We start from the raw sequence: 288,358 nt of genomic DNA, 5'->3' as shown, positions 1-288,358 counted from the left end.
AGGGAGGGGGGGTTGACAAGTCACAGGAAGAGAGAGAGACATGAGACACTGAGAAAGAGCGAGACAGAAAGAGATACCTAGAGAGGCAGAGATAGAGCGATAGAAAGAGATAGAGAACAGGTGATACAGACAGAGACACTTACAGCGACAGATAAAGAGATACTTAAAGCGATAGAGACAGAGAAACAGATAGAGAGAGAGATAGAGGGTGATAGAGAGAGAGGGAGAGAGAGAGAGAGAGAGAGAGAGAGGGAGAGGAAGTAGACAGGAAGAGGGTGACAGCCTTGGCGGAGGGACGGGGACGGTGTGAAATGGGGATGAAGACGAATGGAGAGAGGGAGAAAATGTGAAAGAGCCAGATCCTTCCAGTGGATCATAAAGTACTTTTATACTCGGATAAGTTGGATAATATAGAGGAGAGGCGGGAGGCAGAGATTAGATAGATAGATAGATGGATAGATAGATAGATAGATAGATAGATATGTACAGTAAGTGGCTGAACAACCAGTGAATAATCCAGGTGACTTGCTTCTTCCCCTCTCCTCTCGCTACCTGACCAACCGCACCTGCTCCTCTCTGCCTCTATTGGCTTCTGCTGGTCAACAACTAACCAGGAGAGGTTTCTGATTGGTCAAGCCTGCACACAGTTAGCAGCAACACATGCATTGATTAATTGATGCACTGATTAAGTGATCCCAGCGTGAGAGAGAGCACTCTAGTCCAATTGCTGAAGGCTGTCAGTGGTAAGGCAACTATGAATATCCTCTCTCTCTCTCTCTCTCTCTCTCTCTCTCTCTCACTCTCTCTCTCTCCACCTCTTTAACATACAAAGTTGACATCTCCAGATACATAGCCGGGCCGACCCGGCACGGCCGACGAAAGGTTATCGTCGCACTTAAGACCAAAAACAAATCAGCCGGCCCCTCTTCGGCTCCGCGCGGCGATAAGATCTGGCGCTCGTATACTACGCCCGCCAGTCCCGCGTCTACAGAGCAAGACAGGTTTTGGTTTTTTTAATTTGCCGGCGAAGGCGAGTCCCTTAATGAGATGCGAGGCGTCAGAGGGGAAGGATCAACGACGACAGGCTCATGATTAAACATTAGGGAAGGAGGGGACGGGACGGGGTTGTTTACATCGCTATAGTCGTCATCGTCGTCGCATCTCTCTCCCCAAGGTGACGGACCTCAGTACTCTACCTCCCTTTATACCTCCCTTTGATCTCTCTCTCTCTCCCTCTCTCTCTCTCTCTCCTCATACATCGGGAGGACCTTGACACCTCAGGAATGAGCTGCCCTTGGAGGAGAGAGAGAGAGAGAGAGAGTGATATACAGTGAACATGTCAACAGTAACCTGAACCTACACATAGGAAATAAACACGGGGCAGAGGTTATCAAGCCTAAACTGAATATAAAAATACATTATTCATGCAAAAAAAAGACCTCAGACTACAGATTCATTTTCTGGCGATTATGCTTTTTGAATGAGGCAAACTGTTCCATCTTGTGACCACTATTTTTTTTCTTCCACAGAACACTATCTACTGTGCGCTTCTCTTCCAAAATGAAAACACGAGGCCGCCTCTTCAAAGGCCGCGACTTATCGACCCCGTGATAGCATCAGCATCGCGTCGACGGCGCAAGCGGCGGGTGAAAGTGAGCAGATAGCGCGGCCATCGATAGATGGAGCCGGGGCAACGCACGGCCGCGTCTCTCTCTTATGTTTTCATCTCGGATCCCTTTCTGAAGACTGCCAGACGTCGCTCTCTGCCCCCTCTCCCTCTCTCTCTCCCTTTCTTTCTTTTTCCCTCTCTCTCTAATTCGCCGCTTCTGTTCGCTTCAATCGATGGGGAGAAAAAAACCAAAACAAAACAAAACAAAACGCGCTCGGTTTTTCCCCCGTCGCAGGCCTTTTATTGCTGGCTGGCGTTGCGACCGGCGGTGGCTGTGTTGTTCCAAGCGGAGCCGTAATGGAGACATTTGGAGAGGCAGAGCGGGGCAGGTTAATGCTCTCTGTAATGTGTGTGTGAACAGCGATTTATTTTTTTTAACTTTTTTTTTTTTTCACGAGAGGCTCCGGGCCCCGTGCCACCGACTCCAAATGTTTTTCCCCTACTAAACTCCTGACCCCAATCTGAGGCCAAGAAAGACAGGAGAGAGGGAGAAATTGAGAAAGAGAGAGAGAGAGAAAGAAAAGCAAATGTGATTCGTGGGGGGGCCGGGGGGGAGGAGGAGGGGGAGGGGGGGGTGAAATGGACCTGAATGAGGGAGGGAGGGGGGAACTGAAAGGGTTTAGCTGATGGAGGAGCTATAGTAGGCAGAGAGGGATAGATAAATAGATAGGTAGATAGATAGATAGATAGATAGATAGTGGAGCGCTTGGTGCAGTTTGGGAGGGGAGGAGCGGCCCGTGACACACTCAAACATCACAATCGGGTGCAAAATAGCCCTAAAACGTCAGATCCACTTCAGATCCATCCGCTGCGGCTCGGCTCATTTTTCAGCGAGCGCTGTCACGACAGGCTCGAACTTGCGTGGGAGTCATGTCAATTACATCTGAACCTGTGTGTGTGTGTGTGGGGGGGGGGGGGGGGGGGGGGGGGGAATCTAGTTAAAACATGCCTGTTTGCCATTAGTGGTCGGCATCATCGCGGGAGATTACGCTGCTATTACACATCCCCTGCTGCTACAGTACGGCTGTCTTCTGTGGATGCTGATGCTTTTAAGCGGCGCTGCGTTAAACGACACCGACACCACGGACTGTCGAGTTCCTTCAGGCCCGTGCAGATGCTGTATGGCAAGTGTAGAGGGTCAAAAGAGGAAGGGTTTTTTTTAACACCCCCCCCCCCCCCCCCCCCCCCCCCCCATGTTAACAAGAATCTGCTGAAGTGCTCATGAGCAAGACAGCTGAAGCCCTACCAGCTCCAGGGCCGCTGTTCTATAAGCTGACCTCTGACCTCCTTGTGGAGGAGAGGCAAATGTAAAGAGAATGTCGCTAGTATCACGTTATGCATCATTATAATTAGTCTATATATATAACTGGGCCAAGCGCTGCTCACATCCTCCATTTTCTCCTCTCATACTAATCAAACAAGGACTGGATGGGTGTAAGCAATATGGCTGAAGCTAGGGAACACCTTGATCACACCGCTCCCTGCCGTCTCAGATCAGTTTTAAAATGTGAACGGTGTGTCACGTCTCTTCACACACACACACACCCCCCCCCCACCCCCCTCTTTAAATGAAGCCCCGATACAGCGGCGCCGGAATAGACTTGACCTGTGTAAAAATCTATCTCTAATCTGGATGAAAAACGGGAGATGAATTCTCGGTGAGCCAATTAGAGGAGCGACTAATCCCCTTGTAACTCGGCAAAGACGCAAAGCATCCCTTTCTTCCCTCTCTCTTCCCTCGCTCCCTCCGTTTCACTCCACTTTCATCTCGCGCCTCTTTTATCTTATCAATAGACACATATAGAGCGCCGCAGACACAGAGCGCCGGGCCTGGGATCTTTCAGAAAACAAGCCGTATGTGACGTTTTACATCGCCTGCCTGCATTCCACAGTAAATTACATTAAATTCCGACATCACTTCACCTGCATGAGTGAGAATGAGAGGGTTAGCACCTTAATGCAACTCATGCAACAGCGAGAAATAAGAGACAGCTGGGTTTGTATGAGATAGGCTGTTAGTACTTTAAGTACTAATGCCGGCTCATGTGAAAGATAATTAACTATTTGCATTGTAATAATCATTTTTTTATGCTTATATTTTATGGTAGGGTCATATCTTATATTTTATGTTTGAATTCAGCATGATAAATGATGTATATCCCCTCCTGAGTGGAAAATGCAAATACATGTTCCATACTGTGTTATGCTGTTATCTTATATGTTATATAGATATATTGTATATATACTGTGCATTGACATAATTGATGGCATCACTTGAACTGGTCTGCGAAGGGGGAGGGGTCTTCTCCCCTCAGCCAGTTAATGGCCACGTAGCGTCGTCTCCAAGGCCACGTCCGATTGGCTGAGAGCCTCTCCAGAGCAGCGGGGTAATAAAAGTTACAAATGAGAGCAGGCTATTAGAGCCATTGACGTGCGTAGGCTAGCACGCTAATTAATTGATCCTGAAACTTCATCTATTCTGCAGCCAGAGAGGAACCCTTAATTAATCAGCCCTTCCATAGCGTTGTCCTCTTTTCTTTCTATCCCTCTCTCTTTCTTCTCTTCCTCCCTCTCTCTCTCTCTCTTTTAATGTCTTCTTTAATTGTGAGGTGGAAATGCCCAGGGTCCCAGGGGTGGGGAAGGGGTGGAGGTCTGGAGTTGTGGAGGAGAGGAAAGAAAGTAAGAGTAAGAGTGTGTGTGTATTGTGTGTGTGTGTGTGTGTGTGTGTATCTGCGTGTATGAGATGTGTACTTTGAAGAGCGAGCCTCCACTATTTCAAGAGCCTTTCAAAAAAAGGGAGGGGCCCCAACAAGGCTGGAGCCCCCCCTCCTTCTCTCTCTCTCCTCCCTCCATCTTTCCTGGCAGAGGGGCTGATTTATCGGGGCTTCCCGGCCATCCGTCAGAGCCGGCAGCGCTGGCTGCATTAACCCCAAAGACAACCCCAGCGCCCGGGGCCCCTAAGTGCTTCCAAGTGGCCCTCGCACTCCCCACCGGTGAGGAACCCTCCTCCCCCCGACCCACCCAGGCTCAATCGATGTCATAAATTACCCATCTAACTCCCTACAGTCGATAGCCCGCGAGGTGACACAGCTGACGGACAACGGTTCTACTGATAGAGGTTTTTTTTTTTACAGTTAAGTAAAGAATGGGGGTCGTACTGTATTTTCAGTGTGAGATGGGGAGACTTGTGTCAAGTTCTGGAGTCAAGGTGAAGAAGAAGAAATTAAAATGGCGTGGTTTGGCAGAGTAAGGCCTCGGTCCATGTCCAAACAGAGGCTTACGATGCCCAAAAAGACAATTCTAAAACTGCTTCTGTCCTCAGTTCTGATTGACAGAGTCACATTCAAAACTGTTATAACCTAAACTAGAATTGCACTTGGAGAGCGCAGACCTCCGCCAAGGTTCGTGCTATTATTGCTTGTTCGTGAGTCGGATGCAGATCCACTCCAAAATTTAATGGGTTCTTCCTTGGCCCATGCTACACCCTTCCACGAAGTTTCATGAAAATCAGGCCAGTAGTTTTTCCGTAATCCTGCTAACAGACAAACAAACGGCACCGAAAACACAACCTCCTTGGCGTAGGTAACAATATGCACACCTTTAACCACATAAAAGTTCATTCAAATATTTATCCAATAACCAAATCACCTTTCATACTGGTGCCTATGTGTTGCTTAGCAACCACTTTGTTAGCTAATGTTCAAGAACTATAATGCAAATGGAAGATAAACGTTTTAATTATTATTATTCCATTATCGAATGCTTTATTGAATATTTACATTGTTTCTACCACTATTTTATAAAAGCAATAAGCCGCTAGACTCAGTGCTTTACAACTCTGTTTCACGTCATAGCAGTTCTAAAAATCAATGTAAAACACTTATTGCTTAAATCTGATACATAAAGTGAATAAAAACAATAAGTGCAACACATAGAGAACAATGATCCTGATATATTGCTTGTTTCTTTGGAATTTACGTTGCTTTTAAAGAGCGTAGATGTACTCCTTGTGTACTCTCTATTCCCCCATCTTTCTTTTCTTCCTCTCCTGGTGACTATTGAATGAAGGTGATGCCCTAAAAATAATCTTGAAAAAGAAAAGAGTAGGACTTGACGGAGGACAGACGAGGCTGCGAGGGACAGAGGGCCGGGGAAGGGGTGTTGTGGTTTGTATGGGCTGAACAGGCAGCGGGTCAGCCACATTTCCACTTGACTTTAAATGCTTGGCTTCTATTAAGTTGGCCCAGTGTGTGAGGAACAAACAGCCGACACTGGTAATGGTTTCTGCCTGGCTCGTTGACACATTCACCCCCCTCCTCTTCCCGCTCTCTCCCTCTCTCTCTCTCCTTCTCTCTCTCTTTCATTTCCCAGGCAATATTTTTTCTCTCTCTCTCTCTCTCTCTCTCGCGCTCTTTCTCCCTCTCCGTCGCTCTCTTCCACCCCTCCCCTCTTTTTCACATCAAACACTAATGTTTCCTTCAAATTCCTTTTCCTCTCCGTCTGCCAACTTTGACATCACAGGAAATTACGCTCAGAATTGGCGGCGCCGTTTTTTTTTTTTTTCTTCTTCTTCTTCTTTCTCTTTTCCTTTTTTCGCTTTCAACTTCATCCCACTTCCCCAAACAGACGCTTTCTCTCGCTCGGCCTGTCATCCCCCAAGACGCCCGCCTCCTTCTTCTACTTCCTCCTCTTCTTCTTCTTCTTCTTTTTTTCTTCTGCTGATATGTTTGTTCTGCCTCCCGTCACTCCGCACACGCGCGCGGTCTCTCACTCTCTTTCACGCACACTTAAAGTCTCTCACCCTCTCGCTTTCTCTGTCTCTCACACACGCACACACACACACACACACAGACGCAGCATGACACTAACTACACCTAATGCAAGTTCTAGCCTCATTTGCTGGAGGGCGGTAGGAGAGGCTGTGTTTTTTTTTCTCTTAGACATCAACAGTGAGATCAGTGCCTGTGCTTGCCTCCTGTGGCTGGATTAAGGAAAAGAGGCCATGAGAAGTCTGCTTAATTGGTGCCTAACTGCACTGTTAGAGTGCGTCAGGGCCTGTGCATGTGTGTGTGTGTGTGTGTGCAATTCACATGCAAATAGGTATGCTGAAAACTAGATGCAAGCATGTATGTGTGTGTGTGAGAGAGAGAGAGAGAGAGAGAGAGAGACCTTCATAGCTCCATAGGGTTCAAAGGGTAAACAAACTCCCCCAGAAAGCACATCTCAACCTGGGATAGAGGGGTAGCCATAGCCTCTGGGTTACACACACACACACACACACACACACACGGTGAAGTTGTGACCCCCCCCCCACACACTGTTAAAAAGATGAATTTTGTCTGTGTATGGTGTAATTCTTATGTAAAGGACCATAAGTCAGCCGCTACCAAAGGTCCAATACTTCCAGTGGATGGAATCAATGTCTATGCATTACTTTGGATTTCTTCTTTAATATGAGTGGGGTTTAATTTTAGCAGGACTTAATCATAATGAAATATAGTCAATGGGGATCTTTTGTTCCACTGCACCCCCCACCGACACACACACAGACACACGCACACACATACACACACTCACACACAAACACGCACGCAGTCCCTGGGAAATCACCGAGACACCCGTACACACACACATCTGTGCTGACGTCACGTTGCCTGGCAACACCCCAGCACGCTTGACTGTGACACGCCGAGGTCTCAGCCCCGGAGCGCAATGCATCATGGGGGATCATGTGTGCCGTGTCTTACATCACCCAAAATCCACCATCCACCCCCCCCCCCCCACCCCCCCCCCCCACCCCCACCCACCCTGCTGCTGCAGCCGCAGCCAAGAGGTTGAAATCGTTCTTTGTTGCTGATCCTGGGACAGTTTTGCAACATCTGAGGTTAAGAAAGAGGGTGGAGCGGCTGATTCCTCCTCCAGACACGCTGCAAAAAATATCCATCTTAACGACTCATTTTTAGTCTCATGTTCAGTCTTAGAATCTAATTTCTCAAAAAAAAAAAAAAAATGGGTGAAAAATTCTGCCAATGGGATGAGATAGTTCCACTTGTTTCCAAAAAAAGCATCAGTTGAGTGTTACATCAACACTCGATTCTTGACAATTCTTGAAACAAGTTGATTTGGATTGGAAACAAGTGAAATTATCTCAGCACAATTGGCAGACTTTTATCAGTTCATGTAAGAAAAATAAAATTACACGACTCAATACTAGATTAAATGACTTATTAGCACGGCTATTTTTTCCAGCGCACATCTGGAGTGCTCGTTTCTTCTACCCCTCCCTGCTCCTCCCTGATCAGACCACTGACCGCTTTTCTGTAGGTGAGGCTCATTACGCTCATCTGAGAGTGTGGAATTAAACCTCCTCCTCCGAACTCATTACTGTGAGCTAGATTTCACCGTCTGCAGACAGGCAGTGCGGTGGTGCTGCTTTTAAAGCCAGAGCCAGATAATTAGAAACTTTAGAAGCGCAGTTCCCATGGCCATAGCCAGAGAGAACAACTAATTCTATTTGAACTAATTACGTTCCATAGCGCTACGCTGTGATTGCTACCCCGACACTCAGCCTCCCCTATGTAATACGCCCGAGGATTTCACCACAAAACAGTAACAGGGATTTATTTTGGTGTGTGTGTGTGTGTGTGCGTGAGTGACTGCATATCATTACGCGTTGGCATTACTCTCTATGCGCAGTGTATCTTCACATATTACTCCCTCCCTCACTCCCAATTGTGGGTATTTCATACCGCAGAACCCCTCAGCAGGCTCGGTGATGCCCTATTTGGGAGTGCGCTGACATCATCAGCGTGCGCCAGAGACGCTGTTAGAGCTGCAGCTTGGGTAATGAAGTCTGCCTCAGTCTGCCTGTTAGGACTGCAGAGTACGGTGTGAAGAGCGAGACCGAAATGAGAGCGGATGATATTGAAAATAGAAACAGAGTGGTAGATTACATAAATGGTTTTACGGTGACACATGAATTGCTTTGATAACGCATTGCTTCACTGTATAATGTGAACTCACAGTGTAAATCTGGGAATTTTGTGTGTGTGTGTGTGTGTGTGTGTGTGTGTGCGTACTTGCATGTGCATTTATGCATGCATGTACATAGATTTGCCCAATATTTCTAGACAATCCAGTGAGTCTGTCTGTCAGTCCATCTGCCTCTCTATCTTCCCCTCGCTCCTTCTCTCTCTCTCTCTCTCTCTCTCTCTCTCTGTGGCCTTGCTATGTGTGGAAGCTCGCCCCAGTGAGAGGCGTCCAAGTCCAAGTCCAGACCAACAGACCAGGCTGACTAAATATAGCAGGCAGTGACAGCAGGGGACACTGTGCTCTCTCTCTCTCTCTCTTTCTCTCTCTCCCTCCCAGAATAGCCTGGCTCGCTGTGGCGCCCAGTACTGTTATTTCACTACAAACTCCATCCACACACACACAGAGAGATGGAGCTCGCTTTATGCCAGAAATAAGGGACACGCACATGCACACAGACACACACATTAACACACTTGCATGCTTTCTCTCTATCTGTCTCTGTCTCTCTCTCTCACACGCACACACACCGACACACAGACACACTCCCTTCCAGTCCAAATGGGATTTACTTAAGACTCAATAAAGCAGACAGAAGCACTATTGTCTCCAACACAGGCCTATTGTGTTGCATGGAGAGACTGTGACGTGGGTCGGCTGTGCTGTGCCCATGTTTACTACGCAAAGAGCATTCCACTACACACACACACACACACACACAATATCAAAGAAACATACACAAAAACAAACAAGCCTATATGCACCCCAAAAAGGCACACGTGCACACACACACGTGCACATTCGAGCACGATCAAGCAAGCATGCAGGCACATGAAGAAAAGCACAAACACACAAACTTGCACAAACACACACGAACAGACACACACAATCAAGCATACAAGCGCACAATCAAACAAGCATAAAGTAACATGCACAAAAGCGCAAACACACACTCACACACATTCATACCACACACACACACACACACACACATCAAACCCATCCCGTTCCAGTGGGAGTCGAAGGGGAACTGAGTGATGAACAGGAGTGACACCACCACATGCCAGGGTGTGAGATGTGCTGCCTGGTATTTTAGGCTCCGTCTCAAATTGAACATGCCAAGCCTTCAGGGGAAAATCACTGGAGAATGTTCACAATGAGAAGCAAATGTCCCACCGCAATATCGCTTATGATACCAGCTACAATATCTGGAACGGCACCGCAGAGGGGGCTGACTCACTCACGAATCACACTGAACCCCACACACACACACACACTCACGACGCACGCGGTGTCGCTGTCGTTTTGGCTCATTTTGCATACCTGCTGTTGAGGATACTGCATCCCGCCCATGCTCACTTGGCCCCGCCCCTGCATGCTCATTGGGTACCGGTGCGGGGCGGGCGACGTGTATGGCTGGCTGGGGGGGTAAGGCCCGCCCCCGGGCTGCTGCGGGGCGGAGTAGGGGTTGTTGGCCATGCCGTAGAGCTGCGAGCGCTTCATGGCCATGAAGTCCATGGAGGCCACCTGTGGAGGAGAGAGGAGGGAGGAACAGTCAGTTCATCCAAACCGCATTCCGTTCCTTAGCTGATATTATACGTCTGTTTCCGACCGCGCATTGTGATTGGACGAGAGGCGTTCCATGAGTGCTTCCAACTGCGATATACAAACTTGTGCCTTATAACTCGAACCGTATCCCTCCGCCTTGTTTACATTTAATTTACCCACCATCAGCCAAGTTGGCACCGCTGACAGAAGTCCACTCAGCACACACACGCTCCACTGCAACCATTTATTCAATTTTTAGTAATTGCACAGAGCGGAAGCGTTCAAATAAATGTCTACAGGCCATAAATGAACTATGAACGGAGCGAAGCAAGCAAGGATGTTTATTGCATAGCTACCAGGGACTCATTTTTTGCTGGAGGAGGGCCAAAATAAAATGATTAAATTAAAACCCAAAGCTTGTATCTTTGTTTAATGGTTGATACAGTTCTAAAAATGTTGTAAATGTTGTATAAAGGTGATAACGGTAAAAGCACTGTGGCCTCGTTCCTACGACCACAACACACCGGTGCCAATAATCACAATATAGCACTCGGCCACGTATGTTATTGCTTAATCTAGCAAATTGGTACACTGTTATATTAAGATTACGCTATTATCACTGCCATGTGTCACCCGATTATTGGCTGCTGTTGCGTTCCGGGTCCTGGTATAACAAGATGGCGGCGTATCACTAGGTAAAAGGAACGGCTGAGATATTATGAGATTACAAGTTCGAATCCCAGGAGGGACTGCGTGACCGTCTGCCGTTTTTTATTTGAACAACTCCCCAGCCCAAAAAAACAAAGAAAATCAGAAAAAACGACAGAGAAGGTGTCAAGGGCGATTTATTCCTTTGTAAGTATTTCAGAGCCTTTCTTTTTTTTTTTTTTACGGGTTGTTTGGGGTCTCGGCGCGCCGTCGGAAAATTCCGGTACAGTGCGCGGGGCTAATGCTAATCCGTCACCCGTAGCGGCGTGTTTGTCTGTCTGCCGGGCAGATAATGTGGAGTTCTTCTATCTCCCCTCTCTCCTCTCTCTCTCTCTCGCTCTCTCCCTTTCGTCTCCGCCGTGTGGGATCATGTGTGATTTATGACATTTTGTTCCTACTGTTTCTTACACACACACACACACACACGCACGCTTTCGCCTCTCCTCTCTCATCTCGCCACCCCCCCCCCCTTCGCGTCTCTCCCTCCTCAGTTCCTTCTCTTCTCCCCAACTCAATATCACCTCGTCTAGCGTGGAGGAGAAATTGCCGCTGCCTCATATTGCCGGGGCTAATATCAAGAAGACATGTCAGGGGATGGGAGCACTTTATTCGGCGGGTTACGTGCGGACGGTTACGGCGCTCAAGCTTTAAAGTGGTTATGTCTGCCGAGGCATGTGCGTGGAGTAGTTTGGACTATTTTGCAGAGTGGAGAGGAGGAGGAGGAGGAGGAGGGGGAAAAAAACAGCATAAGAGTGTTTGGGGAGCGAGAGAGCTACATAGATGGAGAGAGAGAGAGAGAGAGAGAGGGAGGGAGGGAGGGGGGTGAGGGATGGGGGCTCTCGGGTATCTAGAAGTTGGTGTAGAGGAGTTATTTCACAGCGTGGAGGTGTGTGTGTGTGTGTGTGTGTGTGTGTGTGTGTGTGTGTGGTCCAATAATAAGAGTCCAATACTAAGAGAGAGAGAGAGACAGAGAGAGAGAGTGTGAAAAAGAGTTTTTATAATTAGGAATTTTTTTTTATTCATATATTGCCTATAATTCCTATATTCATCTATACTGCACCTTATTTTATCCTGTACTATTGTAATATGCTTTGGCAACACTCAATACTACTTGATTCCTGCCAATAAAGCTTTTTCTTCTGAGAGAGAGAGAGAGAGAGAGAGAGAGAGAGAGAGAGAGAGAGAGAGAGAGAGAGCATATGTGTGTGTTTGTGTGTGTTTTCATGCATGCATGTGGTTACGGCTGATGTATGTCTGTCCATGTATGCGTGAGTGTGCAGACACACACACACAACCACTCATTACTCTTGACTGTCATCCGTCACGCATGCAGCCACTAACCAGCCGGTCGTCCCCTAACCTGCAGCCAAGCCACAAAGTCGAGCCAGTGCAAGAACAAGGAGTTCCACTCTGAAATGAAACATCCAGACGTTTTAGAAACCTGACGTCTAATCTGACAAAATGATTACTGGCAGGAGAGTGAAGCTCGTTATGGGGAATTATGAAAGTTATGAGTCATCGCAGCATAAGACCTTGGTTAAAAAAACAGTCATCTGTATTTTTGAAATATTGACTGATGGATTTCAGGTAGCGGAATTTGTTCCAGAGCGGGTATATATAGCGTTTTGGAGCAAAACCCTTCAATTCATCATGTAATTCGTCTTCGCCGCTTATTGCTCGGTAACAAGATGAGAAATTGACAAAGAGCCAGACTGTACGAGAGAGAGAGAGAGAGAGAGAGTGATCTAATTTATCTAACTCGAGCGGGTATGCGGCTGAAATGCATTTAGTGCGTGTGAATTGTACAATATATAGAACTAAAATAGACTGAACATTTTCAAAGGAGCGGATGATATTAGCTCTTGATTGATGTGCGAAGACTGACGCCGGTCATATGTTTCTGATGCAGCCGTAATGGTGTTTTAGCTCGGGGGGGAGGAAGGGGGGGCAGGGGGGAGCGACAGCACATGACCTGCTTAAACGCTTGCACACCCAAAACACACAACAGCGGCGTGGCGACTTCCCCCCTCAAGGCCACCCGGCACACACACACACACACACACAGACACAGACACACGCAGGTCCACTAATTAGAGCGATATCTGCAGTGAAAGGGCGACGCTCTCGAGTTTCTGAGAATCCAGGGCACTGTGCCACCCTCAATATGGGACACACACTCCTCCTCCTCTCCTCCCCCCCTCCATCCAGTTCACCAATCCATCTCAAGAGGTCCTCCGTTTGCCAAAAATGCTGAGTGCAACACAAGTAAATCCCCTCACACTGCTGCCAAGTGCACACACACACACACACACACACACACACTGCACACACACACGCTTTCAAAAAACCCTCACTGCTGCACTTAGAAAGGCAGTGGACACGGAAAACGACTTCAGAGTTTTGGGAATGGAGAAGGGGAAGGTCGATTAAACACACACACACACACACACACACACACACACAGACACATATATATAGTATATTAGCACCATCTTGCACTCTCCCTGTCGCTCTCTCTCACTCACACAGACACACACACACTGCGATACCTTTGTGGGGAATTCTTAAATAAAACTACGGCAATAAAATCATATAGAGCTATCAGATACGCCGGCCCATCTTCCACACATGACATTATCCACACACGGCCGTCCACAAATTTGCCGTCTCTCTCCCCAAACGGACCCACATATCTGCTCTCATGACAAGTTCCACTAAATGAGATTTCAGCCCACTGCAGCCTTTTCCTCGAGATATACCCACCGTCTCCCTCACACCACCAGGAGAAGAAAAAAAATAGAAAAGAAAAAGGACAACAATTCTTGACAAATTGAAACATTATTTTTTTCTCCCCTCAGAGAAATGGCTGTACTTAGGAAAAAAAAAAAATTATGAATATGACACGGAGTGAATCGTATTTGTGCCAGGAGGGACGGCAGATAAAAAACTAGTGGGAATACACGGAAATTGTTTTTTATTTTCTTCAAATGTGTTTTTCACTTTTGTTCATCTGGGCACGCCATTCAGCGGAGGAGGGGGAGGCGGCGCGGGAGACAATAGTAATTCAACTGCTAAATTTAAAATTCAATTTATGAACTCCCCTCCAACGTTCTGACTCTCGTGAGCTGTTTTTTTTTTTTTTTTCCTTTTTTGCAAAACAAAGCCATTAAAACAGAACATGGGTGAAATTACTGTGGGGTGAAACCTGCTAAATTGCTTTTTGGAGCTCTATCGACGGCGGTTTTATGTCCCGAAAATGATTTTTACTCCCTCTCACTTTAATGTGCTAAGTTGTTAATCAGAAAGAGACAAAATGCTTGACACAAAAGGCTGCGATATGTGGATTATGAGAGACACACAGGGATCAAACAAACATAAAACGATATTGGTAAACGGTTATTATTCCAATTCCATTTTGAAAGCAGGAATTATTACAAAAGAAAAAAAAACAAAAAAAAAACACTTGATTTATTGACCATGGTAGCTGAACGATGTGTTGGAGAGGGTTTTACAAACACACACACACACACACACACACACACACGTGTCACTGTCCCTGTGACTATTGCCACCCTGTCCTTCACACTAGATAGCCAAATCATCGGCTGTCTGCATCGGCCCTTCATTTCAGTTATTTACTATCCACACACACACACACACACACAGGGGGAACAGTGGCAGACCTGCACAACACACAGCCTCACCCACTTAGCAGATGTAGTAACTACATGGCGAGACTTTACTGCGGACGCCAGCCTCCGGAGCGGTGGGACACTAAACGTATCCACTGAACGCCTTTGGTTATTCTGACTTGGCAATTTAACACCGCAGTGGTCTTTATACAACCAACACTTTAATAAAAGATGTTCCTTCATAGGTTCTTTATGGGCTACTAGGTGCTTTATTGAGCTATGACTACTTCAGAAATTGTTTGAACCTCGACAGAGCAATTCAGTGGCATTTGAGGAACTATTATATGGTCCCTTATATCACCTGGTGGCTCCATAGGCTACCGAGTACAACAACAAATCCTTCTTATTGGATCTGGAATAGTTCCTATAGAACCATTTCAAGTCCAATGGACCAAACACAGTGGAACTACATTGAGTGAATGGCGTGATGCTCTACACCTGCTTAACTACATGGATATTAGTGAACTAGGTTTGAACCTAGCTTGACCTATATTGTCCAATCTCTACTGTAATTTACAAGTAGTGGGAGACTAATATTTTTCAGCAAATGGGTGTAAAGACCCATTTGGCTCCCATGTAAAGATGGTTCTAAATAACACCTTAAAAAGAAGCACCGAGACAGATTGTGTATGTAAATTAGCCCCCTGATCACTTTTTTAGTATTGTTTAGCTCCTCGTTTTCTTGGAAGGAGTGCTGCAGAATGCCAGCTTTTATGCCTATGTAATGAAACCATTTTAGCCTGTGTGTATTTGTGAGCAGAAACAAATAAGGATAATTATTGTCAGTGGATCCTCTTCATCCTCGGTGCCTGCGTCTGTCTCTGGAGAATCAACATGCTGCAGCCAGAGCCCGTTGGTCTGCTGAGACAATCAGCCTCGTCTTTTATGTTATTTATTTATACCATGCAGCAGAACACTCTCAAATTCCTATTAAACCGCGGGGCCCGGCGCTGCCTAGGCCTCCAGAACAAAGCTCCGCATTTCAGGCTGAAACCCTGTGCATTTGGGCCTGCTGTTTCAAACGAGAGAAAAAAAGAAGGATGGAAAGGGAAAAGACGAGAGAGAAAGAGAGGGGGAGGGAGAAAGAGGAGAAGAGAGACTGCAGCAGTGGGCGAGTACAGATCGAGTTCCATATTAATGTGTGCAAATTCCCCCGCTCCTGCTGACTAAGATTAGAAAAATTAATTTCATGGATGCAGAGACAATACTGATGTCATCAAGCGGAGAGGAGAGGAGCGGCGCGCTGTTAACTCCTCGCTGCCCGGCCTCCATGAGGAACAAATTACTGTTAGACTGTCTCAATAAGGGTTTACCGCTTCATTTTCACTGCCAGGAATCCAGCAGGTAAATACGTAGCTACTAGCAAAGCAACACTAAACACTTATCCCTGACAGGTCTCGTCGGGCAATTTATCTCATCCTAAAAACAATAATGAAACTCAGTGTCTAAGCGTGATGCCGTCTCGCAGCGAAGGAGCTCGACTGTGTGCGCGGCGGCGTTCCCGCACGACTGTCGCACGGCTAAGAGGGCCGAATTCAGTGAATTATATCTCCAGACAAAATCTCATCCCGCATCTCAGCACGCACGCCTTGTTAGTGAAAAGTCTCGTAACAAATGACAGCGCGAGGAGTAGGACTGGTCCGCAGGGAGCTGGGTACAGCCAAATTGCCTTTCCTCAGCCCAATATGCCTGGATGGCACAGGCAGCTAGGCATGAAGGCTGGCCAGCAATGAGAGGCATGAAATTATCTGAGGAAAGAGAGAGAGAGAGAGAGAGAGAGAGAGGTGCGGGGGGGGGGGGGGAATGACAGCCGTAGAGGAAGAGAGGAGAGACATATACGTCGACACAGCGTACATCTGGAAATGATGCGGCGAGAGAGAAAGGCAGACAGATAAGAGGCTGTTGTTATGCGGCCGGCCGACGCGCTATTGTGTTCGCCGCGATGCGCGTAATTGCTCTCTCTGTCGCTTCGTCCGCCGAGCTGATCGGTGCGAGTGCCCTCTGCGTTTGACACCAATATTTACACCATACACACACACACACGCGGGTGCTCAGAAATACATCCACCACCACCACCACCACCACCGCCCCCCCCCCCCCTCCCGTGTGCATCGGCAAAAGTGGCCGAGCGCTCGGTTCCTCACGGCCGGCACGAAGACGTCATTAGGAGACGGGAATGGAGAGGGGAGGGGGGGAGGAGGAGGAGGAAGGCTGCTTCATCTGTCTCAAGTGAGATTGGGGTCGCGGGGTCGCCGGAGCCCTTTTCCTCTGTCGAGACGGAGAGCTAAAGAAGCGCCGGGGAAGAGGGGAAAAAAAAACAAAAAACTCCTCAATGACAAAACGAGATGCGGCTGACACGCCGGCGACACGCCATTAGAGAATGAAAACAAATAAAATGCTATCGTCTGCAAACGATGAAGGGGAGACACGTTTGCAATAGCATGGACCTCCAATTTGCCGGCCAGCTCACCTGAAATCCACACCAGGAGGCAGTTTTCTCCAAGACAGAATGCATTCACGCTCGTGAAATAGCAGAGTTGTATTGGTCGGCCTGTGTGAGAGCTTCATGGATACAAAACCATAAAAATGTACAAGTTCTAGTAAATAGCCAATAGTGGATAGAGCTATATATTAGTCTGGTAGAGTGTTTTTCTAGTCTAGTCAAAGATCAAAGTTCCCCATTCTCTTATCTACAATAAATTCTCTTGTGTTATAGCCTTGACCATTTTTACATGTGCTGAGCATGTGTTTTGACATCATCAAACTTTGCTACAAATGCAGTGTTTGCCCTAGAAAGTCTTTCTCGTCGGGATGGAAAGTCCTCTGGAAAGTCTCTAGGTAGAGCGTGTGACACTAACACTTTGAAACCAATGCAAATTAAATGCTTTCACGAAACGCGGTGGCACCTCCAGCGATGCTAACGCCGCCGCCTCTTTTCACAGATGCCGGTAGTGATGTGGAGGAGTGAGAGCCTCGCTATACTTTCCCAGTCTTCTCTCGCGTCTCAGCGCCGAGGAGGGCCGCCGGAAAAAAAACCTATTTCATCCGAGGGCCGCGGCAGAATGGGAGGAATGCGCGCCTCTCTCTAACTTCCCCAGCCCGCAGAGCCCCGCGGAGAGACGCCGTTACGCAACCAAATGAAAGAGAGAAAAGGGGCGGGAGAAGGAACAATAACAATAACTCCATCTGCCCCAAAGAGAGAGAGAACACGCTATTTGAGTAAATGTGCTGCCCTTTTGTTTCCCACGTCTCCCGGAGCCGAGCCCAAACGCCGGTATTAAATATGCAGGCTGGTTTCCCTCCTTATTCAAGGAAATCACCACCTTTGCTAATGGAATGGTCTTGGAGGGGAACTGCGTTTTTACAGCTCGGATAATTATGAACGAGGTCCCGTATCGCCAAGTGTGTTTATGAATTAGCAATGGTTATTCATGATATTGTGCTCAGAGTAGGGTGAAAATACATAAGTGAATACTAAGCGAGCAGACCAACAGAAACGATGCTAAAGGGTCCTGAGGGGGCTTTCTCTGCCATCCATTAGTCTTCCCTGTAAGGCAAAGCTTAACGAGCTCCTCAGGCTGGGAGGCTGGCCAGTGAAGGAGAGGGAGCAGAGTAAATTATGAATGCTATAGCTCTATCCAAAACAGAGCCAGAATGAGCCTTTTCCCACCTTTTCTTCCTTTACTTTGTTGGTGACTTCTGAAATACAGGCCTAGTCTACCAATAAGAAACCGCTTTGCTTAGAGGAATAATAAATGGCAAATGTACTGTATCTATAAAAAGCAAGTTGTCAATCTAGGTCGCACCCGTGGAGCAGTTAAAGAGGTTCCCCACTAAAAACAACAAGGATTTACATTCAGGCTGCTTGTTTTGGAGCATGTCCCAGTCCTCCAGGGTGGAAACCATCCATATTTCTCCCGCGGGTGATCCATCACTTAAAAAAAAAGCAAACCAAAAAACCAAAAACAAATAACAAACAGATATCCTGACCTTCCCTCCTCAGGCGGATATTAGATACTCATTAAAAGTCACCTGAAACAATTTGAGCCAAATTGATTTCATTATCGGACTCGGCACGACACGCGAGGCCCCGACGTCTGATAGCTCAGCGGGAAATTTACAAAGTTAATTAGAAAAAAATTGATTTTCATTTAATTTTTTTTCTCTCCCCTCCGCTCGACCGTCATAAAGCGGCGTGGCGCGGGGCGTTGATGCGTGGCGGCGGTGACGTGTAGCGTGGATGGGGACACAGCAGGACTGTGGCTTCGACACTTTTAAGTTTCAAGTCAGAAAATGTATCTCAGCTTTCAGTGGTAACAGAAAAGTGTGTGTGTGTGTGTGTGTGTGTATATGTATGGTTATGATAGGTTGTGTAATGGCACATTAAGGCAGCCTTCTTTCCAAGGCCCCCTCCTTGAACCCCCTACGTACCAATATCTCTTAACCCCTTCACCCCTTGCATACACGTGTGCAAGCATACACTCAAACACACACTCACACTCACACACTCTCCTACCACCCCACCTTCTTTTTCCCCAGACCTCCACACACAGCAGCAGACGTGGCCTTGATTGTCCCCTGTAATGCCTGTGAGCGTCCACTCTTCCCCCCTCACCAATGGGCTCCTCGACCTGGGTTAGGGGCCCCTGGAAATAGGCCCGCCCCCTCCCCACCTCCCCCCCCACAGCCCCTCCAGGTCACCCTCTGGGAGGCCCCAGGCTCTCTCTCAGCCCAGGCCAGGCCTCCCATCTCCCGGGCCCTGACTGGGAATCAATCAGCCGAGGCTGGCCAGGAACGTGAAGGAGGGGGGGGGGGGGGCCCGGGTCGATCAATGCGAGGCTCCGGGCCTGTGGGAGCCCTGATGCATGGCCTGACTGCACACACATGCACCTCTGACTTCCACTGAACTCCACCATTCACTCCCATTATTCCTGTGCCCCGGGGCAGCTATGTTTATGGTAGACTGACCTGCGCTGGGCCATATGAATAACATATGACTTGGTAAATTGAGTGATATTCTCATTTAAGGGGCCTTAACTAGATTTGTACATGATCACATTGAAGATCAGCATATCTGTGTGTCTACTGTCTACTTATTTTCTTATTTTCGGTGATCTTTTCCATCTGGTTTCATTGTAAACACAAATTTAGCTTAGTTTCAGCAGCTTTTCACGTCTTCACCACAGGAGTAATGCAACTTAAACAGCAGCCAATGCTTACTATTATAAATCCAGCACTGAGTGTTAGCGTGACCGCACACATCCTGATCTGACCAAGCCACTATGTGGCCAAAATAAGCACCTTGATCATGAGTTGTTTTACACACTAAACCCTTGACCCACTTTTATGGCCAGGTTTTTATTAAAGGCCAGACATATTAAAGGGATGGACATATTTCCCAGGAGAGGCAACAGATCCTTTGGCTGCAACACACAGGCCGCTTCATTTCGCCATGTGTCCTGTGTCCGTCTCTATAGAAGAGTGTGCCTGTGTTGGAGCATGTGTGTGTGTGTGTGTGTGTGTGTGTGTGTGTGTGCATGTGAGGGGGGGCAGGGGGCATACATGGAGTCACACGTAGGTCTATGTAACAGTCAATGTGCACAATGCTATATGTACCAGTGTGTGTTTTACACATACTGTACATGTATAAGTAAAATGATTTTCAAAATGTGTGTGCGAGTTAAGCGTGTTTGAGAATATGCATGTGTGTGTATGTGTGTGTGTGCGTGTGTGTGTGTGTGTGTATGGATGCACGCACGTCTGTATAACCTATGTGCACAGCGTGCCTCTGAAAGTCTGCCAGTATAAGTAAAATACCTTTGTGAATGTGTGTGCGAGTTAAAAACAAGGCTTTTGCGTGTGTGTGTGTGTGTGTGTGTGTGTGTGTCTGTGTGTGTGATCAGTGAGTACCATCTGTGTCCAGATGTGGTGGAGAGCGCAGGCTGTGTGGACAGCCAGACAGTTGGCAGGCCTTCTGACAGGCCTGTGTTCCTTATTGATAGAGGGATCACAGAGACAGAAGAGTCAGCCGCGCTCGGCTAGACCACAATATTGTCCTCTCCGCTGCTATTCATCCCAGTCAGCGAGGAGAAAATGGGATGTTCTGAGCCAAGTTTATAGCTGTCAGACCTGGGCCAAATAGGAGTTGAATAGGTTTCAAACGTTTGGAGAACAGCATGGGGAACGTTTGATTTGTCATACAGATGCAGCCAGATAAAGTGCAGCCGGGTAGACCGTGGCAAGGGCCGGCGTGTTGGTGGAACGGTTAGACTGGTTTCTACGGTGTTTGTGGAGGCAAGATTAAGGCATGGTGCGGCATAACAGGCCACTGGAATGACTGGCAAGTGTATCCAGTGAGCTCCGTCTGCTTGTGAAACCACAGTCTAGAGAGAATTCTGTCTGAGCAAATCAAAGAAATCAACCGCAAAATACTTTAGATATTTGAAGCCATTATCACTGGTATAGATACAAAATATGAATCTCAATCTACACACACGACTACAGCAGTAACAGCTGGTCCTTGATGTGAAAAGCTGCGCTCTCCTACACATTATCTCAGCTTTTGCCTCTACAAAAGGCATCTGTTGTCTGACTGGTTAGCTTCCATTATTGCGGACTGCAGGACCGTCTCCCTGACCCCGCACCCCGTGCCATCTTTCTTCCCCGGCTCCTGCCAGAGTTATGGAGCGGGGCCGACGTTTATGGAGGGCAGACCCTTTCCCCGGAGCTTTGATCCAGAAAGTTCTATAGCCTATAGTTTTTGCAGGGGTCGTCCAGGCGGGGCCGTGTGGGCGGCAGGGTGTGTAAGTGAAAGCACATTGAGCTGCTCATTTGAACCGGGCTGTGCGGAGCCGCGGCGTGGAGGCTCGTACCGCCGGACCTTGGAGAATTGGAGGGGTTATATATGTGTGTGTGTGTGTGTGTGTATGGGGGATGCTGTGCCTACTTGTGCGGGTGTGGGAAAGGGAGACAAACACAGCATTAGTATGAGGGAAAAAAAGCACAAAAATACAAACAAGTGCCAGAGAATAGTGAATAAGAGGCGTGAAGCCAGCCCCAAATTCCATCAGGCAATATCATATCTGTCATCTCTCTCTCATCGAACCACTCCGTCCCCTATACAAATTATTCATGCCAGCAGCTAAACGTATTCATACCATTCTGTTTACTTTATTACTCCACTTTTATTCTGCTCTTTTCCGCACATTTGTTTACAAGAATAAAAGCCTACTCTGACAGAATTATCCCTCCGCACAACAAAAATAAATCACAGCGCTCGCACACACATCATTCACATTCAAAGAGCACAGCTAAATTATAGATGGCCCCTTTCTCCCCAAATATGCATTTCATTAGCATTTCCTTCGCCTGTTGTTTTTTTTTTTTTCTCCCTTCCTTCTGCCCGCCCGCGCGCACACACACCCGCTTGTGTGCGTGTACGTGCATGCATCTGTGTGTGTGTGTGTGTGTGTGTGTGCGTGTAGAATGGGAACAGACTCGCAGCAAAGCAGGACGCGTCCCCTTTCCCAGGCCTAATTTAGGATTCAATTACAATACTCTTTAAAAAGCGTCGACTTCGCAATTAATTATTTTAAGATTAGCCTGACAGTAATGGGCCTCCCACCGACGCCAGCCAGCGCAAGACTGGCCGCCTGCACCCCAGGACCACTGTCTCTCTCTCTCTCTCTCTCTACCTTTCCCTCTCTTTCTCAGCCTAATCATCCCTCTCTCTCTCTCTCTCTCTATCCCCTTCATTCTCTGCCTCTCCCCCGCTCGCGACGTCTCACTCCTTCCCCCGCCTTCGCTCCATCTTCCTCTCCTCTCTCGCTCAATCTCCTGAGGAAACAAGAGATAAATCTTCCTCCTCACCTTCCTCTCCCTCCCTCTGTCCTTTCTTTTTCCTCACCTCCCCTCCCCACCTCCTCTCGTTGCTGCGCTACATTCTGGGCTTGTTGGGTTTTTTTTTGTGTTGCTTTGCTACTTCGCCTCGTGCTCTGATCTCCTCGGCGGTTGCCGTGCGATTGATATTGCTTCAGTACGGCGGGCTGCTTTTTACGAGCCGCAAGGGCCTTCTCCCACGTCCTCCCCGCGTCCCGAGGAAACGCTGACGGATGGGGCCCGCGACAACGCGCGCACACACAAGCAATCACACGCTCTCACACACACACGCGCGCACGCAAGCACACCCCCGTCCGTCACCGCCGCTGCCAAGGCGTAAGCGAAAAAACACGCCGTCCTCCTCCGCCCGCTTTGATTGGAGCCAAGCGAAGCATTTTCTCTTCCCCTTTCCTCTCCGCCGCCGCTGCTGCCTTTCCTCCCACCATACGCCCCCCCCCCCCCCCAACCCTGTTTTTTCTTTCCTCGTCTCGGAAATGAATGTCATCATCCATCCCTCCTTCCCTCCCTCCACCCCCACCCCCCACCCCCCCCCTCCGGGCAAACCTCAGCCGAAGCCCCCTATTCTGTTTATTTAAATATTTGATATGTAAGCAGTCATAAAATAAATGTCAGGAGAGGGAAAGGGAATGGATATGCAGGGTGTGGGGAGAGAGGCCATTATGGGTAATGGTTTCTGATGTACGCCGCGGCCCCCGCAGTGTAACACCCCACCACCGACACCTCCGCCCACCCCCCCACCCCACCGCACCGCGCGGACACACCTGCACGTGGCGGAGATGGCGAAGCAACAGGGGAATAGACGGAGCAGAGGCATACATGTGTGTGTGTGTTTGTCGTACACGCAAGAGATGCGACGGCTACACGGACAACTAAACACGAGCGCACACACGCACACACATACACACGCTGACACGCTTGTTCGACTAGCGATATGGAAAATAGGCCCTCCCATGCACAATTGACTTCTAATACATAGTATTCTCCTCAAACCATCCATTTACCAGGCATTGCAATTTCAGGGGCCCTGAAAGCACCACTTTGGCAGCACTTTGCAAAATACCTTAAAAAAATCTCCAGCCTTTAGAGAGCCTTTAAAAACGCTCTCTATCACTAACTGCCGAATCTAACGTGTCTGTTTAGTGACAACGCAGCCTTGTTCCCCGGTATCTTGGATATTGCTTTATTGACCTGCCAGTATCTCCGTGTTGGACACAGGGCCCAGTGCTCCCACTAACAACACTGTTTACACTCCCACCCCCCAAACCACCTTCACCCCCCACACCCCCCACCCACACCGTCTCTCCTACTGCCTGTTGATCTGACAGTCTCCCAGCCAGTAGCACCCAAAGGATTACAGGGCTGTGACAGTCTCACCCTGGAACTGATAAAAATGGGAGGTAGCCAGGGTAAATAAATCAAGCGCACCCGGTGCAAGAGAGAGAGAGAGAGAGGGTAAGAGAGTGAATTTCTCTCGCTGAACAACCTTGACTTTCTCCTTGATGCCGGAATGCAAAAAATACTGCAGATCAGCATAAAAAAATAAAAAAAATCCCCAATTAAGAACAAAAAGCATCACAAAATGTTCATTAGCGCTGATGGTATTGGCTTGGCATTTCAGGGCCTTTTATTCTCAGGCCTTTGCCTAACAAGCTCCCTGGCCACGCCAAAGGGCTTCTGGTGGGGGGAGAGGGGAGGGGGGAAGGGGGGGGGGGGAGGGGGGGGGGGGGGGGGCGTGACATCACATCAGGGGTCAAAAGTCAATGAGGGCGGCTGCCTACTGTCGACCCTGCCGAGCCCCCCGGGGCCCCGTCACGTTTTTTTTCCCCCCCATCTGTCAGACAGGAATGCATGCAGGCATACACACCTTCAGCTTTCGCAACACACACACACACACCCCTAAAACATCCCCATATACACCTATACCCACCCCACAAACTCCCACATATACACACACAGTCCCATTACATTGATTATATACAATACACACACACTTAAACCCAGCTCTAACCTCCCCCTTTCACACATACTTACACACAAATATACACATTCCCATTAAATTGATTACACACACATACATACACTTATAATCCCCCCCACTCACACATACAAATGCACACCTCCCCTCTACATTGATCACATACACTTATAATATAATCGCCCCCCCCCCACTCACATATACATTCACATGCAAAAAATACACATCTTCCCATTACATCGATTACACCCACACATACCCGTAAAATCCCCCCCGCTCACACATACTGTGTGCACGCATGCACAAATACACACCTTCCCATTACATTGATCACACCACACACACTCTCATACGCGTACATAACTAGAGTACACCTGCTACACACACACATGCGTGCGCCCTGCTCCCCTCTGCCCCCTCCAGAGCCCAGGTCAGGGTGCCCTCCAGAGCGCCTCGCCCTCTCCGCTGTTAATTACCACTAATTGGCCCCGCTCGTTTCTTTTTCCCCCTGCTCTGCTATAATGGAACCATTCATCTTTACTGCTTAATGAGTAGGCACTGTAGTCACCAGCCAAGGTCACCCACAACTAGCGCCCAACAGACAGAAAGACACTCGGATACAACCAGAAAAGAGGAGAGAGAGAGAGAGAGAGAGAACAGGAGAGAGATGGAGGGATTGTTTATCCTCCAAAAAATTTAGAGGAGAAAATGCGAATTTGCAAAAGTTTCCAGACAACTCCACTTGGAATGTGGCCAATGTGTAACAAAAAAAAAAAAAAAAGTTGAGAAATGTCTGGGAGCGGTGGGAGTCTGCAGTGTCCAACACAAACCACAACACACACAGGGAATTTCCAAAGACAGGCTAATTAAAATACCCGTTACGCTAGTGAAAACAATGGATCCCTCACAACAATGCTGAGAGCACATTCTCGCGCACTGAAACCATGCTGTAAATATAAAATGTGTTTTTCAAAACGGAATAAGACCCTGCGCTCCGGCTTATCCACATATAATTATCAAACCAATCAGCTCCACTGTCGGCACAGACGCCGGGCCCAGAGGGCAACATGTTAGCCACCTCAACTACCATAAAACCTCTAATTAACACAGAACATTTCCAATATTAGTCCAGTGTTTCCTTTACATTCGTTTATCTGTGGCGGCCTCCAAAAGCTGGAACATTACTGCTAGGAAAATGAAAATTCATCATCTGGCTTTATTGCTCAGCTCGCCCCCCCAAGAAAATAACAATTACAATTTTCCAGCACAACTGTGAATATATCACGATATAAATGTCCACATAAGAGCCATTGTTAAACTGCAACACCTACTGGAACTGATCCTGGAAGGAGCTCAGGACTGAACCAGGGTCTGAGAACAAAAATTACCCCAAAGATGACTTCTACAAAAACACTGACTTCTATTACAAGTTTTACGGTAAAACCGCCAACTGCTCGCACATGCAGAAGAAGCCGGCACAGTCCCATTCAGAACAACAGGTCGGACGGGACGACTAGTTGTGTGAGCAATGTGAGCCATCAATCCGTGCCTGAGCCAGGAGGGGTGGGGGGGGGGGAGTTCCAGGTTAAAGTATAACAATTTGTCATGGCAGTGTAAAAGTCGTGCTAAAAGTGACAACCAGCCATTTTCCTTTGAAATGTGTTTTTTTGTAAGAGAAGTGCCACCGTTGGAGGGTTTCTCCGCTGAACCCCATGCATGTGCTCCTGCAGGGGCGAGGCGGCCGGCCCGACGCGCCGCTGTTTGGAAATGGGACGGTCGTCTATGGATTATGTTAATGTGGTATTCCACACTCCCCTCTGGCATGTGTCTGACATTACAGTAACCTTTGCATGTTTAGCCAACAGTAGCTATGGATGTTCATTGAGTAGACACATACACACACACACACGCACACACAGACACAGTGGCATAGGGAGAGCGCCTCTGCACAGCAAACATCTGCTCTTGTGAAAAGTATTGATGTCCTTTGGAGGAATTAACATCTTAAAGAAATAAGACATTTAAACTCCGAAATAAAGTTCACTTGTTTTGTCGATATCTAATTGAGTTTATCCAGTTTGTGTCAAAGGAGTGGCTAGAATGCAGAGCAGAAGTCTGGCCTTATCTTGGAGGCATAATCCAAGAAAATGACAGAAAAATATCAGGACTGAAAAAAATCTTTGCACCACACCCTTTATAGCATTGCCATTATGACTCTGCGTCCAGATTTCTGACATAACATCTTGCTCCCACACATCTCCAGTGACCAGTGTCAAATATGCACGCATGCGTGTGTGTGTGTGTGTGTGTGTGTGTGTGTGTGTGTGTGTGTGTGCGTCCATCCATGTATATGTACTTGGAGGGGGATGTGGCGTGGAGGTTGCTCCCTAAATTGCTGTGATATAATTTACCTAAATGAGGTAGCGTTCGGCCAGGAGTGACCACTAGTGTCCTGTTGTGACCGGTGTCTATAAATCACCATTATATCTCCACACCAGCTCTATTCACACACACACACACACACACACACACACACACACACACACACACGCTCAGTGCTTGGCTTGGAGTTGGAGCTTTAGTTGACCGGGTTGCTGTAATGGACAATCACAGCTTTGGTAGGAAAGGAAAAAGAGGAGAAGAACATATTGTGGTGGGGAAAATACATGGTTGACCAGTCAATACAATAGAAGACAGAGTGTAAGAGTGTGTGTGTGTGTGTGTGTGTGTGTAAAATCCTCCACAACGCATATACCTGTGTATCCGCACGATTTGCAGGTGTAAATAGACGGGTGCAATCATGTGTGCGTGTGTGGGGTATCTGTGTGTGTTTACGTGTGTGTACATAAGTGTGCATAAGTGTGTCTGTCTATGCACATTTATACAAGACAGAAGAAGACAAAGAAAGAGAAAGAGAGGGACCCAAGGAAACTCATTAACAGAAACTCGGTGTGTCGTCCGCGTCCGCCGACCGCCATTGTTTTTCTATTTCTGTCTCTCTGTGCTTCAGAAATAACAGACAGCGCCTCGCTAGTGCTGCTTGTTTTTTTTTTTGTTTCTTTTGTTTTTGTTTTGTTTTAGCTGAACAAATGGTCCCACCATGCCAACGCTGATTAGGATCAGCTCAAACCAAACAGCAAGATGTGTGACTGGAGTGGGTCTGGGTTCTGGAGGCACGTCTAAACAGTGTGGAAACACAGTGGAGTGCAGCAGCTTTGATGTGTAAAAGTGACTGATGAGGAGGATGATGATGATGATGATGATGATGATGATGATGGAAATGTTCCTCTTTACAGGCTGGAAAGAGAAAAGGAGGACGGCGGTGGTCGGCGTTCATACATATGCACATTCATACACACAAACACACATGGATTCACTCAAACGCACATATGCTTGTATATGTACATACACACATATACATATATATACATATACACTCAGCAGCATTCACACTCACAAGCATTTCACACACACAATCACACCCATATGCTCTGGTGCACACACTTCTCAGCATTAACACATGCATATGCACTCAAACACACACTCTAATTCATTGCAAGTCACTTTGTGTCACTCTCTCTCTCACACACACTTGCACTCTCCCACCAACATATGATTTCAAGTTTTTTTGCTGATTATTGTAACCAAAAATGTTTCATTATGCAGCAGGCTTTTTCAGTTTTAGGTGTCTTTTGCAGTAAAATTGGTAAAAAAATAAATAAAAAAACACGTCAGTGAAAAAAATGGTCCTAAAGTGGCATTAAAGGGATACCAAAAAATAGAATTGTCTTTAGTAGCTCCTGTTAAGAATCATACATAATCACTTCCTCTAATAATAAACTAGTGGAAATGCTTCAGTGCTCATTCTTTTTTTATTTACTGAACAGAAAGAAACATGGCCTTACAATAAAAGAAAATACTGTGCTTGAATTCCAGTCCAGAATATACTTTCAACTCTTCATCAGCACAGTGAGCACCAAATAAAATCAGATTTGAATATGTTCCACGATTAAAAAAAAACAGTATGCAAACCAAAGGCTCAAGATATATAGAAACTAGAATAATGGGAGGATAAATGAAAAACAAAGTACAATCAACTGCTTACACCTGTACGGTGAAAAAAAACCTATTTAAACTAGAACAAATTTTCCTCTGAATCCTCCTTCATCTCCTCCCTCTATGAAGCTCCACTGTCAAGTCATTGGTTGTACCATGAGAAGACCAAGGAAGACATCATTTGTTGACGTATGGTTTAGTTGTTTTATGTAAAAAAAGTCTAATGATTGGCCAAAATTAAGCGGCGGCAAATAAAGCTGTATTTTCTTTCGGGAACAATTGTAGCAATTTTGCAAAATGATTTTATTGCAATCACAAAATCGCAAATTCCTGGAGGGTCTGACCAGTGTGTCTCCAATTTGCTATTGTGATGAGAGGAGAGGAGAGGAGAGGAGAGGAGAGGAGGGATGGCGAGGCTGTAGTTAGTCCATTCAGCATAGTGTATAAATATTAGATAGGATATGCTGGCTGTCTAAATACCTCTGGACCGGCTGCCTGTCCCTCGGGAGACCTTAGCTAGGTATTGAGGAACAGGGAGAGAGAGAGGCAGATAAAAGAGGAAGGATCATATTTAGAGAGAAAACGACAGAGGGAAGAACAAAAAGCAAGGTGCAAAGGTGAGAGATTTATTTTTAGAGGACCCTCTGCTCAGTAGCTGCCATATATTCATGTAACAAATACATATAGAGGAAAATACACCAAGAGAGTGAGACAATATGATGAAATGGCAGAAGAAGAGGAGGAAAGGAAAGACATGAACAGAGAGAGAGGAGGAATGAGAGAGGAGAGAGGGTGAAAGAAAGAAAGAAAGAAAGAACAGCCTTGATGTTCTATAATAAAGCATTTTACAGCAAAACAGGAAAAAGTGACTAAAATCACCTTAAAAACTCAATACAAACTCAACTCAAACAGCATTAACAGCATCTACAGGGCAAAGAAAGACAGAAGGAAAAAAGAAAAAGAAAGAAAGAGAGAAAGAGAAGAAACAGAGAAAGAAATGGAAAGACAGAGACCAAAACAAAAATCCCCTCTCCTCTGGAAGGGATGGAGGGATTGGGGGGGGGGGGGGGTGCTGGTCCTTCCATTCAGCCTCTCCACGTGGCTAATTAGCATATGTGAAGGTCGAGGTAGGGTGTGGCGTGGGTTGGGGGGGGGCAAGGGAGACGGGTGAGGCCACCACAGCACCCACTGCCATGAGACCTGGCGCCCTGCCAGCCACACACACACACACACACACACACACACACACACACCACTAGAGGGGGAAACCCAATATGTTTATGTGTGTGTGTGTGTGTGTGTGTGTGTGCGTGTGTGTGTGTGTGTGGCCAGCCACTCGTAAATACTTCTTTTTCCCCGCGTCTTTCACAAGGCTGAAGAAGGGTGAGATCCAGAGGGAGAGGATTTTAACTATGTTGACATTTGCCAGAGTTTAGATACTGACTCTCTCTCTCTCTCTCTCTCTCCCTCTCTCTCTCTGAACTCGGCCAGGCCCATGCCTCAGAAGTCAGCAGCCCTCCATGTGACTCACTTCAAATACCGCCGCTACATTTCCAGACCTCTGGCCTTCCCATATTCCCCCCACCTCTCTCTCTCTCTCTCTCCCTCCCTCTCTTCATTCCTCTCTCTCTCTCTCTGCCCTCGCACAGAAAAGACAGTAGCTAGGTTTCCATCCAAGTATTTTTATGCCATTAATGACAACAAATCGAATTAGAAAAGCTGAATGCAAATGGCACATTTCAATAAAATTTCCTCGGTATCACCAAAAAGCTGATCCACTCGCTTGAGGCAGAAAAGTTTTTTGTTGATAAAAGATTTCTGCGATAAACAGCGATGGGAGTGCATTTGTTGGATAAATAATGGTGTAAGCGACATTTGCAGCCAAAGGCTCCCAGAAATGTCATTGCCAAGTGCATTTCTTTGTTTTCATCCTCAGACAGCATGAAATATGGCCAACATTAGCTGACACTAAAGAACAATAACAACTTGCCCAATGCTAATTAATTCTTGAAAGACTCTTTCCATTTGCTGGTGGATGTGAGTACGTACCACACTGAGGAAGCCTGTTTATTCGCTTTAACCCGGCTGATGGAAAGGCACCTCATTTGCATTTCATATTTTTGTGACATTTCAAAAGTTTGCCTATAATCCGCTTGACAGCTAGATGGAAACACAGCTAGTAAGGTGAGAGAGAGAGAGAGAGAGAGAGAGAGAGAGAGAAAGGGGCTTGGTGGCCTATGGCTGAGCATTTGCAGTGTATTTAAAGCCCGTACTCCAACCAGTGATAAAGCCTACAAATCCCAGAAGGCCCGGAGGAGGTCTGGACTCCAGAACCCATAAGCCCAGGCGGTTGCGGGGACATCTGGGGGATGAATACTGTCCCCGCCGATAATGATCGACTACGGCTGAGAAATGGAACTGTCAAGTCACATCCAGAAGGCCTCGGACGATCACACCCACACGCAGAACTAACATTCTCCCATATGGACAATTAACATTCTTCCCCAAAACTGCTTTGGTTTGGATTTTTCCGCTCCCTCCCGACACCGGCATTTCGGATAAGACAGAACTCAGAAACAGCTGACGCCAAATCAACGCCCGCTCACAGTAATTAAATCCTTTCTTCAGGACGTTTATGCATCAACCTTTGACTCCGGGGGGGATGCTCTGAGTGCACAGCGGGGCCAGACAAAAAACTACAATTATTTTATTAGCCGGCTAATTATACGTACAGACAGTGATGCAACTGGTCAGTTGCCGTTTTTTTTCTTGTTTTTTTGTTTTTAAATCGGAATTAATTGGCGTTTTGTGGAAACCACATGCAGTCCCGGGATAACCCCGGCCTGCCAATTACCTAACCAGGCTCTGTGTTTCATCCAAGGAAGATGAAAAACGCCGCGCGGGGCCCTTATCGGACGCAACAGAGCAAATTAAAATTTCACTCTAGTGTTGCTAATCAGCGCTGCGCTGCGCTGGCTAGCCAAGACGAAGATGTAAACAAAACAACATAAACAAACGATTGGGGGGTAGACAGAGAGAGAGAGAGGGAAAGAAACAGAGAGAGAGAGAGAGAGAGAGAGAGAGGATTGGGGTTGAGGTTGAACTGCTAAATGCTGACGAAGCAGCTTCTGCCTGCTCACGCCTGCGCACACACACAAACACACAAACAGACACACACACTCAAGGACACACACAAACAAACACAAATAGACATTCTAAACACACACACACACACACACACACACACAAGCAAAAAGAGAGGCCCCCCAAACACACACCTGTGTGTGCCCACTCTGTGATCAGACCTGTGGGCTGTCCGCCCGCTGCAGAACATGTACCATAAATTACATTCCAGCAGCTAGAGTCAAGCCCATCACTATGCACAAGGCTCCCTGAGATAGCCGCATAATACAATGTGACATTGATGCATTGCTCCCATTATAAAGTCTTTGTTCATATCACACTAATAATTCATAAGAGAGAAATGTAAACAGTATGCACTGCACAGCTCTGCGAGCAGGGATCATTTCAAGGTAAGCACATTACCAAGGATGGGATTCGGTCTGGTCTTTGATATGTAGAACTAGCAGGCTTTGATTTCAATTCTAAAAGCAAAACAAAAACAAAGGCAAAACACTGAGCATAACAGTGATAAATTAATGAAAACTATAGATATCCATTTATTTTTATTTTATTAGGCCAGATTTTAAATGAGTTGTTGCTGTAATTATCTAAGCAGCAATACTGTATTTCCAAAGTGCGAGGCTCTCATAATAATCTAGTAATTACTTTTATTGTTTTCTCTGTGTGTGTTATGTGTTGTGATTAGTGACTAATAGACTGATCCTAGTTACACATAGGTTGAGACAGAAAACGCGACATCATTCTCTGTGTAACCCTGAATCAGTCCTTATGGTTGCACACATGCTGTCATATTGCTGCTCCAACCTCATAGGAACACAATGTGCATAAGTAAGGAAAGAAGCACATTGTTTTCAAGCAGACAGAGAGACGGACAGACAGGCAGACAGACAGAGAGAGAGACAGGGAGGCAGACAGACAGGCACGCAGGCAGAGGGTCCCAAAGTGAAAACTGTGTACTGTTCCTTTTTTCTATTCCCTCAATCAAGTAGGCCATGGTAATTCAAAAAACTAGGACAATGCCATTTTGATGAGAGAGCAGGTTCAACACACACACACACACTCACACTCACACCTCTAAACACACATTCACCCACACCACAACACTGCCACACATCCCTCTGATGCACACACACACACACACACAGTGGTGGGGCCCTGTCTTCATTCTGGTGAGTGGCCAGACAAGTGAGTGGGGGGGGGGGGAGGGAACAGCAGTGTAAATGAGGCGCATTCGTTTCGCACACAGCTTGCTCCTGAAGAGAGGCAGTGGGGAGGGAAATTGAATTTGAAAGAGGGGGAACTGTGCCAACAGGTGACAGAGGCGTGCTCCGACCAAACGCACTCTGAAGTGGAGCACAGTCATATCACGGGGCCAATTTGGAGGCTGTATTATGCACTACACCGCTCCCCTTTCTCACACAGCCTGTCAGTGCACCGGAGAGCACCGCTGCCGCTCCAAATATGAATTAAACATAGGGCTTTTGTAGCGTGAATATACTGCTGCTGAATGTTGGTATTTGGTAGAGTAAAAAAAAAACAAAAAAAAAAAACAGTAATACATGCACTTACCTCTACAGTGAAATGACATACTGAAAAAAAAAATGTTGTGAGATTTTTCATTTGAAATGTATGAATGTGAAATGTAACATTTGCTTAGGGGGGGATGATTTGCTGAAATTATCTGCATGAAAAAGAAAAGCAGTCTGATGAAAAGTTATGTTAGCCTAAGCAAGACCATGCTGAACAACAGTAGAATAGAATAGAACAGAATAGAATAGAACAGAATAGAATAGAACAGAATAGAATAGAATAGAAGCTCAGATAATTCATGTCTCATTTAACTGTGTGCTTTGACTGAAGTGCTGTTTGGAATTCTTTGAAATGCCCTTAATATATCTATTTTTAAATGCCTGACTTACACACAATCAGTAATAATAATTATAGTAAAAGGTAAGACTGCTGCAGGTTTCTAATTCTAGTTACCATCATATCTTACTATTATTATTATTATTATTATTATTATTATTATTATTATTATTGTTATTCACCACGATCAATACCACAGCAAACCCTCCCACGCTAAAACATTCACTTCATTTCCCCGGCATCTAACACAAATTGCCTTTGATTGAAACAATGTAGGCTAATGAATTGCTTTTGTTTGCGAGAGGCAGACAGTATAAGCTATGCTCAGCCACCTTGCCCTCCGGTCGTCCAGATGTGCCATCCAGCCGTGCGCATAATTTAGTGCATCAAAAACAACCGCACACTGAAGGTTCTTGCGGTCTCTTCATCATCTCTCATCCCTCCACCTACATCTGCAACCTCTCCCCTCCCCTCGAAACAACTACCGCTGAGGTTCCCTGGAGCAAGGCGACGAACCCCCGGCTGCCCCCAGTAGCTAGCAGGAGAAGACTGTGACTGTACTGGGCAGCTCCCTGGTGTGAATGCAATGACACTGTGTGGATGTGAAGCAGGGTGTCGCTGGGAAAACAGCAAGTGTCATCAATTTACTTTCCCTATTTAAATAAAGGCTCACAATAATGTTTGGGAACCCCTGCTTTATGCTGCGTTCAAGTCATATGGGAAAGATGGATGGAGCGTTTTGGCTGTGGACTCCCGATTTCTCTGACCTCCTGAATTCTGAACGTCACTTTAGCGAGGAAATATCTGCAGCCTGCTGTGGAGAGTGATATATTCATTTCAGTTAAACAAACGAAACTGAGCGTTTTTCACCACATAAGTGCTTTTGTGATCGTAACTCTTAAAATGACATGAAAACACACATCCACTTGCTTGGATTTTTCCAGTTGTGGTTCACACTGCAATACACCACACACTAAATGCATGTTTGGTGGTGTGAAAAAACGATGCAAATAATTATCAGGAGCAGCCACAGCCTTCAGAAAACTTCAATCAGGGCGTTTTGACGGCCTCCAAGTCTGGGTTATTCCCATGTGACGTGAATGCAGCATGGCTACAGTGCCCTGGCCAAAGATCCCTGCGAGAACCCTCCTTTTTTTTCTGCGTGCAGGCTGCCCAGCGGGGCTACTGGGAGCCAATCAGATGGCAGACTGGGTGTCAACTGTGAGCCAGGAGTATGGAGAGCTTTCAGCCAGTTTACCTCCACTATTCAAATTCCGAGCGGAGTTGAATGGGAATAAACCAGGCGCACAGACGCGCTCTCCGCTCGCCACAGAGCGCACGGCGAGAGGCAGGCAGGCGGTCCGTCGCTTTCGACGGCCGCAGTTGCTGTTTTATTTTTCAAATCACGGAAATATGACAGGACAGAAAATATTACAGAGCAATTGCGTTTGATGTCTATATATTTATGGAAATGTATTTATAATAATATTTGACTTTACTTCGATGAGAGCCTCGAACACAACACGTCCTCTAAACAGGGCGTTTTGCAACGTGTCTGAGACCACGTCGGCAGAAGGGCGAATCTACCCAACATCAATATTGCTTTTTAATTTACAGGAAGAGACTAAAAAAATGAATTATACGATTGGAATATGGAAAATGTTAAAGCGCCTGGATCGAATTGAAAGCCATCCTACGACTTTATTAGGCCAATTAAAAATTGTTTTAATAACATATTTTGTGCGTCTTTACGCATAAATATCGCCCGTCTCCCCGTATTATATCATACCAACGCTCTGATATATTTGAAACGTTTACCCACGTAAGAATTATGCAAATGTAATGGCTTTTCTTTTGCATAAAGTCACCTTGAGCAAAATACTGGGCCACTTCTATTATTCTATAATTCACAAGCACGCTTCAACACACACTTCAACACATAATAGGCCTGTTCCGAGGCACATTGGCCGGGTGTTTGTGGTCAACACACTCAACGCCTGGTAATTACAGCTGAAGGGAGTGACACACCAGAGCTGAGAAACTCAACTTAGTTCACTGATCCACACTGCAGCGGTTAGGTGTGAAGTTTCCAAAACTAGTGTTTACCTGCGTCCTGCCGAGGCCTTGCCCCCCGTTGCCCGGACTCATTGAGTGGGGGTGGTTCCTCTGCTGCCCTGCCCAGCCGTGGGCCGAGGTGGCTCCGTACTGGGGGCCCACGTCTTTCCCCAGGCCCATGCCGGCTTGCTGCTGCGCCGCGGGGCCACTGTAGTCTTGATAGGCACCGCCGTATCCCCGCATCATCGGACTGGGAGACGTCAGCAGCTGGTTGAGGGTCGGGGTGGCCCCCGAGGGATGCTGCTGCTGCTGCTGCTGCGGCTGCTGCTGCTGCTGCTGCTGACTTTGTCCGGGGAACCTCTGAAAGCCGCCGGAGGCTGCTCCTAGAGGAGCCTTGCCGTGGCTTGCTGAGGAGTTGCTCCCCATCATCATGTTCCCAGGCTGCCGGGACCCCGAGGGGCCCATCATCCCGTAGGCCCCGCCGCTGTAGCCCGCCCGGTACGCCGGGTACTGGTTGTACTGGCTGTTGTGGTACCCTGCTTCGTGTGAGTTCTCCATGCTGTTATGTGCCGAGGAGTGCATTATCCCCATCCCGCTGCTTTGTTGCTGCTGTCCGCCATGTTGCTCATAACAGGGCCTGGGAGTGTAATAGTTGTTATTAAACTCGGAGTTGTTAGCGCTCGGCGCCAAGTTGGGGTGTTCGTACCTGGCGCCCATCATCCTCTCCCCAGGTTTACAGGTGAGATCCCCCTCACCTTTCCCCGGCATGTGCTGCTGCTGCGGCTCCCCCTGGCCCCCCAACAGGTTCTCTTTGCCACCGTGGTGCTGGTGGTCCATCCCTCTGTCCCCCCGGGCCCCCTGGCCGTTGTTGTTGATGTTGTTACTTTGGATTTGTCGCTGCTGATGTGGCGCAAATTGGCCGAATTGCGGCGGCTGCTGCTGCGGCGGCTGAGGCTGAGGGGGATCTCCGCTCCCCACATATTTCAGCTTGTGGTTCGCGATCAAACCCGTTTCCATCGAGGAAGTCGTTGAATTAGTCGACGCCGACGCGGACGTAAGGTTATTCCCACCGTCCCGATCCTTCTCGTGGCCGTCCGGAGCGTTATGAGCCGTGGAAGTTGAATGGACCATGTTGAGCTCGTTTCGGCGGTGATGGTCTACATTATTCAGAGTCCCATCTCCGGCTCCCAGCATCGGTCCAGTCCGCTGTACGGTCCCTCCTCCTCCTCCTCCGGATTTCCCCGAATTGAGCTCCGGACCCAAACCGCTGGATAATTTCTTATTTTTGTTATTAGTTCTGGTCGGAGCCGATGCCACTTGCGCAGCCATGGTCACTCCAACATCTCAGCGCGCAGTGACAGCAAGCCCCGACCAGCCTCGCGTACAGAAAATAAGACAAGAGGGGAAGAAAAAACACAAGCTGGGAGGAGAAAAATGTATTCAATGGCAAAGCAAGCTTTGTTCTAGCGCTGTTGTTGCTGTGGCGGTGGTGAAATGGTGCGTCAGTGCGGCTTCATGTTGAAAGTTTCTCTGCCAGGTTTAAATGAAACTTTTTTTTCTTCCCCCCTCCACCTCTCCTCCATCCCGGTTCTCGGTAAAATGTAGCAGCGTCTCCCGGAGCCCTTGTGGCCCAGCATGGCATGAGAGAGAGCGGGCTCTACCAGCTTATCCACCTCCAGGGCTCCAGCGCGCCTCACATGGAAAATCCGGACTGGAGTAGCGGGGCATTACGCACGCTGCATTTTGATGTTTCGGTATTTTATGGTGCTTTACCGCCCGATTTTCCAATAAAAGGAGACACACGAATAGACCCCAAATTTCGTCTCGTCACATCAAATTCCCTCGTGTTAACATAAAAGCAAAATGTCTGTTAACTGCGCCCCAAACGCTTCGGGGATGACGCCTCACCTTGAGTTTAACAAAGATATTAGGCTTATTTTTACGCAAACATTAACGGGGGGCAAGTCGTGCGTCTCCAAATTACGCACGAATATTGCTCCTCCACTCTGCTCTGATCCGATCAAATACACACATCAGATGTTAAGTTAAGTCCAACCTTGAGTCTCCAAGCAAGACTCCAGATCGGATTTTCCCTTTTCCCAGCCTCTCTCTCCCTCGGCTCAAGCCAGTTCTCTGCAGCTCTGACAGGAGTCGGACACGCAACCACAAGCTGTGCGCAATAATGTTGCCATCGGAATAAGAATGTAATCACACTTTGTAGCAGCTTCAAATTTGTAATATCTATAACGTTACTATAAAGTTAATCCCGCTCTCTCTCCAATGACTTCTTTTCAGCTTGAAACAGAGTTATGTCCTCATACGAAAAAGAACCATAGTCCTGTAATAGATTTAAGAAGGATATACAAATATCACAGCTAAATTATAGACTAGATATAATATTCTATAGGATTATTCTAGGAATATCACAATGATACTCTAGCAGATTAAATATCATAAAATACGATTAGGCCACTATAAACTCACTGTTTCCCTATAGGAATGTAATATGAGTATTATAGGCCTAGCAATCTTTCATTAGGGTCTTATTTAAGGAAAAGGCTGCATTCTTTCACTTACTGTCTGTTTTGTTAGAGGAACTTCTCTGAAGTGACAATGACAATGAAAGATAATAAACTTACAAATGAGTACCATTTTTATTAGAAACAAAAAAAAATCAACCCCACGCTGTCGTTTAGGACCACACAAAACCTAAGTCTACAACACGCTGCATATTCCATCAGTGGTATTCAAACATGAATGCAAAATAGTGCTTAGTAAAGAAGCCGGGGTGTCTGTTGGGACCTGAATGAGCAGAGGGTCCGCTTTGATGAGATCAGATGCATTTGATCAACAGAGGGAGCTGCGGATGAAAGAAGGGCAGAGGGGGGCTGAGAAGAGACGGATTTGGGGATGAAGGTTGTGGTGAGGATGGCTATGATAATGATGATGATAGTGGTGGTGGTGGTAATAAAGATGATGATGATGGTGATGATGATGATAGTGGTGGAGGCAATGATGACCGTGGTGATGACTATAGGGGTGATGGCAAGCATGATGATCATATTTTTCTAACACCTAATTCTTGTTTTAGATCACATGGGCAAAACACTGAGGCACAATCCCTCTGCTTTTACAATGTGAAGTGATTCACTATATTGCCATGTCCGTGACAATGGGAAGACCCCTGCTGGAGATACTTTGTCAGTACAAGTCACATCTTAAAAAAAAGAATTGCAAGCAGAGAAGCACCTTATGTTTCAGGAGGACAGTGCAGAGCAAGAGGGCAGGTAGGTAGGTTTTATGCAGACACATTTATAAATAATGCATTTTGTGAGCATAGGAAGAGAAACAAACAACAGGATTCATATTATCACAATGATAGCAAGCGGGTTTATTCTGCATTTCCAAATGAAAGTGTGCTCATTGGAGACAAATAAAAGCGAGTGACATCCCTAGAAACCTTTCCCAGCCGTTTGCCTTTATGAGCCCATATGGCAGAGAATAAAAGCCATCACGTTGTTATAGTCCAACTACAAAGTCTCCATGGTGTTCACCATTCAGTGGGCTCCAGCCCAGCCTATAGCATCAACAGGACCAGATGGCTATTTATCTATAGGACACCCCGAGAAGACATCACATTTACATCCTCTGTGTATGTGTGTGTGTAGGAGAGAGAGAGACAGAGAGAGTGTGTAAGTGACAGAACCAATAAGTGACTGGTGTTATTCCTGAGTGTGTGAATGAGTATAAACAAAAGTATACCTCCTTAAATCAAAAAGGACTAAACATGAAGGAATAGTTGAGATAGATATTCACCACTGGTACATGTACACCTTTTCTGATTGGAACAAACCTCATCCACACCCTTACCGCTCTCTATACTTTGTGCACATGACGATTCCGGCTCCCATCAGCATACCAGATCAAAGACTCAGGTCTGATCTCATCTAGAGCAACACTAAGGCAGACAGTGAGGGGACCCGGGCATTAGCATATTCTATGATGGCGCCCCGGCTTTTCATGCCGTTGCCTCGGCTGCAGCTCTGGGTGTGCCGCCGCGCTGTGGCTTTGCAACTCTAATTTCCCTCTCTCGCTCATTAAAAAAAGCCCACTGTTCTCCTATTAATCCGCAGACACACTGATCTGTTTGAATGGCAAGGATGGGTGGGGGGGGGGGGGCGGGGGGGCGGCGGCGGCGGTGGTGGGGGGGAACAATGGCTCAGCGCATTTGCATTTATGTTTAATTTATAACCTTCAGGGGCCCCCTGATGCAGCAAGATTGAAACAATAACTCCAGACAAACACGGGGAAGAGAGGAGGAGGAGCAGGAGGAGGAGGAGGAGGATGGATGGAATTAAAAATATACAGATCTGGGATGGTATGTGCTTTGAATATGTGTGTGTGTGTGTTGGGAGGATGGTGCAACCGTGTGTGTGTGTGTGCGCACATGTGCATGCATTTTTGTGAGCATTCATTTGTGCATCTGCATCAAGGTATCTCTGAAACACACACATGCACGCACACACACACACACACACGCTGACAGAGAGGCAGAGGTCTCCAATCCGCGGGGGGATAACATGCCACGGTGAGTGTCTGTCAGAAGGAGAGCTGGAGCTGGAGCCTGTTCAGGGGGAGTCTGCAGGGATCTCCCCCTAGCAGCACAGCACAGCACAGCACAGCACAGCACAGCACAGCAGACAGCAGCAGCACAAGCCTGGCCAAGCACAGAAAGTGGGTCAGCCTGAAACACACGCACACACACAAAGAGACGCACACACACACGCAGCTCAGGAGGATGCAGCCCCGGTGTCACACTGTGGGTGTGTGTGTTTGAAAGAGAGAGAGAGGGAGAGGGAGAGGGAGAGAAAGAGAGCATGCACGGCAGGAGTGGAGATAGACGATGGCTTGTGTATAAGAGAGACAGCATGGTAGTGTATTTTGCATGAGCAGGGCTGTGGGGGTGGGAGGAGAGGGGGGTGGGGGGGTGGAGGGTGGAAAAAGCCTCTTGTATAAGTGGGGTTTGTAGCTGAAGACAAAAAACCAACCAGCCATTGTGAGCACACCTTATGGAAGTGCATCAAATTGATCCATAGTCTTTTCATTTCAGGCTTGGGTAAATAACAGCATTTGCATTGATCAGTCTGCAAAACCAGGCAACGATGGGCTGGGGAGCGTACGTGTGTGTGTGTGTGTGTGTGTGTGTGAGTGTGCATGTGTGTGTGTGCGTCTGAGTTTGTGTGGCTGCTAACAAAACACATCTCTTATTCCTTTCAGCTCCTTGCGGAGCCGAGGGCCTCACCAGAGCCCTACAAACGGCTATGATGGATAAAATGTTTTCAACAACGCTTGAGAAGAGTGGATGCTATTGTGTCCGCCTGTATACTGAAACACAGAATCACAGAATTCCCAGGACACCGCCTGCTCTATTTATGTGTTATGAAAAACATGACTCAAAAGAAAAAGGAAAACAGCTATGCTCTACTTTCACTGTCAGCTATCATGTGAAGTGTGAAGAAGAGGAAGAGGATGAGAGCGAGATACAGACAGAGGAGAGGCGAGGAGAGTGATTTTCTTCATCCGCAGATCCTATCCTGATGGTGACAGGGGACTGGGCTCTCAGCACACACACACACACACACACCCTCCCCTCCATCCCTCCATCCCCCTCCTCCCCTCTGATGCCTGTCACTGGTTCTCTCCTTCTCTCCCTCCCTTCTCCTGAGCGGAGGAGTGTGTGAAGTGTCCCCCGAGAGGCACAGACTCAAAGACGGCATTTACAAGATCCACACTGAGCCCACTTTTAACTGCCTGTGAAGAACTTCTCCCGCCGCCTTTGATGTGCCAACCTAATGGGGAAGAGCTCGCCGGCAGTCATTGCATATGTTAGCGAGGCAACGTGAGCTAATCCGCTAGCATTGCAAGGTAGACTTCATGCTGCTTGCAGTGAGTGAACACTTCAAATGCTGTATGGCTTTGGCGCATTGCTACCCTTGGAAAAAAAAATCCCCGTTAGCAAACACGCACCGGCGCGATGCATCAACTTTTACAGCAAATTAGTGGCACCGGCAGCAAAAGACGAGCGCTTTGCTCATTTCTTCGCTTCCACATCACCGTGGAATGGTGGAGTTAGCATATTCATAACTTGGTATAGAGGCCTCCTGATATGATCAACAAGAATATGGTTAAAACTCTATGAGATGTACAAGATGTAAAACCAGTGTTATGATCATTTATTCAGTTTACAGTAAGTACATGAGCAGATCCTCAACCCGTCTATTATTGGGATCAAGAAAATGCTGGAGCAATGAATCAGAGTGAATCAACAGCTTCGTGATTCCCCAGCCACCTGAAATTTCTACCCTGATGGGATGACTAACGTCAACAAAAGAGTCGGCTGAGTGAGATCTCCCACAGCGAAACACCCCGATACAGCCGGCACGCCTGTTCCAAGCAGATCTGCTTGCACGGCCTCCTGGGATACGTGGTCTCGAGGCTAGGAGGACTGACACATCACAGTGACTGGCGCCCCCTGCTTACACTCAGCTGAAAGGTCAAAGGTCGCATGACACAACTGGGCACACGTCTGCTCGGTGAACCCACAAACACACACACACACACACACACACACACACACACACACGCGCAGCAGAGCAAGAACAAGGACGCTCGTCCAACTTAGTTTTATCTTTAACAACGGCACAGAGAAGGAAGGCTTTCATAACAAACAGAGGCATTTGGAACGATTTTGAATTAGGCTAATTAGGTTTGTGTTTTGTTTGTTGTTCAGGAGGCATGATCAAAGTGATATTTCACCAATTTGTGTCAGCTCCGGAGGAGAGGAGGAAGAGTTTGGAGAATGCTGCCTATTAATCTCCTCAGGTTCGGCTCGCCGTGCGTTAGGGAAGGTAATCAAAACAAGAGAATTATGAATAATGAAAAGTGTTGATCAGAAATGGAACAAAACAGCGTATTTGTGCTTTATTACCGGCTTATTAGTAACAGGATTGGACTGTACACGATTTGTGCTTTTTTCATGTTTTCCGACTCTTTCAGGGGGGCTTCAATTTCAATGCGGGCTCTATCCTCCCTGCTCAGCCTGAGTGGGAGAAGAAAAATCAAAGGGATGTGGATGGCTTGACCCAGGAGCTCAGAGTCTGAGAGCAAGCGGCTGTTTTGATCTTATCTAATATTTATGAATAACTTCCTTGATATTTCCTTCACTCCGTGAAGCCGTCCGCTTTTACAGTGTTACACAATGATGTCTTAGAGGGGCGATGACGGAGATCAAACGGGGCCCGGGCTCAGAATACAGAGCGCGCTCTCTCTCTCCGTAGCCCGGGAGGAAACTCAGCGGCAAGCTATCTAACGCTGTGTGATTGAAATACAAGCTTCACTAGGCTGCAGCGTGCAGTTTGATGATATTTGTATTTGTGTCTCTGTCAAAGGAATATGGGCACGGGAAGGGAAAACACTGTCACTGTGTGAGCACAGAGATATGTGTGTGTGTGCGCACGTCTGTCTACATGTGTGACAGACTGAGTGACAGAATGAGTGGCTTGTGTATGCATCCTATGCATCTTCGCGAGCGGATACGTGTGTTTCCTGCAATAGAGCTGATTCCACAGTCAGCCTATCCTTGGCTCTCACACAGCCGCCAGCCACACAGCCATTCAAGGCTGTTTTGTTCAGTAATGGCATCAGATGCTTGCCACTATCTCCTCACAAAAGTCAAGTGTTCTCAACACGTTATTTGCCCAAAGTGGCCTTATTCCAAGGCTCTATTGTTAGCCTAATGGAGGCTAGACGACACCAAGACTCTAATTATGGACAGCAACGATCAGCCCTGATAATATTGAGAGCAAAGTGGGTAATTTGTGGCTGTTGTGTTGAAGGGTAGAGGGGAGGGGGAGTGAAGAGAGGGGTGGTGGGGAGAGGAGAAGAGAGGAGGTGGGGAAGTTGTTTTCTTGTGTCATCGCCCCGTCGTCCGTCACCCTAATCATTCCCCCAGAGCAGAGAGCCAAGACGCGGGCACAGCAGGAGAATATTAATGGACTGTGTGACATTATGGTTCCCGCCCATTCAAAAGGAATGTTCTATTACATTATGGGCCATCAACAGGTGATTTCTCACTGCTCACTAGGCTTCATCTGAGTATACTCCCATTCCACAAAGTGCCTGCACAGCACAGATCAAGTGCCCATTCGTCTTATTTAATACAGATATTACACATACAGTAGACCTACGTTTATAGATCAATGGCTTGTTTGTCACTAAGCTTGCCGCTTAGCCTTCCTGTTATCTGCCTGAAAGATTGTCCAATAAAAATTGATTGACAATCAAGATTTGATTGAATGGACCTTTACATACAATTCCAAATAGGTGGAGCTACAAGACGCCCTCCCTGCATCACGGTGCATTCTAGCAACCCAATTCCCCCAACAATAGCTACTGTGTAAGGGTGGACAAAGGTTGCCCTTTAGCTTAAGTGCGGCCTGAGGTAAACAGTCCATCACGATCAATACAGTGCAGTGGCAGAACTGGCAAGCCAGACACCAAAGCAACTCCACAAGTCTGTGCCTATTCTGTCAACACTCAAAATCAAAGCCCCTCTCCCTTGAGTGATCTGTCCAAACAATTAAAACGGAGCCTCTTTGTACCATCACGCCACTTAACATGTCAGACAGAAAAATGAAAGGAGCCTCATGTATTGGAACTGCATGCCGTGACGCCTCCTGTGACAAGCCCCACGGAGAGAGCGGCGCGCCACAGGAACGACGGCACTGTTCAAATTTTAAATATGTTTTGACACAAAATCAAAAGTTGCTCACTATTATGGGGGAGAGATTCCCCCGTTTTCTGTGTGATCACTTGTTAGACCCCTAGGTGAACTAGGCAGAAATACTGACACCTGAATATTCTCTTTGCGCTTTCTTTGACATTTTTGAGCAGATCTGGGAATCATTTCACATTGTGAGATATCATTTCATAGCGAGATTAAAGCTCTGATCTCTCAACATCTGAGGCTCATGAAAGCCACCAATGATCAGTGAGGATTCCTGTGCGAGTGTCTGGGTTTCATTCGGCTCACATTCTCCCTTCTGGTGTCCAAAGCTAGCTGCTGTTCCATTTCTGATGATAGTAAAATAGTAGATTTGACAGCTTTACTGCTGTGGCTCTGATAGCAAGTGTTGGGCTATTTCTCCCAATCCTGAAAATACACCGAACTAGAATTGCCAGGATTCCTCCGTCTATTGAAAGCTGATTGGCTTGATGAAGCTGACCCCCTAAGCACACTGATTGAACAGACACTAATCAACCAACCGATCCCATCAATCAAAATAGCCGCAGCCTGACATCATTTTGTTATACCACAATAGCTTGTTTGAGAATAATACATTCTCTTTTTACATTAATAAGCTTGAGTGGCTTTAAACATAATGGGAAGCAAGACTATTTCATGGGCTTTCACTGTACTCTATACATAATCCTGAGGATGAAATTCCTAATCTTCCACCAAACAGGGGAGAGGTTTTTAAACCAAGACCCCAATTACGCCCAGCCACAAATTAGCATGTTTAATGCAGCAAAATGTTTTAATAAAGAATAAAAGCAAGGCAGCAGAAAACAAAAGGCAACTGGGTAATAAGATTATCTCTGCCAGGCGGCCAGTGCACATCATTGTAGTTCACACAAATGGAAGAGATTATAAGTCACATTCAAAACAGCCTAATCCGTGAAAGACTCCCGATATGATTACTTTTCATTACGTTTGGTGACAGAGTGAGATGGATTTATCTTGGATCCTGAGGAGTCTTTAAAGTACAGTTGGACACGAAGGCAGAAAGCCAGTTGAAGATTAGTTGAATCCATCTGTGATAAGCTTCAGCAGTTTGGACACAAACACAGATAAACACAAATCTGAAGGCCAGATGATGTAATACACATTCAACAGCTATAGATCATCCCCACAGATCAAAAAAATTTACATAATGTATCAAAAGTGTATCAGTTTCCAAAACAAACACAACCGTTGCTCACTCATTTCAGCCAAGAAAATGTTCGATGAAAAGACTTTACACGTTTTCAGCACTGAGTGCCAGCAAGTTCCTCTCCAATCCAGCTCCCTCTTCCCGCTGCCTGCCATCTCGACAGCTCTTTAGCATGTTAGACTGCTCTTAGTCTTAGTTGCAGGTGTTTCCCACCTCTCCCCTCCTCTGTGTCCCGTCTCTCTGGGGCCAAATTCAGCCTCCTTCATCCCTGACCTCCCCTTAGTTCCTGACAAGGTCAAACATCTCCCATTAGGGAGAACTAGGCCTCGCCTCCTGCCGGAGAAGTATCCAAGTCATACATCGTGAAGGTCAGGGGCTGCATAATGAACTGGAAAATGTCAATTCTATTACTCCCCATTTAAATAGCGGATTTTCCGGCACCAGGAACAAGGGTGATATTTACCCTTTTTCCTGCGCAGGCCCGGAGCGAGGAGGCCTCTTAATCCAGCCTGGGGTGTGAAATTGAGTCGTATGTGTGAGGGAATGTGATTCCCTGGTGCCAGAGATGAGTGACTCTGCTATGTTATACTACACTGCAACCGAGCCTTCTTCATCAGGGGGAAAAACAGGAGGAGAAGACCTGTAATACCTTCCTCCCTGTTCATTAACGTACAGCTTTCAACAGTGGCAGACTTATCCACGCACCACTTGGTTGCTGCTGGAAAACAGAAATGTTGCCAGAATGTCAGCACAGAAAATAAGATAATAAATGCGTGATTGATATTCTAGTAATGCCAAAATGTATGCCCATTGAAGTGACGGAGCAATTACTAATTATCAGTCTGATTATTCATATTTCCCAGCACATTCACACACCGACAGGAATGTCAGCGGCTGCATAAATTAGCGTGAGAATAAAACAGGGGGGAAACGACGGGGCTGAGAGATGACAAAAGGGCATCCAAAGGAGAATGTTAATAATGATTCCTCTAAAACAATTTCCATTAATTTTCAGCCATCTCGCCGGGGAGTAATATCTACATGCCCGAGGCAGGTTTAAATTGCATAGTCTGCCTGAGAAAGGAGGCGGCGACTCCCCAGTGTCCAGCCGCTCTCATCAGGACAGGAAGACGCCGGGAACACACAGGAGACAGCAGGCAGCACCAAACTGGAAGCTAGGCTATTAGCACAGCGCCAAACTGGAGGGGAACAGAGTGCAGGAGGGACTCTGGATACCTATTGTTTTGAATGGTGCCGTGTAACAACACATAGGGGAGACATGGCCGGTGCAGGCCGATGCTGGAATTCCTGTCTACGGGCTCGTGGAAGGGAAAACATGGAGGAGATTTTGTTGACACGCTGCCTCAGGTGGACGGCGTAGCCAGGTTGTAGCTGTATCCGCCCGCGCTGCCTGGCGCACAGGCTAACAGACAATGTCAAAGGTAGGACGTGAATAATACCATCATTTCATATTCTGACTCCCTGCCAGGGAATATGTCACTTGGACACCGGGGTCACTTACCCAGTCAGCGTGTGAAGGCAGAGCCGGGGCCGCGAGCTCCGCCGCGAGGAGAGGAGAGGAGAGAGGAGAGGAGAGGGAAGGCAGCCAGCTAATGTCACACACGCCGGCGTCAGGGATCCTCTCCGTCCCCGGCAAGTTATTCTGCGGCCGAGCTGGCATCTCGCCTCTCCTCACGGCCAACGTGAGCCCGCTCGCGCGGTGACACCGGGCATGTCTCCTGGGTACGGGCACACCTGGCAGACTGTCAGCGGGCACAGGTTTTAAGAGAGGGCAAAGAGGGTAAGAGGGGGGAGGGGGTGCTGGGATATCTTTAGGGACGAGACAATTGTGTAGTAAACACGCTACCATACTTTGGAGAGCAAGTCAGCTGTCTCCACTATAGGTGAGACCGATATGGAGTTTTCAAGGCCGATATCAGTATCATGTTTTTGAATTGAAGTTGCCGATAGCTGATATTTTGTGGCGATATTGTATATTTTTTATATTCTACCTAATATGCTATAGGCTATTTTCATGCCAAAAATATTCCAAAATATGACAAGGATTCATTGTTTCTGCCAGGACTTTATTCTTATTAGGCCTCAAGCCTGAATCAGCATTCAGGCCATCATGTGACACAAAAACTCACAATAATAATAATAACCCCAATAAAACATATTCATGCATAGTCAGTTATACACTAAATATGTAGTCAAACAAACTGCATCATATCCATCCTATCGGCAGTGGATAACATTAGCTGACCGACATCAGATTTTTAATAAAAGGCCAATATCAATCCAAAATATCGGTCTAACCCTTTTCTCCACAATGTATTTCTCAGATATAGAGTGCTTTGTGAGAAATAAAACTGCATGCAAAACACACACAGACCAAAATCACCCCCCACCACCACGCACACCACTCCTCCCACACTCACTCGCACAGACAAGACTATATAATGAAAACAAAGTTCCCCCCCCCATAAAACTTTTTTAATATCCTGTCCCTCGCCTGCTCCTCTAAGAGGTTGGATGTCTCATTTGCAAGTGAGGGCCGGGAGGAGAGACGGCTGCCCGCCAGCCTGTCCGTCGAAGGAGCTCACGGGGGAGTGTGTGTGCACGAGAGTGTGTGTGTGTGTGTGTGTGTGTGTGTGTGTGTGATTAATATCAGGAGGGCAGGGCAGTGCTCAGGCTGCGGCTGTCGGAGAGAGAGGACAGTTCTTTTCACTGCCGCCCAGGGAGAAGTCTGCTGGCGGAGGGGGTAATGAGCCAGAAACAGGCTGAGAGGAGAGAGGAGAGGGCTGGAGAGGAGAGGAGGAGGCACAAGGACAGGCCGCCACATTCACTCACCCCCCCCCCCCCCACACACACACACACACACCTCCCTTCCACCCCCTTTCACTCACTCACTCTCTCTCCTTCCCTGACTCCCCCACACCCCCCACCCCTCCCACCCACCCACAGCAAGCCAAGCAGCATCAAGGCTCCTGTGGATTTTTTTCTTTGGCCGTTTGACACTCGTTCCCTACTTCCTTCTGTCTAGTTCTCTGTCTGTTCTGCTCTACGTCACACACTCTCGCTTGAAAATACATTTGTATATGTGGTTGCACACACACACACACACACACACAGTTCCTTGTACCTCTATCTATAGGAGGCCTTTCCACTGACTACATTCATTCCCTTATCCCTAACCCTAACCTTCACCACTACATGCCTAACCTTTAACTCCCTAACCTTAAAGTAACACTAGGCAAGATTTTTATGTAAAAATACACCTGTTTTATCAGCCTAAACCACAAAGTGGGGCTGCAGTAGAGAAGAACATCCCATCTCCTCTATCTGAGACCCCCTCATAGAATTGCCCTACTTGCCCAAATGAAATTCTGTCAGGTGTGAGCACTTCTCCATCCACAGGAACGAATCAAAACATAAGAGTGAAATCCAAACTGTCTCCTAAACAGCAGCGAAAGCTAGACTCACCAATGTTAGCTCTTTTGTCTCTCTTGTCCCTTATCCTTTGGTGTAAAGCGACCATGGCCAGGTTGGTAAACCTGAGTGTGCTGTGTGCAGTTTACTGACATGTCACATGATTTCTGGGTATGGAAGTTTACATTTTTCAAACAGTTACCTCTCACTGCCATTTGGAGCCACCAATGTGCAAATCTGCCTATAGTGCAGCTTTAACCCTAAACCCAAGTTCTAACCATTAACTAACCTTTAGCCAAACCTAATCCTAATTCTAACCGTAACCCTAAACCCAGCGAGTGTCCCACTCTGTCATTTAGGCAGCGTCTGACTTCCTCTTGAATACAAAACCATAACTCTGTCCTGCAGCTGCCACGCTCCTCCACAGCCCTGAAACAGTGCATCACCCGCCCAGGAAAATAACCCCTCCCGGCCCTGTAAATCTCCCCGACCACACCGGCACGCGAGCAACGCTCATAACCGAGATGGCCTCAGAGCACTGAGACATAAAACAGTCACAGCCGCGGGTGAAAAACAAAAAAAGGGGGGGGTTAGTGTGTGCCGCTTCACAGTGGCCGGAGGGCGACGAGGTAAACAAGAGGCCGCGGGTGGGGATTAAGAATGGGCGCTCGGTGTTGCGGCGGGGTCGCGGTGTCCGGGGCTAGTCGTGCTGCGTGAGAGGATTACCCCCTCGATGACAATTTTTTTTTTATTTTTTGAGCGCCGGCCGGCCCACTGACCCGCGTGCTTTCTGGATGGAGGTTTGGCCCGCGCGCTGAGTGACTGTCTGCTGAGAGAGGATGCATCCGCCAAGACTTATGAGGGGGGGATGGAGGGGAGGGAGGGGAGAGGGGGGGGGGGAGGGAGGGAGGGGGGGGGGCAGAAAATAACATGAGCAATTTCATAAATGGAAGGGAGAGGCTGTGACTTCCTAAATCGTCTGTGAAAGACAGAGGGAGGGAGCGGTGAGGCGGGGGAGAGGGGGAGCGAGAAGGACGAGACGGGGAGAGAGAGGGAGATGGAGGGAGGCGAGAGGGAGCGTGACGACGAGTGTGAAAGAGAAAGAAGAGGAGAGGAGAGGAGAGCCGGGGCTTGGTGGTAAATGGATATAACTGGGCGAGGGAGACGGGGGCAAAGTGAGAAAGAGAGAGTGGGAGAGATAAAGAGAGAAAGGGAGAGAGAGAGAGAGGCTGGAGAGATGAAAAGATGAAGAGGGCAGATTTCCCACCAGCTGAGTGAGCACCTCTATTACCCTTTCTCTCTCCCTCCATGCCTCCCTCCCCCTCTCTATCTCCGTGTCCTATCAGCCTCAGCGTGGCATCCTCTCACATCAGATTAGCTCCAGCCCAGAGAGACGGTTAAAACTCTTCTGTCAAAGTTATTTAAAACATATCTGACGCCGAGGCCACGCTCAGCTCTGCTCCCTCCCTCCATCCCTCTCCCCCCCCCCCCCCCCCCCCCCCCCTCTCTCTCTCTCTCTCCCCGTTCGTCCTTGTCGCGGCCCAACCTCGGGCTGAGGCTGCAGCTCCAGCCTCAGCTCAGCTGGGATGCACATCTCCCCATGGCGTCCAAAGTCACTATCAATCAAACATGAGGGCGCGGGGGAGGACCTAGGTGTGGCAGGAGGGAAGGAAGGAAGGGAGACTGCGGGAGACTCGCATAAATCACCGACCGGGGGAAATGATGTCAAAGATAAACATGACCTGGATATTCAGATGCATATTTCCTCTTTGGACGCAGGTCAGAAAAACAGCCCTTTCGGAGGAACGGCCATTTGAAAATTGATTCTTTTGTTGTCAGCGAGACGTGTTACTTTTACCAAAGAGGATAACAATATGCTCAGTATGCTCTTTTTTTTTTGACAGTTTTTTTATTCCCTGAAAATCGATAAAAAGATGTTAGGCGAGAGAAGAACAATGCAATCCAATAGAGTAGGTAATGGAAACAGGGCTTTATGGAGGCATGACTGTGCATTGACCATCAAGCCATGGATGACTCCTGTGAGTGAGCGGAGCAGATCGGGCCTCGAGTCCCCGTATGCCAAAGCTTCATCCCTCCTGATGGGAGAGGCCAGTTCGGCACGGCACGGCACGGCCCGCTTCTGACACAGACGGCTGTTTGAGCTCTCCAGTCATGGCCTCGGTGATGAATGGCCTCCACTGCTGGGGAAAGAAAGGAAAGGGGGCCTGGGAGCCCTCCGAGGATCAATACGTACGCACAGGAGGACCTGCCTCGCATCTTAAAAACCCTGATCCAGCCCCCGTAACCCCCCCTCCCTCGCTCCGCTGTCTCCTGCATCACTGACGGACGAGCCTGTGGGAGCGAGCGGGCGGGGAACTGAGGCTGAGGAGGGAGGACGCTGTGTGTGTGTATGCGTGCCTGTGTGTGTGTGTGTGTGTGTGTGAGTGAGTCGGTGCATGTGTATCTACATGAAGTGTGTCAGCAGGTTTCTAGAGGGGCTGGCATGTCAGCAAACTCAAGGTCGACACGGCACACGCAAACACACACACACACACACACACACAGCGCTGCAAATCCACCCACTGCTGATGCTCTGAAAGGGGCCACAGTGTGACATGGTAATTCAGAGGTGTCTAAGGCGATGGATATCCTATTAATGAGCCCAAAACAATGACTAGACTAATGAGCTTATAATGGGAATATTGAATGCATGGGAATGGGATTGGGCCTAGCGTGAGCCAAGGAGGGGGACCATTGAATGAGAGCCAATGCGCAAGGGCTAGAGGGCTAAAGGCTGGAGACGAATACAAACTGCAAGGGGCGTATAGCAGGGGCTGTGTGGAGGGGTGCACAGTCAACCCAAATCAATACACCCCAGCCTGCCGTGCCTCGTTGGGCTTGTGATATACGAGAGCGGGCAGCTTCTCTGAGCATAAATAAAACATGAAAACGCAACAAATTATCGGGCCAAATGGACAGAGATCTATTTACTCTGTAATGCTGTATTTTTTATTTGTCAGATCAGGCCGGAGTGGGAGGGGCTGATTGTTACCCTGCATCCAATTTGAGTCGACCGAGCGCCGAGACGTGATTCAGCTTCTGTTTGTGAATTAATGAATTAATCAAAGGCCGGTTGGTTGGGGGGACGGGAAGCGAACCGAGGGAGCGAGCGAACGGCAAGCTGTGACGGGCTAATAGCTGGAAAAGGAATTACAGTCCAATTGCTCTGTCTCATTCTGGCCCTAATGCTGCCTAGGCCTTTCGCCGCGAGCCGGGCAGCCCCTCCGTGTGATTTGATTCCATTTGGAGAGCCTTATTTTCCTCTTGATCTCACACATTAAGGACCTTGCTATTCACCAGAGCAGGAAAAAGGGGGAGGACAGGCACAGCAACGGAATGGATTAGCGGACAACTGTTGAGAGCGGGCAGGTCAATGTTTTAAATCTCTGGCCCTGTCCGGTTAAATCTGCTGGCCTGTACTTCACAGACAATCATGGATCTAAAAGGGTTGAATAGCTCTAAGCAAGATGGCTGAGAATAAAAGAAATCTGGTCTACAAAAGAGTAAGGTGGTGCCCTAGTGAAAATGGGCCTTTAGCAGCCCAGTAAGATAATGCTGCAGAAGTGGTTTAAAAACAACAGAGGCCACAAGAAATGGATCCTATTTTGGAACGAATCCCCGAGTGTCCTTCTGCTTGGATCTTCAAAAAATTCGAACAATCTTCAATCTGGACTCTCCAATAGAGGATTTGTTTTAAATGTTTAAAACATATTTAAATGTTTGACTGTCCAATAAAGCATATGTTCCAAATCTTGATAGATTTCAAAATCCAGTTGGATCAATAAAGTACTATGGTGCTACTACCATTCAACTTGAAGCCATCCATTTCCATCAGATACAGTTGACCTTCTGTGGACAGACATATCTGCTGTGTATGTGTGTGTGTTTGTGTTTGTGTGTGTGTGTGTGTGTGTGTGAGATGCTGAGGTAAGGGATGGAACTTTACCAGCAGTGCTTGTCTGCCCAGAGCGCAGCCAGCCAATTATCCCTCTTAATTATCTATTGACGAGATGGAATTGATGTTTTTGGAGCGCTGATTGGATAATCAGGAATGTTGGCCACTGTTATTCTCCTTGGCTGGTCTCACTCATCTGTCCAATCTGGTCTCCTTGTTTCAGTAATCTGCTCACTAGCACAACATATTCCTGCCGAACAATAATTTATGATCTTAGTGAGAGGCAAGGGAGATGTTTCATTTAGCTATCGAGGATAATATGAGACCACTGGCACTGTGCGTGGGGTTTAGTCGAGCTTTTCCGCCGTCACAAAGCTTTTCTCACAGCAGACCGATGCGTTCAGGAGCACGAATGGCAACCTTTTCCATTCTGCTCCGTTCATTAACCTCCACCTCTATCTGCAGACAGGCCGATGCTTCTTAAGGGCGCTCCATTTCCAAAACAACCCTGTCCTGAACAAAGGAACTTAGCCGCGTTCATTTCTGCCCCCTCTCTCCTTTCACATCAGCAGCCCATTTTCTTTAGACCCTGTTGGAGAGCGCGCTGGCACAGGACCAGGCAGGCGTCGGGAACAGGAGAGCGCCAGAGTGGAGTGACACTGATTGTGCCTCCTCTAATTAAACCCTGCCTGACCCCGGTGTTGGGACATCATTAGTTCTCCCTCGTAATCATCACACGGCAGCAATTACATTCTGTTTGGCCCCATTTGCATTTCACAAGATTTCCCTGAACAATCAAAGACGGATTGGGGGGAAAAGAAAAAAAAGAAGATGCCAAATAAAGCATGTGGGTCTCGAAAAAGCAGCTTGATTCTATTTCACGTCGGCACGTTGCACCGAAGTGGACAGTCATGGGGGAAAGAGTGGCTATTTGGAAAATGCCAAGGGGGCATAAAGGTTATAGGTTAAACATGTTGAGTCTCAGCGGCCAGGATTGCAGTCTGGGACCAAGCGCTTTCCCATACAGCCAAATGCTATCCCGATGTTCTCTGTAGGGACGGGCAGGCATGCACCCTGTGGACAACAAACCGCATCACACCATCATTCCTACCACTCAAGTGCTGAGAGTCCTACATTGTGCCAATAACCGAAAATGGCTTTATCGCAGAGATGCCCCTTTCTCAATTCCGTAACATGGCAAGACAGGGAGAGAGAGAGAAATTCAGACACTAAAAATAATCACACTCCAGAATACAGCAACCGTAATTCTCCCCTCTTGCAGAAAGTACACCACACATGCACGCACACACACACACACACACACACAGAATAGAGCCATCTATGTGAGTGCGTACTTCAGGGAAAAGTGCACAAGGGCAGATCCTCCATCTGTATTCTGGGTGACAGTAGCGTTGTGCTGGGGTAGCGTTTCTCTCCCCGAGATGCCGTCTACAGAGAAACAGCCGTACGTCACGGACATGAAAGAGGGCCCCTTTTGAAGGCTCGTGCACACAGTTGGCATCCGAACAAGCCGAAGGAGACTTTTTTCCCCACCAGCTCCTCTCATGCGGCTGCTGTTACTAAATCTGACAACAACAGCAGAGTAAGGTCGTCGTGTTAAGAAGAGAATTATGCCGGCAAATACCCCAGGGGCCTCCCGCTTTCGAGGCGGGAGACGGTCGGACGTGCGTCCTCATCTCCATTCCGCTGTAAATAAAAAATGTTGTCATTAGAGTCGAGTCAACCGCACGGATGAGAAGCGGTATATTGACAGTATACACGGCTTATTTGCGGCGAACTAAATAAGTGACAGTTGAGCATGAAACAAACTTGCGAGAATCTCAGCAGCTATTCATTCTGCCGTAGAGTCTGCTTGCTTGCAAACGACAAGATTACCATGCGCAGTTTTTCGAGAAAAATAACAACACCCTTCCCTTTACGATGAAACTGCTGGCGTTCACATCTGCTTTATCAACAGCTCCTATTATTGTCAGTTCACTGATACTCTCGGCTGTGTTTTATCCTTCCCGTGTGACCCCCCCCCCCCCCCCCCCCACCCACACACACACACACACACGCACACAGAACCCGCTTTTCTCTCTTAAACCGATCTCCACTCGAGTGTTTCTAATCTCTGTAAAGTCTGTTGAGAGACACTGTTGTAAAATGCACTCTTAACTGTGACTTGAAACAAGATTATCCAGCTGAGATACGGCGAGGTACATTCATTAGTTTGGGGATGGAGCTTGAGCTTTTGGGTTTATGGCAAGGTTATACCATCATATCAACATGTGACACCATACCACCCCGGTTACAGTCCAGCGCAATAGGAGAGAGATTTACCGACCTTCTATAGGACAGAGCCCAGCGGGCGTTATGGCCGTGAGCCTTAATTACATGTGTGACAGGCACATTTGCTTGATCTCGTAACATTTAAGTGTGTTGAAAACCACCGAAGACGGCCTCTCATACATTTGTCATGCACATATGCCGTGTATCGATCCATGACAAATTTAGATCCATGCGCACACACCCAAAGTCATGGATTGTCTGAGTTTATGGCTGTGCTAACACCCATACAGTAGATACATACATATAGGCTCTATGTACACTAGAAAAAAAAAAAAGTCTTTTCACTTTTGGCTACAAAGAAATCTCTAGGCTAAGACAGCAAACAAGAGGAAACTAGCTTTGAATCCAGCTTAAGTGCACCAGATTCTGCCTGTTTACACTGCTGACAAGCCAGGTTCTCTCCGTTCACACTCGGGCTGTCGCGCCTTTCAGCGTCTGATGCGGAAAGCCATATTTCTTTCGCTCGTGTCAGCAGAGCTATCGAGGCCCATACAGCCCATTTCAATCACCAAATACCAGACAGTCATTAAGAGATAATGAATCCCACATTAGAGCATGAAGTTTAAGGGTTGCTGATGTGTGTCCAACAGCACAGCACAAGATTCCAAGCCCCCCTCTGGGTAATTCAACGGCACCCCAGGGACCTAGTGCTAGTCCACTCATATAAACCTAGATCTTTGGCGCTGGCACAAGCGTCAGCGACCAGTGCGCCATCACTTCTAAACAGGATAACTGTAGCTTAGGATGATCCCCAGGTACCGGCCGATCTCATCCATTCGGCTCTGAGAGAAGCACATTTGGATCCATGCTTTATTTACTGCTTTATTAAATGCAAACTGAGCCCACCAGAGGGGAATATAGCAGGCTGGCTGACCGTGGTCCTTTGGCCTGGGGTTCATATAAAAGCCGCTAGGAATGCTAGGGGCAAGAGCACAGCAGAGGTGGTAAGTAAATGGAGATAATCGAATGCCAGGTGTAACCTAAAGCATGCTGTTAGGGTACAGAATTAACTGCAAGATTGAGAAGAGGTATACATTTTGATTGCTTTCTTCACAAAACATTAGCAATTTAGAAAAACAAACTATCACTCAAAGAGCTTGACAAAAACTGATGCAGTCAAAAGACCTTCATATTTTCTCCTGAAAGTGTAAATCCATTTTGATGAATATCACCATGATTTTTTCCTTTATATTTTTACTTCACTAGCCCACAATAGGCTTCACAATGAAATGAGTTTCCTTTTCAAATTGCAATTACTTTCTGAGGAAATTAATCATATAAAGGAACAACGTGATAAGAACTAATAACTGGTTATTACAGCATACAATGTTCATCATGGCTAAAAACTTACCTCATACCATCAGGAGAGAACAAAGTGCATTCTGGAGCCAGATTTCACATTAAGGCAATTTAAAATATTCCAGACTGCCTAATTTAGGGGTCGGACTTCTGTGTAACTTAATTCGACAAGATTAATTATACAATTAAATCCAAACTCCTCTCAATTATGTGGAGAAATGCTGGCTGCCTGCTCAGGCCGACCCTTCACCTTTGCAGAGGCGAGGTACCTGATAAGCATAATTTCAACAGGAGCAGAAGAAATTGCTGCCTATTTTGTCGCCGTGCTCGACTCAGCACATTATTGTTCTTAATTGCCGGCAGACTTCGTAACTATGCCCTTGACATGGAAAGGCAGAATGTTATGCCATTCACTCACACGTTACAAAACGTAAAAGAGCTCATTCCTGATTGACAGGACAATCAATTGAAACAAAAGACTTAATTGTGTGTCAATTGATTTTGTAATTACAATTGGCAGGCTCACCACTTCGGTTTCATTGATTTATCATCTGTGACGAGCGAGCAGCTAATAACATAATTTGGTGTTAGCGTATTAGTAGTCTATGCTATTTGCAACATGCAGAGTCAACTTGGTTAATATAGGCCTATGTTTGCCAGGCAGACTCTTATCTCACATAGATTTTGGCGAACAGGCATACATTAAGGACAGATGTGGACCAGCTGATGTTGTGATCTCCTCAATAGAAAGTATTCCTTGAGTGCTCTGTCGTAGACAACGGTAGCCCTTACAGCTGCATTAAGGGGCCACTGACAACCACAATGCGGTACCACTTCCAACCCCGATCGTGTTCCTTTCATAATTTATGTTGAGGCTGAGAGCCGACCCGGCAGGGCCGAGTCTGTCTGAGAGACCGGGGAGAGCAGGTGAGCTCATCCTCCTTGACAAGCAGCCATTATCAACACAGTTCTTAGAGTGAGGGAGGAAAATCACCAGGGATGGGTGTAAAACCTCTTTCAAAGACCTTCACAATCCCACTCTCTCGCTCTCCCTCTCGATCCCTCCCTGTCATTCTTTTACTCGCCCTCTCTTTCTCCTGCCTTCAGAGGAGAGAAAAAAGGGGGGGAAATGGTCTACTTGACCTTAATCTGCCCAGCAGTGAGTAGCAGAGAGATGACATGCAACCTCAGAGGTAAAGGGCAATTGTTTCTTTTTCCCTCTTCTGAGAGCCAATTTACGCCCCCCAGGGACTTTTTTCTGAAGCTGTGAACTATTTCAGGTTCTGCCACATTGTTTTTGATTCGCTCAGCTGGAAGGGGCTAGAAAGAGCAAGCAGCTTATTCTCAATCATCTCCCGGCCCATTAAATTCCATTCATACATCCTGTAATGGGGGAAGAGACACAGAGTGATATCTGAATTTCATGGAATACTGTATATATCTAATGTACACAATCTAAATACTGGAAAATGTGTTCTACTTGCTGTGATGGACTATTATAACAAGTCAACAATATCATTCATCCCATAGAAGTCCAACAAGTTGTGTGGAGCATAAAACAGAAACAGATTGAATATTACCAATCCCATTGGTAATGTTCAGTCTGAGTGCATACCCCGGGGAATGAGAGTGCACACCCTGAATGAGAAGGGCCATCAGAAGCAATTGGATTTAAGATTGGATATATAGACTCTACCAATCAGCAGAAAAAACAGGAATTTTATCACATGGTCTGAATTGGCCATAGTAATTTTATGACTAGGCAAGCAAATAGACTCAAAAACAACTATTCAACTCTGATATCTCTTCCCACTCACACTACCTGAGCAGCGATGGAACATTCCAGGCTAGAGCTCTATTACAGCCGACTGTAAAGCCCAATGTGTCGCTCCAGTTTAACATTTTCTTAGGCCAATCACATTCCACTCCAAGTTCAAGTGGCATGACTGATTGATTGGTTGATAATTTCACCTCAAACAGTTGGAGTTCTGCCCAGCAAGGGAGTGACACAGAAGAGAAACATCAACAACCTGACCCATGATTGCTGGATTCAAAGCAGAGGTGCTCCAATCAGAGCAAAAATCAACCACCTCATTAATGACTGAAACTTGAGTCAGAAGAGGCTGACTTAAAGAGGCTTTCCTGAATTTTCCTTCTTTTTTTTTCTGGCCAGGAAAGGCAAAGGAAAACGATAGCTCTCACTGTATAAGCAAAAATGACCTATCTCACTCAGCTTGCTAGGCGCAGCATATTGCACTGCAGCAAGTGCATCCATTTTCCCAAGCCATAAACAAAACATTTGTTAAGACTGGAATATTTAAATCAGTTTGTCAAGAGACAAAACCGCAGCTCAGATTTTCTAATAAAGCCACAAAAGCTCTGACAGATTTGCCAAGTGCTCATATAGAATAGTCAAGAGGCGATGCATATTTAACAATGTATAAAGGCAGAGAAATTAACCGCGAGACAAGTCTTGCCGAGCCAAACGCGAGGCATGAATTAATAATTCGGAGTGAAGTTATTAAGTTATTTGTTAACAGTAAATATTCTGTATGTGTCCCTGAGAGCATGACTTTTTAATAATTCGGAGTTTTTAAACTTTAATGCTTAGCTCCATTCTGGAAACAATGGTGCTTAGCTCTAATTGATTCCGCAGGCATGGAGTAATTATGATGGCTGTGTCTAAGTGAAGCCTAATCCACTTGGCCCTGGGTGAGAGGAGGGAGAGCGAGGTGCGAACAGAGAGATTTAGAGATATGGACGAGGACGACAGACGGCGCGGATGGAGGCGCGGGCTCCGATACATCTCCTGACAGCTTGACTGAACTGGAGGCAGCAGACAATACACTGGTGGGACTGCCTCCCCATCCTGAGCCATCCCACTCACCGTCCTCACATTATATTACACTCAACCCTCTCTTCATCAACCGGCCTCGTTTCTTCAGACGGTCTGGGGCCGGTCTATTCCCTCCACGCATTTCTCAGCCGTCCCCGTTCCTCGTATCGCTCTCTTCGCCTCTCTCGCCAGGCCGGCCCCCTGGAAGTGTCTTGTTGCTCGCAGGTCACTATGCCAACGGCAGCAGACAGAGTCAATCTCAGCAGGGGAGTATTTAATCCATCAGGGCTCAGTGTTAATTACTCACACAACCACAGGGCTCTGGAGTGAGGCTGGGTTGACGTTCCCTGACACTGCTTTTAAAAGGCCGCGATCCACCAGCCGTGTAAAGATTCTTTTGTCGAGGGCCATTACCATGGCATGGCACAAGTGAATATGCGAAAACCAAAAACACCTTCGGTACAAGCCGCAACTTTGCACTCGCAAATACTGTCTCGCGCACACACATACACGCACACACATCCGTTAAACGAGTGCGGGGCAGAGTAGCGGGGCAGGGTAAAACAAACACACATGGCGCAAACCCCCTCCAGGTAAAGGTGCACAGTGATCCGCGACTGATGGGGTTTCCCACAGGTCAGCGACACACACCGCTTCCCGGGGACCGCCAGGAGAGAAATGCCAATTGTCTCGCGGGTAAAGTCTCTATAGCCAATACACACACACACACACACACACACACACACACACATAAGGTCCTGTCTAGAGTGGCATAGCAGGCTCCGGTCACAGCTGCTCTCCCCCGCCTCGGGAGGAATTGCTTCCATTTGGCCTGTCACTTTGGCCGGGGCCACTGTGGCTTTTCTCATTTGTCAGAGAGCGGGGGCGATCCTCTGGCTCTCACGGCTAATCTGGGGCCGCCGGCAAGAGGAGACACACACACACACACTCTCTCTCTCTTTTCTCTCATCTGACTGATATAGCCTTTGGTTCAGCAGGGTCTTTTTATTCTTTCCATTCAGCGGGGGGGAAACAGAGGAGCGACGAGGAAGCGTGCGCACAAGAGAGAGAGAGAGAGAGATGTCGATGCAGCATCGGGGTCAAGGATATAACCTCGCGTGGGGCTCCATTTGTGGTTTTATACACATCTGTTGTAGGCCGACGAAGGCCGAATGAAGATGAGGGGCATATTTTCACAAGTATTTCAAAATGCTTCTTGCTATTGACTCGAGTAACTATGAACAACATAAAAAGGTAATTGGACAAGGTTCTAGTAATTACCTTCCGACAGAAGCAAAAACATCGCTTAAACTCTAACACCAAAACAGTCTTGGCTCCTCGTTCACTTACATGCATGAGCGCTCGGTTAGCATTTGATTAGGGGAAGAAAGGATTCAATGAAGGCCTCAGAGAGGGATATCAAGGTTCCAATGAACATGAAATTGCCTATATTCGCAAACAGATGTACAGAATTCCTTGAGATTAACTTTGCCTTGCTTGATTTTATTACAGTGTATTGTGAAGTAATTATACCATAACAGCCCAGCAATAACGGCTAGTAACATTTTACAGCGCGGAGGGAAGGGAGCAGTCCAATTAAAGAGCTGTCACACGCGGCTTTGAGGGAAACACGGCCAACGTGCTGTGCCAGGACCGATCCTATCATTAGAGGCTGCCGTCGCTTTGAGGCACGAGCGCTTTCAAGCCTTTCTTTCAGGCGGCTTCCGCTGCAGTCAACAGGTGCTTTTAAACAGATTCCACTTGATTACTAGTAATGTCTGCCTTAATACTGCAGCGTCACTATGAGGCTACCTGTGAGGTTTAGAAGGGAGAATCTGTTTTTTTTTCCTATGATCTCAGGCCGTTCAAAATTGATTTGTGATGATCATGTCTCTCCATGAGCTAAAAACAAATGAGTCAAGGCTCTCTTGGTGAGAATATCAAGAGAAGTACAGCTCCATAGCCAGTGAATGGGAGATAGTTGTGGACGCAGTGACAGTACTACATATGAGTTAGAATTTTAAAAAAGCTAGTTTGAAAGTAACTTAATACAAGCTGTATTTTATGATCTCACAATGACATTTGGTTGGAGCAACTCTCCGACTTTTATCTTTTGATGGCATCTCAAATCAGAGCCATGTTTCCATCTTTTGGAAGAGAATACTGTTCATGTTCACAAATATTGATTGAACTGTCTCAGATTGCAGGGATTAGCTGAATTCTGTTTTGAGTTAGATTTGTGCTCTGAGGCCACGATACACAGGCAAGACGATATTTTCTTTTTAGTTGTTTAAAAGAAAAAGATTGTTTGACAGATGCAATTCACAACACAATCCCCACCGCACCCCCCGCACCCCTCACCCTTCCACTCACCACACAACACAAAGACATAAAAGAAAAGGCAATCAAAAAATAAATGAACGAAATAAATTGGAATGAAAAGAAGAAAAATACAACTAGAAATTACTTTGATGAATTGAATGCTGATCACTCAGGGGACATGGTGAGGATTAAGCATGTGAATAAGTACAAATTCAATGAATCCGCAGTACAGCGGTTATACTATCTGCCGGACAGGAATGGGAAAACACTGGCTTTGGGTTTATTATGCCTCCGCGCCGCCGACAGCCGTGGCCGGAGGCGTTATGTTTTCAGGTTGTCTGTCCGTTTGTCCGTACGTACGTACGTACGTCCCATTCTCGTGAACGCCATATCTCAAGAACACCTTGAGTGTTGGCACAAACGTCCACTTGGACTCAAGGATGAACTGATTCGATTTTGGTGGTCAAAGGTCAAAGGTCAAGGTCACTGTGACCTCACAAAAGACGTTTTTGGCCATAACTCAAGAATTCATACGCTAATTATGACAAAATTTCACACAAATGTCTAATAGGATAAAATGATGAAGTGATGACATTTTATATCCAAAAGTTCAAAGGTCAACTTCACTGTGACATCATGTTTTGCTTACCACTGTAGCTGAGAAAACGATCTTGGGTCATTCTACAAAAACGGTGGAAGTGCTGTCACTTGCTTTTTCAGACACCAAAATCCTTTAAGTTGACCTAATAATCACATTAATTATATATGTTCAATAAATAAAGACTGTCCTTGAGATTACAAAACAAAGTTTACTGGCATGTAATTGCTATCGCTTGTAGGCAGGAACACGCTACAGGACAGCTTGATTGCACACGGTGAAGTGTGTCAACATGTTGACTCATCACTTCCAACGATAATCCTTCCCTGTCATTAAATAAAAGCACAAATATATCTCCATTTAAACATACATATGCATGCGCATTCACACATGTATTATGCACACACTGGAATATTATCTTGGCACAGTGCTTTTCTGGGCTCACCCACATGCTTATTCCGTGCCGGTGGGAGCGACGTCAGAGCTTTTGCCAGCAGAGACTGGGTGACTTGGCACGTCAACCTCATCTGAAGGAGCAGATTTTTTAGATTTGTTAATTTTTTCACATTTAGACATAATAACAACTACTGATAAAGGGATACATTATACTGGTCATGAATACTGGTCCAAATGCAACTGCAAAACAAAAGATTTTAAAATAAAAAGCCCATCAGATTAGAGTACCTGTGGATTCCTGGAGTATCTCAATGGCCACGGTGTCTCGTCTGGCCTCGAGCACGGGGGCGGGGACGCGCTTGAGGACCTCGCTGTAGTCCCGGCAGGACAGCGAGTAGAGTCTGCAGCGGGTCAGGGCCGTCACGGTGACGTCGCTCTCGCTCCCGTCGTTCACCAGACCCAGCTCTGCACGGGACAAGTCGGCACAGGGGATAAAGGTGAGGGAACAGCGTCTCCCTTTTCACATTAATGGCACTGCATTCTCTGGGGGGGGGGGGGGGAGGGGGCACAGTGAGAAACAAACACAACCTCTTTTTCATGTTGTCCTTCTGACCTTTTTTCTGTAACTAAATCTGGGCCTGAGCCTGGTGTCCCCACAAATATCACTTTGTTCTTGGCTTGCAAAGAAACACACACGATCCTATAACTTCCTCACTATCCCGTGCAGTTCAGCACACACATAGATCAAAGTCTAGTCTTTAATTTACAAATCATTGCAAAACATATTAGCGTATACATCATTTGAGTGATGGTCATAACTTTTTTAGAAAAGTATTTGTGACAACCTTAATGTATTCCCAAGTTTAATTATTTCTTAATATTGACATTTCTAATTAAGCAGCGTAATTGGAAAGCCTGTGTGCAGTGGCAATCATTTCAGCCGCCACTGATAAATTAATATAAAAATTATTAATGAATGCTACCGCTTTTAATTGCTGTGTACCCATATTCATAATTGCTGCAGCATCCTCCTTGAAATGACATGATGACAAATACAAGTGTCATGTCAGCGCTTTCCTTTTTCATCACACACCTCAATCAAAGCTAATCCATTTCACCTCAGCCATGAACAGTGAAACAAATTAAACTCCCATTTCATTTTCCACCTTCATTAATGCATCTTGTTTCCAAGGTTACAATCATTTAGCAACTCTGGAACAAACAAATTCAAAGAAGCGTGTGCTTTGATATTTTGAGAAGAAGACGTGGATGGAGCTTACTGGGAAAACAAATCAGCACCGAGTTTTAATCCTCTGGCTCCAAAGTGTTCTGCACATGTTTATCACAAAACAAAGCCTTTTTCATTTGAGCAAACATTTTGATTTTGGACTTTAGAAGCTTATGCCCAGAGAATGATGTACATAATTTAAACTTTGATAACCTTGCCAATGTTATACTAGTAACTACTTTCTGTATTTAATGGTTCTTATCCAAGTGATGGCAACAAAAGACTTGGCATGAGTAGTAACTGCACAATGTCATTATGTTCCTGGTCTTCCCTCCTATGGTGTGATGGGAAAACTCCAGACACAATGACCCAATTCGGCTGAGTGGCTACGGGGGGGAGCCAATGGTAGGTTGTACTGCAAATACAAAGACCCTCTCAGAGGCAATAATACAATTTTATGCATGTAATGAAACTCGAGCATATGAAATGTCACATTTTGGGAGTGTATACATTTTTTTTTTCCTTTGCTCACATGAAAAGAAAAAGAGAGCCTACAGAAATGCAGGGCTAAGGCTGGGGGTGGGGGGGGGCAATGATGAGTTCTCAGACTAGCCTCTTTCGCATGCAAATCATATCTGAATTTCTCATTAGCATAAATGCATGAGCAACTCTAAATGCTTTTAATTTTCAATCTCGCCAAGCAGAGGAGTAATTTGTCACTGTCAGGGTGGGAGACTAAAAGGGGGGGACCAGAGGGAGCCAAGGACTCCACGCTAAATTGGAATCATAGAAAATTTCTGATTTACTAATTGACTGATGTGCAGTTCAATCGAGCTGCCTTGAAGGTGTAAATAATTCTGTGTATATTCAAATGGCAAAAATGAGAGAGTGCGAGGTGGATACGGAAAAGCACATTACATGATGCTTTTCCCCAGGCCATACTTTTCTCTGGTGATTCTAATTTCCAGCCTTTCACATTTTCTCTCTATCTCTCTAAGGGGGTGCAAATTTGCTGTTTTAGTACATAATCACAGATAATCAACTGGAAATTAAAACAAAATGTCACATATTTTACTTCCCTTTGCCATTACACAAAAAGAGGCTGCTCAAAGCTATGCAGCAGCGAAGCACAAAAACATTCCAACAGCTTATCACATAAGCAGTTGTAAGCCATTTCAAATTTTATCTTCATTCTTTCAACATGTAAGATCAATTGACACTGTACTCTGAAGTCTAAACCACTAATGCCTCATTTTTTTTTTCTACAAAGCAGTTCAGATTCAGACAGACCTTGTTAGCTAAATTTAGCTGTGGGTGAAAATATGGGAAAAAAAGATTAAACAAGCTCCCGAATTAAATGACTAAAACCAATTATGCAAACATAATTAGTATTCCTTAAGAAAACTAAAGAAGACTTAAGCTTGGGTCTAGCACTTACCTCCAAAGGAGGCCCCGTCAGACAGGATCTTGGAGGACATGTCCATATTTACTCTAACTGTACCCCGGCTGATGAAATACATGCTCTCTCTCGGCTCGCCTCTCCTTATGATCAGGTCGCCCTCGTCATACATTTCAAACACCAGCACCTCCAGAAGTTCCGAAATTAAGAATGGGTCCATTTTTTGGAACATGGATGTGTTGGAGACCAGATCATAACAGGTGTAAAATATCACCTCCTGTAGAGGTTTGAAAGCAACGCAGAGGGGGAGACAGGGGACAGAGACAACATTCAATGAAATGGTAACTCAAGATGAGATGAGTGGAACAGCTAAATAATCTTGGGCCTAAATCAAGACTTCCAGGGCGAAACTATTTTACAGGGTGAAGCTGCTGCCCGGTTTACAGCTTCTTCATCCCAAATCACAGTAAGGGAATTGGTGAAACTGCCCCCCCACCACCCCCCACCCCCACGTCCCGCCAGGTCAGTACACCCCTTACAGTGGAAACTTTGTTGCAGTACCCGTTTGAGCGGCTCAGGGAGCTCGTCCAGGAGGCAATCCTCATCGAACCACTTTCCCCGGTAGCGTTTTTGCAGGCGGCGGATGATCTTGCGGCGCAGTGCAGCGGGCAGACGGCGGTTCCTCGCGTACTCCTTGACTTCACAGTACTGCAGGGTTAGAGAGGTTAAGAGACTGATATCTAATAAGGTGTGTTACCGAAAGCACAATGAGCATCTTTTGGAGAGCATAAGGAAGAGGGACTACACAGCACTAAAGCTTCATCAACATGACACAGAGCTATTTTTTTGTTTTAAATAATCTGCTGTTTGGTTTATGGCAGTGTGTTGTATTATTTAGAAACACTTTTTTTTATTCATAAGCAACCCAGTGTGAGCATGGGTGGAAAGGTGCATCTTTGACATATGCATTCTCTACATCATGCTCATACTGCCCTCCAGTGTTGAAACGGTGAACATAGTGAGAAATGCATCTGGGTTGATATGTGAATACAACACAGACATTAAATCACTGTGAGTCAGCAGTGTGCTTTGTTCTACCTTGCTACTGTACACACTTTCGCTGGTCTTTAAGTTGGTCACTAAAACATCTATTTTGGCCAGGATCACCGCATACATCACTGTTCCAACAGCCATACTGGTAGTGATTACCCCCAGCTCTGGTGATCCTGAAATAAAAGAAGGAAGGGTAGGAGAGACGGCGTTATATTAAGGTTGCATGGTACAAGGTTCATATCAGTGAAAGTGACAAAATAGTGTTGTCTTACCTGTGGGAAAGTTCTTTGAGCCATAGTTGAGAGTCATCATTTGACAGAGGGCCCTGAACATGGACTTTGTGTACTGGTATGTTAGCGGTTCATCCTAATAATATAAAGTATAATTATGTGAAGGGGAGGGTGTTTGTCTTCACAAATACATAGACAGCATGGGCAACTCACCAAAAGGCCATCCAGCATAACCCAGCTGTTTTCAGGGAAGTCCATGAGTTTTTCTACCAAGAACTGAAAGCAGGCGTTCCAATGGCACACGAGAGCAATACCGATAAACATGTGTATCAGTTTTATAGCATTGGCTATGCCCCCAATGCCTGCCATCTACACACACACACACACACACACACAAACACACACAGGAAAAAGTGAGGTGTCAGCTGACCCTTCGATCGAACAAGCTCAGTAAATAAGTAGAAGGTAGTAGAAGTGAAAATAGACATGCCTCCTCCCAGTTGCGAGTATATCGCAGCAGTTTTGAGAACCTCAGCAGCCGCAGTAAACCGAACAGCCGGATCAGTTTGATCAAGCGTATCACTCGCACCCCGGCGAATTCAGCCACACTGAGATCTAACTGCGAAAAATACTACACACAACAGTTACATTTTCAGTTTGAATGGTTAAGGAATAAAACAAAATTAACTAATTCATATGAAATACAAAAAAGATCATTTTTGACTCACATCCACTATAAGAAGACAGTAGTCCACAGGAACCGCTGCAAGTAGATCAGGAAAGAACCATGTCTTAAAGTAGCGGTACCGAATTTTCTCCAGGTCCACAGTCTTGGAGAACATAGTAGAGAGGATGCACAAACTGTTAATGGACCCATGTAACATAAAACTAACTTGACTGTAATGTCTCTTTAAAGTGATGGCTGTCTATTGCTGTTAATAAATGAATGATGGACTGTATATATTCTGAGCTCACCTCTGTGTCATCAGTTGTGCCAGTTAGAAAATTGAAAACTATATCAGCTACGAAGACAGTGTCTATCAGGACATTAATCGTAATCCACGGTGTGCTGTAATAGTATTCCTCGGTGAAGAAACTCAAAGTCATTGGAATGATTATCACACTGATGAAAGTGACAAACAGAATGATGGTGAGCCACCATTTCCTGTAAGAAATCACAGAATATAGCACAGGCCTAACTGAGAAGCAGAAAACAAAAATCATATGTTTCTATAATGATAAATCAGTTCCTTTTTTCCCCTCAGTGCCATTAGCCCATTAAGTGTCACTAAAAGCAAGTTGTTGTTTTTTTGTTTTTACATTTGATTTAGTTGTCCTATGAGATATAACATCTAAAATAATTGGATTACAATAGGGTACTCATCTTAGGTCTATTTGGCTCTTGGTTTTCTTAGTCTGTTTCTATGATGATTCCTTGGCCTCAAATTCCCCGAGGCCTTGTGCCACATATTCTATTCCTATGATCTTTGAGAGTTCAGTTGATATTTGCACACACAAACAACTCTCTCCCAAAGCTAGAAATTAGTGAATCAAGGCTCTAATCTGTGAGGTGATCAAGAGAGAAAACCTGGCTGGTATAGTGACAATGAATTGGGGGAAAAAAAGGTATTTTTTTGAGCTATCCAAATGACTTTTTTTTTTTCACTGTATTGCTAACAGAATTCAATAATAAAATGGAGCCATATTTCTGTAAAATCACCCTGGGTCCAAACTGTCCCATTGATTGTCTCTGTAGCCTTGGCCTTAAAGAAACTAAACTTGACTGTCTAGGTTCATAGGAATAACAGGTTATTCAGAGAAATTATCATCATATAATACTATTTCTGGGACAAAAGCTACACAGCAAATTTGTGTTAATGAGTGTTGATTTTTCCATGACAATTATTTTGAGTTGATTGATTTGAGTCATTGATTGGATTGTTGTTTGTCCACTCACAGAGCTGATATTGCTCTGGGGGCAGCTGTTCAAAACTAACATAAGTGTTAAATTAACAGTGACTATTTTGCTGTGAAGGCAAACTGAAATAGGACTGCAACGTTTCATGTTATCGTTCCAGCTGCAGAACACGTGATACCTTGCAACAACAACATGGCTATGACTTGTAACAGTCAGATATGTCTTGTGGCAATTCAAGTCAAACAAATCTGTTTAGAGAATAATTAACGCTATTGTATAGCTGGCTGGTTTGAGGCTACCTGCCTTGAGGCATCTGCTGCCTTCAAGTCTAGTTGTATATATGGTAATTACGGGTTGAGCGCATATGAATGAGCCAACTGGTAAATATGTAATATTTATATATATTTAATATGTAATTTTCTAATACCGCAGTTACCGAGATGTTAATGGGGCGAAGAGCATGGAAGCCGTGTCAACAACCGAGGCAACAGTAATGTATAGTTTTGGTTAATTCATAATTAAAAAGATCAAGTAGTTAGGCTAACGCCAACGTGTAGGCCTATGTCATTTTCTCCTCTTCATTCTGCCCCTGCAGTACAAAGTAGCTCTGTACCGCTTAATTTCTACAATAAAACAAAAGCCACCAGAAAAAGTAGCTACTTTTGCTCAGGACCCGTTATCCGACCAAAAACACGTGGGTGCGGGACAACTTGTGTTTATGATTTTGGAGCCTTTAGGAGCATCTAAAGGCATCATCACTTCTGCATTGAGAAACAGGTGCATTACAACTTCCTGATGCCAGCTCTGGCCTTCACTAAATCACTCCACAACCTGCCCAAAATTAACATTGGTGAAGTACAAAGACTATTTTTGTTGACTATTGGGTCTAAACTACAAGTTCTTCGCCTAAAGTTACCTCTTCGCAAAAATAACTAACAAGTTACGTTAGACTCGAGATAATGACGAAGACAGAGAATAAGTTGCTGCTACAGTTCATCCAAGGTTGCCCAATGCCAGGGCTGGATTAACTAACCACAGGGCCCCTGGGCACACACGTCCTATTGGGCCCCCCTCCCCTCGGTACGCACCCACACACCGTAACTCAAGATACTAGCCTGTTCACAAACAATACAAACAGAAACTTTTACCAGGTTCAAAGTAATCTGAAACTCCGTTTTTGCTATTCCAAACTTCCATTCTTTCTATCTAGAGATCACTCATTCAATTTGAGAGTGATGAGATTTGTCCAACCCCAAGGCAAGCTTTAGTTTTAGTCGGTGGAGCTTCCCTTTGATTACATTTGCATTGCAGGTTGTGGCTTTAAGGAGGCGAGGTGACAGGTGGCGAGAATGAAGCACCAAAAAAAAAAGTTAAATGTTGAAATTTATTGAAAAGGTTTGACTATGTCTGTACCAAGACCCCCCTGCCCCACCGGTATATAATTAGTCTCTGTATCTTAGTTGGATGATATTCACTAAATGCACTGCTCATAAACATACAATCAATAGGTGGCAATTTAATAATTGTGGTTGGGGCCTCCGTATCAATAGAAATTGTGTTTAGGGCCCCCGATGTCATTAGAGGCTGTGACTTGGGCCACCATAATCATCCTAAACTGTGGCCTACGGGCCTGAGGCAGGTAAGTGTGTGTCAGGGCCCCACCTGGCTGCACATTTCAATTGAAATTAGTGAAATGTTGCAAAATGCATTGAACACGGACCCGGGACTCAGAATATTTTGGGGCCCCTGGTTGTCTGGGGCCCCGGGGCATGTGCCCTGCATGCCCGCTCGGTAATACAGGCATGCCCAATGTCCACAGTTGTTACGTTAGTTTAAGGTTAGCTGTGTGCATTAGCTAATTAACGTTAACGTTAGAGGAATGCAGTTTGTAGACAGGTAACTAGGCAGTTTCCAGACAGGTAAGATACTTATAGAAAACTCACCTGAACGCACTGTACGGGTGGACAACCCATGCATGTTGCTTTTCTGCCCTGTCCATCTCTCTCGTGACAGCCTTTGCGCTCAAAGACCAGCTGGTGCAACCCACCCTGTTCATGTTTGCCCAAGCTAACTCAAAACGCAACATCAGGCCTATTACGATTTAAATGTAAATACTTTTTAAATAAAAATATTCTTAACAGTTATGGTGTTCTATTGGTGAGCTTTTAGTAGCCTGTCACTTTTAACTAGGCCTGTGATGATTCAAATATTCTCAGGTTGTCCTTGCTATGATTTTGATAGAATCGACAACATTACCTTTAAAAAAAAATAGGCTACAATTCCAACCATATTTCACTAGCATTTCCCTGTTTGAAGGTGGTCTACCTGGCTATTACGAATATTTTCTGCTACTTCGCACAGACCTGGCCCAACCTCCTCCTGCTAGAGGAAACATGGCATGAAAAAAGCTCTCAAAATATCATCCATTAATATTTATTATACATGGCCTGGATGAATACTTGATTCTGATTGGCTGCAGGGGTGCTGATTAATTTCAGATAACCACATGGCTCTGACACAGTAGGTTAGGTTAGGTTAGGTTTATTAAGTACTCACATGGCAGCTGACAATTCATCTGAAATACGTGAGCATCACAATAGTGTTTGGTTTAAAATATACACATCATGGTGAAAAGTAGTCCTTATCACTGCTCTAATTTAATGCATCACGTTGAGACTTGCTTATGAGTTGAATGATATTATTGTATACCAGGGTACTAGTTAGGCGATGGGCATCAAATAGCTTTTAAATGAAAATATTCTAAATGAAAATATTCATGTCAGGGACTCCCAAATTAATAGGTATTTGATAAGACTTTGTCCCAATGAAGCCCATCGGGGGAAAATGTTGTAGTTGCTCATAATTTAGTACTTAATTACATTGTAACTGAGGGTGGAGAGGTGGCAGTGATAATAATAATCAAAGCAGTCATATATTGACTGCTTTGGTATGTAATGTATTGTGAGTGAAATTATAGTGGAATTAAACAATTCCTCATTTTGCTTGGGACCCCCTGTGTCCTTCTCAGTGACCCCTGGAGGTTCCTGGACCCAAATGTGGGAGCAGCTTACCTAGATGACAGGTTGCTCACAAACAAAAAAAAAACATAAATCTTCAGGCTGTAAATTCATAGTATATGGGTAGAGTCTCTTATGGAAAAAAGGATGAATTCATTGTTTCTGAAAATGTAAATTATTTTTGTTTATATTGGTGGTTGTTTGCCAGGCGTTCATGGTTTACTCACATTATCATGACACGACACCAGCTTGATGGACACAGGATTGCATCACAGATGTTATTGGACTGAGATCACAATTGAAAAAAAATATATCATGAATAAAAGTTGATATGGCAATTGGAATAATAAGAATGTGCATAACTTTGGTAGTCTTAATTGCACATCATCAGATTGATGCATAATATGTAGGGATGTGAAGGTTAAATTGGGATTTTAGAGGTTGGTGATTTCATACATTGAAGTCTGTTTTGGCTAGTGTGTAACCCATGATGTTTAGGCTGTTAAAATACATGTTACACTAGTCATATGTGTTATTTTATTATACGATAATGTTGACATGTAAGTGTTGGGCATGGGCCTACGTGCCATAACAAATCCATTCAAAGCCCTTATGAAGATGATAGTCCTAAATAACCTACTCCTCCGAGTCTTGTAATCTGTAGCTCACATGATGTACTGTTGTATTCATCATTGTCTGTCCACTCTGGACTAGATCAATGGCTCGCCCCGATGCTGTGCTCTATACTAATTGAATAAACTGCCAAGGAGGTGACTTTGCAGGAGCTGCAGGAAGGCAGCAGACCAGCACAACACTCCTTTGAAGTATCTGTCTCTCTGTTTCCATAGCAGCAGACGCAGGACCCACACCACCACCACCACTGGTGTTTTTGTTGTTGGTTTTTTTTTTGGTTGTTTTTTTTTCCCCTTCCTTTTTCGGGTCTGAACCGTTCTCCCAAGGTCAGCCGCAGCGGGAGGCATAACTGCCACTCATCCGCCAAACCCTGGAGGGGAAGAGTATTTCCATCTCAACAAAAAGAGCTCCCGACACCCCCTGACCCAGCGTGGGGCGTGAACAGAGCCGCCGCTGACGACGAGAGGCCGCGGGGCCACGGGGGTTCATTCCAACCAACAGCTGTGCAGCATCCAGCGCGGCCAAAACACTGAGATGATGAATTCCTGCCCTACAGTGGGTTAGGCAGGCTGTTCCTCACTCTACGCTGAGAGGATAATTCAATTAGCTCGACGTGTACGGCGCTGAAGTCTGAAGCTGAATTTATAATGACGGTGGAACCTGGGGTTATTGTGTGTTTATCATAAGAGCCTGAGTGGGTTTCATGCTGAATATTCCCGCTGTAATGACTTTGCCTCTGCCCTCTTTTTCTAAATAATAAAAAGAAAGAAAAACAGTTTTTGCTCTACATTGAATGGACCATAACTGTGTGTTGTTTTGATAACATTAAACATTCATAACATCTCTGTTCAGGCTTGTTTTGTATGCCAAATATACACCATGTATTGTGACAGAATTTACTGCCAGAACAGAAGAATGCAGCTCTGTTGTTCAGGCCAGGTAAAATCTACTGGTTTTTCACAAGGATGTTTCAAGGTTGTGAGTAGTATAGAGAAGAAACATACTGAGCATGAATAATGGCGCTTCCTCAATGACTTGCTCCTCATGGGAATACATCAATCAATAGTGTTTATTTGTGTTTACTGTAAATAAATACTGCACAGCATCATTACTCATGCTGACTGAAAATGTCCCCCTCTTCTGGCTGTGCTGCGTCATTGCATCAACAATAAACGGTTGTTCAAGGGCAAAGCAAAATCCCGCCTACTCCCATTTGATTGGTTGAGGTTATGATTCTTGCAAGTTCATTGGATACGTAGACGTCAATTTAATGACGAAGGCGGAAGTTTAAGAGGAAATCGGCACTGGTGAGAAACGTGGGTTAACTTGTACATTTTTGGCTTTGTGTCCTCGTTTTGTTTTGTACACGGTTCATTACAACGGGCACCCCAGTGCTTCGAAACAATGTGAAGTGTTCCGTCTGAATTCAAAGGCTTTTCCCACAGCATCTACAAAGACAAATGCAGTGACAAGCTAACGTTAGCACGAAAAGCTAACTACTATCACAGAGTCAGGTCGGCACAGCTCAGTGCAGTGTGAACAGCAGATTAAAGTTAACCGTTCAAATTTGGATTTATTTAACTGCTGGCCATTGTCAAGCCAACTCGTCCCTGACAGATTGACAGTGCTGTGTTATCCAGTGTTACCTTAACGTTACGTACAGCAGTGCAGAAATGAGAATGTAGTGTTCTTAACTGCAAATTAGATGAATGGTGCAAGAGCCTTTCATGGTATAACCTACTTCTAAAATGTTAATGTCTTCAAAGCTGTTTATTTTGTCAGAATGTGAAGTGAAGGAGCAGCTGTCACGGATTTTTATTTATTAATTTTACTCACTTTTTCAGTGTGAATTGCAGCTTGGTCATAAAGCCACTAGGTGGCACACGAGATCGTGTAATGAGCCACCACAATGATAACATTGCCAGGCGCTTGACAGCATTATCAGTACACCTTGGTTAAGACATTGGAAATCGATTCCAATTCAATCGATAAGAAAGTAAATGGAATTGATAACGGTTTGCCTCCATAGAGTGCTCAGTCTGTCTGTCATACTGTGTGATTTGCAACATGCTTATGGACAAACGTCAGTTCTGAATGTGTTTATTTTAAATGTTAAAATAAAAGCTAAAGAAAGCCCACTCAGTAATCTTGCAGAATCATATTTGTAAAGGGAAATGACAAAAAACATACCATACCCAACCCTATCCTTTCAGCTTTGCCCTGTCAGCCATAAAAATGCATTATTTTGCTAAGCATACATTTGTATAGGAACACATAAGAGTATTGATGTTTTACTGTTGTCATTATTAGTTGTTATTATTAGTACATAACCCTCAGACTGTGCTCTTTTCAGCAATTACATTTACACCTCTGAACCTCCAGTTTTCTCTGCTGCTGAAGAAGCCAATCAATCATAGTTTCTCTCTCACCTCTTGTATGTGTTTTTTCTCACAGTGTGCACTTGAAAGATGGCTGTGTCTGGGAAACTGGCGTCTTTCCGCCTGCCTCCCCTGCCCACCATAGGCGAGGTGATAAAGCTGTACAACCTGCGAGCTGAGAAACAGCTGTCCCAGAACTTTCTGCTGGACATGAGGCTCATAGGTCAGTCAGCTTGCTCCCCTCTTTCTTTCTTTCTCTCTCTCTCTCTCTCTCTCTCTCTCTCTCTCTATCTGCAATGCACCAACACCTGCTAGCTACTGTACTTCGCTCCCGTGTCTACTCCGAGGACACAATGGTGCGTTCACATCCACTGCACTTGGCTGCACAGCTCCACATAGGCTTGTTCGTAGGCATCGAAACCGACAGGTTTTTCTGTATGGGCGAGGCTGAGTAGATCTCCTGCTAATGTGAACAGACCAAGTCAATTGTTTGCCGCCCATGCAGAGCTCGTGCCCTAATGTGATTATCAGTGATGCAGTGCAGGTCTGATCTGCTCTGGTGTCCTTGGACAAGGTGACTGTGTGTTAGATTAATCCATCCCAACTTCATCACACAGAGGCAGACGGGTATTGGAACATCACACGCTATTAATCTCAATTTTGATACCCGAGACACTGATGAAGACCTTCGATTGCAGAGTATGGTCTAATTTGTATGATGCATGAGTCCACCAAACTTCATATCTAATTCACAAACCGCGCGCAGCAATATTAGTGGAACGAGCTGTGTGAATTGAGCGCCGGTCATCCATCTTTTCAGACAAAATCGTGCGTCAGGCGGGCAGTTTGAGGGACGCCCACGTGTGCGAGGTGGGTCCCGGTCCCGGGGGCCTGACCCGCTCCATCCTGAACGCCGGGGCCGCCGACCTGCTGGTGGTGGAGAAGGACACACGCTTCATCCCTGGGCTAAAGGTACACCACCGGGCGGACACGCTGAGACTGGCTGCATGTGGCTGAACTAGCCTTGTAAATGCACCAGGGTCCAGAGGTCATGAGGTCATTCAGCTCCCGGGGCTGCATGAACCCAGTTAGGGTCTGTGTTGGACTTGAGAGTCCTTATGCAGCTGCAGACTGACTGATCTCATTGCATCTAGAGATGGCAGATACCTGTCAAAACAGAAACGATAGCCTGAAAGTTTGTAAATGACTTTGTCGTTTTCGTGAACACCTTTTCGTTTTGCTCCTTTAACGTCCGTCGTATCGCATCCGTCTCCGCAGCTGCTGTCCGAGGCAGCGCCGGGCAGGCTGAGGATCGTGCACGGTGACATACTCACCTACAGAACGGACCGGGGATTCCCGTCAAATGTCACCAAGCCGTGGGAGGAGGGTGAGAAAATACAATTTCACAAGCTGTTATGGAATACTACAGTGTGTGGTCAGAGTGTTAAAATAGTGAACCCGTGGAACAAAAGGGTGTGTGTGTGTGTGTGTGTGTGTGTGTGTGTGTGTGTGTGTGTGTGTGTCCACAGATCCACCAAACCTTCACATCATAGGGAATCTCCCGTTCAGCGTCTCGACTCCTCTCATCATCAAGTGGCTGGAGAACATGGCCGACAGAACAGGGCCCTTCGCCTTCGGACGCACCCGACTCACGCTCACTTTCCAGAAGGAGGTGGCAGAGGTGGGTGTGCTTCACTTTAGAATCAGAATCAGTTTTAATGTGGGCTCTTGCTTCACTTTTGCTCATGCATACATGATTCAACCTATCAGAATTGGTATTATGGCATTTCTTATGTGGCAGCATTTCTGTTCTGCGAATGGCTTCTTTTGTATCTTGCACAAATTTTGCATTTTATCTGCAGATATACATTTGTATCTGCAGGTTTTATTTTTTGTCTAAACAGGAATGCCTGGTTACATAAAGGCTGAATAAAATTTAAAACATGATACATCAAATTTCTATGTTTGAACAAAAGCTTGTACATCCTGAGTGCTAAAACTGGTAACGCATTACTTTATGATGCTCTTTATCCATGCAGTCACTACTGTATGAAAACACTGCAGTAGTGAATAGCTATTATTTATGACCAATTATTGATTTGTTGATCTATAATTAATCGTAACATGCAGCTGAAATACATAAAACCTGACTCAATTAAAACTTGATCATCTATTGCAGAGCTCCTCAGCTTCATAAACCCTTGTGATTGGCGAGGCCGCACAGTGTGTCCATTTTACAAATTTAAATGCATATTTTTTAAATCATTTAGGCCAGTAAAATCACTAAGAGCAGGATTTAATGCCAGCTGCTTTATTGTGTCTGGTGTTGACATCTAAACATTATTAGATTACAGTGAAATAGTCATTTTGCCTCAGCTCCTGCTCTGTCTTTAATATGTTTCCTCTGCCTCAAACTCTCTGAGGTCTCCCTGACATCTCTGGATGTGTCAGACATCAGGTCGGGATCCGCTGATTTAAAACAACATTATGTGACCTCAGCGACTAACCCAGTCTTACTGAACATGTATTATTTACTAAGTTGTTGTGGCTGTCCCCCCCCCCCGCCCATCCAGCGGCTGACGGCCAGCACCGGCAGCAGACAGAGGAGCCGTCTGTCCATCATGGCTCAGTACCTCTGCACGGTCCGCAGCTGCTTCACCATCCCCGGACGGGCCTTCGTCCCCAAACCTGAGGTAGGACGCTTCTTCTCACAAACACAGTGGATGGTAGTGTAGTCCAAATACCAGAAATCTGACTTCAATACCAATGTCAAGTTAAATATCTAGACATTTGATGCTACTCCAGTACCACAGTAAATGTAATTCCAGTAATTCCATATTTGGCACCAGTTTCGTCAACCAGTTTATGTGGACTGGGATCCAGTTCAGGACGTGGTGGACTGTTTGACGCTGTTGCCATGTTTTCAGCTGTTTTATTCCCTTGAATTTTGTGCTGACTGCTGCAGTCCACTGTCAAGAGCCAGACTGTAGCTCTGTCTATTTCAATTCTTCTTCTTCTAACTATTCAAATCCGCACGTATACGCCTTCTAGTAGTGATGCTGAAATAGGATTTCATCTTGCAGAGCACATTTGGCGAAAGTATTGAATGTTTATAAAATTCAATATTAAATTGAATCTCTTTTTGTAATGGTGGTGAAGTAGTATTTTGGCTATCATGGCAGCACGAGTGGATGAAAACACCCACACACGAACACAGTTCTACATACAAACTCAAATGCGTACACACACACCCACTACTATTGCACACTTCCTTCTCTAAGATAACAACGGGACCGTTCCTCACATCTAATGTCTCCTCCTCTGGTCCCATGTTTCCCGTCACGGCCCCTCATCATGTCTCCATCACTCATCCCTCCTCGCCCTCCCTGCTTCAAGGCTTCATTAAGACTGCGTTGAATCACTGTTGTCTCTGCGCTGTCTTTGGACCCTTTCTGGGTTGTAATGATGCCTGGTGGGTATTTGAGATGTGGCGCGATCACACTGCGCCCCGTAATGAGGGCCTGCTTCTCCTTTTGCTTCTCTTTTAGGCCCGGTTTCTTCCCCCTCTCTTTCAGCCCACGTGCGCGTGTCATCGGCGAAAGAAAGGCGTTCACTCTTACGTAACATGAAAGCGCCAGGGTTTTTTATTTTAAGGATTTTTAGTAGGACTAGGGGGGTCCATTAAAAAAATAAGAGTACTACCGCAAAATGTGAAATATCAGCGCTGGCTAACAGACAGCTCTGTCTAGATATATTTTGAGATGGGATCAGCACGCTTCTTTTGAAAGGCTCAGGAGCTCAGGACTCCTTTACATCCTTGTACAACTGAAACCATGTTTTTCTTTTCCTGAACTAAAGGATAGGCGTTAGGTTGATGTCAGAGACGGACTGAGGGTCCCTTGAAGATGTCGTGGCTCTTTAGGAGGCCCACTGTTGGTAAATATTTAATCCCCTATGTGAAGTAAGAGGCAGCAGAGTGAATGGGACCAGCGCTGATTGTTCATTCTCTTAGAAGAGATGGCTCCCAATGATTATTTCATCACATTCAGCCGCCTTTTATATAGTCTGCGGGTTTTTTTTCTCGTGAGTCTTATGTTTGTGTGTATGTCGAAATGTAGCCTAATGGATTTGAGCGTAGCTGCCTGTGTTTTACGTGTGCGCACATAGTGTGTGTGTGTGCGCATTTGCGTGCATGAGGTATGTGTAAACGTGAGTGTATTCACACTGCACGCGCATGCATGCACTTTAGATTAATCGGTGACCCGCGCATGCCAATGCAGCCCATCTTCCTCTACTAAATGTTTTAATGGGCTCTTGGGAGAATTGATATCATTAGGAGAGATGATGGTTGTTTGATGAGCAGGTCTCCTACTGCCGATGTCCTATAAAAGACCAGACAGCACATTATATATAGTATAGTATACAGTATATTAACGCTATCATGCTCTATGCATTGTGCATGCCCCTTTCTTACTTGTAAGTAATGTAGTATAATTCATAAAGTGCTCTCTGGCTCTGCGTAGTTTACTGGTACACACCAGAGTAATTACGCAGAATTGCATGAACAATAAAAATGTCTCGCCTGATTTAAGGGACAAAATCATAGGCTGGCAGGAGGGGGGTTGAAATTGTGATGCACAGGAATATACTCTTTAGTTATACCTAGAGCAATGGTTTTGTCTGTAAACTTGACCTACATTTTATCTAAAGGCATAAAGGGATATAGAAAATACTATTAGAGCTTCAAGCATATAAACTGTTATAGATACTGTGACACTGTACATTGCGTCTAGATTGCTCTGGTTAAAAAGCAGATTGGTGTTAATGGATGTTGTTCTCACAGCTAGGGTAAACAATGTATAACAGTAATAACAGCTTGATTCTCCCTATTATAGGCAGATTATTAATTGTAATAGGCGAGTAGCAGTGCCAAAGCTGTTCTCTTTAAACTCTCTGTCTCTGTCTCTCCTCTCTCGGTCTGTGTCTGTCACTGCACACTGCAGTGTGTGTGCTTTTCTTAGGCAGTGCCATATAGCCAACAAATCGGCTCAGTGTTCTAATTGTTGGTATTATCTTGTTCCCTCTGTAGCTTTGGGATCACTAATTGTCTTCTTAATGCACAGGGATTTGTCCAAATTGAATTACAATTGTCCTTTCTTTTTGTCTGCTCTTGGCGTGTCTTCGCCATGTCTGAACCTGAGGTTCTCTATTCTGCTGTGCTTTGTTTGTGTGTGTGTGTGTGTGTGTGTGTATGTATGTGAGTGAGTGACTCATGCCTATCCTGGAATTAGCAGGAACAGGTCAGCTCGAGCCTGTATTGATGAGTTAATATTTCTGTAATTATCCCAATCAACATTTCTGAGAAAATCTGTCAGCGGTTTGCCAGCGGCTTTAGATGCCTCCGCCCACACTACTAACTCCAGTTCTCACAGACCTTGGTAAACAAAATCAGAAGCAGCAGGTGCCATGCTACCCATGCAGCAATTAGTGGACTGACCCCCTTCACACCGAATTTAGAAAAAAGCTAGAAGTGGTTTAATATTATGCTATCAAACAAACAGCAAGCCACAAAGAGCCACAGAAAATGCAATGAAACCACTGGACCTTTACAAATAACCACGATGAGAAAATAGCAACAGTTAAAGGCGGGGGGAGGGGAAGTGCAGGTTGATTGGCTGGTGGATTTCAACCTATGGGAGTGGGCCAATTCTAGTTGACGGGGTAATGAGAAGGGAAATGTTGAATCCATTTTACATTAGCGGCTGCTGGTGCCCATATTGACGTGCTGTGAGCAGATAGGCCCTTATCCTGGCTGTTTAATCTGTCTGTCTTGTTCCTCTCGCCCCCGGACTGCACCTCTCTCTGTCACATTGAGTGACTGAGATTGTCCTTGAAGGTTTCTGTGAGCGGCGATTGGCTGCTTTGATGGTGTTCCCCCAGGCTCCGAGTGCCCTAGGTCTGTCCTGTCGCGGATCACACCAGCCTCCCTTCCCTTATTAGTCACACGCCTTCTGTTAATTCTCACATACACAGATTGAGTGATCTTTAAATTGCTTCCGCCGTTCACGGCTATACATATATATCTGAAAATATCTCTTATGGAAATAAATTGAGAATAGAAGCTGCCTATCTGCAGTGCTCATGGTCGCTATAGGCTACACTGTAGGGTAGGCTTTCTAATTTCTATTCTGGTCGAGGGGTCGAGGACTTTTAGAGTACCATCAAGAGGAGTCTGCGTCTCCAACATGGACATCCACTCATCCAGATCCATCTTCACTGCCTCTTTACATAGAAAATAGCTGATTTGCAAACAGTGAATAGTGTGTGTTGGCTTGCCCATCTCTCTTCCCCCGCCTCCCCGCCTCTCTGCTTCCTGGCAGAATGTGATTAAAATCAGCTTCTGTCCGTCACAGACAGGTCTATAAGTCGCTCAATAGACGCTCCATCACGAGCAGACCGCCGTCTCTCCCAGAGCTCCTAGAGGTCTCCGTGTTTTGCTTAGCTAGTGTGCAACTATGTTATTCATTAGAAATGATGAGGCAGAAATGGAGGAATGGAGATGGGGAAAGAGGGAGAGGAGTAGAGAGAATAGGAAAGAGATGGAATGGTAGAGGCTGAAAGAAACGGGGGGGGGGGGTGAGAGAAAGAAAATACGAGAGAGAAAAATAGAGAGTGGGAGTAGGGTGGTGGAGAGAGAGAAAATAAAAGATGGAGAGAACAGGAGACACTGGAACTGGAGTAAAACAGCAGTGAGAGAAAGAATGGAAGCAATTATTGTTGAGAAAAAGATGGGGAACGAGCGTAAGTGAATGGAAAGGCAGTGATATATGGGATTTGTGTGATATATGGAATGGAAGTAGAGCTGGAAAACAGTATGAATACAGCACAGCCTCCTCCACGCGAGCGGAGGGGTAAAGGAGCGCCCGAAGACAGATTCATGACAGAGATCGATCTGAAGGGAGAGTGAGGCGTACCTCCAGCAGATGGTTGTCTGGGCCAGTCGTCAGCCCTCTCTGAGTAATGGCTGCATCAGCCATCGCCCACCAACCGGCCGAGCCTCGGAGGAGGAGGGCCCTACAGATGTTTGCCTTGTACACAATCCTCTGCTGAGGACCACAGGCCAGATGAGCGGAGCCTAAATTAAATCTGTTAATGCTGCATTGCGCATCTATTACGGCTGGCGGTTGTCAGGGAGAGTTTGGACTTGCGCAGTGAAAATCCAGCAAATATATCAAAAAGTGATATTTTTTAGCTAGTGATTTTTCATGTCCTCTTGGTTTTGTTCACAGCTGAACTGGCTGCAGTTGTTTCCAATATCTAAGTAATTATTGCCTTCAAATTCAAGGGGCCATTTCAGAGCTGAATGTGACCCACCTTAGTCCACTATAAAGCAGTGGCAGGCACAATGATGGATACCTTCTCTGTGACCTGAGGTGGCCCAGCTCTCCCCGCAACAGTAACACTGAAAATCTATTCAGTGGGCCTGCGCTGCCGTCTCACCTCCTGCCACACACTCTACAGGCACACAATTCATCTAGGCCTATTCCTATCCCGTAAACGGGGTCAAGCATGGTATCAAGAGTATAGGGAAAGTTATTTCAATGACTCGTGCCGGCACGGTAAATGCCTGAAGGCTTGGTCTCAATACATCACAGACCCAAGGTAAAGAAAGCTAAAAATACCCTCCTCCCCCTCTTCCCTTAAACAAAATGCCGAGGTTGGCAGAGTTGGCTTATCAACATCTCTGGAGATCTATTGCTCCTCCTAACAAGAAGCGGTGCCGGGTTCGCTGAGAGTCAGCGTTCAGAGTTTAGCAAATTCAGCGCTGTTTAGTGAGCATGCCAAGAAAATATGCAGGTATTTTGAAAACTAATGCTAAAACCCTGGCCAGATCCCAAGAAAAGAAGGTCGGCTTCAAATGGGTAAATCGCTAGCAGTGCCATGATACACCGAGATGAAATGAAGTCTGTGAAAATCAGCCTGCTGTCACAACGGCGAGAGGGATCAATCCATAAGCTATTAATTTGAAGGGTTTGTTTTGATGGCTCTAATTTCATACACTGTGATTTCATGACTTCATTGCAGGCTTTTTAGTTGGGGCTGAAGTTGTAGATTGGATTTAGCAGTTGTGTTGATGAGTATTTGTATTGCTCATAGTTGTAAAAACGAGAGAAAGTATGGGCTACAAGATTATGTTGCACTAGCAGTATTTCGAAAACATAATTATGCTAACATGATTGTTTTTGCTAATGATAATTATTTCCTTAATTGATTACGGCATTGGAGCATATGTGAAATTATGCTGTGGACAGTTCTATTTTAGCTTTTTGTTGTGCTGCTATGCTCTCACTAACACTCTGTGTCCCTCTAGTTAGATCAAAGTGAGATCAAAACACCGCTAACAATACTCTAATGGCTCATTTGCAGCTTTAGAGAAGGTTGGCAAAAAAACTGATCAATGTCCACACTATAGCGTTTAGCCTCCCTCACCTCCAGCCTACTGAATCATCCCAGCATCCCCCAGTGCTTGAAGCTGAAATATTAAAGGGCCTCCTTTGAACTGTCAGAGTGTATTGTTTTCTTACAAGCCGCCCTTTTGTCATCTCCGTAGCCTATACTGCCTCTCTCAGCAGTTTACAGCCCAGCCAAGGTCATTGCTATTATTCCCCAGCCTTGCATGAGCGCTGGGACCAGGGGAGAGAGAGGCTCCGACAAAGGAAGGTCGTTCTCACCCAGCGTTGATGACCGCATTATATCTCCAATATGAACCTTCATGAGGATGATGCCTGTCCAAAACAAAGAGCCTCGCATTAAGTACGGTCGTTGACATACTGGAGCGATTTGGGCGGCTGCTGTGTTTTCAGCATCATGCTAATGGGGTTTTGATGACCGATGGCGTGAGAGTTCCTCAGCCTGGTCTACGATCTGTCTTGCTCTTTGTGCCTGGGAGCATGACTGGTGGAGTGGATTAACGCTCTTATGCATCACCTCATTGTCTTCCACATCCACCGTATCTGTCATGCCCGTTCTTTCTCTGCGGTTGATCTTTGGAAACGCTAGATTCTAGAGTCAACTACAGGTCAGTGAAATGACCTGTGAGTTTGGGAAATTCAAAGAAAGGCTACGCCGTGGGCCTAAAGCACGATTAACCCCTGCCTGGAATTGACAAGGTTAAAAAGCTCTCACCTCCCTTCATCTAAGCCCACATTCCAGATCTGTCACAGCAGCAACTCAGGGTGAAAGCCTTTGATGGAAAATGTAGGTTAAATACACAGAGGAGCGGATCTTATTAGCGTTTCCCCATGAGAGGAGTAGTTATTTGATCTCCACTCTTGTTGCATAACCAAGAGGAGCGGGAGAACGAGAGAGAGCCTTGAATAATCCATGTTTGTTTCAGGAAAGCACATTCTCACTCAGTCGTTGTAGACTAGGCTCCAATCAACTGTAATGAGAGCCCAGATTCTCTTGGAGAGTAACTATTTAATAAGCGCTCCATCTGCAGTCTATAGGCTACATGACACAGATATTAATCTTGAGGAACATACTGTATGCTACACTGCCTGTTTTGGAACAAGCTCTGCTTAAAAATGAAGACGTCTTCATGCAGCATTATCGAAGTCTGGAGTGAAAGCAGAATTTGTTGTGGCCTTAGCATTGAATATGTAATTTCTGTCTGTCTTGGCAATCCCCTTGTTTATGTTAGGCTGATTTGGAGCCAGAAAAGCTTGTTTTGACGCAGGCTAGATGAAGCTCCACTGCAGGATGGGATGTTGCAGAATTTACTCTCCTCTCCCCAATGGACTGTGTCTGCTGTAAATCTGTTTACCTGTGTGTTGTTTGTTAATTTTATTGATTCTTGTTAGTGATAAATTGCAGTTGCCACCTGTTTGACCCTCTGGCCCCCCCTGCACATCCTCTTTAACATGTATTTTCTTTCCTTTGTTCAACATTAATTATTTTTTAAAAGTGTTAAACTAAACTAGGCAAATAGAGTTCTCCAGCTGTTGCTTTCCAGTCCTGTATAATTGCATGTGTTCAGCAACTAGCCTACACATGTTGTCATTATGCTCATCACAACTGAGACCCTCCCCATTCCCTTAAACTCTCAAGAGGGCTGTTACTATTTCACTCATGCATTTCCTTATGCTTACATCTCAATAAGGAATGGCTGGAACAGGCTGGGTACGGTATTAAAGAGAGAAGTCCCTTTTCAAAACCCATTTGCACATTGTCGGTAATGTTTTATGGATACACATTTTAGTTGGAGTGAAACCACTCTCTCTATTTTCCTGGATGCTGCGTCGACTGTAGAGGCTCTATGGTAACACTAGGAACAGCCTGCCTGCCTACACTCAGCACAGCCTGTACCGTCCAAAAATCTGTACATTTGGCAGGGAGATGAGTGCCATCCCCTACTGATCACACACACACACACACACACACACACACACACACACACACACACACACACACACACACAAACAGACTACATAGGCATGTTGCTTCCACAAAATAGTTTTATTGGTAAAAAATATAACTACTTGCACAAGCACACTGAGACAATGGTACCAGAACTTGTGAACTGTTCATTATCATAAATATGCTCTGGCAAAGTAAGAAGTGCTAAAGCATCCACAAAAATAAGCTGCAATTATCAAAATGATAATTCTTGTCTTGGTTTATGCAGGAGAGCTGTAGCTCTTTACACATTTAGGGCCTAGTCACTTAGTTTGCACTCTGGCCATTTATAAGCTAATGAAATGGTGTGCTGATGATCAAGCTGCACAGCCACAGAAAAGAGAAATCTCCAGCTCCTATTTGCCTGCTGAATCCTATCAGACAGAAATGGTTCTTTTTTTTTCCCAATTGCGTGCCAATTGTGTTATGTACATTTGTACTGGTCCATGGAGCTTGGAATGCTCAGTCACTTGAAACAAACCGCTGTTAAACCATGTAACACGAGCAAAGGTGCATTTGAGTAGTCTTCTTATAAAGAAGATATGGTATGAACATGGTATCTTATATTGAACAATGTGAGGGAATTCTGATCCCTCAGTAAAAACAAGGTACGAGATCTTAGTAGCCTAGATACTTGTGTACAGTAGTCAGCAGACCTACACTGAACAGGAAATCCCAAAACAAATACATTTCTTTTTTAAATTTAGAAAATCCCCTACTCAAGTTTTCCCCAATGAAACACACATGGGCCTAAATGCCTAGTGGAGTGATTGTGTGCTTTGGGAAATAAGGAATAATGAGGATTGAAAATAACCCTCGAAAGCTGCGTCGGACTGTACACAAGCATCTAGTTGACTTGAGACTTAGTCTGGCAGAACAAATCACAAATCCATAAAACATCTGCTAATGTATAATTCATTTACAAACAACGCAATAAAAAAATAAACAGAAAGAACTCCAGGCAGTATTAAAACTTGTCATCATGAAACGATTTGGCACATTCTCGAAACACGTAACGTGTCGGTATTGGTTGACGACATGACACATTCTTGACTTTGTTTATTGCATTGGTTATGGTGCCTGGGCAGTGAGTTATTGTCAGGAGGCCAGTTCTGTTGGCGATAGTCTGTGCTGGGCATGATGGGTAGTCGGGGTGGGGTAGAAACCTGGCCCTAGAGGGCTGCCAGGGCCAGCAGTGGAGCCCGCAGAGATGCCCCCAGCGTGCCGGCAGCAGCCTGCAGGTGGCGAGCTGGGCTTAGCCATCTGCTCTCCCCCAAGAAACTGCATGTTTATGAGAGAGAAGGAGAGAGAATGCACAGCTCTATACATCACTGCCAGGGCCTGTCACTGGCGCAGCCATTTCTGGACGGAAACAACATACCTCCCGCCCCCTCTTCCCTCAGAGAAGAGTAGACACACTCAGGAACATGACTGTGTGAAAGCGTAACAGTACTACTGACATATGAGTAGGTGGGAGTTGTGTGTGTGTGTGTGTGTGTGTGTGGTGGGGGGGGCATGCTTTCAACATGCATCAATGTTCTCTTGTCAGCGATCAGATCCATGTGACGTGGCGAGAGAAAGCAGGAGAGAGAGGGAGCGAGTGAAAGAAAAAAGAGACTGACAGGTAGGGAAAGAGGAACGGTGGCATAGTCAAGTGGCTGCAACTTAAGACGGCGAGACCTTCTGCAGGTGCAGACCAGTAGCATATGCGCACTGCTGACGCACTTGGAAAACAAGTCACATATGGAGAATGACTCAAACCTTTTTTAGCTGCCTGCCACACAGCTACCCAGTCGACCATGACTCAAGAACCTTTTCTCTCTCTGCCTCTGTTTGTCTACCTCTCTCTGTCATTGCACCATTACACATCTTTTAATTCCTATGAGACTAGATGCATGTCACAGACACCATAGCAGTGGACACCAAGAGAGAGCATTTCCTAAAACCTCTGTCCATGTAACAGAGGGATGTTGCCTCATGTCACTGGCTAATAAAAGGGATTAGTGAAAGTAGCCCCGCGTGAGCAGAGGCTCTGCGGAAAGCTTATGGACCCATGGAGAGAAAGAGAGATGGCCCCCTAAACAACCTCAGAATCACTCGCTGACACACACAGACCCCCAGACAAGAAAGATATTTGGGTGCTGGATTCCGTTTCCATGGCACTGAGGAGGTGGATGGTGAGAGAAAAGCACATGCAAAAAACCAGCGTGTCTTAGGGTTTAGTATGTACTTGAGCATCTGTGTGAGAGTGCATGGGTGTGCTGGTGTTTGTGCCAGTGTTTGTGGAGGTGGCTGTGCTGTCTGTATACTGCTGTCTGTGTGTGTGTGTGTGTGTGTGTGTGTGTGTGTGTGTGTGTGTGCGCCCCTGTGGGTGTAATCTGTATGCAAGTGTGTCTGTGGGCTTCAGCGTGTATGTGGAATGGGTAGCTGTTACTTAGGGAAGACAGGTTGTTTTTGTTTGGATGGAAATGGGAAAGCAACATATCAGAGTCCACTCTGCTGAGGGATTGAAGCTCTATCAATTTCTCTCCGTCTCTCTCATATTTCCACCTGCAGGGAGAGAAGCAGGCATCTGTTTGTCTGCATTTCTGTCTCATCTCCAGCCCAGCAGCCCACATCCACTCCTCCTGACAGTCCTCTTTGAACAGTTTCAGCAGGGTAATGTTTCTACAGCTTTTCAGGCACAGGCATTGTGTGGCTATGTCTCAGTCTTCTACCAGGCATTCCGCTGTATTAATACACAGACAGGCTCCACACAGCATGCGTTAGAGGCAAAATATCAACATCATTCTAGTAGCTAACAAAAATATGACCATTTATTTCAATCAGTTCCACCTAGCATTCTAGTGGATGAGCATACGAAAAACTACAATGGCTTGCTATGAAAGGGCTTCCACCTACTGCTGCCTCTTTGAGGCATCATATTGCCGACTTTGCCGAATGGGAGGGTACCAAACGATTGTAAATAGCAGCTAAATGATTGCTTTTTTTTCTTTCAATTCAAACCTTTGGCGAGGGAAAAAAATCTACACGGAAGGCTTCCTTAACTGCTTAATCCATTCCCCAGGGAAGTCTTCTGTGATTTACTGATGAAGGATATCTGCATTTGTTTAGCGGCTTCCTCCGATTCTGCAGCGCCTTATCCTGGCGCCTTACACATTCACACTCTGTCTGTTCCAAGGCGCTGCTTAGGGAATACCTCCACTGCTTGTGCTTGCAGAACAGAAAAAAAGAGAGGAGCAAGATACAAGAGAGGGAAAAACGGATTCAAAGTCATTGCCCTCCTCTCTCCTTTTTTTCTCCACCTCCATCTGGAGCAGAGCCTGGTGTATAGTATAAGCCGTGATGGTTTCCCCCCAGGCTCATCTCCCTTTAGCCGTGGCGCGTGCAGCGCTGCTTTATTACACATAGTCCTGCAGGCTGTAGCCGGTCTTATTGTCTAATGGGGAGAGGGAGCAGTACTGGTGCTGGAGCTCCTGCTGCTGTTGCTGGAGCAGCTGTTGCTGCTGCTGCTGGAGCAGCAGTTTGTCAGGGGGGGGCAGCAGGACCAGGTCCTGGGGGCCGTGTCTCTTCCCCGAGCAGGACATACAGAAGATGGACCCCCCCACGAAGAGGAAGCCTGCCGAAACAAAGGCCACGTACACGGCACCCCCAGGCTCAAACTTATTGCTCTCGGGCACACTGGAGTCCAGGAAGTTGGTGATGACCTCGTTGGTAAACCATGAAGCGGGCACCAGGCACAGGAAGCCGGCAGCGACAAAACAGCCGCCGCTGGCAATTGCGGCGTGCCTTTTGGAGCGGCGTCCGCCCCCCCAGCGGGTGCACTTGAGTCCCAGGGAGGCAAGGCAGAGGCCCATGGCGGCCAGTACGCAGCACAGGACCATGGTGGTGCGGGCAGTCTGCAGGTAGGCAGGTAGCGACAGCACCGAGTACTTCAGCGTGCAGCTGAACATGCCGGTGCTGTACCATGTGCAGTCCATCCACAGCCCCTGCATCTGGGAGATGGCTGTGATGATGTTGGAGCCCACATCTGCGCTCACCTTCCAGTTGGGCAGCAGAGTGGCCACCATGGCACCCATGATGCCCAGCAGTGCCAGGACAAAGCCAAAGATTTGCATGCCCGTGGACGCCATCCTCCTTTTCAAGTCGACGCTGCTGCCGTAGCCCCTCTCCTCGTCGGGCAGCATTCACCCAGCGCCAGCCAGGCGCCTCGACCTCTCTGCCCAGCCGCCTCGCTCCCCTCCCCTGGTAGTACACCAGCTGCCAGTCAAATCCCCAGCTCCTCAACTCTACAGCTGCGGCTCCACTGGACTGGAGGAGAGAGACAGAAATGAGAAATTGAATTGAGTCTGTCTGCTCGCTCTCCCTCTTCCTTTCTCCCTTCACTCAACCCCACACAAGCACAGACTTTTCTTGCTGGGAACAAAGGATTGTGTGAAGCCCGAGCGATAAGAGCTGTCTCTGGCTAACTATTGGTAAGCAAAACACTGGACTTGTGCATGTGTGCATTTTCTATGTGCTGCCTCCCTCTTCCCCGTACCGGCGCCCCATAGAGCTGTTATTGGAGAGGGAGAAATGAGTTTGTGGTATTTGCAATGCTCAATAGCTATGTGGACTTAAAGCTGCAGTGCCCTCACCCCACTCATAAAAGGTTATTCTACCACTTTCTTCAATGCTGTATACCCAATAAACTGAGCCTATCAATTTAACATAGTTTTACATTCAGCATTATCGTCAATTAAATAATCAGATATATTTTCGCCAATCGCCAGAATAAAACTTTGTGATTGTACAGTTCTTTCTATTAATATTTCCTCGGACTTCACAGCCAATTCGTCGTTTTTCATCCGTTGCCGCTCTGAATAAGCGAACGACTAAGCTCAATCAATTTGTTTATTGTTGTTTATGTTGCAATTGGGAGAAAAAAAGCGATGTTGAAATAATCCCTTACCCCGGCTGGTGCAGAGCTGGCGGTGACGCGTCACGTTGTTCGCAGTGATTCCTGTAAACACACACAGACACACACTGAAAAGACCGTACGATGGTGAGGGGGCGAGGAGGATTCAGCCCGGACCGCGGATCCATTCAAGCCATCCATTTCCTTAGCAACAGTGTATGAGAGGACATCCCAGCTCTATGGACCACACATGCTCGGCCGGAGCCTGTGAGAAATAGCCGTAGCTCTCTCCTCTGTCTTTCTCTCTGTGCTGGAGAATAGAGTCTCTACGTCAGAGCCACAAGTTCACTACGGCAAATAAAAAACCCACCGCCTCAGTCTGGCAGTCTGCCTGTCAGTCGGTGCTGCTCACGACTGCTCCCGTACTACCGCCGTCTCCTTGTTTCATGTCAACAACCAGTCTTTCGACTCGTTACTCAAAAAGTAATTAATTACTCGTTTTTCGTTAAGGTAATGAGCTCCGTGTTAACTCTGCTTAATACTCTCTGGGAGCAGTAATTCGTTACAGTAATGGTCGCGCGCCTTTTCGTTACACCCCCACATAATTGACGGTTGGTGTCCTCTCTCTTACCTTCAAAAAATAAGGGCTAATTCTCCTGTGAGTCATCGAAGAACCCAAATAATGTGGATGTGCGGCGATTAATCCTGTCATCCTTTTGCTCGATAAAGTCAAAAACGTAGGCTACTTCCACACGGAGAAAATACTTTACTGCCATTTCTCATATTTAAGCTAGTTCAGTGTGAGTAAAACGAATAATTTTGACAAAAACGAATCGGGTGTTGGGGGTGGGATATACATCTTAGTTTAATTCAACTTCTGGGTTGATAACGAAAGTTAACGACTTGTGTTTTGATTGGTTAACTAACTGAAATTGAAATAGAAATTCTTACACCACTCCTTACTGGAAAAAGTCATGACAGTACTGCAAACGATTATAAATTGAAAAGTTGTGCTAAAAACAGCAAATTTCTGCTGTGCTGTCCTTGCAGGCAGAGCATAGTAAACGAAGTCTAGCTAATTATTGCTGGAAATAATTTCACGTGTGCAGTATTAACATGTCAATACAGGTCGTTATTACATTTATCTAAAGCATGAATTTTAGTGAAAAAGACAGGATAATACTTGAAAAATGCAGCTGAACATAATTTTTGACCTATATAAACATGGACATTTTGCAGCAAAGATGTGCTGTCAGTTAGTAGCCTTGTTTGTGCATTTAGCAAAACAGCCACAACATGGACAACCAGAGAGCTTAATTGAGTCGCTCGGTAGTTCTGTTGAAAACTAAGCTGCATTTATATATGATTTACTCTCACAATTAAGTTGGCTACTGAGCGAGACTTTCTTGTTTTTGTCTTTACTCACTTTTTTCTGGGCAGAAAAATCCAAAAACTCTTCTAGCAGTGTACTGTAAATTGAGAAACAAAACTATAATGGAGTCCATCCCATTTCTGTGTTGAGCTCTTCTGTAACCATAATAGGGTACTGCTGCTGTCAAAAGATATGAAGCTGCCAAGATGGAAAATCTAGATAACATTTCCAAACATAGCCTCACTACACAACTGGGAAGGGTAATCTAATCAAGATGGAAGAAAAAAAAAAGCTGTTATCATTATGACCAGATTAGCTGGTGAGACGTCTGTCCTCTGAAGGTGTCTCTGTTGTTTATGTGATGGTCCAGAGGGCAGAGGAGCATGTGTACCCCACCATGCCAAAAACTGACCCTCCCTGGGGCACCGTCTTCATCAGGCATCAGTCAACAGGAGGCTAAACTCACAGCTGCTCCCCCCCCCTCTTCCTCTCCCCTCTGTAGAGGACATGGAGCAGGGGGAGGGAGTGGCTAGGACGGCCTTGATTCATGAATGACAAAGAGGACAAAATGAGTGGGGGGAAAAAAAAAATCAGATGCGACTACTAGACGCGATACCCTTGAAAACGCAGATGTGTGTTACCATAATTTTGCTGCATGGGCAAATCAAAAAACAGCCAGCCTCAGGGAAATTATTTTGCCAACCCCCCACCTACAATATAATGACCAGGCATTGGCCGTAGTGATGTGTGGCCATTACATGTGGATAGGTTGGTGGTGATTGATTTGTTTAGCTATTGATCTGTTTGTTTAATATGGCCCAGTGCTCTCTCCATCCCCCATTGTTTCTCCTATACACAACCCCTAAGAGACCCTTTCTTAACATGAGATCCGGCCGGCATAGAGACGGTGGTTTTACCTGGGGTTCGGTGGTAGTGCCGACCTTCAACACTACATTCTCAGGCTCCCTTGTGGGATCCCACTGCAGCAGGAGGAGAAATTTTCCACTTTTCTGCAGACACACACTACAGTACGGCGTCGGCGCGTGTGACTTGTCTCCTCGTAACCGATGAGATCCTAAGTGCTGATGCTGGTGTTGTTCTGTGGGGAATAAAATAAATAAATAAATAGATTGTAGAGGAAAGGGACGAAGGGGGGAAAAAAGGTAGGGGCAGAGAAGAGCAAAGCGCAGTTAACATGTACCCGGTGAGTGCAGATGTGTGACGCTGTGATGTGTGAAGACATGGCAGGCTATTATAAGCATGGGCCCCTTTATTTTATCACCTCACAGCCGAGCGCTCTACCCTTTCCGCAGCGTAGCTCCGAGGCACAGCCGGACCCAGCCACTCTCCCTTTTGCCCACATGGGGGGGTTTTATTGTTCAATTTGCATTTTCCTCTTTTATGTCCTCCTCTGTGCGTAATTGGTTTTTGTGCTCATCATCTTGCAAAGGTGGTTTATTCACAGTCGAGGTGCGACGTGTCGTGTGATAACGGCGATATCGCTGTCAATGCAGCCTTGTTGTGTTGCGGGGGCCCATGTCCATTTTCACCATGCATAATATGTGTAAACCTGTCAGAGGCACAACACTTGTGACATGTTGTGAAATCACTGGCATTGGCTTGATTTAAGGGTCTCTTATGTTTCCCCCATTAAGACTGAGTCTTGAGTGTACAAACATGGCGTAGCATTTATGAGCTTTTAAATATCCTATCAAAACAGTGACCTGACTCCCTGCCATTTCCCACATTGTCCTCATTTGCTATTCATCGTGCTTGGTCATTCCAAGTTTTTGGGCAGAGTTTGAGACTTTTCGTTGCAAAACGTCTCTAAGGAGCTGAACACATCAAAGACACAGGCTACAGTCTTGGTTTGCCTGTGTGTGCGCCCAGGGCGATTCTAAGAGCATGGGAAGTACGCTGGGCTGCCTGCACAGGACGCCAAAGCCCTCCCTCCCCAACCCCTCCAGCAACAGCAGCCCAGTAGATTCAGTGGCATCGACTGCTGCCTTCTCCTCTCCGAGAGCCTGTCTCCCTCCACTGATGTAATGGAGGTTGTCTTGTCAAGGTATTGTCATGATTAATGCAGCTCTTCCCCCTTTGGTGTGGGATCTTAGTGGGCTTTTCTCTCTTGCATTCCCCGGCTGTATATAGCCGCTTCCATCCCCCTGCTCCCTCTCAGAACCTGGCGTTATGTAAGAGCAAGTGTTGGTTGTTCAGGTGGTACAGTGGCTGCTGCCCCGGGGCCCTGCCATCTCATCTTGGTTACGCTTAGAGGGACATGACAAATTACTGCTCACACACCATTGGGCAAGGACTCAAAGAAAGAGTTGTCGGAGGTGGAAATGGGCAAGGAGAGCTGGAGAACCACGGGGCAAAACTGGGGTAATAGAGTTCCCTGCTGAGCTTTGGGAAGGTCAAACACATGAAATATGGTAATGCACAAGTGTATTAATATGGATGTGCGAGTATTCTGCTCAAGTGGGTCAGAATAGGTCTTGAGCTGCGGACAAAAGTAGACGTGTGACTTTTAGATAGAGATCTGTTATGTTTTACCCTTTTCAAATGCCCTGCAAGGGGAATCTGCAGCATAAAGCCTACATTTTAAATGCAAATGCAAGGTGTGAGTGTTGGTTTATTAGATTGCTTAGCATACCATATAAGTATGCAAGAGGAGAAGCAGGTTCAAAGTCTATGTAAATGTTTGAAGTCTTTGTTTTAAAAACCTAACACCAAATTAGCTGGATTGAGAGTGAGGGAGATAGGAATTTTTATGAGCTTGAGTATAGATCCTTATGTAATGAGCCAATTTGGAGGCTGAATTCATGTAGAAATCATTAGGGGTTATGATTTGCTTGTTTCTCCCTCTTAAATAGCACGGTTTGCCTGAGCCTGCAAAACCTAATTACATTCAGACCATCTCCAATCTCTGTCTGCTTTGTAGGATCTGTCCTGCCACCCATATAGAGAGAGAGGCATGAGGGATGGGAGTCAGAGTGAGGGGGAGATATTAAGGTTGTCAGATAAGGGTCAATAAGTCAGTCTGCTGCCCCAGTTCAGGATCTCCCAGCAGATGCAAAGTATTTGAGGGGGCTGGAGGAGGAGGAGGGGGAGTGAAGGCATGCTCACAGCACCTGAGTGGAGGGCCCGGGTGGCGGCGCGTGATTTAAGATGGAGGTTCCTTGCATGTTGAGGTTATCAGGGGAAGGATTAATGGCAGGGAGCGGGATATATTACAGCGGTGCTACCTAGTGAAGCCGTGTAGCAAGGCCGTCCATAAATCATAGCAGCAAAGTGACTTGGACAGGCTGACGGCTGAAATGCTGCTGCCTGTATAGTCCCAATATCGACTTTTCCCCATGCTCCTCTCTTAAATCATGAAGTACGGAATATAAATGGCCTAATTATTCCAGCAGAGAGCGAAATTAAAGGCATTCCTTTTTATTGCTTCTTCCTAACAGATGGTGGTCTGATCTTGCATCACCAACGCACTGATAGAAGCATACAGCATCCAGATATGAGATCCTGACCGACATCCCTATGTGTTGATGTGACAGGTGGAGGAATTGATTCTCATAATACAAGCCTCTGTTCCAAACCATGATTCTCTCGCGCCTCTCAACACTCATGATGACACCTGCCATGGCCCATGGTTACCCTTTGCATTTCAAATGTATCATCTGAATGTAATGGGGTTAGCGCATTAATATTAGGCCTACCTAGGAGAATCCAAGGCCCTTACTGATTCTACAAATAAACCATGAAGTCACCTTAGAGTCTGTGTTCAGCATGACACAAATTTGCATTAGACTCGACTTTACTTAACAGCTGTGCATGCACCTATAGCATAAATTCATAACTTCCTTCATTCTTCCGTATCAAAACATCTCTTTTTGAACCTAACCCGTGGGTTTGAAGCTCTCTGTACCATTATAGCACGTAGGCTAGAGGGGCTGTTGAGACAAACAGCCTCGACCGGCGTTGTCCCGCGACACGCCACTGCGGCAGGAAAAGCGAGGCAGCAGCCAGGCATCTCTGGGCGACACAGGGAGCTATAGATCTGATAAGAGATAACGCTGCGGTTTACAAGCGCTGCCGAACGGCCGCCACGGTCTTGTGTGCGGGAGAGAGAATCTAAACAGCTCATTAGAGATCCTTTGCGCGTCCTTGGACCACTTTAGTTTTCCTCCCCCAATTATCTGCGCCAGCCCCTAGCCCAGGAAAACAAAAGGCAGCTGTGAATGAGTGTGAGTCACACAATCCAGAAATACAAGCTTCAAGGATGCGCTGAGGAGCTCCTCAGGGCATGTTGTCTCAACAGGAGGGCTGTTGTGCTAAATTAAATGCCCTTTCATTCTACCTGTATGTGTGTTTGTGCCAGTAAGATAACAGAGCATGCATGCGTGTTTGTTTGTGTGTTTGCATGTTTGTCCTGCCTCCATATTTTTAAGTGAACATTTAACATCCCCTCTTCTTTGCCCTCTCCTCCATTTACATACCTGCATATGTGTGTTACATCTGCCTTCTCTGCCCAGCTTGTACATCCTTAAGCAAAATACATTCCATTCCACTTCCAGATCTCAATTTCTCCTCCATGTGGATAGACAAGCGAGCCACCACCGAACACCACTGACGTCGCTCCCCGGAGCCCCCTTGTCAGTCACTCCAGTCAACCAGTCAGTGAGTGGTCCCTCTCAGAGCTGTTTCACCAGGGAAATAAGGCTATTACCAACTATGGACAGACGGGCGACTCTGCTCTGCTGCCCAACGTCTGGCCGTGCCATTGGTCCACACACAGTAGAGTATCTCCCCGCTGATTGCGCTGTAGCCCCTCAGCTGAAAAGTGCAGAACTGAAAGCCGTCATGTGAGACACCCTCCAAGTCCTATATAAGAGAAAGATGATGCTTCTTTTTTTTCTTTTTGTTTTACCCTCAAGTGCTGCACGTTCGCAGATCCAGAGGAAGCAGAAAGGGTCGTCTATTAATGCGTCGCGGGTCTCTTGATCCCGTTGCGGCCTTCAGACAAAACGAGCAGAGTGGATGGTCCTTTACAGGAGAACAAGCAATCGAGTGCGGGGCGACGGAGAGAGCGCGTGAATGTATATGTGCTTGAGAGTTAGGGAGAGAGGGATCTGAGAGAGAGGGAGAGAGAGAGAGAGGGATCTGAGAGAGAGAGGGCTAGGCTCTGCTGAGTCTGGCACGATTACTTCAACAGTTTGTCATATCGGCTTAGGGCTGACAGAGGAGGGATCGGGAGGCGGCAGCTAGTGAGGAACTGGAGCCAAGACTCCCACCGCCACCACCACCACCACCACCAGCCCTCCTTACCCCAGTGAGGGCTAGTCCTGCTAAGTTGACCCTCCAAAGACTCCACTCCTTGCATCCACTTTATAAATCCCTACTTCCAAACATACCCAGTGAACTGAACATTTGTTTTCTCTCAGAGGGAAGTGGGTATAAGAGAATCGATAATAAACTTTGACACAGCACCTGCGTCCCCCGAGTCCACCGCCAAGCAGGACATCAGCATCGCTTGATCTATATGCTTCATCGGTCCCCCCCCCCCCCCCCCCCCCCCCCAGTGGAAACAGTAGAGCAGGAGGGACGAAGACGTGGGGAGGAAGAGAAGAATGCCTGAGTGAGTCAGACTCATAGGTATTAACAACCTTGGTGGTGATCCAGCGACAGGAAGAGAGACAAGAAAGAAAGAGAGAGAGGCTCAGTTTCTATGGTCCATCGCACAGGTGTTACTGTGGCAACCGGAACTGGCTCGCCAGCCAGCCACGCTGCGTCATCTTGTTTTCTGCTTTTCCTCTTTTTCTTTTTATCCCAGGCTGTTTCTCCCTCTTTTTCTCTCTCTTCTCTTTGTCCATCTTCGCTCTCCTTTTGCCAGGCTGCCTTTCTCCCCCAGCATTTTTCTCCACACCTCTCATTCTCCCTTTATTCTCCTTTCTCCCCACGCACAGCTACTCCCCCCTACCGCTTTGTTTTTTGGGGGGGGTTTTCATCCCCATGAGTACATTCTCTACAATCTAGTTTTAAGGTCTGTGCTAACCCCCTGCCGCTTGTATTTCCTCTTGCTGTGTGTGTGTGTGTGTGTGTAGGTGGACGTGGGAGTTGTTCACTTCACCCCTCTGGTTCAGCCGCAGATCCAGCAGCCCTTCAAGCTGGTGGAGAAAGTCGTCAGGAACATTTTCCAGTTCCGCAGGAAGTACTGCCGTAAAGGAATTGAGTAAGCACTATTTCACTACTCCCTCTTCCTCTCCCTCTCGCTCCCTCTCACCCTCTCTCTGTCTCCCTCTCTTTTAATTTTGTGTCACTCTCATCTTCCATTCTCTCTTTTCCATTTTCCTTTATTCTCTGTGGTCTGACAGTGTCTTCATCTCATCATTAATTAGAATGTTTTAGCTGTGCTTTTCTGTCTCTCTACCACTCTCACACACACACACACACACTCACAAATGAACACAACTTTAAAGGCTTCCAGTAACCAAAGTCTGAACATCCGAGCGTCCTCTCAGCTCTTGTTCAGAACCACTAACAACAAACGCCCCCACACGCATGTGCGCGCTGCCCATCGCCCCCGTGCCTGTTAGGAAGTGTACGTAGGCCCAGAAAACAAAGGAACACTGGCTGCGCGAAAGAGAGCAGCAATTATGAGTCATTGAGGTGGCATAGGAAGACGAGGCAGCAGCATAACTTATGTAACTGCAGCAGGTTGGCAGCGGCAGCGCCAGATTGGAGAGGAGGCACCAGCGCCGAAGCGCCCAGAAAGCATCTGTACCGCAGAGTGTGAGGGGGCTAGGCATGGACTGTTGCACACTGACTCGCAGTGAAAGCCCACACAAGGGCATCTTCGGTTTGGAAGGTCTTTAGACATAAATGCCCCCCTGTACTTGAATATGCTGGAGGGCCGTGAAGGGTGAAAGACAAAAAAAAACTAAAAAATTGAAGCTGGAAATTATTCCTCTTATGTTTGAGTTGGTGTCTGTGTAACTTTTTTTTCCTTGTATCAGTTTGCATCCCATGTCTGTGTAGCATGGCAGTGAAACATTAACAATTCATGAGTGATTCCAGCTCATTGTGTGATTTCAATTAACTTCACAGATTTGAAATAGTTGCTGAGGGATCATTTCTTGCTGTTTGAATTTTATAATGCCATTAAACTTGCATGATCATTACGATATCAAAGCAACCTGAGTGTTGCAACACTGATTATCTCGCTCTCGTCTTTTATTCCCTCCCCAGAATGCTGTTCCCCGAGGCGCGTCGTCTCGAGCTGGCAGGGGTGATGATGCGCGAGGCGGACGTGGACCCCACCCTGCGCCCTACAGAGCTCACCATCCCCCACATCAGGGCGTTAGCGGACGCCTACGCCTACCTCTGCGCCCGAGATCCCGGTCTCTTCACCTACGAGTTCAGAGAGGAGCTGAGGCTGAAGCACCTCGGCAGGCGAATGGGCGAGCCGATGGGTGCGTTTATTGACACGGCAGCAGGCGCGCCGCCACCGAGCCCACAGCAACCCTGCTGAAAAACACAGCACAGAAGTGGAGAGAAACCCACTAATGGCCTCTGTTCATGCAGAGAGACAACGGACTGCTCTTAGCCTTGATATTTCCACCTGGCATAAGCATGCATTTTTAAAGCCTTTTTCTCTGCGCCCAAGAGGCAATAGGTAACTCGGTACACGCTGAATCCCGGGACAGTGACGAGAACCACAGTGGAAATAAACGGGACGGGTGGGTTGGGATAGTAGCTGGGTTGGAACAGCTCCAGGACTTCGTTCCAGGCTGGGACATCTCAAAGTAAAGCGAGAACAGTTGGAGTCGAGCCTGCCTAGTGGTTTGAGAAGAATGAAGAAAGCATGTTAGTTACCAGCTGGAGCTCTTTAAGTGTGAGGCGCATAATGCTTGGCTGCGTCCTCTCTCCCGATGTCCCGATTCTTACCTCAGATCCCACTCACATAACACCTTGTCCTGTGGGACCTGAAAAAGAAGTCCAATTGTGTTTTCAGGGCGATTTAGAGAATGGGAACAAGATGGCAGTACCATATCCAGGCCATTTTTTCCCCTCTGCTATGTATTGCCTATTCACGTGGGAGACGGAGATGAAAGGCAGGAGGAAAGTGGCAGGAATTTGTCAGCTCAAGAAAGACTCCTATAGTATCAGACTCTATTGTTGATGCCTCTATTAAAATAGAAATTGCTGGCCATCTTGTTTTGCATGCTTTGTGTTTGATGTTAGCTTTGTGAGTTTGCCTACTGCATGTTCATCTGAACTCTTAAGTAACACCAAAATTAACTTTTACTGGTCCAGTTCTGGTCAAATCTGTTTTTTGTATCTGCAAAATAATTTATGGGTATTCATCACATACACATTTTAATTACATTTATTTTGCAGAATATAATATATATTACACATGTTAAGTAAATCTGCCCTCGCTGTTTTTATTTGAGATTTTTATCTTATCTTATGGATTAAACCATTGTTACATGTTTCATATATTATTCCTCTTTGAATGCGAGAGCAGATTATCACCACCAGAATGAAGCAGGGCTGCTGCCTGCCAGTGTGGCAGATGGCACACTGAGATCGACTTGCCAAAGGGAAAATTAACTCACTTTCGGTGCATGGTGGGTGTTAATCTCCAACCACAATCAGTATTTCATCAGAGCTACATATGCCACGGCAGACAGGTGTGCAGGACTACCGCTTTGCCAGCTGTGATGCTGTGTGCGCTGCCAGAACGTCCAGTGACCCAGAGGAAACCCGGTGGTTTGGTGTTACAGGATTAATGGCAGCTTGTTGTGGTGGACTACTGCTCTTACAACCGTGATGCTAAGATGTGTCCAGATTCACCAAAAGGGAAGACTGTGGTCGGCCAGGGATGACTGAAGGACATTTCCAGAACTAGACTCACCCTTCCAACAAGACCATTGTCAGACAAGAGACAACGTGTTGGGCAATAGGCAGCTTGAGTCCAGGGAAATGCCCCTCAACCCACAGAACCTGGACACGTCTCAGCATCACGGTTGTCACACCATTAGACCGCCACAACTGTCTGTCATCACGTGGAAGTCTGATTAATCACACTAGATCTGAACCAATCACAGTTGTGTTCCTCAAGTCAGTTGACAACTGGAAAAAAACAATTGCCATCCGGCCCTCATGACAGATTTACTCCAAGTGATTTGTCACAGATTCTCATATGCAATGACGAGACAGCTTACTCTATCAAGATTGCCTGTCAAGGTATATCTGGACGCTTCAGCATCACACTTGGCAGACCAGTAGCCCTCCACACCTGTTTACCATCAGATGAAATAGTCCTGTGTGGCTTGATCTGTGATGTTGCTAGTTGAAAAGTACAGTATATTGGGGTCATTACATTATCATAACATTCTCCATTTAGCACAGTGGAGCGCGTCAAGATGAATTGTGGGGGTGTCAGGAGGCCCCAAGAGTTTCTGTTCAAAGGAATGGGATTGCATTGACAAAATGTCAATATTTAAATGAATCTCATGATGAACAAATGTTTTCAGTGTCAGAATCAAAAGGAGAACATGGTAGGGCTTTCCTTGTGAGACTCCCCACTGAGAATTACTCAGCACATGGAAAAATGTACCAACATTTGGCGCTTGGCGGGTGTTTAATTTCAAACGTGTGTGTGCTCATAAAATCCCAGCAATGCGGTAAGGCTTCCTCTGCGTTTCTCTTCGTGTAACCGTGTCCCACTTCTGTCAGATAATTATGCATTGTATTGAGGATATACTTTTGGTTCCAAGACCCAAGATATAGCATTGTGCACTACTTATGACAGCTAATCAACGACTGGTGGCAAGTTTAGCCCTGGGACAGAGCCTGAGATAAGACATATCATCTTCCCAGCCCTGCTTTACCTGTCAATGGAACACTGAGGATATGCAAAGCTGAACCGACAGACTTTGAAGGACTGGTTGAAAGCACTGTTCTCCAGGCGTCATTCACAGATAAAACTTTTATTTATAAAACAATTCCATAAGAACGGGGCATTCACATTCATTGGTATGCTAGCATTAAAGGCATGTTAAAGTTGAGAGCTGAGAAGGGAAAGAATGTACTAGTGGTTTGCCTTTTATAGTACCTCAATATGTACTCTATGCTACGGCAAACGCGTACCTTTACAAAAATATCCACTGCATTTATTGCAAATTCCTGCCTGGTTTCCTACCTGTACAATGTCAAGTATGTATAAGAGGATATATAAATGTTTCAAATTTACAGCACAGTTACTTTGGAAAAGATAGTATATACAGGACACATACAAACATAAAAAAGAAACATTGGGTTTTAAACATTATTGCAGTTTAAATCATTGAATTAAGCAGTCATCTCAAAAATACCTGTACATTCCAATGCATGCACTGGAAATTACAATCCTTAGAGAAAGACAACCATAATCCAGTGGGCTACATTTAAAAGAATGTGAAAAATGTCACGCTGTATTGCATCGTTTTTTTACAAGTGGACCAAATCTTTTGCCAACAGTTCAAGCCTTCACCCAAAAAGTTACTTTGCTAAGATATACAAAATCAAACCTATCAATAAATAAAAATTGCATTAAAAACAATAAAATCCTCATGATGTACAAATAGAAAAGGTTATTTCAAATATATAGGCAAACAGTGTATTTTAGTGCACAAAATACAGCAAAAAGGCAGAGTTGCGATAAAGTCAATCTCCTTCCTGTTCATTAAATCCGACTTCCTCTCCACTCAGGAAGTCCGGCTAGACAAGCGCAGCTCTTTGGGAGGCTCCTGTTAGTCCGTAGCAGCTTCCACTCAGTGCCTCCTTTCCTTTCCCGCTATCCTTAATGTGTAACAAGCACGTAATCTGTGATAAACTGCACCCTGTTTGGCTCTGTGAAACCAAATACAAAAGCCTAATTTGCCAACCCCGGGATTAAAACTTAGAACTGCCCTACCAGTCAGCTAAAGCACCAGTGCGGCTGCCTGAGAAACTTACAGGTATCAGGGCAGTTAACAGCAAACTCCCGATGGACATTCTCCCCCGTTCTTCAGAGAAAAGGAATCCAGTCAAAGAGGGGATAAACAAAGCCGGTCGATGTGAGTTGGGGGGGGGGGGGGCGGGGGGAGACGAGGAGAGGAGTACATCACCCGGGCAGGTTGTGAGGAGGAAGCAAACCCCAGAGAGCTGGGCAGAGCCGGGGTATGCATCAGTGCTTGGCAGATTCATTGCAGTCATTACCATCGGGACAGAGCCGCCTCGCCTCGCCTCGCCGGGGCGACGCGGGGGACCGCGACTCTCATGTCTCTCAGCCAATAGGCTTCTATCAGAGCGGATCATTTACACCTGACCCCCAACCGAGCAGGCGGGTGGCTTCCTAAATGAACTTCAGAGTCGAGGCACGGCACCGCAACCACCCACAGGGGGTTTCCCCTCTTCTGACGCAGGGGCTTTGGTCAGACCCCTCTCACCTTTCGACCGTTGACTTGTGGCCTAGGTATATTCTTTGTTTTTGTCTGTCCATCTCGGCCCCTAGGAGGTGGGGGCGTTGCCGGAGTCGGTGGCGCAGCTCTCGGCGGGGTCATAGAAACAGTCCTCGTTGACCACCGAAGTCAGGCTCTGGACGCTGAACTCTCTCTCCAGCAGGGCGTTGAGGTCCACCGCCCCCGACGACGACACGCCGTCCGTCTGGCTGTCCAGCGACCTGCTGTGCTCCTTCATGCTCACCAGCGCCCCCTGGCTCCTCCTGAAGCTGCTGCCGGTTTTCCTCTTCACGGGGTTGAAGAGGCCCCGCGTCAGTTTGGGCTGGCACTCGGGAGTGTCCACCTCCCCTCCCTCGGGTTGGACGCGGGGGGCGAGCGCGAGTCCTGACGCGGCTTCCTCCGACAGTTTGAGCTGGAGGAACTGAGCCTCGATGGCGCTGGTGGGCGAGGCGCCTCCTCCGCTTTCCCTCCTCCGTCCCCCCGCCTCGCTAAACCCGTCGTCGTCCTCGTCGCTTAAAATATCCGACTCTTTCACGGAGGTGGAGGGGGGATGCTGGGACCAGCTCTGTTGGGAGGGGGAGAGGCGTGGGTCTGAGGCGGCGGCGCGGGGTGCAGGCGCCCCGGAGGAGCTGCCAGTCCCGCTGCTCAGGCCGCTCTCGTCCGAGTCTGGCCCGGGCTTGGGGTTCCCGGCCTGGGCGGGGAGGTCGACGAGGGGCTGCTTACACAACCAGGAGGCCCGGGAGGAACCTGGAGATGAAGGTGGACATGGAGGTCAGAGAAAGGCTACTCTTATCTCACAAGAACACGCTGTCCTATAACATTTTATGACCTGTAATTAAAAAGATCTGGGTTTTGAGTCAAGTAAAGGTCAACCTATGCTCAAACATTTTATTTACTGTTGAGATAAAGTAAGATATGATCATCTGTACAGTACGTGCATACTTAACATTACACACTTGATGCTTCATTTTCAAAGCCAAGTCATCTTAAAGGCTAAATTCCAGTCTGTATTCATCACCCTCATGCCCTGTGTGGGTATGTTTTCATAAGAAAGTTTCCCAGGGAGCAGCTCCTGGTACTGGGAGCAAAAATGTCAGTGTTTCTAATATGGATCTTTAATAGGAAAAACACTTCTCTTCTCCATGGAACCTGCAGTAGCTTACTGACATATTCGTCCTATGCAGTTCCCTCCATTTTGATTGGGAAATAACCGAAGCCATTGATAGGACACTGTGTGACGAAGGCTGCTGGACGCTCACCTATCCTGGCGGAGGAGGGAAGGGTGCAGCGCAGGGGAGTCAGCCGCTCCTTACAGGTCCGATCCAGCATGCCATCGCTCCTCATGTTCCTCCTCACGTTCTCCCTGAGGATGGAGCGGATCACCTTGATGATGTTGACCTTGCACTCCGGCACACTGGGGGGAAAACACAGCAGAGAGGGCTGTCTTGAGCACAGGAGAAATGCATCCATATTTACCTTCCACTCTGAAGTGAAGTATACAATCCCTTGAGCCGGTGCCATTAGAACAGTGGTTGAGGGTTCATGACATGCCTTAGATCAATAAATGGACTGAATGTGACAAATGCTACCTAGGACAGCAGACAGAAGGAAGCCGTACTACTAACAAATATTTCCTTATTATTGCAGTATATTTTATATACTGCATCTTCTGTTCTGCTAGTTAATCCATTATCACTGAGGCCTTCATTATGCCTCTGTCCAACAGTGTTCCTTCACTCACTTGGACATCAAATTGAAGGACTTTTCAATGGCTTTCGAGGTCCTGTTTGGTGAAATTCAAGGACTCAAAATAAGCATGTTTTGAGGAGACATTTTTTACTCCTGATCAAGAAATCCTGATGATCTCCATCACAGGGTTTCCTCAGTATGAGAAGTGTTGATCCAGAGAGCTGAGGCATACTGATGAATTTGGGTGCTATATTTTAGTACTTTCAAGGCAAATCCACAAACCTTCAAGGATTTTCAAAGTGCATGGGAACCCCGGTCCAACCCTACAAAGGCCTGTACAAAACAAGCTCTAGTACCCAAAATAGAGCTGAGGTCACTTTCTGGTGAATAACCACATTTAAATATTGATCTGTCTTAATCAGCCTGGGTATGACTCCGCTTATCAGGGCTGAAAAAACCTATTCTAGGATGTGTGATGGGTAAGAAATCACTGTGGAATCCAAGAAAAGTTTTATCTTTGCAGATTCCACCTGCAGGTTTGCTCTCTGACCTGCTGCACAGCTGGAAGACAGTCTCTGGTCTCCCTTCCACTTCAGACCTGGTATGAATCAGCTCCCAGATACAGCTGCTCTCTGCGCCTGTTCCTGGGAGAGCGGGGGGAAATAATGGAGAGGCTTTTAATCACGCAGTCCAAATATGGTTTACGGTTTCAAAAGGAGATAAGAGGGGGAGGGAGGGAGGGGACTTGAGCTGAATAGAAATGCCAGAAGGGGTGTGTGTGGGCAAGGAGAATGAGCTTAGGTGTGCGTTTGAGGGGGAGAGGGAGAAGGAGAAAGATTTAGCGGATGGATTTTGTAAGCGATTAAATCGTGATAATGCAGTGTGAATGTATGCGCGCCGTGGCTCCTACCTGCAGTGTTTCCCAGTCGGACCTGCAGCGCAGACAGCGGGATGAGCCAGCGGAACTTAAATGGGTCCACATCGCCGTGGGAGAGCGCTGAACGAGGGTTGGTCTGGTCGTCACACAGAAAAACACCACAGAGAGAAAGAGAGAGAGAGAGATATTAAGCTTTGCACCCAAGAAACCATTAGAGGCACGTGAGAGTAAATGAGCAACAACAGACAGAATCCTTACCATCTTCTTCTTCAGCTTGTTGTTCTCCCTGTAGACCAATATCACCGCTTTCTTGAACACTGATGAGAGAGAACACATCGGCATCTTAGTTTTGACTGTGAACGTCTCTTGGGGGAAACCGAGAGATGGAATGCATCCCACAGAAGCATTTTAGATGCCAGCTCAAAGCCTTAAAGCATCTATCTGTGCTGCAGCTACGGAGGCTGAAATTCACTGAAAACTCTACGTGGCTCTAGTGGAAACCCAGTATGTTTGGTTTGTGCTGATTAAACTTTAACATCCACGGGCGACGCAAAAACAATGGATCCAATAATTAAAACTGTGTCTAATTTGGTAATTTGTGTCCAAAGCCACTGAGACAACACCGCATGTGAAATTTGATAGGAATGCCAGCCAGGGCAGCGGTTGCCAAAAACCCTTCCGACTCTGGCATGGAGCGGGTGGGGTGGTGGCGGGGCGGTGGGGGATGGGGGACTCATTTTCCCAGAATGCAACAGCAGCGGCGGCGAAAGGGGGACAGCGTGCAGACTCACCAAACACGGTCATCTCGGGATCCTTTCTCATGCGGCCCAGCGACGGGTGGGGGTTGAGCCAGACCGCTGAGGAATGCATGAGAAACTCTCCCATCGAGATTTCTGTGACCTGAGAGAGAGAGACGGAGACCGACGGGAGACGTTTAGGAGAGAGAGAGAGGGGAGGCAGAGACAGAGAGATAGAGAGAGTGTGGGAGAGACAGAGAGAGAGAGAAAGCATGAGCCAGACATTTAGCTTTTTGCTCTAGTATACTGCTGTGTGAGATACATACTAAGTATCCATGTCTGTGAATGGAGCTCCACAGATACTACAAACTAGTGTAGCGCTATGCGGGGTGACTGTCGATTTCAGACTGGACTTTCATCCGGTGGACTTGAGATCAAGCTTGACTGAGAGCTGTTAAAAACTCACTGAAATCATACAGTACCCAGACAACATAATTTAACATTCACTTTGAATATTTATGGCGCAGTGGTTACCAACTAAATATTCCACTGACTTTTAAATTCGACTTGTAAATTTATTCGTTCCCTAGGGGCAATGCACAGTAGACGGCGTAAACAGCATGAGGGGCTAAGCTGCTCCGCTCTGATGTGCTGATATTTACCCCCGCGACTGCGCTGGTCTGAAGTAGTTTTGACTGAATGTGCCAAGTATTTAGCATGTGAAATTCAGTAGAACGCACGGCATCGAGTAGCGGCCTGCCTGCACCGCTAAAACGACCCGTCTGCACACACCCAAGTGCATTTCTTTCTTGCTTTTGAAATAAAGGCACGGGCTACCTCCTTGTCGTGGCCGGTCTGCTCGGCCACCAGCTGGTCGAAGACGGAGCCGTAGTCCTCGTAGATCTTCTGCATCTCGTTGATGTGGCTGGCCACCTTCTCCATGGCTTTCAGCGCCTCTGCAGGGACACGGCCAAGGAGAGAGCAGAGGGTTAACGTGCGGGCAGGTTTGCATTAGATTAGTAGATGTTTTTTTACAGTGAAACACAGAGAATTGATTTCTTTGTGGCTACGGCTGACTCGTCATTGGAGCATTATTTTTGAGATTGGATTCTAAAGATTTTATGAGATGTATTTCCATGCTTGGCCTGAAAATGGCTGTTATGCATCTCCTGTGAGGGCATTTATTTCAATCAGTGTCTGCATTTGTTTTTCTTGCTCTCCCTCTCTATTCTTTACATTGCACATTATATGGGAAGTCAATGTGAGCCCGGCCACTTCCACAGCTGGATTTGAAGATGCGATTGTAGTGTAAGAAAAATCTATTTTTTTGTGCACCCAGGCCCGCTCAGACGTGATCACATGATTGAAGCGACAGGTAGCCTATATTTTTAGCGCACCCTCATCTTTGAGCATATGTATGAGCATGTGTGTTTCCGCCTACCGTTGAGGTGGTAGTGCTCCTCGCTGTCTGCGTCAGTGAGGGAGACCAGCTCCCGGAGCAGCAGGGGGTACTTGAGCACCCTCTGCACCGGCTTAATCAGGTAGGACTCCAGGGTGGACGAGTGCTGCTTGGTGGGGTTCCTCGCGTCCAGGAATTCCTTGAAGGCCTGGTCCGTCTTGGCTGAAAACACAACAGTACGTGTCATTTGATCACCGCCGTTTACAATCTTTGTTTTGGCGTTTTTGTTCACTTTTTTCATTTATCTCATTACTTTGGTACATAGTGAGAGACAGAGAGATGTGTGGCTTTGTTGTGTACCCATGAGTCAGATCTGAAAATAAGAATGAATGAAGGCTCTCCAATGCATACTACTAGTCCCACTACTGTGTCCTAAGCCCTGTAGAGCCCAGTGCAACATCCTGGTGCAATAACATCCCTCCAGCAGGGGGTAGCGTAGGCTTCTCCTCACCCTAGCATGACCACTACAGTACTGTCTAAACATCTGCTAATAGCATCCACTACTCTGCACAGCATCGAGACTCATAATAATGTTAAGATAGAGTGTTTTCCCATTGCCAAAGGAAAACTGAATCTAGCTTAACTGTGTTCAGTTACTTAAATGCCATGTGCAATGTGAAAAAAATATATAATGTCCTTAGTTTAGGCCGAAGCAAACAGCATGGTGTGAAAGGGCAGGTATAATACTGAACGAGACACTCTCCAGTCTTCTGTAAAGGTGATGACATTTTCCCTGAGCCGCGCAGCCACCCTCTGTTTCCACTACGCTGACTGAGGGGAGCCATTAAAGTATTAATTATAGCACTCCCAGCCACAGACAGGCAGCCGCATCGACACCTCCCAGAGTAATTGGCAGGCAATTAACGAGCCGACAAGTAAACAGAGAAACTCAGGAAACCCAGGGCCCTTGGCATGGCGGAAAGGGGGTAGGGGGTGGGGGGTGGATGGGGGTGGCATATAATTACTTAAAGGGTTGACAGACACCCACAGATTCTACTTTGTGTCCTTGGATCAGCTGGTTGTGACCAGGCTGTGCTGTATCATGCTGTGCCAAGCATATACTCCGTGTGTGCACCGTGTAACTATTGCCTTGTTACGCTGGGCCGTTCTCAGCTGCACTGTGCAATTAGAGTGCTGCATCGTGTTCTAATATTGGTTCATGTGTCACCAGCTGTAATACCACATACCCCTACCATTTAAAGCTTCGGTTAAAAGGAGAGCAGTGCTGTTTCTGACATGTGCAGCCCGTGTCATCGTTGCCTCGCGTCCGGCATCTTTTCCCCATCGCTGAAATGTTTGGAGCCATTTTGTGCTGAGGTGGCATTTGCCACTGACTTCCAGTATATCTGAAGAACTTCCGACTCATCAGAAATATCAAAGTAATATGCTAAGATCTGCTTCTTTTTGTTTAAAAGTTTCTTAATGGTGCATCTGAAAAAAAGAGGAAGAGGAGGCTGCACCTCGGTGGGTGGATTGTAGCAAAATTGATCTTTTTACAGCATGAGGTTGGCATTTTCATCAATCAAACGTGATTTTCATGATCTTTTAAAATGTTAAACTGCACAACGACACAACGGTAAAAAATATCCTCTCCTTTCCCGCACCAATACAACCACTCTGTTCCAGTGTTGCCTTGATAATCATGTTTACTGCACTTTATTCTACTCCAGGTAACTGACCCACCAGAGACTTTTCTGACTGTTTTTCTCCCATCCAATCCTATTAAATATCCATCCTGCTACCTACTTCGAGGAAAATCCCACGCAATCCTGGTAATGGGGCGGGTTTAAGCGGCACAGGGGGGCAATTTGCCCACCCGCCTCGTCGCAGAAGAAGCCAATCTTCCTACAATTCTCTGTATGCTGGGCAGCGTTCCCGAGTAGCGGCAGCGGCGCTGGCGTCTTAGCACCCATAAATCAACTTTAACATTTCTACTCTGTCACTTGCTGAGGGAGACGCAAGGAATTATTAGGGCTCTCTGGCTGTCACTGTTGCATCTCTGCTGTTATTGGACAAGGCCTGGTAATGCTGCATGACAATAGAGGTTATTTGTTTTTGCTCATCTATTTGCGAAAGCAGTGAAACGGCTATAAAAGCAGCAAAGCAAGTATAAAATCGAGGCACGAAACCTGGAATATTCCAATAAATATCAGAGTATTCCAAATCAGCTTCAACTTTAGAAAGCACAACAAAGGGAATCATTTATCATGTATTTTGCGTGTGTGTGTGTGTTTGTGTAGGAGACTGGAGAACGCAACTGAACAGGCTGGGCTGCAGTAAATTGGAGTGGCATCACTTCACCTCACTTTCACCGGCTGTCTCACTCTAGGACATTTACTCTCGTCCATAATTGATTAGTTTCCCAATACGGGAGGCCAAACCTTGAACGTGGAGCGCCGCGAGCGGGTGTCGCTGATGCAACGCGGGTGCAAGGGAGCCAAATTCAGCAGGGGTGCGGGATGGTTCGGATCAGTATGCGTCTGCAAGTGTATTTCCTATAGGCCGGTTTTGAGTCTCCGGCTCGCTGTGGGTGGCGTGTGTGTATTTAGGCCTTCATGTGCAGTTTGTGTGTTTACCGTACCTCTCTCCAGGACCTTCTGGACCTTGATGTGGTTGGCGCAGAAGCCGCTGTAGAGCTTGAAGTGGTCGGCGTAGTAGAGGAACGAACCCCCCAGAGAAAACAGCAGCTTCTGTAAACGGAGAGAGAAACGGCGATTGTAAAAAAAAAAACAGAAAAAAAGACGGGGACTGAGAGACACACTGCGATGGAGAGAGTGATGACACGGAAAGCCAAGTGTACAGAGAGAGAGAATGAGAGAGTGCGAACATGTGAAGTCGTGACCCCGCCACTCTCTCCTGCCTCTCTGGGGAGACGCTTCAAACGCCCCCTCTGTCCTCTCCCTCTCTCTCTCGCCTAACCTCAGAGTACACCGGCTTTCAGCGGCACACAATCCCACCAAGTCGACCGCCGCTTGGATCAATAGACCCCACACCTTGTCATGTCAAGCCTATAAATCAGCCTGCCATGCTCCTGTCACACCTCCTCAATTATTTATAAGCCTCAAGATGTCAAAGAACACGCTGTAGACTGGAACAGTGGCTAAAATCAACCGGATAGAGAGTATATGTTGTATGTGGTCTGCTTCAGAGGTCAAGGCTGTGTGATCCTATGGGTGATTATGGTATGAAATTATCTTTTTTGATGTCATATTCTTGAAATGGACATTGATAATTTCTAGTCACTTCTTCCATCATGTGATATTTTATTGATCCCCATAGGGAAATTCTCTTTTCACTTGCCAACCCCCCCCCCCAGGGAGGTCGGAGGTCAGGGTCGGCTGGAGAACGGTCGTGGATTCAATGACTTGCCCAAGGACACTTCAGCATGGCGGATGTTTGCCATGCCGACACGGAGCTCAGCGCCTGCTGATAAGCGCTTTAGGCCCAGGGTGTGTCGCTGTGTGCGTATCTCACCTTGAACTGTGCGGGGGTCTCCAGGGTGCTGAAGTCGGGCGAGGAGGCGATCCTCTCCTCCAGCGTCTGGAGGAAGACCCTCTGGAAGTCCAGCATCTCTGGCAGGCTGCCAAACAGACTCTCCATCTGGGGAGAGGGGGGGGGGGGACAGGGGGAAGGGGAAGAGGGAGGATGGATGTGAAAAGCAGTGGTTAGAATGGGAAAGATGGAAGCGGGGGTGTAGGGGAATATGAGGGAGGACGTGAGAAGGAAAAAGCCAAGATACATGGCTTGCAATTTATAACAGTCAGTCAGACAGACGCCCTGGAGTGTTGTAAAACCTCCACTCTTGATGGCTCATCTCTGACAATGGCACTTAGGGACAAGCTATGATGCTCTGCTGCAACACACAGTCACACAAGCGCGTGTTCCTTTATTGTCTGCGTCTGTCTAGCACTCCCTCTCGACACACACAGACACACACACAACACTTCCCTTCATTAAAAGCCGTTCGGAGGCCGACTCGCCCTTGTCCACTTTGCGCCCGGACACGTCCCAGTGTCCCATAATGGCCTTTTAATTTGCCCCGGCGCGCGGCGGCCTATCGACCGGCGCGTCTTGGGAGAGGCGTCCTGTGTTTGAGGTCACACGCTGTGCGCCGCGCTGCACAGCGGGCTGGGAACTGCTGCGCTAAGGTCATCAGCATTCTGCAGCTACTGCCGCATGTTGCCACAGGAGCGCATGAAGACAAAGCCTGACTTAAGGCATTTTAAAACAAGAGGATGAATCCCGAATTTGAGGGTTCTTGATGAAAAAGACGGGGAAATCAGTGGGAGATTGTGGCGTGAGAATTTGAGGTGGATCTTTAGAGGGTGGGTTTGCCTTCAAGCCAGCCTTTATTGGCGTGTCCCTCTGGGCGGCTGGAAGGTCAGTGTAGGGGAAAGCTAATTTGTCCTCCAGCCAGTCACACCGGTAATGAGGGAGATACGGCCTGGCAGGGTTCATTGACATCACCTCTGGGTAATAAACACTCAATGAATTCCATGTCCTATATAGCCTCAACCCCTCCCAGGACACTGGGACACTCGCTCTCCTCACTGTCGCCATACCTCATACACACACACATAACACACAACGTACCTCGTCCAGTGTGAGGAAGGTTTCATTCTGCAGGGGCTTCAGGTAGATCTCGAACAGGCAAGCCAGGTCCTACACACAAACACAGACACACACACACACACACACAGAAATCCAAAAGAAGGTCAGTGACAGGGAATCAAACAGCAATGGTAAACATTATCCCTTAACCTTCCTGTCCTTTAAAAGCCCTTTGATCATCAGACTGGCTTTCACTCCTCCTCCTTTTCTCTGTGCTAACCTCCCTCCTTATCTCTCTCTTTCTTCCCTCAACCCCCCCACCCACCCACCTCCCTACCTCCCTCACCCCTCTACCTTTCCCTCTCTCTCTCTCTTCCCCTCCTTTAATGTGGCTGCAGCTTGTCTTGGTATCAGTGGGGATATTCTCATTAGGTTGATTTATGAGCTTCCTCCTCTCTCCTCTACCCTCTACCCCCCCCACCCCACCCCACCCCACCCCATACACACACACACACAACTACCTCAGGCACTGTAGCCCAGCCTATGGTGCACTAATGGATACAGGCGAACAGGCCGCCACTATAGCAAAGCACACTGGGAAGACAATCTCCTCCCTTAACTACAAATCAACGGCATGCGGACAGGGAGGAGGAGGAGGAGGAGGGTATATATACAGGAAAAAGGAAACTTAATAAAAAAAAGGATGAGAAGAAGAAGAGAGAGAGAGATGCAAATTGAGTGTACGCAATGGAAAAAAAAAAGAGAGAGAAACGCAGAGAGAGAGAAAAAGACGGCTTGGGGAATAATCAGCCAGCTCCGACAGGCGTTACAGAGACGATGTAAGATCATGAAAGTAGCTCTTTAAAGTGCATCAGGGAAGAAAAGGTTGTGTCTGAAACATTAACTATAAGGGGAGGCTAAATGATGAGGCGGGAGGAAGATAAACAAGGCGAGGGGGGAGGGATGGAGGGAGGTTTCTCTCTACCTGTGTCTCAATGCTTGCTTTTTTATGTCCTGTATCTCTCCTGTGCGCTCTGCATCGTATAAAATGTGAAAGGACTTGGCAGCTGACGGGTATAGTGCGTTATTACTTTTTGTGATTGACGGCATGTGTGGCCAATAAAAAACATGAATCAAGTGTGGGGAATGAGTTTCAGAGGTGCTGCGGTGCTTTCTGTCTTGATCACAAGACGTCTGAATCTATAGTTTAATAACCGAGGAGCAAAAAGTAAAAACACCGGGAAGAGTTTCCCTTTAGGAGTCTTCACTCAAACCTTCACGTTAATCTCCTAATCTAAATCCTAATATGACAGGAATCCAAGCTCTCACCTTCACATAGGACTTCTCCGTGTCCACCAGCTCCTGGATGACCTTGCGCAGCCTCTCGGTGGCGCTCATGTGCTTGGGGCAGGGCCTGAGCAGGGTGGTGGCCTCTCCCGCGGGGCCCGAGCCTAGCCCCTGCCCCGCCGGAGGCTCCTTGGCGTCCTCCATCAGACCCCCGGATCCCGGGCCCACCCCGTCCTGGAAGGACTGGTAGAGAGTGCACACCGTGTCCACGCTCTGTAGGGGGGCGATAGAGAGAGAGGGGGGGGGGGGGGGTTTAGGTTTAGGGAGGACAGGGATTATGACAGTCAGCAGGGTAAAATGAGGGAGATAGGATCGCTTATTATGAGAAATGGCATTGTCCTCATTAAAAAAGGATAACACTAACTGTACCGGGCTTTACAGTGAGTAGGTTAATTGAAAATCTCTAATATCCCTCACACACACACACACTATCGAATCTACAGAAAAAGAATTCAGCAACTGAGCTTCAGCTCCAGTTCTGTATAAAATAATGATATATAATTCTACACACTGTACATGGACAGTTGTTCCCCTGGGTATGTACCAGTACTTACAGTGTTATGGAGATTTAGTCATGCACTCTATGCTAATGCACTCTATGCTAATTGGCTTTGCAGCAAAGATTTGACTGTACGTCTAAAAGATTAGCAGGGTATCCTAGCAGATAGCATTATAGCACATTACATTATTTTTCCAAAAATCCATAAGGGACAGTTATGCAGCTTTGTGTCACATCAATTCCACTAAATTTGACACAGGGGGTGGGGGGGGCATTGCTTGGTCACAGCATCTCAGTTTGCCTAAGTAGTCTGTAGTACCTCTGCTCAGTCACATCAGTACAATTTCCTCAAACCTGCTTTGTTCGCCTGTGATGGGTAGAACCCCATGAAGAACTCAGTGCCGTACCGTTTACAGAGGAGTTCGATATGTAACCCATATCAGTTCATATTGGACTGTATTGCCCCGGGTTGGGAAATTAACATCAGCCGCCGGCAACACAATGGGAAATTTTGCCTGTGGCAGGTAAATTCCTCTAGTCTATGAACCACTGTGGCAGAAAATATACCATTATCAGAGTTTCTTTTCTATTCCCTGGTAGGTAAAGAAGCAGTTTTGAATCCATCAGCCACTGTAGTCGATAGAGGGAAAAATCTTTCCCTGTCTTTATATATCATACAGTGTTTGCTAATATTTTACCAGTATGGCACAACCTGAGGCTATTCAAGTACAATATCGACTGCACTTTGGCACACAGCCATCCGAATTTCTTCCCTGACCATCAACTGGACCGAGCTGGTCTAGGCTGTAACACACAAGCTTTCAATTATGATGCGATTTCTAAGTTAAAAATAGTGATATGGTGACTGATCCTTCTTTGTCCATGTGAATGACATGATGTAGCATTATAATCTGTGGCCAGTCACTGGATCCGACAGAGGCAGATAAGTGCCAGTAATAGCAGGTTTCCATCCGCTGCACAGCAACACAGCACTGTGGGATGGCCACCATGCCAGGCAAAACAGCTGCTCAGCACTATCCGCCTGCCTGTGTCTGTGCGTGTGTGTGCGTGTGCGTGTGCTGTTATTTAAAATACTGCATGAGCAAGCACTCAAGTGTGTCTCATCACTAAAGACTGCGCAGCAACACACATGGATCAATACACCCTTCATTCTGACACTTACAGACATCGATATATACACACACACTTCCCAGGCAGTGTGTGAAAGCTAGTCGGAGTCATTCAGCTCGGATCCTAGTGCGGACTATACCCCCCCCCCCCCACCCTGACTCGCCAACCCCCCACCCTGACCCGCCAACCCCCCACCTCCGTCCCAGAGCGCCCACAGACAATCATGGCTTCCATTAATAAGCCAGCAACTCATCAGCTAGCTCATTATAGCATGGTCACTCCAGAGACGGCCCTCCCAAAGCTACAGTATAGACTCTGTGTGTGTGTGTGAGAGAGAGTGTGAGAGTGAGAGAGAGAGAGAGAGGGGGGGGGGGGGATAAAATGCCTCTGCATGGCCTCCATGTCTGGGCTCGGCAGTCTGTTTCAAGTGATCCGCCGCCCACACCAGCGCTCGGCTCTGGGGTTTCTTCGAATGTGGGCTGATAATTATGAGGAGACACTAGCCTAATCAGAATGAGAAATGCCTCAACTAGGGGAATATTAGCGATGTAAAACACGTAAACCGACTACTTTCTGTGGTTGGAATACATAATATTCTTTGTGCCTCCTATGTTCACCTACTTGGAGGAAGCGACGGCATTGAATGTGCGGGAAAAATCTAAAACGTCCTTCTCAACATCGATTCTGATTACATGCTTTTGTGCATGTAAACACACACCTCATCAGATCGCTTTCGTGTTCATGTAATCCATTCAACTGGCGTCCTCAATTGGGAGTAATTCATTAAGAATGATAAAATATTCCATGTAACCATGGCCGCCTGCTGACACATCGACAAAACCCCACACACACTGATGAAACCCACACGCGCCCCACACATGGAGCCGGTCAACCTTCACTCATTGACACACACACACACACACACTCACTCTAAAAACTCCATATTGTGGCAGGCAGGCAGGCGGGCAGGCAGACAGGGAGAGATTGTGTGTAGGAAGCACAGAGGTTGAAGGATATCAGAGCGACATATTCATCAAATAGCCCGCCGGTAGCTCCAGACAGGGGAGAGGCAGCCTTGTGGAGACAGATAACAGCAATATCTGCCGTTTATTTCAGCTACTGGCGTCCGGAGGGAGACGAGGCCTGCCTGGGTCTTTAGGAACATGTGTGTGCGTGTGTGTGTGTGGCAAATAGCATGCAGCGCTGCTCAACCGGTGAGTTAATTCTCATCACACACACGCACGCACGCACGCACGCACGCACGCACTGGAGGGATATGGGCTCATGTTCACCTCACACACACACACACAAATGAGACAATTGCAGAGCTGCGCGGTGCGGCAAAAAGGCATGGACACGCGGAAACGCACGCACGCACGCACACACATGAACTTGCCGCCACAGGGAAAACACACACACACTTTCTCCTCTCACACAGCTCCCTCACTAAATAACATTTTCTTCAACTCTTAAATGGCAGATACCTGCATTAGAGCGTGACTAGGAGAGGTGGGCAGAAAGAAAGAGACAGATGGGGAGAGAGAGAGGAGAGAGAGAGAGACGGACCCACACACTGTCATGACTCAGGAATTGCGATTGCCTCACAACAATCCCACCAACACAGCCTGACAGCTAGCCCAAATAACCAATTAAGAGCCGGGAACGGGAGCCGGCGGAGGCGGGAGAAAAGCCTGGGAGCGCCGGGAAAGACGAGTGGATCCGACAGCGGCGCGCTGAATTCCTATTCAGGTTGTCTCGCTGTTTTCTCGCTGACACTTGACAGCTCCGGCTCGTGCTCCTACCTCCCCTCACTGTTTATGCCCTTTAGCCGATTTAGGAAAGAATTCTTTACATGAAGAAACATCTCTCCAAGCTTGCCTTAGCAGGTAAAAACTACATGAATCGAGAAGCTGTGAAGTCATTTTTTCTCATTCCATACAGTGAAAACAACTGTTTCATTCCACTGGACTTGAGCATTTCTGTCAGTCTTAACTGACCGTACATGGTGACCACAGTGGACTAGACCTCAAAGTCAACACAAGTAGGCATCCTTATGTCTCTCAATCCACCCACAATACATTTCCAAACCACAAAGGGAGATTCCCATGACTTAAACAAAGCTAAACCTACAACAGCAGCCTGTCTACCTCTCTTTCTCTCTCTGAAATCAAATCACCTCTTTTTCAACAATCCACGAAGCCCTTATTAAACCTACTCTCTTTCAGTAGTGGCAACACTTAAAACAATGTAGAGTGCTGATAAAGACCCACTTTGACTTGCCATCCTCTCTACTGATGAGCCCCTCACGTAAAAACAACAACCCAGAACCAACAGTATCACAAAGCGTCTCTCATCTCAGCAATTAATGATTCCCTTTAGATGTTTCCCATTTCCGTTTTCCGGATGGCCCCTCTCACCATGAAGAGCAGCCTGTAGAGCAGCCTCCATGCTGCGGTGGCCTGCCGCTGGGTCCTGCGGGCCAGGGAGCAGCCCTTCCTCCGCAGCCTGCCAGTCCTGGAGGCTGGCATGAGCGCTCCGCAGACGGCCCGGGGTCGTGTGTACCGACCACAGCTAGACTTGGACTGGAGTTAAAATGTGTATAGATGTATTCTATCCTCTCTGTCTGATGGTCAGTCAGTGACCCCCTTCTTCAACGTTCCTCCCCCTCCTCCTCCCCTGCTTTCTTTCTCATTAGTGACCACCCGTCTCTCCGTCAGGCCCCCGGTTTTGAAGCCTCAGTCTGGAGTACACCTTTGCCTCTGAGTGGGGCTTTGATGGGGATAGAGCCCATTGATCCCGTGTCCTGCCGTTCTGTGGGCGTAGGCAGAGAGAGAGAGAAAAAAAAAAAGTGCTTGCTGCCGGTTTGTTTTGCTAATCTGCATATCAATCAGCGGCGGACGGTCTGACCGCTCGGCTTGTGCAGACGGAGGGGAATTCCTCCCCTGGCAGCCACGTCCCCCCGCTCTCGCCGTCTGTCTCTTTCCATCAACGTCGGCCTTTCTGCGTCTCCGCCTCCCCATCCATCTTGCTTCCCTATGCTCTGTCCATCTATCTCCAGGTATCCCCATTTTCCCCTTCCTCTTCCTCTCCTTCTTCCGCTCCTGCTCGGCTCCGTGTGACCCCCCCCCCACCCCTCCCCCCCGGTGTAATTTCCAAAGAGCTGAATGGAGAGGCCCTGGGCTGCGTCGGTGTCCAGTCTCTCAATAGCGGCAGTACAATGTAGACTGTTCTGGCTTGTTACCTCCACACAGAGAGGAATGGCTGACTCCAATAGGGGAGGCTCTGGGCCGGCGGGGGTGCTGATAACAGAGCAGGAATCTAAACTATGGTCTCGCACAAGAATGAAATGGGACGGCGTGTCTCTCACTGCAGGGGTCTAGTTTTACATGGGATAAGCACACAGACTCTATCCATAGAAATACTGTTTGTTTTTGCCTTCTAAACTGACTAAATTATAGCCCAAATTGAGTCCTGTTGCCGGCTGAGGGCACATTCACTATCAGTCTAGTCCAATTAGGGGGAAGGATTATGAACCCTTGATTTAGCAGGTAAGCACCTGACTCAGATACTTTCCTGTCTGGTATCCCATAAGAGGACTATGCAGGCTCAAGGTGTGTGTGAAGGTGTGTGTGTGTGAGAGAGAGTCCTCGGTAAGGCCCGAAGAGGTTGGAGAGGCAGGTAAGGACAGGGCAGCCTACTGTCAACCGGGCTGATAAGCCCCATGAGCAGTTTCCAACTAGAGGCTGTGTATTGTCCACAGCACCTTACTGCCTTCATCTCATACACATGTTGAAATCAAACGCCCCCTCCTCTCTACTTCCCCCCATGAATTCAAGGAAGATGTCGAATCCAACTACACACAAAATGATGCTCATGACACTCACTGATGAGCGTAACCACATGTACTCACCATACAGTATTGTAATGGCTTATAGACCCCACTCTATGGTGCGCACACACACACACACACACACACACACACAACAGCTGTGAAGTTACCAGGATGATACAGCATGCCACCCCAGTCTTATTCAGTCTCATTTGAATCATATTCCAATACTTGTTTTCCAAGTGTTGGGTGTAAACACTTGCAAAAAAAACAAAAACAAAAACAAAAAAAAAGCCCCGACTCTGTCAAACTAGGAGGTTGCAAGATAAACACTAAACACTGTCTCCATCTGCCTTCAACGCTCCGATGGAGTCATTATGTACAGAGCTCAGCCTACTTTGCAGATGAAACGCTGCTCAAATCAAAGGAGAAGCCTTGCGCTTTCACCAGCGGAGAGGCCCTCTCGTCGCTGGAATAAACAAACAAAACGTGGGGCGGCAGAGGATAAAGGCGAGAGGATGAAATACAGGCGTGTCCCTGGGGCTGGCTTTGCCCATCCCTCATAGGGAAGAGCCTTGTCATTGCCACCGTGAGAGAGACTCGGAGAGAGAGAAAGGGAGAGAGAGGGAGGAGGCCCAGCGGCCGGTAGGCAGGCCTGTTGATTCATTTGCCATGTTAGGGGGCTATAGTGCCACGATGCCATCTTCTTTTCAAAGCTCAATAAAGGAAGACGCGCGCTCGTAAATCATACGGAGTGGAGGGGAGGAGAGAGGATGATGAGAGGGAGGGCTCGTCCCGTCGCGCTCCGCTCAAGCCCATTTACGCCTTTTATTATTCATCCTAAACAAATATTATTCCGCCGAGTCTCGGAGGACTTTGGGAGAGAGTGTGTTTTAATAATGAAGTCGGCCTCAGATTAAAAAACCCATTCTGCCGGGTCCCCTAGGCTATTCAGAGCCACTCCGCTGCGTGACTGCCAGCACAAAAGGCAAAGAAGCGGTATCGCGATCCACTATTCTTATTACGTGAACACGCCTAAAACAAAATGAAAGCAAATGGAAGGTAAAGCAGAAACGCTTGTAACGAACATTAAATGTGACCCGCTGAAATACAAGCCTGTGGAATAACTAATGGGGAAACCCTGCGCTCCTGCACATTCCCCTCCTGACCTGGAAACAGCTGAGCCACGGTGATTCAGGAGCAGGCCGAGCACCCTGGTCTATCTACACCATACAACATGATATCAACAGATAACAGACACAATGAGCAACCAAGGGGACAGTTTCAGAGAGAATACACGCCCATTAAGGCAGTGCCCTCCTGACCTGCTCCCATCTGCCTTCACTATAAACCTTACCCGAGGGGGTTGAAGCAGAGATGGAATAGGGTGGATGTAGGAGGACTCAGTAAAAGCACAAACAAGTAGGGAAACGGTAACACAATTATACATGTGTCAGATACACTGTACATGTTACTATGCTGGAATTCACGAGGTGTTAGAATTATATCTAAAATGCTGAAGAGTTGTGTGAAAATTTGCAGCTACGGTATCACAAAAATACAACTTTATTTCTTTTCATAAATCAGATAATGCCCAGAGCGACTAACAAAGAGTGCAACAGTAGAATAAGCAATTCCTACATCACCAAAAGCAACCAAAATCAGGTTCAAACATTACAACAAAAACAGCCTACAAACCCCCACAGGCAACCAGCCCATCGGCCCGTAGTTACCGGTCGTTTGTCCCCTTTGCCGTCTCTCTGGCAGGACAGGCAGGCGGCCATGTCCTGGGCCAGGCAGGCCAGCTTGTCTTTGAGGAGCCCCCGCAGGCCGAGCAGCGCCGAGCCCAGGAACACGTCCGTCTCCCCGGCCTCGCAGCCGGACGGCCAGCACCAGCACATCGCCAGCAGGGAGCACAGGGCCTGGGCCGGCGACTGGTCCCGGATAAACAGCTCGATTAAGGTGGTGTGGTAGACGCACGGCCGGGGGTCCTCGTCGGCTAGGAGGACCACGACCGGCACCGGCACTACGGTGACGGCCGCGGCCACGCTGGGCGCCCCCGGTTCGGCCATTACATCCAGATCTGGGTCATGGCGGATCCGGGTCCCAGTCGGTCCCTCTGTCTATCCTGCCCTCTCTCTCTATATATCTCCAGCTCTGTCTCGTTGTTTACAGTGGGGCAGACCGACAAGGGCAGGCTAGCGTTGGCATTAACTCCACTGACAGCAGTAAACCCAGATTATTAGCCTGCTCGCGGCCAGATGGTGGCTGATGGGCTTAGTCATAACACACATACCCCCCTCCCCTCTCCAGCTAACCACCCCAGCCCGCACGCCACACACACATTCACGCACTCAAGGCGGAAGTAGGGGATTCTCCAAAATTTGGGGAGGGGATGGTCGCAGCTCCAAGGAAGACGGGATCGTGTTTGAAGGAGCTGATACAGCCTCATATCCGTAAGCATCTGATATATCTTTTTGAAGTCTAAAGCCTATGACAAGAGAGGAGCAGTGAAACTGAATAATTAAACTTACTCATATTCACACATTCTAAAAAGTGCTAAAAACACCTCTCAGACTCTTTTCTTATGCTGAGAATAGAGAGTAGAGAAAGAGAATTATTCAATAGGTAAAAAAAAAAAGCATGAGACAAACCAGCTACTAACTGTATAGAAGCCTAGTTCTCACTCCGTGGCACAGAACAACAACATCACCACCAGTTAAGTGAATCAAGCCAAGTCAGTCTGTTTTGACAGTCAGACCGAGGAAGGGTGCAGTCACTGCTCTCTTTACAAATCCATTTAAATGCTCTTAGTTAAAAGGTCTGGTCTGGACAAAGCAAAGAGGCTTAATATGCCTGTCTGCTGTTTAGCCTATAGTTTAATATAAGACTGAGACATTACCAGCTACTTTGACATTCAAGTAACTGGCAGAAGTCAACTAGCAAACCTTTACCTGATCATATATAATAAATAATAGAATTATAGTATTTAATCATTAAACCCCACACTAAATTACACTAAAACACACATATTCATCAATAACCTCATACAAGAAATGGACAGACTATAGGAATGGCAGCCTGCAGGAGTGGATGGAAAAAGGAGTTTGTGTGTTTTTGTTTTTTAGTGATGTAGACCATAAAGACAGCGCAGTGTGTTTATCTGTGTGTGTGTGTGTGTGTGCCTGTATACATGCGTGTGAATTCCCTACAGTGGGCTGGTGCCATGTGGAGAGGGCAGACCATGCCAGATTACCTCCCATGTCCTCCCATCTGTCTAATGGGAGTGCCTGGTGTGCTGTATATACTGTATATATATGTGTGTGTGTGTGTGTGTGTGTGTGTGTGTTGTTGTATGCATGAGAATGTGTTGATGACCTGCCAATCCCTTACTCTAGCCCTTCAGCTCCCAAACTGGTGCAGATTCGTTTTGAGGTGTGAACAATGTGGATGCTGGCATTCCGATTTTGCCAATAAGCTACGTTATAAGTGCATTATTTAGCTAAACCTACGTTAGCATGTCAAATCAATTCAATTGGAGGTGCCTCAAGGGACTTATCTAGGGCCAAAGCAGTTGACTTCTTCAATCGATTCTTTAAGCTCATAATGGTTCCATAACATCGCATTAAACCGACTGCTATGGTGCTCTATAGCCAAATATATCATTAAGTAACACACAGCCACAGGAAATCGCATTCAATATCCCAATGGTAAACAACACTGTTAACTCTGCCTAGTAAGCACTTCCCTCTAAACACACACATGCACACACACACTAACACACGGCTCTCTGGTGTAATAAGCGCAAATTGGAATGCAACGGACCAATTAATCAAAGGTAGTCAGTCTAGTGAGGCAGCCGATTACAAGGTGTGACAAGAGGCTTGAAATGAGTCTTTCCCTCCCATCCGTCTCAATTGACTTTTCAGAACGCCGTGTGCATGCGTGTGTGTGCACCAATATGCTGATACATGGCTGATTTTCTACCCGGCGACTCGATTTTTTTTTTCCTTCCACCCCAGAGAACCACCTGACGGCAGTGCGGGGATTAAATTCGGCTCTTTGCGACGGCAGCAATCAGATCTACCAGCGCCAGTATCTCACCCTGCGTTGTGTTTTTTTTTATTGCCTTTACAGTATCTGGCTCTATCTGATGGGAGCAAGAAGAGCTTCTTTCTCTTTTCCTCCTCCGGGGTCTCGTACACGCACCTATGCAGTGGCGCGTGCACACACACATTCATCATAGCATCCCTCCCTCCCTCTTTCCCTCCCACACACACACACACACCTAGCTTCCATTCTTCCATTCAGTCCCCGTTCCCCAGTAAAAGACAAACGGCGAGCCCAGAGCAGAGCGCTGAGCAGCAGCAGCAGTGGTGCAGTGCAGATCCCAGCGCAGTGGGACTGACTCATGTCGCTGGGCAAACAGAAAGAGAGCCGAGCAGAGAGGGAGAACAGAGAGGAGAGAGCAGAGCGACTTGTCTCTCTCTAATCCACCTCCTGGCTGACCCCGGGTCAAACGCTGCACAGCGTCTACTGACACACACAATAACAATACAGCCGCGGCAGTCACGCTAATTAGCAGCGGTTTCTGGACATTTGGCTTGGATTAACCATCGATGGGTCATTAAGGAAATGGGAAAACACTGCCCAGTCCCTTTTTCATTCAGCCCACGTTGCGTAATAAGCAGATTGTTAAAAGTGTGCGGGATATGCTCACAATTTTTGATGAGGTCTACGCGGCCTAAAGGACGCGGAGCATTAGATGAATGATGCAAGAGAAATGTGAACGCATGAACGCACATCTGCAGACGTCCTCGCCCTTCCAGCCACGTCCCACATCATTAACACATGGCTTTTCAGGATGACCACACACGCTCATTACGGCTCCCCTCAATAAGAGCCGGCGCAGAGATTCTCCCCTATTACACCACCGCAACGCCGAGGGATAATTCCCGACGGGACGCCCACGCTCAATTTAATGACTTCAATAACGTTAGTTTACATATCAAAAACCTGACCGGATATACAGAAATCGACAAAGGACAGAAATAGGCATGCAATCTGCCTAAATTCACAAGGGAAGACTATTTGGCATACTTACTGAGAAGTTCTTCTTGCAAAGTTAAATCGAGATGGAATTCGAGAGGTGTATAAACTGCAGGGTACCGTTTGCCCGCACTGGCATCCTCAGTTGTCTGTTTGAGACCAAAGCCAGGACTCCAAACTCAGTGCCAAGCACCGGGAAGAAGATGCATGAAAATGTCAGCTTCTTCCAAACAAAATGTCTGCCTGTCTAGTTCTTAATGCTACAGTGGAATACATATGGGGGAGAGGAAGTGAGGATGACAGTGGAGTATTAGGCAACAGAGACAACTGTGTCAACTGAGGGCTTTGGTCCATGCCTTATCATCAAGTGTGTATGTGTGTGTGTGTGTGTGTGTGTGTGTGTAGGAGGCGGTTAGAGTATGTGCGTTAGGACAGCCTCTTCTCTCAGTCTGCATCCTGTCTACGTGACAGTAATAAGCTGTGTTTATACCAGTGGCTATGATGGAGTAGCCTAATTATGGTAATGCTGAGGATTGGTGCCAGCCTGGCTTCTGACAGCTCCACAGCTGCCACTGACGATGGCCACGCACACACACACACACACACACATATATAAACACACACATAAAATTGGGAGAGAAAGAGAGGGATGTGGATGTCTCCAAGACAACAGCAATACTTTGACAAACACATCTTACCTTACTGTGTTGAACAGGCCTATGTGCATGATGGGAGTGACCATTCTCCATTCCTAGGCCCAGGGACTCGCCACCATCAGCCACAGTGCACACATCTGGAGAGAGAGAGGACAGTTCACATTAGCTTTAGCATCACTCAGTGTGTGTGTGTGTGTGTGTGTGTGTGTGTCTGCTGTCATGCTCACACCACCCATCATTGCCTCTGAATGGGAATGGTATTTACTACAGCACATCCTTCTACAGACCACAAAACATAAACAATGCTGGCTGGTTACAGCCTAAGCCGTCACGGGCGCCCGCCAGTCGCTGAGAACTTAAATATGTCTCCATTCTAAAAATGGCCATGGCATACAGTCATCCCCCACAAAAAAAACACAAGTCTTCCACTTGGCAATCCTAATAAAAGAATCCCAGTTATCTCTATTCTTGTTTGAATGAGAAATGCCAAAAAACGCATCTGTGGATGAAGCTCACTAGTGGTTTTCCTGAAAATCCCACTTTAGAAAAATGTATATTTGCAAATGTGCCGTGCTGACTGGATGAGAGAGGATTTGATTTGAGTAACCGGGTGTGTTGAAAACATTTCCCTGTTCTCCCTACATCTCATTACATTCAAGGTCCTGAGGACAACTTTCTAGCAGTTGGTGCATGAAAACAATTTCCTCCTGATTGTAGCCTGGGAGGCAGGCCAATGTGACGGCGGGAAACAAAAGGAAACTTCTGGACCTCATGTTGAGTTGAAATTCTCCTTTCTAAGCTGATAATCACTGTCAACCGAGGGTCTGATTACTAAAGTGGGGGTTACAAAAGATATCTAGTCAGCTGCATCCCATTCTCTTGTCTTATCCCTTTGCATCGGGCTGGGTGCGTCAACATGACAGACAGCTCCCTTCTAGGAATGCCATCATGAAAGCCATTTGTGTAATTTGCCTCAGACAAAGTGATAATTCTCCACTGACAGCGTTTGCCTCCCTGCCTCCTCCTCGCCTGCCTGGGATCATACGCCCTCTAGAGGAGGAGGAGCAAACTGCAGCCACTTTGTTCACATCATGCGGTGAGGCCTTCCAGTCATCCTCACACACTGTTCAACTGTGGTTTTGGTGGGGGAAGTACAATACTAATGTATTACTGTAATTAAGACCAGACTATTAAGACTTTCACTCGCCCTGAAACAGACTTCCTGTGCAGTTTAGAAGTTACAAACATGATGAGAGAAAGCAATAAAAAAAACATAAAATGTTTTCCACGTTCAGGAGAACGTCAGCAAAACAGCCCGCTGAATTTTGTTTAATTTTATTCATTTAAATTTATTTATTGCTTGGACATCCTGTACATCCTGCATATACCATTTTATTGCGACGTGGCTTTGAATCTGGCCCAGGACTTTAGTCACATGTCATCCCCTTCTCTCTCTCCCCCAATATTTACTGTCTCGCTCTAGTATGATAGTCTAATAAAGACAAAAATGCCCAAAAATAATCTTTAAAAAATGTATTTATTGTTTTTATTTTGAAGCTTGTCACTTTCTGCACTTGTCCAGGTCTATTAACTGACCATTCCTGACTAATTTGTGTATTTATTGCTGTCACTGATAATGAGCATTGTGTTAGTATTCGGAGGTATACATTATGTATTTGTGTACCTGGCTTGTGTCTATCCTGAGAACACAGACAAATTCCCAGCAACCTAGATTGATATGGCAATAAAAATCTGGACCATATCTATGAAAAAACATCTGATTCTTACAAACACCTGTAGAAGTACAGCACATCAAATCCCAAACTTGCTGGCAGCGGCGCACATCATTTGTCTTTGGCAGAATTTCCCTTACCTTTAGAGCGACCTTTGAAAAAGGACCGGATGCTTCTCAGCCAGCCGGGCATCAGCTGTGTTTGTCCGGCTACACGGGCGACCTGACTGTTCAGCTGTGACACCCCGCGCTCACGCCGAGATTAAAACGAGCTGACAGGATACTATACATTCACAGCGATAATGAGCCCTCCGCGGTCAAAAGCACCTCCTGGCCTTTCTGCTCCCCCGGGACACACAGAGCCGTGAAACATCATCTAGAGCTCTCTGCTGGTTCTTTTTTTTTTTTTTTTTTGATAGAAGCCTGAGTGCAGTGAATGAGTTTTTTGTTTTAAGGAAGTAGAGGTCTCAACTGGAAGGGAAGTGTGGCGGCTAGCTAGGGGTGGGGATGTTAAAACAACTATCTGTTCTCAGCAAACAGAGACGACTGGAGATGGTGTGAAAGACAAGACTGAGAATATAAAAGTCACAGCTGTCAATTTCACCAGCCGACTATTGATTATCTTGTACGATGAGATATATTGTACCTGGCAGATCTTGAGCACTGGCCCTAATATTGTGGCATGACTTCCAGTAAAGACACACGTGGCTGATCACTGCTATGCAAACGCGATGCGGATGCGGTGCAACAACAGCTTGCTGGTAGGCCACTTACAGAGAAAACTGTTGCCCACACACAAAGACACTTGTACACAGAACTGAGCTAGCACTACTCTGATGGGTTTGCCAAGTCATGGCATTTCACAGGAGGTATAATATTCTCTCTCGCTCTCTCTCTCTGTCACCATCTGTCACACCCAGGGGCCCATGTGAAGCAAACCGAATCTACATGGTATCAATATCAAATGCGCTTTCAATTTTACACTGAAGTCTCTCTCTCTCAGGCAAAAATCTATAGCCTCTCTGCGCAAATGCAGTTCCACAAATGACTAGGTCTACACACTCATGTTGTTTCAGGGCGTCTGCCTGCAGCAAGCGTCCGTCTCTATGTTCGGCAAATGTTTCTTATCATTGCTGATGTGATGGCCATGCAAGTGTGTGGTTGTTTGTATGGTTCTATCCACCTGAGGAGGACTTGGCTCGGTGGTGTTTGTTGTGGGCCTCCAGGTTGTGTCTGGGAGGGGGGGTGGGGTGTCCGGAGGCCAGGGCTAGCGGCATGGGGCCGTCCCGCCTCAGGCTCAGGTGGAGGGCCTGCTCGGCGAACAGCGTCTGGATCAGCGTCAGGTCCAGACCCGACACGCACCGGCCGTTCAGCACCAGGATCTCGTCGCCTGGCCGCAAACCTGATGACGCATAGAGGTGTGTTTTAGAGAAGAGCCAGTAGAAGCCACAGTGTGATGATTCTGTTCCTGAACCACGGCAAGCAGGTCGGTACCTTCACTGAAGGCCAGTCCATCAGGAAGCACCTCACTGACGAAGATCCTGCTGTTCTTCTGGCCGTCTATGTGCCCCGTTACTGCAAAACCTGAGAGGTAGAGAGATAGAGAGACAAATACACAGAGTTAAACTGATCCACAAAGAGACAGGACGATAAACTGAGTGTTCATGTGACATGTGCATGAAACTGAATGCACAGCTAGGCCTACATCAGTCAATTTCTACGGCTGACTCACCAAAGTCTCCGGTGCCACTCGGCCTGCTCATGTGCAGAGTAAATACATTCAATGGGACCACCTCCAACTGATCCTGCGCCTACGGAGAGAACAAATCACAAACAATGTGTCAGACTAACAGATTAAAGCGCAGATGATCCAGATGATGCAGATGTGTGTGTGACTGCGCGCGTGACTGTGCGCGTTTGTCCTCCTCACCACATCGTGGAGGAGCTCGCCGGGAGCCAGGTATCGAACCTCCACATCCTGGCCCACTTGCCTGTGCAGTCGGAGGCAGTGCGAACCCGGGTCCAGCTGTTTCACCTATTTACACAAGAGCCTCAATGGTCAACAGCCTGCGTGTGCAAGAACATCATCTATACATATTTCATGCACCGACGCCGAGCCTGACAGCTGCTGCATGGCAAAGGTGTGAAATACAGCAGAATTACCTATTGACTTTACACTGGGTGTCAAGACAGTTGCGGTAAACAAAATAACTTTGCCCCAGGGATTGTGGTCCCATGGGAGCATAATACAACAGGATCTGTGTACAAGCTGTTACAGACGCTCCGACAATGACTATTTAACCTTTAATGATGAAGATGTGAGTGGATCACACACGCCGAAAGGGTGTGAATTGACACAACTGCTTTTTACAACAGCTTTGAAGCAATAAATGATATGTTTGACATGTACGTATGATGAATGACAATCATGTATACTGCCATTTGGCTAAAAAAAACAATGAAAATAGGACAGCAACAGGTCTTTTATGTAAGAATGGCAGGTTGTGTCCCGAGACATGATCCAGAAAAAAAATCCAAATCACATCGCTGTTTTGCTACAACTATCTGGAATATCTTTCTCTCATCTCAGTGACAAGGCATCATTTCTCTGAAACCCCCCCCCCCCCCACTTCTCCTCTTCCCCCTCCCTTCCTACCTTGCAGGCTGTGGAGAGGAGCTCAGCGGCTGTCTGGTCTCTTCTGACAGGGACTTGGACCGTCAGGCTGTCTGGCATGTAGACGCAGGTCAGCACCTCTGTGCCACCGCTGCTGCCGTCCCAGACACCGCCCTCAGGGGGCGACATGGAGTAGATGTTGGTCAGCACGTCCAGCCTCTGTAGGGGGAGGGAAGGAGGCAAAGAAGAGGGAGGGAGGGAGGGAGAGTAAAGAAGGAGGAGGGTGGGGGTGAGGAGCATGAGAGTGAAGACGGAGGGAGGAGAGAGAGCAATGGCAACAGAGACAGAGAGAGAGAGAGAGAGAGAGAGACTGAGTTTGAGTAACAGCACACAAATCAATACAGTTCCATTAGTCTAAATGCGGAGCTTGGCCGTGGATCAAGCCGTGGAGCAAAGATGCCATACAATTAGGCTTTCAGAAATTCATTTGACAACATAGACGGCAGTTGCTTCACATAATAGTCATCGTAATGATCGTGTACACAAGAGGATTGGCAGGGGGTCTATTGGCAGGTCCAGACGACGAGATATCATCCGCGCAGCTCTCCGGCACTCTGACTTATTTGGTCCTAAAAGCCGTTCACGTACTTCTGAGTTGAGTGACGTATGAGGCAAACACATTCAAATTCCGTCAGCCTCTCAAAAGAGCCATTTGAAGGCGATTATTTGTCGGTGGCATTAACAGTGAGGTTTGAGCTGGGTATTAGTGCTGGGGTTAGCCAGCCACTGGGCCTCACAGGCGGCCATTTGGGGGTTTTGGTTGCGACTCTGTGTCTCTGGAGGGAAAAGCGCCACTGTTGCACTGTGGGGGCTGTGGGAGACGCCGAAGCGCAGCCTAAGACCACAACTATCAAGGCTCTACATCTTGAGGAAACACTCAATCACGCCAAATGTACCAAACCTCATGGGTTGAAGCAACCAATGATTCAGCACTTCTGACAAAAATGGTTCGGGCTCTCGGCTAGACTGAGAGGAATAATTGAGACGTGGGACCAAGAGGGATAATTGCCTTGGTGACTAGGTCTGGGTGTACCGTGGTCGTTTAACTGCATTATGGGACCACAAAAGGAGAGTGGTGTGTGTTTGTGTGTGTGTGTGTAAGGCATTCTGTCTAATGTGCACGTGTGTTGTGAGTGTTTCTATTTCAGAAGCTGCCAGTGTGCAGTTGTTGATGCATCACTTCGTTCCATCAGGAAAGAGACCTTTTCCCCCTGAAACCAAAGGCCTGAGGGACAAACTGAGGTCTCTTTGATTCAGAACATTAGCTGGAAACACACACACACACACATACAGTCAACCCCCCCAACAAACACACATGGCACACTCTGGCAAGGGCAACAAAGTAGCATTCTGCCCGGCGTGGCTCGGAAAAACACAGGCGTACAGGCAAACATTCACCTCGTTTTCCAGCGACACGTCCCCTCGACTGGTCTGCCTTAGGAAGCCGCGCCAAAATAAAGGCCACCAATGTTCCAGCCAGTTGGTGTATTCAAAGGCTACCAATGTTCTTGCCAAAATGTTTCCCTAACCTTTAGGGACGGAGGCAGACAAAGTGCTGCTTCAACACCCACCTGTGTCCACCCCTTTGGGGATGTGAGGTCATGTTTACAATCCCAGGATGAAAAAACTGGCTGTCATGACGACTGGTTGCATAACCATCCCGCTTGTGTCCGAGCAACATGGCGTGACTGGAAAACTAAGATTTGGTTGCCTGCGGTGACCTGACCAGCGGCTGACTAACACTGTACACTCATTCATGGTCAGAGAGGGTTGAAACGGACTGACGGTTGCCTGGTCAACGTTCCACAGACGGCTGCCAAGACTCCGGTCCAGGCACGCGCTGGACTTCAACAAGTACTCTGTGTGGTGTATGTATGTGTGTGTGAGAGAGAGAGAGAGAGAGCGCGAGAGAAAATAGAAAAGCGCACCCTATTTAAGTTCGCATTCAGCCAAATAATTCAAACCAATACTTCAGTCTTTCCTCTGGAGTGTGGAAACAATTTCCAAACTAGCCGTCCTCCACCCTGGAGCTTCTAAAGATGGAATGCGGAGTAACGGACATTTGGTGACCGCTGTACAAAAACACCCTTTCTGTTCCACTTAGCAACTGAGTAATACAAATATCACAGTGAGCGCAGACTCAAATAGAAACACCGACGGCATCAGTGAACAAGGAACAGAACGGCAGCTCAGGACGACTTCGGCCCGTTTCCATTTCCTTATTTTAAGTCTATTAAAGGGGAATTACACTTCATTTCCTTAAAGCTCCACCCAAGGTTCCTCTTTCCGACATTATGACACATGCAAGAACAGGCACACACACACACAGTGACAATACACGGCAATGTGCAGCCACACTGGCTAGCATCGGTTGGGGTGGAGGTGGGGGTACTAATGAGTAGCGGAGTGTCTGACAGAGACAGAGGGATCAGTATGGGACGGAGGTGCTGTGGAGCTCATGACAGTCAAATAATAGGAGGAGAGAGAAAACACAGGTCTAAGGCGGTGCTTCCTTGTCCCTGGGGAGTGCCACAGGGTGTGTGCAGGAACGTGGCGGGGAAGGGAGCTGCACCATTAGCCTGAAACTTGCCATACTTACATAACCCTCCTCTGAACTAAAATAGGCGGAAATCCTGGGCATCTGCATACATTTCAAATATTTGCTTAAAAGTGGGTGTGATCCTGCCAGACACAAAGCCTCGAAAGTCAGAAACTCGCTTGTAAAACAAGACAAATCAAGCGTTCGTGGGGGTTTTTTTTCCTCAAGTAGTCAGAACATATTCAACTGCTGCTTTGCCCCGGGTGTGACAGAAAGAGTGGGTGGATTGGGGGATTTGAAGTGGAAAACTATGCCATTCAAAGTGCATATAGTTGTCGCCTGTCTGGGGGCCAAGGGAGCTGCTGTATTGAAAGGCTCATCCGCTAATAATCTCTTATAGACGCTGCAGTATGTAATGATCATGTAGGACGGAAGTCTACTATATACAAGTGCACACACATGGACCTACACACACACACATACAGCCGTGCACGTGTACACAGGCCATACAACCACATCCATGAAATGGTGAAATGGCATGTGCGCCCATACACACACACGCGCACCCCCGTACACTAAAACATACCCTTCACTTGACTTCACTTCAAAGGATTAGGGGAAGACGATTGCTTAATAGAGTAATTCCAGGGATTTAGGAGACCCAAGTAGGACAACAGAATCCGAGAGCGCAAAGTCATCAAGACGGAGAGGATGAACTGTATGCGCTGGTAGAAATCAATACAGCTGTGCTAACCTCCCTCTCTCCCCACTTCCCACCCTGAAGGGTCTTAATCCCCACTAAATCAAAATGGATTCTGGAGACGAGTTACTTTTTTTTTTTCACGTCCTGACTCGAGGAAAGATCGAAACGCTCAACTAAAGAGGAGGCTGACGCATCCCAAGCAACATTAAAGTATCAGCCCAAATAAAGGCCATCATTGTTTTTTCTCAAACCACTTCCTCTTCTGAGTCCGGGTCTAGGCCCTTAATGGTGCCAGTTTTGACACTGGCCACATTCACCACATGTCCCATGATATGAATCATTGCATCCGGTGGAACGGGGAGCTTCAAAACACCCATCCTGCTCCTTCTAAAAGTGTCCGTTATGCTCATTTTTGAGTGTCACACTTCATCGGTTCTTAAGATCCAGGCACGCTTTGAGGATGAAAGTTTCTTTGAAGGAAAAAGCATCGACAGAAACCATCAATAAAGTAAGACTTTAATGATCCCTGTAGGGAATCTCATCTTTTCGCGCCCCTAGAGCCGGTAGGGACTCAGTTTCTTGCTCAACGACACTTCGGCAGGGAGGATGTTTGGGGGAATTTCGGCCCGGTCCCGCTGCCGCAGCGAGAAAGGAAAAAAAAACAGAAGCTGACCAGAAGGACAATGAAATCTCTGTGAGGAGGTAGCTGAGGGACGGCGAGGCATGGAGCCGAGAGCAGGCAGTATTTCACACTTCCCTGAAAAGAGGCTTGTAACCACCCAATAACCTGCGAGTGAGATCCCCGAACGCTGCAGTCGCAACGTCTGGCTGCTCAGACGGCCAGAATTCACACCGCCCGACCATTCAGTGCTTTAACATACACACACACTTTCGATCAGTGCTTCTGTTCCAACACTTTGACTCGACACCTTCCATTAACTCGGGACCCCTGTCCACACCGTAAATTAACACAGTATTCCAGCGTCGTAAAAATCTCTTGTTAGCTATGCTGTCCGTCTATTTATCTTGCAGACACCTGCAGATAAACATGAAAGGAATCTCTGCTTTGATCCTGGACGAGTATTACACACAGACAGACGCACACACTTTCTCATTATACCCCATCCCCTCTCACACACACACACACACACACACGCGTGCGCCGTGTGTCTGAAAAATATCCTTACACAGCCCGCCATCAAAACCATGAAAGACAGCAGAGGTCAAAGTAACGGAGGACCTGCTTCTGCTGTGGCTATTTTATGCTGAAATGCATCATTCATCTCTTTGTAGTTTCCCCTCAAGGATAGAGCAACATGAGAGCAGCAAACACAAAGGCACCGCGGGACGAGTATTACAGATGGCAGCGGAATTTTCAAAAAATATCAATGATTATTCAACTTTAATGTAAAAAGTCACTGAATGCTTTCACTCACCTCAGTGCTGGTGGGAGGCAGGAAGTACGCTTGACCCCCGGCGTCACTCTCAAAGATCTGAAACAGACAGACAGACGGTCAGAGCGACAGACAGTAAGGCACCGCGCTCATTGACTCATGAGCGAGTAAGCTCCCCGCCACCCATGGCAACACAATATTAGGCGCACACACTGCTATTATGTAGTTAATTAAAAACTATGCGGGGCGAGTTCAGCGCTTTGATACCGTTTCCACACGGGGTCTGTAGCCTTTGAAGGTCCGGTGGTGTAATACGCAGTGTGTGTGTGTGTGTGTGTGTGGACACAGAGGCAAAGTTCCTGTGTGGCAGAGACATGAAAGGGGGAGCTGGTCCGGTCACGGATGAGAGGAGGACGAGTGCTCCACCTCTCCATCTCTCCATCCACCCTTCTCTCTCTCTAAATCGCTCACTTCTTGATCCATTCCCTCTTCCTCCTCTCCCTCCAACGCCTCTATTCATCCCTCCCTCTCTCCCTCTCTCACTCTCTCTCTGCTGTGTGATTGTACGGCATGTTGTGGCAGGCTAAGCCCGGAGCTGGAAGGTGATTCTGCAGCCTCAGAGGGCTGACTGGGCTTTAACGGCTCTATAACACAGCGCACAGAGCGTAGAGCTAACCGTTATCGGATGGTGCGACTCCAATCCTCGCTCAAAGAGGCTGCGGTTATCAACTTCTGCTGAGATAGTTTGTCAGTGGACAGGAGAGGCATGATAGGCGGTATAGCTGGTGGCAGGACGGGCATTTTGTCCTCAAGAGGAACGCCGATTCATAGACTACAAGCTTAGAGATGCTGGGTGCACACTGTTGTTAATATTTTGCGGTGAAATTAACTGCAATGACATATTCTTGGAGTTCAAGCTCAATTTCCTGAAAGAGATTCCTTCCGATAAGGAGTATTGGTATGTTCCAGATCAAAATAATTCAATGTAGCAATGGGGAGGAACTAAACACCGTCATCACAAGCCAGCATATCCATTCATGCATGCCTAAAACAGAAAATCCTACATTTATTTTTTTCCTCCCCAAAACAACCGGAGACATTTCTTTCACAATCCTGGCTCCTGTAATGGCAGTGGGAACCCTCATCTGACCTTTGACCCCTGCCTTAACTCTCCCTCCCACGCACGAGCATATTTAGAAAAGTGGCTGTAAACAGCGCTGCCTCGCCGTAAAGCTCACTAATTTTAGAACGCTTTAGCAACTCCGTCTCCCACAAATCCTTGGACCTTTCTGGCCTACTTCCCACAGCCGGCACCGGCCAGCTCCTTACTGTACGCACGGCTCCTGCGCAAAATGGATGAGAGACGAGAGAACGAGGGGGAAGGAGATGAGGCGGGAGGGGGGGGGGCATGACTTTGGGGCAAGGCTGTTGAGCGGGGCGTCGCAGTGGTAAATGGGATTTAGGCTTAGTCAACACAGATGAGTCAGTATGGAGACTGTGGGAAGAGGACCGCTGGCTAACGCTCTGATGTTTATGCTCTGAGAAATAGGGGGTTGAAGAGGAGAGGAGGGGGCCGGAGAAAAGAGGGAGACGAATGGAGAGAGAATTTTTTTTTGGGGGGGGGGGGGGGGGGGAGAGAGAGTGAGAGAAACCGAATACGCTTGAGAGATTAGATGTGCGGGGACAGAGGGAGAAGCAACAAAGAGGCAGTGTGTATTAGATGGAGGTAGGGGGATAAAGAGAGAGGAAAAGGGAGGAGAAGATAAACAAGCTATCAAGAAAACGGTAGAGAAAGCACGGTCGGAGAGACCCGAGACGGTAACAACAGATTAAAGAGAGCGTGGAGGAGGGTTTGGCTCCTCGGAGAGCCTCGTTGTCCAAATCCCTCTCCAATAAACACGTGTTGTGTCAATCTCGCCGTGAGAGGACAGCCAGGGAGCGGGTGACGTCATCCAAAATGGCCACGACGGAATTACCCGCCAGTCGCAGAGAACGTTAGGAAACCAAAACTTACACGACAATGATCTTTCACTCTTTAAAAACCACACAAAGACAGCAGATGTCCAGAAAGACCCATCGCTCTGACATTCCCTTGAAGCAATTACCAGCCATTAGCTGTTCTTTATTAGCCTCCATGTAAAAAAAAAAAAGACCATAACAGCACCAAACAGAGCCTTTAAGAGAAGGGGGACCCGGCGGAAACAGAATAAAGGGAGGCTGTTTAATATTTAGCGTCCTTACACCGACCATCTGCTGGTGTCTGCGGGGCTGAGGCGCGAGCGGAGCCCGCTATCTGCCACATATGGCTTTTAATAATTCATGCTTGTGCTGCAGCGCCACCTCGGCCTTCTGCGCTGCGAAAATGGAACTGGGCCTCATTAGGCGGGCCGGCTGGAGTTCCCCGGGAAAATAATAACGAGCGCACACACACATACGCGCGCCGAGACACACGCCGAGTCGCTGACAGACAGACGCACACACAACGTACAAACAAATAAATGTCACGGAGCAGGTGGCGGGGGTGGATGGGGTAGATAAGGCTGAGCGGAAGAGGACCATCAGTCCTCTTCCGCTTTTGTTTTGTGACCGTTCGGGAGTGACGGCCCACTTTCTGAAGAGCGTATACATGATTGGCCTTTAGCTGTGCCAGCTCTCGAACAATAAGACGCCGCACTGACTTTCTACCGTAAGGCAAATGAAGGTAGATTGCGGGTGATCAAAAGCACAACCCACTGCCTTCCCATATGCTCGTCTAATGAATGGAGTTCCATAAAAGACTAGGGGGGGAAACATGAGCAAATGAGCGTTTCCTATAGCGATTCTTTAAATAGACCACCTAGTGTAGAGTATTCTCTAGTGCCGTACCTTCAGGGTAGAGAGTGGTAGATTCCAACATCAATAAATAACTAGCCGGCATGAGTCTAATTACTAACCTGAGAGGATTTAGACTAGACCCCCCCTCTGCACCTGGGTTTGGAATGTTCCCCTGTGTTTACGTTGATGGGAGGTTTGCACTCAAATTCACCAGAATAGGGGAGGCGGGGGGGGGGGGGCTTATATGCTTCTAATTAATAAAATCTCCTTAGGGGGAAAATGTGCTGAAAGGGTTTCATGACTGTAGTCATCTCGGAGAATTTGCTTTCGTTCACCTCAGTGCAGACACACAGTATATGTGAGTAAGCAATGAGCCGGTGTGTTTTCAGGGTGTTGTACAAGTACGTGCGGATATGTACAATGTGTACTGGGGGTGTTCAAATGCATTTGTAAGCAGTGCGTCCCAAGAGACTGTGATTACATGCATGCGTGTATGCCTCAAGAGTGTCTATAGGTAGTGGGTGTATGCATGCTTATGTATTCTGCATACTTATTTATTATGTATGTAGATATGGGCATCAGAGTTTCCTCTAATATAACATTGAATAGGTGGGGTGGGTCACCCTGCCTTAAGGAGCTGCTAATCCACCTGTAACAATTTAATTCATATGGATTTCAATGGAGAGTTTTAGTGTCACTTCATGGTCTAAACGCTGCTTAAACAGTCAAAAGCCTTTTCCACCCTGACAAGAATAAAATTCTGGGAAAATACTGATGTGCGTGTGCACTTTACTGGTTAATCTTACATCGTCTTTCATCCAATAGCCATACCTGTTCTGTACTAAAATAGATAGTGACAGCACACAGTGCAACATTTGTCACATGAAAATAACTGCCATGTCCGCCAGCACCTCGAATCTAATGAAGCACAATGTAGTGCAAAATGTTAACCTGGGGCAAAGGAGCTGTACTGTGTTTGACTGCAAGAAAAAACACTGACAAAAATAGCTTTTTTAAGACCATGTTCAGCCATGTTTTAAACCATGTTCAACTGCATTTTACATAAATGCACAGAGAATTTGTAATAGTTATAATAAGGTCTTGAATCTGATTAAACTATTAACCATTTTTTGTAGACTGTACAATTGCATTTTGAACAAACCAATACTTTGTGCATAAGGACTTGTTTTATACTGTTAAAGTGAAGAAGAAAAATTCATTACATTTTCACGCTTTTTTCACACACAAATGTGATTTTAGTTGGGAAAAGTAATGACAAAAAATATTTACTCATCTCAGGTATCGTAAAAAGTACAGTTTTGGTATCAGTATTGTATTCATGGTACCACTGTTGGTACCGAGAATTTTCAAACAATACCCAACAATAACTCAACAATAGCCCTATGTGTGTGCCTATGTGCCTGTGTGTGTGTGTGTGTGTGTGTGTGCTCAGCAGTACCTGTGATGCAGACGGCCTCTTGTCCCGGCCTCTCCTGGTGAGGTTGTCCAGGCCTTTGAGCGAGGAGAAAAGGCCTCTCTTGCGCTGTCTGTGAGTCAGCGACACGGAGCGCCTCCTGAGCGTGGCCTCGTCTCTGGAACAGATCTGGACAGATACACACGCTATCAGGACTGGGATCAATTAGCTCAACAAAACCGCATCTAATCAGACCATCTAAATTAGTTTGTTTTTGCCCCAGTAATGCAAAAGTGAGTGTTCACAGGATGCTTTTTAGCATCTTGAGCTAAGTTCAGAATGATTAAAAGATTTTCAAGGTTGCTGGTAGACATCAAGCAAATTAAAACTGAAGTATCGCATACAAAAACAAACGCTGTCAAGCGTGTAAACAGGAGACGCTCTTGTTCCCTTGATTCTCTAATTCTCTAATCATCTTCTTCACAGTTATATAAAGTGAGGGTGAAACCCAAGCTCGCTTCTCACTTCATTTTGATCATGAGATTTGGACACAATGTCAAGCAGTACAAATACAGTATATTATAAAATGGACAGTTCTGGTCCTCACTTCTGATTGGCTGAGTCACATTCAAAACCATAGCAGATGAACGTACACCTGTGACCGCAGTTTAAATTTAAATGTTAATGTGCTAATTGACAATCACCACTCATACCACTACTTATGTGTCGCTTAGCAACCACGTTGTTTAGCTACTGCTCAAAAACTATATTGCTTGGCAGAAGAATAGTGTTTATTATTCAGCAATCAAAAACTAAAAGATTGACTGAACATTTGCTTTCTCTTTGTTACAATGGTGCATTACTGTGGTTTTATAAAAACAAGAAGCAACTCAAGACTTATTGCTTTCTTTTACAGTGATTCTAGAAGAGGCGTTGTCAGGCACAATGCGTAGCAGCTCTAAAATCACTGTAAACAGTGTCTCGTGGCTTATTGCTTAAGTAGATTCATCCATTCACAAATTATCTCTCCCTCCTCCAGCCCTGCTCTGCCCTATGTCTTCCTCACCAGTGCGTGGAAGGAGGAGACGGAGAAGATGCCGAGGCGTCCCAGCGTGGTCTTGGTGGGGCGGCTGGCGATGGCCAGCAGGCTCTTGGGGTTGGGCAGCTCTCCGCCCTGCAGGCTGGCCAGGTAGCAGCGCATCCTGAACAGATCCATGTTGAACCTCTCCAGGTTCTGCTCCCACTGCTGGATCTGAAGGAAGGGGAGAAGCGTAATTTGGTTGACAAGAAATAAGACTTATTTCCACAATGTCCTTGATGTTAAATCCACAGCAGTGGTAAGGTGGTGGAGGAGGGAGGAGAGGCAGGGAGAGCAGGAAGGGTCAGAGGGGAGGTAAAGGAGGGAGATTGGAGATGGGAGGGAAAGGGAGGGGAAAAAGGAGAGTGGGAGAGGGAGATTTAGGGTCAGAGGAATGCTTTCCATCAAGCTGCGATTGCTTGCAGATGTCGGTGGAGGGTGGGGGGATAAATTGGTGGAGGGTTGATAGTGAGGGGTGATTGCATATCTAGGGGAGGAGTGAGTGTGTAGTTAACCTTAATTCCCATATATACTAAACGTCTAGAGAGGGTGCTGACGTTACACAGACCACCCGTTAACCCCCCCGCTACCCCTCACACACACAAAAATTACAGTTGCCTTCACCCTTTCCCTCTTCGCACTATGTAAGTTATGAGAGAGTGCTTATTTTGTTGGCTGAAGACTTGGTTTAATGAGAACGCTGAAGTTAAACAACCTTGTATAACAACACACTTTAATGGGCCTCGTCTGCACTTGGAGTTCATTTACAATAACGCACCCTATGGCGCTGCCCCATTAGGTCTCATTCACATTGATGGCATTCTTTAGGGTTAGGAACGACCTGAGGAGGGGAGGGTGGGGTGTTGTGAACCTATGACTTTACAAACACCCCAAACAAAGAACCTGCACAGAGATCACCATGGGACCATACAGTGCTATGTGTTTAAACTGCAAAACAAACCGCTTAGACCCATGAAACCTGTATAGCTGTGCAGCTGGCCTCAGTTAACAAGCTTCCACTCAATGACATTCAACCATTATTTCCATACCAGACTTGGACCATGAAGACAATAGTTTGGAATGCATGTGGTTTGCTCCATTTGATCCACACAAACTGACAGTGAATTCGGTAGGTAATCTTAAATGAAATGCAGATAAGTCTGGCAGTTTTGAATAGGAGACTGGTAAAAGTTATACCAAATATGACAGAAAAATAATGTAGTATTTTGTACCAGGGGCTTCTTTCCCCGTTTCCATGGGAAGTGATGGTGGTGGTCACTGTGCAGCGGATGAATATGTGGTTGATCACCTGGAATAGTTCCAAAAATAAACTTGGCTACATCAGCTATATTGAGTTAATGATACTGCATTTCATTTTTTTTTAAATGTATGAATCTGCAGGCCATATAATAAAAACCACTGACAACTAAAAGGTCAGTCTTCTTACTTTGTCATTTCATCACTTAACAGGTAGGTTGACCAATGGGATAATCTGCCAAAAACTTAAGTATTCCTTAAGTATTCCTTTCACATTTCCATATTGTGTGACCCATCTATAAAATGTAATTCTAGGTATGATTAGGTGTTACTATTCTGAACCCCACAACCTAGTGCATAAATCCTCTGATGTCAGCAAAGCACATTTTCCACCCTGCTATTTTTGGGTCATTATATATAATGGAGTGTTCTGGGGGAATTGTGAAGGAATTCCAGTGTGTAGGTTGGGGACGACTTTAGATGGGAAGGGAGGCATTACTGAGTAAATTAGATAAGCCTCTTCCTCAGGAGGTAGATTAAGGAAAGATGTTGTTTTGGGAAACTGAAGTCTATGTTTAACTATCACATCAAGGTCACATGCTTCTGATCTGCGAGCCATGTGGATCTGTTTGTCAATAGTCAAATATACGCATCTTCATTCAGGCATGAATAAAAATAGATCTGAACATTTATGAGTGCATACAATTAGATTTGATGATTCATATCGGGATGCATCAGTGTGTTTGGTATTTAAAGAAACGTATACTTCAATCTGGCTCATGAGCAGAAAGATTTATTGATGCTATAGGCCTATATCTGTCTGCCTATTCCTTGGTGCGACTGGCAGGCCTGCATCTATGCAGTGAGCCAATCAACCAGCATTAATGAAAAGGGACGGCATATTTGTGCCCATCTGGCCTCCATACACAACTTATTTACTTCCATTTCAGGGCCATTAAGCGAGGCAGAAATGGGCCTTTTTCTTAACAGATCCTCATCGCTTCTTATTTCCCCTCTTTAACATCTGCCCCCGGCTCTCTGTAAAAGCCCTGATGCACAGTAAGGCTTTCAATGCAACTCGATCGCAGTGTGCGTGTGTGTGAGAGTGTGTGTGAAGGGAGGGGGGGGGGGGCAAAGGCAGACTTCAAAAGAGGTCTACTGGCACTGATTTCGGTGGACATGGGTGGGGGTGGGTGGGTACATCAAAGTGGTGCCCTCTTGGTTCTAGACAACCCCCCCTGAAACCTTAAATCAATCATCAGCCCCGGGGCGCCTGTATCGGAGTCCTGTCCCGTACCACTCTGACCCTATCATTGGCTCCATACCCGTCTGTCTCTTTGTCTACTCTGAGGTGGCATACGGGCTAATTGGAAACAGATACAAACACAGTCAGTCAGTCTAGTAGACAGGCTGTGACATCCCCATTGGTCATTACTGCAGTGGGCTACCCAGCGTCTATGTTGCTCATTATTCATATCAACTTTGCAATTAGGCGTTGAGAAGGTACTTTAATCAAAGCATGGCCGACTGCAAGACCACTCAGAGGCACTTGAAGTCGCCGACCACCTCTGAGCGATGATGATGAAGCAGCCGTTATTTCTTACCACCACCAATAAAGTTTTCTATGAATTTAGCTTCTCACTAAGCAATAGGTTGAGGGCTTATATGCCAGTGTGTAATCCACTGTATGTAGGCTACAGCTCAGTGCTGGCTGTTATGGCTTTGGTTCCTCCCTCAGGCTGTAAGGAGGAGGAGGAGGATAATGCACACTGAGAGCCCATTACCAGGAAACATCTGGAATCCCAATCTGATGCTATGGGAGCTAGCTGCTCCCCTGGGCCCTCAGGATGCGTTTGGGGACTGGTGCATTTAGGCCACTTCTCCAAACCACAGCCAAAAATACAGCACAGCACAGGCTTTTGTCACCGCAGTCACAAAATCACGAAAAATAAGTAGGGCACATCATGTGGTATCGTGTGGAATAATGGCACACTGAGGTTCTGGAGTCAAAAAATCAAAACTTGGCGTGAAAAGAGCATTATGTACAGGGCCACTGCACCTCAGGTCGTAACACACAGCCACCACTGTGACTTGTGGCCTCCACTCATAAAACAGTCACATCATTTCATAATTATTGTTAAAGGTGCTATATGTAGCATTTTTACACCAGTACATCATTCTCAAATTAACTGTGATACCTTGGTGTATTTACTGTAAACAATTGAGACCGTAGTCAAGACAACTGGTAGCCTCTATCTCACGTCAGTAGTATTGTTAGTGTTTGTTAGTGCTAGCAAAATCAACATGGTACTGACTTATTGATGTGAAAACGCTACACGGAGCACCTTTAATACCACCATCACCACCATCATCATCCCTCTATTCCCCCTCACCTGGTTCTCAATGGCCTTGCGGTTCTTGGGGTCGCTGACCACGGTCAGCTGCAGCTCGGCCATCTTCTTCATCTTGCCGTCCATGTCGATCTTCTGCAGCAGGCCGCGGACCTGGCTCCGCAGCAGACGCACCGTGTCCTCCTTTCCCTGGCGCTTGGCCAGCAGCGAGGCGCTGGCAGAGTGGATGGCTGTCACCCAGTTCTCCAGGTCTGTCTGGTTACTGGCCTGGAAGGGGACACGAGAACAATGAGGCTAGATCTGATGAAGCAGCGAGGCCCATATTTCTGTTACAGGCCTAAGGGGAGAGGTTCGATTTAGAGATGTGAAGCCTGATAAATCTTCCAGGGTTCCCGATGCACTGCCATTGTATTATTCTATCATAGATTATAATAAGTTCATTGTGTGGCAAGCTAGGCCTTGCTGAATCAATAAGAGTAAACCTGATTAACAGTGCCTTTATGGAAAGCACTGGTTATGATTTGTTGCTGAAATGATACTTGTTTTTCCCTATTAATAAGCCATTTCATGATTATCGCTGTCTTTATAAGGTGACTCACTGCAAAGCAACACATGTTTGTTGTGAAATCAGATCAACCCCCTTTAGATTGAGAATTACTCACGGCCATGTGAGAGGAAACCCAGGGATGAAACCCAGGCTCTCTCCCTGCCTGCCTCTAGGGTCATGTCAGCTCTACTGCAGCATTTTATTAGATCTAGGTCTGGACACCGCGACTGGGATTTCACATTGTGCACTCTGGGAAGCTTGTAATCACGAGTGCAGCAGGCTACACGGTAAGCGCCGAGGCTAAGCCTGAATTCAGTGGTGAAATAGGTCAGTAAGCACAACGGGCAAATATGATGTGCCCTTAGCTGGAAAGTTTGGGCTTCACTCTTGTAGCCATTTACAGCCCGGAATTGGTGATTTACTGTGCTAGATTCAAGTGAAGGGAGGCTAAAATGTGTGTGACTGGTATAATTTATAAACCACGACTATTTACTGCAACTATGCACTATGGGAACATGCTGTATCTATTTGTTCCCTTTTAGGTCTGTTGACAGTGTGTCTACTCCTATAGCAGATTACATGAGTCAGCGTGGACACGTCACCACACACACACACACACAGACACACACACAAAGAGCTTGGTTACCCATGCAGAAACAAACCCATGCTTAAATACATGGACAGGCTACATCAAAACCATGCTATGCCAAATAACGGCTTCTGCTCTTCATTTGCGTATTGGATGGGGTGCAGCGTTTCGCACGGCAGCAAGCAAAACAGTGTGGCGACACGAAAGCCACGAAAGCACTGAGAGGGGAGACAGAGTGGAATCTGTGACTTTCTGTTTAACTGGAACTTCTGAAATTATGAGAGTGTGCGGTAGGGAAAGTGATGTGGGAGAGCGTTTTGTTATGTTGAGTTGCTACATTCATACATTACGCAACATCTGTCATTCATTACATCATGAAGTTGCAGAGTGTGGTAAAATATTCAACAACAAACAATCAACTCTTCTGACAGACAACGTTCAAAAGATACAGCTCTGACGGATCTCCCGATTATCTGCCATGGGTTTGAGAGCAATGTTCGTGTATTTCGTGGGCATTTTGTGAGAGTTGGTGTTCTTTACCTGGAAGAGATAGACGTCTCCGTATGTGTTGCTGAGGCAGAAGACGTTCTCCTTCTTGGGATGCTCGGGGACGGCCTGGACGATGCTGTCCTCGGCCAAGAGGGCGTAGCGAGGCGACAGCTCCTGCTCCGGAGAGCCTTTCCCGTAGGTCTCATAGAACAGCAATGTACATCCTGGACAGAGGGGGGGAGTAAGGGAAGCAGGCGTACAGAGAGGTAGACAGGGAGATGGCTGTGAGCGTACATGTGTAAGAGTTGCTGAAAATATGTAAATCATCGAGCCAAGAGTTTCTCCAGACTATAAGATCTGGGCTTTTGACAGCCATCAGCTAATGACTTACAGACACCATGTCCTTGTTATGTGTTATGTCTGAGAGGGGAAAGTGAAAAACATCTAAGAAATGCAGTTCAGCAGGACAGACATTTGCAGAAGCCAGTGGCATTGAAACATAACAAAAGCGCAAATGCTTCACATGCTTCCAAAAGGACGCTTGGAACCGCAAATATGAAACGACCGTCCTTGCTGATGACTTTCCTTTGCTGCAACTTACAAGAGGTGCTCTTCAGTAAATACTTCAAAGCAGCGTGGGTGGAAGGACAAACATGCACGCCTGTGCCTGTGCCAATGTATGTGCGTGCACACACACACACACGTTTGCTGGCCTGACGCTTATCCATTTAGCCAGTAAATGCAACAGTATAATTCCCTGTAAGCTTTCACAGTAGCAGGGGAGGGCAGAGAATAAGTCAATGGCCAAGTGTAAAGCCACGTTCAAGGACATGATTGCCTTTGAGAGAAAACCATGAGCAATGAGGAACTCAATAACAGAACTTGATTTATGAATCTGTTTTTAAAGGTAACATATGAGTAAGTATGTTTTTCAACTCAATTTCAAGGAGACGCCTCTCCCAGCTAACTCCGTTACCCTCCGACCTCCCCAGTCGCAGCTCACCTTTCAGGGTCACCCAGTACTGTTTCCACTTGCGGCGGGTCACCAGCTCCAGCTTCCTGTCCTTGTGCAGGGTGAGGAGGGGTTTGAAGGAGAGCCAGCCGGCCCGCCTCACCACCCCCTGCTCCTTCTCGAACAGCAGGTCCAGCTGCTCCAGGGAGCCCTCGGCCGACTCGCTGCTGCTGTCGCCCTCCTCGGTGCCCGTGGACGGGTCTCTCCTCTCCCCTCCTCCCCCTCCCCCGCCGCCGCTCCCCTGGCCGGTGCCCGTCTCCAGCTCCCGCATGAAGTTCTCGTAGATGTTCTGGCGGAGGGCGTCGCTGGTCGGGTGGTGAAGGGCCCCGGACGACTGGGCCCTGGAGGCTCCCGGGAACCAGAGGAGGCTGGAGACCTGGGAGGGGGAGCTGGTGTCTGCGGTCAGGCCGTCGACCCCGCTGTCAAAGGCGTCGCTGGGGTCCTTGTACCTGGGCTCCTGGTGGGGCACACGGAGTGGAGGAAAGGTGAGAGGTGCGTGAGAGGTAGTAGAGGATGAGAGAGAGAGAGAGGAGTATGTAAGTTTTAACTCCAACCAAACACTACATCAGGTGATTTCACTGATTAGTTCCCCCGTCTCTGGTTGAAGGTGTTCAAATTAAATTGAAATCAGATGCTGTAGTGTTTGGTTGGAATGAAAACCCGTAGACTCCTGGGTCACACAGAGGTGTAAAAGAGAAGGAAGATCATCTAGTGTCAAGAAAAGGCAAAGGGCCACAGAAAGGAGTGAAAGGGTGACACCGGGACAAAGATCAAACTATCCTCTTTTCAACACAGCCCAAGGCACTACAAAATTGGAGGAGAAACTTTTGAGAAATCTAGTCAAACCACTCAAACCCACTTCAAAGCCTGCATTATGGTCTCTAAATCTTTGCTAGGCTGAGAAAGTGGGACAAATTTCCTGTGATGGCACCTAGGTGGTTGGAACCCTCGAGGCTCAGACGATTTCATGTCATTTGAGGTTCGCTGTGGCTTCCCAATTCCCAAAAAGAACACTTGATGCAATTGCGCTCTTTCATGCCTAATGAGAGCCTACCTGCACTTGACTAGATTGCAGCATCGATTCTCCCCCGGGCAACTGAGTGGAGTGCTCTCAACATGCAGACACACAGGATCTGCCGCCACGCCGGCGCTCCATCACGGTCTTTGTTTGTTCCCGTGTCTCACTCCACTCTGCTCACATCTCTCTCCTGTCCTTGTCCTTGTTTCACCCTATGTCTCATTTCTTTTTCTTATTGTCCATTCTTGATATTTTGCGTACAATTCAAAATGGCCTAAAGCTACAGCATGAGACTGGAATAACTACCACATGCATAAACAATTTCTTTGTTTACATTGATAACAATAGCAATGTGGACCTTTATTGATCCCTGCAGGGAAATTCTCTTTCACATGCCCCATCCAGGGAGGTCAGAGATCAGGGTCAGCTACAGAACAGCTGGCAGGGATTCAGTGGTTGCTCAAAAACACTTCAGCAGAGCGGATGTTTGCCAACAGAGGGCTTGAACCCAAGGTGTCCAGTTGAATGATAGCTTCTTAGGCCAAGCCAACCCCAATAATATATAGCATTGCAGTAAGAAAATGTACACTTTGGAGGTTGAGCATGGGGCTGGTCTTTTTCAAGTCTCCCTTGTTTCCTTCAGCCTCCACAGCCCAACCTTATCCACCCTCTTTCACCCTCTCCCTCATCTCTTCCTCTTCCAGCTGCTTCTCATTAGCAGCAGGCTCTCGGTCTTTGGCTCTGAGGTCGCGGTGTGACCTTTAAACCCACAACAGAGCCCTGGAGCCCAGGTGGAGGGGAACCAGAGCTGGAGGTGCTCCTGGTTTTGGTGGGACCGTTGAAAGGAGGCAGTGTGACCGGCCCTGGGAGATATACAGCCGCGGAGGTTTGGCGGTCGGCAAAGTAGCCCCAGTAGGACTGAAGAAATCCAGACTCGAGACTCGGCTTTGGGCACCTCAGAGACCTTGAGATGATCTTGTTGCAAGCCTTGCCAAGTCACTCTAACTGAGAGAGACACACGTGCCATCACTGAACTTTTTTTTAAACAGCCCTTAATTGCCCAATTAAATGATGTCAAGCTCAGCTGGAAATTCACCCTCTAAAGTGTTCACAGTTTGTTTTGATTCCATCAAAGAGAGCTTTTATTTCTAAAAATAGAGCACGGCTTTTTACAATTTGTTACTGAGACCACGGGTTGGCTATGAATCTCATTTTATTGAGGGTCACAGGTTTAGGAATTTTTATTTTTTGAGTAACTACATCTCATGTGAAAGTTTCTTGGGAATTTCTGAAGACGTGAGCCTGAAAAGAAAACGCAGCACTCAGCTTTTTCGAGGGATAAGGAGTGCAAACCCTGAAGTAAATCTGTGGGTCCTAGTCTGCTCCCAAAACCAGTTAAGCACTAACACATGCCCATAGATTAGCAGGGCTTTCCAGTGAGCAGGAGGTCTAGAGGAGGACATTGCTAATGTAAAGTGAAAGCTGTGTCCCCAAAAGGCTTCCACTGGTCCAACTGTAACACGCACTGAATGCTAGTCTATATAGAATGCTGTATCCAAGTGCAAGTGTTTAAGTAGGTGTGGGCTTATGTATTTCTCACTACAGGGGCAATATGTGTTTCTTTCACCATTATCTGCTGTTTAAACAAGGAGATGCTCACAAGTGCTTACTCAGAGAAGAAGGGAAAGTAATCTGAACACAACAATTGTGTTTTTTTGTCTCTTTGTTTGCCGTCAGACCCAACTGACTGAACACCAATCCCTATTAGCAGATTGGCTCTAGGGGGGCCCAGAAAATCTCCACCATACAACAGTCAGAACCGCCATAAGTCATTCATTAGCATCAGAGGAGGGTGGGGTTAAATCTTCAGCTAGGATTTAGTTTCACTCTAACAGAGCTTCTCAAAGGCTTACAGCAATTCTCTTGGCACAGCCTGAACAGCATTCTTAAAACTTTTACAAGGCAAAGCTAAATGAATTAGTGCAGAAACAGTTGCTTTCGAGCCTCAAAGACAGAGAGGGGCATGACTTTGAGCTCACTTTAAACAAACACACTGTATCAAATTAAAAGTTACTAAGAATGTAGTGGTTGTAGTAGAAAATCACATGGCTGTGATATTTTGTACATGGGTTAAACTTACAAACATGTGCGCAACATGCAGACAAGCTATGGTTATTTACAACCTCTCCTATGACCTGAGCCAGTATGGTACTGATATCATTTTACTACAGGGAGACGGTACGCGTCTCGCCTGTCTGACTGTCTCCGTATCTCAAATACCAGCCTTTCTCTGCAGCATACTCCACTCTTAAGTTACTATGCACTCCCCTCAGCCATCAGTTAGCTTGAAACATTCAAAAACATCTTAATGAGATGTAGCCTAACACTTGGGTTACTGACCACAGATCATAACCATAGAACTAATACCACTGGGTTAGATCGACAAAATATATCCCACTTCCTCCCTTCTAGCCTATACCAGATTATAAACAACAGAGTCTTACATAAGAAATTCACATGCTGTGACATAGCGGCAAGTACATTTAAGGACTACTCTCATGTCAGTGACATTCAATATTTCCCAACCATGCCAATCCCGTCGATGTGCCAAAACCATCAACATGCTATAATAATTCAGATCTACCCACCCAGATACAGTCATCATCGTGACATCTGCAGTGCAGCCCTTGGCGTCTCCTCCTCGTAGGATCATCCATGTCTTACACTGCATTAGCAACTACCTCTTATCCCTATTCCATCCTCCCACAAACACAAGACCCAGCACCGGCTGCCATACAAAATTCATTTTGCGCCACCCCACTGTGCCTTGTCCTCAGACAGCTGGTGTTGTGGTGCTAAGGACCAGGGGACGGTGGTTGGTTCCTGGCCATGCCAGGCCAACCGCTGTGGCTCACAGCTCAAGTAAACCTCGCCAGGCAGGAAACTGTCTGTGCATGGCTGTTACTGACGCCCTCTCCTGCCTAACAAGCTGGAGAGTTGCTCCAAGGCCAGTAGCAGTGAGAGAACTAAAGGGAAATGATGAAAATACCTTTTGGCAGGGAGTGGGAAACTACAAAAGAACACTATAAGCATCTATTAAAGTTATCTACGGTGTACTTTTACTATGAGGACTGCGGTGACTACAAACACATCTGTAAGGACTATTCTTTACATACCAGGTAGGTAAGATCCCTGTATGAACCCTGTGAGAGAGAGTATGAAACATGACAACATGACACACTGCTTTGCAGCATGCTAACCTAGAAAGATCTTCAGAAGTCAAAGCAAGCACTGAGAAGATAAAAGCTGAGTTTCAATACCATCCACCATCCCAAAAAATGTCCCAGCCTAACTCACCTGAGACTTCCGCTTCTTCCGGCTGAGGCTGCCTGTCCAGTCACTGAGGCGTCTGATGCGGTTCTTGATGGAGTCTTTCTTTTGGAAGCTGAAATCTGGTCCTGCCTGCTCCTGGTACTGGTCGGAGCCGGGGTACTGGTCCAGGCCCTCACTCATGGTGTGGGCTTTGGGCCTGCGGCAGGGCAGGGTGTACGATGAGTACGGCCGGCCCTCGGGACACTCTTCCTCCATAGGCACATCCAGAACTGATGCGAAGGAGGCTCGGTGTGGCCTCTGACCCGGTGGAGGCTCCTGAAACTGGGAGGACAGGTCCCCGGCTGTGGGGAAGGTGGCAGCCATGGTGGGGTCCCTGTAGAGGTCTGTGATGGACACTGGGGGAGACTGTTCAGTGAAGGAGTCTAGTTGGTGGATGGGGGAGTGAACTAGCGTCCTGCTGGCAGTGCAGGGTTGGTCCGGCTCACAGAGCTCGGTGGCGGGTCCCCAGGGCGAGTCGTACCAGGAGCCCTCGGAGCTCAGCGAGCTTCCCTTGCTGGTCCTGGCCATGGAGGAGGTGGAGGCCGGCGGCGGACCGCTGCGGTGAGCCTCGGGCCTCCTGCCGCTGGAGCCCGGCAGACTGGGGGTGGAGGCGGACTCCAGGTTGGGGGAGAACTTGAGCAGCTGCACAGGGCCAGAGGCCTCGTCCAGGAGGAGGGCGCTGCCCGAGCTGTTGGTGAACTCCACCCTCAGGCTGCCGTCCTTCTTGATCACCACCCGCGGGCTGCTCTGCTCCTCTAAACCCTCATGCTCATCGCTGTGTCCATTCAGGGTGTGCCCATTAAGCTCAGCCCCGTATGGATTATCTTCATAGTCGTCTGGCATATGCCGCCTCGGTACACCACATCCAGGGGACCGATGCCAGCGATGCTCGCCCGGACTGCCCCTCGCTCCCTTGGAGACGTAGTCATAATGCCGAGTGGAGTAGGGCTGGCGGCTTTTGGGAGGGGACAGACAGCCGCGGCCGACACACCTGGCCTTGTACCCCGAGCCCCCTGGGGCATTTTTCCACCACGTATGGGGGGACAGGACTTCCTCTTTGGTTGAGCGGAACTTCAGCGAGCATGGCTTTTGTTTCCCAGGGAAGATAAAGCTGGTGCCCTTGGGGCCCTGGATGCTGTACTGGCTCTCTGAATTTCCCATTGCTGCCTGAAAGATAGAAAATAAGAAACTAAATCATTCTTATTGTCATTTACATCATGCTGCTAGTAAATTTATGGTAATGTGTTTGGGATTCAACAACTTGAACGATACTGACACTACCCACACACTATAGTGAAATATCATACATAATGCAGTATACAGATGGCCATCCTGTCTGTGATGCAAAATGCAGACGAATGTTTTGTGACATAATTCCAACTGACGTAAGTGCCATAATATTGACTTATGATTCATAAGTCAAAATGGTTACACTTCCACAGACCATATGCACATAATCACTCTACTTTCAGTGGCTGTCGCCTGAGTCAAACAGCAGCAGGTCTAATATCCTTATGCCTTACATAGAGCAAAGCTATAAAACTGAGTATAATTGCACCATACATTAGGATTTAAAATCTGATAATTAACCTATATGGTCTATATGGCCCGCTCTCATTTTACTACCTTCTTCCATTCTTCTCAATGGAAAGTCTACTGTGACAAACAGGCTTTATGCTGTCATGGATATTATGTGTGACGGGACTCAGGACAGTGCAAAATCACTTCCAGACTGTCCTAACACTCTTACATTAGTGATGGAGAGCCATGACCAGACAGACATTTCATTACAGGCTGGACGCTGGCCAAGCGTATTGTCACGTTCACATAAATTGGTGGGACAACTGTTGCATGTCGGAGACAGCGCTGTGGCTTCTGCCTTCTACAGCGTCGTTACATAATAGCTTCAGTTAAGACAAAATACCTTCAACAGTATTCAAATTGAAGACTCTGAATTGGCATGTTAAGTAGATGTTATGTAACAGCTACAGACAAATCTCTATAACATTTGGACTGAATGCAACACTTTTCTTAAAACAGTTAACACACACCAGACATTAACATGGTCCTGGGTGATTGTATTTGTAAAGAAACCAACCACCCTCAGAGATGGTTAGAGACGTGGCCACATTAACAACAAGGTGTAAATTGACGTCCACATATAGCAACAACATAAATGGATCTCACAAGGAAGTGCACACAAATCAAACAGGTGGCAGTTTGGATGGTTACATATTTGTAAAAACTCAAAGATGGGGAGCAACCAAAAGGAGACGTTTACTGACGATTTTAATGAATGTAAATAATACAAGATCAAGTATCATGCATGGCAATTTGCGTTTTGGGAGGGAAAGAGAAGATCCGATTTCAGCATGTGTGCCAGAGACACATTTTAATGTTCGGTGTAAATGCAATCTAGCAAGATCATATCTAGACACAATCCGGACATGAGACGCATGTTTACGAAGCCCATAGTTCTTTAGACTCACCTGTTTTGAAGTCTCTTCTCAGAGTGGAGCTCTCCTATGTTGACGGTTCTTTGCGCCTCATCTCTCAAAACGCGCTCTTTCCTTCAGTGTCAGGCTGATCTGAGGGAGAAACACAGGGAGAGGCAGGCTTAGCGTTCAGTCTCTTGCCACGGGGCAATGTAATTTGCCTTGTGTAATGAACTCCATGTTTGATAACAGGTGTGCCAGTTAAAGAGTAGTCCTAATCCTCTGGATTTGGGGGAGGACACTGTTTGGTAAGTACGCACTACAGTAACTTCTCATTAAGATACACAGAGCCAAAGTAATACTCAACAGCTAGTCACAGCAGCACGTCTCTTAGGTGTCTGAGATCGTCTCATTTTCAATACTTTGAGATTTTCTATACCTTGAAAAAGACCACACTTCTGATTGGTGGGTCAGAAAATAGAAAACATATGAAAGACAAAAAAAAATCCTCTCAATAACATGTTTCTCCTCTCCTCCTTCTCGAATGGGTCCAACGCTCTTGACTCCAAGCAACATCAAATTCCCGGCAGTATCCATCCATCTCAAGTCAACTAAGGTTTGTACTGTAGAAGGCGGCGCAGTAGAGTGCCACCCTGGCAGTATGACTACTGTAAAAAGTCACTCCACCCCTCCAAGTCTAACCCTTCTCATTCTGCCCTCCAAACTAAACATTACTTGCATTTTTCCAACTCCGCACAACTCAATGACGTTGTCTTTCATCAGGGTTGGGAAAGTTTTTGAAAGCCGGCTACAGTTTACCCGGCTGTTTATTTTTAAACGCTGGAATCCTAGCTCACTTTTTTTTTTTCACTCCTCACCGCCAAATTTGTCCGGGGGCAGGTTTCCAAAACCAGAAACGGCTGGGGAGCGTTCTGTGCCGGAGCACCAGGCATCTTCTAAGAAGCAGCGTGACTCGCCGTGTGTGTAATATAACCCACTTACATGCATGTAGCTCACGCTCCAGGAAGGCTTTCACATAGCGCTAACCCCGCTGAGCCTCGCAGCACACGTACAGCATGTGTGAGGTTACAGTGTAAATAGCCCACTGCCAAAAGTCCTAACCTTCAGGATTAAGTGATCTGCAGCATTAAGAGAGTTTATCTCTCCTGCTTAGATGCACCTTGACTAGAGAGGTGAGATTAAAGAGTGTCGGCTGACTGAGCAAATGGACTACTGTACAGGAGGGTATGTACAGCACAGTGGGTGGGAAGGAAATGCCAGGGGGACTCAAATGTTTTAAGTTTGAGAGTAAAGCAAATAAGGCACTAGATTCCAAAGCTCTAGGACTGGGCAAAGGCCCAGTGTCAGAAAAAAGACCAATCAAATATGACAAGGAGCCAATCGAAGATAGTCTGCCTTCCCTTTTAAAACTGTCACTATACATGTGAAAAAATAATAACTGAAAGCATGATGGAAGGCCATTACACTATTGCCATGGCAGCACTTAGCCAGACACACACAGGCCTGGTAATGAACTTGAACCATCACTCTGAGCTGATCACAGGATTAACCCAACACTTCCTTCCTTAGTCATGTGTGAAAGGGCGAACAAGAGGGAGGCGACAAGAAAAAGAGCAGTGTGATCACTGATACTGAAAGAGGCTTGTGAGGCATGTGAACATCAGCCTGCCAACAGAACGAGGCACTAACCCTAACCGCCACCCTAACCCACCTATCAAAGCAGCGTTCTTCACCACAGCGCACCAGCAGTTCCCAGCGTCGTCATGCTAGCTGAGCAGCGGCCACCGGTCGCTGGGATCCTGGGCGAAGCCAAGCCGACAACAGTCACGGGTGCATGGTCACTGCACTCGGCTGCTCTAACTCTAAACACCCGACTCGTCCTCATTAACCTAGAAAGCTGTGGGAAAACTACAGTACTCTTACATTACTAGATATCGCATTCCTCCTTTACATCGCATACATGTCTAAACCCCTGACTACAAGTCCACCATTTGACCCTGTGACTCCATTAGCATCAGCAGTTCGCGATGAGCCTAGCGAGCGGAAGAAGAACATTTAGCAATTTGTCTTGCATCTGGAAGTTAAGAAGTCTCTCCACATGAATAGGCAGAAAACAAACAAAGCTCTTTTTAGAGCAAAGACGGAGGAAGCAGCTGTCGACTACGCCAGAGGAGTCGGCATAAAGCCGGTTGTCGAACTTGTCACAATGACGGCTTTCTTTGAGCACTACTACTGACACTTTTCTTGCGAAGTTTATTCAGGCAAGCCAAGGCTGCGACTATGAAAGGCGTGAAGGCGTGCCAATACACACACACAAATACACACAAGACACGCACGTTTGCCTTCTGCTGCGGGTTGAACCGGAGTATTGTGCCACTGTTTTGGGAGAACAACAAGACAAGTCTTCCTTTTAGTTGCGCGCACAGCGCTCGGTCTGAACTCTCCCTCCCTCTTCCCCTTCACTCCTCTGTTCGCGTCAATAGGCTTCCCTACAGGCCATCTGCTCGGGGGCCAAGGGACCACTGCCACCCCACCACTCCCCTACGCACCCCGTGACCTGGTATTCTTCTCCGACTGCCCCAGGATGACTCCCACGTAAGCTCCATGTTTAGTCTGGCGGTGTGTGTGTGTGTGTGTGTGTGTGTGTGTGTGTGTGTGTGTGTCTTGGGTCTGGAGCCCAGGCTAACTTTGAGAAATGGACCACACCTCAACATGGTATAAACATAGTAGGTAGATGCAGACAGGGTGATGGGGAAGTCACTGTCTATTTCTACTATGCCTCTCTCTCTCTGTCTCTCTCTCTCTCACACACACACTCACAGTCTGGAGAACCAAGCTAGCAATTCTCACCCTCTTGTCCTTGAAGGTAAACTTGAGAAACAAAGCCGGAGGAACAAACTATTGACACAGCAGTGTGAAACGCAGGGCGATCCCCCAGAGAACGAAGCTTTAAGCCTCACAGTATATAAGATCATGATGCTGTTAGTGCAGTTTTTTTTTTAACCCACTCTGCCCCAGTGCCTTAGAGATGGCAAAATGCTTACTGGACATTTCCAGAAGGTTGCCCCAAAGAGGACGTAGAACAATAACACTGTGAAAATATAGGCTAATCACAACGGCATGTTCACACGGCTTGAAGGAGTATTATCTTCTGCATAGTAAACATGTGGTTTGGACACAAATCATAAATCAGCAAATGCAACAATGACGAATCGAGTGGCTAAAATAACTGGCACTAATCCTGCAATCTGATACAAAACAGAGGTTTCATGCCTTTTGAATTGTGTTGTTCACTAGGAACTATGAGGTCATTTGTTATTGGTAGTGACTGCTAGCACAATCGCGCTGCCTTCCTCCTGTCAAATCGCGGCCCATGGGACTCGTCTCTTATCACTTTCCTCTGGCACCGGGACAACTGTGCTCTTAAAGGAGCAGCGCGCGTAATCCTGCACTCTTTTAGACGCGGCTTAAATTCAGAATAATGCGACCGACCCGCAAGACTTTTCAGTACAAGTCAACAACAACAGCAGGAAGCGAATAAGAGTAAACAGTGTTATTAGAGCCTGAGACCGGGCTATCTCCCGCTGAGTTTTGTCATATGAAGTAGATTTAAAGTATCCTGTGGTTGTTTGCTTATGAGGAGAAAGTTCTATCTATGAATCACTCGCTGTAAGCCCATATTACAGTGTGGTGGATTCGACTACATTGCCAAAGCCGCCGAACATCCATCAAAGGGCTTGTTAGTGTCTTTTGGACTTTTTCATTATACATTTAGAAGCTCTGCGCCTGGCTCCCGACCAAAAATGACATGGCGCCCTCCTGAAAGATTTATACAGATATGCCATTGCCATCTCAGAGTGATGCCAAGAGAGTCAAGATATTTCCAAACACTGTCCCATAAAATGTGCCCCCACCTAGAGCACACCAGTAGTACTTCTGCCAATTTTAGCATGAGATACAAATTATAGACTGGGTGGTACTTCTCAAACTCAATTATGCTTATGTAAATGTGTGTAAGTGAGAGGGACCAAGGGAAAGAGTTGGGCATACATTGCTGAGAACACTGAAGCACACAGCAGCAGCAGCAGTGTGGAAGTGATAACAAAGTCTGAGATTGTGAAAGGTCACTTTCTCGTGGTATCAACATCTACAAGGCTATATGCTCAGGGCTTATACAGCAATGCAGATCACATACCTGGGATAGAAACTAAAACATGAACTATCAAACAGATACAGCTGGATGCAGCACTCACACACACACACAGTGTAACCCTCACCTGTGCATCTGGACAAAAGAAGACACAAATCAACTTTTTCACCCCAGCCTCCCTCTTAATCCAGTAAACAGAAGAAACAAAGGGAGAGGAAGATAAAACACAGACACCATAACATCCCTTACCTCTGCAGCCCAGGCTTTAATCTAAAAGCTCTTTGAAGAGCTGGCAAAGGAGATTCTAGCTGGTGCCCTCTGATCTCAAAGTGGATTCTCCCTGTGAAGGCTTGTTGAGTCTTAAAGCAACACACACACACACACACACCGACTGACTCACACACCCAGACACACTGGGACACACGTGGAAACTCCCTCCCGGCTTGGAAGCACAGCGAATCACAATCCTCCCAGGGTAACCCAGGGCAACAGAGCGCCGAGAGGAAAAGGAGCAAAGGGGGGAAAAAGTGAAAAAGTGCTCCACAGAAGAGCTCCCTCAGAAAAAGAAGTGAGGATGTTTTATAGCTCTCATCCGTTTGGAGTTTGTTCCGCAAAAAAAAAAAAACCTCCACTACTCACGGTGTTGTTTTTCCTATATGCTGCTTTTCCGTTGGCTAGGCTGGAGGATGCAGGGCTCGTTGCAGCCAAGGCGGTTTTCCATAGCTGTTTGAGGCGATTGGGCGAGACAAGCTGGCGTATAATGGCTGCAGCGCTGCCTGGGAGGCACTGGGGAGGGCGCAATGACTGGAGCTCTTGTCTGACCCTAAATACCACAATGACCCCAGGAGGGGGCTGGGGAGACAGCCAGCTACTGGAGAGACTTAAAGGGTGTGTGTCTGAGCGTGTGTGTGTGTGTGTGAGTGAGTGTGAGCCAGAGAACAAGAAAGAAAAAGTCGAAGGAGCGAGAGAGAAAGGCAGACAGGGGCTCGGTGTGAAAAAGAGCAGGGTCGTAGAGGAAATTACAGAGAAGGAAGCAGAGTTAGCGACATGGCTAAGCTGGGGGGCCAGAGGGGCCAAATCTGCATCTCAGTTTTAAGAGGCTAATTAAAGCGCAAGAAAATGAGTCGAAACATTCTCTGGAATTAGAATTTCTGAAATGCGCTCGAAATGTTATGCCTAAGCTTTATCCCGGCGGAGACAAACTGTGACCGCCGTCGGTCTAAAAACACACGCATGCCTCCATTTGTCTATGGTTCACATAGCTGTGGTCGCACATTCAAACTGGACCCATTCAGAAAGCCGCACCAGAACACAGGATCAGAACCGGACGCAGCGTGCCAGACCGTTCCCCAAAGCTGCTCCCAACCCTCCCGCGAGCCAGTTTCGTTTCAGAGGAACTGAGCGAACGTATCTGGTGTTCAAGGAACGTGTCATACCAAAGAAATACGGAAGCATATGTGACTGGACTGCTCACTCCGCTTTTGCACAAGAAGCTGTCTTTGTAGCTATTCAAAGTCATGTCCGTGCCATGCTGTTGTGAGAGCAGCTGTAGAAAAGACTTCCATGAGCCTGCTGCTTGGCATAGAGACGTCAGCTCCACGGGCCAGGACACAATATCGGCAGCGTTCACCGGGCCCAAACAACATTGTTAACAACACAATAGTCCCCGTGGCCTAGTCTGGGCTGCTCTCAAAGGCCTTTGTCCAGCTTTGGATGGAGACTGCTAAAAGGCCTAGTCAACAACACGCTCGGAGAGATTGAGAAGCATAAAGAGAGCGAAGGACTGGGAAAGAAGGGAAGGCGAGGAGGCGTGCTGCGATGCATATTCATACGGAGCAGGTGCCGGGTCTAATTCCACCCAGCCAAATGGACTGACCCCTAATTAAGATCAATTAAGGCCTCAAATGAGCTCTCCAGGGCCATATTAATTCCATCCATAATCAGACTCTGTGCGACAGAGTCATGCACGCATCTCGACTCCATTTCCATTCGCTTGTCTTCAACCTTTGAACCAACGCAGCACTTGGCAGCTGAAACCGAAGGACACATTGTACTACATGATGAAAGCAACGGCCTGCAGTCCACAGGCAACTGAAAGCACTGCTGAGTTACAAGCACAAGACAAAGAAATGTCCGACCCATTACTTTGCCTACACTAGAGGGAAATATAGGGAAAAGGCGTATCTAAAAGGATTTCACATGGAGAAAATCTCGAGCACGAATGTAGTGTGAGGTGACGCTGGGTTCAAAGAGTGTATCAGCGAGGCTTTTCCTTTCCAGGAGACCACACTGACAGTAAGGCCTAAGATTCCCTCCGATGCCCCTTCTGTCACTCCGGTTCCCTCCTTTGCTCAATAACGACAGCGTGACAAGCTCCAGGTTCAATGTTTAGCTTCCCCACCCACCATCACCCCTGCGTGTCGGTCCCTAGACAGCCAATTTCCCCCTCACACACACCTCCTCTCCTCCCATCTCCGACCACAATTACTACAGTTAAACAGACACAGGGCCATAAAGCAACTTCCGTAATGGCAGAGAGTAAAAGGTAAAGGTGAGTTTGGCCTCGGGGCTGGAGGCATAACTCCTTCCACGACTTTAATGTATTTCCAAACCTCCCACTTGTCTTAATGGTTGTTTTAAAGCACCTATCTGAGATTGTTTTGTACACAGAGAACAGAGAATGAACTCCATCTCACTGTTTTACGACTGATTGTCCTTTTCAAAGTGACTTGAAAGCATTAAATGGAAACGGTGCATGCATCCAACGCATCGGCTGCTTAGCACTTCATGTGTTTTCAGTAATTCAGACATCCAAAAATTGATGCCTTCCATTAATGTGGTGAAGTTGGAAAGGCAGGCACCTCCATTTTCCATGTAAACGATCCTGTGATAGCTTCAAATAGAGATGGAGGTAAATTATGTCACATTCAACCTCAGACCGATTAATAACACAAATCTAACTTCCATGAAAAACACACACTTGGACGGGTGATACCCATGGGACCCAGCCGACGAAAGGAAAGAGAGAGAGAGAAAGAGAGCGAGAGAAATATTAGTTTTCAGTCAGCATGCTAATACTTCTCGTCTCCCTCCTAAACGGCGTGCGGAGCCATCCTGCTAGCTGGAGGCTGTTTATGATTTGAAGCCATTGATTATCCTGCTCACTGGGGACGACGGTCTCCAGCGCTCAGCGGGCGCAGGCAATCTGTGAACAAAACTTCTGCTTGGGGAGGAATAAATTGATCTTAATTGCTCATTTTTGCGGAGATGGGTAGACTGCCACGCCCAGAAATATGGATCACTGGTGTCTAGAGATGAATTAAAAATTAGACCGAGAGAGGGACGAAGAGGCGGGGGAGAAGGCACGGACTGATGGAATTAATTTAAACTGGGATGCTTCAGTTCAGGGTGAAAGGTCAAGTCTTTTGTTTGGTGCTTAGCTTCCACCCCCAAAACCCACCCCACTTCTTTAGTAATTGAGGTCTGTGGTTTTAGCAGTGTTGAGCAGAGGCAGAATCCAAATCCAAATCTATTCTTAAACTTGAATGCGTAGACATTACACTACAGCCTTGTTACACATTCAACAAACTCATTAAGAAGCTTGCTTTTGTGCATTTTCAGTTGGGTCACTGTTAAAGAATACACCAAATCTCTGGAGAACTTGCCTGTTGATTGATCCATGTCATCCATGTGTCCCCAATAGATCATTCGCTAACATTTTAGCATACACTATGTTGAGTTATAGTAAGGGACTAGCTTTATCCAAAGTAAGAGAGATTCAAAAGTTTTAAAAATGACATGAAACGACTCAATAAAGCTGATGTACCCAGGTTTACTTTTGGAAATATTTCAGGTGAGCAACCATGTATTCATGTGCTTTGCAGTGTTTTTTTAATTTTTTATTTCTTAGTTGTATGCAGTCTCATGTCCACCACCTTCACTTCTATGGAAACAGGGAAAGTAGTCCCTGGTAGTTCAATACAGTATGTTATTTTTATGTCATATTTCATGTTAATAATATCACCAATCTCCTACAGAAAACTGCAAGATTTGGCAGCATATCATTTAAAATGACTCATCATTTAGCCTTTGACATAATGCTAGTCACCTACTATCACTCACCATAAGAGTTAGCATGGAGCACCAGAGCAAATGATCTACCGGCAACACTTGGATGATTTTGGCGTTAATCATCTCATTCATCATAAGTAAATTTTGACCAACGGTTACGGGCCAATCTCCCAAAAACTTGGTGCATTCCTTTAAGTACAGTCAAAGCAAACTAAATGCAACATGTACAAAATTCAGTAGTCAGAAAATGTTAAAAATGTGTTTCTCATACTTGGCGGCATTAAAAGGCTATCCCGCCCACCCACCCACCACCCCCTCCTCCACCTCATCTCTTTCACTTCCTCCCATACAGTGAAATCTCCATTTTCTTCTTCTCCCATTGTCAGGTCTGTTCAGTTTCTACAGATTTAGGGCTCCTGTCAGACGAGACAGCCCAGAACTCCCAGCGTCCGACACTCACTTCAGATTAACCGGGAGATGTCAGCACATACAGCCTCACTGCTAACAAAAGAGGGATGATGTGTGCGTGTGTGTGTGTGTGCGGGTGTGTGTGTGATTGCATCGATTTAGTCTGTGTGTGTGTGTGCGCGCGCACGTGCACGTTTCTGGTGTGTGCTGTGAGTGTTAGTGTGTGTACAACAAGGCAGCACCAGTGGTTCTGCTCCCTGCTGACAGGGGCAGTGGTGAAATCTGAAGTCGGAAATCGAGTGTAAACATTTTCTCATGCCTTGTTTAGAGGAGACACCGACTCTGAGCATCCTCAAGGGGGTGTCAGTATCCATCTTCCTGGCTGCTGTCAGTGTGTGTGTGTGTGTGTGTGTGTGTGTGTGTGTGTGTGCTCGTTTGCACATGTTGTGTACATTACTGTGTGTTTTTAATGGAAGAATGAGGAATAGGGTGACTCTGTTGTGAGATAGTGAGTGTGGTGGAGAGAGTATGGGAGAACGAAATGGTATGTTGGAGTCATTGAGAGAGAGAGAGAGAGAGAGAGAGAGAGAGAGAGAGAGAGAGAGAGAGAGAGAGAGAGAGAGAGAGAGAGAGTGTGTGTGTGTGTGTCTGTGTGTATATATGTGTATGATCTAGCAAACAGCTGGAGGACTGCAGGTGCAAATCAGCTTTCCATCAGCTTTTCTCCTAATTAAGCAGCTTAATGGACAGAGAAAGGTCATTTTGAGGGTTAAATCTGTGAAGGAAAAGACACACACACACAAACACACAGAGAGAGCATGTCTTTGAACTAGGGCCAGAGCTATCTGGCTTACTCGCTTACTGATTGATATTCCCACAACTTAGTTGGACTGAGTTTCCAGTGCAATCAGCATGCTCACACACACACACACACACACACACACACACACACACCTCATTATCTGTGCTGTAGCAAAACATCCCAATCCAGTTGATTTTCACATCTCTTAGAACCTCGTTTCTTAAATGCTGGTCGGGTCTTTTCTAGTCCGAAACGACTGAGTTGTGGCGCTTCCTGTGGGTTCCCACATGACAAAATCAGCGACATATTTCCATGAACCTTGAAACTTAGGTGTCGGAGAGAGGGAGAGACTAAACGTCTTATTTGGGTCATGGTATGCTGAAGAGCTTTCACAGCCCCCGTCTTCAAGAGACAAAGATGGAGAGAATGAGCCTGGAGGCGATGGTAAAAGTTAACAGAATGAGTGACAGGCCTCTCGCAGGAAACCGGTGGAGACGGAGCCTCCGGCGGCCAGAGGGTCAGATAAGAGACCCCGAGGCTCCTGGGAAAACGAGCGCACACCCGGCCCTGCCCAGGAAGACGGGGCATAGCTGTATAGCAAGACCGCTTCCTCCTCCACAGGGGAAGGAAAGATACCTAATTATCTCCACTTCTATAAGAGATAGGGACAGAAAAGAGCCTTTGAGGCAGAGAGAAGGGAAGAGGACGATGACATGAGTTGGCAAGGTCAATCTGAATCTCAGTAAAGACAAAACCTTTTCCTCCTTCTCAACTTTTTGCCAAGGTTAACATTGTCTTTACGTTTGCACATACGTGTGTGAGCGGCTGTATAATACACCTGCATTAAACCCATCCGCAAACCGTATTATCTCCACTGAAATTGACTCTGGCTGTCCTTTGTGCGCTGCGGGATAATCTGTCACCCGGTACGTGCGGTGTGAGCTCCGGTGATTAATACGATCAGCCCGCGACTCACTCACTCATTACCATAGCAATAGCCGCTGTAGTGTACTGCGGAAGACAAGCAGGACACACTCTCGGCTCCCTAAGGTGATCCATCAGAGAGCATTGACCAGCGCCGTACAATACCGGTCACACAGAGCCAGCAGCTGGAGGTCAAACAGAATCACCGGAGGATTCAGCCAAACAATGATGTACTGGGGATTTGGGAGGAGATGAATACACGTGTGTACAGTAATCGATCCACACACACACACACACACACACACATACACAGAAACACAAGTATGCGTCTGCAGACAATGACACTGCCGGACATTCAGAGAAACACACACACACACACACACACACACACACTATCAATCACTGTACTCAATAGGAAAGGAAAACCTTTTCTAGGGTGCAGAAGTCGATTCACTGACAATTTGAAAAAGGACAAAGCGAATCGCTCCAAGTGCCCCAGACATGAACTAGCATGATAAAAGCTGTGCCTTCTAATCAAAGTGACATGCTTGTAGTGAATACAGCTCTATCTAGGGTACTAGGGCAAACGACCAAGCCTGGTTTTGTCCCAGCAAACACACAAGCACAAACACACACACCTGCTACGCTGGCACATACTGCTGCAGGGGAGGGCCAAACAGTCTGCATCCAGATGCTCCGTGGGTATATGTGTGTGTGTGTGTGTGTGGCTCCCATCCCCATCCATCACTGCCCGAGACATACATTAATCCCTCTCTGCATTCTTGAGGAGCTCTGACGCCAGAGGGGGCTTGCCCTTGTGGCCTCCTCCACCGAGAGTCCCCCCCTCAATGGGCGAGGAACGCCGCTCGTGGCCCCGGATCGAGTTTTACCCACTGCAGGCCTACAACTATATTCAGAAATCTGTTGGCAGCGCGCGAGTTGATGGATCACTAAAGTGTGATTTGAGCTTGGACAGCCGGAGGACAGGTTGACGCTAATGGATATGGTAATTTACCCGTTACCTCCCTATGCCAAGGGGAGCCATATGTTAGCAATAAGCTAGGGCTCCAATTGGCAATGTCTGCCCTTTTATTGCCTATTAGGGCCCAAAGTGTGGATCACAGTCAGGCCACATAGAACATGAATCATTCAGCTTCCTGATCAAATTTGTAGTATATGTAGAGTATTATTCTCTTGGCTGTGCAAGTTACAAGACAGTCTGACAAATGCAACAAATAAGTGACCTGGAAAATAAACAAATGAAAATGATAAGTAGGGTAGAAGTACAGACTAAGCCGGTGACCGGGTCATAGCCATTGTTGGCGCTAAGTCAGCGCTTTCGCGGCTGTTTATTCATCACAGTCATGTCTGCTAAGGCCTTAAACAGTGACAAACTGACAAGTAAGAGCCAAGATTGGGGTCTTAAGTCTATTAGAGGTGGTTAGACTAGTCTGGGCCTGTCTGGTTGGTTTGCTCATCATGGTCAAGGTTAAGATAGGTGACAAAGGAACCGGGCCCTCAGCTAGCCATTAGGGGCCATTACCTGAGGCAATTACAGCCTACATTAAATCCTTGCTTTTATCACACTGGCAGGTCTTAAGGATTGCATCTGTTAAGTGCTCACAGAGGATTTTACCTCAATGTTGAGAGCGTAACTGCCGCCATCTAAGATAGCAGCACAATCACTGTAAAAAAAATATCTTTTAAAGTTAGAGTTTTAAAGTCTTATTTTTCTTAAATAAGTGAAAAAATCTGCCAATGGGGTGAGATAATTTTACATGTTTCCAATGCAAATCAACTTGTTTCAAGACTTTTCGTGTCATTTTCTTGATACTAATGAAGTGATACTAGTGAACTGCCTTATTCTGCCTTGTTTCAAGATACTGACACTTTCCAGAAATGCCTGAATGCTTTAAACATATTTTAAGACTGAACATAAGACTAAATTACTTGTTAAGATGGAAAATTTTCACAGTGGAGAACCCAAATCACATTACAGACGCATTAGCCAATGCTGGAATGCAATTCAATTTCTTTTGTTTAAAAACTACTAGAAGGCATTAACGTGATGTTTCAGTGGGAAGGCTTTGGTATTCTCATCACGTCATTGCGTCTGCCTCTGTAACACATGCACACACCCCCCCCTCCGACTGAGCGGAATGGAGCTGCTCGGCTGGCTGGCTGTAGATGGTCGGATAAAGCGCTGAGTTGTCAGCATCAGCTGCTGGACCTACATCAGAGCCGTGTAAACACAGGACCACAGTCAGGACGACCAAATAAACCATCTATCAGACCAAATCCACGCTGTTTAGATACAAGGGCACGCTGTACCTGGAGCCTATACGCTTGCCTGTTTACACACACATGTACTCAAGCACTCGTGCAGCCACTAATAAGGCAGTATTCCAGTTACAGTAAAGCTTCAGTAAACAGTTCTGCCACCGCTGAGCCACAGGCACAGAGAGCTCGTGTAAATCTTCATATAAAGTAACCATCCACTAACATAGAGACGGGACTCAGGCTGCTCACAGATACTAGCTCTCTACTTGAAGAAGGATGATATAGGAGGAGTGCGTGTAGCATTCTCTGTTGATCAAAGGTAAGAGAACTCCCAAAGCAATAAACAGGTTATGAAATAAGACTCGCTTAATGCAATCTTGCTTTGACGGGAACGCAGGCTCATTATTGCCCCTTATTGCCCCTGTTATCGATGTAATTTCCGAATGATTCCTTTTATTGCAGCTTCAACCCCAATTGGCCATAATTCCCAGTACATCTCTAACCTAGTACTGTCCATAGACTTACAGTACAGATAAGAGGACAGGGATCCCAGCTATTCTGCCTGCTCAGCATCCTGAGACCACTGATGATGGGTGTGACAGCTGGCATGGAGCCAGACCCTAACACACACACACACACACACACACACACACCACAGGCAGACCAGGAATTTTGCTGATCCACCACTCTGGAGGTGTGAGGCAACTTTGTGCAAGACCCCGACTCTTAATACATGCATGTATGGAATGATGTAGAGGCAGTATACATGTAACCATACGCACACATGAACTTCAACTGCATGTATGCACACAGGCATATAAAAAGGAACAAATGCACACACACAAAGCCACGCCACATTTATGGAATGTATCATAAGTGCTATCTGATTACAGACTTTATGCTTCATCTGCGATCGGACAGCAGATTTGCAACAATCTGGACAGACTTGACCTCATTCCAACAGGTCATAAACAACCACAGCTGGGTGCGTGGATTGGTGAGTGAGACTTAGCTTCACGCTGTGGTGAGCAGTGAAGTGCGTGTGTGTGTAAAGGTGGGCCATTTTAACGGTGTGAGAAATGAGGCCACACTGGACGCATCCTGCAAAGGAGTGCTCAACACTCACAAACAGGTTTAACACCTGCTGTTAGTGTGTTTGTGTGTGTGTGTGTGTGTGGACCTACATTTACATATGTTCTCTTGCTTATTCATCCAGCAGATGTTTAGTCTGTGCATGATGAGCCCATGACCTAGTTGGGTTCCTCCCAAAACTGTGTCATGGGTTAACATTGCAATTCATGCGAGTGTATGGAATGCTGCTTAGGTGTGAAGATGTCAAGCAAGTAGTTTGACGTAAATCTGCTCGTTGCTGCTTGTGTGTGTGTGTGTACGCACGTGTGAGTTTTGTGCAGTCTTCCTTGAAGCCCTTTCGCTCCAATTAGAAACACATTTTGTCTCCCAGCATTGTGGCAGGACTTTTATAAAACTCGCTCCAAAAGAACTAAAATGGCTAAAACAAGATTGGATTTCACTGTTGAATTATCACTTTAAATGAGTTGGCAGCCTTTATATCGACCTATAATCCGGAGCAGGTGCTCGACAAAGCACTCAAGCAGCGCTGTGTTTGACTGGGGAAGTTAAATAAACGGGACGCAACAAAGACTGACCTGTGCAGACAACAGGAAAACACCTAAACCAGTTTCTCGAGTCACGAGAGCGCAGAAGCACGTGGACTAATTCGACTGACACAGAAAAGCCGCAGACAAATCTATGCAAAACAAACCCCTTTTGTCCCGTTCGACAAAAAGGAATGCGGCTTCTAAAGACCGATAAAAGCAGAAACAAGCCGATGCGGGCACAGAATGGCACCTCCGCTAAGGGCACGGCGAGAACGGGCTAAGCGCTAGCAGCTGTGCCACATGTGCAGCGCTTTCACCGACATGATCAAATTAAGGCCCACGCCAAAGTCATTATTACCCCATCCATACAGGGAGGCTCAAGAATGTCAATGAGGACCGCGCTCATTAGGCAGTCGTCATGCACCGTGCACAAAGAGAAACAAGCACTTTCGCACAATCAGATCGACTGTAAATCAACAGCACATTTGAGCTTAATGCACACTCTTTTTTGTGACCCTGAGAAAAATTTAAGCCGGTCCCAAATTTTTATTCTGTGAAATGAATTCCTCCACCAATTGAATTACTGCTCGCGGGCAGATGTGACAGGCCCGGCGATCTCCCATAGGACGGGCCGGTGGAATCGACAGGCAGATGCTCCCACCAGCAGAGGTCACGGAAGGTCAAGCTGTGCCATTATGAGAGGACAAGGGTGGTATTTATTCACAGCCTTCAGCTCCTAAGCAGGGGTGGGCTAAGGGGGAATGGAGATGGATATTTAACCCTTGAGGCAAACGGCTGACAACAAAACAGCCTCTGTTTCCCGCATTACTGGTGGAGATGCGGCAACTGGTCGGTCCACACCCAACGAGAGGAAGATTAAAAGAGAGTTGGAATGAAGGAAGGAAGAAAGAGAGAAAGACAAAGTTAGAGATTACCCAACTTCTGAATGATAAAGAGAAAGCTTCGCCCCCCCCCAGGCTCGATAATAACAGGAAAGGGCAGGAAATTGGGGGATCTGACAGCACACACTGCCAAGACTCATGCACTGCAACCCACTTTAAAACAGCAATAATAACCACAGAGGCAAATAGTGGTTTAAATGGTCTAACCTGATCTGACTTGTCTGCAGATTCTGTGCGGCTGTTCTGTCTCAGACATGGTAAAAGCGACTCTGATGTACCACTGCATGTGTATATATATACATATACAAAACGATACAGCACACATTGTTCACGCTGTGCATGCATGCATGTTGGCCCGAGCCCCCTGTGGCTAGCCGAGGCTTATTGCACAGTATGCCAACAGCCCAGACACCAGGCATGATGACATGGATGCTGGAAAAAGGAAGAGGAAAGAATGAGTCTTCCAGCTTGTTAAAATACTTGTTGACTTAGAGAGAAGCCTGTGGCACTATATGATGACATGATTAGCAAAAGCAGCGGGTGTGTCTGGCACAGAACACGCACACTTAAAACGACCCCCCTCAAACACACACACACACACACACACATACACACACATAGAGACACACAACATTATCAACATCATCATCTCAGAAATATCACACCAGAGCATGGCGGCTGCCCAGTGACTAATGGCCTACTTTCTCTTGGGCCAGTCTTATATGCCATCTAAATGCCCATGCATGCCAATAAAAAAAAAAAACAAAGGGTTCAAATGTGTTCATTAAGGTTTAGATTCCTTAATGCAAGTCTCCTTCAGCTATAACACAAATGGACATATGAATCATCAAGTGGACGGAATAAGTACACAGAGAGAGAGAGAGAGGGAGCGATAATACATGAGGCTGATAACACAACATGACTGTGTAAGTGCAGCTTTCAAACCAACTCCTTGAACTGTAACAACCGTCTAACAGTCAGGAAAACCCGGCTCCTGGCATTTCTCTACATTGTTATTATTAGTTAAGGCCTGGGCATGCCAGTGCGAACCTACGCACTGTAAAATATCGTTATTAGTGTTAAAAAAAGACAACCGCAAGTTTCCAGTGAAGCCGATTTCTCCACGCGAGCAGACCACAGGGCTTGCTGCTGGAAAGGAAACTCTCGCACACGCACACACAAAATTACTACTCAGGAATAGGATGAGTGCCTAAAGAGACAAGAATGGTTTTCAAAATAACTGCAAGAAAATATCACAGTTATTAAAGTCATTATGTTACTGTAAGATTTTCTGCCAGGCAGAAACAGGCATTTGGTCTCAAAAGAGAAAATTGGCAGTCGGGAACAAAACTGCGATGCTTGTATGTAGGCTACAGCTGAGGCAAATAAATGCGGAATTAAGCCTTCTAGTACTTGTTTCTATTGACAGACAAGATGAATTGCAACGCCCTAGACACAAATGTGTCACCAGTGTATGTCAGTGGGTTGAGTGACATGACATCAGCTACCTATTAGTCACCAGTCAGGGTGTGCTCCTTGGATCACTAACCTCGTGAGGCTGTGAATAAATGATTTCGCCCTCCAGAGGGGAAATTATTTATAATGAATGGCTTCACAGTCTCACGTATTCCTTTTACACAACATCCTGTCACACACATGGCAAATATCAATGAGGAGAAAAGAGGGTGGTTGTTTGATTTTGAAAAGTGGCAACATCTCTGGAGGAGGTATCTTTTTTCCCCCGGCATGCTGGCAGTTGGCTTCCCGCCGCGAAAGCAGATGAGACGGAGATCAGATAGCCCAACTTTAACCCTCTGAAACCCAACAGCCGGTTCACACACACACAGCTATTCCATCAACATGGATGACGATGGCTATGAGAGAGCTGTGCAATTTAACACAGTTCCTATTATTCAGCTAGAAAGAATGCAAGCAGAACACAACATTTGTGCCATGGTGGTCCCACATACTTCAGCAGTGATGTTCTCATATACAGTATGTACAATACACGCACGCACGCGCACACATATACAAATACACACACGAGTTGTTTCACTGCACACGGGATACATCCATCCCTTGTGCTTGTGAGTCAGTCTCTCCCATTTCCCCAAGAGAGCCAGTCTAAACCGAAGACACCGTGCCCCTCACACATCCTCCCCCCACCCAGCGCGATCCATCTGGACCCGCCGACAAAGGTCCCGTTGAGTGGGCCAAACCACCGGGGATGTTTGAGGGGGTGAGTGAGATGACCCATAGCCACTGATCTCAGGGGGCATTAAGTGTCAGGGCTTGGAGGTAGAAAGAGTTTGGGTCACTACTCCACAACGGCTTAGGAAGCTCCAGCAGCAAAGTTCAGGGAGGCCAACATTCCTGCTTTAATACGAGGAAAGGCCAAACCACCACCAAGTGACCGCTGTTGTGAATTTTAGAAATATCTCAGCATTCAAAATATGCCTCCGTGACTTTTCTTAGGCCCACTTGATGTACAAACCAGTGTGTTTTGTACAACCTTGTTGGATTTTCAAAACCGCGCAAGGAAATAGTAGTTATAAAAATATTTACCCACTTAAATTGGTGGCTTGTTGGCCTTCTCTTTGACCCCCCAAAATCCACCGGCCTTTCTGGTATTTAAGTGGCAGTGCTCGGACAGTGGGAGCGGGACCGGAGCAGCGGGAGTCTATAAACCAAGCTGTCCAGTTTCTTGGCTCCGGCACCTTTAATAACATTAGGATTGAGCCGGAGGACAAATTAGGAGCCAGCTTCTCCAGTGACAGCTGAATGTCAACTACCAATAATAGCCTCTGGTATATCCTGTCCACACGCAGCACACACGTACGTGCGACGTTTACACTAGCCTGGTAAGCTTTGGTTGCATTCCAACTCCTCTCTAATATCACACCATAATGTATGGCACTGGAAGTTTAGTGACGTGTCATTGAGCTTCTGTGAGTGGCAACTTTAATATCGCTCTGACATGTCCGTGCGTGAACCCACTCTGGCTCGAACTGCTAAAACTTTTAAAAAGCAGCATTTAAGGCCAAATGGCGGCATCTGCTCCGACATCGTTTGGGGAATGAGAGGTATTAATATTGCAGGACTGTCCCGGGTTGCAACAAGCCGAGCAGCAACCCACTCTCAGAGTAATCTGCTTGACTTGGCACGAACCCAGGGAGGAACCTGCTAGCGATAATACTGACCTTCTTGACTTTGTATAAATGCTGCACCCTTATTCACCGTTGATGGCGAGCTCATTAGGTAGGAGAGTGATTAATTCCGAGAGGACATGTTTGGGAGCGAAATGTGTCCGAACTGGGAAGCAACAATAAACTGAAGCGCACAAAGCAATCTATGCCACACCGTAGCACAGAAAGTGGAAAACCTGCTCCCATTTATCTGAAACAGCTTGTCTTCCCACCTACAGTTTGTAAAGGCCTTGCTAGGGAGACAAGTCCATAACACATCTTCCATCTTGCACCTGCACCCATCGACTGAGAAAACCGCCCCAGCTGCGGGTTGTGCAGGCAGGGTGGCATGGGGAGCCGGCCAGGCAGAGAGCGTGTTCGTTCCCCCGGGCCGGAGAAAGCGACCCCTGGGCTAAACAGCTCTTACGTAGCGGCCAAGTGGAGACCCTCTCTTGGCATCTGTAGAGCAGAGAGAAGTGGAGCTGGAAGTTTCTGGGCGAGGAGAGGGAAACCCAAGTCGACCGTAGTGAGAAATGAAGAAAGGGTAGTCAATCTTTGGGCATCCAGAGGGTGCAGTAAAAACAAGCAAGGCCACACACACTCTCTCCCACTGCGGCCTGGCTGGTACACCTCTTGGCTTCTCCTGCACCGAGGCATTGAGGGAGTGATGTATATTTCTCTAAAATAATTCACAACTATTTCGCACAGGCGTAGATGTAGATGTAGACTGCGAACAGGTAGGCGAAACTATGCCAGACTACCAATCACACAATGTCAGATTTGGCCAGTGATTTTAAAATGTCTCTTATCTTGATGCGCTTTACAATGAGTTCCTCGGCTCACATATCCCTTTCCTTCTGGCAGCTGAGGCCTGCAAGCCAAACAGGCCTCGACGATGATATCGCTCCGGGAAGCAGGTTATTTGGATACATTTACCTCTTTGGAGAAAAGGAGCGAAAAAAGCATAAAAGCTTTAATTGAGCGTGTTCGGTGTGTGGATGCCAGGTTTGCTGGTGACCTAAAGCAATCAGGACCCCGTCTCTGTTTACACTGGCTGGACGCCAAGCGACTGAACCAACATGACAAAGCCTGGAGACTGTGGAGCGGAGAAAAGAGTTTATCTTGCTCGGAGATCAAACCACCAACTGCTAATATGGGGGGGTGGGGGGGGGGGGGGGTGGGGGGTGGATAGGGAGAGGAGTGCTAATGAGCCTGAAAATGTACCTCAACATACCACTAATACGATGGCTGCCAAAGACCCTCCAAAGTATGTCTGTAACAAACCCCTAGGAACATGGCGATAAGGACACGTCATGCAGTCCAGTGCAGTGGGTTAACTAAGCAAGCACAATAGAGGAAATGGCATCAATAGATTGTAAGATAGATTGTTGTGGTTAGGATGTTAGAAAAGAAGGTTAGAAAGTTACTAGAACTTTTTTGTGTTGTGATTAGTGGTATAAGGCAGCTAGGGGGAGTCTATTGTTAGGTGGATTATTGAATGTAGGCAGGACACCATCTAGGCTATATGAGGTGACTGCATGGATTTAAATACATCTAGCACTATATTGTGACAGTTCTCTCTCCCATCTGCTGTTTGTAGCATTATATAGTGATATTGAAATAATTTATTATGATTACCACGATATTATTTTTAATGTTATAGGTGTTATACGAAATACAGTACAAGAGGATGGACTGCATAGTCGTCTTCTTCAAAAAGAAAAGAATGAAAAGGCTGGAGAGAAGTCAGTCTCCACCCACTGATGAGCAGGTGGGATGTGCTGGAGTAAATGTGTACCCAGAATCTTCTCCATCCATCATGAGGAACAATACAGGACACATGGCGCCAACTGGAGAGCCCAGCACCTAGCACTTTGGCCTGTAGCACCAGCTGTGTTTGCCTTTCCAATAGGGGATGGCTGGTAAGTGAGGCCTTATGGCTACTGGACGAGGTAGGGGAGATCAATCACAATTGCTATTGTTGTTGGGTTTAACTGGTAAGCAGGCGTGGAGCCAAAGAGTGGGGGTGCGGCACGGGCCACTTTCATACAAGCAGGGCTGCTGGCTGTGTGGGGGATGTGAGGACACGTGCCCTCATTTGGAGCTGGAATCACCAACACAAATATCATGTAGGCTATACATGTGCGCACACACATTATCGCACACAAAGCGCAGACGTGATGCAACTTGACTCCAACCGGCTTGAATTCATAATCAAAGGCTCAACAGGGATTCACATAGAGAAGGCAACGTGCTGAAAGAATGTGCTTTGAGCATGAAAGATCACAAACGTACCCCTACCGGGTTCACCCTAACAGTTCTGACAAGCAAAGCAAGTGCCATATGTAGATCAATACACCAGCAAATCGCTACAGTACTCAATACTTCCAGCCCTACCCATCCCATTGTTCATACATTTAGACAATCACACTAGTGGCTCTATATTCACAGCCTGTAAATCACTTGGATGGGTTTAAAGTGCTGAGACAGCACCTTTTCCAGACTGAAATATTGTACACTGTCTGGCATGCATATAATATTTTACATCCAGTGTTTCCTTAGTGCTGCCATGGGGGCTCTTTGCTTCATGTTCACCAATAGCCATGTGATTTATATGACCGTCAATAAAAGAATGGTAATGGCATCTCTACTGGTTATTTCTTTGGGGTTAATGGAAGTCTGATTCATAAGTGAAGCCACCTGGCACTGTTGCCTCTCTCCCCTCTTCACCTACACCTCAGTCTTCTGCTTGGTAATTCTTTATCTGATACCTCATTTGACACATCGTTCAAGCTCCCGCTGCCATTTAATCTTCATTTTCTTTGCAAACCACGCGGGCCATTCCTCAATACGTGACCCGAAAGGAACACAATTCAATTAGGACCTATGCATTAATCTCCTCAAAGGCCTCCAATTTGTGGCTGTTAAGGGGCGTCGACCTGAACAGGAGCGGGCCACGGGACACATCTGTTCAGCTAGGGACGAGACCCAAGTCGCTCTGCTGAGCTGGAGAGAAGGTTTCTGTTTGTGCAGCAGAGCCGGGGATCTAACATTGGAACAGATAAGTGCAGCTAACTGAACAAATCCCTGAAAGTGGATGGGTGTGTGTCCGCCAGCTCGGTGGCCACAGCAAAACAAGTTAAATTCAGAATCACTGAATTATGCAGCGCACAAGGTACAAAGCGTCTCTTTTCGGCTGTGTTTTTTTTTAGTCATGGGGCAGGGTTATTATTTTGGGCCTAACTGCCACTGTACAGCAGGATGGGTACAGTCAGTGTCGAGCTGCTTGCCCTTGGGCCGATAGTGGTGGGTAACCGGAAGTGGCCGGAGCCGCCCACGCGCCTTTTGGTTGGCATCACGGTGAATGTGGTAGCCAATGAAAAGTCCCGGCCAAGATGCTGTCAACACCGGCTTTGAGTTCACCTGCTTTTTATAGCAACCACTCCAGACGCTGCTGCCCATACACTACCAGCAAACACTTTGAAAGCCAAATATAATCTCAACCGCAGCAGTAAGAAATAGAAACATACAAGCGGCCATTATGCTCGCCTGACTGGACTGGCTGCACTGAAACCTGGAATATCTTGAAAAGCCTTGAAAAGATGATTCATTCTAAATGAGGGATTGCAGCTGAAAGCCTGAAGATGTAGAATGGAATATGCTGAGGAACTGAGAAAAAAAAAAGCCAATTTCATTCAATTTCCATCTAATCCATTTCAGAGCCCTTTGTCTAGAGGATGTGCGGTGTATAGTCAGCCATGCAGAGTCCCTGTGGTTTTCCCCCTGCAGTGCCTCTCTACCTAGAGACAGTAAAAAAAAGGCCTTCATCCCTCCTTACGGAATGTGACAATAAGCACAGATGTTACCCATGCCTGATAAGTCACACGCACGCCACCTTATATGGAGAAAAATGTGCCGGGGAGAAGACATGAAACATTGGCGTTTCTCGGCCAGTGTGCTCGCACTTCAGAATTAACGACGACGGGCAACTCGCACACCGCCTTCCAAAGCGGCCTGCATGCGAAGAGGAGGAGGAGAGTTTCAAGTCTCTCACTTGACATCGGTCCAGGTTACACAAACTGCATCAACACATCACAAGCGAAAAAAATTACTCTTCGCCACAGCTGGATTGCACTTCTTTACGCAAGTCGGCAGACTGCAAAACAGATTCTTTTACGAGGACAGATCTTGTTGCAATTATGTCACCGTTTCATAATGTTACCGAGCCCGTCAACTTAAATTAGAAGAGTCATGAGTTGTCTATGAAAGAAACTTTGTGCCACCCAGAGAGGGGGGTAGCATTACACCTCCCTTTTGTCACCGGTGAACAACTTTGACAGCTGATAGTCCCGCCAGCTGAAAGGCATAACATGCACTCATGCCACAAAGGGAAAGAGTGAACAAGCAAAAAACAATCGCATATTTTCCACTGAAAGACAATTACGGGCCACACGCTCTCTGTACCGCTCCGATCCAAGACCCCTTCTCCGAAAACAGAGCAGTAAAAACAGAATGTTCCTCGTGGTCACAGATTTCTTCGTGAACCGCGAAGACCGAGGCATGCGCACGGTGCCTGAGCCCTGGACCCGCCGGTTTTTGGTTATACCGCTCTCTGGAAGAACAGGCTGCACACACACACACACACGAGAACAACAGCAATTATTTCAATAAATACAGATTTCCGTAGAGTCCATTAAACAGGCAGGAGGGCTGGAAGGCCTGCTGAAATATAAACCAGTCACACAGCGTGGTCCCCCCCCCTCTCCCCTCCCTCCAGAAAAATAAACAGCACACATTCTTGGGTAACTCTTCTCTTGCCCTCATGCTGGGCTGAGCATAATTCTTGGATATCGTTCCGAGGAAAGGCTTAGTGAAGAACTTTAGAGCGAACGATATTAACATTGCATCCACTTAGCCAATTAAGGGGAGCATCCATCATTCAAGACTCATTAATAACAATAATTACCGTCACAGCGTGATTACATTTCATTGTCCGCATTTCCCCCCCAAGGTTAATCTCCAGCAAGTTATGACTGCAACCAAGAATAATGGACAGAATCTATTAACCAGGGGCCCGCAGACTGACGGGCCAGCCAGCCTCTTTAAGTCAAACATTAGCCTGTGTTTTCATTACAGGCCTGCTCAGCGGTGTGCAAGGTGGCAGGACAGTCAAACTGACACCTTAAGGCTTGGGTTGCCATGGCAAAGGGCCCTTGGTGCCAAAAGGCATGCCCTTCCCCTTCCTCCCTCTCTCTGGCTCTGTTTGCTCTGGGCAGGCCCTTCACTCCAGGGGTCCCGGGGCCCCTTTTGTTGTCCCTGTATGCGGCTGGAGGGCCCTTCCACCCCAGCACACGGCCACACAGCACCTCCCCAAACAACAAAAACAGGCCAGGGTGGGTAAATCACTTCCAAAACATACCCCAGCATTTACGGGGGAACGGCCGAACGCTGCCCATTTCTCCCCCCATAAATCAGCAGGGAGAAAGGGACACAATAAGCAGCTCTTCTGACGCCGCTGTCGGCTACATGTTGAACATCTCCGCACTATTCAGGCTGTGACTTTAAGCACTCGCAGTGATCTATATGCTGATTTAAATTAGTCCCCAGGCTGAGCTCGCTGACAGGATGCAGTTTATTTAATAGTGAAATTTCATCATATACAAATATGTGCCATATGGACCAGGAGCAGCTTCATGTTGCATTTGACTTGCAACATTTGATCTGATGAAGCCTTCATTTTAAGTCCAGTGGTTTTATTTTTTTTTTGGTTTTATATGTTTTTTTTAGGACATCTTACTACCTGGATGACTGAAATCAATCTGCACAGATATTAAAACATTTAGTAGGCCTAAAGTATTTTGTATTCCATTGAGTAAAGTGAAGAAACAGCAAGACTCACCACTGACCTTTATACACCTGATGATAAAGACTATAAAGGGAGAAATCTCTCTCTCTCTCTCTCTCTCTCTCTCTCATCACAGCAGGCTAAGCGGGACACTGCATGCTGATTCACAACTACACTGTACTTTTTACAGTGGCCCGCATCGTACTTTAACAATACAGTGCTTTTCAGTTCGAGACAATAATAATCACTGGCGCCAAATATTTTTTTTTTTGCAGGAAAATGATTTCTGTATGAACAGCTGTACCGCTGTAGCCAGATTTATTACACAGAACAACCGACGTAATGAGTGGGGAAATATTACCAAAGGTTATAAAAAAACACCCGCAAACTTTTGTCCGACAAAGACACGCAGACTTAGCAACGCTCCGGTGTCTCTCCGGCTAACCGTGCATTTAAACAGTTGCAGCAAATGAATTGGACACACGCCGCTTCTTTTACAATGAACGGGACTGTAAAACAAGTTCGCTCGCAACTTACCGGTTAACGTTTGCTCTGTCGAAACATGCTATTCTTGTAGTCGTTATCTCTCAGCCTCCTCGAAACCGATAAATGTGTTGCTAATGTAGTTTTTAGAGACGGGGAAGCGGAGTTTTCTTGGAGCGTACTTCCACGGTTTCCAGACCAAATGTTCCTGGGACGCAGCGCCAAGAGACTGCGGACTCCTCCCAGACACTGTGGGGTTAAACTCCTCCTTCCCACGGACACTGGGGGATCCGCCAGCTGCTATTAGCATGGCCCTACTGCTGATTAGCACTACATGCTACACCGTGGCTTTAATGTAGAGTACACTCAAGTAAACACAGGATGTTAAACCAGAGGTTCCCAAACTGCGGTCCGGGGACCTCCAGGGGTCCTTTTGGGGGGGTTCCAGAGGGTCCTCAGCAAAATGAGGAATAGTTTAATTTCACTATTATTTAACTCACTCGAAGTTAAAATAATGAGGTAATTATGGCTGTTTCGATCACAGGTTTGCCAAAGTGAGGTCCGGGGACCTCCAGGGGTCCTTGAGGAGGTTCCAGGCGTAGTGTGTGAAATGAGGTATAATTTAGTTTAATATAAAGTTTAATTTCACTATTATTTAACTCACTAGAAGTTAAAGTGGTAGAATATATTAGGATGACTTCTGATCAGGTTTCACTGTACTCACTTGTTATTACCTATCCATCCACTGTATAGACAGCCATATAATCCTGTACCAAGTCATATCTAACAACAAACATTTTCTTAGATTTGGTTCCTTGGGATAAAGTCTTATAGAATACAGCAGATCCAAGGTTTAATGCAGATCTATTTTGCAGCCTTTGACATGAAAAAGTGTGGAAACCTTGGTGTTAGATGTGTCCTGCCTGTAGGTTCTCAGCCAGCTGCTTTGCTTGGAAAGGTAAGCATGTTTTGCATACCATTTACAACCCTGTCAGTCACGCCAAAAATGTCCTCGATGAACCGATAAGCAGAGTGAGGGGGAAACAGGTTTGGGTTTCCTCAGACAATCAAACAACATGCCAGTGGTGAGAATAATCATTGTGATTCTTGGAGCTAATGTTGATGGTCTGTGTGTGTGTGTGTGTGTGTGTGTGTGTGTTTCCCCCTCTGGTTTTATGTCTATCACTCTAGATCAGCCATTCCAAATGCCTCCAGTCCCTGATAACACCAATTGTGATGGCCAGGCCCTCCTTCCTTCCCCGATGCTCGTAAAGCACAATCTGGCCTTGCGTTTCATAATGTGGCTCTTTGGGCAAGCGTGTCTGCCAGCCCCATCTAATCTGCATATAACAGCTCCACCAGTGGGGCCCGAATGGAGATGCCTATCTCTCTGCTGTCCATTGTAGTGGCAGATACTGTAACGCTCTGCTCCTTTCAACAGAGACCTATCAAGATCTGTCCTCACAACAGCGGCCTCTCATTCCCCCGCGCCTGGATTTAGCTGCGGGGTGTTCAGCTGGCCGCAGCTTTGCAGTTGGCCGAGCGTGTCGTTTTGAAATCACCACGATATCTAATTATGCATCTTCGGGAATGTCAAAGGATTATGCAGACAAATTAGGTTGCGAAAGGAAGCGAATGAATGCAAATGTGCTAAAGACAAAGCTCGACCGGTCCCGGTCTTGGAGGTAATCTAACTTGGTTATCGCTGAAGCAAACCGGTATTCTGCAGTTATGTGCTTCTCTTTATAAGGGCAAATGTAAAGTGTTTGGATGCATCATCATAATGCACAATCCATGACAAGAGAAACAAAACTGTGACTAACCGCGTCTTGCAACCAACGTGCATGAACTAGAAAAAGCTACAAAAGAAGAACGAATTCAGCTTCTCTTGAAGGCCGATGTTCAAAAAAAAAAAAAACGTCTCTAGGCTTTCCGCAGCGAACCATGAGACAAATGTCATCAGTGTCACAGGTGACGTGCCACAGATCCACCCACCCAGTGTGTAATGTCGTCTGACGCGGCGGACTGGATACGTTCCGGCCGCATTGAGGCTTGTCTGTGTGCTGTGTGTCGTCTGGCAGCTTTCAGGATCCGGTCACTCCGCATCTCATTACACCTAATTGGCTCTGATGGACATCCTGACACCCATCAGCCCTCTCTGTCTGTCTTATCTGTCTGTCTGTGTTTCCCCGGACCTGCCCTGCTCTGCTCTAAGGAGTGGGGGAAATGCACACACACACAAGAACTGGCACATATGCAAAAAGAAGACCATAATGTTGGTGAAAATATTGGTGTCACCAGTTTATTGCTTTAAAAAAAAAACACTATCGGGAGCAGAAAACCAGTGAGCTCAGCAGACATTTCCTTTTTTTCTGCTGACACAAAATGAATACTCCATAGATAGGCAGACAGGTACTGGCACTCAACACACACACACACACACACACACACACACTTATCAACACCTCAGCCTCCCCTATTCCCTCCTCCTCTCTCTCAAATGAGGCTGAGAGACTTCTCAACGCCCCCAGCCCAGCCAGCCTCGCTGTCACCACTTTGTTCTGCCATTATGGCCACTGTAATAGGCCGTCATGGTAATTGTGTGTGTGTGTATGCGTGTGTGTATTTTACTTTATGTGTGAGAGAAGTGAAGGGGAGGAGGGGGGGGGGGGAGGGCTGGCAGATCCCCTGCTAAGTGATTTTCTCACCCTCCTCACTGCTGCCTATTGTACAGTGTGATCCAGCCATTATTACCACTGTATGAGGTGCTGAGCTGCGAGGGCCGGCCTGCTCAGTGTCCGCATGTAATTACCACGCTCATTTGTCATGTAGTCTTTAATGGGCCGGGGGTGGCTGGGAGAAATGGCGACGGGCTTTGTCTCATACGGTCGTTTCAAAGGCTGGCGGGGAAGGGGAAGGTGAAGGTGCAGCGTGGCTGTCTGGGAGGGAAGACGGGTTTAAGTGCGAGGCGGCGTTTAGAGACACAGGGAAGGAGTTGTAAGAGACTATAATCAGACGCGCTCGCACGCCACACCCTAAAACAACGCCTCGCTTGTTTCTAACCAGAGCAACCAAACATAAAAGCATCTTCCTCGCAGGCAAACCACAAAGAGCCTGCCGCAGCAGCTCCCACAATAGACAAAGGAAATCTTTACATTGAAAGCCGATGGAGGGGCGAGAGTGGAGCCCAGGAAAAGATATGAAGAAGCCAGGCCCCCTTTGAAATGGCTTTTAATTGAACACGACAGGTCTGATCCGAGTGATAGCTCGCACACTCCTGAGGGCCTAACTAATGAGAAATCAATGACGACAAAGACCGGACTCGGTGTCCTCTCACGCCAAGTGTTATTCGGGTCTTTAAAAGGACAGACGGGGGCACTTAAAGCCCCTGATTTACCTTCGCACTCACTTGATCTCATCTTACACTTACGGAACTATGGCGCATATCATTAGTATCAGATGAAAACCCCAAACCTCCCTCTGCTTTACAGGGAAAAAAGAGTCATCTTTGTGTTGCGAAATTCCTCAAACGGGTTTCTTTAATGGATTCCTTGTGCTGTGGAGTCATGAAACTTCTCAGCAAAAGGATCATGTAGGCTTTCATTTTGTGCAAGATAAGACAGAAACCTAATGGTGGGAGTTAAGGATGATGGTTGATACTCGCGAAAGTGAGCTCCATGCCTCACGGCCCGTGCCTGCCATCAGAGGATATAAAAACCTGTATGGATGCAGTGGTGTGGGAAACTATGTGTGTGATGGATCTGTCTCCCACGCCTCACATCATCTGTCTGTCTGACTGCCTGTCTGCCATCCAATATGTCATTACTGAGAGAGGGAGAGAGAGAGAGAGAGAGAGACGGAGGGAGGGGGTTGGACGTGCCTGAGCTGCTGATAACTCGAGCTCTAGGTGAAGAAACTATCACCAAGGTGCGACAGAGAGAGAGAGAGAGAGAGAGAGGAGTTGAAGGACTTTCTCGTGTTCGTGTGTGTGGGCAAGAGATGGAGACAGCCACTTGATGAATAGGAGAATGGGACTGTAAGACAGAGCTGAAGCTTTAAGAGTGGGAGAGTGAAGCTGGCAGCGGTGTACTTGCTGCGGAAAAGAAATTCGGCTGGTCCGTACGAACAAAAGAACGCGTTTGCGGACAAAAATGGGTTCGGCCTCCGCAGCGTGCAAAGGCTTCGAACTAGTCGAATTCTCATGCACCAGCCACCAGTGCATAATCATCTGCAATTGGTCTAAAATATCACATGACTGGTTGTGTTGCCTCATGAGAAAGCATCTCTCATTTTGTGGTCAACTCTTGAAAATGAATCATTTTCAGGTAGACTTTCAGGCTTTTATTTGCCAAGTACAACGGCTATGAGTAATGAGTAAAACCTGCTTAATTGGTGCTGACATGCTACAATACAGTTAAATAGTACAGGATTGATTCACTAGACCTGGACCACGCTGGACCTCACATACGCAGCGCAGATGTGCCATCCACGTACCTTGGCATTCCTGCTAATGAAAATACATGCCTGAAAACCCCACCTAAATCAGCCAGTGGTTCCAGTTCCTGTTCATCCAGCCAGTCCTGGATGCGGGTGCGTTTACGTAACTGCGGTGCCATCCGCATTGTTTCAAACTTCAGCTGGTGCATGATCTCGCGCATGACTTCCATATGCAGCCAACACATCCAATCGTTTTGGCTGCAATTAAGTCATTTTGCAGCAATTACATCATTTTAACCTCGTGCACGCCATCACATCCAGCACGAACCAAGCTACACCAACCACCGATACAGTGCACACATTACATGCTCAAAATGTTCTTCAGCCTGAGGATTTTCTCCCTGGCTATTCCAGTGAATGATTCTGCAGTGAGTGACAAGAAAATTTGCCTGTCGGAAAAACCATGTTTGTCTTCCCATCAGGCCATGTGAAGTCTGGCACACAGCGGTACAGTACCATGTCCAAACATGGAGAAAGAAAATATGACGGATGGACTGATGGCAGTCGGCTCAATGTGCGGGCGGCATGACATCAGACCCCGATCTAAAAATGCACCTAAGACAACACATGACTGCCCATTCTGATTCCCTTTAAGTGAATGTAGGTCAGATTTGACAATGACAAAGTTGAAAGTATGTAGGTAGCCAAATATATCCCACATGAGAAAGGAAGGGTATTAATGATTCAGAGACTGCGGGGAGACAACTTCATGAAAGAAAGAGCTGGACTGGACAAGCCCAGTCTTTTACAGACTCACTTCAAGTGAATAAGGAAATAGTCGGTAGCTCTGGTGTGGCGTGAGACTTTAAGCCGCCTCATTCCTCTTCACTCCTCGTCAAATGACTACAACCTCAGCCCACAGACTTCCAGTCAGAGGCCAGCAAAGGATATCCTAACCAGTGTGGCACAAACAGACACTTGATTGAGTTATCAAAAGTTAAAACTGACTCTACTGAGAATTGCACATTACAAGCCCATATACATGTATTCAAAATCAAGGCCCCTATTCAGTAAAAAACAGAGAAGGCTGATTCCAATGAGCTAAATGCAATTATTCACTCTAAAGTGTAATGTGATTTGTACTGGCTGGGGCTAAACTCTCCCTATTCTAATTCAATAAGAATAACAGACAATCTCTTAACAAGCCTTTCTCTCATGTTGAAAACAAATTCAGAAGTAAACAACTAGGTGCGTAAAGTTGGTTGAGAGACTGAAAGCTGGGAACAATACATTAGTATAAATTACATTGTTTAATTTCAACAACATGCAACTACAAGTGGTGGCAAAATCAATGTGTCACAAAATCAGTAGGCTATAACATACAATAATGCCAACTGCGGTCTTATTGGCCTCACAAGTCTCCAATGTAACAGCTCAAGTGTTGGACACAAATGGGTTCTTATTGCTCCATTAGGACGGTGATTGTCCCGCCATCGAGCCTCCTAAGGTAACATTCCCACACCCATTACCTCCGACTGCCCACTGGGAAACACTTTCACACCCATGTGAAGGGAGTGGAGCGCAGGGCTGTTAAAAGTTACCTTGTTAAACCCACGGACTGTAACTCTGTTCATTTCACTGTCTTAATTAGAAACACACACCGCTCCGGGTCTTTTCCCACAAAATCAGCACCTAGGAGTACAATGCAGAGTAATAGAGAACAACAGACAGACCCAGGCCGCTTGTCTGTCTGACAGCTCAGCTTTCAAACAAGTAGGAAATGAATGACCAGCGGTTGTTAATGGAAAGCCGATACTTCCCCACACACTGTCTGGACTGGTTTGTTTACAAGCCGCGTGGAGGCGTGCATGGCAACGATCTGGGTTTGTGTGCACATCCGTGTGCGTGTGTAAGAGACAGAATGTGTGTGCATTTGTACAGTATGTATACATGTGTGTGTGTGTGAGCATGTGTGTGTGTTGGGCTCACACACAGCCCTCAAGATGAATGTGAAATGTATTGATCCCTAGGGGGGAACTGGGTTGTTGCGGCAGAAAAAACAATTAATAAAAAAAATACTGAAGATTAAATACGGCTTCATCATGCTAATACAGAGTTCCTATTGGCTTGAAATAATTCACTGTATGTTGACTGCTAACTACTGGGTGTCAGCAAGTCTCATGAATTTAAATGTAATACTTTTTAAGACCTTTTTAATGGCAGTTAGAATTAATGTGTAAAATGAAAGCGACTGTAGTCCTATGAGAATATGGGCCTGCATGACTGGGCAGCAGAAACTGAATTTTTGACTAAAAATGCTACATTTAACTATATTGAAGGCTTGAGTTAAGGTCATATAATTTAAGACACGTTATATATTTATTATTTAGGTCTATTTCAGAAGCTGCATGCACGCTGCACTATTGTATCTATGCATGTGGGAGAGCGGTGGACAAAGGAAAGCACTCAACAGGTTCTCCTTTCTGTAAAACAGCCTTTCATCCAGCAGCAGGTCTCCCCTGGTGCTTCTGCTCTCAGCCCTGTGTGTGTGTGTGTGTGTGTGTGTGTTTACCTATTAGCCTATTTAGCTAATAATAGATAATGGATGTGTGCATGTGAGACTCCTTTCATTTGGGCTGTGAAATCGGATTAGTTCTCCCAGCCGCAGCATGCTGTGATGTGTGTGTGTGTGTGTGTGTGTGAGAGAGAGAGAGAGGGAGGGAGAGAAAGTGAGTGTCTGTCTATGTGTGTGTGTATGAAGTGAGTGTGTAAAGTTGGAGTCTCCTTGAAAAGGGCAGGGCATCCTCCTCTATCCAGAGTTCCATATATGAACATCAAGTTTCTAATAAGGTGCAGCGCCACCCTTTGCCTTCTGAACAGCTTCACTCTTGTAATGCTGTCATACAAATCCTGAACTGTTTGTAGTGGGATACTGGACCTGTCTTCAAGAAGGAAAGACTCCAGTTCTTTGAGGGATGAAGGATGTGGAAATCTACTTTCCATGAAGGTTTAAGGATGTTTCAATTTGGTGATTAGAGGACATGCAAGGTGTTTGAGTTCATACTGATGTCCATGAGTGAGAGTTTTGAGGCTGTAGTTTTGTGGTGTTGAGCAGCTATCCTGTTAACTGTCTGTCCGTCCCTGCTGGTGAACTTCAACTTGCAGCCATGGATCCTCTTTGCTCCTTTCCTCGATGCAGTTTGTCTGTGTTTGAGTTTTGAGTTTCTGGGAGATTGGCCCGTACTTACCAGATACGTGATGAGAACACAGACACCAAAATCATCTATGTGTTCCCAGTGGATTGCTGGTTCCAGTGCTCCATGCTAACACTTTAGCAGACACTATGTTGAGTGATAGTAGGCCACTAGCATTATCTCAGAAGTCAGAAAATGAGAACTAGTAGCAGCTCTAAAGCTAAATGAGATTTTTTAAAAGATGTGATTAACTCTGGCAGTTTTGTGCAGATTGGTAAAATGTATATGAAATATGATACCAAAACAATATACCATTTTGAACTACCAGGGTCTCTCTTCCTGCACCACTAGGGAGTATGACTTATTAGTGAAGGAGTTGGGCGATGTACAGCTAACTACTACTATTAACTACTGTGTACAGCTACAAGTTACTGCATAGTGGATGAATACGTCGTTGCTCACCTGGAATAGTTACAAAACTAACTTTGGCTACATCAGTTATATTGAGTTAATGATATTTCATTTATGAATCTACAGGCCATACAATAAACAACTTTTATTACTAAAAGGTCAGTCCTCTTACTTTGGATAATGCTAGTTACATAGTATGCTAAAGTGTTAGCATGGAGCACTGGAGACAACGATCTACCGGGGACACATGGATGATTTTGTTGTCTATGTTCTCATCATTTAGCGTAAGTAAGTTAGTAAGTTAACCAACAGGCCAATCTCCTCAAAAGGTGATTTATTCCTTAAAATGAACCACCTCAAAATGTGGCCTGTTTGGATCTCTGTTAGTTGCCTCATGTTGCTTTGAATACTCACATATAAAACTGGTGACTGTCAGCCTCTTTTACAGCTGACACATACAGCTATAATTGGCATCCAGCTTATTATGAATTGCCTGTGTAGCCGCCTGTGTAATTATGCTTTTGTCAAAGTTGAAGTCATTTTTCATGTGATGTTTCTATTATTTTGTCCACCCCCTGTATGTGTGAGTGGGATGTTCGCTCCCACCTGCTCACTGCTGGCAGGTATGTGTATACAGTATGTGGGTTTGAAACAATGGTATGTATGTGTATGTGCGGAGAGATAGTGCTGGTGGAGGAGACAGAGACGGTCTTAACTGGTGCGTCTGAAGGCCAATTCATCAGTTCCACCACTTCTTCTACCCTATCTTTTCCTCTCTTTTCTCCTCCCCCCATCCTCCATCCTCCATTCAGTCCCTCGGCAGCTTGATAAATGGGTGCAGTCTCTCCCCCTTTTAGCCTCTCAGCATCTCACCCTGGCCCGGCCCAGTCTGGTCTGGTCTGGTCTGACCCGGCCCACGCTTTACCTCGCTAACACAGTAACTCTTATCGGCGGCGAGTGCCAGATTCATGTTTCTCATTTTCGCCCGGGCTGCCTCATGGGACACCGGGGGTGGGGTGGGGTGGGGAAATCAGGTGGGGGGAGGAAGAAGAGACTGAGAGAGAGAGAGAGTACAGAGCGTATAGCCAAGTGGTTGGCAGAAGGGCAGACTGCCTGCTTACTTATGTATGAGCTCCAAACCCCCACCACCTGCCCCCTGACCTCCATCTCCCCTCCTCACCACGGTTGTTTTAGTTTTTCATGTTCCAAAATAAAACTCTGATTTCAAGTTCAGTCCAGTTTCCACTTTCTTATTCAGTTTTGTTTGAGTTAGTTTCAGGAATGTGTTAATTTGTTTTCGTTTTTCAAATAATAATTTACTTTCTGTTTAGCTTTAGCTCTCCCACAGATTTTAGTTTTTACCTTCGAGTTGGTCCTTTCATTTAGGCCCAATTAGGGGTAAAAAAAAGTGACCTTACCCATTGAGTGATGAGACCATGACACCAAAATCATCCATGTGTCCCTGGTAGATCATTCGCTCCTCTGCTTCATGCTAACACTTTAGCACACACTATGTTGAGTGATAGTAGGCGACTAGCATTATCCAAAGTAAGAACATTGACGTTTTCTCTTTTGAGATAATGCTAGTCACCTGCTACCATTCAACATAATGTATGTTAAAGTTGTTAGCATGGAACACCAGAGTGAATGATCCACTAGGGACACATGGATGATTTTGGTATCTATGTTTTCATCACTTAATGGGTAAACTGACCAATGGGTTGATTTCCCCCAAAAATTGGTATATTGCTTCAAGGTGAATTCCCTTAAGTTGGGAGAATAATTTGCTGTTGTAACAGAAATGACTGCTCTCTCCACACTCGGGACCAGATCATTTTTTTAAACTTCATTTTTAATTAGTTTTGGAACCCTATCTTCCCATTGATTCACAGAGGCTCTGTTACTACGAGGGCGTCTGACCAGGGCAAGGGGGCATCTGGCCATTAAACGCTCCATTGGGGAGTTGAAAATGGCAGGATAGGAGAGAGGGGGAGAGCGGAGAACGAGAGAGAGAGGAGTAGAGAGAAGAGAGGCAAGGAGAGCGAGAGCGAGAGAGGATGGGGGATTATGAAGGGAAAAGAATAATGAGACAAGTGAGGGAGGACTGGAGGGTAAAGATAGGGGAAGGGGAAGAGGGGATGTGAGAGGAAGGTCCATCCATGAGAGGATGGAGGGATGGAAGGAAGAGAGAGGAGGTGCAGCGCTAGATGGGACGGCGCGAGGAGTGCAGCATCAGCGCTCCTGTGCTCATCACTCATTTGTCATTTCGTTTGCAGACACCGCGGGACGATATGCATGTATAGTTTTTCCACCGCATCAGAGGAGGACAAATGACCCTCGGGGATAGGGGGAAGAGTGGAGAAAGAGAGGGATGAAGAGGGAGGGAAGCAGTGGAGAAAGGAAATAAGAGAGAGAAAGATGAGAGAGAGAAAGGGGAAGAAGGAGGGATGCAGCGGAGGGTAAACCAACGAAAATGGGATATTTTAATGATTTAATGATTTTCGGAATGATTCTTTGTTTATATTGGTGATTGACTGTATGATGATCACCGACTGGAAATCATAGTTTACCCACCTTTTATTTTACCACTACATCACTGGAGGAGAAAGGAAGGAAGGATAAGGAAAAGAGGAAGAGAGCGTGAGAGCGAGTTCTTGACATAGAGGGTGTTTTCTCTAAAAATCCTCTCTAGGCCATGGACCTCTCAACCCTGACCAAGGTCTTGCCTCTCTCTCTCTCTCACACACACACACACAGAGCGCTAAGTGTGACATCTGCTGCGGATCGGCCCCGTCACACTGCAGTCTCTGCTGGGGCCGCCCGTCACAGATGTTCTCAGCGAGGTCCTCAGTCCGCTCCTACACCCTCGGGGGAGCTGAGCGCGGCGGTCCAGAGAGACGCGGGGACAGGAAATCTGTGCTTTTTCTATTTAACAGGCGAGCGGATCCATATTTAGGGCCTTGTCACCCCCCCCCCCCCCCCCCCCGCCCCCCACACACACACACACACACACACACACTGTCCCCCACACACACATACACACACACTTAGACCCTACTGCCAATGGATATTAAACAGTATGAAGGACGGAGAGGGAAATTTATTCACAAGTGTGTGGGTAAGAGTGTGTTTCGTAAATGTATATGGATTTGGAATAAGAGAAAGATTTTGTAGGCATATGAGAGAAAGAGTGTGTGTGTAAGAATGTGTGTGTTTTTGTGTATGTGTGTGGCTGACAGAGAGATTGTGTAGGTGTATGAGAGAGTGAGAGTGTGTGTGTGTGTGAGAGAGAGAGAAAGTGCGTCTTCTGTACTGTATATGTGGAGGAGAGAATGATGGAGAGAGATTGTGAATGTGTGTGTGGGTGCGAGAGAGAGAGAGAGGTAGAGGGAGGGAGAACGTGTAGGTGTATGAGAGAAAGAGAAAGAGAGTGTGTGTTTTGTATGAGTGTGTGTGTGTGTGTGAGAGTGTGTGTCAAAATGTGTGTTTCCTTATGTGTGTGTATGAGAGGAGAGAAATCGTGTGGGTGTATGAGAGGCAGAGCGAGCAAGAGAGAGAGAGAGAGAAAGAGCGTGTGTATATGTGTATGTGTGTGTGTGCATGTGTGTGTGTGTGTGTGTGTGTGTGTGTGTGTGTGAGAGAGAGAGACACCCTGGAGATCCCAGATGCCTGCTGGCCATTAATAAACATGATCATGAATGTTTAATCCCCATCAGCGGGGTGGCGGGGGAACCCTCGTGGGTGATATTGACGAAGTCTCACACACACACACACACACACACACACACACACACACAACAGATTGGAGTGGCGGCAGGAGGGAGGCTTGAAGCGGGGTTAATCACTCGTGAGCAGGACATTGGTTTTCTTCTTCTATGGATGGAAGAGAATGTAGATGCGGCCTCTGCTGAATGGATCAGACTTTTCCCTCCATGGTTCACACTCTGACCTTCAAATCAATCAGAATACGATGCAGGACTTTCCTTGTGTCTTAAGCACTGGGTTAGCATCAACTGACTGTACCGAAGTCACTCGTAACAAAGATCCTTTCTTTAAGAATACATTTCTCTTCAGATTTACTGTACGCACTTCAAACTACAGTTAGACCGATATATTGGTTTGCCGATATTTGCCTTTTATTAAAAATTGGACATTGGCCAGTCGGTGTCGTCCACTGCCAACATGATAGAGGTTCCCCCCTGATCCTCGTGTGGTACAGTATTTTATACAACCAGCTGCAGGGGAGGCAGACTGTAAAACCTGCAGTGAAATATGCTTCATCTTGCTGTAAAGTCACAAGGAAGCAGCATTTGGATGCCGTCTTGCTTCCGTAATTCAACGTATTTCTGCTTGAAGCAGGATGTTGGGGCGGGACATAACGCAGGGAGGGACTGTTCAAAAGTGTTCAGAAGTTCAAAAATACTTTGTGCATAACCTTGAGCGGTCACATATTCTGGATTCTTCAAAATAAATGAATTTAGAAAGGACAGGGGTTTTCGTTTTTGTTTTTTTTTCAACACCCAAAAATGCATGGCTGTTCCCGGGATGGTACTATAGAATGCAATTTTTTATGTATGCCTACTGGTACGCAATGAACCGCTAAAATACGCTGTTTTAGAGGAAGTATAGAGGAGGATTTTGTTTTTACATGTATAATTAAAAAGCAGTATGTCACGATTCTTTCACACAATGGTCTAAATGCTGTTTCAAAGGCTTTTCCACCCTGCCAAGAATACAGTTCCGGGGAAAGCACAATCGTGATAAATTTTAGGATTTATTTTTGCATGGAAATGATGACATTTTAAGATCTTCGATATTGGCACAGAATATCAGGCTATTGGCAGCTTCATTTAAAAAATATCAGTATCGGCCTTTTAATGTACCCGTATCGGTGGAAGCCCTACTTCAAATGCCTCCTGTGATTCCATTTGGATGCGAATGATAAAAAAAAACAGTTCAAAAACGCTGTAAGAGACACCTCAAGGTTTGATAACAGAACCTATTCTGAATCAAAGTCTTTTAAAAAAAAACGGCCCCATTCCTTACAAATCTGTCACCTTTCTTCCATGCCCCCCCCACCCCACCCCCCCCCTCTCTCTCCTCCCCCCCCCCCCCTCTGTGATTCTGGTGAGTCAGGGATTTCCTATCTTTTTAATTTGACTCCGTCTGCTCCCTCTCTCATGCTCACTTCTGAGTGACGCCTCCGTTCTCAGGAGGGAAGCTGCTTCCACCGTCGTAAACAAACAGGCAGACAACAAGGAGGCCTTCAGGGCTAATTACCAGCTAGCTGCTGCACTGTGCTAACAAACAGCAGTGGGGGAGAAGGGGGGGATCGGGGGCGAGCAAATAGAGTCACATGCGTGGGCAGGTATACTACACACACACACAGTAGCACACTCTTGAGTCCCTAATGGAAACAATGAGACTTGCTGCGGCGGTTGATGAACCAGGTGTCACATCTGCAGGCAGAAGTTGAGTCATCCCATAATAATCAGCTCTTTTATAAGGTCTTCCTTCCAAATGATGACAGACATGTAGCCGCAGTGTGTGTGTGAGAATAAGAGGCTGCATGAAAACAAAGCCGATGTAAAATGTCAGCAGCATTAAGTCTGTGTGTGTGTGTGTGTGTCAGCAGTGCATTAGGTCTGTGTGTGTGTGTGTGTGTGTGTGTAAGACTGAGCATGTGTGCCGGTGCAGTTGGATGTTTTATCACACACGTGCTGCAGCTGCAGAAGTGTGCAAGAAAATTGATGTAAGTGTTCTGGGAGTTCATTAAACCTGTGTGTGTGTGTGTGTGTGTGTGTATGATTGTGTATGTACATGCACCCAACCTCAGGAGAGCAGAGAACTGACTAGGGGAAACTGCATCCCCCTACCTGCCTGTCTTGCATGATACATTTCATGTTTCGAACCCCCGTCCCCCCCAATTCTGAGCAGAATGTGCTGCGCTGTCAAACGCTTGCTCAGCATCTCCGCACACACACACACACACACACACACCTCCGTTTCTCCCTCTCTCCACGCCAACCCCTCTCCCTCTTCCCCTTCCCAGTTTGTGTTGGTAGATTTAATAAGCTCCCCTGTCTCCCAGATAACACACACACACACACACACACACACACACACACACACACACTCCACCCTGCTGTGAATTCTGATTGGATCCTCTCTGAAAATCGGGAAAGGTGTTTGTTGCTGTGGTTGTCTCCTTGACTACCGCCCTCCCTCCCCTGCGCTTTCCCAGACTCCTCTGGGTGTCTCCGAACCCGCTGAACACCGCGTGGGGTCGCGGCGACCTTTGACCCCTAAACCCTGATGACCTCACCCTCACCCGACAATAAGCGCCGACAGTTTGGAGACAAAAAACAGAAGCGCTGAGAGAGATTGTCTAATGAGATTGAAATGGCCGCTTTGGGAAAACAGGCATTTTGGATAGATAGTCGTGTGTAAACAGCAGATGACGCATGTTTACTGATATTCCTCGTGTTTTAAAATGGGGCCGCTAATTGGGAAGATTAGGGGCTAACAGTGTTAACGCAGACAATAGTCGTCGATATCAATCCTAAAATGTAAATGTACTGCCGTGTCTCTTGTCTGTGTGCGCCGTGTTTATGGCAAATGGCGTCAATTCAGGTTGCATTGTGGCTCCATTGACACACCGCCAATACACAGTCATGTGTGTGGGACGGGGCATTCAGTGACAGGCATGTAGACCCCTGATAACACACACACCTCCTCAGTATGCAAATACACACTGACTTGGCAAACACGGCCCTTCCCTCAGCAGAGTGTGAGCCGTCTTCCTGCTCTGAGCATTGAAAAAAAAAAGAGAGAAAAAAAAAAAATCACTTCCCACCGAATTTTTATCCTCCCCAAGAGAGGATGAAATTAAATATCCCTTCTGAGTGCTGAGGGGAAAAAATAAACCCCTGCTTGCTGTATTAATCGGAATGTACCGAGGCTTTAAAAGGGCAGCAGTGTGGCGTAGGGAGCGGGGTGGCGGCAAGCATCCGCCCTGCTGAAGTGTCTTTGAGCAAGACTCTGAATCCCTAGCAGCTCTCTGTAGCTGAGCCTGACCTCTGACCTCCCTGTGGTGGGGGGGGGGGGGGGGGGGGGGGGCAAGCAACAGGGCTCAATTAAGTATCTTATTATTAGGAAAAACTCTCCTTTGTATGATCTCCTTTCCTAACATTTCCTACAGGAACCGACAACAGTGATCCTTCCTTTGAACACGGCGCCCTCGCTGCCCGTCGGTCGGCCAATTTGCGGCCCGCAGTCGGGGCCGAACCCGTGACTACGCTCAATTCCTGGGTGAGGGGGGGGGGGGAATTCGGACACCTCTGCCCGGCCTCTGGGAGTCTGCTGGCCCCGATAAGAGGGGAGCCAGACAGGCAGAGGCTTCCTGAAGGCAGAGGAAAAGTTACCCACACTCCCACAGTGGTGAGTAATTACCCCGGCTGGCCGAGTGCGAGCCGAGATAGGGGATTCCTCCTCTGCATAGCTAGGTGGATGGAAGATAGATGGCTCTGTTCTTGTGCTTTAACTAGATCTCGCTTGCTCATGAATGCATGTACTTGCACACACACACACACACACTCACATGCACTTTGTATCTCTCTACTTGGCACAGACTCCACCCTGTGCCACTATGATAGCTGGGTATTCTGCTAGCCGTGGCAGATGGAGGCTGATTTTAGTCTGGGGGCTTTGGGACGACTAATCAATAGCTTTAATCAATTAAGAATGCAGCAACTGAGAAGCTGCAGAAAGGGGCCAAGTCTCACACTAAAAGGAGCTCCTTCCATTTATCACACTCTGCTCCTCTATCGATCTGAGAAAGGTATGGAAAGGGGTATCTGATGAATTAATTTCAGCACTATGGCACCGCAGAGATCTCCGCATGGCAGCAATTTTCTACGCCCTTATCCTCGCGCCGAGTCTTTGTTGTTTCAAAGGAGGGAATTTCATGCGCCGAGATATTCGCCATGGAACCGGGGGTCTTTTTTTTTTTTTGTGTGTGTGTGTCTCGGTGAGAAGCGAAGCATAGAAGGTAAGAGAGGTGAGCACTGCAGATTTTAAAGCTCTGTCGCACTCCAAGAACACGGTCTGCACAGAACGCACTGCCCTCCGTCTGCCTGCTGCAGCACCACACTGACCTCACATGGTCAGACTGGGTACTGACACTACAGCTGCACTGATGGTGTCTAGGCAAGAGCAAATGAAAAGTAGACTGTCTTTCTTCTTCACACATCACCGCCCTCACAGTGAGAGAGAAGTGAAACATCCTCACGGCAAAAACTAAAACGTAAGGGACAATGTGACGGGGTCAAAGATGTCATTGTGGCCGTGTATCACTACTCTCTTCATTGCAACCAAAACTAGTGAAATTCTTTTAGGATCTTTGAGGAACTATTCAAAGGCAGTGGAAACAGTCTGAAAATGTTCCTAATGGATCACAAGTGGATCGGGCCTTCTAGTTAGATGCATGAAGACCATATCATAAGAGGAGAGTGGTAGATTCCTCCTCATACCATAGTAAAACCCATTTACAGGGCAACTCTTTCCCCTCTAATACTCGAGTAACTAATTGACTTCCTCACAACAGGGAACTTCTCTGTCTCCGACTTACGGCCTAAGCCGCACATAACCACTACCACCTGGGCAAGAACTGGCAGTGAATTATTATTCCATCCCCTTTGGTAGGGCACTCTCACACTAATCGCCCATGCTGGGGTAATCCTCAGCTAAAGGTCAGCTTCTGCCAAGCTGCGTCCCCCTGGGTCTGGCTCGGGGTTTATGTGGACTATGACATGCCAACGCGGCGCGAGTCTAGACACCGCTGCTTGGCACGGGACCACCAGACTCAAGCCGAGTCGGGTCTATGACTGCAGGCTATACAGACTTTAATGTAGGGCTGGCACAAACACCGGTGCAGCTACAGTTTATTGTCTGAACATCATAACCTCACCCACCCTTTAGCCCCGTTTGACTGCCAGATTCAAATCTAGATACCATTTCATCTTCTGCTCCAAACATAACGAAATCAACCGACATGAGCGGGCACGGCCCTTTTCTCCTGTACAGTCACATAACTGCAAGATGCTGGACCTCCTTAGAGCCAGGATTTATTTTTATTGCTGTTCAAGGGAGTGCTAGCCAACTGCTGTGTGTGTGTGTGTGTTTCAGGGCAGATAGTGGTTGAGTCAAAGTCTCAGCCTGTCAAATCTTCCTGTGGGGAGGTCAGCAGGAGGCCAGACCTGGCTGACTGCCCGGGCCGTTGGGAGCCAGGATTTATAGGCCGAATCATACTGGAAACACACACACACCTCAATTGGAGATTTTCAGCTAGGCTTTATCCCTCCTCCGCTCTCTAGATACTAAATCCAGGTCCAAATTCTACAGTACATTTTTCAATATTTGGATTAAGAGGTTAAGCTCAGGTATAATTGGAGGTAGAAGCGTTATGCATCACAATGTGCCGCTCCTCTCCCCGTGTTGTTTCTCTGGAATAATAAAAAGCACCGAAATGGCTTCAGCAGACACTACGATGTAGGCAATTAATCAAACGAATCCTCTAGCTCGTGTTTCCTGACACTAGCCAGGCCATAAAGGCACAGGGGTATAGAGAGCCGCTCTGTGCTGAGTAGGCACTTCCTCCAGCCATACCAGCCGGGTCCCTGGCAGCGAGAGCCAGCCAGCATCCTCTATCTCCCTCCTTCCTATATTCCCTTGTTCCCTCTCACTCCCTTTTTGTTCTGTTCTAAGCACCAGATGGCTGGTTTTCATGTTTTTTTTTTACAGTTACGGAGGAACCGTCCTCCCGTGAGAGATGTGCTGTTTGCTTCGATTCAGCACATATCAGATTGCCTCAGTAAGGAGGCGTTTGGTGAGGAAATAATCTACACCTTTATTGCTAGGTGTGAAAGACAGAATTATGCGGCGTGCTGACAGTGTGGAATTGACCTTTCGTGTGCATCTCGGGTCTCAGGAGGTATTTTCCTAAGATATGGAAATATGTTCTCCGAATAATGCTGGCCTCTCAGATTCCCTGACTGGAACTGAACAATGAATTATCTTAAAAAGTCAACGTATACAGCCTATGTGATATTTTCTGTCAGGGACATTCAAAGAATCTTTGGAATAAGGACAGGTAACACTTATCTGAATACGTAATGTACCATAAAGCCTGAGAAATCTAAAATAGTAATTGGTCTTAATTGTCTAAGTCTTTGGTCAACACTATGATACCATGCATGCTGTACTTTGTGCTCATACTGAATGTTCTGGTATCATTAATAGTTCTCAATTTCAACCTGCTCCAGAGTTTAAAGCCACAGTGTTATTGTGTGTGCAAGAAGTCACCTGATCAACCTCGATCAGGATTCATGACAATAAGAGGGGGGAAAAAAATCTGATGCACCTTCAACTTTTATTCAACATCACAACTCCTGTAGTAGACATTTGGTCTGAGAGAACAGCAGACTATGGTTTCCTAGTAGTATGTCTCAACAGAAATGCACTACAAGTATGAAATGAACAAGAGAGACAAGAAGGTTGAAACATGGCTACAGGCCTGCATGCACAGAACTAAGGAGTATGAAGACTTGTTCTCCTATAGGTGAGTGCTGTACAAACTGCCCAGCTACCATTCAAAAGGTAGGCCAGTCAATTCTCTGTGCAGGCAGCAGTCTGGTCATAGAGCTGTCTGAAATTCAGTCGCACAGTCTGGTGTAAATCGCACAGTAGTGTTGGGTGGCATCATGAACAACAAATCCATTCACAAAAAAGGCACAATCCCATCCTCAACAGTCACCCAGCAAAAGCTTAGGGAAACATACAGGCTGAAGTCATCAGAAACTAAGAACTACAAGTCCCACGGTTGCATCCAACAAAGTGCTCGGTGGATGGATGGTAAAGCAGCAACTTGAGTTACGAGAACATCAAATCGACTGTTGCGACAGCACAAAATGTGTACGAGTCTGTGTAAAGCAGTCTTAGTTTCCACTGGTCCTGGGTCAGAAAACACAGTCCTAAAGCATGTGTTTAAACAAACAAAGCATGTTTATTTCAAACTAAAACAATATGCACCCGACATCCAAAACATCCCTCTGTTCATTTTCTTTCTTTTTCTTCCCCCTGGCATGTAATTTTGCTGTTTGTGTTCACTGTATTATGAGAAACAAATCACAGACATTTATTTTGGGGATACAACATTGTCATGTTTTCATCTTTTAAAATGTTCCTTTTTTCATTTGTAAGCAGCTGAACGGGTCTCACTGTATGTAGGCTATTGGTTCTGCTTAGAAACAGGAAGCATTATAGGACACCACAAAAGCATTCATTTAAAACTTTGCAGCAGCATTTTAAAAGAAGAGGAGACAGAAACGGGCCAGCGACTGCTGTTTTCAAGTATTGTGTATAACTGGATTCAATCCATTGTAGGAACAGCCAGGATTCCTTACTCTCTTCCATAGGAAGGTCAAAGCTCTTTTTCCCCCATATACAATTGAAACATTTTGGCAGGCAATTCATTAAAATTTACCAAGCTTAGATTAATTAAAACGGGTGGGGTGGCATTACAACTTAAAAAAGGAAAAAGGAAATAAAATACAAACAAAATTATCTACCAATAAATCAGCTAGTGAGCCATCTATTGAAGTACACTGGTATTTGTGAGAGATAAAATCATTTGTTATTGGTTATCAGACAAAAATTGGTGCAGTACTCGCCATGTCCCGTGTGGTGGTGGTTTGCTGACATGAGTACAGAGAAGAAGAGACAACTTTACAAAATGATCTTTTACCTACTGAGTGATGATTATGTCCCCTCAGTGTCTGTGTCAGTGTCTACCACTGGCTGACTCTCAGCTTCCTCCATGGGCTCACTCTGTTCATTGTTTTCGTCCTTAGGGGAGGCAAGCTGCTGCTGCTCCGGTTCACTTTGGGGTTCTTCAGGGTTTGATGTCTGGGCTGGTGACATTGTGGGGGTAGGGGTGGCTGAGAGGGAAGGGGAGGGAGCCGGCTCGAACATGGGATCGGGAGAGGGCTCTGGAGTGGGCTCTGGAGAGGGTTCGGGTGTGGGCTCAGCCACAGCGCTATTGTCCATTCCAGGTCCATTGACCCACTGGGGCTGGGGTGGGGAGGGTATATCTTGTGATTCCTCCTCATCTTTCTGTGGCGTCTCCTGCTCCTCCAGAGAGTCAGTAGTCTCTTCGGGGGGGCTGGCAGCTTGTGGGAAGGCCACGGGTGAGTCCTGGGGTGAGACCATGACCAGCGGTGAGGCTTGGCTTGGGGTCTCAACTTGTGGAGAGGCCACGGGCTCGGAGGGTGACTGGGCTGTGGCCTGGGATAGGGACTGTGTGGGTGGAGGGGACTCAGGTGGAGATGATAACTGGGCCTGGGATGGTGCCTCAGCTGACGGGCTCTGAGCCTTGGTCTCGGGTGGTGATTGGGCCGTGGGTGGTGACTGAGCCTGGGACAAAGTCTGAGATTGGGCTGGGGTTTCTGACTGGGGCTCGGGCGCAGCTCCTTGGCTCTGTGCTGGAGGTGGAGACTTCATTGGAGCCTGAAGCAGCGACTGATTCAGGCCCAAGGTGGGAGATGGTTTGGCCTGAGTTTGAGGCAGAAGCGGGGATTGGAATCTGGCCTGAATCTGGGGGTTTAATTTGAGCGGGGCTAGCAGTTTGCCTTGGTTCAGGGTCAGGTTGGGATTGAGGGTTGGAGTTGGAAGAAGGGGTGTGGGTAGAGGGAGGAGAGGTGTCCAGCCCCCACGTTCACGTTCCCTCTCGCGGTCTCTCTCTTTGTCCCGCTCTCTCTCTCGTTCACGGTCTCTGGTGCGGTCGCGGCCTCGCTCCCTGTCTCTCTCCCTCTCGCGCTCCCTCTCCCTTTCTCTCTCTCGTTCTCTCTCACGGCTGTGGCGGTTACCATTCATCTCCCTCCTGAAGTCAAAATCTCTTTCGTCTCTATCCCTTTGCCTATCCCATGGACGTCTGCGGTCATCTAGGTCTTGATGAAGGTCATTGTCGAAAGGCGCTGCGGTGGTACCACTACGGTTCCAGGCCTGTGGCCCCCCAGCAACTCCAGCAACACCAGAGGCCCCGGCCGCTACTCCTGCTGCTGTCCCAGGACGGTTCTCAAAGCGGTTGGGGAAGTTCTGCCCAGGGGTGGGCCGCTCCTCCTGGAAGCCTTTTGGACCTCCAGGAGCCTGTGGACCTCCACGCATGTTGTCTCGTTCATCAAAGTCCCCTCTGGTCTGGCTCCAGCGGTTATCAGGAGTAAAGCCTGCCAATGCCTGCAGGCGTCCAACTAGGCTGGTTCTAGCTGGCTGAGTCCCTGGGGTCTGGAGCAAGGCAGGCCTGCCTCCTCCACCACCTCCCGCTCCGCCACCACCTCCAAGGGGCTCCCTATGCTCCGGTGGAGGGGTCCTCAGCAGGCCTGTGCTCTGCTTTTCCGGTGGGGGGAAGCGGTAGTCCTGATCCTTGCCCTCGTCAGCCCCAGAGGCGGGCTCATCCTCAGTCTTGGATAAGCTGTCACTGGGAGGGTTGGGGGCCCTGTTGAAGGGGTCCAACTGGGAGAAGGGGGCCCTGGCGCGGACTTGGGCCTGGAGTGAAGTGTCGAGGAGGCTAGCAGCCTGCTGGGCTAGGCCCTGCTGCATGAGGAGAGGGAAGCGGGCCGCAGCCCCTGGTTGGAGGAGGTTGGGCCGCAGGTCCAGAGGCAGCAGGCCAGGCATCCTCTGTCCAGCAAGACCAGACTGGTGCAGGGGGTGGGCGAGGGAAGTTGTGGGGTGCATGCCGAGGAGACCCATCCCACTACGGACTGCATTCTGCATGCCTGGGGGAGAAAACACATCATGAATTACAAAAAACAAGTTCCCCATGGTCAGTCAAACAAATAACCCTAACCTCACCACAAAAACCCTAAAAATAATACTCAACAAAATGTGATAAAAGTGTCATCAGCATTGCCTTACCTTGCAGTGTGAGCTCTGCAGCGGCATCCATGCCCTCAGCAGACTGTGGCGTTTTGTCACTGGTGACTTGCTGAGTCTGGACTCCCACCGGGTTGAAGACACCTGCTCCGGGTATGGCTGAGGGCATGAAGCTGCCAGGGATAGTGCTGGTGGGAGGGATCATGGCGCCGTATGGCGATTCCTTGACATTTTCCTGGCTGGATGCCATCGAAGGCTGCACCAGAGCTATGGGTGGGAACAGGACAAACAAAATATTAAATCCAAGCCAATAAATGCCAACTTGCTTCCATAATAAATAATAAAGTTCATGCTTAATGTGCATGAATACTTACATGTAGGTGCTGAGGCCATGCCTGCTGCCTGTGCTGCCTGCATAAAACCTGCAAAACAGGAAATATATTTGCATTAGCTTGTGAATTTCTATAGGTGTGATCTTCACCTGACTGACATTGCGGTGTTTACCTGGGGGAGGCTGTGAGGCGTTGAAGCCCGTCCTGATGAAGGGCGGTGGTGGCCCGTAGCCTGGTGGGGGTATGCCCATGGAGACAGGGAAGGATGGAGGCACTAGACCCACTGCAGCAGGGACAGCCTGAGCCACTGGCAGCTAGATGGGAGGGATAACAAGAGTGTGAGGACGGTGAAAAGACACAACCAAACATTTCATTTCATATGGGCTCTGCGACCGCTGCAGGGCCAAATAGATCTAGCCGTGGTTTATTTATTATTTATAACTCAATATACCCCAAAACATTTCTGTGCGTATTTCCACTTTCAACAGAGAGGATTTGTCAGCTAGGATGAATAGAGGTTTCATTTTGAGTTAGCCCTAAACCTGAAAAGACTCACTTGGCCCTGCTGTGAAGAAGTAGCCACTCACCTATGATGAGCGTGATACGGGGCAATAGATCTGTCTGAGGTGCAGGAGGTTAAGCCTCGACCATGAATGCTTAGGTCATTAAGCAAGTTGTTTCCCTGCTCCTCTGACAAAGGTCACTACACCGTTTCAGAGATTAAGCTAGAGATAAAGCTAGAGATTAAGCTTGTCTAAACAGTCTGCCCTCCGATGGAGCCAGCTCCACTTCTGGCCCACCAGTGAACAAACAAATGGTGGCCGTGCATCCTGCCTTCACTCAGCCAGCCCATTAACAGGTCTAAAACAAAGGGCTTCAGGAAGGGGAAATCTGAGTGTAAACACTAACAGGGCGAAACACACTGCAGAATGGCAGCTAGTGCTAATCACAGGAAGAGATAGGATGGTAGGTTTCACACTACTGTGATACGATCTCAGAAAATGAGAGGGAAAAGTAGTGGCAGGAGGACTTTGCCTGTATTGAGCTTTTCAAAAGAGGTACTACTGAATAAAAGCATCGACTGTGCAAATTCCTTAAAAACAGATCATATTCCGTAACTATGAAAGAATGGAGGAATATCTATGATTTCTAAATACATTGTACACTGCATAAATCACATTCATTCACTATTAGACCCTCCCCAGTACCTGTACGGGCATCATGGTGACCTGCTGGTTGTAGGCCTCAGTCTGGGTGTTGGATGCCGCCATAGCCTCAGCAGTTGCTGGCTGGCTCGTAGCTTCTTTGGCTGGCTCAGCATTCTTGGCCGCCTCCCACTCTGCAGAGACAGAGACAAGAGGATGAAAACACACAGCTAAAAACATTTATCCACTTCTTTGTTTGGGTTTGAGAGCTTAGCTATGTTTTTGCATCTCAATCTTCGTCTTCATCTTTCAATCAGGGTGGGGTGGGGGGGGTGTTCTCAATGGGATTTCTTAAAGGATTTGGGTTATTACCATAAGAAAACAAACAAGATGAGAGAATGGGGCGGGAAACAAATCCACTTAGATAATCAAATGCCAGGAAGTGTCTGTGTGTGGATATTGGCATCATGTTTTCATTGTGTGTGTGCAAGCGTGCCTGCGTGTCCTACTTATACATGAGCAAGCATTACTGTTGACTCAATAAACCTGGTGCTTGTGCCAAAGAACAAATAAGTTGATCAGTGACTATGTTATTTTCACCATCGTTGACGGTCTCCTGGTCAATGATGCCCCCTTCGGCAAAGCCGTCCAGGTCGTCCAACTTCACCTTCTCCCAAGGTATGTAGGTGACGCCAAGGTCCACGTCCCAGAACTGCTTGTACTCCTGCTTCACCCCCTTGTTCAGGGCCCATGCAATCTGAACCAGATAAACACACACACAGGAATGTCAAGGGAACAAAATACATTTCAAAGACATTTGTAGGAGCATATAAGGATGTATGTGCCTGGATAGCTAAAATGTCTCTGAGGTAGGGTAAGTGAAAAAGCCAAACAGCATTTCACCTTATGGAGGTCAATGGACAATCATATTAGTTGGACCGCAGGGGGAATGAGAATCCAGGAAATCAAATCATAGAGGTGGAGTGTACCTTGATGATCTTGGAGCCAATCTTAAAGGAGCCAGTGCTGAGCTTCTGGCGGGCGCGGTAAGCATCCTGTCTGTGGACCATACAGATGTAGGCACAACCCCTGGGAGGGATCATCTGGAGAGATGAACACAAATTGCATAGGATATGGGATGTTTAAACGACGAGACGTGACCATAAAATGGAGAATGGCACAGAGAGAAAGAGGAGTGATTGATGGAGAGGAATAGGACAGAAATGTGAAAATGAGGAATGGGAGGCAGAGAGGACATGAGGGACAGAGGAAAAAGATGGGGGGAAAAAAACAGTAGCGGAGACAGGCCAGACACTCAATAACAACTTAAGGTCACGATGTGGTAATGAGAAACTCTGAGAAATATTAATCATCCGTCTTGTGAGCCTCAGAGGTTACAGAGCCTGCTAACAGCATAAGGACCTATGTGGGGAGTCTACTGCTTAAAGACTAAGGGTTGGCAGGTGGAGAGGTCTACTTACGTTGATAGACTCTATCTGGCCAAATTCTTCAAATAGGTTAGTGAGGTCTTGCTGAGTGGCCTTCTTGTCCACCTGGCCCACCCACAGAGTTGTGCTGCACACTGGGTAAGGATATAGAAATAAAAAAGAGGATTAATTATCCAGCAGAATGGTACAAGGAGGCAAAAAAATGAGATATGAAAGAGACTGATCATTTCCCAGCTAATCAACATCCAGCAAGGTAACATCTAATGGACAAAGAACCAGAACAATGACCACTTACCACTAAGAGTCTTGGATCGTATAGGAGGCAGTCCTTTCTTCTGCCGCTCTTTCTCTCGCTCTCGAGCACGTCTCTCGCTGGAGTACGACCGCGACGACTTTCTCTTGCGGTCTCTGGAGCGCGAGCGGGACCGCTTGCGGTGCTTCCGTTTCCGAGAGCCGGAGCGGGACCTGGACCTTCTTCTCTTGGGAGACCTAAAGAAGACAACAACACAACTTAAATCCAATCCACACAACTACAGACTAAGTATTTGTCAAGATGTTTAGTGTAAACACTTGAACACCACAGGCCTGCTAAAACCAAGCACCAACGCCTGTTTTTACAGTCCATAATTAGATTTAATCTTTGTCTACTTTGAGAACTCATTACTCTCAGCTACCAGCCTAATTGCGTTCAGTGAAATAAAAGGACTGCAGCGAGATAATGTGACAAGCTTGAATAGCCAAATAATCACTGCTCTAATTAACTCCTTTGATTGAAAGTAGAGCTAAGTACATCTGTGGGAGTTCACAGCACAACACACTTGGCCTAGACTGGACACAATCCAGATATGAGAGCCCTATCGCTGCCAGATGTAAATGAGATCCCAGAAAAAAGTCAAGACTGACCTGGAGCGTGACCTGGAACGAGTTCTGGAGCGTGTGCTGACAGCCTTCTTCTCCTCTGCCTCAAAGATCTCCTCCTCCATGCCGTCTGGGCCCTCGTCCAGATCCATGTCCTGAAAAACCGGGGCCATTAGAACACCTTTCAACATGGCAATACAAGGTGTGGTAGTAAATACCAGCAAGGCAAACCACACTGCACCGAATACAACTACGGCTTAATGACAATTACTCTTTACAGTCGTCATATTGAGACAAATATTCATCCTCATCATAAAAATGAGTCAATTAATACAACCCAGGTATATGGGAATATGACTTAAAAATTTGGAGGAGCCCATCCATACCTGCTGTTGGTTGTCAATGGAGTCATCCAACTTGTTCTCTGGCTCAGGAAGCTGTGGCTGGCTGCTGCTCTGGGCGGTGGCGACCGAGTTCTCTGGCCCAAAGATGGAGTCCTGCCCCTCCATGCTCATAGACTGGAAGCAGAAGAGCAGTATACCTATTACATGTCCTTTCTTAAAAAAGGGACCCAAGCAGTCAAGTATAGTCACATTAAGTCACAACCCTAATGTGAACACAACTATTTTCCCCTTCATCAACCAGGGGGACTGGGGATCAGGGGATGTGACTAGTAGGGAACCTTCCGCTGGTGTGTGTGTGTGTGTGTGTGTGTATGCCCTACCTTCTGCTGGTGCTGCTGGTGCTCAAGCAGCTGTTTCTGGAACTGCTCCAGGTTCTGCTGTTGCAGCTGCTCAGCCAGCTGGTGGAAGAGGGAGCTGTTGATGGACTCGGACACCATGGGCCTGTATGGGTCAGTAGCTCGGTTAGATACAAGCACTCGGGGAGGGGGTTGACAGAGTGAAGGGGCTCTAGCATGGGCTCTCTTAAGTTCCCACTCAAAAAGTCAGTTTAAATGTGGGAGAAGAAGTAGTGTTTGATGATAAAAGACATGATCAGAAAGGAAGGGCTCAGTCATACTCACAGTTGAGATGATGAGCTGTCCTTTTTAGACTCTTCACCGCGTTCAGAATCATTCCCAAAATCAAACTGGCCCAAAAGTTTCTGCAACAAATACATAAAATAAGCTAATAAGAAAGCATGAAATGCAGCAAATTAAGAAAAATATTACAAAAACACAGTAAAAGATGTCATATAATTCAAATGCATACAATCCCAAAACAGAAAGTCAACAGTAAACATGTTGTACCCCACAAATGATGCAACCCACCTTTAGGCCAATCAGTAACAAACATTTCACCTTATTTTATATTGTAATTTGGAAAATGCCAGAACATTGCGGTGAGATGCATAATTTCCCCAAGTTTTGTCAAAATACTAACAGCAATGTCTGGGATATTGTGTGTGACGGACGGACAAACAAACCAATGGAGAAGGCTGATCCATAGTGCCACAGAAATACAACTACACTTAATATCTTAGGAAATGTAAGTGGCATATGAAGCCAGGAAAAAAGCAGCTGACCACAGCATTACCTTATTGAAGGAGGAGACCCTCTGCTCCAGGGGGTTGAGGCTGTTGGCAGTGGCGGCAGCAGTGAGCTGGGCTGTCAGCGCCTGTAGCTGCACCACCAGGCCGGCGTCCAGAGCCTGCAGCAGGGAGGGCTGGGGTTTCTGCTGCTGCATCTGCAGGCTCTGCACCAGCTGTTGCAGCTACAACAGGTAATAACACACAGACAGGCAATTTGGAAACATTTTTAACATCAGCAACAAGCCACAAGCAGCAGAGTGCTGTTGTTCCGCAACTGGACAGGGCCAAGTTTTAAAAGTTTTATCTTACTGGATGAGATAAAGGTCAAAAGGCACTGGATTACCATTTATCCATAAAAAAAAAAAATCAAACATTTTAAGTTTAAATAATTTAATAACAGGCATATCTGCTAACCTGTTGTCCCTGAGGACTCTGTAGGATTTGGGCCACTGCGGCTACAGTGTCTGTGTTGGAGATCTGAGAGGCCCAGTCAGGCAGACTCTGGACTATGTTGGCTGGGGTGGCCGGAGTGGCTGGGGTACCTGGATACACAGAGACAGTAATATAATGAATGCTGAAATATCTATGAAATACAGAAAATCACAGTATGTTGTATTGGTACAAGGGCTTAGTATCAAAGAAGAATCTGACCACATGATGTCAGCGCATGTGTGATGCGTGCACGTGTGTACCCCACTGACTAAGTTTTGTATGTGCTCCGACTGACCAGGTGTAGTGTTGTTGACCGGGGCAGCGCTGCTGGGCATGACGGGGGTGACGCTGGGAGGGGGAAGCCCTGCTGCCATGTCCAACAGAGGCTGGATGATGTCACTCTTGAAGACAGCATTCTTCTGCCACAGGTTGAGGACTCGCACTATCTTACTCTGGAAACACCAATATAGACAAGACACATGACATGCAGTGTTTCGTTTACATTAACTTAGCTGTGGGGGCCTCCCACAGTTGGAGAACTGCTCCCACCGCTAGACAAATGTAAATACAATGAAAATTCAGCATCTGACCAGATAGCTCAGTCAAAACAGTTGCAATTACAGAACAATTGTCCATGTATCATGCTATAAATATCCAAATAGGCGTCATTATTTAACTACAATATCTGGAGGAACTGAACCTGAAATCGAAAAACCAAAAATACCCCCACCTCCCACATCTACATAAAAAAAATAAAAAATCTACTGGAAACATGGCAATACCAACTACGATAAGATCAATTCATGAACTGCAGATCAAATTTCATTCCATTATGTGGTTACTGCACAGGCATAATATTAAGGGGTGTAATATCAACACGCCATCAAAAGCCACACAAAGGAACATAACAACCGGTAAAAACTGGCTGACCTTATCATCTGACGGGCAGCGGTAGAGGTGCTGGAAGGTTCCGATGATATTCTTGCTGAAGCGTGGGGCGAACACGTCCTTCTCCGTGCCAAACTGGTGCCGCGACTGCCTGACGATAGAGTCGATGACATACAGCCCCGGGACCTTGTATTCTGGTTTGCACTGTCAATACAGAGACGGAGGGCCAGGTGTTGGGATACCAGTTTCCAAGGTGTAAAGACAATAATTTTCAAAAACACCGGAGCAGTCCATGAATTTATTGTGAATTGTAATGCATTACTGAAGTGATAATGGGTTAAAATGAATGCAATGATGTACAGCATTATACTAAAGCTTCAAAGTAGATCAAAGGCAATTTTGGAAGTTGGCCAGAATAAACATTCTAAGCGGATTTAAAAAGCTTAGTTTGTAGCCAAATGAACACTGTCCATTTCCCCCCGTGTATTTTGCTGTTTGAGTTTGGTGAGACTGACTATAATACAGCAACTCACCTTCTGTATGAACTTCTCCACACTCTGGACAACATGCTTGTAGAACTGAAAGAGAAGCAAAGGGAAGAGAACATGTTTTGTGACAACCGCCTAGAACCGCAGCATCTCATGGGAAAGTTGTAGGAACAGACACAATGCAGAAAACATTAAACCAGCAGCAGCTCTGGTTAGACAAAACCCAAGAGAGGGGAATAGAAAATGCATTGATCTCTGGTCAAATCCACTCATGTTTCAAGTGTCGACTTTCAAAAACCACAACTCGAAACAAAAGGGGACAAGTTCTTTACAAGTGAGAGTGTCAATAATAGTTATGTTACCGCTGAATGTACTGGGATGCAAAATGTCCCAGGTCGGCATTAAAATTTTACAGTCTGAATCTGTGATGTCTTCGGCATGTAAATGATTACGACTTGAGTGAAAATGAACATAGAGCCAGGCATTTCCCATCATAATGCACAATAGAAAAGTACATTTGACTATCAAATTGTCTTGGCTATCGTTTTTGTCAACCAATTCAAGAACTATAAAATAAAACTGAGATTGGGATGTTCTATTTTTGGCTAGGCTAACTGGCTTTTTCAAGACAGTTACACACCGTTTTATACGACAGACTACAGCAAGAAATCTGAAACTGGACAACCTGTCAGGGAGGAGTGTAACAACAACAACTTGCCAGCTCTTTGAAAGCAGCATCATTCATGAACTGACGGACACATTTATGGTCGATCAAAGTCAAGCAAGGAAATTAATAGCTTTCTATTAGCCTTCTATCACCAGACAGATAGAGGAAAAAACATTATCAGATGGCATTGGCCTTTCACGTAGGCCAGTAATGGGATACACACCACAGATAATGCCAACATCAAGTTTTAAAAATGTATTAGTGTAGTGTATACAAGTCCTTAAGGATCCCTCCACTCTTTCATTTCTGCCTTGTGTATTACACCTGCAGTAAATATAGAGTACATTACCTCCTACACTATGGAAAAAAAAGAGTATGGCAAGATTTCAAAAGGATGGGAGAAGGTGGCTTTAAGAGAGGCAGAATGGTGTTTATTTGAGATTTAGTCACTTTAGGGCCTGGAATACAAGCCTAGAAAATTTGTGCCTAGTCAATTATGTATCTGAAGTGTAAAATATTAGATTGACAAACAAAAGAGGGAATCTACCAAATGTACCAAAGCTAAATCTTTAGACTTTACATTTTATAATTTATAGTCAAGCAAAAACAGACTCAGATTGTGGGCAACAAACCTCAAACTGTCTTTCTGAAATCCTTTCAGTTCTAGCATCAAAACTGAGTGAGTTATTCTAACATTTAAAACCTACAGTCATGAAATTGTATTGTGTGTTATGGAGCCTTCAGCACAATCCTTTCCCACAATTAATCTTTCAAGGCCAAACTAGAGGAATACATGTCATGCTAGCACAAAAAAATCTTAGATAAATTCTTTCTGAGATAACAGTGGTATTTGTGTGTTGTTTGGGCCCTGCTCAACTGTGCCACACCTTCAAAGTCATTTTATGTTTACAGAGCCGATACAGACTACTGATTTAAAAAGAACAACTGCTGATACAATCTAATACTGAGCTATTCTGGTTATATGCAGTATGAAAGGGTCTATCTGGGCAAGCAGCAGCAAGGTGAACGTCAATCAAATGTGTGACTGCATTCTTACTTTGAATCAATATTTGAGTAAGTAAATCAAAGCCAGACAGACGGCACAGAAAAACACGTCTTTAGTTCGTTAGGCATCAACCAAAACTGAATTCAATGCAACATCAGGCATGTCTGTTAACACTATGTAAAAGACATTTTGTCTCTCACACAATTAGTTGAGGAATGGAGTTTAGGCATTCAATCTTTTTACAGAGTGAAAACCAGCCAGTTCTCATTAGCTTTCAGTCAGTCAGTGCATCCTGTTACGTTAGTCACTCCTCAATATGTGTTCACTCTTTACTCCTTTTTCTATCAAAGTGGAAGCAGGAATTCTAGAAATGTGACGCTAGAAGGTATTGGACAGTATTTCCCTTGAAAATTATTCAATATCAGGTTTTTATATCTCAGTGGGATTTTATGGTGCACCCTGCTCCAGACTTCATGATCACAGCGGGGAAACTGGTTCACCCATGAAAGAATCGCAAACCAGCTTCACTGGGAATATAAATCCCCCTTCTGCCATTAGCCTACATGTAAATAAAAAGGTTTAGTTCTAGTAGGTTTCACTTGTCCAAACCCTCCATGTACCTCATTTTCATTTCAAAATGATCAATCCATATAACAGCTATTTTACTTTGATCTTTTACTTTGAATTTATAGAGACCCCTTTATATTCCCTTAAAATTGGCAACGCCTTTGGTATTGTAGTCAAATAATGCCATGTGCATTTAGCAACAATTTTTCAGAATCGTTACAGCTATAATTAAATCAATATAAAACATCAATATCGGTCAAGGCCAAGGTAAACAATATGGGATGAATGGGAAATGTGATTTACATCTAGGGAGGGTTGAGTCAATCAATATAGCTTCACAATATAGTGCATAGTATTTCCATTATAGCAGATGGCTTACTGCCAAAAATAATGTACAAACTATCATTACTGGAATTATACAAATAAAGACATACATGGGCATTGAGCCAATAATGAAAGGATTATACATTAAATATTAGAGTATGAAACAACAAGGTTGCACAGCCATTTTGTAAATCCATATTCATAATGAGTTAAACCAAGAGGGCAGTAGCACAATGCATTTTGATTCAAACATCAGCGCTAAACACTTCCTACTAAGCCTCTCCAATATATGCTGATCTAGCATTTAAATTTAAAATGCCTACAAGTAAAATAAATCACTTAATTTAGATGCATCTTTTAATCTAGCCAAATAATGATTGCTTATTCAATGTTCAAGGCAGGCAAATTCAGGTGAGAGTTTAAAAATTCATCTACCTGCCAGTAGATGGAGTGAAAGGACAGGCTACTGACTAACCAGAATTATGGCATTTCATCACACAGAGACCAATTAGATCAGGAGGAACACTGTAACACAAATACGGGCATCTCACTTAAAGCATCACTTGGGAATTAAAAGGACAGAGGAGAAGTGGCTTGAAAAGTGACAGGACCAAAGTGTGTCATGCCAAGCAACTGCAGACAGGCTCACAATATTTTACATAAGGCTGGGATCACACACAATGCAATGAACATGTTACCCTCCAATCAAAGTTCATTCATTTCAATCGAGAGAATATATTGCCCCTGCATCATTCTGTTGCAAATGCATTAGGTTGCAGGTGTCACATGCATTGGATTTATGCTACATATATGTTGATAATGCCGTTTTGCCATATTTTACCACCGAATCAGAGTTGCAAGGAAACTTTATTATTGCATAGATCTCTGCACACAGTTGCAGCGACACAGATTCATTGCAGATTAAGTGTGATCCTGGAGTAAGGCTTTCAACATGCATATGAGACAAACAGATGAAGTCAAGTGATGAGTATGACAAATGTTCAGCAAACCAAAATACTGATGGCAGAAAAAAGCTTGAACATGAACTGTAAATGAATGATGTGCAGTTTGATGATCAAGCACCTAGGTTATCGATCCAAGCATTAGGCTATGGCAATGGCAATATACTATTCATAATATAATTAAGTTGATACGTCTACACTAAGGGCATTAATGAGGATAATTCACGACCACAAGGTCTGTCTGACTTGGTCCTAAAAGGGTGAAACAGATTCATATTAAGACACGATAGGCAATATAGCTGTCAGCAGTTCCTGCCTAATTGCTACAAGTCTTAGAGTAGCCTTATTAAAACTTGAAATGTCATGAATCAGTGAAAAGGTTGGAGATCAATAACTCAATGGAGCAGAAAGGCCTACTTTCAACCACCCAACTGAAGTGAAATATACAATCAGGCTAAATGCCAAGGACCCTTAACCTTGCTATTAATGTGTTTTCATATTTATTTCCAGTACATAGGCTTTGATTCTGATAATAACTGACTCGATAAATGACTGCCCAGAACCTGTACAATATATTCTACACGTAGGTTGCCTGTTTGGAAGTGGTAACAGATGCAGTGTTAGTGTAAAATGACGATTATCAAGCATTCATTTAAATGTCTAAAGAGACTAATCTGAGTGGGAGGCAAAATTCCTCTAACAAATTCCAAAGCAGTCTATTGCATAGAAAAATAAATTAAAGCCTTTATTCCACCTGGCAAAATATTCAAAAACCTAAGCATTGTAAGCAGTTTGGTCTTCATCAAGTTCATTAATTGGTACAATTAAGACGCCAGAATGTATATCATGATGTTAGCTCATGTGTAGGGGGTTGACATTCAGGTCAAACAAGTTACTAGCCTGAAAACTGAAACTACTGGCCCAGTGTGTCAGTGTGTTTTGATGCTGCCACTTTGAGATTTTTTTAAGATTCACTTTACAATAATTATGTTCACTTGTCTGTAACTAGGAAATTCTCTGCATGTTTTGCAGCAGACCTTGCCTTCCACCGCATCATGACCTAACCAAAGCCACTCTTCTCACCAGTTAGACTGAAAATTTCCCTTCTCTTACTTTCATATTCTCTCTCCTGCCTCTGCTCTTCCTCCAATGCTTTTCTCTTGGGAAGAGGATTCCCCCCCCCAGCATCTGGCCAGAAGACGGGGGCTTAAGAAACATTTTTAGCCGAGCTAGCTAATTGTAGTACTTTCGGTACCTGTTGCTGTCCTGACTGACTGTCTGAAGGAGCAGTGATTTGCGCTTGTGTTGCGCAGAGCACGTGAAAGATGCTGCTCGTCTGCATCGAGCCACCGTGAACGAGTTTACAGGGTAAGGCAGCGTTGATGTGGCTACTTGGTTAGTCAAAACCGCCTGGAAAGTGTTTTCCAACAAGATAATCATTCTGTCATTTAGTTTCATAAACAAACTGAACAAACATAGCCTATTTTTGATTGCTGGCTAAGCGGGCCACTAAAAATCAATATTTCCTGGCCTGGAGCTCAGAGAAAACATTGTCGGGCCACTGTGCAAATAGCAATGTCAAGCCCTGAAGTGTTAGTCATTTCTGTCACTGCACAAAAGACAACTTCTGTGACGCCACACTGGGGAAGATTAGTAAGGAGGAATTATCTGGACTACATTAAATATATACTGTATATATAAATAATGAAATTGTGAGATTTCATCAAAAATATATGTATGTCAAAATAAAGAAATTGTGAAATATCAGCATAAAGGCAATACATAATTTCATTCATAAATAGCCAATAAATAAATTAAATTGATTAGATATTTAATCTATTCATTTATTAGGTGTTTTGGAGCACCTCTTTAAGAGCCGGCCTCTGTGTGGTTGTTGGCTGGTTTGCAATACGCACCGCTTAGGGGAATTACTGTTCTGGTGACGCAGAGCCCAAAGAGCCCTGAACAGGGGAGTGTGCACTGGTTCACCAGTACAGTAGAAGTCACACAAGCAGAAGCCGGCTCTACGTTGGTGTGTGGTACATTCACTAATTAGGAAGTAGCTTGCTGATTTCTTTTTTTTACTGCTGTGGTTAAGTCAACGCATTATTTTGTTCAGTGATTTACTGTGCTTTCACAGTACTTTGGTGTTAACAGGTGTGTTTTTAAAGACAACATAGTTTTACAAACTCTAATCTAGTCCAGTCAGACTGTTTTTCTATTGTTACCATGACCAGAAACACTTTTTCTGAAAAACTGAATGCTGAAGACTGAAACTGAACTGATGCTTGTGCTTATTTGTTGTAAGACAAAATGGGCAGAGTTGAGGGACAAAGCTGTGATGCTTCTCCAGCTGATATTTGCTTTGATTAGCTGTTTATGGTGGTAAAATTTCAATGCCTTCAGGGACTACACAAAAAAGCTCTTTGATCAATTTACTGTTGTGCAGCAAGATTTTTAGCAGTTTCACCTCTGTGTAGCAAATTTTTATGCATTTTGTTTTAGGTGCAAACTAACACACAGAAACTCTCTTTTAGCTTAGTCTTTGCTTTTGATCTCAAAAGCACCATAGAAAAGTAAAATTTATCAAGGAATGTATTTGCCAAGTCCTTGTTCTCTCAAAGGATTTGAGGGTTCTCTGTGGTAAATACGCAAACAGTTGATCTTACAAAATTGCAAATACAAACTTCATGATCAGGTTTCATCCCATTTGTCTTTCAATTCAACAAATTGTTGAAAATTTGGGTCACAACTTTATTTCAATATAATAATTCTGCAATAGCATATGTTTGACAGTTGGCTCAAGCACACCTATGAAATATCAAACGTTATGTTAAGTATATAATTTCATTGAAAAACAAAGGGAGATTCACACCCCTACAGGTAGAAACTTGGTGTGTTTTTGGTAGTACAGTAGTAGATTAATTATACAATCAAAATCATTTATGTCTTCAACATGGTCAAAACCAATTTTCATCTAGAGGAAAAAGCATATTAAACTTTTACACTTATCCAAGCTGTATTATACAAGTTAGACATGTTATCCACAGGAATAAGGAAAATAACCCTCTAATAAAATGGACCCAGTAATGCAAGCTACATCACCAGTTGCTGTTTTTAAACAATGTTGTGTTTTAGGGTGGATTTTTCCTTTAAGTGTGCTCTCCAATGCAATCACAATTATAGAGATTATGTTTACTTTGTTAAGTCTGCCATTCATTAATAAATAAAAAAGGAGCAACAAGGTTAAAAAAAATGTATGGTTAGCAGTGGTACACCAAATCAGAACTGGAAGTACTGAGCACTTGATTAAGCAGATCGGCCGATATTAAGAACTGATCAGAGTAAGACTCAAGCCAGCCAGAATAAAAATAGGATTTCCGATAAAAACTTCAAAAACAAAACCCTAATTGATAAAGCGTTCAATTTTTAGGAAATATGGTGAGGTATTTGGAGTGGAAATAAAGAATATATTTATGTGGGAATCTGTCGTGAATGAATATTTGCCCCCCCCCAAAAAAAATCCTGTTCACAACATGTATTTATAACATTACTTAGTCTCCCCCCTCCCCAAAGTAACAAAATGTATGCTATTATTTTGAAGGCAGAATTGCCTCTCTTCTGGTATTATTCGGACTGTCTCTGACCGCTTGACGCAGGAGCTTTGTTGCTTTGACGCTGCACTGAACTCAATACTGCCAGTCACCTTAGCTTAGTTTTTTTAGAAACACAGGTCATTAACGTATCAGTATCAGGACAGCTTCATTTGCTAATCTGCGTACTTGGGAGTTGCCAATGCTGATAATACGGGTACTATCAGTTATGGATGGGACTATATATTGAAATTCAATATATCACAATACAAAATGTGACAATACGTATTGTGGGGCAGAAAAATAAATCGCGATATTGTCTCCATTTTATTCTGCTGTAGTAATCACAAATGAGACGGCTTGACCATCACAATTTCACAAGCTCTCCATCCAAATTATATTATTTGCACTGGCTTGCTAGACTGTAAACAACAATCTAAAAATGTCATTACAACATTTTTAAATTGTTGTTTACAGTCTAGCAAGCCAATGGCATTGCTAGAAAGATTTGTGGCTCAGAAATAAACATAATTCTGCGCAGTCAGACTTTGTTGTCATTGAACTTTTATCTATTACATCGTATCGTGGTTGTATTGAATCGTGAATCTCATATCGTGTAGTGAATCATATGGTGAGATAAGCATATCGTCCCATCTCTACTAGCTGTGCAACTCTAATGGTTAGTATAACAGAGTGCCACTAGTGATTACGTGAGGCCCCAGAATGTGCTTAGAAATATGTTGGTGATGTACCTGTTTGGGAATTTTTCAATAACTGTTTTTATTTTTTTTAATGTTTTTTCTATCTTTTCTATGTTTTTGTTTATACAAAAATCCATAACGGCTATTAGACTTTTAATAGCTATATATTGTGGATAGTTCTGAAATCTCTTCAATGAGCCAAGGTTTGTTATGTGCAATCAAAGATACATGGCTTGTATCAAAACAAGCAAAATCACACATGGTTACTATTTTGGAGGCTAAAAGTGAACGAGAAAGCCAGCCCACAACTGTAGACATATTGCTGTACATAAAGGCCTGTGATTAGGTGAGATGATGGCAACAGCTCTTATGAAGGGAGGCTGGGGGATGCAGCGGGCTTAATGAGCTCTGCAGGGAGACGCAGCTCAGCACAACTTCCCCTCAACCATCAATACATGTGCACATAAACACACACCTCCTTTCATTCCTTTAATATTGAGCACATCCTTTCACCCACCCATGCCTGTCTCACACACAAGAAAATACACGTGCTCAAACACACACACACACACCAGTTGCTGCAGTGTGGACCTGTCTCCAGGCAACTGCTCTAGCATACTGCAGAGCCTGGTGAAGTGTGTATAGGAAAAGGATGACAGCAATTCTCTATTTTTGTGCAAGTATATTCTTTTCATAGATTCCCAGCTGTCCCTCGACTTGTGGTTAGGCTCTTGCTTCAGATATAATTAGTTAGCCAATCTGTTGCAACTAGCTAACCTGTAGTATTAATGCTACAATACTACCAATACATCTTTTCTAACAGTTATAGATGTGTGTGTGTGTGTTTGAGAGAGAGAGAGAGAGAGAGAGAGAGAGAGAGAGAGAGAGAGAGAGAGAGAGAGTGTGTGTGTGAGTGAGTGAGTGAGTGTGAGAGAGAGAGAGAGAAGAGAAGAGGTTGGTGACACCAAATACCAACATGAGAGAAACGGTCAATTTGTTTTAAGACTGCACTTGCAACTGAGATGACACTGACCCAAATCAGTCTGAACTTAGCATGGTGGAGAACAAGCCGACATTTAACAGTACAATGAACAATACATTGTGTAGCATGCTGAGCTAAGTTGCTGGTAAGGTACTGATCTTTGGCATCAATGATTTGAAGCAGTCAAAAGTTATCTAAAAATGTTGGATTCTTACAGTCACAAGGGCACAAGGAAACCACATTTTGATTATTTTCTTTTTTTTTTTTAATGTGATGCATTTCCTGTTGAAACAGGATATTGGGGCAGACAGAACGCGGGGAGAGATCATTCAAATGTGTAAACCAATGGGATATCAGTTGGGGAGAGAAAGGCAGTTGTATCTGAGTTATATTTTAAGTATTTTGTGTTTGGAGCGAAGGGGTGGGATTGTTCAAATATCTGTGATGGTTTTATTGGTTGGATCTTTTATGTAGTATCACCTGAGACAATAATGTATCTTTTTGTTAAATATGGGATAATACACAATGAGAAGTCTATTTTATGAAATTAATGTGGATTTTCTTCTAGTTTTCTTCTATTAATTTTGTATAACAAACGCCTGGCTATGCACTATCCCATTTACCGTAGCTATGGCAACCTATAGCAGCTATATACCATGGCTGCATGCCAAAGATGAAAAGGTCTGGACTGTTCAATAACTAATTTGCCAATTCCCACTCTTAAGTAAAAGATGGACTGACCCACTGGTTTCCTGTATGTCAGCAAAATATTAACAAGCGTAGTCTGGTGTGACCTGTCTGTTATATCTGAGGTAAAGGTTGTACTAGGATTTTTTTTTAACCCTACTGGACAAACTGTGTGGCTGGTCTTCAGCTTGCTGGAACAATTGTTAGAATTCCAGCCATATCTCTTACTGACATGTGCATATTGAGCATGGGTACAGTATATCAACAACACTTATGCAATATGATCTTTTAAGTTTTGTAGCCTAGTATTGACATACAGTATGTTATACTGAGGCTGAATTGGCCAATGGAAAGACACAGATGCATATACTTGCAGCCGGTCCCTGATAGAGAGAAAGTCTGTCTGTGCCTCACAGCCCAGACTGCAGCATCATCTTTAGCTGGGACTTAGTTTAAAAAGGTCCTGTAGCCTGAGGGTAGTTTGTCAAAAGCAATTATACACCAAATAAATTATCTTTGAAAACACTGCTGGTTTTTCCCTCGTGTACCTATGAGACTGAAAATCAAAACAGACCAACTTTGACTGGGCAAGGCATCAACATTGCACTTGCTTTCTGCTCATTCTTGCCCATCACACAGGGCCCTACGTTTCCTGCATTGTGGAAATCACAGACGGAATAGCCAGGCTGGTTTTAAAAACAGAATTATGATGTACTGTAAACGTGGACTACCATGACAACGTGGTTTTAGCAAGAACTTGTTGTGAAATAGGGATGCAACCATACATTCAGCTAATAGTTTGGTTTGATACACCATACTGGGTTCACTTTTTGAAGTTATCACAATATTTTAAGCAAAATCTGATGCTTATCATCATCGTTTGGCATTTTGAGCAGTTTCTATCATAAATATAAACAAACATTTAATGATGGCAGCGTGTTCAGTGAGAAGAGCTGCGTCTGTGGGATGTTAGACGTGTATGTATGAGGTTGCCTACAGAGCGCTGGAGTGCCAAAGGAGAACAAAAATAATATTTCAAGGGCACGATTTACTATATCGAGGGCACAAGGTAGTATTGTGTGTGCACAAAATATATCTCATGACCTCATTTTAATACATTTGAGTGCACAAGATACATATTGTTCCCTCATTTTGGTTAATTCATGGCCTCATTTTGATTATTTTGTGTGCACAATTTCATAATTTGGGCGCTCAACTTAAAACGTGCAGTAAAACGTTAGTCAAATTTGCACACCCATTTAAATTGTGTGCTCAATTTAACTCCTGCAGCAAGTTTCAAACTGATTTCACTCTCCATTATTTGAATTGATTGATTACGCTGATTTATTTAGTTTAATTAGCCTGATATTTTGTTGGGTAAAGATGTATTCAGTTGAATGAAGCTTTTGATAAGGTATAATAGATGTATTTGTTGATTCAATTTTACTTCAGGTAAAAAACTTGGGATGAGTTATCAAGGCGTTATCTACTGACAACATTGCAATACAAGGCCTTATTGTAAGTACAAAACAAATGACAACTGACATATAGAGTATCAGTCAACATCTTTCCACCACCAAGCCTCAGATAAGGGGCTGGTGAGGTTTTATATCTATTCACACCTTTTATGCAACTCCAGTGCACGTCATATATTGTGCACGAGTTAATACTTCATTACCACAAAATACATTTTCTCCCCTACAGGACTGCCACTCCCAGGCTCCATAGTTGCCTGTATGTGCTGGTCAGAAAAACCACATGGGTTTGCTGTGGGACAATGAAGCCAAACGGTTGGAGCAACAGTCATGAACAATAGATAAGTGTGTGTCAGCGAGTAGGTGCAGGTAGGCACGTCATCGATTTCGCTATACACTTGTTTGGAAATAAACAATAATACCAACTGTTCAGAACTAGGCAATGATCATCTGCACATATTTCCCAAAGTACTTCAAAGTGCTGTCACTTTCACACTGTCCACAAGCAGTTCTGAACGGTACGGTGTGTTGGAAGCTTTCTGCGTTATGTGTATGTGTGCGCAGCTGCATCTATCAGTCTCCTCTGTAAAGCCAAATACTACATCAACTCAAATGTTTTAGATTAATCAAAAACAATTTTAAGCACTATTACCACCACATAACTACGGAAGCCGAGAACGGCCGTGCTTGCAATTATTTTTTTTAATGCCGTTATCTCCAGATCACGAGTTAATTATCTCGAGAAAACACGCTTTGTTATCTCGAGATAACGAGATAATCAACCTGTTATCACGAGAAACCAAAATGTTGTTTCCTCTAATTACTTATAACTAGTCCCTACCCTACCCACAACTACGTGCAGACTTCCGGGGATGCGCGCGCCACAACTCTGGCAAACTTTGGCAAACTTGCCAAAAAGGCGCATAAACAGCGTAAATTTGTGAAAATGGAAAAATCAGCTCCGTCAGTCCCTGCCTATGCCAATGCTCAATGGCCATGTGCAGTTTCAGATTGACCGGCCAACCCGTTGAAGAGCAAAATGGATGCAGACAGACAGACGGACAGAGAGTTCCTCATTTATAGTAGGATAGTAGGATGTTTATCAGAGATCAGGAGTGCCATGCCAGCATGCATAGATGACATCTTGACAACTGTAGCAACAACTGATTTAAGCTGAAAATGTCAGATCAAGGAGTACCCATTATTGATCGACGCATCAGACTGTAGGCTACTTCAATCAAGGTCTAACACAGGCAGAAATTGCATTGTGTCTTTCTGTTAGAAATAACATTAAGATCAGTCCTCGCCATTTAAGGAGAAGACTAGCAGTTATGAATCCTCCCCAACAGTCATGACAGTGATCTTGAAGGCTGAAACAGGTGTGATCAAATGAACCAGACACAGAGTTCTCCATAATTAGCCCGTGATCTTGAGAAAACAAGTCGTTTTCTCATGATAAATTATCTCGTTATCTCGAGAAATCGGCCTTTTGTTTCTTTGAGATAACGAGATAAATTAACCCGTTATCTCGAGAAAACGAGCTTTGTTATCTCGAGATAACGAAATAATTAACTTGTGAGCTCGAGATAACGGCATTAAAAAAAATAATTGCAAGCACGGCCGTTCTCAGCTTCCATACATAACAGTGCTCACAATGATTAGAAGATATGTTACAACAATAAACATTGTACTAGTGTTCCATGCCTGTTGTAAGCATAGACATATTGACTAATGCAAAAAATTACAAGCATTGTGTGTAAAAACGCTTAAAAAAAAAAAGAGGTATAAAACCTCAAATATGGGAAAAAATAACTAAAACATACAAAAATGGAGAACAAATTATAACAAATTTGGGAAAAATGTAAATAATTTCATAGGGCCCTAACAGTAGGAGGAAAATGCACTCCAGTCCCTGGAGTGCATTTTCACAATAAATGTAGAGAAGAAAAGGTTTTTAGAAAATCCCATCAGGGGAGCATTCGGGACCTTTGTTCCCTGTGAGCTGTGTGCGTCTGGTGAGCTCCACCAAATAATTTATTACACGCACCAAACAGTAATACCCTATCAGTCATCGCTCGCTCCCAGAAATGTAGTCGATATCAGTGGGTTTGGAAGTTTTTGTGGCAAATGATATTAGATGAAGGAATTGAGGCCCCTGGGCGCTGGTGACAGTTGATGTTTCAATAGTACTGATGTTTTTTTTCCAGGCTGCCCTTTACAGATGAGGCATCAAATCCAACTAGGCCTATATGTTTGTTTGGTCTAAACTTTTTTCTTTCACCGGCAATATTGTCTTTGAATTTTCATTATTATTTTTAATGTCTACAGCACAGAAATTAATTAGATTATTAACATATGGTTAAAGATGCTTTTATCCAACGCGCCTTACAGTACCAGGGCCTGACATTGAGCTCAATTTTCCACTGGCCATCTAGTCCAATGCATTTCCAAATGACTCCCTCATTAGCATATCTACGTTTTTAAGCTGCCACTTTGGGATAATGTGTTCTCATACGAGACAATTGTAACTTGTAATTCAGGTGTTAAACACAACTGAGTAACAATGGCACTGCTGTTATGATTCCGATTATTATGATTAGTAATGTGTTATGGGCTCTGCTGTTTTGGTGCAATTCAAACCCTGTACATCTCTCCACCATCTGTCCCTTAAACAGACCCGTCTTCCTACAAATCATGAAATCATAAATAGAGTTACGCATGATAAAAACACTACAGTAACCTATCAAATGTGTGTAATAATAACTGAGTGGATGTTTTTTCATTTGTGACCATTATATTTAACTGAAAAGTGACACATAAATCAGGTTTATATGACACAGTAACACTGTGCATAATTGTTAAATCAGGGATAAAAAAAAGGGAATAATTTCTGTCCTTTCTGATAATGCACATTATCAAAACAAATGTTATAGCCAAGGCAAAAAATTTGTGTGCCAGTTTTGTTACACGACTTGATAAAATGTATCAATGAACTTTCACTTTATGCATACGCAGGAAATTCTCTGCATGTTTTACACAACACCTCGCCTTTCGCATCATGCACCAACCACGGCCATCGTTCGGGCAAGTGAGGCTGAAACTTTCTCTGTCTCTTCATATTCTTTGTCCCTAGCTCTTCCTCCCACGTCTCTTTGCTACAGATTTCTTTTCCCCTGGCACCTAGTCAGCAGACAAGGACTTAAGAAACATTTGTAGCCCGAAATCTATGTAGCCAACTCACTTCTGTTGTTACACTCACAGACGCACACACAGCATGCTGACTGACGGAGCAGTGATTGACGGAGCAGAACGACGCAGCGTTTACACTTCTACGTGCTGCCAAGCGCGTTGTTGATATTCTGCATGCTTGACCACAAAGAGGAAAGCGTTTCACGACGTGACAGTCATTCAGTCATATCAGGGCTGTATGTTAACTTTTTTTGCACATAGCACTGGTGCTACAGAGGTTGATAGTTTTGTAGCACAGGCCACAAAATTGTAGCACGCGTATAAAACATCTGTTACCATCTCTAAAAACAACCACGAGTAGTGCAGTTCATCACTTAAACAGGTATGTGACTGACAAAGGACATTAATGTTGCATACAGGGCACACAAAATCCAAACCTTAACAAGAAATGTTTCAGACAAACATTTTCTTTATTTGCCCATAATGGTAAATTGCAGGGACATAACAACTGTATACAAAACATCTATATATTACGCTTCAAATTAGGGGTGTGAATCTTTGGGACTCTCACGATTCGATTTGATTCCGATTCTTGGGTGTCCGAATCGATTCAGAATTGATTCTCGATTCAAAAACCGATTCTCGATTCAAAACCGATTCTCGATTGAATGAATAGAAAAGGGGGCACTATTTTCAGTCTCTTGCTCCAGTATACTGTGTGCCAAACCATTCACTGGTGTCCTTAGTCCACTGAAATACAATATGAAACATAACTGGCAATTAAGATAAATGGTCCACAGCCTTTTTATTTTAAAAAGTTAACCGTTAATTAATGAATAAATGAATTTGAAAGCATCTTACAGTCTCCTGCCTGTATAAGAATAACAAAATGAGGGGGAGGCGGAGTGCTCCGCTGTGTTGTTATTAACGTTATGTCTCCACAGTGGAGAGCAGCCTCTCTGCTGCAGCGTTAGCTCCGGGGAAAGCCATCGCTGTCCAAGACACTGAGCGGGCGCAGGGTTTCTGAGGTGAAACAGACTGAGCACCGAGTTATTTTCTTCACCTCAGAGTTGGTTTAAGTTGTTTAATGCTGCAGTGTGTGTTGGTCAGCCGGTCTCGTTTGTTACTGCTGATCGCTGCTCTGCTCTGCTAACATTAGTTTCTGAGTGACGGCGTAGAAAGTTCACAATATACTTCACATTCATCTCGCAAAGGTAATTATTTAGTCATTAAATCAAAACATGTTTCCAACCGCTTGCCTTTTTTGAAGATGAACTACAATATAACTCTAGTGTGCGTGCTGCACTGTCCGGGTGCTGCACTGCCCTCGGAGGAAACGGCGTAGAGGCAACCGCATAGGAATTATGGGATTGTTCCCTAGGAATTGTAGGAATTGGTGTTGGATGTATGGACTCTACGCAGCTGGGGACATGATTTTTAATCGCACGATAGACTACAACTACCAAGTAGAATAGCGATGCGCCATCAATTCACCTCACACACAAACAAGCACACAAACCCTCACTTCACACAAACAAGCGGCTCCACACACACACGCAAACCTGTATTGCACGGGTGCTACTGCGGTAAATTCATTCAGCGCACAGACCGATTTTTTCGTAGCACGTGCGACATATATGTCGCACTGTACAGCCCTGCATATCATTACACAACAAAAAAAATATTAATAATATAATATATTTTTTGATCATTGAGCAAGCGGGCCACTACAATAAATAATAAGTAAGTTGGTTTTGATTCGACACAAGTAAACTTCTTTACTTGGTTAGAATACCCCATTAAGCTCATACTCCTATTATGAGAAACACGGTTTGGATGCATGGTTTACTCCCATATTAGACAAGTCACTGTACTGGTATGGAAACATCTTACACCGTTTAGTTTTTTTGGCTGTCTGCTCACTTGCACAGCGTTATGGGTGCAGTTTGATGTCATCCAAAAAATAGCAGCGTGGAGGGCTCAATATTACTATTTAGATTATCGTTTCTTTCCCCTGCATTAGAAATAACCTACTGCTCAGTCAAAGGTTAGCTGGCAGCAGCATCTTTTTTTTCACTTTTTTGATGGTGGACAATTCAATCTGTTGACAGGACACCGCAGATAAACAGGAATATTATGTTAATTGGTTTATTAATGGCAACAGGGATACTCCATCGCAGGGTATCAAAGGTCCATGTAAACTGCTTATCCCGAATAAGACCTTATGAGGAGTATGGCTAATAACAAGGTTACTCTGCACAGGTAAACCTAGCCACTGTCAGGCAAGCGGGCAAGTAGCACAGCAGTGAATATTTTGATATATAATTGGATGGTCCAAGTGGGAGTCGAACATAACTTTCACAGTGTTAATACTAAATATTTGACAAAATATTTAGCAACCTACTCCATCCAGATAGTCCCTTGCTACTCCCAGATCAGACAGCCAATTTATGGCAATTCAACGGGGTAAGAGCACAAATGAGGCAATATGTAGAGCCTTCAAATTTACAAAATGAAACAATCTTTCCTAAGCTCAAGAGCATATAGCTTAGTGATTGACCGACATTTATTCTGATGGTAGATAGTGGCAATATAAAAATTTTTTTAAAAATCAGAATCCAGTATTGAATCTGCTTATCGAATCTGAATCCTTTCAATTCCCTTATCGAACCTTTTAACATATTTTTTGGGGAAGAAGGATTTTTTTTTTTTTACAAGGCATTAATGAATGTTTTTGTGATGTTGCGTTAAGTGCTTATTCATCGCACTTGTGCAGACCCCCCCCCCCCCCCCCCCCCCGTCTTAAGCGCATTTTATAGTCGAAGGTAATGTAAACGTAAAGTAAAGCGCTAATAAATTATATTTGTAAAGCTTGATTGCTGCTTGTTTGTCTGTCTAAATGTCTGCATATTGCACTGCACCAACTTCACCAAGTCAAATTCCTAGAATGTGAAAATGTACCTGGCAAAAATAAATCTGATTCTGATTCTGAAATGTAAACAATGCAGTGCCGCTTACATTTAAGTTTTTATACTTCTGCGTTGATGTGTGTGTAGCATGTTGCTGAAATCCCATACACAGAGTGGCAGTGTTTAAAACAACAACCAGAACTGGGTAACGGAACCCAACCCTACCAGTATTTCACACAAGCACCACTCTAAGATTGCTGTCTGTATGTTTAAATCTCTTTGTTCAGAAAATGAAGTGTCTGGCACTGTCACAGTTGCTCTCTTGGGTTGCAATGAATATCTGGCTTGGGAGTTGCAGGGAAATGTCACAGGTGCTTTTACATATAGTTATCTACTATGTCGCTCAAAAATCAATTGTCTGAATCAATTGGCAACATGCCACAGACACCAGAAACACAACCTAGACTAAAAAAAAGTGAATTAGCCTATCTTTCAAATAACTCGGGGATGTTGTTCACTGCCAACTAAGACAAAGATCACTGTACAAAGTGTGACGAATACATTTTCCTGAGTGCTGATCTGGGATCACTGACCAGGTCCCCTTGACCATCTATGTGGTTCATGATCTAACAGGCATAACTGATCTGAGATTAGCTCTCATACTCTGTGACACTTGATGAATGCCAGTCATTGTGTGAAACAATTATCTCACTGTTGAAGACAGACTGAGAAAATGGAAAGGATTTCACACTAAACAGCAGCTCTTTACAGAATTTCTTATTATGCTGCTGGAAAAGTGCACAAACCAGGCAATGAGCATAGATCACACATTACACATCTGGATTCCAATTAGGGATGCAGATTTTCACAAATTTCCTTAATCTATCGTCGGTCACGTTAATGACCAATTAATCGATTAATCATTATGTAAAAAACAGCTTTTGACATAGAAATTAGAAAATACAAAATGCGTGTTTTTACACCTGTCTTTAGGCCTACTCAACAAGTTACTCAACCAAGCATAATTCAGAAGAGTCGGGACCCCCGACAACGGACGTCAGTGTTTCCCACAGGCTGAAAATGTACTTTCTTTAGGGTTCATTACTTTAAATTGTCTTTACATTGTGTCCAACGGAACCCAACTGGTGGAATATACAATGAAGTCTCTGAGTGTTGAGCAGCGTTAGAATTGTCCGATTGAAAAGTATCAAGTTACTCTTTACCGTTACAACACATGCGAGTTCGGAGAAATTGTGGAATTTAATTTTTTTTACGAACGTTTTCAGAACGGGAGACGGACTGTCAGGTTGAGTACAGTGTTACTGCATCGCCAAATGACAGACATGACGTGATGCACAAATTAGACGCATTACAGAGCGATTTAGATCAATTTCTATACATTGATTAAGTTTTTATGTTGTGCCGGCCGTGCCGATATTGTGGCGCTGCCACAGTTTATGTATTGGAAACAATGGCACGACAATCTACTGGTTTACTTAAGAATAAGAGCGCATCTACGTGGTCAGGGATGAGTCCAGTGCGCAGCCTGGTGACAGTCGGTCCATCCGCTGAAACACACGCTCTGGGGGAACAGCTGTCCCGGGTCGGGAGGCACAAATAGTGTTGCGCCAACTTCGCCAGCCGGGGGAATGCATTCTCTTTCATTGTGCTTGTAGAGGTGCTGTATTTCAATTTTGTATTACAATGTTTACAATGAACACTGTTGTCTTTTCGGGTGTAATGCTTCTGCCCGCTTGCTTGGCTTTCCTCTTACTCTGTATAGGCGGTGAAAGTTAAATTGCGCCCTTTTGGCGGTAAATCATTTCCGAAAAAAATGAGAAATAGCACATAACGTACATTATCGATTAATATATGCTTGATCGAGCAAATTATTAACGGTGATTAATCAATCGTTGACTAATCATTAACATCCCTAATTCCAGTATAGCCTCTACACACAATTCTGTCATTATCAGACAATAGAAAAACAGACAAAATGTAGGCCTAGTTGGACAGCCAATAGTTACCGGTGCTAATTTAGTTGTAATAGTAGTAATTCACTAGTATTAGTTGTAACAGAGATTGTTAAAGTAATATTTGTAGTAGAGGCTGCTGTATGATCATAAAATCAAAACCTCATCAGAAGGTGTTTCTGCCTTGCTTAGCATTAAACTTACTTGTGCACAATGAATAGCATGTATCCATTTTTACGTTTGCGTATCTACATAGTAAATAGCATCAATAAATTGTCAAAATAGGGGGTGAAGCAGGCTATGTAAGCTAGTGGAGAAGTTGAATGCCACACTAGCCAACATAACACTTATTGCCATTTATCAATTTCTCATGTATATTTTACTGCAAGCTCAACTCTTGTTGGCTCAGTGTTCATTGTCAGTTTTGTGTCTTTTCTCATCTCACACTACAATAATCCATCCAGGTTTGTTGTGAAACTCTTAATGGCCAAAACTGGATGAGGAGACAAGAGATTGAGTCCTTAAGCCTTCTCACACTTCAACACTATCTGTGCCTACATGGAAAATACAGCCAGTGTATTTCAGCCAGTGTGTTTGTGTTGTGGACATGAATCATGTGTTACAGTCATCTTGAGCACTACGCATCTGCTGCTCTGTCAAAACAAACTTGGATGGTTTATACACTGGCAGGGTTGAAGCAGCCAAGCTTCAGGGATGTAGGCGATTACCATGCCCATGAATATTGTCATACTAATGGGATACTGAGAGAGGCTTACTCCTGAAAGACGGCAAGCCATCTTGAAGTTCTGTACAAGGCATGTTCTATAAAGAACACCTTGATACACACCATCACACTTAAAATTATTTCACAAAAAAAGACATTCCACCCTCAACAGTCTATGTCATATGAAAAACAAGCGTATTAGACGCCAAGTCCATATAGTGTTGTGTACGAAAGCTGCACAGCTTTACTGACAGTGTGTGTTCACTTTTAAAGCAGTACTTGAATCCGGCTACCCTTAAACAGCAAACCAAAGGCCAACTTCTTATGATTCACAAATGGCATATCTGCCTCTTCATCACTTCTAAATTTACACCACATGCAATCTAACCAATTGCTCAAGCTCTATCAATATGCAGTAATTTTGACCATCTGAGCAACACAGAAATTGTTCTGTTTGACTTAACTTGTGAGAAGAAATGTGAAAAGGTGACAGTGTAAATTAAACCAAGACACCAGTCTGCTAATCAAACATTCCTAGAAGAACATTAACAAGATGGCATCTCCAAGTTCAAACAACGGCAAAAGAGCTTAAAGCCAACATTGACCAACGCATGACAACCAGAGACAGAGGGGGAGGGTAACCCACAGTGGCATTAGCAACAGCCCCCTTCTCTGTGTGTGTAGGAGCAAATTAAGTTTCAATGATTTTAGTCTTCTTCCATCTTCCTTGTGAAACAACCCATACTCCTACCTAAGCTGGTTAGGGACTCTCTTATCTCTTTGTAACTCTCTCCACCCCATCCTCCTGCTTCACTTTCAGTGCTTTGGGGGAGCTGGGAGAGCTGCTGAGGGAAGGGGAAACAGGTGTTATTCACAGGCAACACAAGGCACAGAAACACCAAGATCACAGCAGTTCCTTTAGAAACAAGAATACAAACAGGACAAGGAAATAAATCAATTTATCACCAAGGGCTGGTATCCTGGACTTATATTGTCAGGTCTTCAATTCTTGAACTAAAACAAAACAAAAAACTTTCGGCCACTGAAAGACATTCTTTACTCTTGGCCCGTATCCAAAAAGCATCTCAGAAAAGAAGAATGCTGAGCAGTTTTGTATTTCAGGTCAGTTAAAGAATAAGATGGTCATGGGGACTTGATCAGTGATGTGATCATTGACCAGCCCTTCTTCCCTGAGAGGCTTTTAATAGGCCCAGGGTACAGGACACCAGCCATCAGTGTATTGCAGTACAACTGTGAAAGCACAGGAGAGAAATTATAGAAAGGAGCTTTATGGCGCTACAGAGCTAAGCCTGATTTAGAGGGACAAACATGACCCCAATACATTTACAAAATGTAAATCTGAAATCCCAAAGTGAGACCAGTGTTTCCCATAAATACTCATTTGTGGCAGCCCACTGCAATACCGGACAGGCCCACAACAAGAAGATCTCCTGAAGTGGGCGTGTATTGCATACAATCTTTTCCACTTTATGTATTTGTGTCTTTAGCCCGCCCCAGTCTGTCACTGCCACAAATAAGTTAAAAACCTGTGGGAAACACTGAGGACCTTAAATCCTGTTAAGCAAGTGTGATGTATGTGCCTAAAAGGTTATAACAGATTATGCTTTGGTGTATTTAGTTTCTGACTTCATGTAATTTTGCATCTAGTGACACTGTTTGACAAATGATAATGAGATTCAGTATAATTCCAGTATAATGACCCATAGCCATAGACGCATTTGCACACAATCTGATTTCCAGTGTGAATTTCTCTTTGCAACACAGAGATGAAGAGACCAAAATGTCATTTTCAACATGTGATGCAAAACTAGCAGTTAACCTATTTAGAGCTCAGAGCAATGCTTTGGTTAGTTTTTCTTCAAATCAGAACGGAGCACTACGGAATTTGTTCCTCACAGTTGGGCAGCATTTTCAATGACATCACTCGCAGGCGTTTGAGACACAAATACATTCATGAATCTCTTTGCTGGCTGCCATAGTGTCTGATGTAGGACCCGCCTCCGATGACAGCAGGCACTGCTTTCCACGCTTTGTTTCAACAACAATCAAGCCAATGACAGACGAGTCGATATATTTTACTAAACTGCACGAGTTTAAAAACTACTGACAATGGTTTCAATTAAACTCAGTTTTGGGGAAAAAAACAGACAATGTTGGTCATGGCAAACTAGATTTAAAGGAATGTGTTTAGTAGGGATGCAAAAATATATTCACGGTTCGGTTCATTATACAATACTGGGTTCATGGGTCCGATATTATCACAATATTTTAAGCAAAATCTGCATGAGGGCAATTACGGCTGAAAAAAATCCCTTTTTATTTCATAGGGAAAACAATTGCAAACCATAAACAGGGTGACCACAAGTTTCTGTAAGTTAAATTTAAAACTTTTAATAGACCTTTTTATTGCCAGTTTAAATACAATTTATAGCTATTTATAGCCCAAATAAGCCTGAAGAGTAAAAACAAAACAAAATAGTTAAGTATCAGCGAAATCAGGAAAATTAATGCAAAGAGAAACAGGTACGTTTTTAAGACTTCTGAAACCAACATTTAACCATACACCGGTGACTGGAGTTTTTCCAATGCGATGTCGTGTTGCTAGTGTTACCTATAAGGCAAGGCTCTCTTACAATGCTTGCAAATAATCTCTGTCTAGTCAGCTGATTAATGCTTAATTGGGAATCCAAAACGCTGTCTACACAGTATTAAGTTCAGCTGGGCTCACCTGAAGTGTGATGACCCAAGCCTTGACTTGCTAGCCTTGTGCCGTTTAGTATTCAAACAACGTGAAACAGAAAAAAACATGCCAAATGTCACTTCTTAGATATTAGACTGCAGCTGAAATCGCAAACATTTTTTTAACTCCACGAAACATATCGTCAGATTTTTGTACTGCACAATTTGGTGTCACAGACGTTTGCTACATCCCTAGTGTTTTGGCAGTCTCATTAGGGGTCAAATTAGAACGAAAGATCAGCACATATGACTCCAGGTCACTCATTGAAAATCCATAGATGCAGACAAACCTACTCTTCTTCTAGATCTTCATAACACAGTCTAAGATACACAGCACCAAAACAACCCCTCCCTATTGCCTATCTTACCACCAACAAAGAAAAGCCTACTTGATTTTTCACTTGTTTTTTCACCCACAGAGCAGCACACCCCCATGTGGTGTCAGGCTCCCATTTTCACAGCTACAACATGTAGTGATTAACTATTCAAATATGCTCTGGGTGACAGGTTTCTTGGCAAAAACCTACATAGGCTCATATGCATCATGTCAACATGTCTTGCCTTTCGTTAATCATAATCTCTAAATTCCTTCCACTAACGTTTTCCCCCTGCCTGCCTTAATTGTGAGCCAGCCAAATTAATGCTGAAGTGAGGCAGGAGTATCAGCCTAATAAATCAACTCTTTGCTAAAAACAGAGAGAGCTACCAGAGGAATAACAGATGCCAGGGTTTCAGTTCTTAGGAAATATTTTTCTAGGTAATTGTGAAAGGATATACTGTAGTCAGAAGTGGCTCATGCCATTTACTTGTGAGTTTTGACAGCATCAGCCAACTAGGAGGGCAACACCTGCAGTGTCTGTACCAACCATCCTGGACTACCTTCACATCCCAATGCACGGTTCAACTTCCAATTTTTTCTACTTGCCCGTTCAGGCCAGGAGGTAAGACTTGTACTTGCCCCTATTATATTTCCAGCAGGCAACATTGACAATAACCAGTTATTCATGAATTAGAAGTAAATTATTCCTACATAATGTATGCCATTAACAGTTCAGCAGCAAAATGACTGAAAAATATCCAGAAATTATCAATTGCTATGACTGTAAATAAATGTGAAATATAGGCTATTATTATTATTACAACTCTGTAAAATTCCACAGTATATATTGGCCTTGTTGCACTTATTGTATTCATAGACACACCCTCATAACAAACTAATAGATTTATTTAAATGTAACCAACAGTAACATGGAAAAAACAAAAGCCAGAGGGGAAATTCATGAGGTTGGCAAGTCTCTCCATTCATCTGTTTTGAAAATACTGTAATCTGACATGAGGGGTCGTCGACTAGGCGCTTTGCAGACATTAAGGCTAGGTGCTGACTTGTCATCATGGGCACTGAGTTTTGTTTGTGGAAGTGTGGGTGCCTTTGAAAAATGAGCTAGCTCAATCCGCCTCACTCAGAAACCGCCTACAAATGGTGTGGAATTGATTCATCATTCTCAACCTAAGGAAACTATTGCTTCCACAATGAAAAAACAAAAACAAAGGCCTTTTCATTTTCACTTTGTAATTCAAAGCTCCCAGCACCATGTCTGTTCCACATAACTTTCTGACTAACTGAGCTGCCGTCCAATCTGATTGGTTAGAAAAAGCACAACAGAGAGGAGAGTGGGCCAGTATCAGAGCTCGGAGGCAAAAATAACAGCCTTACAAATGGGTGGGAAATACTAAGACCAGATGATTTTTGTTTTTCGGCACGGGCCCAAGTGGGCCAGTGACTGACAAAACAACTGCCCCAGTCATCGTCTTATTGGCCCCAGGCCACGGGGCAATCCTTATTGTCAAACCCTGCTATGCGCTGGACTAGTCTACACAGTGTTTGCTCGCACCGTTTCAGATAGGGCTGCACAATTAACTGGGAAAAAACTGAAAACAGCAATATGAACTATTTCAATTTCCAAATCGCAAGAGGCTGCATTCTTTTTTTATCAGAGTGGTTGCTGCTCAAAATGGACTGCTAAACATGGTATTCTGCTGTCAAACACAATATCTGGCCTAAAAATTAAATTGCACATTATAAAAAAATCTTAAGCAACACAATCTCAGTTTTTGATTAAAAATGTTTCTTGTTAGCTGAAAAACTGTGTCTGTGTACTGTATTGCCATTCATATCGCAAATGCAAAATTTCACCACAATAATCGCAATATGATTATTTGTCAATATTGTGCAGCCCTGGTTTCTGAACTGCACATATTTCTGTACATTCTCTCAATATCCAAATCTGCATGTTCTGTACGGGTTACCGACATCTGTATAGTGAATACATTTGATACGGTGTAGTTTTCTTTACAACATGCATCTACACGCCTGACACTTTCTGTACATATGTAGGTTCATATGCACATTTTTGCACATCCTGTGTATACACTACAATTACTTTTCTTCATATTCTTCACAGTTGTTATATGTAGCATATTAATATATAGATTTTTCACTTATTTCATATGGCATAGGCCTACATTTTCTGTTATATTCTCATAATGTACTTCTTTTCATTTTTTGTCTCATTAAGTGCTACTGCTGCCATTTTGTGTCACTCAATATTTTTTTCATACATTTCTACTTAACATGTTAGCATGTTGAAATTACCAGCTGTGCCCGTTTATGTACTGCCATTTGCTGCTACTACTTCTTCTATTCTTATTTATATTCTATTTTTGTCCTATGTATCCTATTACTATTTGCTGCTGCAACAGCTCAATTTTCTAAGAGGGATCATTAAAGTTTCATCTTATCTTAGGACCTGTAATGGTCTAATTTTTCATGATCTTCCAAGTCTTCCTGGACATGTGGGAACCCTTCCTGAATATCAAATCAGGCAACTAGAGAGGGTGAATAGGGTGTTGAAAACTATCAGATCAGACAGGCTGTGCTGCAGAGCCTGTCTGAGCAGAGGCTTCGTAATGGGTCCACTCACTGGCATGATGCCCACCACAGATTGAAAATAGGAGCTTGTAAAAGCAGAATGTCTGCATACAGCCACTCACACCCTTACTGTCAAGAGGGATTGTTGTGAAATTAATATAATCACCTCACTGAGACCACATTTACATTTGTATCTTTCAGTCATTTATCCTTATTAAGAGCAGCCACCTACTGTATACTATACAGTATTGAAGTTAGTGACTAAAAGGGATACACCTGCCTCACTAGAAATAACAGTCAAATTCTGTCCCACATTTTGCTCATGGCCTTCTCATTTATCCCTCTAAAAATGTATGTTTGTATGGCTTAAGTGAGATAGGGCATGACTTGTAATATAATCAAAAATGTCCAGAAAAAGGGAGAGGAACTCCCTTTTTCTGGCCATGTTTTGATTTCCTTCATCTTCTCCTGCCTCATCCTTCACCCCTACATACTTACTTTTATAGCTTTGATTCCAGACTTGGTGATCTGGGTCATCTTGGCCTTGGAGATGGGAGGCTTGTACTCATTCAGTGAGTACAGCTAGAAATGAGACAAGAAGAAAACACCTCAGTCACATCTTTTAACTACAACATATTACCCCAAAGTTAATGTTGAAAAGTGGTGTATCCCCAGTCTATCATATGCAAATCATTTCACATAGTGAGTAGTGATCCAAACAGTGGCCCATTCCGCAAATATATGGACATACAATGCAATCTAAAGCATTCTCCCTGCATGTCTGCAAGCATCGTCAACAATAGGCAAGCCTTCTTTTTATATGTAGCTTATGTTAGCGGTCAGACAGTCACTAAGTTCATCATCAGACGATGTTGTGGGCCTGCCATGGTGAAAACACATTGTTTTGATACAATCATTAATTGCGCCGTAAAATCCGAGCATTGGTACTTAATACTTGAATCAAATATGGAAGGCGTATAAAAATGTACACTGGCCAGGCCAAAGGAAAGGCAGACAGTTCATTGTCAATGCAGACAAATGATGGTTACGCGAGCAGCCTTGATGAGCGCTTGCCGTATGATAGCTAACATCTGCTAAGTTAGCTAGCTTGAATAATTTGATTGGGCTGAACAATAAATTGCACATTAGCCATTTTGTAAATTCAATCAGGATACATGGGCACCTAAATCAGTTACTTGGTGATCATGATTTGGCTAAGTTAGCTAGGTTAACGACGTTAGCATTACCATTAGCTAACCGCTAGCTCATCAAGTTAAAAACCACGCAACTGAGGCGGTGTTGCTATCTTATAGCTAGCTAACGTTAGCACCCTCCTGTGGGTACCATTTGCTCATGGACTGACAAGGTGTGTAAGCAATGTGGTATTAACTTGAAAGCTAAACTCCGCGTAGTTAACATGAACCGGTTGAATGCGGCACTAGTGAAGTTACCGCTGTACGGTCTGAAAAAGAGTGCGGCCTTGTGTGTGAGACTGCCCTTCTCTCCCTTTCTGCTAGCTAGTTAATGCTAACGTTAGCTAGCGATCGCAAAGCTGAATTCGACAACATTTTCTATCACGTTTGTGTTGATTTCTTAGCGTGTTTCAAACAAACCTCGATGTTGAAGGCTTTGACGGCCTCCATGGTGTTGTATTTCGGCTCGCAGTTGGCTGTGAATATTTATATAAATCTCCTCAATAACCGGTTTGAAACATGCATGCTCGAGGTTTGGTGAGATGGAGGAGACTGCCAATATGGCGCATAACCCCGTTGTGAAATCTAATGAGAGAACTACACACAGACCAGCGACCCCTAGCGTCAAATTCGAGCCACTGCAACTCCCATCAAACGGCTTAACCCAGACATACAATACAAAACTAGAATTGCACTCGGAGAGTGCAGACCTCCGCCAAGGTTCGTGCTGTTATGTCGGATCCGCTCCAAAATTTAATGGGTTCTTCCTTGGCCCATGCTACACCCTTCCACGAAGTTTCATGAAAATCGGGCCAGTAGTTTTTCCGTAATCCTGCTAACAGACAAACAAACAGACAAACAGACGGCACCGAAAACACAACCTCCTTGGCGGAGGTAACAATCAGAGCTCCAGTATAAGAAAACCTTGACATCATGAATCAAAATAAAGCCAGCATGGAAAATATTCACAGTGTTGCAATAATACTTTATTTCCCTGTACACAAGCAAGCACACTGACTTTGAGACCAGCATCAACATCACAGAAAATGGACATCACACTTTACATCTATGTACAACTATTTACATTTGAACAATAAATGTTAAACACATACCACAGATGAAAGCATGTAAATCATTCAGAAAGAAAAAAAAGATGCAGCTTTGTGCCTGGATGTGTTGACTCCGCTTCAGAGGCCTCTGCTTGGCCTGACCCTCCTGAACCTGCAGCTGTCTGCAGCCGGAGCTGGCATGGCGGTGTGGCTGTGATGCACAGAGTCACATACTGCCTGATCATTGCGTCTGCCCACATCTACTGGACGACCTCCTCATCACCTCTGTCCATCTGTAACTGCAGGGTTTGGGTCTGCTGGATAAAGGGGCTCTGCTTGGGAACAACATGGGAGTTTCTTCTAAGAGAATGAATTATCCTTTGCTCTACTTCATGTGTTCGAGTCGAGTCTACAATTACAGACGTGCAAACTGCAACATCCTGCATGAAGGATATATACTATTCTTATAGGTTAGTAATAAACCTTTGTATAGCCCACAAGCAGGGTTTCTCAAAGATTTTATGCCAAAAACCCTGTCAATATTTCTATTTTGGTTTAGTGGGCTACGTAATTGCACCGCTTTTTATACTAAAAATGAGAAAAGAACTAGGGAAAGTAAAATGGATAATTAAAGAAGCCATTTCTTAATATCCTGTCATGGTTTTTAACTTCTAGTGCACTAAAGAAGATTCTCAATTTTGCTTTGGAACCTCTCAAAGATCCCAGAGGGTCCCAGTTCCCCTTTGAGAACAACCGGTATATGACACATTGTTCCATAAAATGTGGGGGAAAAAACATTCATAAAATAACCATAATTTGTGTGTAACATTTATTTTGTTAGTATAGGCCCTGGTGGTCAGTCCAGAAATTCTTAATGACCAGTATTAGGAGATGAATTTCTAGGCCAAACAACATCATACAGCTGCTGTAAAGCACAGGTGAACAGGCAGTGGGTAGTGCATGGCACCAATAAGAGACTGAAAACAGTTAAAAAACGTGTCCACTACTGATCAAATTACAACAGGTAAAACACACACTGTAAAAACAAGTGTTTCCAGGCAGAGAACGACGGATCTCTCAACGCGCTCCATCGTTCCAAATCGTACGACTGGAATCATGCACAGATCCACAGAATTACTGTACAACGACATAAAAACAACCATCAAATTTGTAAATCTTGTAATACAAACAGTAAAAGTAATACTAAACAGACTTCACGTTCCAATGTGACCTACTAATCATATAATGTGTTTGCACCATCTCCATTGAGGAACTAAAAAAAAAAAAAAAAACTCTTCTTCATAGATCCATCCACTTGTGAGGCAGCACTTCATCTCCACGGATGTCCAACAAAAGTCTGATTTAACAGCAGTGTGTGTGTGTGTGTGTGTGTGTGTGTGTGTGTGTGTGTGTGTGTGTGTGTGTGTCAAGGTCCTCTGAGTCCAGACATACAGTAAAACCAGGAGTCTTTATAAACTGGTCTCTACCACTGGAGCAGCAATGGCCGATGCTGCTGCTGTTTTTGTGGCCGCCTCGTCCTCCTGTGGCGCCCCCTGCTGGTCCTGTTTCTCACAGATCTCCTGCAGCAGGGGCGCGTTGGCCTCCTTCCACACTCTGAACCGGTCTGAGGTAAGCTCCGGGTCTGACAGCACCTGCTCTATCGCCTGCAGGTCTGCCTCCTTCGACTAAGAGAGAAAAGAAACGGGGCAAGACGTAAAAACAAGAATGACTCAAAACTCTCCAAATCCTCTGAAATCAACTGTTTTTTTGCTGTGCTTCGATGGTGTGCCGTGAAATCAACATGTACCTTTAGTGTGCTGTTGAGGGTCCTGATGAGGTGCAGTTTGTCATTGACAGTCTGGTTTTTACAGCGTTTTATAAAGGAGGCCCTGAAGTCCCTTTTGGTGGATGGCTTGCGGTCTCCTATGGGCGAGAGGCTGGCCTGTTTCAGGTGGATGTACAGCTTCTCCATCTCATCCGAGCTGTTCTCATGAACCCCTGAGAAAAGATAAGGTCATATTTTGACATCACATGCTGTTTCCAGAGGTTTCAGTTTCTTTTACTTGGAATAGAGACTACATTAAGTGAGTGGAGGGTTCAGGATGTGCCGGCAGACACACAGACAGTCACATCTTCCTCTGAACGCGTCAGGCTGGGTGCGCTGGCCAATCAAGATACGAGATGTTTCTTGCATCAGAAAACAGAAACAGGAAACGTTCTCTACCAGCATGTCTTCTCACAACTGGAAATGATATGGTAGAAAGCTAAAGATGCAGTTTCCTTTATCTCACTGAAACACAGACGTCACTGACTGTCTGAGAGGAAGTTGCACCCAGTCAAAGAAAATTTCCCCCAGCTGTTTAATAACAATAAAGTATATGATCACTCCGACCCCGACGATTCACAGGAGTAAAATGCAGCAAAGCGGCCTCACCCTGATCCCCGGCGGCCGACACCGCCCCCTGCGTCTGCCCCTCCGCGGCGGGCCGCTCCTCGCCGGGCCGCTCCTCGCCGGGCCGCTCCTCGCCGGGCTCCCCCATCTCCGAGCCCTCCTCCGGCAGAAGCGGCCCGCCCTCGTCCTCCTCCTGCGGGGTCCGGCGCGAGTGCACCTGGGCCGAGCACACCACCGTGGACTCCCCGGCCAGGGGCGAGGCCTGCGACACCAGGTCCAGCCAGGACTGCCGGTGCTTGGCGAGCGAGGAGGCGGAGCTCTGCGACGTCATGGTGCTGACGGGCGAGGAGAGCGAGCCGTTGGCCTCGCCGGGGAGCGTGGAGGAGTACGGCGGAGGGAGAGTGTCCTGAGGGGGAAAAAAGGATGACATTTTAAAAACACGCAGCAACAAATCGAGTCATTTTAACTCTACATTAATTAAAGTAGAATAATCAGTGAATGGCAGCAGTTGGGTTTGATGCTGTCGTGTTGACTGGTTTGGATGGTGCATGTATTTATACCCTCAGGAGTCCAGACTGCCCCCCAGCCTGCACCAAGACTGACCTGATGCTCGCTGCCAGGCGGACCGGCCGCATCCACAGCGTCCTGCAGCGTCTGCTCAGAGTACGGTGGAGGGGGAAGGTCAGTGCTCTCGGCCTCCTCGTGGTCACTGGCTTCACTGTAACACTCTGGACACCCGTAAATGTACACACACACACACACACACACACACACACAAGACAGTCAGAACCCAGAGAAAACAAACAACTTCAAATTTGATGGAATAATGGAGCAGAACTGCATACAGCATGGCACATAGCGTAAATCCAGTTTTGGTGATAGTCATGTGTTCACTTCAAATTGAGGGATTACGTGCTCCTGTATGAGCTGAGAAAATTCTCCGACCCCTTAGTCATCAAGCTAGAAAACATTTTGGAAGATACAAACTTTTCACCCGACAGCGACGGTGGGCTTATATATAAATAAATCAGCGCTCACCGGCTGCTGTGTTCCTCTCTGCTGGCTCATACTGGATGGAGGCCAGCCCAAGCTTATTCAACCAACTGGGAAAAAACAAAAACAACAAAATGGAAATATTGAACTCGGCAACATTTCTGACAACAACAGATTCTTCGAAACTCCCCCCAGAGAGGAATATAAAAGACGCGACTTACATGTTCATGTCCTCGTGGCTCTCGGCGGCAAAATAGAACATCATGACCTGTGGGTGGCAGGCTTTGATCGCACTGCACGGGGGGGGGGGGGGGGGGGGGGAATAGGGAACGAAGGACGGTTACAACAGGATCAGCAGAGACTGGAGTGTCTCGGTGTAAAGCACAGCAGAGGGTATTATAGGGAAAACTGCCAATCAAACCCTATGCGGAGCGGATCTCCGTCTACTTAAAAAGACTTCATTTACAATTCAAACCAGTGGGCAGTTTCAGTCTCTCCTGAAAGCTACCTGCCTCTTAGAGATGAAGCAGAAAACAGATTTAGTGTGTGATCTTACTGTTTCTTCTTGCACTCTACGGCTCTGTCGATCATGAAGTCGGTGAGGTTGATGTAGCCCTCGGCCTTCTCTGCCTGAAAACACACAGAATGACACAACGACTGCGTGAGCGCTCAAGAAACCCTCGATTCCAAACCACTTCCTGACACTGACACCCGCTGTTAAAATCGCAGTGGGCTACTTCTTCTCTTTTTTGCAACTGGCTCGCGATGGCGACATGCGGCCGTTCTGGGTTATCTCACTGAAGTCGTCATGCCAGTAAACCGTATCCGTCAGATGTGCCTGTATTAGGGCCCCATTAGTGACACCTTCAGATTCAGGAAATGCTCCTTCCCACAGAGGCAGGCAGACGCAGACAGCTGTGGCAGGGACAAGTATGACTCACTGACTAGACTCACTCTGCATCTGTAATGTAAAAAGTGCTGAATGTGCTGTGTGTTCAAAATGAGATCTTCACTTCTGTTTGTTGATTTCTGCTCTTGTTTGCCATCTTGGGGAGAACTGCAAATGAAATCTGACTGGATCGGATAGAAGTGGATATTGGCCCCAAAAAAAATACAACAACAAAACACTGGGCAACATTTTCGCTGAATGTTGCAAATCAATCACAATACAATTCTTCGGCACTTAAAGAACGCAAATAAAAGAAATTGCGGCAAACTTTGTGCCGATTGCTCAGTTTGAATATAATGAAAGGTTTTCTTCACTGTGGAACTTGATTTGTGGGCCGGTTATTTTTCTGCACAAAACCAGAAAACCTTGTTTAGAAGATCGACAGAAAAACAATCTCAGCCTACTGATATTTTGGAAATTATAGCCAATAGCTGACTAATTGCACCGGTCTAGATCTAACTGGTTTTGAATGCATGTCATTGGAATAAATTGCATCACACTGAACCTGAACAGAGTTGATCTGATCCGATCTGAGCGGTACTCACCAGCTGGTTGGTGTACCAGTACAGAGACGTCTTCTTCAGCACAAACCAGTACTTCTTCCATTTGATGCCCAGGAAGCCTTTGCTCTCCTTCTTCCTGTACAGCCAGCCCTGGTGGTCCGGCTGGCCCAGCTCTTTGACCGAAACCCTTCTCCTGCTCATTGTCCCATTGCCTTAGCGCACAAAACACACACACACACACACACACATGAACGCACGGTCTGCTACTCCGCGCTGTCCGCGGAGCATCAAAGCCACACTGCAGGGCATGTGGAACATTAGAGGAAGTAAGTTGCATAGAAGTAGGCAGACTATGCAGATAGAACACACAGGCATGAGTAAATATGAAAACTGCATTTGGCCAATAACCAAATGAACTTTAAAACAAAGCCCTTGAGTGAGCGTTCTGAGATCATGAAGATGAACCCACACACCCACTAAGAGCAGAAAACAGAGTCCAGCCTACCTGTTTCAGATATGAATCACCCAGTGACAAAAATAGCTCCTCAACAAGATTTGCAATACAATTATCACATAAACCCCAAAACAACCTGAACACCGGTTTGTTTCTCAGATGAACACAAGACAGTGCCGCTGCACAGAGAGCTAAAATAGACCCGAGCTGAAGGGAAAGTAACTGAGCTGTCTAAACGCACGTCTCTGCACACAAGCCCTCTGCACGCCCTAATTGCCATGCCACTTCACACACGCCCCCCACCCCCCCACCCTGGGCCCAAATTACAGTGGAGGGCACAGACGGAGACAGAGATGAAGGCACGACTCACCTCCTCGGGTCTTTTTCCTGGACTTGTTTCGGAGGGAGACCTGCGGAGGAGAGAAGGGGCAAGGAGGGGGGAAACACAACGGGAGGTCAGAGAGTGTGGAAGAGGGAGACGGGCGCGGAACACTAGAAGAAGAAGAAGAAGACGGGCGGCTGAGAGGAGTCTGTCTGGATGGAACATCCTGTTTCTCACTCCCCCCCCCCGAGTGTCACATGCATGTTCGCAGCACTCTCTCGCTCTTTCTTTCACTCTACACACACACACACACACACACACGCACACATCCCTTCTCGAACATCCTCATCTGTGACTTCACTTTCAGTCTTGTGCTTTGTCTCTCTGCGCTTCGGTCTTGTCTCTCTTCAGTTTTGTTCCCAGACTCTCGCTCTCTTGTCTCTCCCTTACATTATGTTAAGAAAAAACAAAAAAACTAGCACAGAAACCAAAGCAGACAATAGCCAGTTAGCCACATGGTGATGTACGATCCCCATTTGACTTTGTTATCATAGAATAGGAGAAGCAGAAGTAACTCTTTCAGTTGTAACTGAGAAAGTGAGCTCTGTCTCAGTACAAATAAAAGCTGTACTTACTGGGTTGTAGTCATCAGCAGCCATGGAAGGGGCCAGAGATATGGGGAAGGCAGCCTGTCGAGAGATACGGCAAAGAAACCAAAAGATACAACTTATCCAAAGATGCGTATACTGACAATATTGCTACCCGCACATGAATGGGCAGAAAATGTGAAATTTCTGCTCTGGCGTGCCGAGAGGAAGTGATGTCACAGGCGGCACAGGCATTGTTACTCAATGTGATTTTTTTTTTCTTTTTGTGAAGGGAAAAAAAAGAAAAAAGAAAGAAATTCTTCACAAAACAATTCCCAGCATTGTCACACCTGAAATATTTATAGCCAATACATTGAAAGCGATCACGACGACAAAGCAGAATTTCCCAATACTGTAAACTGGGAACTGGGAGTCAGACCAAACATCCAAAAGTAAATGTTCATTAATAGCATGGATCTCTTACTCACAGGTTCAGTGTCACAATGATCAGTGTCAGCAATTTCGTTTGCCATATGACACACACACAGTAACTCAACTTCACCTAACCTCACATAACCTAAAATCTAAAGATATCTACAGTAGCAAGTAGATAAATACAAGTGTGAGGTTACCTGGAACTTTTGCCCATTTAGTACATCTCCAAAAAGTGTATTGCTTCTTTAAGAGTGCCACATAGCATATGCAATCTGAATTTGGTCATTTGGTATTTGGCAAATAGAGAGAGTAAAATAAAAATGGGTAGATTTTACATGTGAGATTCATCATGCTAAACGAACAGTGACGTCAGCGCTATTGAGAAATCCAGTTTGCCATTATTGACCAACTTCCCCTGAGCGCTTGAGTTCCCTATTCCTAAAGTGACAAAGCTGCCTGAAAGTAACAGAAAATATCACACACACACACAATATCAAACAAGCATTCGACAGTTTGCTACTGCTGAGAAGCCTGTCATGGTATAATGTCATACAGCCAAATCAGAAGAATCAAGGGAGTCCATCACAAAAACAGTAGAATCTCTATTCGACCACTTGTTTGTAGCTCTGAAATATCTCACCAGCAGCCTGTTTGTCCCATAACTTTGCCAGGTGTCACCACAGACTGAGCGCTCCACACAAGCGAAACCTGCCTTAAGGTCGTGACCTGCACAGCACAGGTGGCGGTCTGGTCACATATCTAACCACAGGGGGTTCAGTTCAAGTCCTGCCCCAGCTGCTCATGTTCAATCACACACCACAGGCTACACCTAAAAAATCCCCCTGCTGACAACAGCTAAAGAATAGAGGAAGAAGAAGTCCATCCATACCTGTTAGAGATGGAAACTTCAAGCCCATGCACCTCAGCTGAATATCCGCACCACTCGCACTTCTAATACAGCAAACTACTGACAACAGACATTATCTAACCTAAACCTCTCTGTGTGTGTGTGTGTGTCTCTGTGTCTTGCTCAACCTGGAAGCATCAGATCATGTTTTCCGGCTGTCTTAGTTAACTGATGACTGTGTGCGAGAGCTAGCGGTGATCACCACACAAACCACAGCAGAGAGCTGACACACGCACTGTGTGTGTGTGTGTGTGTGTGTGTGTGTGTGTGCGTGTGTGTGTGTAAGTACAGTTTCCTGTAAACTTTATATTTTGGTACATGTGGAGGGTTCAGAGTAACTTTGGTTCTGATGTCCAAGTCAGTTCCAGTAATTTTTGCAGTTTAATTTAACTTAATTGGATATTTATATTGTGATTTACAAGACTGGGTGAATGAGCTGTACTTGAAATTGTGATTACAGTTATTCTTCCTCATTCACTCTGATTGGGTTAAGCAGTAACATCAGATGGTGAATTTTCATCGTTTACACATCTTTGCACCCATGTCTTTATCCCTCCACAGACATAATGTGGCTCTTACTGTGAGAGAAAAACTGAATTTTGGAGTGAAGTGCTACTGCTCCAATTAACCAACCCATACAGTAAAAAAAAGTACATTTCACATATAGGCTACTTCAAATTGTGGATAGAAGTGTGTTTCAAAATATACAAAATGGACAAAAATGTATTTGTACATGTAGATGGCATTCATTAGAAGTACACTGAAAACACATTTTCTTCTATGTGCAAGTAGCTTATATCCAAATATAGCCTCTCTGGCCACTCAGACTAGCCTATATTTTGAATGAATTTCATCCACATATACAAATACATTTTCTAGATTCTGAAACATATGCTGAAACATATTTGAACACTACAAGTAACATAGTCTATTAATATTTCGAAGTAGGCCAATAGGCCAACATATTTTTAACGTTACATATGAGCGACCAAAGCCTGTCATAACCAATATATGACTCACTTCAGACATTGTAAACACTGCACAGCCTACCTGCCACCATAACCTCAGCAACAGCAGTTTGGCTCGAATGCTCTGCCGAAAATCTGACCAGACCTTGGCGAGCATGTCGCTGAGACGAAGCAGCTCAGAGAGGAAAGCTCCGACTGTTTTCGGCTGATTTCAGCTTCTTCTCTGGCTGCTTCCTGGTTCGTCTAAAAAGTTTCTACCGGCTGAATTTGTATTTTCATTGCAATGTCGAGTTCTGTGCTAAATTTGACTACACATTGTTACATTATACCCAAGTGAAATTAATAGTTTCCCCACTGAAACCCTCGCAGTTACCATGTATGACCACTAGGTGTCGCCCTGCCACTGCTGCACACCAAACATTTAGGAGCTACAGCAGGGATAATAACAGTGATGTAGTGGCAAATAAAAAGAGACTTTTTCTTGAGGAAACTGTATCTGTACTTCTCTTACCTCAGGCTGATACTACGTAGCCTACTGTAATGTATGCTATTAATTTACATCATAAAGATTTAGATTGGTTCGAGGGGGTAAACTGAGTTCAGGGTGCGTTCACCAGTGTCAACTGTGGATATAAATGTCCAAAAGACTTATTTGGGCAATTCAAAACCCCCATATTATCACCTGGACAAACATACACCACTGCTTGACAGAACTGGGTTGATATCCCATTTCTGCTAAACCAATTACACTCACATTTTAGAGCTGATGTATCCAGAGTATCTGATGCACCAGCTGGATAAGCTTCATTTCCCATCACCAACATTACAAGCAAGGAGGGCAAAGGTCAAGGCCTTACTAGAAGAGTGATATAAGGGATTTTACAAAATATACCAGTGGATGCCTCAGTAAAAGAAGGGGGGAAAGGAAGTGTTTCAGGTTACAGACAGAGGGTCGATTTGTGGCTGTGGGAGAGAGGGAACAGTGAGCGCTGGGAGCCTGCGGCCCGGCTATCAACACCCTTCACTCTGTCGGTGGGGAGCCGGGTCTGCAGCCATAACACCGCTGCTCCGGCTCTCTGTGCAGAGGAATCGGATGCGGTGGGCTGCGTCTGTCCGCGCCGGGCCAGTGGTAAACCAGCAGACTCATTCCTGACTCCTGCGTTATTGTAGTCTCACATACACAAGGGCCTCCTCCTCTCTCTTCCACTCACTATTGTACTGCGGTGATTAGTCCTAAAGTGGCTATGAAGAGCCTCCCTCCTCCCCTTGTATCCATCACTTTCTCACACACACACACGCACTGTAGCTTCCTCTGTGCCCCCCTTCCCACCTCCCAACTCCCATTTGTCACCCTCTCTTTCTCATCCATATCAAGTAACTTCCCTGTTACCTCCCAGCTCCTACAAAAAACCTTCCCCTCCCCCTTAGCAATTCAAATGGCCGCATTGAACGAAATGAAAGCTCTCAATTCAGCGTCCACCCTTCTCATTTCTGCGATGAGGGCAAAAGCCTTAGCACGCCACTTTAGGGTGATTTAAAGGGGCATTTCGCACAAGTGTGTTTTGGGTACATGAAAAAAAGGGACAGTTGCAGAGGAGGGGGTGGGGTGGGGTGGGGGGGGTGAGTGAGGTAATCCCGCCTGCGACTCTTGTCAAAAGGCCTGAAGGATTCACGAGAATGCAGATTGGTCACACCATTGTAGGGCTCCATCTCCCATCACGCTCCATGCTGAGAATTGTCACGGCACTTAGCTAATATCCCCCCCGAGACTTTGCTCTGGGAGGGAGAGAGAGAGTGTGTGTGTGTGTGTGTGTGTGTGTGTGACAGAGACACAGAGAGAGAGAGAGAGAGAGAGAGAGAAAGGGGGCAAACACAGAGCGACTATTCTTCAGCAGGGGAATCTCACGCTGGGCAGAGAGGAGGGGTTGCAGGGCTGGAAATGGTATCAGATTCTAGCCTGCTCAGTGTAGTGGGACTAAAAGGGGAGATTGGCACAGCCCCATCCCCCCCCCCCCCCCCCCCCCTTCCCCCCTCCTGCTGTAAACCTCCTGTTTGTGGTAATTGCCTAGTTGCCCTGGCACTGGGCACCACTGAGGTCTTGCTTGCATGTGCTCACTGACTGTAACTCTGAATGCTGGGCTGATGGATGCTACACAGGGATTTGCCCTTTTTTCTGTGCAGCAGGTGTATCCATTGATGGGATCTGCAGATATGCGCTGACCCACACACACACAAACCAGAGAATAGCCACTGGTAGGAACAAAAGCAACATAATGCATGGCCATTCAGCCCTGCATTCCCCCTCCCGTCCCATATAGAGGCTGACAGCAGGGTCAAGGTTTTCCTGTTTGCCACAACAACAAGTCCCCGTTCCACTATAAATCTGTACTCATGATTTGTCCACTTGTCACTAGTGACTCTGCGCCTATCCATCTGACCCCTGTGGAGGTGCATGAGTGGTATGTGCCACTGAGGGATAGACACTAACTCATGGTACTGTGGTGTATGGTCTCTCTCTCTGTGCGTGTGTGTGTGTGTGTGTGTGTGTAGGGGGGAGGAAGGCAGGAAAGCGATCCCTAGTTTACTCCTGTGGTAATTCCGTTCCCACATCTGCCACAGCCAATAAATGCTGGATCAATTTCCACTGGCAGCCCCTCCATGTGGGTAACACAGAGAGAGTCACAGAGTATATATACAGTATATATATATACTGTATGTATATATATTGACAGAGAGGACTATTCCTAAATAGAGGTCTGCTTTTAATTGATATCATCTGAGTTCCACTTTCACCTTTCACCTGATCAACACGATCCAATACAGGCATGTTGCAACGCTGTAAATTGTGTGCTATATAGCAGTAGTTTGTGTGTGTGTGTGTGTGTGTGAGAAAGAGAGAGCAAGTGTGTGTCGCCTTATCTCTGTGTGTAATTTGATGGGACTGTGATTGAGGCTGTTGGTTTCGCCTCCTCCTGCCAGACGGGTGGAGGTCAAGGCCGGCGGCATTCCTCACGTTGCACGGTGGAGATAGCAAACCCTACCGCTCACACACATGTGTGAGTATGTGTGTGTGTGCACACGTATGACCACATACACATCTGCTTCAGACATAATATGCTTACCGCTTGAGAGAAGGACCAGGATCGCATGTGTGGCTGACTGTATCTGCAAAAGAAAAAGAAAAAAAGTAGAGAAGAATAAGTACTCTGGATCTGTAACATCACTAAAGGCGATGTCAACCTGATTATTGTTAGTTATTGTTTCTCAGTATTTGGGTTGGACCAGTTATTAATCTTCCTCTGGAGCAATCCCTGTACACCGAGAGGCTTTAGCTAACCATCATACTTTGGTTCAGACAAAAGTGGCTGGCTGAATATTTCCAACACATACTTACTGCTTCCCTTAGCTTATTCATAACCACTCATTATCTATGTTCCAATCCAGCTCACTTTGATTTGGGCCCAGTGAAATGGATCCTGTGGGGGGATTGTTTGAGGCTTGGCGTTTGGTCGGCGTGTCAGTGGCTCTGATAATATATCTGGCAACCAGCCAGAGCAGCTTGGTAGACGACACGCTCGCTCCCGATGCTCAAAATACTTCAGATTTACGTCAGGCAGCGACAGAAGGCCTCGCCCTGCAATTTCGGGGTATGAAGTCGTCTGGGCCTTGTTTTTCCTGCCTTACGATCACTGGCGTTTTTGTTTTTTTCTGTCCACCATCCATAAATTTTCTTTGTCTCCTCCTTTAATTGCCGGCTTGTCAAGGAGATACTGATGACATTTATTGCAGGTGTTGCAACTCCTAATGCTTCTGGAGATATGTTCTCCTCTGCCTCCCGCGCAGAATGTGCCTCTTTTTTTGTAAATCATCAAATTGACAGTTAAATAAATAATAAATAATAAATAAATGATAAATGCCATAGAAAGTAAATTGATATATTTTCTCATTTTTTGCATTGTCATTTTTTCTTATTGGCTGATATGCCACAATTAATTCGACACTTAATTAAATCCACCATCAATCAAATTCCGTTCCATTAATGTCAGATGTTTTGCCATAAGCTGCACTCAGTTTATTTTTATCCCGCCGACGAGTCACTTCAACCTCAGCTGCTTATCCGCAAGATTTACTGTAGCATCCATACGTTCCTCTAGATGCGAGTTGAAAATGTGCGCTAATCAAGCGTGTGACAAACCGGACGCGATGTGTCTGCGTGCGGCTCTCAGAATAGAACCGCCGGGGAGGGTGGGGGGGTGGGGGGTGGGGGGGTGTTGTGCAGGGCGTTTAGTCATCAATCACGGCGTTAATGTGGGGAGTCACACCTCCTCAGGCCCTGCATCCAAGACCACCGGAGCTACAGGGGCCACGGCTGGGAAGACTGAGCAAACGGCTGCCTCTGATGGCGTCATATCTGAGAGTGGGATGCTGTTATTTATAGTGGGACGCATGAAAGAATCGGGATGTGTCATAAGGGTGACATTGCTAAAGATTCTCCAGGGATGTGAAGGTGTCTCGGGGGCGGAAGGCAAAGGATGGAGACATGTGGGTGTGGGACGCATTGGAACGTCTTGTTATTGGAGGTCCTGGGAGAGAACACTGTCTCGAAAAGAACAGGGAAAAGCCTATAAGTAAAGTGCATCTACCCTTATAAATTTAGGACTAGATTTATTTAGCATTTAAAGGGGCGACAAGTTTGATTTTTACTGCCCCATAGCACAAAATGACCATAATATACATATCTGCAGGGGGTTGATAGGGTTGTTTGTACCAGTGACTCAAGGATTACTTGACCAGGTGCTGAGATTTATGGATTTCAGTACTCACTTTCCTGCCTGTACTCTGTTGTGGAACGAACTTGCCCTTTTAAATGTCAAGACACTTTCAATTTCTACCGATGCAATTCCTACTGATTGCTGATGCAAGTCAATAAAGTTCATAGACAACTTAATGCCCCATTAAGCTGTCGAAACACTGTTGGTGATACTTTTACAGCTCTTGGCATCTGTCTGTCTGTCTGTCTGAACTGTTCTTACAGTTCTCATTGCTTTTAATTACTGTTGTTTTATTACCACTGTTTTCTTCTTTTACTGTTTTGTTCAACCGTTCTCATTGCTTTTAATTACTGTTCTTTCATTACCGCTGTATTGTCTTGGTTGATTTTATGCTGGTCTGTAAAGCACTTTGTAGGCCGTTTTTAGAAAAGTGCTGAAGTTATTATTATAAAGTTATTGTCTATGTCCCATATGAGACTAAGCTTGGTTGTCTGTGACATACTTTCCCTGATCATAAAAGCAGCCCACCCACTGACCAGGCACACCCTGGCTTGTTTTCAAAAGATTCCACAACACGCCGACTGTCACTCCCAGTGGGGAAATGAGACCCACCCATTCAGATAGCCAGCTCGAATGTTTCTCATCTGACCTATGGACTACATAACACTGTGTATGTGTGTGTGTGTGAGAGAGATAGAGGCACTCACCTGTTGAGGAAGTCACTGCTAGAGCGCCAGTTGGATTCCTGCGATACATAAAGATTGATGTGTTAACACATGGTGGAGGTCGAGTCCCCCGCTCACACTATAGTCGCCCTGAGAGGCTCAGTTCACTTGAGGTTGACTAACACACTCTTACCCTCACTTTGGTCTTCTTGCATATAGTCAACATCCAGTGGAGGTATTGTGAAGTAGAGTGTGAATGCCTTGTCTTATAGGCAACTAAATAATAGACACATTTATTAGCATGTGCCTTAAACCGGTCCCACTGATGCATCAGGATTACAAACTTAATTTTTGCAAATTCAATGGGTGTCACGGAAGACTATGAGAGACTATAACCCACATTCTCTCTTGCGAAGAGATTTGTGATTAATTAACAAAGACAGCAAGTCATTCCATGCATGCAGTGCAACAACAATTCAACACGTCGTTCCCCTGTACTCATCTTTGATATGCAGGCATGGCATGTTAGTGGTTAGCAAACTTAGCAGTGGGTTAAACAGAGTGCAGGTAGTATTTAGGTGCACCACAGATTTTCAGTGAGTGCAAATTAGCGAGGACCGCAGGCGACCGTAGCTTGGCAAGCTAGGGCAGAGCAACGATGCAGGGAGGAAGAAGTGGAAGAGAGATTAGAAAAGAGGCCCCGCTCTACCAGTGGAATCATGCACAGAGAAACAGAGACAAAGAGGGAAGGGAGTAGGGATTAGTGGATCGTTCTTGACAGCAGGCAGATCTTCATTTCCATGGTGAAAGGTGCTTGTAGGTGATCTTCCCAGGCAAACGCGTCTTCCAAACAAACAGTGGAAACGGTGGAGGCAGTAACAGAAGGTAATCCTAACCCTATATATGCACAGGTTAAAAGACAGCATATGTGTGGGAATCGGATCCCCTGATGGAAAACCTGCTATGAACATATGCTGCCCCAGCTTGAATTGAAGTGTCATCAAAGAGGGAAGCAGTTACATAACCATCACCATCTGAGACACAGAGAAAAGGTAACTTGACATTAGCTATCCTGTTTCACCACATGCTCGACAAACAGAAGCGGGTTCACCTCACAGGTCAAAGCAGGTAAGTCAGCTCTACATGTTGAACCTGCATTCAAAATTTGCTAAAAATGTCCTTCACTGACTGTTTATGGTAATGGCTGACATTTTGAGTGTGTAATGTGGTCCTAGATTAACAGAATGAGCCGCATAGTTCAGCAGCACAGTTTGTAGAGACTTCTGACAAAGATTTAATTGGAAAACAAATGTGGAGCTTTCAGAAACAAACTTATCATCACCCCACATGCTCAAAGGCACAAAAACGTACGAGCAGTTATCACGAACCCATTGGCAAAATAAAGACAATACAAACGACCACTGAAATGAACTGCACATTTTAATAAAATGCTATTCAAATCTTACAAAAAGGCAGGTAAAGCAACAATTTCTTTTGACACTTTTTACCTGTTTTTTGAATAATACTGTCATTCTGTCTCTTGTGACCCATGATCTATCCATAGCAGCAGCAGCTAATGGAAGGCCATTTGACTTGTGTGTCTCTGAAAATACGGGCCGACACTTTAAAAGACCAGTTATTTGTGTCAACCAGCTGTATGTATAGGCCTTTTAGGTGGCTAATTACAGAGTAAACTGAAACACAGGATATAAACTTTTAGACTGTATAGAATTGAGTGCATAGCTTTAAAACCAGAGCAAATATTTGCTGGTGACGAGAGAAAAACATCCTGTTACATACCAACTAAATGCAGCATTGACTTGTCAACTAAAGTGACTATAAAAATCTTTCTGATGTATATGCATAGTTTACAAGAGGCAACCATTGGCAGTGGGCAATGTAACTAACTGATCACAAAAGTGTAATATGAAAAAGAAAAAAAGTAGCATGTAAAATAAAAGCACAATTACACTAACAATATATTCTTTTTGTTTTACTTATTTTTTTTTTTTTTACTTATTTATGCAAATGAAACCAAAAGAAGCACACCATTGGAGTAATATCAAGCAAGTTTTCTGATGACCTTAGTGACTAAAATATCAAACAATGGTACCAGAGAGCATCTCAATTGAAACATGATATAACTTAATATGTACAGAGGAGTCCATAGACAGCACACAAGGCCAAAGTGTCCTAAACCTGAATAAATCCTCTTGAGGTTGAGATGGGACTTGTAGTCAGAGGTGGGGGTGGGGGTGGGGGTGGGGGTTGTGGGCAGTGTTAAAGGGGTGATGTAACGCAGTGAGTACTACGAAAGCAAGTTTGGTTGAGGAGTAGTAGTTGGTAGTAGTAGTAACACCAGGGAGGTATGGAGGTAGGGGAGAGAGGAGTGTGAGAGAGCCCAAAACTGCAAAAAACACAGCCGGACATTAAAATCAAAGGCACTGAGGAAGGACACAAGACAGGAACAGGAAGCCCCGGACAGGAAGCGCATCATCAGTGAGTCAATAGCTTAAGCCGCGTGATCCAACTGACCAGTAGTGAGCGTTCTGCCGGGTTGCGCTTGGAGGCGGGGGCCACGGGGGCCTTTTTCAGGTCGTCCTGGTAAGGGATGGTGGCGCTGTTGTGGAGGTCTGAGTTGGAGTAGTAGCGGCTGCCGCGGATGTGGTCCACTCCTCGGACCAGCTGCCGCTCCCCTCCGGGCCTGTAGGGCGGCGACACCGAGGGAACCTCCTCGGCGATGGTGGGGATCCTCTCGTTGCTCAGGTACCTGTAGAGGAGGTCTTCGCCTGAAGAGGAGAGAAAAGGAGAAGTTACTGGAAGGCCAATGGAAATCACATGAACTGCTAAGTCTTTATCCATCTGATGGTTTGCTGTTATATCTAACATTGCTGCAAAGTAGAAGACCTGGAATACTTGTGATGATAAATTAAAGAAAAATGTACACTGTGATCTCTACTGCGAACATGGGCCATGGAAAGACAGATGATGTAGAAATAAATCAAGATGGCTTTATATAGGATAATAATATCAATAAAGATGTCTTATGTTTAACAATGATACCCTAATCATTTACCCCAAATCACTGGATATCATGACTGTGGTCAATACAATTTTTAATATCAATCAATATGTGTGCATGAGTGCATGTGTGTGCAGTACCTTTCCTTCCTTGTGTCCAGGGCTTAGCGTAGGGATCTACCACTCCCAGACAGGTATCCACTGGCATGGAGAGGGGGCGGGGTTTACCTAAAAACAAGGGGTCAATATGTATGAATCGCATTATTTAAAGAATTTCTTTATTTATTCAGTATTCATCGGTGAAATATTAATAGGTTTCCCCTGCTGAGATGGTACTGACCACGCGAAGGCTTGTGCTCCCTCATTCTGGGCTGTATGACGTTGGCCTCGATGGGGTAGCCCACGCCTATCTTGTCATAATCCCCGATGGTGAAGCGCCTTCTGCTCTCCTCGTCCAGGAAGGAGTTGGGTGACTCAGAGCCCTTTGGTCTTTTGCTGATGCTGGAGAAGGAGCCCGTCCTTCCCTCCCTGCATGGAGAAACCAAACGCTCATTCACTTGGCACAGCGCGGCGTAATGAAGTGACATACTGCGATTAGAATTAAGTGTGAGCAAATAACGTTACGCCGCTGCCTTCAGGCCTAATTCCAGTGAAATAAATACGACAAGAACTGCAAACTTAATTTTCAAATTCAGCCCCCGTAGCAAACGAAGCGAACGCGGCAACAGTTTGCCGTCTCCCCGGAGGAGGCGGATGAAGGGGCCGTTGCGTAACGGCTGCGGTGGGGGTGGTGGGTTGAAGACAAGCAGAACAGAATGTGCAGTAGGAGGGGAGGGGAGGGAGGTGCGCGCCAGGCGAGAGACAAGCGATCAGGGGGCCGGGACACACTCATTATCCGCCAGCCTCAAAGGCCCGGGCGAGGGAATGTGGCGGAGGCTGGACGGGGGCGCGCGGTTCACTCGCTGCAGGGGAGCGGTTGGCCTCCGACTTTCTCGTCATTTGCCGCTCGAGTCGTTTCATGGTTGCCGTTATGGATTGTAAAAAGTAAATTTAATGATCCAAGTATTCTAATGAAAGTGTTTGGTGGGTATTTCTGCGGAAGGGAAACTTAACTTGTTGAAAAAAGAATTTGAAGTAAAAATGAAAATGAACTGTGGCTAACGCTGGCAGATGGAGCGGGACTACTCACCGTGGGGTGTAGGGCACCACGGGGGGAGGGGGGATGTACAAGTCCAAGATAGCTGGCTTCTCCTTTTTGGTCGATCCGTTGGCTGAGCCGCAGGGAGACTGGGCTCTGATCAGGGAGGTGTTGTTCTGGAAAGCACAGCGCAATTAGTTTGTCAATGCCCTCCTCTTCACATTCATCTTGGTCAGTGACGGGAGGTTTTCCGTCGTCCTAGTAATGCATCTCAATTAGTGCATTAAGTTTTCACACTGACTACGCGATCTAAGAAAAACACCTGATCCCAACTGATGGTATATATACATATACTGGTCTACTGTTAAAAGAACAACAGCTGAAGCAAATTAATTCATAGCTTGTCGTGTCTGCCACAAGTCTGGGTTTTTAAGTCCCAAATTAGGACTAAATATGACTTGTTGGCAAAGGGGAGGAGTTGTCACATGTGGTAAGACCTGTAAGAGCCTGTGTGTGTCTCCTTGAGCAGAAACCTTCTTGTTTGAGGTATGGAAAGATTCTTAGGGGAGTCCAAAATAGCCTTTGAGACATATACTTAAAACCCTACTCATTTCCCACAGTTATGGTTCCCAACACTCAACAACATTGTGCTTTTGGCTAAAACGCATGACTCTTATTCACTGCCATTCTCCCCAGACCTGGATAATATGTATTGCTAGGATAACTGCCAGAAATTTGGAGATAATATACTGTACTGGATATTTGGACTATTGAGAAACCAAGCATCCAACCTGGGATCCCTTGATTCATTTTCCCCTTCCCCTCTCTACATATTTCCCTTGCGTACAAATTATACAGTATTACAAAAGCAGTGCCATTCATTCCTGAATCACAGTGTGATCCATCTCTGTTTTGCCCTTGGAGCCGGCTTATCGCACATAAACTGAGATGGAGAATGTTGATACGCCTGACACCTTGTTCAAACAAGACGCCGGTGGACAGGTTGACATCGGCCACCTTTGTGCTGAGAGCCTCTTTGTCGTCTTGAGAAACCCGCTCCCATCTGATATCATCTGATCTGGCCTTCTCAGCCTATGCAACAGCCTCTTGGGGCATGATGAGACGATGCCGGAGCCGGAGTTTTGGGAGTCTAAGGTTACAGTGGCTCTATTGTCTCCCTGTGGAGCGCCTTGTGAGAGGGGACTCAGGTGCTGAGGCGTGGCTAAAAGCTGTGCCAAGTCTAATTTGTCCACATGAGGGAGAAAGGCAAATTGGATTACAGTTACATAACTTTATTAACAAAGGATTTATCAGCTGCCCCTTTGGAGACTTGAATGTTCTTTGAACAAAGCTATTTGGGGGGGGGACCTTTTCTCAGGTGGAGGACCCAAACACTTTATGAATTAACTCATATTGTCTTGTATGGAGACTAGGTGACCTAACCCACATCAATTCTTCCTAAACCTAGACCTATAGGTGGCCGCCCAGCACTATTGACTGCAACATCAATGCCTTTTGCTTCTAATAAAGCAGATACAATCTACCAGACTCACACACCACTGGCTGGCACCCTCTATCTCCTAGACTGAATGACATCATGGGACTTTGTTTGTGTTCGTCTCCTGCCATGCAAGAAAAACCCATTGCTGTATTCCTCCCATCCTGCAGCACTCTCAGGGTGGCTCTGTGATACGTGTCTGAACTTGTTGTTTTGGAACCAACTCCCTAAAAAGGCTGATAATTGCTTGACTATAGACAATGACACACAGGCTTTAGTTGAACTTCACAGATGAAAGGAGGAAGTGTGTGTGTGTGTGTGCGCGTGTGTGTGTGTCCTACCTGTGGTACTGGTGGCTTCCAGCGCATGTTCTTGAGCGGGGCGGGGGTGAAGCCTGTTGTGCCCGTGGGCCTCTTCTTAAGGAGTAGCACCACACCTTTAGGGTCCTCCCTCAATTTGATGACCAGGTTCTTCAGCTGCCAGCCCACCTGATATACCGCACACACACACACACACACACACACACAAAGGGGCTCCATTTTTATATGATCACAACTCTGAGACCATCTCAAGACAATGATAAAATTAACTCGCCTTATTGTTTACATTGTTTACACACTTCATTTGCCATTATGTACAGTGTGTATGGTCAAATATCTATGTATCCATGGAAACTGAGGCGCTCACCACTGTCTGCTGATTAACCTGGATCACCTCATCACCAGCATGGATCTTCCTGGTCAGGTCTGCTGGGGACTAAAGAACACACATACACAGGAAATGTCAATGCCAGGTAAATCACTTTTTATATTTTTTCTACATTTCACTTCTCCAAGATGCATTATAAGAACCAAATATCCAAACAGACAAAATATACTGTGCGTTCTATACAAATCGTGAGAAAATGCAAACACCCTCTGCGTGTATGAATATCAGTTGATTTGTATTTCATGTCAAACAGATGTCAAACAGGATTAACTAGTCATTATTAGTGATGAATCAGGTCCTGATTCACAATGAAGGACCGGAGGCGTGAGGATCCGACCGTGACAGTGATGCTGCTGCATTAGTCACTGACTGGATGTCTCAGTGCGGGGAAAGGGTAGGACATTTATTGTGACACTCACTGGTGGTTGGAGAGCAGAAACAAACAATTTCCTTTACGTATGAGCAGTTCTTAACTGCCTTGTGCAAGTCAGAGAACTGGTTTGCCCTCAGGATAGGAGGAAGAGGAAGATGGGGAGGATAGGAGGGGAAATAAGAAAGAGGAAGTAAGAGGGTGAGCTGATCTTCTAACAACCAATATCAGAGGCTTGTTCCATAATGGGAATTATTAGGAGAGATGAGGATATAAGACATATAATGAGAGAAATGGCAAATCATTGATTGGTTCATCCCCGTCAAACTGAGACTATTAGATTTGATGGACATAAATGCAGATCTCGACTAACTGCTTTATTCTGGGCTTTTAGCAATCTATCAATCTATCCTATCAGTGGTTTAACAAGGTGGAACTCTGAATGTGCCAGCATACCGTCATACTTACATGTTCTGTGGTTCCAGTGATGACGTGTAGCCCATCATAGGTAGACTTGATGTACATACCCTGGGGCAACGAAACCATAAAAAACCTTACTTATGTTTTCAATAAAAACATGATATTCTCATAGGGAGAGCAAAGTATGACAGACATGTGAGGGTCACAATTTGACACACATTGCACACATTCCTGGCCTGCAAACCCATGAGGCAGATAGTGGGTTTAGAGTAGAAAAAACAGGGGAAGAAAAAAAAAATCCCCCAGCATTCCTCACCAGACCCTCCCCCGGCTTGATATTGGTCAGCTGGACCTCCTCCAGGCAGGCTGACTGGCTCATCAGGGGGTCAGAGGTGGTTCTCACGGTCTGATCACAGATGCTGTTCAAGACCTTGGACTGCAATGGAAAAAGGCAAAAACAAAACGCGTCAAGGAATGACATGGGAAACACAAGACTCTCTTGATGTATTGTGCCTATAATCAATGGAGGTACTGTGTATCTTACAGGTTAGAACAAGGCAAGATAGAGCTACACTGGTGACGCAAGGACCTTATCCTTCATCGGTTACTTTGGGCTAATTACCTCGCTCCCTTTGCTTGTGTGTGTGCCTGTGTGTGTGTGTGTGTTTAGAGGAAGGCTTAAGGGGAAAGGGGGCCATTAGCATGCCATTAACTGGTTGTACCCATGCACACACAACACTGAAAACAGTCCCGTGCACACACGCTGCCCTTTTTTCTGCTTCCTCCCTCCTCTCGTTCGGGACATAATCAACAATTTGTCATCATTAGTGGGGTCTTTTCTGTGACTTGCCTTCTCAGGCACATGCCTTTTGTTTGTATGCATTGTGTTCACTTTGTGTAAAGTTAGGCTTATGCAGATACATGGAAAGATTGTATAGGATCAAGAGAAATACAGAGACAGAGACAGAGGGATAGAAGTAAATAAATGAGAGAAGTAAAGAGAGAAGATGAAGGAAAATAAACATGAAGCAGATGAAGCAGAGGCAGAAAAACCATAGGAAGAAACAAAGGAAGGGACCAAGAGAGACTTGGCTCTAATGTGGAGTTCACTGAGGGTGTCTGAGAGAGAGACAGAGAGACCGAGAGACAGAGACAGAACGCTAGAGGAAGTTCAGTGTTAGCCCAAGGAGTCTGGAGAGTGTCAGCAACAGGAAACACTGATTGATGGCCAGGGCGTATTAGAGCCGCCTCCTCCACTGGCAATTCAAGAGCCCGTCTGCCCTGTTCACTCAAAAAAAAAAAAACCCCGACCCCACCGCTGAAAGCATGTCACACAATCTCCATGTAAAAAGACATTTACCCAAACGATCAAACAGACTTTTTTTTTCTCCCCCCCTATATAGGAACTCACGGGTCTAATGTAGTTTACATCAGGAGAAACAAAGTGAAGAGATATACTTACAACTTCCAGGATCTTTTCTTCCATTTCGTAAACAGTGCAGTCCTGTTAGACAGAAGAAAGTGATGTTAGATAGGCTGCTGAGCAGTAAACAACAGGGAAGAGGATGAGGTTATTCAATGGCTGGAGAGTGAAAACAAAGTATAGGGGTTGGGGAAATACGATATAATCAGCATTCCAGATATAGACCTGAGAAAAATGGAGAATGGCCACAAATAAACAGCTTTTAGATTCAAATTACCTCTCTGCGTAAATTCTGGGGAGGCTATAATTGCATAATGCCGTGTGGGGTTACAGTAAACTATATGGGAATGTAAATACCATACTAACAGTCATATGCTAACAATGTGCAGAGTACGTGGTGGGGAACAATTGTGTTAAACCTTAAATAATCAAACCCTCATCCTAATAGTGCTTTGGTTTTCTACATCATATTGTGGAAACCTTTGGATGCATCAATGTTTTCCACGCCACAGTCGCAATATGAGTGGATGGGTTAGTGGAGGCAGGGGGTCTCTGGAAGTCAAACACGACACAGTAGCAGTGATCCTAGTTGTTCTGGGTGAGGCATCACCAGTATCAACTGCAGAGTCAGCTGGGGAAACTGACCACTGTCCCCTCCAAGCGTCCCAACACTGCCCTCATAGACTGCAGCTGGACCAGACACAGCTGAGGCAACAGCCTCCCCTGACAACTGTGTTGTTGGTGGTGAAAGGGCCCCTGGTTAGAGCCGCTCAAAAGGGGGGTACTGTTGGTGTGGGGGGGCCCCATGCCTGTTTATGGAATTGTGTCTATGCAGGGAATGCCCCAAAGGCACCCATCCATCAAAACACAGGTGAAACGCCTCTGTCAAAACTAGGCAGCACAGAAAAACGACTTCAACAAGTCTCTTATTTCCCAAGAGTCCTCACAAGCCGAAAGTCTTTGCCGATGCAAAATAACAAAGGAAAACTGGAGTTGTAGCTCTCATAGTATTAGTGACATGCGTGGACATGTGCTGTCTACAAAGCCAGCTCTGTTGCTCTTTGTAAATCCATTGTGCAGACAGCGCATGGGGGTCGAGCAAGCGTTTCCATATTTCCATGGCTTGCACATTCCACTGGGCTGAAGGGGAGCGTCTGTGTTCAAATGCACTTGGCTTGTTGTACTATTGCTTTGTTTGCACTGACAAGATTTGCTTGCTTGTCTATGGCCGTGAGCGATGGCTTGAGTTCAAAGCAGAGTACATCCTATGCTCTCTTGATAATATTTACGATAGAACTATTTATGTCTGAAATGATCTGTGTTCTCAATGCCTGTTTGAGGGTCTAAGCTTTTTTGATAGAGTAGTATACACGTGACTTTGCCACATTTCCCATATACTGGCGGGGCAGGGGGAGTGAAAAGCCAATATAAACATAATGGGGGGAAAAAAACGGATCATAATAGGTTTCATTTGACATGTATTGGTGCTAAAATCATGTTTCCATACAATATATTTTCCAAAGTCAGCCAAGGATATATGGTGGTTTCGGAAAGAATTTGGCTCAACTTGCATAAACACACAACTACATATTTCTTTTAGAAACAGGCCTATGTTTGGATGACTACGATGTTGTCTAAGCCAAAAAGGATATGCTAAAAATATATATTTTGAAGTTTAGAGGTTGTGAAACAAAACAACATCATTATGTGCTGCAGACGTTGCTTGGCGCGAGTCCTGCCAAGCTTTGACATGCCATCTCATTTAAGGATTCGTTTCTCCTGTTTCATAGTAGCAAACCATCAAATAATGTGAATACAATATCGCAGATAATCCCTCTAAGATCTGCTTGTGGAATCCAAATTAATCCCATATCTTTGTCAGAACCAAAGTCCTCCTTGTAGACAGAAGCCAGATCATAACTAAGCACCGAGAGAGGCTGAGGGACAATTCCCTGGGTGTACTGATCCCTCACGTCATGGACTTGATCCCGCAGCCGGTGTGGATCAGATGACTCTGTGCAGCCCTGTGGGCCTTTGATCTGCGACCAGAGAGGATTTGCCTGGTTGAGCAATGAAGTGGCCGAAAGAGAGGAGTGTTGGCACAGCACAAGAACCGAGCTGCCTGTACAGCTGGGGGGAATAAGAGCCATAGACTGCAACAGTGTGGACCTGGCCTTCTGACATCCTGTTATTCATACCGTTTTCACATATGATGGATGTAGGCTACTCGTTAAATTTCAGTCTTTGGCCGACTTCATCTCTGCTTTTCTGCTGAAAAAAGGCCTTAGATAAGAAAGAAACTGCACATCTCATCCAATGATTCAGGAGTATGCAGTGAGGACAGAGCACACAGGGGATCAAGGAAAAATGTGCTCTTTGAAAGAGAATGACCTCTCAACTAACATGTCAGCTGAGATGGGTGCCACGCTCACAGTTTTATGGCCGCGTCCCATTGTGTGTGTATACACAGGCTTCATTCAGGCAGAACACGTAAATTGTGCGTTCTGAAAAGCCCTGATTCTTGGCTGAAGTTCATGAACGATCTGGGCAACCTCATGACGCCCTCCCCCATCATAAAACTAATCACTGTGGCAGTCCCTATGCAACCCATTTCATCAATCAGCGGTTCATAAGCTGGCCAGTGGGCTTATGAAAAACCAAGGGAGCCCAAGTGGTCCAAACCAATGAGAGGGTAAGGCAGGAGTCTTGCAACTTTAGCCCAATACTAGCACATCAGCTTTAGACTTGTCTAGACTAGAGACTTAAGTGAATATTTGACACTGGATTATATGTGATGAGTTGAAAACAAGCCTCCTCATCAGTATTTTTGTAGTTATATAGGTTGCTGAACACTGGTTTAAAGCTTATGTGAGACAAAAAATTATTTATCTGTGATGTGTCAAGATAACCCTTGGGGACACTAATGGGGGACCCCAGTGTGTCTCTCCTACAGCTGATGGAGTAAAATGACCACTCCAATTTAGCTAAAGCCGCTTCAGCACCTATGAGGAGATTATTCTACTCCGTATGCACAAAACCCCTCTACTTCAAACGGCAGCGTGGGAAATGTATACCCCCGCCTGCCCTGGTCGGCCGGGGCCGAGACCCCCACAGTAAATCACCAGAGGCGCTGAAATCCCAGACACTGGCGAGGCAATCGGCACTCTGGGAAAGGAATTTATTTTGATGCAATAACCCACTAAAAATGACACCTGGGGTCCCGACAGTCACTTTCATTGGTGGTGTAAAATGAGCTGCGTTTTGAACTATGCTTAAGACAAGCCCTTTGGGGTGAACAAATGGAACAAATACACTAATGTGTTTGTTGTGCAAGGCAAAGCCTCTCACCAACTCCCTTTGTTTCAGTCATATGCATAACTAAGCATAACCAGTCCGATAAATCAGACAAAAATGGACCCCTAACTGTCTCATAACATGATGCCAAAGGAAATATGTGCTGAAAGTCATGGAATATGGTATATATATGCTGACGGCTATCCATCTATCTGGCAGTCAGATGGACCACCTCCACATCAACGCATTAAACCTACACACAGGAAGTGCTTTCAGACGGTTCGGTCTCCCGCCGCGAGCATCTTGGAGGAGCAAAACAGGAACCACATGGCCGAGGGAGTAGCGCAGCCTGGGGAATGTTGGCAGGCTACTTTTAAAGAGCGCCAGTTGGTTTTATGAAACTGTAAACACAAAGGCTACGATTAGCGTTAAACGTCCCCCGCGCTTAGGGGGTCTCCTCATTAGCTAGCGCAAGGGGGGAAAAAATCCTGAGCAAAACATCAACGGGCTGTAATGTGTTCAGACTGCTGGCTTCAGGCTTATGTCATGGCCGCCAGACCACATTTCCCATAACTCCCTTCTCTTCCACTTGATCCTGCACGTCTATGTCCTCAGGCCGGTCTGCCCTCAGTGGAAAAAGCAATTGTGTGTGCATGTGTGTGTGTGTTTCCCAGGGGCGAGCTACACGTGTGCTGGTGAACTAACTGGCGTGCAGACCTGTTGAACTGTGGTGGTGAGATCCAGGCACAGCTGAATGATCTTGTTCTTGGTGGCTGTGAAGTCACTGATCCCTGTCAGGGGTGTCCTGCAAACAGACAAAGAAGGAAAGGGAGAACATTGGGAATGTGATGTTAGCACAAAGCATGCAGATAGCAGAAATCTGGTACTCACATACAGTAGGCCTCCATAACTGCACAATTCTAAATTATAAGTAGATAACAATGAATGGTATATATGCCCAAACTGTCAAGTAATAAAAATGCTGAAAGCAGAAATAAATATTCCATTGGGGCGACTTAGTGACATGGAGTCGGCTAACAGGGAGCTTCACAATAGGCCCGGTGAACCTTGCTCTGATTGCTGTGTGTTTGGGTGACTGGCCACAGACAGACTTGGTTTTAACTCAAGAATGCCGCCATTTTGGTGCACAACACCCCCGCCCCCACCCCACACACACACACACTCTCCATCTAAAAACACACAGTTATGAACTCTAAAGCAAGTTCCCCAAACATCAGCCCCAAAACCACCAAATATGCCGGTGTGGCTCATCGTACTACATGAGATCTGAAGAAAACCTTTGGAAAAACATTACATTTATTTAACCCATGAAGGTCAGCATGCTGTCTTGAGGACAACACTGGCTTTTTCCAGATCAACTTGGAGGACAACAAAAGATTCCTAAACCTTATCTGTATACTACGGTTTGCTGTTTTGATGGTGACTAGGCAAGAGGAATTGAGGAAGCTACCCAGACTGTATCCAATTTCCTTCATATGTTCATGAACTCTCTAAAGCAGTCTGGTGGAAGTCCAGCTGAATTTCTGCTTTGGTCTGACCATCTGAGCAGAAACCGTCTGCTGGCATTACGGTCTCTGCACAAGTCAGAAGATTTGATTCAGTAAAGTAACTGTTCCCTGGCATACTACAAAGGCCAACTTTTAAGCAAACCCCACTTTTGTTGTTGTCTTGGTACTCAAATCAATTCAGCAGAATTCATATACAGGTGTGCTGTAGTTGTTGTCATAGTTATTCAAGTAATATCTTAACTGAGGGACTTCTAGATGAATAAAATATGAATGACTGTGTTAGTAGCTGCATATAGTCCATATAGGGTATTGCAGGTCACAGGACTTTTTGCATTGCATGGAATAGATCATATGTAACAATGTCCGTTTTCTTTCAAGCCACTCCCTAACTTATAGTTTGAGCACATTTTAATCAGCTACTTTTTCCTTTAACTTAGTACATTTTTACACCTGTGATTTCACTTATATTTAAGTGAAACTTCAGTAAAGTAACAGCACTTCTACTTGAGTGGGATGTTTTGGTACTCAGTCTACCCCTGCTGAAATGATTCATTGTGTCCAAGTGGGATCACTGCCATGCATTTTAAAGTCTTTCAGTGTGAATGTGTATAGCTGGCTCCGAAGCAAAAAGATTTAGCACCGCTCTGGTAAAGATTGGATACTATATTGTTCTAATCCAACATCACAACTACCCTTTATATCATGACGTCACTCTGCCTGCTCTAGCCAAGCCTGCCAAAAAAAGAGAAGCTTAATTTTAGCCAGCTAGCACTTAATCCTGGCAACCTGCTTAATATGCTCTGCTTTTATGGTGTAATGTGTTTTTGGAGCAGGTCAGTAGGAGAGCACAGGGGACTGTGCTAGCTCCCGTCCAACACAGTCTCAGCTCATGGGGTGTTGCATCGCTGCCGGCAAATTGCTAAATACACAGGCTAAAGGAAGAGGTGAAAATAGTATGAAGTGTGCCAACAGCGTGGAGACATGCAAGCGGTTGGTGCCAACTTTTCTTCATTTCTTTTTTATACCAAAAAATGCTTCTGTCACATTAACATTACTGCAGTGTCATGTGCATTCAGCTGAAATGATACGTTGGTTGGTTGTTTTTCTTCACCAGACACTACAAGCTTGCAGCCCTTTGTTTCAAACAGGAATCCTAACAATGCTAACAAGCCATTGCAGGGAAACTGAAGGACTGAATGTAGGAATTTGTTCCACCAATATAACAAATGCCTTGTGAAAAAAACATGTCAAAGTATCTCTTCATGACAGCAGGGTGGCTTACTGGTCACAGTGATCGCCCCATAACAGAAAACACCACAAGTTCAATCCCTGCAATAACCAATGTGTGTCCATCAATGAAATCCCTACCTGCTCACTCAGTTGTGAGTCGCACTAGATAAACAACTTAAATCTAAAATATAAATGTAAATAACAGAAACTGAACCTATTTTATTGAAAGCTCAAGCTGTGGGCTGTATGGAAACCTGTAGGTCATTTGATATTCAGTTTCATTCAGTTTCCCTTCAAACTTTAGAGGAGCCCAGAATGTACAGTGATGATGAGGAAGGTGATGATGGTACAGTGGGATTACCTGTCCAGCCAAGCCAGGAGGCTCTTTGCAGCACCTATGAGCTCCACCACGGAGGTGAGGAAGTCATTGGGCGGCTTGCGGGAGGTGCTGCCGTCGTACGCCGGGCTTTTCCTGCGGTCAGACGTGGACATGTGAAGACTGTTGGTGGCGGCTCTCATCCTCACTACCAGGTTCTTAAGGTTGTCCGTCTCCACTCCATAGTTCTGAAACGGGAAAGTAATAAACAATTTTGACAAACTATAACAAACACATACAGACGATGAACTGAGGCAGAAATGTTAAATACTTCCCTACCCACACACTTTCCTCTCTAATTCTTAGCTGATAGATTAATGAATACTTTGACTCCTCTGTATTACTATCATCAAAGTGGAGCTGTCAATCAAAGCCAAGGTCAAAGCAATAATTCTGGAACACACGCCAGATCTGAGAGGAACTCGCTTTTTACAACTTGTGGAGTCTAATTCCCGGGAAAACATGTTGTTTCCTGCTCACTGAATGGCTGTAATCAATGCTTTGACAGACATGATTTAAGAGTGCTTGTCTGCTCTGGTGTCAGCTCTGGTGCGAAATTTCCACTCCAGTCTCCAGGTTTGCTGTAGCCCTTGGGAGAGCGCGCACTGAGGGAGCGCACGCACGTGCCATCACCTGATTCCCATCAAGCGGAGCAAAGTTTGCATTCTTCTGCCTGGCCTGTTTCCTGCTTTCGCATTCCCCTAATTTATAGGTTATTCACATGCACAAAAGAGCTGAGCCGCGTCTTAAAAGGGTCACAAAGTACAGTACGGAACAGCTGTTAAGTGAACTACTGTGGGGTAGTTTGGGCTGTGATTGAGCTCTAACAGCAAGGAAAGGGTTTCACAGGAGGTTAAAAGTGTGAGATTGAGAGGGAGATGGAATTGAACGTGACCTCTGGTAAACGTTTTCGGAGTTTTGTAAGTGCACAACCCCATTTACATAATTTATAGAACTAGCGCTGGATTAGTCACTCTTATTTATGAGCGAGAGAGAAAAAAAGAGTACTTTTCTGGTAATAGGCCTACGTCCCGTAAATACTATGGCACACGTGAAGATAATCACCTGCTACTAAACTAATTGTAAAATGGTTTATTGATCACAGGCAGCCTTTTCGGATACCATATAGGATGACCCTGCATCTCATAAAAAGAATTCTGTTAACTGTATACAACATGACTTATATCTAAACAGTGTGCTTTAGCACGAGCAGGCTGCATTCCTTATCCATACAGAGAGCGACACAAAGACTATGCTGTCAAAATACAGCTTACAATAAGTCATATGATAGCTTTAACACCTGATCGACTGTACTCAGTGCACAATCAGTTCACTTCCTAAAGCAAATGGGGTCAGCTCATTGATTCATGACATTAACTTGCATGCAAAAAGCTACATCCCTTAAATCCTTGTAATGTTCTCAGTTCAATATGGCGGACAGAATGGGTTTTCGAGCAAGGTGTTGTTAAAGGTGAGCAGAGGAAGGGCAGCCTGACTCCTGTCCTGTTGAATATCAGCTCACATGGTGTTGCATCGCTGCCAGCCCTGCTGCTATGTGTGACGTGCCAGTAGCTAAATTTGCTTTGCAAGGGGGAAAATAGCACGTGCTTGGCTAACAACAAGGAGATCTGCAACTGGTTAGTGTCTGCTTTTATTCCACTGTCCTTCACCAGCATGCGCTCAGAAGAAACTGAATCACTTCACTCATTTCTATTCCCAAGGAAATACTTCAGGGTGCTTATGGAAACATCATAAAACAAGCAAATGTATGCCCAGAGAATAGATGGAGAAAAGGGGAAAAAAAGAGTTTGACGATTTGGTTTCTTCAACAGTCATCCACAAAGACATGAACCAGACAGTAACAATGGGACATTAGCACAAAGGCAGCGTGAGCATTTCCAGATCAAACGTCTCTCCTGGCTTTGTCATTAGCAGGCTAATCACACAGCCACAGCAGCTTTGACTGGTCCACAGATGTCCAGTGAGCTTTTGTCCCACACTGCCAGCCGAGCTAAAAAACAAGTCTGGGTAAAAATCTGTGTTTCCAATCAAATGCACTTCATCTCAGCAACATTCCAAGCTAAATGTGCCTTCTTTCAACGGCTTTTCATAGGCATTCTGCTAATCTAGAATCAAGATGGTAAAAGTAGCTGTTTTGTGCAGGGTCTAGCTGGGCCTCTTTGAAAGGACTATATACTGATATAAGTGTCCTCAGGAGAGACAGCGAGGGACTAACACAACACAGTGTTTCCTGCCCTCGCCACAGGCGTTACACAGACCTGACTTGGCTATAATAGATACAAATGTCTGTAGCTTGCACTCCGTGAGAGTGAGTGTGTGCGTGTGTGTGTGTGTGTGTGTGTGTGTGTGTGTATGCGTGCATGAGCCGGTTTTTGCCTGCTCAGGACAACAGTTACATTACACCTTGGGACAGATTCACCCTCTAGGCAACAGTAAAATACATTCACAGCAGTTTCAAGGCTTACAACCTGGCCAAATGATCTTTTATATATATTCAATGGCTGTTTGAGGCAACCGGGGGGAGCGGAGGTATTTCTGGTCTTCGAGCGAGTCACTGGGGTCTAAGAAAGAATAAAGAGGTGTTGGGTTTCTCTGCAGAAGACATCATGGCTAAGAGCGCTCCAGCAAGATTAATTGAAAAGTTCTTTCTCTGTCTCTAGACAGCAGTTTGCTCTTGATAGCTTTCTGACTGGCAGGGAAGTAGAATAAGACGGTTTCCTAAAGGGCTACAGGGCCGTATGTTGAGCTGTTAGTCATCATGATTTAGGTTCCATACTGCTAAAAGAAGCACTCAGTTCCCTGTGATATTAAAGGTGTAAATATGAGCTAAAAGCTATGTTATGGATGCACATACGTAAACTTCTAGCCAGCAGCAAAGTGTCACAAGGACGGCTGTGCAACAGCATCAACAGGAAGCGTTTGACCCCGCAGTAAACACAAAGAGAGAAATTGGGGGGAGGGAACGGTGTGTGAGAGCATGAGGGGGTCGGGTGCTGGTGGGCTGTGTTTCTGTCGGTAGCAGTGACCTTGCCTAATTGAATCGGGGGGCCTCACTTCCTCCCATGGGGGCTGTGGGAGGTTGAGGCCTCCTTCTTAATAAGGAAACCCCTAACGGACACAAAACATTTAGCCAGCTTCAATCGGAGGTGTTAGGTGCAAGGCCACTGAGAGTCCAGCATTCCTGGCCCAGTGCTTCAAGGAAAAGGAAGGGAGGATGAAAAAACAATGCTCGAAATACTTCCTCACTAAATTGCATAATAGTACACACAGTGCACGCACGCACACACACACACACACACGCTCTTACAAACTGATAACACATTCTGAAGGAACAGTAAAGTTCCAGTGCAGGGAAGAGGACTTATTAAAGATAACAAACCCACGCTGAGAGAGCACATTGGAGCGCTCGGCCAAATTTATGAAGCTGATCGAGAGGATAACGATTTGAGGCTTCGCTGCATGGATGCCAAGGTTCCAGGGGTGAGCGGAAGTCTGGGTCCGATTACTGCGATGGTAAAACGGAGGATATGGACCCTAGGATGAACCACATGGTACACACGCTATGACAAGTAGATCTATCAAAACATTAAAACGTAACCCCTTATGCCCCAAGTGCTTCCATGTGTCCACCTCCCATGGTTACAGGTAGAGGATGGACATCGCTCCATTCACGCCATTATCCTGAAACTTAATCTCATCATCAGAGAGAGATTCTCATAACATGTTGTGTAATACTTTCGCGTTGTTTTGGCGGGGGGCCTGGAGTCACTGTTTATACAGCTACAAGGAAAGACTCCCACTTTCCTGCAGGGGGATAAAGAAAGGGAGAGAGAGATGGACAGAGATTGTGAGACGATAGAGAGAGCGACGGTGGGGTCAAAAAGAAGAGATGGAGTCAAATCTGAACGCCCCTTCCCCAAATATCAAAAATAGGCTCAACACTCCTGATTAGGGATGGGAATCGAGAACCGGTTCCAGTTGAGAACCGGTTCCAAACTGTCTGATCCATCGGAATCGTATGCCTCCGAGTTTATCAATTCCTTTTATCGATGCCGGCAGGTTTTTCTGACAGTTGCGCATGCGCATTGCAAAAACTCATGCGTTGCAACAAGAAAGAGTGCTACTTGTAACGTCTGTAAAATTATAATTTCTGTGTTCACACATCGCGTTTTTTGATGTGGAAACAGTGCTGCCTGGAGCGCTTTTTGTGAGGAGAAATAAAAAGCGGATCACGGCAACGTCACCTGACGTTAGCTGAGCAGCTGCTAGCTCACTAACCAGCTGGTTCACTTCTAGCAGACAATACAGTGTTGTGCAACAAGCAAAGGCTTACCAGATATTTCCAATACATGTCCAGTATAATCCATACTGCCTTTATGATCGCTGTTGCAGTAACGGAAATTCACTTATTACAACGTCCCATTTCTCCACCGGCACTTTCACGTTCTCCATATTTGTTGTTGCTATGGGAAACGGCCAGCGTCTCTGTCATCGCGATTGGTCGGCTGGGAAAAAGCGTTTCACGTCACCTGGCGCTTTTCTGAAAAGTTGAACATTTCTCAACTTTTGAAAGCGCTCCGCTCTGACGAAAAAAATGCCGCCTTTTGTGCGCCTTGCGGCCGCTTCCCGTTACTTTTAATGAGAAAAGGGCGCTGGCAGTTGGGGAAAAAACGCTGTGTGAAAGCAGCCTTAAGGTGCAAACACCAGCAATATGTTGAAACATCTTAGGGTAACCATCTAACCATCTTATTTGTTTTCCAAATTATATCATTTTAAGAAAAGGAGCATTGTAATTTATTTTAACATGTTCAAATGTTATTAGGCAGACATTCTACACTGTGTTCAGACTCAAGAGATAATAAAACAGCTGCGTTGCCGCTGAAAACCTGTGTAGGCCTACTTTTTTTCCACACAGAAAATTGATTGGGAATCGATAAGGGAATCGATAAAGAACCGGACCGATAAGCAGAATCGATAATGGCATTGGTATCAATAAAATCTTATCAATTCCCATCCCTACTCCTGATCCCCAAACCCTAAATATATGAGGCAAGCAACGAGAATCAGATGTGAGGAGAGTGATGGGAGCCGGTTGCAAACCACAGACTGAATCACACATGTGCCGCTTCGCACGCGGTCCTAGAAAACCGCTCCATGGCTTCAGGGCGCTGAGGTGGCGGATCATAAACAAAGAAATGACATGTGCATGGGTCAAGAAACTTGTTGGTTCACACCCCAAGAGATAACCCTTTGACCCACTTCTTTCAGATTAACATCAAAGCAAGATAAAGAGAAAAGATTGAATGGGTACGTTTCTCTGAGGTACAAATAAAAATCGCCCCAAAACCATTAATGTAAAGCATTTTAAGAGAGCATAAGAGAGAAACGCTGACACTGATCAAAACGCAGGGACCGCAATCTGGGACTTTTATGGCACAGGAAGTGATAAAACTCCAAATCGATCCCATCTGCTGGAAAACCTGGTTCTCTTTCTGTTGGAGCGTTGACAGTTTTCAACATCTCTCGCTCTCTCCTTCGTTCTCTCTCTTTTCCTCGCTCAGAGAACGGTTTGTTGACAGCTCTTCTGGGAGCTGCGATGATGGACAGCAGGTCAAGCCGGTCCCGTCCCACTGTGACGATAGCGGGCCAAACAGGGGACATGTAACTGAACCAAGAAGGACGGCCAGGGCGAGTAGACGGACATAGCAGTGGGCATGAAACCGCTGACCTGACATTTCTGTCAGTCTGAGAGGCTGGAGACTGACAGCAAACATTGCCTGAGTGTATCTGTATTTGTGTGAGAAAGATACTCTGGATTACACTAAAGGGAAAGTGGGGAGAGAGAATTCAAAAAGGCTTTCAAGACAGATTTTAAACTCCTATCATCTCGTCCATCAAACAGATCAATCCGTCACTCTTCACTACCTGATAACCAGTATTCACCGCCTCTAATCATCTCTCATAGGTTCAATCTGCCACATCAGGCCTGAGGCCCCTGTGACCTAATCGCTCATCATCTCAGAGTGATACTGCTGTTCCCCAACGTCCCCGGGCTGCTCGGTGCACCGCGGTGCTCCACACCCCGCCGAGCTGTGTGGGAAACGACGGGCCTTTCTGCATCGCTGCTTCCTTTAGCTGCCGAACCAGAAACTATACAGCCTGGGTCTTTAGCGGACGCAGACGCCGAGGGAAAGGGAGGGGGTTCATGACCAAATCAGCCCCACGCTTTGTTAGAAATCCTCCCCGAAGAGCCAGCGAGTTGCCATAATTCTGCTTTCATGTGGCATATTCGTACAACTGATACACATGCACACACACACACACATCAGCAGGGATCTACTGACCAGAGCGCAGAGTAGATCGACGGCCTCCAGCACCAGCTCCTGGTGTCCGATCCTGGCCACGCCGAGCTCCTCCAGGTCCTGATGCGAGATCTTCAGCAGCTGTTCCCCGCTGATCTTCTCCCGCTCAAAGTTGCTCACGTACTGCTGCAGGCTGTCATCCAGACCTGGATGCAAGATAGGAGAGAGGGGAAAAAAAGGAGGAGTCATTAGACAAACAAGACTGAAAAAAAACATTGTTTAACAGTATGTTGGTTTAGAAATAATTTTGCGTTGCATCTTTGTTGCTTTAGTGTAAGTATTTATGTAGAGGGCTACTGGAATTTTGCACAACCTTTTTTCCCCCCATGCAAAACTAGAAGAAAAATTGTTTAACCTGAGCTGAACTACTGTATGTCATTTTTTACAAGCATGTGTGTCCTTAAACTGTCTATGTGTGTGTGTGTGTGTGTGTATATACGCACAGTGCAGTTAGGGAACAGGTGGGACAGCTATCTTTGTTAGATAAACACACCATAAACAGAAGAACGGTTGAGACCGCTTTAAGTCTGTTAGGCTGGTTAAACAATGGGTGGCTATTCTTCTTATTAGTGTGTGTGTGTGTGTGTGTGTGTGTGTGTGTGTGTGTGTCAGTGCACATGCCAGTGTCAGGGGGTGTCCCCTTGCTGCTATTTGTAGCTCCAATAGCAAATGAGTTGAACTATCAAGCTGCCAACTGCTTTGGTCCTTGCCCCTTATGAACTATGCTGAGATCGTCTATCTGATAAAAAGCATTCGGATCAATTCATCCAATACATAATGTGGCTGCAGAAATAAAAACATGAGATAAGTGAGATAAATGCACCTGTATGCTTTCTTATTGCTGTTGGGAGATATACATTGCATTAAAACACAGTCACCCCACAAGCATGCCCTCCCCCTGCATACAGTGTGTCTCTCAGTGGACCTTCAAGTGGTGTTGTGACAACAGAGTGAAGAACGAGCCTTTGTGTGTGTGTGTGTGTGTGTGTAAGACTAGCTGTGGGGGTAGGAGTAAACGCCATCTTTCTCCCCGTCAATGAGTGCACAGAGAGGGGGCAGCTGCAGCTACATGGCCCTGCGCCCTGCTTTCCTGAAAGACCTGTCAGCTGCAAGACACCCCCTCCCTCTAACCATACCACACACACACACACACACACACACACACACACACACACACACACACACACACACACACACACACACACACACACACACACACACACACACACAGGCCTGTGCATGCATACACACATGCACACACACTAATAGGATTCTTTAGGATGACACAGGATTTGGCAGGCTATCTAGATCCAAAGGAAGCTCTAGTTTCTCACATTTGACATTAACAGACGCGTATCTATTAAGCAGATGATATCTGCATCCATATAGAATGCAGAGCACATAGTTTGGAGAGCCGACCCACTGGGTGTGTTCTGCGGTCACTGAGCCGTCTTTGTGAATGGCACCTCGTATCTTCATGCCTGTGTGACACCCAGTCGGAGCATGTGTTGTTGCAGAGCGTGTGTGTACAAGTAAGAGAGAAGAAGAGATTGGTAGACAGACAGTCACAGTGATATGGGAGAGAGGGAGAGAGAGAGAGAGAGAGAGTGAGAGAATGTGTGTGTGTGTGTGTGTGTGTGTTTGTGTGTGTGCATCATGGTAGTGAATGGCTGACCAGGTAAGATTGGATTGCGGATACCAAAGAGGAGCAGACTGTTAATCTGTCTGACCTGTGATGAGAAGGGTATACACACCACACAAACACTTCCTCCAACTGGGTGCAAAAGTCACCACACACTCTTCTGCTGAAGAACCAATGTGCTGAGTGAGGACTCCCTTACAGACCATTAACATACCATTACTGCGCGGAAGTTCATTCATAACGGTCTTTTCAAAAACCTCGAGAAATGCGAAAACGGTATGCATGGCGTTTGTGAGCTCAAAGCATCTCCACTGAATCAAAAGAGAAAATCGTGTCGTGACTCTTTAACCATTAGCCTCCACACAAGTCAAGCCCAGTTAGGCTCAGAAGATCTTTCTCATTCGCTGGCATGACAATTCCCAGGCGAGACTTGAGACAATTTGGAGCTTAACCCCTGGCTGGACAGCGTTCAGCGAGGGGGGAATTCGCTTTAAAGTAGTAAGAGAGGCATTCAGTTTTGGCCCGAGCCCAGAACAACACAAGCACAAGCCTTAGTCTCTTGACTGGGCCGCTCTCTTAATGCGATTAGATGGAAACAAAGAGTCGGATCCAGAGGGGGCTAAAGTTTCTCCTTCCTGCGGTGTTAAGAAGGCATTTCCTGTGGAACGGTGCCATGCTCCACGCAGAATATCTTCGCCGACCAGAAAAAGAAGGGGGCACGGGGGAAACTGGGGGTTCAGGTTACAAGGAGGCCTGCTGAGACTTAAATTGTGTGTGTTTTTTTGTTTTTTTTTGCAGCCTCGTCCTAAAACAACATTGAAATCACCCAGACAGACTAGATATGGGCAGACGCTCTGGAAAGCCATGGGTGGAAGGAATGAATCTGGATGAATGAAAGGCTTATCCTTTCCCCTGGGCCGATTTCGCTTTCATTCATCGGCAAGTGTTTTCCTCTCACACATCCCATCCCTTATCCTCGAGTTCAGACTTTGGAATTCCAGGTCACTCCGGGGTCCAAACTGATCTGCATCAGCATGTAATTGGTAGGATTTGAAGTGCATGTGTGTGTAGGAAAGAGAGTGTGTAGACCTGTCCTCAATGGTACTAATGATTGGAGAGTTGGGGTAAGTCTGGGCTCCAGTCAAAATGCATTACACTCCCATAGAATTCAGGGGCCCCAGAGAGGAGCGAACCACAGCAATCTGTCCCCCCGGACTGGACCATTGGCACCTCCTGAATAAACGAGGGGTGTCCTTACAGGGGGCTTATAAAACATTTATTGGGCCTAGATCAATAGCCAGTGTGTGTGCGTGTGTATGTGTGTGACTATCAATTTTCATTAAGGGAATAAAAACAAGTAGAGGAGATAGAGTGTCACGTTATTGTGAATTGAGTGAAGGGGGAGGCAGCGGGGAGGACTGTGTGAATGCTTTTCAAAAGGCTGAGCAGGATGAAACGCTTTGGAGGAGTTTTATGGCCTCTCTGAAGCACTTGGCAAATGTCCTCAAACCAGAGCAAGTGGGTGTAACTGTGCAGCAGAGGCACGGACTCACAACACCAATGTCAAATGCAATCGTGCGGGCGACTAGCGTGACAAACATCCTAGGGCTGTTAACTGCCCCTAAACATTCAATTTGACTACGCAATGACTGAAAGGAGTCAGATTCGACTGAAATTCGAATATTTATGATAAAATGTATGGAATATTGACACATGAAAGCAGGGCGCGATGAACAGAGAATGTGTAAAGCGATAGTATATCCGGAGTGAATTTACGACATGCGGTTCTTCGTGAAAGATTTGGGTTGGCGGTTTGTTTTAAATTTGCAAGAGAGAAGATAAGAGTAAATCACAGCCAAGGCCTGAGGAGCCAGTGAGGCGTTCAATCGGCTATGAAAAACAAAAAAAGCCCAAAACAAATTAATTCTGACCTTATCACATTGAACTGAAATTCTAATATTGAAAGACATTCATTCATTCTGACAGCCTTAAAACATACATCAAATATAGTGATAAGAATGTTGTGGTGCAGTACAGTAGCAGCATGAGTTAGACAAACTGCTGTAATGCGATGCAATCCAATCCAACTATTTTAACAGATGGTTAAAAAACACTCCTTTGTGAGTAAGAAGAAGACATCTGTATGAGATCTGTCAATGTGGGTGATCAATAAACAACCACAGTATGAGAGGCAACTGGTAAATGCCAGTGTCTGTATAATGTGTGTGTGTATGTGCGGCACCTGCTGTTCACTGTGGGGTCTTTGTACCACCCACCTACACCCATTCAATAAATAGTGATTATGTCTAGAACAGGTTATCAACACAACAGCTTCAGTGCATGTATACACACACACAGGCATATTTCTGGACAGCTGGGAAAGCAAGGACCCCAGATACTCCAGTCTGGTCTGTCCAATTGGATCTAGACCCTGTTGGAGCCCTTAGAGCTCTGCAGCCTACTTAAAGGCTGTGTAAGCACACATTTCTGGCAATGTAAACAGCAGACCCCTCCCTCTTACAAATGGTCCAGCTATTCCTGTCATAATCTCAACATTTCCCGGTTCGCATCCGTATAGAAGCACAAAAACAGGCGGGTTTTATGTGGCCCAGGACATGATAGCAAAGGACTGTTTGTGTATGTGTGTGTGGGAAGGGTCATTGAAGGAATAGCAAACAGGTTTAGGCATCAATTCACAGTGACACAAGTTCAGTGTTTCAGAGAAAAAAAACAATCAATTTTGATCAACAGCGGTTTCAATGCAGCTTTTGGGCTGCCAACAGTAGGTTCTCATGGGTTTGATTACATGAGAAAAAGAGTGAACAGTCTTTCACCTCCCACAGAAAGAACGAAAGAAGCTCCCTCCTCCTCACCTCCTCCCCCCCTCACCCCTCCCTGTGCTCCCACTGGGAGCTCTGGCCACCCTGTAACACACACACACACATACACACACACACATACACACACGCACACACTAATATCCCCACTGGGGTGGCCAATGGGAAAGCTACTGGGTGTAGAATAGCAGCGCCACTGTAACTCGCTGCCGTCTTTCTTAGTCAGCCCGGCCTCTGAACCTGTGGGGAACGGTCAGGAATTTCACTCATTGTTCTCTGCAGAGCAGATCCATTGTGGGAATTCACAGCACTCTGGCACAATGGTCTCTGGCCGGACCAGGTCGTGCTGTAATTAGAAAGAAAGAAAAAACTCCTCTCGGCGAGTGCTAAGCTATCCTCTGATGCATGACTTCACAGGACAAAACAAAGCCTGTACACACACACACACACAGGGAGCTGGGAATGGGAGAGTTACACAACTGTGCTCTATATCTCTCCAACAAGCATGTTGTCCTGTCTGTGGACACAATGGGACATTACTGCTGGATCTATGTGACTCTTCTTCACTCCAACAAAAGTCATTTAAGTCTGATGCAAATCAAGAATTTATTTGAATAGAGTGTTGCTTTATTGATACTAGGGCCTGCCTTATTCTGCCTTGTTTCAAGATACTGACATTTGTTTCTTGAACAATTGAAACAATTGAAACAATTGAAACTGAAAAATAAGTGAAGTTATCGCAGCCCATTGGCAGAATGGTTCACTTGTTTTAAGAAATAAAACAATAAATACATTTTTGCAGTGTTGAAAATGTGTTGAAAATGTTATACAACTGCTAGATTCTGTCAGTAATTATTATGTCAGTTTATCTTATATTGACATTTCCAGAGGACCATTTCTAGTCATCTGTTGCTCATTAATAGCATCTGACTGCTTAACTGGCTACGACCCTGCGTGACCCATGTTCTAATCTTATCAATGCTCCGTCTAACAAAGGCTGTTTCATTTCATGTACCCTAATCTTAAACACAGATAACTACAAAATGGCAGTAACATGCCCAAAGTGGGTCTCCTAAGTGAGAAAAAGCAGCTGAGGCTAGTCCCGACACAGGCAGACAAAAGCAGCTCTGTCTGTTAGGGGGTGATGGACGATGACTGATGAGAGAAGGGGGGTCAAAGTTCACAGGGCTGTCGTGGCTGAAGTGCATCAGCAGCTCTGAGCGCCGGCCCCTGGGCTAGTGGGCTTGGTTAATCCCCACCTCCAGCAACACACACAACCCCAGTCACATTGCTGATGCCTCGGAGCTGGAGGTCTGGGGGCGGACGGCTCGGTTAATATTGACTGGACCGAGGTGAGAGGGGGGGACCAGAGGCGACAGAGGTCAGAGCAAAAGGAGCTCGGGAGGTTATGAGAAGCATTTCGGCTGTGGCACGGCCTGACACATGATGACTTCTGGTGACAAGCAGATCAGAGGAGAGAGGAAAAACAAGAGGGACAGAGATAGAGAGAGAGAGATAAAGCAGACTGCCACAGGCGTGTTAGTCAGTGTCATAGTGTGCCAGCAGCAACCAAAACAGTTGTCGCCAGAGTTATGATCGTGGCAAAAACAGAATAACCGGTTGTCTGGGTCACTGAGTTTGCACCTGAAACATCAATTAGTTTCCTCTGGTCAGACTTACGCCACATGTTTCTGAACACCAAACATGTAGCCCTTAATATGCTGCTGTTGTTCACTGTAGTTCAGTTTCACAGACCATTCTCCCACAGTGGCTATGTTTACATGCACACCGGTATTTCCTCAATATTGAGGATGCTCAAGTATTCCGCTTATGAGCTGGCACAGAAACGCCATATCCTATTGACAATAACTCATATCCTAAGCTAATATCCTGACCAAGAAAAACCCGGATGAAGTACCTGGGATATTCCAATATTTTCTGGGATACTGACCCATGTAAATTCTGTTTCTGATTGGCGCAAGCTGATTTTGTTGTTACCCATAATAATTAATGCCGGGTTAGCATTAGCATCAAGCTTCATCAAGTATTGATGGCATTCCTAGCAAACTACTGCCTCACATTGTCGACAAGTTATATTAAGGATAGCCAACAGCAGAACTGATAGTAAAATTAGGTTATTTGTCAAAAGGGTCAAGAAAATTGTAAAACTTCTCACTGGAACTAGCATCTTTCAGTGTAGCTGAATTCCATTTATTCCTGGGTACATGGATATTCAAGAGCAGGTTTTTAAAGGTGCGTATCAACAGCCTATGCTGAATAAGACCTTAACTGGGATGTGAGCCATGTATCCGGAAGACTGTGTGCAGGTGAGCTTGGCCGTTGAGCTGCGCTTGCGTCTTGGACAGGGACGGGAGAAGGAGTTGGAGCAACGTTAACCTCTCAGCCCAAAGTAAACACCCATCACTCTCCAGCCAGTCGGCCGCCCTGCCACTCGTTACCACTAGCATAAACACCCGCTAAAGAAAGCAACAAAGCACCACAAAAATGTCTTGAAACCCCCCCTCCCAGAGCCGTTCTGTTCCTCCACCCACCACAATCTTTCCTCTTTCCTGGCCCCTCCAACGCTCATATTGTTGTGGTTCCGCCTGTTGACAAGCATCCCAAGATAGCCACAATCTCTGTGTCTTGAAAGTCTTGAAACACAATAGAGATTATCACTTTTGGAGTTTGGGAGTGGTCTAGGGTTTTTCAGGTTTTATCATAGTGTGTGGCCTGAGAATCAATACTGAAGAACAGGGTCTTAGAGATATTACGCAACGGACGGCACTGTCTGTGTGTCAACAGGACTTCTAAAAACTCCCACTTCACCACCACCTATACACCACTTCCTTAGGGAAAACTATAATTAAAGACTCTCTGCCGTTCTTTTCAAAGACAGAGAGACAGAGAGAGAAAGAGAGAAAAGACAGAGTCAGAGAAAGACAAGGAAAGACAAAAAAAGAAAATTGCCACATTTAAGAGGTGACAACCCATCGAACTTAACCCTGGGTTCAAATTCATAGCCAGTGAGACACAAACAAGCTGTAGAAAATAGGAATGGAGTTTAGTGGCTTTCACATATATAGTGTATGATCAGGGTGGCCCAGCATTACTGATTACAGACCAGTTTAATAGGGCCATAATAGATGCCTATGGCAGCCACAATAAAGAAGAAGAAGGTTTGGGGGAGGAAACGTGTCTCACTCATTTAGTTTGCTATAAAACAAACCACAATGATATGGGAATAGCGAGGTTGAATGGCCAAACAAAGGTTGTATGTGAGCATATCTTCTGGTAAAACCAGACTGAAAGTAACATCTATTATACTTTTTAAACTGTAGATAGCTTCATATCTTCGCCCTGGCTCTCATGGTTGAACGTGGTACTTGGAACACTTTCTGATGTGAATCCCTATAAGCGTCTTTGGATAAGAACCTGCTAATTGCCATAAATCTCCCACACGATAAATCCCCCCTCAAATCCTGTTAAAAAGTCTGACTGAGAAAGTAGAGAGAAAGGTTCCACTGCCAAGCCAAGTAGAGGATTTGCTCGATCAAATCCGACAGCGTCCATTTCTGACCCCGGTGTAGTGGAGGTCTATCGCTCCGCCTGTGCAGCCAACATGCAAATGTTAACTGGATGCCTGCATTCCACCCCGGCTCAACCCAGCAGTAGCACTTTGCACTGCCGCAGCTCTCGGGCCTCGGTGGTGGTCACCCCATCACTCACAATGGCTGCCAACAAAGAGCTGAAGTACTGGCTGGAGCTGTAAACAAAGTTAGGGTTACTATAGCGACAGGGGAAGTGGGAAGGGCTGGAGGTGGAGGAGAGGGGGTTTGGTGAAGTTGGAGGAGGTTGAAGTGGTTTCAGGAAGAGAAGAGAAGAGAAGAGAAGAACTTTGAAAGGAGGAGGAGAAGGAGTGGGGGAGGGCACGGTGGGGGGAAGGGAAAGCTCGAAAGAAGAAGGAGAGGGGAGAGTGAGTGGTGGAGGGGCAGAAGTCCATCCACCAAAGCGATTTATAGCTGGCTTGTGCCCAGGTCAGCGGAGGAGGAGACAGGGGTCAAAAAGATTGAGAGCATCGTTAGTCTGTCCTCCCTCCCTTTGGAGGACCAATAAAAACAGCCAAAATACACGCACATCACAAAAGAGACGTACATTCGATACGAGCGCACAGGGAACCAGCAAGACAGCCGGCTTTCCTCGAGATTTCACAGCAACTCGGCCCTCTTTATTTGGCACAGTGGAGGTGAGCGGAACAATCGTTTGAATGAATTATGCAATATGAGACATCAGTAGGCAGCCTACAGGCCGTGGGCAGCCGATCCTGTTCTCCCTGCTGTATCCTGGAGTGTGTGTGTGTGTGTGGGGTGGGGGTGGGGGTGGGGGGTGAGTCATCTTTAAGGGAATGGTATTAGTCCGTGACAACATGTCACCCACAGGCCACGACACGTCACCTATGACGCAGCCACACACACTACTCACTACCTCTCTGGCACCCACAGACAAGGATGCGTCCCCAAGTTTCACTTTAGTGGTCTAACCTAATGACAGTTTCTATCATTCTACAAGAAAGACTATACGCAAACACACACACACACACACACACACAGAGGTTAATCCCTCTCACCACAAAAACACACCCCGCCCATTTCCAGGTGAGCTTTGTTTGTACTCCTGCTGGCACCTGCTGTGGGTCTCCCTCACGGCCATGACAGACTAAGAAAGGGACAATCATATTACTGTAAATGAGAAATCTGTTGTTGACGCATACAAACAGAGAGGAAGGGCAGGTGAGAGGCTATTTCCCAGGTGTCTGCGCCCATGGAAACACCGGGGAGGATAAATAACATCTCCCATGATCTTCTCATGTGGTCCACAATCCTTGTCAATGAGGAGCCACCACTCCCTGCTTAAACAAATTCAGGTGGCTGGCTAATACAATTCTAACGTGACCTTTCAAAGCCCACATCTTGCGCTAACGTCTTTTGTATTGTCTATTGAGTTGAGATCAAGGGAACAAAAAATGTGTTGTTTGAAACTTAAAAAGCCAGCTGATGTTTTCAGCCTTGGGTGAGGATTAGCCAAGACACAACAAGACATTTGGAGAGTTGCAGCCTCCAGCGAAAGGTAAAAAGCAGCAAACCATTTTAAGTGGAGTAGGTCAAGTCGTTTGACAAAAAAAACATTCCAACATGACACAGCATGCCTGGGTGGCTCTGTCATGTCTGGCTGAAGTAGATTCTAATAAATTACCTGTATGTTAGATCCTATAGATTCAGAGAGAATGAGGTAATAAGCTACAAAAAGTTGCTTATCTAGATGGGGAAGTCCAGAGGAAGAGGGACAATGAGTGAGAAAGATCCTATACAAAGGTATGACTTCACTTCGTCCTTGTGGAGTTTTCAGTGGATTCCCCGCACTAGGTGACTTTGGTGACTTTCAAGCACAATCACAGTAAAAACAGAAGCTTGGCACGGTTGCGTCACCTTATCACAGTTTTTATGACCCTGCCACAATAGAGTAATACGAGCTTTTGTTCACTGTGTACCATCTAGACATGCACGCAAACCCACACACACACACTACCGCAGAGACAGTTTGGGACTTCCCTTTAATCTCCCAGGTGTTTTTTGGTATCCTGGCTAAAAACAAAGGCTCTCATCCATCCATCCTATCACCACCCCTACACCACAGCCGCAGGGGCACGGTACAGAAAGCTCTGCTGATGGTGGGCCTGGGGGCTCATCAATGCACCCATCAATGCTGTGGAAACACAAACTGGTCCATTACAGCTACCTCATCTATCAGCACTCTCTAATGTAACCAGTCAGCAAGAGAGGTGATGGACCCAAAGAGAGTCCCAGGCAAGTGAAAACACGAACACAATCATGAAGACCTACGAACAATAATAGCACGCATGGAATACTAATTTGATACCAACACATTTGAGGATACACAAACAGCATGAAGCATGAAGCACAAATTATGAGTCAGTAAATAGTTAGTCTTAATGGTTAACCATAAAATTGTATGTGTATGGGAATAGCCAGACAAAGGAATCCAGTTCCTCAGCCTCTGTTGGCGACTCTGGGGGTTTGAAAATATGAACTAGTCTCGACATGTTCCACACAAGCTCTGATCTGGCACTCACCCAAAACACAGTGCCCGGTTGTACCCAAAAGTGGGTAACAGTTCATGAGACTAGGAATCACTTCATAACCATAACGACATTATCTTCCATCACACTGTAAGCTGGTGACAGGATGAAAGAGATTTGTGTGTATTTGGTCGGCGAGAGGGACCATCAAGTCATTTGGGTTCAGCATTTTAAATCCTTTAAAAGCAACTGGTGGCCCCAAGTGCATAAAAGGACATGTGTGACCTGTTTTGACTGCTGATTCACTGAGCTACTGGCTTGGTTTGGTAGCAGAAAGAGCAGCCGCCTGCATTCCTCTCATATTCTGTGGTTATTTGAGCATAGCTGCATTAGCAGTGCTTTGATAGCGCTATCAACACAGCTATACACTTCCTTTCCCTACCCGGCACCAGGACTGTTTGTATTTGAGTCACCATACAAGCACCGTTCTTGGCATGGAGTTAGCCTGCAATTTGAGGCTTTCATATATTGAAAAAAACATCATTCATATGACTTTGAGAGTGAGCCTTCAGGCGATAATCGTGACATGCAAACACATAAACCCCAGTGTGGACAGGCGCACACACTCGACATCTCTGCGCGCAAAGTCGGTCAGCATGTGACCCGTGTTTGCACTTGCACCCGCTGTGCCACCTCAGGTTGGAGCTTTTATTCCCACGGCTTAAGCCTGGTACTTCAGAGGCCAATGCTCTTAGGGCAGACTGGGGCCAAATAGCTTGCAGGTCCTGCTAAGCTGAGATCATCTGGGAGATTTGCAATGCACATTCTAGATTTGAATGAAAAGCAAACCGGTCTGGCACGGGTTGGCGCGGATGCGATGTGACACCCGTCACCTCTCCTGCCATCGCAAAAAGAACCGTTGGCTCTACATGCAAATGTCAACCGATTTGGTTCACTGATAAAAATCATGTCCCCTATAAACTGCGGTGCATGTGAAAGATCGTTGTGTACACAGACACAACGTCAGAACTGAATTCAATCTGTGACACACTGCCTTCAGAAGCTCGAGCGAATATTCAAACATTGTGTGATGATAACCCTCACTCTGGTCCAACTACTTTGACTATTTTGATTCCCTGTCTTGTCCTGATCACCAGATTAGAACAGTGACATTAACTATTGATGATTTCTCCATAAGTCCCCATATGGTGGAGCTGTTGGGGCTCTCAGGCTGGGACACCAGGCCGTGTGAGAAACAGGCCGTGGCAGAGCCGACAGGGACGAAACCACGGCAAGCCCTTTCAGCCGCCTCTCCCCGGGGAGAATCCTCTTACAGTGCTTCCCCCGAACTCTAAAGGCCGTTTTCTATGGAAAAGTAACATGGGTATCTGCCCATCAATGGAACACAATAGCTCAGCTTTAAAAGCAGAATGGCTTTAAAAGCAGAATGGCTGGATGACTGAAAACTGGTTAACGACAAAAGCCAGGAGTTTGAAGTTTAACGGATGCCGATGGAATAATGACTTTCAATGGAAGAATCTCTTCCGCCTTGCTACTTCCTTGTATGATTGAGGCCAATGGAAGGGGAGGGGGACTCACACTGTTGCACACTGCCGTTGAGGTCTATGTTCGGATGAATTTAACACCTGTTCCTCCTGATGCATATACACAGCCTACAGTATAAGGGTTGTTATAGGGGATTAATGAAGCCTGTGGAGACTGTCCAAACATAGAGCTATGCTGGTCCAATGGTGCCTGCGCTACACAGAGACACTGTATGCCTTAATAAGGGTGAGCTGTCTGTGCTATGTCTGTTCACACTCCAGTTTAGGAAGTCTCTGTTTTAGCCAGATAAGAATCAGGGGGCCATCATTGCCAACACCTCACTATCACCTCTATAGATAAGGCTGCTGAGGGTTGCTGTCAGTGGAGTCATTCAACACGTGCAAACTCAGACGCGATCCTGTTTTTTTTCCACGCACACACAAACTTGCACAGAATCTCACACACACACACACACACACACATACTTGCTAAAAGGCAAACGCACACATTCACACCTTTGTCACCCCTCTGACAACCTAATCACCTCTTTGGCACCTTTGTACTACTTGAGAGGTGAGACCCAGCCACGCACACTTGCCACTACACTTCATTTCTGTTACTTCCATCCCCATGACCTCGCTGAGATAGATGTAGGCCACTAGATCAGCCGAGCTTTAATCGTGACCTATTGCTTAAAATAAACCCATCGCTAAAATTCTCCTGCTATTACAACTCCACATAGAAGGCCTTGTAATTGGACTACTCAGTATTCAAGTATAGAAAATGCTGGAGGACATCCAGGGTGTGTGGAGCTGCTAATGTTAGCCCGCAGTTTGGACTTGTTAAAGCACAGGATAAAAGCCTCTCATCTCTGTCAAACAGTAGTTGTGCAGGTTTGCATGTTTGGGATGCCTGCGTGAAACTTGGCAGTCTCGCTCCCAGTAAGTAGGAGGTGGACAAGTGGGGAGGAAAAAAAGAAAGAGAGCGCGCTCGGTAATTGTGAAACTATTCAGCTGAGTTTTGAGCTAAACATTCCCTGAATAGTGCCAGCCCTTCTCAGCTGAAGCACTGGATGACCCATGTGGATTCAGGACTATATTTGGAAAATGACTAGCAGCATATGACATAACCTTTCGACTTTTGACCGTGTGAACATGGGTATGTGAGTCTTTGTATTTATGTCATTGGATAGAATTCTTCAAATCCAGCCCCCAAAACGTTCATTTCAATTAATTTCAAGTGTGAGTCACAACAAACTCAAAGGTTTGAGGGACCTAAAGAGACACCTTTGGGCATTCACCCTTCATTGTTCTGTGAGAAAAAAGTCTTGGCAAGCCATCTATACCACCATTAGAAAAGTGCATTAATTTCCCCAGGGTAAGTGGTCACACACACATGACATATGGCACACCAGCCACATGACACTGCAGGTCCAGCTGGAAGATCTGAGCTTACAGTGAAGCAAAGGTGCTGCAGGGCATCCCCAGTCCCCAAACAAAAAAACAACAGTGTTTCAACTGAAAGAACCCAAAGCCCTTTCACTGGCAATACACATCCACAAACCACTGCTTGATCTCCTCAAACAATACAAGTGATTAACAACTGCCTCAATACACAAAAGCAGTCCCTCTCCTACTGAGGAAAACAACCTCAGGCAAACGAGAGTGCAGATCTGCCATGCTTTTTTGGGGTTAACACGGCACGTTCGCGTGAATGGGCTGTTGTCATTTCAGTTGGTTCGCTGCTGCCGTGGTTGGCCATGTTCGCGGGGGTCTGTGCAAAGCCAGTGGTTAAGACCCCTCAGTGGAGAACCGCTGAGTCAGAGTTTCAGAAGACTGACAGCGAAGGGGGCCAGTGTAGACAACTAATCCTCCATCCATGCATGCCCCGGCCAGGCTCTTTTCACTGGACACAGAGGCTAACCCCTCCACAATCCCCTTTAGCTCCCAACTATAGACGAGCTGCAGGCACAGGCAGGCTCGCCTCGTTCAGCAGTTACTGGACTACAACACTGTTACAGTTTCAACATAATGACGAAAGAGCTTTTTTACTGAAAGATCAAAGCCTGTGAGATACATAATACGAGCTTAAATAGGAAGTCAGGCATGCCTTGTTTTGGGATGTTTCGAATTGTCCTTGACTCCTAGCCAATAAAACAGCCCATTACTCCTTTTGCTGTATAACAACTATATACACTTCACTCTCTAGGCGTTTTGAATGATACCGGGGCATGTGTTCAAATGGAAGGTGGAGGGTGACTGCATTTCCGTCCATACCTCACATACCATTTGGTGTTCCTCACTACACATACCTATGCTATGACTGATTTCAGGTTCAAAGAGGAATAGTTACTTAACAATGTCATTCCCATAACCGGCATTTCAGTCTGGATTTCTGAAACAAGTATTTTTATGGATTTTCAGACCTTAAAAATACACTAAACAAAGTTCTAATGGTAAGGTGCCATTAAAAAGTAGTTATGACGTACAGATGATTTTTGAATTTCTCAAAGTAAGCATTGGTATGATGAGTTTGCTACATTAGGGCAGTGGTGACCAAATTGGGATCCCCAGCAAAATGAGTGTTATATCGCTGTTATTCCATTCATAACTCAATCAATCAATCAGAGAGAGTCTACTAATAACTATAATGATCAAAAGGTTCACTCTCTCCACTGTTATCTCCCCACCTATAGACAAAAAACAATAATGTTCTGGGACCCTGGGGCAAAAGTCGGTGGTTTAAAGCGTTATAGCCTTGGGGGTCCTGATATGGAAAAGTTTGGGAAGCCCAGCATTAAGGCACTGAATCAAACATATCATTATCTACACTGCTGACTGCTGAAGTCGGCCAACACTTGTCACTCAAAAGACAATACAGCAAAAAAGTAACAAATTAGTATGCACCGAATGATGCAATGTGAAACAATATAGGCTATCACCTCTTATCAAAGTAAAGCTAACACAGTTGACTGGAATAGCCCAACTTGCTAACATCGTTAACTGGGACTCAAAGAAAATGCCATTGTTGTTATGCGCGTCAGGCGAGGTATGTTGTCACACAGGAGCAGTTTCTACGAAACTACAGATAACTGAGGAGCGCGAGAGTGTTGAATGGGACAAGTGTGAGAGAGGCGAGTGTGAAGACCGAGGATGTTGTTATGACTGTTTCTATCAAAAAAGTGTGAACTAGCCTACTCAAAGTGCTGCAGACTTACCTTTCATCCACTCGACAACTTGTTTCGGCGTCCACTTCGTTATTGGCTCCATGGCTTGCATGTTTAACACGATATCAGAGACAATATAGCACCAAAACTCGGCTTTTTTAGGTGTTAAAAAGCACTTTGCTGTCACATTCTCTTACGGCAGCTCGGTGTTGTCCGTCTGTTTGTGTTCACTCACTGAGCGACTCTCCACACGCATGACTGGAGGCAGGACTGAAATCCCCCACAGCTCCTCACCGCCCGAACTGGGATCAGTGCTGCCTTCACGTGCTGCCGGAAATGCAATATCCCGGTTAGGATTTGGGCGCACATTAACGAACCAACAAAGCGCTAAACACGACTGGGAAAGAGGGAATTTTCTGTGATGTCCAAGTTGTCGAGATGTGACGTTGAGGGGGCGGACAGCATGAAAGCATTGGCAGCAAGTGATGGTATATTTAATTAATGAATGTTATTGTTTGGGATTAGTAAGTAATTAACTGCGGTATTTGTTCACTTTCACATTTTTGCGCACACTTACACAACACATTTGGCTGATAAATTCATTAAAGAGGCAATTACATCCATGATTTTGTTACAGGGTCAATTTTGTTATTATGTCTGACCGAAAGCACTTGAATGCGCGACAAGTATTCACAACTTCGGAAGTTGGAGGCAGGAGGTTTACGAGGAGCACTTGAAGGCAGCATGTGATGTAGTTTCTACTGTTCTCGACCGCGCTCGGTTGAAACTACCGAGAGGCGTGTGGAGATCAAAGTGTGTATAGCAGTCATACTGAATACATGCTTAATGGGACACTGCTAAATCCACCTTTCATTGTTGCTGCATAAAGTCTAAGGCAAAATACACAATGTTTATAAGCCAGTTTCCTTTTTTTTTTTTTTTTTTTTTCTTTCAAATACGAGGTTGCAGATACAAATCACTGTGCATTTATTTGTGCAATATATTTTAATAATGTTTGTGATGAATATTTCTGAGTAGTATGACTTTTGTTTTTGCCTCCTTTTGATTGATTGATTGATTGATTTGGTTTGTTTCATAGCTAGTCTGACTCATTTTGTCATTTTATAATGCTGAGACCTTAACAAAAAATCACTGTAATGTCCCTACAGGTACTTACAGTGTGTCTGTGGTATTCACAGAGTTTATAGACGTAGTGCCTATTTGTTTTTATCAGCTATTGTTATCACTATGATATTCCTACAGGATATTGTATATTTTATAGTTTTGTTGTGATGTTAGTATGGTATTCTCCTAGAATTTCTCACAGGGTTGTTGTGCTTCTTTTTCACAAGTGGACACTCATTGTCTTTTTTTTAAAATCATATTTGCATAGTCTAAGATAAAGTCAAACAGAGGGCCTAATAGGGGCCTATTGAACTTCCATGATTCAAAAATAATCTCTCAATCATCACCTAAATGTGACTCACCAGTGCCCTCTGTTGGTACTTTACATCATTATATAGTAGGCTACCCTATAGACCCCACCACCACCACCACCACCACCACACACACACACACACACACACACACACACACACACACACACACACACACACACACACATGCAGTAACAATAATGTTTCACATTGTTTATAATCTCATTAATTTATTTAGGCAACATCCCAAATCCTATAACCTAATGTAATTGGATTGTAGGCTAAACAGGAGTCTGTCGGCTGTTCATATGACAGGAGGATCCATCTAAATCTGAGGAACCCAGCTTACAATGTGAAAGACACTATTGTTATTGTTTTTTTTTTTAATTGGTAGTATCAGAAAAAAAGGGATGAGTGGAAGAATAGTGCTGTTGTCATGTGAAAACATTTTAAGTCCAATTTTGGTGATTTTTGTGTTTTGACTTCATTTGAAGGATTACATGCTCCTTTATGGGTTGAGAAAATTCTACAATTCTTGTGCTTATGAAGCCCTTTCAAAACTCATTAAAAAAAAAGGCATGGTGGTCAAGCTAAAGACAAAAGTTGACATATGTGATGTATGACCATAATCAGTACACACATTTGACCAAAACTCTTCTCTCCTTGGTCTAAGCTGCAGTGATACAAAGTGATGCACTTCCCTCCAGACTGACCATAGGACGTTCACCCTGCAGAGTATGGTGGAGGTTTGTCTTTACATCAGTAATATGAGGAGAGTAAACATATTTTCAGGTGGTTTACTGTGTGGCAGCAAGTTGGCCACTCTGCTTGATGGCTCCTGACACAAAGTGAGCTGACTCATTGTCTTCCAGCAGTCTGAAACACACCTTGCCTGGGAGAGTCCCGGCCCTTCCCTTCACTCCACCGCTGAACAGCTGGAAGGTGTTGTACACTCTGCACTGTAATCAGCTGCAGATTAAAGCTGGGCTCTTATTAAACCTGGGCACGCATCAATTTGCTGTCAGGCAATAAAATACTGGAAGCCACAATACAGCACTACACTACAATTTCTTCTGCTTTCGCCTTTCTGCTTTGTTTGAACATGCTGGTTGGACTGAACAAAGGCATGGTGTGCAGAGTCCTGTCTTTAGATTAAAGTTAATTCAAAGTTGGTTAAACCTGATATTTCTTCTACTTTCTCTGTACAGATCATGTCTCTGTACGTCTGTATGTCTCTCATGTTAGATGAAAGAAAGAAAGAAAGAAAGAAAGAAAGAAAGAAAGAAAGAAAGAAAGAAAATCCTTTGGAGGATGATGAGCACTGTATAAATTGAAGAAATGAAGCCTAGATGGCTCTAAAGTACTGCAGGTCGCTCATAGTATGCTGTTGTTTATTTTGAAGTCTGCAGAGAAAAATGCTTTCCAAGTGCATTCCAATGAATACATGTTTCTCAATGTTTATGGAGTTTGGTTGGAGGCGATAATGCTGACAACACATCACAGACCTAGATATGGCGAGCTGACTAATGGTCCCTAAAACAGTTATACTTTTAATCTCCTCTGTGAAAGATATGTGTTGTTGGTGTGTGTTGTTGCCAGGCATCCCAAACATTTCTGTGTGCAGGGAGCGGGGGAGTCGGAGCCAGTCGGAGTTCCCAGGGGCGTGGGGTGAATCGAAGGGGATTTGGGTAGCGTGGAATTCAGGGGAGGTCCTGCCTGATGGGATTAGTGAATCATGGGATTGTTGTGGAGGTGAGGTGGTGGTGGTGGTGGGGGGGGGGTGGGGATTGGTTGGCTCGGGCGGAGAGGGCCGCACGGCTCCATATCAGGGATGAGGAGGGGAGGTGGGGGGGTTGGTTTGCTGTCAGCAGACCTGAGCACCACAGGCAGGGCTGGAGAGAACAACTGAGTTGGCGTTTCTTACTGTTTTAAGGCCACAATTTCAGAAAAGGTTCACCTTTCCTCCATCAATAGGTCAACTTAGTTCATTACAATGACTTGCATTCTGAACCAACATTTATTTCAGACTCAAAACACAGGAAGTCCAGTTTTGGCATTGTATATTATTCTATGACCTACATCAAGATCAGGCTAATAATGTCATATAAACAAACGCAGGGACATGAAACATCAGCACAGGAAGCTATCCACTTCACCACCTAACCTGACAGGATATGAGGGATTGAAGATGTTGTTATAATACAAATAAGCCCGCTTCCTGGTCTTGACAGGTTTGCTCTATAAACACTGAACAGATTTACAGCAGGCGAGGAAATGTCACAGACCCTGTAGCTACATTCAGAAACACAGTGGGACAGCATCTGACGTGGATCCCCATGTACTGTGTGCGCGCTACATATTTTTGGTATCATCCATGTGGGTGGCCTTATTGAGTTGCACAACATAACAGACCTTTGATTCTGAACATTAATGCAACACCATCAGCCACTTTCTTCAGGCTCCAGCTGTTCCCAAAGCAATTAATATTGAAATGACCACCAACCACGGACTGTAGGAATGCATGGGATGTATTTCAATGACATTTTCTGGGAAAGAGAAAGTAGGGGAGGCGAGTAGTAAAGATAGCTTCCAATCATGATTTACCATTTTGATTAATCAGCAGCTCTTCCTCCTCTTTGAGGCGAGTCGACCAGATCCTAGACATTAGCATTGGCACAAAGATGTGTCGTCGCGG

General features: G+C 45.7%; 6 protein-coding genes across 16 annotated transcripts in view; 1 reads left to right on the top strand and 5 right to left on the bottom strand.

Moving 5' to 3' along the window:
* Positions 1-37,162, bottom strand: part of LOC139910004 (AT-rich interactive domain-containing protein 1B) — a 176,080-nt gene extending 138,918 nt beyond the window's left edge. The window contains exons 1-2 of the mRNA XM_078289400.1: positions 35,693-37,162; positions 10,022-10,225 (exon numbers count right to left, since the gene is read on the bottom strand). Of these exons, the coding sequence (XP_078145526.1) occupies positions 10,022-10,225; positions 35,693-36,970 (1,482 nt within the window). The 5' untranslated portion in view covers positions 36,971-37,162. The remainder of the gene's footprint in view (positions 1-10,021; positions 10,226-35,692) is intronic.
* Positions 37,163-73,580: 36,418 nt separating this feature from the next.
* tfb1m (transcription factor B1, mitochondrial) lies at positions 73,581-101,237 on the top strand. Of its 3 annotated transcripts, none has more exons than XM_071905823.2 (8): positions 73,581-73,608; positions 74,756-74,902; positions 75,500-75,651; positions 75,958-76,066; positions 76,209-76,360; positions 77,253-77,372; positions 97,508-97,635; positions 98,652-101,237. In XM_071905823.2, exons 2-8 carry the CDS (start codon positions 74,770-74,772, stop codon positions 98,932-98,934), a joined length of 1,077 nt encoding a protein of 358 aa, XP_071761924.1. In that variant the 5' UTR covers positions 73,581-73,608; positions 74,756-74,769; the 3' UTR covers positions 98,935-101,237. The 3 variants fall into 3 exon arrangements, with proteins under 3 accessions (XP_071761924.1, XP_071761923.1, XP_078145803.1); XM_071905822.2 differs by having other exon boundaries at positions 73,584-73,617; XM_078289677.1 differs by lacking the exon at positions 73,581-73,608 and having other exon boundaries at positions 74,724-74,902.
* LOC139916820 (claudin-20) lies at positions 88,539-89,273 on the bottom strand. Its single transcript, XM_071905825.2, has one exon. The coding sequence runs from the start codon at positions 89,268-89,270 to the stop codon at positions 88,539-88,541; it is 732 nt and encodes a 243-aa protein (XP_071761926.1). The 5' UTR covers positions 89,271-89,273.
* Positions 101,238-101,382: 145 nt separating the features above from the next.
* tiam2a (TIAM Rac1 associated GEF 2a) lies at positions 101,383-177,019 on the bottom strand. Of its 3 annotated transcripts, none has more exons than XM_071905809.2 (27): positions 176,879-177,019; positions 152,189-152,287; positions 149,685-150,866; positions 145,301-145,766; positions 144,349-144,521; positions 142,715-142,939; positions 139,053-139,238; positions 138,032-138,175; positions 133,801-133,857; positions 129,105-129,281; positions 128,379-128,483; positions 128,181-128,259; positions 127,943-128,032; positions 127,632-127,850; positions 124,759-124,853; positions 113,535-113,765; positions 112,248-112,316; positions 111,129-111,254; positions 110,236-110,344; positions 107,637-107,816; positions 107,033-107,151; positions 106,250-106,358; positions 105,717-105,775; positions 105,492-105,594; positions 105,132-105,225; positions 104,152-104,306; positions 101,383-103,639 (listed from the first exon to the last, which is right to left on the bottom strand). In XM_071905809.2, the coding sequence occupies exons 3-27, from the start codon at positions 150,858-150,860 to the stop codon at positions 102,942-102,944; spliced, it is 5,244 nt and encodes a 1,747-aa protein (XP_071761910.2). In that variant the 5' UTR covers positions 150,861-150,866; positions 152,189-152,287; positions 176,879-177,019; the 3' UTR covers positions 101,383-102,941. The 3 variants fall into 3 exon arrangements, with proteins under 3 accessions (XP_071761910.2, XP_071761912.2, XP_071761913.2); XM_071905811.2 differs by having other exon boundaries at positions 113,535-113,735; XM_071905812.2 differs by lacking the exons at positions 144,349-144,521; positions 145,301-145,766.
* An 18,257-nt stretch (positions 177,020-195,276) lies between these two features.
* scaf8 (SR-related CTD-associated factor 8) lies at positions 195,277-233,097 on the bottom strand. 2 transcript variants are annotated; one of them, XM_071905814.2, is made up of 21 exons: positions 232,975-233,097; positions 231,860-231,943; positions 205,959-206,003; positions 205,468-205,629; positions 204,833-204,989; positions 204,520-204,647; positions 204,111-204,287; positions 203,600-203,679; positions 203,300-203,420; positions 202,962-203,093; positions 202,621-202,730; positions 202,013-202,206; positions 201,751-201,851; positions 201,259-201,372; positions 200,870-201,026; positions 200,333-200,463; positions 199,297-199,438; positions 199,167-199,214; positions 198,835-199,059; positions 196,670-198,695; positions 195,277-196,031 (listed from the first exon to the last, which is right to left on the bottom strand). In XM_071905814.2, exons 1-20 carry the CDS (start codon positions 233,002-233,004, stop codon positions 196,684-196,686), a joined length of 4,350 nt encoding a protein of 1,449 aa, XP_071761915.1. In that variant the 5' UTR covers positions 233,005-233,097; the 3' UTR covers positions 195,277-196,031; positions 196,670-196,683. The 2 variants fall into 2 exon arrangements, with proteins under 2 accessions (XP_071761915.1, XP_071761914.1); XM_071905813.2 differs by having other exon boundaries at positions 195,277-198,695.
* Positions 233,098-233,518: 421 nt separating this feature from the next.
* Positions 233,519-284,632, bottom strand: LOC139916815 (connector enhancer of kinase suppressor of ras 3-like). Of its 6 annotated transcripts, XM_078289394.1 has the most exons (25): positions 284,279-284,625; positions 268,923-269,086; positions 262,543-262,745; positions 260,140-260,227; positions 256,168-256,209; positions 255,022-255,141; positions 254,754-254,813; positions 253,895-253,963; positions 253,549-253,695; positions 251,761-251,885; positions 250,912-251,099; positions 250,713-250,799; positions 250,086-250,339; positions 247,593-247,630; positions 245,236-245,278; positions 239,852-239,905; positions 239,265-239,304; positions 238,483-238,652; positions 237,545-237,618; positions 237,210-237,281; positions 237,034-237,098; positions 236,599-236,723; positions 236,038-236,401; positions 235,411-235,601; positions 233,519-235,288 (listed from the first exon to the last, which is right to left on the bottom strand). In XM_078289394.1, the coding sequence occupies exons 1-25, from the start codon at positions 284,337-284,339 to the stop codon at positions 235,073-235,075; spliced, it is 3,060 nt and encodes a 1,019-aa protein (XP_078145520.1). In that variant the 5' UTR covers positions 284,340-284,625; the 3' UTR covers positions 233,519-235,072. The 6 variants fall into 6 exon arrangements, with proteins under 6 accessions (XP_078145520.1, XP_078145523.1, XP_078145525.1 ...); XM_078289395.1 differs by lacking the exons at positions 233,519-235,288; positions 235,411-235,601; positions 236,038-236,401; ... (7 more) ...; positions 245,236-245,278; positions 247,593-247,630 and adding an exon at positions 248,973-249,957 and having other exon boundaries at positions 284,279-284,632; XM_078289396.1 differs by lacking the exons at positions 233,519-235,288; positions 235,411-235,601; positions 236,038-236,401; ... (7 more) ...; positions 245,236-245,278; positions 247,593-247,630 and having other exon boundaries at positions 248,973-250,339; positions 284,279-284,632.
* Between the last annotated feature and the right edge of the window lie 3,726 nt (positions 284,633-288,358).

Source organism: Centroberyx gerrardi, chromosome 17 (assembly GCF_048128805.1).
Source record: "Centroberyx gerrardi isolate f3 chromosome 17, fCenGer3.hap1.cur.20231027, whole genome shotgun sequence".
NCBI classification, from domain to species: Eukaryota; Metazoa; Chordata; class Actinopteri; order Beryciformes; family Berycidae; genus Centroberyx; species Centroberyx gerrardi.
Note: the sequence above shows the minus strand (reverse complement) of the source record. Positions and strands in the feature narration are given on the sequence as shown.

Excerpts from the sequence above, each read along its gene's own strand:
- tfb1m (XM_071905823.2), top strand. The coding sequence starts at position 74,770 with ATGGCTGTGTCTGGGAAACTGGCGTCTTTCCGCCTGCCTCCCCTGCCC. Across the intron at positions 76,361-77,252 it reads TCCAGAAGGAGGTGGCAGAG|CGGCTGACGGCCAGCACCGG; the intron begins GTGGGTGTGCTT and ends CCGCCCATCCAG. Across the intron at positions 97,636-98,651 it reads TACTGCCGTAAAGGAATTGA|AATGCTGTTCCCCGAGGCGC; the intron begins GTAAGCACTATT and ends TTCCCTCCCCAG.
- LOC139916820 (XM_071905825.2), bottom strand. The coding sequence starts at position 89,270 with ATGGCGTCCACGGGCATGCAAATCTTTGGCTTTGTCCTGGCACTGCTG.
- tiam2a (XM_071905809.2), bottom strand. The coding sequence starts at position 150,860 with ATGGGAAATTCAGAGAGCCAGTACAGCATCCAGGGCCCCAAGGGCACC. Across the intron at positions 124,854-127,631 it reads CCGAGCCAAGTCCTCCTCAG|ATGTGTGCACTGTGGCTGAT; the intron begins GTGGATAGAACC and ends CTCTCTCTCCAG. Across the intron at positions 103,640-104,151 it reads TCCCTCCTCCGCCAGGATAG|GTTCCTCCCGGGCCTCCTGG; the intron begins GTGAGCGTCCAG and ends CTTCATCTCCAG.
- scaf8 (XM_071905813.2), bottom strand. The coding sequence starts at position 233,004 with ATGGAGGCCGTCAAAGCCTTCAACATCGAG. Across the intron at positions 204,288-204,519 it reads AGAGTCCTCAGGGACAACAG|CTGCAACAGCTGGTGCAGAG; the intron begins GTTAGCAGATAT and ends TACCTGTTGTAG. Across the intron at positions 199,060-199,166 it reads CATGGCCTCAGCACCTACAT|CTCTGGTGCAGCCTTCGATG; the intron begins GTAAGTATTCAT and ends TCCCACCCATAG.
- LOC139916815 (XM_078289394.1), bottom strand. The coding sequence starts at position 284,339 with ATGCAAGCCATGGAGCCAATAACGAAGTGGACGCCGAAACAAGTTGTC. Across the intron at positions 239,305-239,851 it reads CTGCTGATGACTACAACCCA|GTCTCCCTCCGAAACAAGTC; the intron begins GTAAGTACAGCT and ends TCTCCTCCGCAG. Across the intron at positions 235,602-236,037 it reads GTCGGCCGCCGGGGATCAGG|GGGTTCATGAGAACAGCTCG; the intron begins GTGAGGCCGCTT and ends ATCTTTTCTCAG.